Source organism: Grus americana, chromosome 3, assembly GCF_028858705.1.
Source record: "Grus americana isolate bGruAme1 chromosome 3, bGruAme1.mat, whole genome shotgun sequence".
Lineage (NCBI taxonomy): Eukaryota > Metazoa > Chordata > Aves > Gruiformes > Gruidae > Grus > Grus americana.
Genome location: NC_072854.1, coordinates 101332012 through 101620369, shown reverse-complemented (window position 1 = coordinate 101620369; position 288358 = coordinate 101332012). Strand labels below are relative to the sequence as shown.

At 42.5% G+C, this 288358-nt stretch overlaps 7 protein-coding genes across 40 annotated transcripts; 3 read left to right on the top strand and 4 right to left on the bottom strand.

The window, feature by feature from the left end:
• Positions 1 to 60800: 60800 nt before the first annotated feature.
• On the bottom strand, positions 60801 to 157656 carry RPS6KC1 (ribosomal protein S6 kinase C1). Of its 12 annotated transcripts, none has more exons than XM_054822711.1 (19): positions 157499 to 157656; positions 154590 to 156957; positions 148951 to 148986; positions 147965 to 148075; positions 147636 to 147853; positions 144431 to 144547; positions 135293 to 135408; positions 133115 to 133208; positions 128647 to 128706; positions 127480 to 127842; positions 111425 to 111543; positions 103606 to 103698; positions 91811 to 91858; positions 90117 to 90249; positions 79342 to 80913; positions 78981 to 79070; positions 67214 to 67296; positions 66597 to 66692; positions 60801 to 63417 (listed from the first exon to the last, which is right to left on the bottom strand). In XM_054822711.1, exons 5-19 carry the CDS (start codon positions 147661 to 147663, stop codon positions 63307 to 63309), a joined length of 3123 nt encoding a protein of 1040 aa, XP_054678686.1. In that variant the 5' UTR covers positions 147664 to 147853; positions 147965 to 148075; positions 148951 to 148986; positions 154590 to 156957; positions 157499 to 157656; the 3' UTR covers positions 60801 to 63306. The 12 variants fall into 12 exon arrangements, with proteins under 12 accessions (XP_054678686.1, XP_054678687.1, XP_054678683.1 ...); XM_054822712.1 differs by having other exon boundaries at positions 147636 to 147752; XM_054822708.1 differs by lacking the exon at positions 147636 to 147853 and having other exon boundaries at positions 144431 to 144551.
• On the top strand, positions 157559 to 173937 carry ANGEL2 (angel homolog 2). Of its 4 annotated transcripts, none has more exons than XM_054822722.1 (9): positions 157559 to 157581; positions 159534 to 159967; positions 161830 to 162083; positions 164531 to 164600; positions 166305 to 166726; positions 167720 to 167846; positions 168503 to 168563; positions 170467 to 170630; positions 173443 to 173937. In XM_054822722.1, the coding sequence occupies exons 2-9, from the start codon at positions 159541 to 159543 to the stop codon at positions 173595 to 173597; spliced, it is 1680 nt and encodes a 559-aa protein (XP_054678697.1). In that variant the 5' UTR covers positions 157559 to 157581; positions 159534 to 159540; the 3' UTR covers positions 173598 to 173937. The 4 variants fall into 4 exon arrangements, 3 of the variants coding, with proteins under 3 accessions (XP_054678697.1, XP_054678696.1, XP_054678695.1); XM_054822721.1 differs by lacking the exon at positions 157559 to 157581 and adding an exon at positions 157784 to 157921; XR_008576700.1 differs by lacking the exons at positions 157559 to 157581; positions 173443 to 173937 and adding exons at positions 157907 to 158061; positions 168656 to 168818 and having other exon boundaries at positions 170467 to 170591.
• Positions 173938 to 175014: 1077 nt separating this feature from the next.
• Positions 175015 to 211447, bottom strand: VASH2 (vasohibin 2). 4 transcript variants are annotated; one of them, XM_054822724.1, is made up of 8 exons: positions 210901 to 211024; positions 209454 to 209624; positions 205588 to 205676; positions 203204 to 203260; positions 194858 to 194932; positions 185310 to 185691; positions 183310 to 183425; positions 175015 to 177975 (listed from the first exon to the last, which is right to left on the bottom strand). In XM_054822724.1, exons 2-8 carry the CDS (start codon positions 209595 to 209597, stop codon positions 177906 to 177908), a joined length of 933 nt encoding a protein of 310 aa, XP_054678699.1. In that variant the 5' UTR covers positions 209598 to 209624; positions 210901 to 211024; the 3' UTR covers positions 175015 to 177905. The 4 variants fall into 4 exon arrangements, with proteins under 4 accessions (XP_054678699.1, XP_054678700.1, XP_054678701.1 ...); XM_054822725.1 differs by having other exon boundaries at positions 209461 to 209624; XM_054822726.1 differs by lacking the exons at positions 209454 to 209624; positions 210901 to 211024 and adding an exon at positions 211338 to 211447.
• An 8777-nt stretch (positions 211448 to 220224) lies between these two features.
• Positions 220225 to 234449, bottom strand: FLVCR1 (FLVCR heme transporter 1). 2 transcript variants are annotated; one of them, XM_054821954.1, is made up of 11 exons: positions 233770 to 234449; positions 230585 to 230729; positions 229921 to 230061; positions 229553 to 229620; positions 229202 to 229305; positions 227932 to 228042; positions 226793 to 226898; positions 226471 to 226582; positions 226317 to 226386; positions 225729 to 225796; positions 220225 to 224325 (listed from the first exon to the last, which is right to left on the bottom strand). In XM_054821954.1, the coding sequence occupies exons 1-10, from the start codon at positions 234406 to 234408 to the stop codon at positions 225733 to 225735; spliced, it is 1560 nt and encodes a 519-aa protein (XP_054677929.1). In that variant the 5' UTR covers positions 234409 to 234449; the 3' UTR covers positions 220225 to 224325; positions 225729 to 225732. The 2 variants fall into 2 exon arrangements, with proteins under 2 accessions (XP_054677929.1, XP_054677930.1); XM_054821955.1 differs by lacking the exon at positions 226317 to 226386.
• A 182-nt stretch (positions 234450 to 234631) lies between these two features.
• Positions 234632 to 259710, bottom strand: TATDN3 (TatD DNase domain containing 3). 15 transcript variants are annotated; one of them, XR_008576372.1, is made up of 15 exons: positions 259531 to 259710; positions 259409 to 259441; positions 259223 to 259296; positions 258958 to 259042; positions 258232 to 258294; positions 257007 to 257116; positions 256552 to 256607; positions 256224 to 256336; positions 255023 to 255103; positions 253551 to 253621; positions 253171 to 253232; positions 252742 to 252803; positions 249412 to 249485; positions 236813 to 236899; positions 234632 to 236626 (listed from the first exon to the last, which is right to left on the bottom strand). XR_008576372.1 is itself a non-coding variant. In XM_054820400.1 (10 exons), the coding sequence occupies exons 1-10, from the start codon at positions 259588 to 259590 to the stop codon at positions 253991 to 253993; spliced, it is 783 nt and encodes a 260-aa protein (XP_054676375.1). In that variant the 5' UTR covers positions 259591 to 259710; the 3' UTR covers positions 253634 to 253990. The 15 variants fall into 15 exon arrangements, 3 of the variants coding, with proteins under 3 accessions (XP_054676375.1, XP_054676373.1, XP_054676374.1); XR_008576365.1 differs by adding exons at positions 239181 to 239242; positions 253986 to 254099 and having other exon boundaries at positions 236813 to 236895; positions 252742 to 253621; positions 255024 to 255103; XR_008576371.1 differs by having other exon boundaries at positions 252742 to 253232.
• Positions 259553 to 273799, top strand: NSL1 (NSL1 component of MIS12 kinetochore complex). 2 transcript variants are annotated; one of them, XM_054820395.1, is made up of 6 exons: positions 259553 to 259891; positions 260157 to 260241; positions 264125 to 264255; positions 266748 to 266802; positions 269580 to 269647; positions 270237 to 273799. In XM_054820395.1, exons 1-6 carry the CDS (start codon positions 259589 to 259591, stop codon positions 270513 to 270515), a joined length of 921 nt encoding a protein of 306 aa, XP_054676370.1. In that variant the 5' UTR covers positions 259553 to 259588; the 3' UTR covers positions 270516 to 273799. The 2 variants fall into 2 exon arrangements, with proteins under 2 accessions (XP_054676370.1, XP_054676371.1); XM_054820396.1 differs by having other exon boundaries at positions 259553 to 259807; positions 270237 to 271771.
• Positions 273800 to 276009: 2210 nt separating this feature from the next.
• BATF3 (basic leucine zipper ATF-like transcription factor 3) lies at positions 276010 to 280862 on the top strand. The gene is made up of 3 exons (XM_054822446.1): positions 276010 to 276185; positions 276912 to 277016; positions 279440 to 280862. Exons 1-3 carry the CDS (start codon positions 276111 to 276113, stop codon positions 279623 to 279625), a joined length of 366 nt encoding a protein of 121 aa, XP_054678421.1. The 5' UTR covers positions 276010 to 276110; the 3' UTR covers positions 279626 to 280862.
• Positions 280863 to 288358: the final 7496 nt, after the last annotated feature.

The window sequence follows — 288358 nt, the reverse complement described above, 5'->3', positions numbered from 1 at the left end:
CAGGTAAGTCAGATGTAACTGTGGGTAACCAGCAGGTTAGAGAAGAACAAAGTCTGTAAATAATAAGAGGAAGAGATGGCCCCATGGAACAGTTGAGCCCATGAGGAACAGGAGAGTAGAATGAGCTGCCCAGGTTCAGAAAGACAACAGCAAAGGATATGTAGTAAATGTATTTTTCTTTCTCCCTGTTAGAGCATTTATCACTGTTAGAGCAGACAGATGATAGCACATGAGAATCGTTCCACAGCTGAGTTGGGGATCCCAAGCCAGCGCAATCTGTATTTCAGCACAGGATGTTATATATTAGCAGACGTTCTGATTTTCAGAGGTCCTGAACTCCCAATCATAAGTCTTACAGCTATCAAAGGCAGCTGCTTTCCCCTGAAAAGCTGTCCTGCAACACTGCAACTGCAAGTTATTTTGCTGGACTTTTACTCATGCTTTGGATCCATCAGGCCTCAGCTCAGAGGACTGCTGGACAAGAACAGTTACTTGGCTAGCACGCAGGATGGGAATAAGGAGAGGTGAATCTGTTCTTGGAGGTAACATATTTCAGGTATTCTCCCAGGCAAGCTGCTCAATTGTGTGGTGCCTCATACATGTGAGATGAGAACATCTAATTCTGTAATTCCCAGGAATATTGGCCTGGGTGTATAAAGTGCAATGAGATCCTCAGAAGAAAGGACTAATTTTAAGTCCAGAGAGTTGACATTTACTTGATTTTTCCCAATCTGCTGTTTCTTAGAACTCCAAATCTAAAGGGATGGGATGGTGCAGGCAACTGGCGATATCATTGTCATAATAGCGACATCATGGCACAGACAGCCCCAGCTCATAAGGCAGTAGGAAGCACACGAGTTGGTATATAAAAAAGGACTGGCAGCACAATACAGTGTGCGGATGCCAGATTCATTGCTGCATTTTCAAATCCAGCATTTGCCTCATGTCTGAGTTTAAGCTGACTGTTATAGGGAAAAAAATACTAAAAAAGAATTCTAAGACCAAGACTTTGCATTTCTCTTGATTTTTGCAGCACAAGGAGGAAAGCAGGGTTTCTCCACTGAAATACCATTGAAGCCTTGGTCTGAACTGAGCTTTCTCTTGGCATTCTGGCTGCTCCTGCCTTTGCAAAAACTATCAGGGAAGGATTCATTTCTTTGTGAGAGATTTAACAAAGCTGCAGACATCCATTTTAGCCAAAGTGATTTCATCTGTTTTTCCTCCAAGGCTGCCCAGCTGAAGAGTTATCATCAGAATTTTTCTCATTGCAATTGCTAATGTCACTGGTTGGTACTAACCTACTATTCACTTCTTCCAGCCCCTCCCCAGACTTGCAATCATCAAACAGTTCAGACATTGATCAGAAAAAATAGTATAACTAAAAACTACTAGAGAAAATAAAAACTCAAGCTACTTCTCAGGGATCTGAATGTATTCTGTTTCACGCTGAAGGTATTGAAGAGAGAACCTACAGGCTACTTCCTGACTTCTGGGGATGCTGAGATTCAGATTCATGGTTTGGCCTCATTTTTAGCCAAACTGTTTTAGCACAACTGCAGGACAGAAGAAGAATTGCCTAAGGATCCAGTTGTGGGACTGAGAGCCAGGAAACCATGAACATCAACATTAACACCATAATTTTTGCTTGCAAATCACTTCATTTCAATGCCTCCTCATTCCTCTGTCTGTATGAAAACAGACAGACATGCATCTTAAATAAGTCTGAGTGACTGGCAGAGAGATCCCTAGGCCAAAGTGCAAATTTGATTCTTGAGCGCTTGTCAGGAGTTCAATATGTAAAGTACTGAGATTAGAAAGAGGATTTTCAGGCAAAAGGGGACCTCTTCTCAGGCTCTGAAGATGTTTCAGAGCAGGGAAGTCCTCTTACCAGCTTGACATTTGTGTTCTTACATGTATCACTGAACCAAAGCTGGAAGCATTTCCTTTCTGCTATTTGGGCATGCAAAAAAAGTTTCATGGAAAATTGTTCACTCAACAGTCAAAACATTTTTTTGGCATTGAGAAACATAAAAAATGTTTAGTGAAGAAGTCCTAAGAAACAGAAATATTTCACTTCTTTACACAGGGATTTATTTCTGACCAGAAAAACTAAATGAGGCTCAATATTGGACAATACACTCTTATTCTTTAACTCTCATGGGGTATTACAAAAAGTTAATGCATGGGCTGTGATATTACAGGCTCTGCAAGCTTAATGTGAGATAGAAAATTTGCAGAATGAAACAAAAACAAAGAAGAATAATTAAAAAAAAAGAAAGCTTGTCAACCACCATTCGTTTTTATCTAGTCAAAGACTGGCCCAAGAGATGTGAACTTTACCTGATGTTCTCAGTGCAGAATATCTGATCTTGTAAGCAAGATAAGTAAAAAGTAGGGGGAATCTATAGAAATTCATAATAACATAAAATTGTTTTAAAAGATTCGACACTTTTTTAAGGATATGTTACGAAGTGACTTTGCTTGATGTAAGGTAGTTATAAGCAGATATTTTGAACAATGTAAAAACGTGGATCGTCAATCCACCAGCATCAGAGACATCATGATTTACTTAAATCAATTGCACTGCCAAAAGATGTGTCTTCAAAATTCAGAATGATTAGGTGCTGTCCATATGCAAAAGGAGCAGCCAGCTGCATTTTCGTTGAGATCCCTAAATGAAGCAGGAAGATCAAGATGATGATGCTGGAAATTGTGTACAGCTGATTTAAATCCTAGTAGCATTTGCTTAGGAGTGAAAATAACTGTAGAAACCAATTTGAAACTAATGGAGAGTTTGTTTCAAAAATTTACTTTTCATCATGTAATGTTAAATTTGCAAAGATACAGTCCAAGTGTAAAACACTAGTGGGGTGTAAAAATACCCCTTGCACATTTGGAGAGGGATCCATCTTGCATCAATGCAATGTAAACAAATATAAAACATGTAACAGTGCAGATCTCTTCCTTATTTAAATGAGCTGTATCCCAAACCACAGAGAGGTAGTTAATAATTCTGTAAAGACAGCCTAGAGAAGCAACAGAATTAAACTCCAAAACAGGATATACTTCTCACTTATTGGACAAATGTTTGCGGAAAAAATGTTTTCTCCATCAGTGCTGGAAAAAGACATAGGCACTAAAATAAAAAGCAATATTCAACATGATGAAAAACGTAAGCAAAAAGCAAGAGATTATGTTCTAGCCCAAGATGAAGTGTTTAGATAACAGACAAAATAGCACTTTGTGATACACATAATTGCTCATGAAAAGCACAAGCAGAATGTGAGGTTATGAAATCCCCCCAGAAATATGGAAAGGCTAACAGGAGACGTTGCTGAGCATAATAAAGTATTTGCAGTAATCACTACTCTTAAAGCATAGATGTCCAGAAAGAGTCCAAAACATTCCCAATTTATTTGGGATAACACCTCTTGTTTTCTAAGCCTTCAGAGGACCCCCAGTAGCTGCCACCTCAGCCAAACTCATGTAAAATGATTAAAGAAAGTGAAAAAATATTAAACTGAAAATGCGAGTTGAGTTGAAGAGTACTTAGAACAAATCAGTAAATGAATAGTAACCAGTCACTGGGATTAGAAAGTATGTACCCAAGAGGTCTAAAACAAAGACTTAAGTGAGTTACTGATGGAGGCCTGTAACCAACTCCTCAATTCTGCCTCAGTATCTTGAGAAAGAAAAGGTGAAAAATGTGAAAACATTGGGGGTTTTCCTAAGAGCTCCACAGAAGACTGAGGGAAGATGGATCAGTAAACCTGATCTCTGCAGCAGATAAATTGCTAGAAACCAAAATAAAGAATAAAATTAGTATACATATATAAATATGATATGCTGTAGAAGGATCTAACAGCTTCTGCAAAAAGTAGTCATGTCTCACAAATTTATTAAAGTATTCAATGAGCATGTGGCCTAGGACACTACTGGTCAATACAGTGTGAATATCTCTGCTTGCAGTGAAGCTAAGCATTCTCAGAATAAGAAGAAGTTAGCAGCAGAAAACAAACTGTACAATTAGTTTTCCCAATGGAAAAATATTTCAAATATGTTGTTCACTATATTTATAAACAACCTGGGAAAGCAGTTAAAAGTGAGGTGACAAAGTTTGCTGATGATACAGCATTGCTAAGAACAGTCAAAACTGAAGCTAATTGTGAAAAGCTGCAGAAGGATGCGGTGAACTAAGATGAAACTTAGTGGTGGTGAATGCCAACTCATGCATGTGTGGAAAAATAACACTAGCTATAGGTACACGATGATCAGCACTGCTCAGGAGAGAAATCTTGGAGTCACTTTGAATAATTAGAAAAGGTCACCTCAGTGTTCAGCTGCTGTCAGATATGCCCAGAGGGGCTTTTAGGAACTGATAGGAAAGAAGATGAGAGAAAAACAGAATATAAAAAAAAAAAATTACCATCTTGCAGGAAAAATCCACAACGCACTTGCATCTTGAATACTTCTAGTCGTTATCTCAGGGCACAGAATGCATAGAAATGTTATAAAGAGGGGTGGAAAAGCTGACCATAGGCACAGAAGAGCTTTTTTTTCAGTGAGGAACAAGACTGTAACTTGTCAGACTGGAAAAAAGACAGCAAAAGAGGGATGTGATACGGTTTACAAAAGCGTGAATGGTATTAAGAAGGTGAACAGGGAATGATTACAGTAATACACAAAGTTGGAGGCACTCAAAGAAATTATCAGGTAGAAAAATTAAAATAAACAGAAGGAAAATCTTCTTCATGCAACACAATTAAATTGTGATATTTGCTGTCACATGATGTTGTGAAATCCAGAAGTATAAATGGGTTCATAAAGGTATTAGACAAATTAATGGAGAAATAAGTCTATCAGGGACTATTAAATATAATGCGTCCAACAGTTCAAAAAGTTTCTAAAGTCCTGATAAAGCTAAAAGCTTGGAGGGTAAATCTCTGAGATTTCAGAAGGTGCTGCTGTTGTTGCTTTATATTATGGTTGCTACTCGAAGGTCACAAGTAGATGCAGGGTATCTATTATGCTAAGCATGTACTCACATAACAAAGAGATATTCTCTGCCCTCAAAAATGTATTCTCTGCTTGCTAATTACTGGGACCAAAGCTCTAAAAGTCAGGATACTCAGTTCTGACTCGCTGCTGAATGTGAGAAAACACAACTCTGAATTTACATACACTTTTGCACCCTGAATTTTTCCATTTATACTGAGGGAGTCACAATGACTGAACACAAACTCCAAACTAGTTGGAAGATTAAAATGAGCAGAGACTAAAAAGGGAAGGGGCTTATATTTTGGCAGCATTTTTAAGGTCTGCCTTTACAATATAAATAAAGCACTAATCATTGGAACTTCCCATGCCTACTAAGACAGACTAACATCATCAGCCTTAACTCAAAATGGCAACTTTAGTTATAATATTCTAAACATCCTCCTGTATGGGCCAGAGACAGGTTAAACAATATTGCTATATTACATAGGCTAATAATTTTCAGTGTGGTTGGTTGTACAAGGTAATTGAAAATGGTGGGACTGGGTAAAGAAAAGCAAGGTCTTGCAAAGGAGATGACTCCCACGAGCGTCAAGATGTATTTAGCTTGGACTTATTTTAAGAAACAAGAGAAAAGATCTACCCATAGGAATGCTTCACACCACAATAAAATCTGAAGCAGCAAATTTGTAGTTCAACAGTGTGAATGAAGGAATTGGCTTCGGTCAGGACTGGTTGATGCTGAGTGACCTGTGTTTTACTACATAGTGCACAAAGTGGGACTGAAGTGTAGTAATACCACAGTAAGGACACTATGAAGTTCCTTATGTGCTACTTCTGTTTTGCATAGGAAAAACATGCAAAGCCAAAAACTCTCAGTTCCGAGAGCAGGATGTGAGCTGAGCAGCTTCCAGCAGGGACACTTCTTCCCACCACCAGGTAACACTGGACAGACTTCATTGAGCATAGGGATTTTTTCTCAATGACCACACCTGAGTGAAGGCAGTGCTGCTAAGGATAGGAGCAGGCATTCTTTCCCCGGAGAGATACTGGAGCCAAGCTTGAGTGTACCCCCAGGCTGTGGGACCACAGAAGCTTGCTGCCCCAGGGCTGCAGGCATGACTTGACTCAAGGGATATGGGGAAGCAGCCTGCTATTGGGACCTCTCTTATTGGCAGTTTGCCATGGGAGGTAGGGCACCCGCAGAGGTTAAAGTTAACAGGAGCACCTCTTTCACTCATCATTCACAGGTACAGTTGCTGCATGTGCAGAGGGATGCTCTGTTCCCTTCTCCCAGGGAGGATTTTCTGGTTTTGTAGCCAGGAGTATGACCATCAGCATGTTTCACACAGACCACAGGTGATGCATGGAGAAATAAGCAACTTAGGAACTGATCTGAAAGGAATCTAAACAATGTAAGCTACCTAGCGACAGATGGGGAAGTAGAAGAAGGAGCCTCCCGCTTAATGTCACTTCTTCTGTCACCTCTTGCCCTCCTCTATTAATCATTTCCCATGCACATCATCCTCTTACTTCCTTGCTCAGTATCTAATATCACTTCTCCCTTACTGACAAGTAAACACTCACCACCTTAAATTCCCCAGGGTGGATTCCAACTAATGACCTGCAGAAAAAGGTTTCTAAGCCTGTTAAAAATGCCCTGAGCTACTTTGCCCCTCCTCCATTTAATTTGTCTGTGCTGCAGGGCAATACTTGTTCTATTCCCAAACATGGAAACCATTAAAGGCAACAAACAAATAAATCGTGATAGAAGACAAAGGAGAAATCAAAATCTTTCTTCAGACTCAGTACCATTTCTATTTTCAAGAGAAACTTGAGGTCACATGGGTAAAACCAATGTATTGAGAGAAATCGCATCTGAAACAGGGCACGAGCAATGAGCCAAACTTGTAAAGCCATGCTGCCTTTCATCCCCTGTGAGCACAGACTGTCTTATAAGGAAAAAAAATCAATTTCCCTTCCACTGATGTGCTGTTGCTTCTGGAGTGGACCACATATGGGCCTCACAGTTGTTTGCAACAGCACTAGAGAATGGTTTTGGTACAAAATGTGAGGAGCAGCTATTCAGCTCAAATTGCAATTACCCTACATTGAATTGGCCCAAAACATACCTGACATCTGTCAAAAATGCCACAGGGTCTGTAATAACTACCACCAGCACCTTGGGTCTTACTGACAGAAAAGTCCAAGGTGTGCTGTGAGGGGGGAAACCAAAGAAGATGAGTTTCCTCCACGGGAGGAAGCTACGTCTTGCAGTCCTGCATTACCTCCTGCTCCATGGTTCAGCTGGAACCCTTAACAACCTCTGTAGCTGCACTGCAGCTCCCTCTTTCACTCTGCTTCCACATTTACGTCAGATCTCACATACCAGAGACCTCCTTTCTAACTCTCTCATATATGGATGAATGGGAAGTATCTGTGTATCCTTCTTGTGCATAAGCAGAGCATTTCAAAAATACTCATACAGGATCAATCTAGGAATATTCACGATACAGATTTGAAGTATGGGTATAGGTATTATCATGCATTTTTCAATAGCTTCATCTGGACAATCACTGCAAGCACCTGAAGGTTTTGGTTGGCAATTTCAGAGTTGTGTATTAGCGTTTTGGAAGCATGCAACCAAATCACAGACACATCACAGCACAGAACAGGCTACAGAGTCCCAGCTGCAGCAGGAGAGCAACTAGAGATGGATGAGAGAATACTTCCTACTGCACACAGGGATGGAGTTCCTAAGGGAGCTGCCATAAATATTTCCACTGTAAGATTTTGACCCTTGTATTTTTGCACCCTCCAGGGTTAGCATCCCCACAAAATGCATTGAAAAAAAAAAAAGACATTTTGTCAAAGAAAACATAAGGAAGTGAGATTTAGAGTGTTACGTTTCAAAACCACATTTCATAACAGGATAGGTCTGCTCTCATTAGGGAAAAGGAACCCATTTTACAGAGAAAGGCTCACAAGCCATGCCAGTGTGTGTGGTAGAGAAAAAGAAAGAGGCCTATTTTCAAGTTCAAAACATCATACAAAAGCAAGGTCATGTTTCCAGCAGTTTTGTTGGGGTTGGGTTACATCCAGTTCCAACAATGCTATACAAGGCATATCAGACATTAAAACGATACCTCACTTGATCTTACTCAATAGAAAAGGCAAACCACATAAAACAGGTGCTAGACAGCGATGCAGCCTCCCCATAGTTATCTGGTTTACAAACAGCAAACTCTTTAGCCCTATTACTGTTTCTCTCGTTTGCCACATTCTAGCTCCAAAAGGCACTCTAGTTCTCTAAATTGTTAGCAGCTTTTATAGCCAAAGATAAGTATCCATCACTTTTAATTTTCATCGTTGCATCTGTTTTGTCATTTAGCTGCAGCAGGTTGTATTACAATGATTAATGAGGAAATGGATACAAACATTTTTATTTCAAATAGCAGCTCTCGGACACGATCTGGAAAACAGAACCAAGCCATGTGATTGTACATAAATAAATAAATAAATGCATACATACATAAATACACACACACACCCCCCCTAAACAAGTGGGCATTGTGCCACTATCTGTGAACACCCTAGAAATACAAATATCTCTAATAAGGAAGAAAAAAAGGTGTATTTTTCACTTTTGCCTGTGTGATGGTTTGTTTGGGTTTTGGGTTTTGTGTTGGGGGTGGGGGGGGGTGTTGTTTTACAATTAATTTGTCCCTTCTTATTTCATATAAATATCCAGCTCAAGTGTGGCACATCAACAAATAGGTTCATTTATCTTTCAGGGAAAAGCAAAATGCTGCATTTCTACTCAGAAAAGGCAGCATATATAAAATGTACTGCTAATAACAGAGGCCTTTAGAATGAAAAATAATAATTTTTATTGCTCTATCTAGGACATTTGCTGTAAACATGGTTCACCTATAATTATATTCAAAAAGAAGTATTATTTAGTATTATAGTTACCTACAAACCTAGATGCCCAAAAAAATATTTTACAGTTCCTGCTGGATGGGGAAAAGACCATGAACACTTTCTGCAGAAAGCAGAAAAGTCTTTCAGATTAAACCACCTTCAGAACAATCCTTCAATTCAGAAGACTTAATTTAATTTCTTTAATATTAGTATTACATTCACTTAGTTGTAAGATTTTTCTAGGAAAACAAGAAAATTTATAAAAATATAGTCACATGAAACAACTGTTCATCTAACAAGCAGAATGTGAACAACACAGATGAAGACTATAATATTAGACTGAGATAAATAATCTAGCTGGAGACCTATTGGATTCTACACTTTCATGTCAATGAAGCATTTGGCCTACCGATGTATTTTTGCCTACTCTGCCAGGCAGGGCTCAGGCTCTGCAGGAGAATACAGCCGTGGATCTCTGCAGGAAGAGAAGACCTTTTTTTTCCAAGTAAAATGTTCCCTAACTCTGCAAGGGAGGTTGGCAGTAGATCTCAGACTCTGGCCTGTCTTTTTAATACCCCTACAATAGCTCAGTTGGATTGAGACCAGCTGTTGGTGCATTACCATTTGTAAATGCTTAAAGCAACTACTCCTTGTTTTCTTGGCAACATGTACTGTGGAGGGAAAAAAAAAAAAAAAAAAAAAGCACTTTCATTCAGACATTAAGAATTGCTGGATGCCAGCTTTGGCTTACACAAGCTATTGTTTGCACAGCTCTCTTCAACAAGTTTTCACAAAAAAAAAAATCCTGTAGGGATAAATTGAACCCCTAAAATTCTGATTTACACTGTCCACTCGGCCTTCATTGAAAACAGGATTCCTTTTTTAATCCAACCATTTCAGGTCACAGGTCTTTCTGGGTTTCAATTTCTGCAACACCCCCACAAAATCACCCAGATTGTCTTAGGAATGACAATTATAACTTCCTTACTCACTGTTTAAAAATAACAGTGATTTTTTTTTTGCTTGCTAATATAAGCATAAGAAAGATATCTGAGCTTTCATTACCATGTTCTAAAATCAGAGTTGGAGCATCAAAAGCTTGGGGAAAAAAAAAGAAAACAAATTACATTAGGATCATACTTTAGCATTTGAGAAATACTAAGAGTCTCAAAATACCAGAAAGATCCTTGATTTGGTTGCCACGGTAAAAAAAGCCTAGTCATAGTAGAGAACATACACCAGCATTTTTTATTATTATTATTCAGATGAAAACAGCTCCAGTGACCTTTCATTGCCTCATCCTTTCCAACCACCCCTACTAGAGCTTGGTGTACTGGAAGTGTCTAAGCATGAATGCTAGCATCTCGGTGGTTGCAGCTGCTAGTACAATAGGATTAATTTGCCATCTACCAACTCTAATGCCCTTCTGTTTCATCTTCTTTCCCCACCAGGGGCAGTGGTGACAGCATCTGTTCCACTGTTATTTTAGTGGCGCCTTTCGTGCTGTTATAGTTAAGGGTCTGTCAGCATTTCCATTACACACACACATGTACGCATGCACGCATTTCTTGAGGGAAGGGACAGCTCAAATCAACCTCTGGAAAAAAAGAATGAATGCATTGGGGCTGAAAATGGTATGAGAGTCTTAGAAGAAAGCATTTATATATTTGATTTTATAGTATCATTTGAGAAAAAAAAAATGGAGATACAAGAGGTTCCAAGTAACCTATTTTGCATTTATTAATGGAAAATAATGGTGAAAGTTGATTTGGATTGTTCTATGACCTTAGAGAAAGGAACCATGCCAAAAAGAAAAACAGAAGGAAAAAATCAAATCAGGTAATTGTTCCCTACCAAACACCTTCTTTTATTAGTTTCTAGGTAACTAATTTAGATGATAGGATATTATTTTAAAAGTATCCCAGACAAGAACTGATGAACAGGCCATTGATTGTGAGTGACCAATTCTAAATACATAATAGGAGCCCCAGATCACTAAGTTGGGAGTGATAATGAGGAGAGGAACACACTTTTCTGCCGCAGTCAAGCATGCGAGAAGGTAAAGAATATCTCCGCTACCAGAATTGTTTTGGGAGCCTACAGGTGGATGCTCCCAGCCCCACTGATATGTGTGGGATATAGAGAGTAACGCTCTCTGCAGTCTGCAAAACACAGGTTCATCCCACTGTTGCTTCGTGGGAGCCATTGCCCATGAGCACGTCTGACTCACGAGCATTGCTTTCTAACCACAGAAGTGGACAGAAAAAAAGCAAGTGCTCAGAGAACAGGTGAGCTAATTTCAGCAATGAAAACCCTCTGGACGATGACAGCTATCAGATTAACCAACACAGGGCTGCTTCGCAGACCCCACAGGTGTTTTCTGTTCTCAAGCCATGCCAGCCTTTCCACATGAAATTGTTGTGCATGTGCAGGTTCCCACCTAGTCCAAGAGACCTTTAAACTAGCATAACCCATCTGAATTCTCAAAATATACCCCCTCTTGCTCAGTATGCTTTACAACTGCAGAGAGGTATGATTTCTCCAACAGAAGGAAGGAATTACATTTTTCCAGAAATCTCTTCTTACAGAGAGAAATTCATAGACAATTTAGAGGGCCAGCACGGGCCTTTGCTAGCACCAGACTACTCACCGTAGAATTGACAAAATCTGTAATGCCAGATGTGAGCCTTCTATGGGTGAATTAAAATTTGCCTCCAGTCCTACCAACACACTACCATTTACAGCACTTTCTGTAAATCTCTTCAACATTCTGAAATAATAATAATGCATTTGTCTTCTTGAAAGATACACAAACAAGGAGATTCAGAGGTAATTGGGGATTTTCAAACTCACAGCATACTAGGGAAAAAAACAGTTAAGCAATAAATTTGGAGGCAAGGCCCTGCCTGAAGCCACGCAAATTTCTTTAGTCACATTGATGGTAAGCACAGTCCAGTCACTGTGATGGGAAACAGATTAATAACATGCTGTTTCTTTTTCAAGTTACATTATCAAATACCTAGGTGTCCTTTGTCACATCACTTAACTGCTCTGCATTTCAGCATCCTCATCTGCGAAATGGAATAGGTAATTAAACACTCATGAATGCTTTGGGACTCTTTGGTGGAAAGAATTATTATGGTGTCTTATTACTGTGAGACAACATGCGATTGTCTCAGGTCTCTGTAACAGCTGAGCCTAAACGGTAAAGGAAAAAAATCTAAGAGCTCAAACGAGATCTTCTGCCCTATCCTCTGCAAGATGCAGCTACTTCTTCAATTCATTTTCCATGCTGGGGAAATCGTTCTGAGGCTGATCACGCTGCAAAAATATTATTATGTTACAGTACTTTCAAAACTAGGCTGGGTTAAAAATGAGGAAGAGAAAGGAGAAAAGAAGAAACATATCATCTCCCAGAAATCTTACATTCATGAACTGTACGAATTAAGAGATGACTAGAAAGAGGAAACTCAAAAGAAGAGCAAAAAATATAAAGCCTTCCCCTCACAAAAAACCCCACCCTAAAACCATTAGAAACCCACCCCCCACAGACAATTTCCCAAAAGCCCATGGCGATGAAAAACATTTTATATTGCCCCAAAACTTGCCAGCAGAGAGATCTAGGTGGCTACTACCCACCTCACAGCACTGGAAAAGCGAGTGCCCAGTGGGTATCATTCTCCATTATCTCTCAAACCTTTGCCACCAGCGTACAGATAGAAGCGACGGAAAAATGAAAAGTGTGTATATTGTAAGCGTTGGTTAAACAACCCCACAGTAATTCTTATTTGCTGGAGGTTTTAGAGAGCAGATGTAGGATTGGCAGAGGCTGGGAGCTGGCTATATTGTTCTAGCACATTTAGAGCCAACACGGAAAGAACACGGAAAGCTGCATTTTTTGTGTGTGTGTGTGTATGTGAGTGTGTGCGTGTGTACGTGCGTGTGTGTGTGTTTGCCTTTTGCCATCGACTCATCTAAGGTTTCTTGGATTCACACTGACACATAACAAAAAAAAAAAAAAACCCCACTAGGTTGGTTCTCTTCCAAAAGAAATATGACTTATATCAGCTGCTGCATGAGAGTCTCTCAATTGCCACTACTAAGCTGCCTATTTTGCAGTAGCAAGTGGCCATGTGCTGTAACACACTGATTGCCTGCTTTGGTGGTATCGGTTGCTAGAATAAGGGCAAACAAATGGGGAACCAAATATAAAAAGCAGCCAGCAGCACTGAAGAAGCGTTACAGCTGCCAGGCAATAACTTAGATAGTTACAGCTGCCATCACCTAGTTCACGCAAGCTTTTTAATATCTTTTGGCAGCGCTTGGTGTCACAGCACAAAAGGAAAGTTGGCACTTCCTAGCATACTTTGTTTGACATAACTGTAGGCAGAACCCAGCTGATACCTTCATCAATGTGTATGTGTTTGCTCTTAAGGTACGTTTTAGCAGATCAAACATTGTTTTTCTCTTTCTGTTGCACACACCACTGTTAAATCATAGGTTGGGAACCACACCAGATAAATGGGAAAGAGCTCAGTAAGCTGGAGCACACGGCCAGTCCCAGCAGCACCTCAGATAAGGAACACAAAAAAAATCCTAAAAAAAGAAAAATATAGTACGGCAGGAGGGACTGTGGAGGGAGGTTTAAAAAAATAAATATAGTGCTTTGCCAAAATGTTCTCCCGCCTCGCCAGTAGCAGCAGCAGCCTCAGAGCCAGGCCAGATTCTCTTCTCCATTTACCGTACCTATAAAAAAACCCACAAGCACAAACACATAGACCATCACATACACATAATTAAAGCATCGACATCCCTTACTGTGATTTACAATCCACACCACCAGAAGTACACAGGCGCTCCCAGGATTTCATCAATGTCTCATCTGGTGCTCTTGGCAAACCCAACCTCTTCCTTAGACACAGCGCATGCTGCACCTCATTCTCTCAGAAATGGGGATGCAGAGCTCTTCCCCTTATGTGAACTAGGGTAGACGAGCACTAAATGTGTCAGCGCTGTGTGATTTGCTGCTGTGGGACCTCATTTTGCAAGAGATTAATAAAAGACTAGCCTGCAGCATTGACTCTTGAGACTGCTTTCTATCATCACGAGCCTTCTATGTGGCCCACGAATTTGGGTTACAATATTGTACAAGGAACTGGACAGCCTCCACATAATGATACTATTTTACAGCTCTTCAAAGCAAATATACAGAGAGAGAAGACTCTGCCCCCAGGAGCTTCCATTGGCTAGGAACAAAGCAAGCCCACAAACCTCTACCTGAAGTCAGCCCAAGGTTCTAATAATGTATTGAGTTAGTTTAATTGTAATTCATCCCATAGAACAAATGCACTTATCTCTTAGGCCTCTGGCACTTTAACAGGAGTCAAAAAGCTACAGTATTGAGATGAACAGCTTTACAAGGTTTTTCAGGTTTACCACCACCAGGAAGAGCAGCAATTAAACTGACAGGAGGAAAAAAGGAGACAGCAAATATCATTATCTTCATATGAAAAATAGGAAACTCAGGCACATGGCGGTGAGATGGTTACTCCACACCTGACCCAGACAACGGGGCCAGGGCCAGGAAATGAATGTTGATCATCCTGGGTTCACATTCAACACCTCACCCCACAGTGCCAGTTGCACCACTGAACCACGGGGTGAAGTGGGCTCCCCTCCAGGGAGCAGAAGTGGCTTCCTGACCCAACCTGCCTGCGGCTCCACGGGAGCTGAGGGCTCGAGCTGAACATGGTTGGCTGAATCCAACTCTAGAAGCACCTAAGGGACACTAGGGAGGTGCTTGCATATTTTTCTAATGCATAGTATCCATAACTGACATTCTTTAGGTAGGTCAGATATTGACAAATAAATGTAAAGGTATGTCAAGATTCACATGAATCTGAATTATTTATTTGAAGCTGATCTAGGAGCAAACTTGGGTTTAATGGAAGCATACAGTACAAGGGAACTGACTGTGGCTAGGTGTGGATAAAATGCATATGTTGGGCCCAGATAAAAAGTGTCCCATGGGAAGGACAAGAAGTTTTTGCTTTGGGACCCCAGGTGACACTTTTGTGGTGGCAGAAAAGGAAAGCTGATCCACAAAATGTGCATATGTCCCCCCAGGATGGTCCAGGCTATGAATACATTTTGGAAGCTCCTAATATGCTGTATAAAGAAACAATCATTCATGTACACGCACACAAAAGGACAGTCCCAGATTTACAGCCACCCACCAAGGTAGAACAGGTGGCTGTAATGTAGTAAAAATGTATTGCAAGGAACTTGTCATGAATTTTGAAAACAAAGACGCCTACAGACATAATAAAATTGATGTGACATTCAGTTAAAGCTAGAGCTTTCACCTATCTTAAAATGACAATGCAGGGGAATTCAAGGAAAGGGACTGTCCCCATCATCACTCACACAACAAAGTGTTTCACTCAGTTTATGCAAGTAATGTCATTGATCTCAAAAATCAGTGGCATGGCTTACATCTGCCACACAGGTAGGAAATCAGGACCAAAGACACCCAACAAAATCACCTTCAGACAATTGTTGTAGAAAAGAAATGCTTCAAGGTCCTGGCAAAGAAAGTCAAGTCCTTTCCTTCCTCTACCACAGGATATGACATCTTCTTTTCCTTGACTATTTTAAACATTTCAGGGCAGCTAATTCCAACCGTTAGCCATGAATTGCTTCCTCTTTCCTTCATTATGTTTTTAGTAACAGCATACAAATTTGGAAATGCTATAAATCCAAGTCACTTTTCAATAGTATGGGCACAATAAACTGACAGACTCCTCTGCTATCCCCAAAAACTAAAGAGGGAAAAGAAAGAAAGAAAATGTCTCAGGCAAGATATATCCATCTCAATTAAGATGTGGATCAACAAGTTAGCCAGCTTGACAGTAGTTTGCTGCCTTTAAACTGGGGGGGGCGAAAAGCTCAGGTGCAGTGGATAGAGAACAGAAAGAAACTGGGATAAAGAATGAAACAAGGATAAATAGTCAATTATGATAAACTGGTTTCCTTGGTAACTATATTTATAACTGTAATGACGTTGCTATTCTTTTAGTAATGAACAGAAAGGTTTGATACAAAGTTATATAATTCAGGCATACAAACCAGCATCTGTTCCATTGGTAAAGCTGAATCCGTGTCTTAATGGAAGATGACAAACCTCAAAAGATTTGTAAATGCTTTTAAACTGCTTCTAAATGTTTGTAAACTTCCTCCTATGGAGAGGTGAGCTCACGGTGCTGAATTTCTACCCTCCACATCTGTGCTTGGCTGTATGTAATTACCTCATAATCTTTGTGCCTGGAATAACGCTCCAGCTCAGAGAGACAGTGGGCATAGGAGCAAAGGAGAGAAAGAGGAAAAAATCAAATGAGAAAATCTTGGGGATGATATTTGAATTGTTGAGCACATAAACGCATGTGACCTTTACCAAATGCATGTGCACAATTGCCATAATTGTACATTGCATCCTGACTGCTTCCAAAAATGATTATGCTGGTAAACAGCCCCTTCTTTTTGAAAATTCACTTGAATTTCTACTACTGACACCTGAAAATAAGGTGATACCTCTCTCTGCCATTTTAACTGTTTTGGGGAGTCCATTGAAATCTGGGTATAAATTACACTGCATCGTATAAAAGGTCCTCCCAAGGAGTCACTTTAAAGAAGCAACTGGTGGCAGCGCCTAAGGGAAGGGTGTGTATACCCTGTCATCATGAATCTCTGATCCTGAGAGCAGGCCATGTGCAGGATCTGGCTTCCTCCCTCCCCATGTTCCCAGATTTTCCCCAAAGAATGACAAGATTTGGGGATGAAGGGGGGATGAATCCCTCTGGGTTTCATCCAGACTTGCCATCAGGATGCAGCTGGGCAACAACCTGAGTCCCACAGTTTAGACACATCTGCTAGCACCCAGGCTGGGCCCCAGCAGTGACGATCCTCGCAGGAGCTCAGAAGGGTGACAGAGCTGCTTCAGCATTGCTTCTCCACACTCCTTCATCCTGACATCCCCCAAGATCAGGTGCTTATCACATATCCCTACTCTGCAACACCCTTAATCAGGTTCTGGGGCAGTTGGTGTTACTGCTGCCCTCCATTCACATGAAAGAGGAATGGAAATGGAAACAGCAAAGCAAACCAAATTCTCCAGCAAAACATAGTCGATGCTCAGTTTGCATTTGGAAGGAAATAATCCTCCAGATGAACTACACTCTGAGATGGGGGCTGCCTCTGTGTCTGAGTGCGTGAAATACAAGCCTTCCTTCCCTGACTCAGGCAGGCTTTTCAGTTAGATGCTCAGTACTGATTAATAGAAGTACTGCAGCTATAGCACTATAATGCTCACAAATTTTACCCTCTGCTGTCTCTTTAGGCCATTGCCCCAAAGGCTTTCATGTTCCTAAAGCTGTCATTTAAAACATTTGTGAATCAGGATGTGTGGACAATGGAAGAAGCTGGTAGAGCCAGGGAGTGCAGATGTGAAATAATTTAATCAACAGCAATTTTTCCATTTACTTCAATGGGCTTTGGATCACCCGCCTCATGAGTGGAACATGTATTGAGGAGGAAGTAACCGGAGCCAGATAAAGAGCCAAGATACCAAAGTAACAGAGTTCCACCAAACAAGAGGGTCCACAGCAGCTGCAGCCTGAGATGTATGATGTAAACACAGACCTAGACTCAGCTAGCAGACTGGGAAAAGGATGCAAGAGCAAACTGAAAATAAGGAAGGATTCAGCCATTCAAAGGATAGTGCCACGTGAGTTACTACTAAGAAAATTTTTGTGGGAGGAATCATGTTACATAAAGTACTAGCAGTATTCAAGGAGCTTTGCAGAATTTATCTGAGGAAATGAAGGCACAAAGAAACAAAGCAAAAACCTCAGAACACAGAATTTTTGGCCAAATCAGGAGGAAAAAAAAGAAAAGCCTGAAAGCTTTTTATTCCCTATATGGCATAAGTATCAGGCTATGATGCTCGCTGTAATAGTTATATCACACTGTGGTGCTGAGATCATTGTGTGCTAGTTGACAATGCTTGCCCTAATTGGTGCCATTAAGTAATAAAATAATAATTGTACCTCAGATCATTGGCACTTCAGAAATGGCCATTTCCAAGCACAAGCGGTGGTGTGTCCCTCGTGCACAGTTTGGTGCTGAAATGGTTAACACCATATATTATATGTCAGTAATGAAAACTAGCACTCAAGCAAGGAAATTCAAAGCTAAGGCTGACACACCATCGTTAACGCAGCCCTTTGTGCTTAGCTACCACGGGAGTCTTGGAGCAGCACATGGTGTTGTACCCCACACAATATGTGCTACTACAATACCGCATTCACAACACAATGAATTGAGGTCAAGTGAATGACCTTAAAAAGAGCTTTCTTTTAATTCTTTAAAGAAACACCCCATGATATGTTGGAGCCCATTAAACAAAGCTTCAAGAAGATACAGTAAACTTTAATTAGCAGTGAAGGCAATAACCTCACTTTATACTTCATAATTTCTCCCACCATGTTTTATTACATGGAACAGTCATTTTAGTACCTTTGTACCTAAGGCAGCATCCATGTGGTGTGGAAAGGGATGTGTTGTTGGATATTTATTGTAATGGGGCTTCATGTGGTTGGAGGTCAAAGTGTAGGACTTTCATTTGTACATCACTGCTCTACTATCTGCTCATGTCTCTAGGTAACCTGATGTTCAAACCTTTTGTAAGGCAATTGCTGAGGAGGTTGTTCTTATTGTTATGAGAACTTGGAGAAAGGATGCTGGGCCCTGGCTTCGGCACAAGCCTACTGTGTGACATAGGGTACTCCGCCAAAATTTTTCTCACACTGATCTCAGATGCTTCCATTTTTAGGGGACTCAGGTGCAGCTCCTAGGGTCTGGTCTCAAAAACCCTGGGAATCGGTAGCTCCTATTGGCTTCTCAGGACCACTCAGAACCAAGTTTGGAAAAATCACAAATTTATGTCCCCACAAATTACCTGCAATTTTGAAATGCTGGCCTTTTACCTCTGCCCTTCTAAACATGCCACATCAGGTTGGAATGGTATTTACCTACCAGCTTGCAGACTGAAAGGGACACTGTTAACTTTTCTTTGTCCTTTTCACGCTAGATATTTATCTGATAATGGGGCATAATACCTGAAGGCCTTGAGGAGACAAATGCACTATCTGCATTTTACTGGTGGAAAACTCCAATACACAGAGATTCTGGACCAGACCCACAGCAGGGCTTGGGCAGCTAGATCCAGCCTGCATGGAAAAGATATAATCCTCAGAACACCCAGGAGTCTTTTGGCACATCAATTGATTGCATTACATTTTTCCCAGTTTCTACAATTTTGTTTCTGTGCATGGCTAGAAAATGCTGTCTTGAAAAGGCTCAGTCACTTGTTGGTGATCCAGTACTTATGCCCCAGCAGGCATCCACACTCCTCTATCTAAATATCTATCTACCTATCTACCTACCTGTCTCAGAAGAACAGCCTGGTCTTACAGGGACCTTTGGAACACGTCTAGCAGAAGGGGCTCCATACAAAACCATCATTGCTCTCCATTTCCTATACCCCACAGCTGGAGGAGGAAGGCGTTCCTAGCAGTAATGGCAGCATTTGATTTCTATTACCTGCTTCACAGTCTTTGCCACACAACCTTCCTTTCCCAAATGTGTGTGCTAACTACTGTGCTACAGAGTCAGGCTATTCTTACATCCTTTTTCAGTCCCCATTAATCCTGAATTTTACAACAAGAATTGTTTTAAGAAGAAGCATGAAGAGTGTCTTCTCCCCTCATCCTGCCCAAGACTAGCTGATAGCTTGATGTGTAGGACCTAATCCTGCTAGAAAAGAGATGCAGGAATTAAGGTGGAAGAAAAGGAAAGTGAACTCAGATGTCTTGGATGAATGTGCTAACCAGTAAAGTACCAGATAAAAGTATTGCTGCTTCCTTGTTGGTTCTTGAGAGAAAAGTCAGACACCTAGCTTCAGGAGAGACCCTGAGGCTGCAAACTGCAAGTACAGAGAGGCAGCAAACAGTGCCGATTAGAGTCTGTGCCTGGAGGGAAGCACCTTGCAATGGTTTCTTCTGGCCAGCTTCCAAACTACGTATAGATTTCATAACAAATCTATGTGCCTACCTCCAGGCTACTAATTTCACTGAAGACAGGTGTTGTAACACTTGGTGTTGCAGCACTCAGTGTTGTCGTATCTGTGCAATGGGGCCGAAAGACCTTGCCAAAACTAGTACAGAAAATGTGCCCAAGGGGTGAGGGATCTGAACCCAAACTTCCCAGTGCCATGGCTGAGACTTAAATACTGGATCAATCTTTGCTTCCTGGGGCTTGTTCCTTTTTCTTGTACACACAGTTGCAAATATAATTTTGCTCATAAGAGTGGGAAGTGACTAACTCATTCTTCTCTAAGTGTGTGTCTACTTTCTGCATTTGATGGACTAGTTCCTGGTCCACTTAATGCTTTCTCATTATATAACTACTTTTTCCAGGTTGCTCTTCACACAACAAGGAAAAGAAAACTAAAGACAAGAGGAGCTGGCAACCATAATATCCAAAAGTTACTGGGAGGCCTAAGAGGCAGATCTAGGAACTGAACCTGTTTTAATTCCCTTGTTTATACTGACCAAATTTCAAGCTGATGGTGCCATTTGGCACTCATTTCTGTTTTTAAGAAAACAAAGATTCCACTTAAGCACAAAATGCCAATATTACTTCTACTTCTTCAAAACATACATGTTTGATGTATCCTGAAGTGAAAGGGCTCCCCATTCCCTTATGTCTGTCTGAAAATGTCTGAAAACAGCAACATATGCAGTATCAATGTCAAATAACATACCATAAGGCCTGATTCCCTTCCCCCACCTTTATCCATGCTGTTTAGTACCTTATTCCAGGCGGATATCCCACAAAGAGACTCATTTGCTGAAAGGGACTAAGAACCTCAAAGATAGACAGCTACTTACCACCCCTCATTTGAGTTTGCTGATGTTTTGCCCCTTGTGGAAGAGAAGGACTAGTCCTGTGCAGGTTCATGGCAATCAGGTACATCACCTCTTGTGGATCCAAGCCTACTTTCACAGTCCCTTTGGAGAAGTTTAGAAGAACACGGCCCTCATGAAATAACAAGAGGTGGATATACCTGTGAACTCCATGCCATCCAAGATCGTCTTTCCCAATAGCTGTATCTACACCATCTGAAGGCCAGACTTTGCAGAGCTCAAGCTTAGACACATGTGGTTCTACACAGGAACACGTCAGGAGCTTCAGCCAGCTGGTAGGGGCACACACACAGAGACACAGACACACAGACACCCACACAGCCTGCAGAATATCCAGAGATATGATGCAGGTGGCTGGGAGAGGTACACAGAGGTTTCTGGATTCAGACCCCTCTAAAGACTGTTTGCTCTTAGAGGGCTGACATAATCACTGAATCCACTCACAGGTCCACCCTAGTACAGAAGCTTGAGTGATACCTTGCAATCTCAGGTATCTGCATGAGTTCAAAATAACATGTTTAAGACAATATTATGATGTGTAAGAAAAGTAGAAAGACACTTTTAATAATGTGCTGTCCATCACTCTAGTTGGTGTTACTTAGCACAAATACAGTTACATATCACAAACTGTAATATATTCCCACCAGTCCTGCACTGAAAAGAATGCTTCCCATAGCACTATGACTAATTAAACGAGAGGCACATTCAGCATTATAAAAGGGGAGCCTTAAGGTTGGAGAAGAAAACAAGAAATGTAATCTGTAGATGCTAACTGTTTACATCTCTTTCTTTACTTTTAAACACTTAATTTTTAGAATTCCTCAAATCTTTCTGCTGCAAGTCATGCAAGGATTAAAAACAGTAAGGGAGGAGAAAATACGGAAATATGTATGATGCTCCTTTGCCTTTTCTCATTCCTCCTGACAAAATATAGTCAAAGCCCTTGGTATTTAGAATGGGTGAAATATTAAGTCTTTCTTTTCCATTCAGGCAACGGTAGTGCTGCGATGCTGTTTGGCTCCACCTGACAGAAACATTGCAAGCAACACCTAGAATAAAACTAGAAGATTTATACAATTTTTCTCAACACAGTCCTTCAAGAGGTGAAGCATCCTCACCTCCCTTTGACTTAGAAAAACAGAACTCCTGAGCATCTGGAAGGCTACACACCGCAACTAGCACGCCAACAGCATGTAGACCTGCATTAACAGCAAGTACAGAGCACAGGTGCAGCATGCTCCCAGCAGCATGCCCTCAATGAACGAACGCTGGGCAGGATGCTCTGCTCCAGCACAGGCTTCTGAATTGCCTTTAAAAGTAGCTCTTGTTCGAGCATGTTACAGCAGCCTAGCTACCCAGTGACAAACACACAGGTAATTGTCACATCTTTATGTTAGAGGAAGGGGCAAAATCTAGACAACCCAACACAGACAGAACGGGCGTGTTGATATGGAAGCAAATGGGAAAATTCAGCAGAATTAACATAAGATGCATTAGCACTTCTTCCTTTGTAAGCTGGGCAAAAGGGGGAGTAATGATTAATGGTAGTTTTATCTGGTTTATTTTTCCCACTTTAAGAAAGGCACCACAATGACTCACTAGGTGCCAAGTGAGTCTTTTCACAATTTGTGTTGTGTGCCTAAATCTTTGTTGCAGCACCAGCAGGCCAAGTACCCGGACAGTACCGTTATCTCACTGTCCAAAAATATCTGTAGAACTCTGCAAGAGTCTCAAAACCACCAAAAAAAATCCACTAGAAAACAATACCATGAATAACTCCCTTTCACACAACAACTTTATTCCTAGAAATTATTAAAATATACTCGTTTAGATCCATTCTTGATGCAACACTACCAAATTTGGCTGTAGTAAATTTACATCAGGTGTGATTTTGGCCGTAGGACAGCATTCAAGAAAATTTCAATGCACTGAGGCTTAAATACACCAAGAGGAGAAACAACCAATCAGCTTCAGAAATTCCAGGGATGCCTTCATCTCTGTGTTTTCCCTGTGTTTTTATAGTATATTGTTGCGTATGAGTTACAAATGTGTGAAAACATTAAAGTTGAGCCAACTACAAAATAAGCTAATATCTTGTGTTTTCTGAAAAATGCAAGCCTAATTAGAGTTTAGGTAATTAAAGCTTTCACAGTTATAAAAAATACAATACATTCATTTATGCAAATCTGCCACTGAGTGCGATTTCAGTAAAATACCATGTAATGTGCATAACGTCAGAATTTTGCTTACAATTGAAACGTCTGCAAAGCACGTTCTCTTCCTAAATTTCAGGCACATGCACTGTAATTCTCTTGCATTATGGATTTAAAACTCAGATTGCTTTGTCTTCATTTAAAAATGATTAGCAGTTTACATCGGATTTATGTGCTGGCATAGCCTTTGTATCATTGAACAACTACAAGCTGATTTACAAAAGCCCAGATACACTATGTGTGTATCTATGTAACTACAAAGTAATATGTGATGGCAGGCATAACCAGCACACATAATTTATAATTAAGTGATTAGCAATATCAGCCACTATTATTAATTAATGTGTAATGCTGACATTGTGCTTGGGGCTGTATAAACTACAAGCGTAAGGCATTCTCTGCCTTGGAGTGGCAAGAGGCTAAAAAGACAGGCGCTGTCTCCCAGTCCCATAGCTTCTGGGGAGCTGGGAGGAGTAATCACCCAGCAGGAGTCCTGAAGCCGGCGCTGCACAGCCACTGCAGGCTGCCACAGCTGCTGACCCCTCTGAAATAAGAACAATGGGGAAAGCTGAGAATCTTTTTCTTTAGTCAGAAAGCAACAGAGCAATACCAAATACATAAAAGTTCTCCGGCCTCTATAACCCTGAGGCAAAGATCCGGCAAATCTACTTACTACGGAGCAAGGTAGGCCTAGCACCTTTGCCTCTGCTCTGCTCTGTCACTCTGCAGAGTTGAGATCAGCTCTTGGGAGCACAAAACCTGGCTGTGCTTCCTGCAGAATCAAGAAGGATTCACAGGATACAAGGTCCCCCAACACCATGACAGTGAGTTCTCATGAAACAGCACCAAAGGCACATTTGGACAGCAAAACAGGAGTGAGCAAGGTGGTTCAGCAACATTGCCCCAAAAGTGAGATTCCACAACCACTAGTTAAATAATCAGGATATGTAGGATCATAAGAACAGCCACTAAAAGTTTGAGGGAGAGGGGACTTTCCAGACAGGGCACACATTTGAGTTTGATCATTTCTTCCCAATGTACACTGAGATTTTAACAGAAGCAGCACATAAAAGGGCTAGTTCTATTTCACAGCACTCACAGTGTTGCTCTGTCAGTACTCACATTTCCTTGAATATGCAGAAGGACAAGAGGTATGAAACTTCTTGCCGTGAAGACAGTCTGGCTCCACCAATGGTTAACTCCCAAGAGGGAATAAATATCTGCTTCCGTATAAAGAGGAGTGGGGAGCGTTTTTAATACCCTATGAATTAGCCAGGCAAAGTGTGCAGTAACTACAATTGGGTTTGAAACTTTTTTGGTGTATTTATGCTTTGAAAAACAGCTTTAACAGATACTGTCACTAGTTTTGAAAATCCTCTGCTTCTTTCATGCTCAGCAGTCTAAATGGGAAAAAATCCAACTTGGAAGTGTCCTTCATTATTATTTACATAGAGCCTTACCTGCTCTTTTGTTGATAAATCGAAAAGCTGTATTTGCAGCAAAATAATGATAATATACAGCTGCATGGACAGATTACGAAAAGCAAAGCAACCAGACAATTATTTACTGTGCTACTATAAGACAGGTACTAACTTTCTTTACATCAACAAGTTTTAAAACTGTCACGCAGCTTTTAATTGCCATTAATAAGGTAGAGATAAAGCCCTCTGGGTCTTAATCCCATCGTCATGGTGTTGCAAGTTAATGATATGTTAGCCAGTGCTGCATATCGCTAGCTTACAGAAGGGTCAGAAGGAACATTTCATCCTAGGCCATCAAGGCTGTATTCCATGGGTAACCTCTAACCTGTTGGGGCTGTCAATCAACAAGCAGTATGCATGAATACCATGTTTCTGGTAAACCTCCTTTCACACCTATGAATTTTGTCAGTCATCATCCATTATTAACAGTTCTTTCAGTTGCTACAACTAGACTGAGTTGTGAGATCTTTTCAGGATAGTGGAGGGCGATTTGCTATTGATCTTATCTCGGAGAATTAGTGATCTACTCATGGCTTTGGCTAGCTGATGGCACTGTGAAAGGTAGAAGATTGTTTGGCTTGCTGTGAAGGACCCCAGAAGATTACAAGAATACAATAACTCTAAGAAACCTATAAAATATTAAAGGGGCTGTCAAGGAAACACAGCTTCAGATGGATTTAGCTAAGAGATGAACTAGGATCATAAAAGTCAGGTCATGGAAAGTAGCTGGGCCCCAGTAATGAGCAGGACCTCTGAGAGGTATTGTCATACAGATAATAGAGATCTGCATCCTACCTACCACAAGATTCATTGGCACTTTGATCAGATCTATGTCTCCTGTATAGATAAGGGCAAACAAAGAATCCAAAGGAAAGACCATTTTCCCTAGCTTGCTATTGAAGTCTTTTAACACAAAAATACTCTGGAGACCAGGGGCTCTATTGAATAGTTTTACATAGGAAATAGGACTGGAAGAGTCTTCCCAGGTCATCCCCTGCTACGTCTGACACATCATATCTCATTGATATCACAACATCACAATCTCATTGATAAATTTCTCAAGTTTTTTCTTGAAACCAGGGAGTTTTCTTGCCCCTGTGAACTCCTATTGGAAAGCTGCTCCAAAACTTCATGTTATTAAAAATCTTCATCCCTTTTCCAAAGAACATTTATTCAGCTGGATCCTATCAGTTATTCCTATGGCATTCAGTACACCCCTAATTTAATCCGTTCTCTCTCACCATTTACCCGATGATAGATTTATAGGGAGCAATATACCCCTACTCAGTTTTAGTTTTGCTAAACTAAAGACACAGTCTTTTATTCCTCATTTCCTATCTCAATTTAATAGCCCTTTTTCTGGACTCTGCCTTTTTCTGGGTCTCCCCAGTGCCTTGTACAAAAGTAGTCAGGAATCCCACATGTTTCCTGGATATGCTTCCCCTGATGCAACATCCAGGGGAACATCTCAGGGAATATTTCCCTTCCCTGCTGTTGCAGAGCTCCAGCAGTTGTCAGTCATTGTGAGATTCAGCAAAACACCTCCGTTACTTGCAGCTGATGAGCCTCCTGCTCAGAGCAAAAAAACATCTGCATGACCTTGTGGTTTATTAGTACTTAATTTTATCCGTTTTCCATTTCTCCTGTTGTCAGGGTCAGTCCTCTGAATTGTCAAGGCCTCTCAGCTTTCTGTCTCTTACAGACTTTGTATTTGCACACATTTTCTGCAGTGGCCACAAATAAAAATGTTCAGATAGGTGACGAGACTGATCATTAATAAAATCTGCTAGTTACTGTTCTTATCCCTTGACAGTTCTTTCATCTCAGTTCTCAGCAATCCTCCTATAGCCGTTTATTTACATTTATTGTGCCCTATGTTCTCCAGCACAAATTATTTTCTTTCATGTAGCACTGCGTTAAGCATTTTACAGAAATCTTGATGAATTAGAGCTACTATATTTCTCTTGGTCACAAACTTAAAGAAAGATATCACAGCAATCTAACACAATTTATCTTAGGTAGCCTATCTACTGCTACAGTACTTGCTAATTAATCTTTCTTCCAACAGATCTACGCAAAGTTCAGTGTCCATGTATTACAATGACAACAAAGGTCAGCTCCCCCCAGTCTCACTCTGCTAGAAATGAAGAGCTTAAAAAGTTAGTGAAATTACTTCAGTACAAAAAAGATACAAGACCTGATCTGCCTGGGAACATGAGCCACAGTGTAAACCCAAAATAGCAAGATCATTTAGAGAAATTCAAAGGATTAGCCATCTCAATATTCTGACACTATCTAGAATCAAAATAATTTGAAAGGTCCCACCGGCCTTTGACAGGTTTTGAAGTTTATGGCAGGAAGCATCATTGGCCACTCCTGTTGAGCTAAGGAAATATGGTTCAGTTGCATACAGCTACTTGCCCTGGAGTCTGCAATGGGAGTATAGCAAAATTTACTGTGTTGTCCTAAATCATCCTTAGCTTTGCCTCAGCATTTATACCTTAATGTAGATATCTTAATGGAAATGGGATGTAGCCAGGAAAGAATTGCCTTCATTGTTTGTTTAGCATGGCAGGACGTGCAAGTCTGCAGAATTCCCAAGTGCCAGCCCAGCTCTAATTATGACCTTGTCCTGCAGGACAGTGGCTTCAATATTACGAACATGCACAGAGCCCATGTGGCTGTGGACCCTTTTCAGACAGCTAGTCATGATGTCTGATGGACAACTGTCTGAAAATTACATTCCTTTGTGAACTCCACTGTCTCACCAGGTCAATTTAATTATTCAGAGAAGATTAACAAAGAGAGAAAAGAGTACAATCGCTAAACCTCAAACCCTGGTGCCAGGTCCCTCTGGCAAGAGAGAGGATGACTTTGTGACTAAAACAGAGCAGAGAGAGTTACAGTGAGACTCTGGATGTTCTTCATGACATTGGACAAGTCACTTGAGCTCTTTGTGCCTTGGTTTCCCCACCTGTAAAGTCTCTGTCATGATAGTTCACAAAATCATAGACTCATTCTGAGACCTTACCTATTAGAACTTTTGAGACGCTTTTAGATCCTTAGATGAGAGTTGCTAGAAACGATTATCGATTCAGTATGTTGGAAGCAACAATTCTCTATTTCAGCTGAGTCAGTAGAGCTGCTCCTCCTATAAAACTCTTAGCTTAGTAGTTCTTACGGATTTAGAGAGCCTGAGTTTCAGTCTTGTTGAGGCAGCATGTGGAAAGGATAGCAATGTGCACAGCACATTAAATGTTGCCACGCTAACTTGTCATTGGAAGCTGGTAGATTTAGGCAAACATGAAGGTGATAACAGACAGATACCCCAAACCCTGACAGAAATAAATGGTAAGCAATGTTTTAGCAAGGATCTGGCATTTGCCCATAGGCCCGACACTATGAAATGCAGGGCCCAGTTTCTACAACAGACGTTCATCTAACCCTCAGTATTGATTCACTCAAAGCTGTCTAAACAGTCTAAATCATTATCTTTACAGTTATACAATTTCTTTATTAAGCTTCTCAGACCTGGGCTTGTATGAAATCCGAGGGCAGCCACCAAAAACTCTGCATGTAGCTTGCAGACATCTGCAGTATGCTTGACTGTCTTCCTGCTAGGTGTGCATAACTCCAGTTGTCCAGTCTTCTCTAGAGAAAGAGAACAAGAGGAAAGTTCATTGTTTCCCCGACAATTTGCAAGAATATCTGAATTAAAAATGGAAGTTTTGTCATTTGCATGGCAAAGAGAGCAGGGAAAGAGAGGAAGTATTGTTAGGTATTGGTAATGTAAAAACATAAGTATGCTGTTATTTATGTAATTAGTTATTGCTTTCATTATGGGTGCAGTCTTAATGGTTATAGTATTTATGTATAATTACCTTAATATTCACTGAAATTTCCAAGTAGCTCCCTAATTAACTGTCTCAAATATATAATTACATTGCATCTTTACGCAAGACTTGCCTAATTAATGTAGTTACACCACTTCTTTGTGAATGTGCATTATTAAATGCTCTTCGCATCATTCTTCTGACTTCTTGTAATTCACGCTTTACAAAAATTAAGACCCTGAATTAGAAACCTTCATGAGCAACCAGCTCCAAAAGCAAGCGCCAGATGATCTTTTCTTAACAAAAAAAAAAAAATCTTACTAAGCCTCATTACCACTCCCTTTAACAAAAGCTTTCCATCTGGATCTGAAAGAAATCCCAGGTACCATTGTCTTTTAAGAGGGCATAGAAAACATGTTATACATTTAAAGAGAAGACGACTTTGCTGCCATCAAGGGTTCAAACTCCTGGACTCCCTAACTCATCGGCCAACAAATCCATCTGGTAAAGGAATCAGTTCTATCACTGCATGATAGCACCCCAATCACTTGACAGTCTCAGGTGGCATTTTCAAAATACAAAAAGTAACAAGGGATTTAGGACGACTCTCATTGGTGAGACTACCCTCCAAAATAGTATGGGCCATGGTTTTAAATCACGACCTTTGAAACCTTTTTTGCCAAGGATTCCACCTCTACCCTTGCCATACTACTGTTCTGAAATGCCTTTCATGTCATGAGTTACCAGTGTATCACAGTTTGGGACCTCTTGCTCTAGCATGCAGCTCCTAGCTCCATGGACAAAATATTGAATGCCACCATCGGTAGCAACACATGTGAAGGGAAAGTTTCAGCTCCAAAGAATTTAATTGCATTTATAGACTGAATTGCTCTGATCTTCAGCATCCTGGACTGCTCAGGTAGTGACTTGAGAAGAAAGGAAGTCCTGTCTTGTGGCAAGGTTTATCTCAGCGGTCATTTATGCCCATCTTCACCTGCCAGTAGGGCATTACAAAGCTACTGAAGTGGCAAACAGGTTAGGCCAGAGGCAATTTCTCTAAACAAGAGGAGGTGCACTGAAAAGTAGCAGAGCTAGGGAAAACTCAGCAGAGGTTTTACATAACAGAACTAAATCTGAATTCACCAAAAGTAAGGACAAGATTTCTCAGAGTGCAGCCAGGCCAGATGCCAACAAGGAATTTGATTCTGCTAGTTTCATAGGTCAAAATTCTCCTATATTGGACCTACTCAGCAAATCCTGTTGGCCATATAGGCAAGACAAGCCTACTAGTGCATTCCAGCAGCACTGAACTCACTGTTTACCTGTGGTCAGTTTGTTCAAAGGCAGTATGTTTTTCTCACCCTGGGTTTTTTGAAACAGTTGGGTATGCACCACTGACATTTTCCAAAGATTTATGTACTGGTTAAATGGTTTCCCCAACATTAGGTTAGGATTTGGAGAAGATCTTGCCGAGTGTACTTGTAGACTCTACAACTGCTTCAGTTAGTGACACCCATCCATAAGGCGAGTGAAGTAGGGAAAGAAACATGCTTCAAGGACATTTACTCAGAAAATATTCACTTGCAGAACTGAGGTGAAGGTTACTGACAGAACTATGATAAAGATGGTTGCTGTCTGTTCCAAATCACATTTTTTTTTACAGTAGTTATCCATTTCCAGTGTGAAACTTTGCTTGATGCTTTTGCATAGCAACTAAACTTCAGAGATAAATTGACAAAACCTCTAGTGCTTAGGACCCAGGTTTATCTCTATTTACCATTGCAAAGTTTTCAGCAACCAGCTGTCAAAACCAGGCAATACAGACATGTAAAACCTAGGAGATCTTCTCGTTTCAGCTCTCACAGCAATCACTACGTACTAGTACAAGGGTATACTATATATAAACTATGCCATACAAGAACAGAACCTAACCCTGATAACTCTGCATGGATATAGATAGAATTACTCTGGTAAGCAAAGAGTTGGCATGGTTGAGCTTTACAATGCAGGCTGACATTTTCAAGTGTAGAAATGTGCAGTTAGGCACCTAAATAAATAGCCTGACTTTCAGAAGTGCCAAATATCAGGAAGTTAGAATAAGAGCTACTGTGTGCATCTTCAAATATCCTGCCCTACGTCCATATATTTTGTCCATATATTTTGTCCATTTAGTAAGTACATCGTGTTTTTCCAGAGAAGACCATAGTCCTAAGCTACCTATATCAAACAAAAATGTGCTTAAACAGGTTCAAGCACTGAACAAATATCAAATCCATCATTGCTAGCAAATCATTGCTATTTTAAAAGAGCCTCTTACTTTTTGAAATAACAGATACCAACTCATATACTGAAGGCATACGCTAATTAAGTACTTTGTACTGCAATATATTAGATAGATGTTTAACATATCACTTGAATATGTTTCAGCCAATGTGTGACATGTGCATGGAAAATACACTATCACTCCAGTGTGGGTTTTTTCCACTTGCATTTTTTTTCAATTTTGTAGTACGCAAAGCGTTACTGAAATAGCCAGCCATACAACATCTGGGAGACAAAAAACACACACAGGAAAATACAGCAGAAGGGGAAGATTCATGAAAACAGGAAACATTAAGAGGAGAGTGAAAATATGTCAAAACAAAGGAGGTAATAGACTGTCAGGACAAATGAGTTCACCAATCGGCAGAAGTTCCTCAAGAGCCTTCAGAGACCAGCAAGGTGACGTATGCCGCTCCTGACACAAAAGAACAGCAACCTTTTTAACCTCCATTTTGCACACAGATGAAGTATGGTGGTCTGCCCATAGCTGTGCTAGTTCCACGCAGAAAGACTATCTCCATTTTTCAAGCCTGTGCCTTACCCTGATAGGAAACACCAGCATCTAAAGAACAGTGCTAACAGCAAATGCAGATGCTTATGGCCACAGGTGCCCAGAGTAGGTGCTTAGACCTAATTAAAGCATCATTTGCAAAGATATACATTTTTGCTCTGTGTCCATAGCCTTTTCACCAATGTTTGCACAAATAGCCTTTTATTTGCCTAAAGCTTTGACAGTGCTTCTGTGTTTCCAGGCAGACAAGAGTATACATTTTCATCCTTCACCTTCCCTCATGTTTCCATTCAGAACAGTTTAGTCACTCAGATGCTATCAATAATATTCTGTGGATTGGGGTAGCTAGTTTCACAACAGAATAAAAAATGGTAAATACCCAAAGTGAGCAGCCCTCAGACTGAGCACTGTTCACCCAAGCTGCTCGGGCAACATTTCAGTGACAAATACGAGTGTAGAAATCAGGACATGGTGCAATATGAGGAGCTGTGAAAGCAAAGGCCATTCTGTAAGAGATTACACAGACTTTAAAGCCTGTCAAAGCAAAGCTCCCCCCGCCTTTCTGAGGGGACCCTCAGATAGAGGAAGCCTTTGTAAGGCATCATCAGCTCTTGAATCTCTATAACTTTAAATGGAAAAGCAGCCAGGTATCGTCTGTACAAAGACAAGTTCCTTGTGTGAATTTTCTCAGTCTTCTTATCACAAAACAATCTAGGAGGATTTTGACTGAGGAGATGAGGTATGGTGATGCTTTGTAACAAACCAAACTCCCAGCCTGTGAGAAATGAAGGATCGGAGGGCAATTTAAAAAAAAAAAAAGCCAACAACAACAACAAAACCAAAAAAACAATTCAACGTAGCCTCACCCATTGGCTTTCTTTATCACTTGCAGCAGATATGTGGGCTCTCCCCATTTCACTGTGAATATTTCCCTCAGATGAAAAAGGCCATTTAGATGCGTAACTCCTGTTGACTTTCAAAAAAGAGGTAAGCACTTAAATGCATTTGTGCCTTCAAAAATCTCCCCCTAGTGACACAGTAGTAAAATTAAGTCTCCAAGACTTGCAATAAAATGCATTCACCGGTGCCCTATGAAACACCCCAAATAAAAATCACGCTTGCTCATGGGAATGAAAATAGCGCACGAAGCAGGGTGTTACTTTTGCTTTTCCAGCGGGCCTCGCCCTTCTCTCTCTTCACTGAGGAAGGAAGAGATGCTCCCAGTGTATGATTTGCACCCCCAGGGCAGCAGGATCCCTTGGATGGGCCCTGCTGCTCCCTAGGGGAGTGATGTCCCCTCTCCTTCCACCCAGGAAGAGGAGCAGGGGAACCTTGGGACCAAAGCCATGGCAGACCATGGGCACCATGGAGGGACTGAGGGGAGGATGAGGAGGACAAGATGGCCACCAGAGGCTGTGCAGCAGGGATTCTTGCCAAAAATTTCCATCAGCTTCTGTCCCAAATTAAAGCTGCCATCTGAAAGGCGCAGCGTCTTCATGAATCTGTATCAACATGTGACCTCTAAAAAGACTACAGGACGCAATTCAGGCCCCCTGGCACGGCTTCCCCCAAGGGCCAGTGCAAACATTGCATTGTTAGATGCCAGCCTCAGCAAGAGGTGAGTCTCCAGCATGTATCCTTGTCTCACATGTCTCCAAGATGACAGGACATTCAGGGGATTGCAGCTCTGATGCTGGAAATTTTGAGCTTGAGCTCTCCCTCCAGCATTGCAACAGCACTGCCATACCCATGAATGTTTTGTTTTACTTTGAAAAATTATTAACACCTTTTACAAATTCCAGCTTGGGCTTCAAAGGTACCCAAAAAGCCTGTGTTGTGCACTCAAGACCTAAACATGACCGCAGAGTAAAGCGGCATTCCTGGGCATCTGTCAGGCTGCAACAGATGTTGGGCCAAAAGAGAAACGAATACAGATCCTAAAAGTTCATTGTAATCCATGACCACATCATGTTACATAAAAACCTGCCCCTCTTCGGCCACAGATCCCCGCAATAATCGGCCAAACAAGGAACACCCCAACTCCCCCCAGCTGAAAGACCAATAGCAGCTGCCAAGGCTCTCCTATAAATACATACACAGCAACATACACTTCAGATCCAGCAATCAGAAAGTATGTCTGACCCTTGCTCCAGCCCCTGAGAGTGAGCGGTACTGTGGAGCAGCACTGTGCTCAGCAGGATACCTGAAAAGTGAATCCCTAACCACACATCTCATTTTTAAAAAGTTAATGTTAACCATTACCTGAAAGGCAGCTCTTCCACATAGTGTTGATCATTCACAACAACAATGAAATTAGGAAACATAGAGAGGTTTTGCAAAAAAAAAAAAAAAAAAAAAAAAAAAAAGCCACTTAATTACATACAGTGCTGCATGACTTCACAGAGCAAAGCTTTTCTTTAAGATCTTAAGACCACCCACAAGCATAACACATGGCCTGGAACCTGAAGAGAATATCTGAACAGGGGTCTCAGCATAAGGAGGGGAGGCGGGCAGTTTTGCTTGGGCATATGCAAATGTTTGTTTCTATGGGATCAAATAAAAATTAACTATTTGTTGTGTCTGGTTATCATTTGTCGGAGCGGGGGGCTGCTTGGTAAAACAGGGAGAAATAAACCTTTAAAACCTGTGACACAGGAGGATTATTCGTCTGCGCAAGGCTTTAGTCATGGGGTTTGGTGTTTTATGTATGGATGTTGTGCAGGAATAGGACAACAAGGGCTTTGTTCAACTTGATCATCTCATCAAACAAGGCTAAAAGAATAAAAGTTGGGATGCAAGACTAAATGGATATGATCTGAATGCATATTTGTGTTACATCTAATACAACTAGCATCATAGATGAACAAGATCAAATAAATGGTAAAACCTGACAAAGAGAAGAATAGATGGTGTGTGGAGCCATCTGTTTTGGAGGACACCCAAATCTGTCTGAATCAGGAAGGCCAAACTACCAGCTATTCTAAGATCCTCCATTCCAAGAGTGGCCTAATACGCAACTACACAATCAGCTTCTCTCACCATCACTTTGGCTGCAACTTTTTTGTGCAATTAAGTAATTTATTCCTTTCTTCATCCTCCTGATTCTAATGAATCCAAGCCACAAACAAGCCCCAGTTGCTCCTATTCAAGGAGTCTGATTGCATCTGGCAGTAATTGCTGAAAATCCTGAAGAGGAAACAGGGAAGGAAAGCATATTGTTTGTGGGGGTAATAGGTGAAGACCTGCCTCTCTTGACCTATAATACATTAGTGTCAGTGAACATTTGGCAGCCTTCAGATGATTAGCAATGAAGATGAATCAAGCAAAAAAAGAGGTAGAAATCTGCCTCATCTGAATCGCCAGAACTGCATAAATTTGCATGTTGATTAGCTGTTCTTTTGTCTGTGTTCCTAATTATTATGACACATTATGTCTTCATCATGCAAGATTCTGATCTGTCTTGTTCAAAATGCATGTAGAAAAAAGTGCTGTTTATTGATTCAACATGTAACTTTAATTTTTATGTTTGCTTTAATTAAATACATATTTGATTGCCTTTGACTGGTGTCTCAGATTTTTTTAACTCTTATTTACTTCATCCTGTTGACAAACAAACAGGTAACCTTTCTTTATTCTCAGATCACTTGCTGATTAAAATCCTCCCCACCCCCATCCTCGTCTTCGCTCACAACAACCTTTGCTTCCTTGTTAGAGCAAAGATTAAAAAAAAAAAAATCTCCTTAGGTAACAAATGAGTGGCGAAGCGTGATATCTACAGCACTGAGCAGGATTGCAAGGACCTTAACAATGTTAACGGTAGCAAAGAAGTGCATGTACTCCAGGGTCAAGGTAATTTTCTTATACCATAGATTCATTAGCAATAAGATCAGTAAAGCACCTGGATATGCAGACCTGATTCACAGGATTAGTTACAGTGGGCCAGATCCTGCCCACACATTTTTCCATTGACTTTCAGGGTAGCAAGATTCATCTCCAAAGTTCCCTATCCCAGTGGAAGTCCCCACCACCCCATTGACTCTCCTCGATTCCAACAATCAGGACGTTTTATCTGTTTCTGGGAACTGGGAAACCTGAAACTGACATTTCTTCCTACAAGATTTGAGTGGCTATGAGCAGCCAAATCAAAGTCAAATAAAAAAACCCACATGTAATCATCCATTGCTTTTACCTAAAACAAGTTTTCAGAGGGTTTTCTTAATTAAAAAAAAAAGGTTTAGCAAAGGAAAAAAAAATTGGCAAATTTATTTCAGCAAAATATTTTATTCACTCCAAAACAACATAGTTTAATTTATATTTTATCTTTCATTTTAATTTTTTTAATAAAATGGAAGTAATTTTGAAAGTTAAACAATAGTTTAAGTTGAGAAATCAGTGTGTTTCATTGTACAACACGTTGGAATGTTTAGAAATGTTGAAAATGAAACAGACTTTTTTGGCACCTTTTAATCTTTTTCCCCAAATTGAAACAGTTCACTAAAAGCAGCACAAATTCATGACTCTGTTTGACAGAAAACTGCTTATTTTAACCAAGAACTCAGTTTCAGATTGAACACTTGACCCTCTCCTCTGCCTGCTAATATTAGTTTACCTTCATTACACGTATGCTTATTATGAACTCTGACCTGTTTGCAGTGGGGCAAACAATACTTTGCTGGAATTTTTGTTTGTTAAATAAAAATAAACACAGTCAGTGTTGTAATTTGGAAAACTAAACAGCTCACAGAACTTTGCAAATAATTCTTCAGATTGTAGGTCAAATACGAGAATCATCAACTTTGATGGGCTTCCTCTAAACATAAAAATTAAGTAATTTTTTTTCCTAAAATCTACTCTTTCAAGAAAAGTAGCAAACAGCCTATTAAATTTTCTCTAATAGCAACATGCCAGTCAGTGTATAGGTTTTGTAATCAAAACTGTGCTGATAAAGATGCCTGAGGGTGAAAAAACCTGTATATTCAAGGAATTGATTTAGCTGTTATTTTTTTACTGTTGTACCCTTGCCAAACCAAACGAGATCTGATACAACAATGCCTGCCGTTTTTCACTGTTAATGGCACATGATTGGCTGCAAGTGTAATCAGTTGCTTGGTACCCACTAATCATCTTGAAACACAGGTAAATATAAATCCGTATTTGTAAGAATATAAACACATAATTAACACGTAGCTACAGAAAAACTACTGGAACATGAAGACTTAAAGGTTTTGTCATAAACCCACATGGCAGGAAGGGAAAAGTTGTTGCATATTCAGGCTATTCATGTTTATTTTTTTTCAGTGCCAAGAGTGTTTGGTCCTAACCTAGCGGTAAATGGTACCCACCACCCTGGACCTCCATTACAGTATTGACATCCAGAAGTACCCAAGGAGCCAAACGAAATCTCACACGTGGACATAAATAATCACAGGGAGCTAAATCAAGGCAGCTAATAGACCTTCTCTTTTCTGTAATTCTCTTCCCAAGGCACTTCAGTACACACTGATCTGCACAGAGGCACGATAGCTCTGGGCTCACCCAGCGTCCACAGCAACCAAGCACAGCCGGAGTCAACTGAGTGTGCTGCAAGTTGGGGCAAAGCACAACGGACAAGCGGGTCCCGCTGGTGTTGGTGATGTAGTATAAGCCAGCGCTTCTCTGCCCTGGCAGCACTGACCTGAGGATGGGGCACCCACGCAGTTACCAGCACCACCCTGGGGCCAGGAGCACCGCTGCGCACTGCCATCACCAGTACATATGTATCAGTACCAGTACCAGTATGTATCAGTACATGCACATACTGCAAGTATCATAGCAGACACCTGGTTTTCATTCATCGCAGGAGACATCAGACTGATGAATTGATGCAATGCCGTGCCCTCCCATAGTCCTTTCCTATGACTTCATTAACAGGAGGGACCTGGCACTTCCTTATAAGTGGAACTCAACTCAGCTTCATTACAGGAGCCAAAGACCAAATAATTACATCTTCTGTAAATGCCTCCCATTCCCTTCTCCCCATCCTGTGAAAAAGCAAAGGCACTATTTTATATCTAGCCAAACTTATCTTCATCTTAAAATCTGAGAAAGTGTTCTCACCTAGCTGATTGGAGGAACAGTCGTTTACCAATGTGTTGACAGGACAGGGCTTCTGGCTGCAGTGGCTGCACCGCGGAACTCCCTCTGTTTCAGTATCCGTTTGTCCTGGATTTAACCTGGCGACACTGTCTGGCTTCCTCATGCTGCCATCTGTCCAGGATTGCTCCAGAGCCCATCCCAGAAGGCTGAAGTCTTGAAAGCGGGGAGCTGGGGGCACACCAACCAAGAATTACCAACACATTAGGAATTGATTGTCACCCAGCCTTGAGGAAATCCACCCCACAGATACGAGTTCTTCCTAACTAACATACGACAGGCTTTCCCAAGAAAGATCCTACAGCTGCTAGCCAAAGGGCAGCTTGGACTAAACCTACTAGAAGTGAATCTTTTAGATCTGGCATGGACTGGATTCAAGCCAGAATGTGGAACTGGAGCTATTCGAGTGGCATTGATGGATGATGCCCTCCTGTCAGTGGGGAGAGGGCAGACATCCATCCTCATCCTCCTTGACTTCAGCATTAACCATGAGATATTGCTGTCTCGCCTGACGGGTGGCAGAAGTCCAGGGTAATGTACTAAAATTATTTTGAGTTATTCCTGCTGGGACACACCCCGTGACTTGTGAAAAAACATTATCTCCAGCACTACACTCCTATCTCCTGTGGAATCCTGCTCTGTATTCTTTGTGGTGCTTCCCTGTGTCTACACAGGGCCGCTAGGTGATATGGCATGGTCTGAATTGCCAGAAGCAGGCAGGTGAAATACAGCTATACCTGAATTTCTGTGTATATACACACACTGCTACCACCACCGTGCTAGTGGAAGAAAAGCAGCTGGTTAAATCCAAGCAAAAGAGAGGTAAGACAGATAGGAGACAGGAAGGCATCTTTAAGAACTTGTCACTTGAGTGTACTATGCCTGGCATGAGGGTGCATTTCCACAATTGGTGTGTTTGTTTCGTAATTTAGGAGTGCTCTTGGATTTGCTGCTGATGCTAAGTTTTCCCATAGCAGTCTCTGCAAGTAACACTTCTACTCTCTTCCGTTGGCTAGGAGGCTCTCTTCCACCCTAGCAGGTGATGACCTTGTCTCCATTATTCATGGCTGTGTCACTTCTCAGCTGGACTATAGTCATTTGAAATATGCAAGCACGCAGCATTCATGCTTAGAAAACTTCATTTACTGCTGCAATGCATCTCTTCAGTGACAAAGGCATATCAAACCTGGCATTGGGCCTGGCACCAGCTTCCCATGGAATTCCTAATTGAGTTCATGGTCTTCGTTCTTATCATCCTCGTCACATCTAACACTTTTGTATAAAGCTGCGACAAAGGAAATGTTTGACAGATTCGCTCTGCTAGCCTTATGAACTCTCTGCAGAAAGAATCATACACAGCTGTCCAGAGCACTCAGCCTGTGGATCAAACATCTTCAGGCAATGCAAATCTTCACCAAACTTCCCCTCCATCATAAGGCATATTTCTCTGACTTGCATAAATAATAACATCAGAAACACCAAAACAAGGTGCTCCGTTACACCCAACTCTCCCTTGGCAGGAAGATGGGAGAGGGCATCAGCGTGTGACTGATGCATGGGTACAAGGCTCATCATAGGGTGGGAAAGCTGGCTATCATTGGGATGAGCCACGTGAGCTCGCTCCCCACCAGCTCACTACTGACCTCAGCCACCAACAACTCCTTCCTGGGCCTCTCTCCTTGTAAAAATCTCCTTGTTTTGTTGTGTGATCCCATCAGAAGGCTCTGACAAACAGTACAGTAGCCCTTCCTGGAGGATTTTTTCCACAATGCTTGTTCCCCATGACAGACCCTCGCTCTGCAGGTAGCACCAGTCCCACCAGCAAAGCCAAAGCCTGGTGCACTTGGCTTGGCATGACCCTGGCACTGGCTGTGCTCTGCCTTCTGGGGCAAGGCAGCTACAGGGGGAGCCAGCATGCCAGGCACACACTCAGAGCAGGGGTCCACACTGGACCTGTCATGCCTGGGAGTTAACCTAGAACTGACCGGAAAGAAACCACATCTGTCTCACCCACATACTAAAGTGCATTCACCATCTCTATTTTTATAGTATATATTGTCCTTGTTTGAATAAGGAATTTGCATGAATTCTATATCTTGTCATCTCCTCAGTATGAATATTATTATAATTGTTAAAACTGAGAGTTTATACATTTTTCTCAGCATAGTAAACGTGGTTTTAAAGGATGTTGGCAGGTCATTTGGCCTGTAAAATCACATGTTCTTCTCTGGAGTATGAACCTTAATCCAAATAAGACTGTTTTTTAATTTATTTTTCAAGTGCTGCAGTATTTTTAAAGCATTATTGTAAATCCCATCTTCAAATAGCGAGCTATCTCCGAGTCCTACAATCTGAAAAGATCACAGCAGACGATGGTAAGATGGTAGGTCACGCTACAAGGAAGCACATGGAAATTATTTACTACATAAAAACTAGAAAATATAATGCAGATCTGCATAAGGGATGAAAGCACTTTGTTTAAGAGCAGTGTTTGCTGAAATTCACACTGATTAAATTATTGTGGCAAGAGTCACTTGTTAGAGGCTTCCTTCCCCATAGCTAACTTACAGGTTGCTCACAATGCAGCTATTACTAAATATGTCTATATCTGGGGAATTGAGTGTTGTATTGTACCTATTTTTTTTCTGTAAGTACTCTTTATCCTCAGGAAAAATTGAAGTTTGTTCCATACTCAGATCTCTATCAATATAATGACCAATTAGAGGTATTTCTTTTTCCAGTGTATTCAAACTAGTGCAACTCCTAACGTACACCAGAATAAAAGTATTTATACAGTACAGCTCTACTTGCCTTGATTCTGTTCTTGTAGTAAGAAATTACTAGCATAAAGTTTCTATCAGTAGAATTGCACCTCCACAGAAGAGTTTGCATTAATTTAATCGGGCCTGCATGGTCTAAGACAGATTAAGCAAAGCTTGCTTAAAAGGACTGCAGCTACCTGCTTGTGATCTTCCTTGGGGAAAGGGGTCACCAAAGCCACTACCAGCACCAGTGGCACAGGTTTCTGCTGTGAAAACCAAAGGAGAAGCAGCTACTCTTTGAACAAACCCAGCAAAAGAAGTTGGTAAAGAAGCTAAGAGACACAATAAGTTTGGTTCGACCACATATGTTTTCCAAGCCTGACAGCCTTTCTAAGATTTCAGTAAACTGATTTTTTTTTTTTTTTAAGTTCAGGTTGGCTGGAGCATTTTCAACTACTTTTGTTAGTGTGACTCACTGAAATTTTAAAACCACGTAAGAGAAAAAAAGGACCTTTCCTCATGAGGGTGACAAGAATGATGTTGCAGCTTTTGAAAGGAAGAGTTAGCCATAAAGTTTGCCAGATGTGATGTACTCACTCAAAATAAGGCAGTGCAGGATTTGGGGGAAATGGCGATACCTGACCTTCATGGACTCCTGCATAAGGGCCTTACCTGGCTTTATTCTCTGTCAGGCTGTCAAAATCACACCACCTCCCACTTCTCTCTTCTCCCAAATCCTGGAACAGATCAGAGAATACATGGCTGCTTCATTCTCACTATAATCATTATTATTATTTTGTTCCCGAGGCAGGGAGAGCCCTCCAAAAACCCCTGGCACAGGCCATCCCCTGAGGCAGCTGAAGGGCCCTCACCTCCGCTGGGGCCACGGCCCAATGGCGCAGGATGGCCGCAGCCCCTGCGGGTGGAAACAAGCTGGTGGGTTCACCCACACCCACCCTCCTTTTAGGAAGTTTTGGGAAGAAAGGGAAAAATGCAAACTTGAAAATACCTCAGGAGCCGATGAGCATAAACACTGCAGGGAACTGCGTGGGCATCGGCCATTACAGCTTTAAATATGGACTTTGGCAGGGGGCGGCCAAAACGCTCTGAGGGACGGAGCTACCAATGGCAATATATACCAATAAGCGTTTGGCAAATTCTTTGCAAGTAGAGGATTTGGGGGGCACTTCAGCTTTTCTCTTCTCCCAGGCGGGAGGGTTACCTCAGTGGGCTGTGCCCCTGGGCAGGAGAGAGACGCGTGGCAGCAGCATGGCTCCTGCCATCAGCAGTGGGGCTGTCTCTGAGAGAAACACTGCTTTTGGGTACAGATTATTGTTCTTCATACTCCTTTGTTTGCCATTGTAATCTCCGTAGTCATTCTCCTTGATAAACAAACAAGTGAAAAGATGCAATGAGGTGTAAGAATAGATTTGCACAGGGCAGACAACTGAACATTTAATTTATTTACCTCTCCTAACAGATACCTGGGGTGACATTTATTAATAAACGGCATTATCAGGTGTCTGATATGTAGCTCACAGAAATTAATTACCCAGCCCATGGTAAAACCATAACAAGCCTGCAGTGCTGTAACATTTGTGCTAATTGAAAATGAGATAAGTGCTGTGGGTGCAATTTGCATTCAATGCAGTGTATTAATTATCTTCAGTTCTCTTCATGATAAATATACCTGACTGAACCACTCTGCTAATTTACTGGGTAATAGAGTCATAAGTGGATTCCCTTAGGTGACCAACTACAGGCATCGGGCTCTTTGCAACATCAAGGCCTTCCTCTTTTCCAAGCACTTAAATGGGTTAGCAAACACAGTACACTTTTCTTGCCGGCTGCAATGGAAGTACACAGCAGCAAACTCTTTTTGTGACCGCAGAGATGTTCAGTATGGAATTAGGAAACACCTTCCGTCCCAAGACTTGTGTACTTCGTAGGGCTGAAGAGGAGGCAGCTCGCTTCCGTCGATGGCACAGCGCGACGTTTGATGGCAGCTACAGGAGGAAAAGCCTTTCCCTTCCCCCCCCGACCCTCATCCCTCCCCCTTTGTTTCACAGTCAGGTTATCATGGGATTTAATTATATTTTGTGTGAAATATAAATTAATTGACTCTTGTAATACCCGTAATGATCAGGAAAATTCAGATTTAAAGATACTGTGTAGTTCCAGTAGATTAAGGTGCTAATTGTTCCACTCTCACCGACTATGATTTATGTGGGGATCAGGTTACAAAACCAGTATGTGCTCGAGTTAAAGCTCTCTGGTACCATACAATTAGGACTAAAGCTTTTCGTAAATGGGCCCAATAATGCAAAAAGCTCTTCGCTAATCCTGGTCTTTTTAATTCAGAGGTCACGCATTGTCTAAGGCAACCGCTCATACTGTACGCAACCACTGTCCTTTATTCACCCTCCTCCTCTGTAGCCTGGGTATCTGAATTTGCCACTAACCTTGGACGTGCTGTTACTAATTTCAGGGTAGGTGATGGCAATGCAAGGAGATCAGGGCCAGCGCTTTGCTGTGCTGCCCCCAGAGCAGCCTGGGCACGTTGTGACTGAGAGGTGATATCTGCCTCCCCCGGCTCCCCTTCAGTTTGCAGGCTGCGGATGGGGTCAGCTTTTGGGCTCTGCTGTCAAGCAAGCAGACATCTGGGGCAGCAGACGGATGGAGGTGACAGTCGCTCTCACAGCTGAAGGGGCCATGAGGTGGTGAGCAAACACCTCAGCCCCAGGAACAGGCAGTCACGGCCCAACTGGCTGCATGGCAGCCCTGCAGGCGGGGAGAAGGAGCGGTAGCAGAGGAGGGGGCACAGGCTCTGCTCCCCTTCAGCCCGCCTACCCCGTAGCCAGAGGCACTTTGTTATCTTCATGCGGCCAGGTGCTTTTCCATCATTTTGGCCTTGTCCATGGGGTGCTAAAATTCAGCTTAGCTTTCCCTGCTGACCATTACCAGGACAGCTCTCCACCATTCTCCATCAAGTATGGGATACCCCGCGTATCCCGCACGTTATGAACATGTGCTTATGGGGCTGGGGGCGGCATTGGATGGACACACAGCCAGTGCACCGGGGCAGCTAAAAGGTGAGAAAGATCAATTCAACGTCAGAAGAATCAGCTTGCTTTTTCAAAAGAGCTTCTAAGTGCAAAAGAGCTGGAGAGAAGATGCACGTCTGCCAAAGACATGTTCACGTCTTCCTTTTTAAAACAGAGAAGGCTCTGCAAGCTCTTACCCTGTTTCTAAACATATCAACTGCAAACACAAGTCAGTTTCCCAAAATATTTTGAACGTTGCCCAAATACTCTTTGCTTCTTGAGTTTGGTCATTTTAATACGAAAGAAACACTGTAACATTTTAGAGCTATTTTTAACGCACTGATTCAATCTGTGCCAGAGACCTTAACAGTAACATCTACAAAGGCATCAATTATATCTCCCCATCCCTTTTCGTATTCTCCGGTAAGGAATTCTTTGGAAAGATAAAACCAAAGAAATCTTGTTTCTTAGAAAACTAGGGGGGTTAGCTTAGCGGTATCATTTGGTTCAGATGATAGCCAAAAAGCAAGATACTTTTTTTTCCCATTCAGTGCGCAGAAGAAAGGAAAACCTAGTGGAGTATCGGTTCTCCTTACCCAAAGCTTTCCTGAAATAGTTGCATTGCTACAAGGACAGCAGGCCCTGCCTGATGAAGAGGGATCTTTTGGTGTACTGGGGTGGCTCCTCAGCCCAGGGTGAGGGCAGGGTTGTCCCACCCAAGCCAGAGCTGTCTTGACACCACTGACTTCTGGAAACAAGCATGCACAAGCCAACATGCACGGCAGCTACCTTCACTCTGCTGACCACCCCTTCTTATCTCCCAGGCCCAAGCTGGGCTCCTCTCAGCTGTAACTCCCCGTATAGGTTATAGTCTCTTTTTCTAAAGGAAGAAAAAGCCCAGTGGGGCAGGGAAGCCACAGCACATCTGCAGTGCCCAAGGACCCCCACCACAGATGACCGAGCCGCATCCCTAGCAAAAGGTGCTGCAACACCTGCACCTCTTGCCACCACGCAGCCCACCTGCATCTCTCTTCCCACCATGCAGTCCAGAAGCAGCTTCAGCAGTGTCGCAGCCCATCCTGGTGCGAGCGGGACGGCTGCTACGGTGTGCTGCAAGGGTGTCGGCATTCCCATCCCTTGGGCAAGCAGGACACAGCAGAGCGCAAACACTCAGCTTGCTCGGGGTGCCCAGCAGGCTGCGGCAGGGCTAAAGCAAAACCCTGCTCTCCTGCATCCCGCTTTTGTGCTCGAGGTACTAGGCCCCACTGCCTTTGCCTAAGTGCAGTGGCTAAAATGCTTTCCTGCTCTTTCAGGAAAACCAGGACAGCATAGAATAGGACATGAGATGCAATAGAAAAAGTGGTGGGGGGGGGGGAACATGAACAAAAAAGTCTTAACTTTTTGCGTGAAGCACATATTTGTTAAATAGAATCCTAATGGCATTATTGTAGCTAAAAACAGAGACTTGAAAATGCTGTATACGTTATTATGCTCATTATCTACCAACTGCAAGAATGCTGTGCTAAAACTAACTCAAAACACCTCAGGTAAGGTAATTGCTACTAATGGATTTGAAGTGTGCAAAATTGAGCATTATTACACAGACAGCACATTCTCGACTTGGTGAAGCCGTTGGATATTGTAGTTACCGGTTCACTCATCTCTCAATCGGGGAGAGATTTGAGGAAAAGGGCAAGCTCTTTTTCATTCGGCACTGGAAGGAAAATTCAACAACACAATATTACAGCAGCCTGTTTGCACCTCTGTGGTTAAGATGGGGTCAGTGCTTGCTTTCTAAACCACTGCTTCAGAAAAACATCTACAAAAATTTGCTCCAGAAGTAAATCTCTCAGGGAAGATCTGAGAGTAAACTTTGCATTTGTAAACTTTCGCAACTTGTAGGTCTAAAGGAAAGAACGGGACAGGAGCCTGCAAAATTATTCTGAATAAGGGGAGCCATGAGTCCAAGTGACATATTCTGATGCAAATTAAGGCCTAGCTCTTCACGATACCCTAAGCCACTCTAAAGCCTGCTGCCTAAAGACAGAAGACAGAAAGTGATCTTAATAGACCCTCTCCTACGTAGGGGGATGTCTGCAGGTCAACAACTGCAAATCTGAACTTTGCCAAAGCCCAGGTGTGTTTGAAACAAGATACTTGATTCACCTGCTTGAAAAATCCTATATAACAAAATATATCTAATCAACTTTGTTTGTTTGATATCTTTGTTTTCAGAGAGGGTGGGATTTATTTTTTAAATTAATTACTCTGGATAAAGATCCGTAACTCCAAACACCAATTTAACTGTTTGGAGCTCCATCAGCAGCCTCCAGGTTATCCTCAAAACGAGTCACTCCCAGGAGTTTTGCTCTCATTCATGAAAACTAAAAATAAACTCTACCAGAGCAAATGCTTTTCTAATCTTTGAGAAGTTAGGATAAGGCCATTTCTTATTTTAGTTATAACACCAAAGCCACTAATTGGTGTTTGGATAAAATTATGTAAACTATTGTCATTTCAGTTAATATGTAGAAAGAATATGTGGCCACTACCTAATAAGTTTCAGTTCCTTCTGATTATCCTGGAGGAAAGAAATTAAAAAGGCCGTGTATGAACGGGATTAAAGCAGTCTCTATCCAAGCAAAGAAAGCACAAAGAAATTTGAACTCACAGCTGCAACCGAAGGCAATGGGAGCTGTGCTTTGAACAGATAACAGGCTAAGTCCTCTGAAAAATCAAACCATGCATCTCAGATTGGGAACTTAAAATTAGTGAATACTTTTGTACTTAAATCTCTTTCTGCCTCAGTTCTTCATCATGAAATGGGGATAATACTACCACCCAATGCCTCACTGCAGTGCAGTGAAAATAAGTTCATTAATGTTTATGAAACATTCAGTTACCATAGTGATGAGTTCTATAGAAAAGCCCATGTGGAAATTAATATTTCTGTCTTCAGAGCAGGGTTTGAATAGAACACATTTAGTAAGGCCTGAGGCCACACAATGAGGAGAAAAGAAAACAGTAAATAACTTGCCATTGAAAAATAAAAACAATAATCAAATCAAAATAGCCTGTTAAACAAAATCAATTTTTATAGAAATTTTTCATTTTGGTAAAAGTTACTTGGCAAAAAATTGAAGTTTATTTGCTTTTAACTTTCACTCCTCTAGTTTTCCACTTTTGTTTTCGGCATGGGGGGGTAGGATTTTTTTAAGGAGAGTATTTAAAGAATCTGGAAACCACTGTCTTCCAGTTTTCAAAAATCAAACTTTTTACCAGTTTGCTTTAGCAAAAATCTGAAAAATTGGTAACACTGGTTACTCCAAGATTTCCAGATCAGGTTCCTGAACAATCCTGACCCATTAGACCCAGCAATTCTTCTCATTGTACATTCACCAGTGAGTTTGCAGAGGGAATGGTACGGGTTTCGAATTTTGAACCATAAAACTAGGCACTTGTTTTGAGTTGGTTGTTTATGTATCAGCTGCTGGCTGGAGCTCTGATACTGTCATGGCAATCAACACAACTAATCTCTCAAGTCAAGTCATCATTAACATCTCGGTAACAAGTAAATCACACGCAAACACAAACTTACTGTGAAAGTCTCTTTGTGTAATGAGTGCGGATAAGTAGGAAGACGGGAAGACACCCAGTTTTAAGAAGAGAAATGCCTTTGGCGACAGAACGGTCTTACCAACAAGCCACCCCCAGGGCCAATGGCAGGTTCCTACGGCAGGCACTGGGTGACCCATGGCAAGCACAGGTCAGGGACAAGCTTGTCCAGGACTATGCTTTCCACCATTTCAGGAGCAGCTGTCGAAATTATAGCCCCATTTTTCTCCTTTCAAATTGTTTTGCAGTCAAAAATGTGGTCTTTCCTTTAGAAGAGAACTTTTGCCGAAAAACAAGCAAAGAAGAAAAATCTGAATTTCCCATCAGAATATACCTACCTTTCATCGAAATTGATTATTCAGATCTTCTCTGCTTTAGTCTTTGCTCTCTTACACATTTCTGCCATTGTGTCCCATAGAAATATAGTGGGAAAAGTCTTTTGTAACAGCTTTATTTTCATTTGGCAACCATGCTCTTTTCTGAAAAATGAAGTTTTGAAATGTTACATAATGACAAGATTGAGGTGGGGAAAATAATCTGCTGGGATTTTTTATTGTGTTCATTTATTGAATTTGATACCAAGCTAGGTTGCTTACCTGCTTTTTCTTTCTAATGAGTAACACCGTTGTCCTGTTAATGTAGCAGTTATTTTAAAATCAAGGTTAAAAGAATATATTTCTAATATTCTTATAATTGGTGGCAGAAGAACCTGTTCTCTCATGCTGAACTTACACAAACCAGAAACTGCACGGTTTGTGGCTACAACTGCCACGAAACCCTGGTTAGCCTTACTTCGCTGGGGGGTGCCTCTGCTCCTGTCGTTAGCACGAGGTGGTTCTCTGAATGTACAAGGCCACAGTGGATGCGAACTGCTGTGGAGCTTCGCCTGGGAGACAGCGCTCCAGGCAAAATATAGCATTTTCTAGTTAAGCACAGTGTTAAATGGGCTTCTGCAATCCACAATCACAGAATCCTGTTAAAACTAAGACATTAACAGGATTTAAAAACAATAAATAAATATTTTAAACCCAATACATTTTAACAATAGTTCAAGCAGATCTAGTTAAAGACGTTCAACTAAACAAAGGTAAGATGGGTATAATCTTTTACATTTCAAAGCAAAGTCTGAAACTAATTGGACTTTGCAGGAAACCCCACCTACAAGAAAATTATTTTATAGTTCTTTATTGTACAGATGCGATTCTCAGGCAGGCCTGGTGCTGAAAACCAGCGAAGAACAGACGCTCGATTCAGTGAGTACTGATTTTATTTCAGAATACCTATGTTTCTGTATGGCACCTCAAGCTAAGGAAGCGGCAGCATCACAAGTGCTGTGTGCTTGCTGGGAGAGAAAGAGCAGCTGTGCCTGGAGCCTCAGCATCCTATTGCAGAGGCGTAGCCGTGCCTCACAGGCAAGGACCAAACCAGCCCACGGTTATAAAACTTAGCCCTTTGCGACAGAAAATATTGCTGCCCTTTTTCACAGACTTCAGGAAACTTCATCAGGGCTACAGAAGCTTTAACGTTCTCCTTTAGGGAAAGCTCTTCAAGCCTAATTATGAGACCCGCGGTCTGCTACACAGAGCTCTTTTACCCAGAAATGATGTGAGGGCCAATTGCCAGGACTAAACATTTAATGCATCAACAGGTGTTACATGTTATGCATCAATGAGGTGTACATCACTGAAACATAAAGACTCAGCAAGCCAGCCGCACAACTATCAACCAGAACAACACAGCCATAAAATCCTAATTAGCCTCATACACTTGTTATGGACATTTTTATTTATTGACATGGTCAAATTAACGGGCAGCAGCATTTTATTTTAATGATAGCCTTGAAATTGGCCCAGGAAGAAAGTTAGCATTAATGTTCAGATACTGCATGCCATCCACATTTAGCCACATGAATATATATTTTAAAATAATACTTAAATATTGTCTCCCTAATTAAGTTACCTTGAGAAGGTGAGAGAAATCAAGTTCTTAATCAATGCATATCTTGTTTACTCTATTCCCAAGCTGTACGGAAAAAACTACCCAGCAGCAGAAACTCAGCGAGCTTCATAGTTTTAGGTGCACATGGCCACAGCCTGATCCCTGCCCACTGGAAGGAGCAAATTCAGGCAAGAGGGAGTGCGAGTGCCAGGAATAAATAGTCTTTATCTGAACACCGCCAGCCAGGGGGGTATCTGAGAAGTGGCCACAAGTTGGTGAAAAAGACTGGTTGCCCCCAGAGGAAGAATGTACTTCTTTATATACTTCCAAAAAGCTGGTACTTCATTGAATGATAAGCTGCAGCTATAAAGATTTGTGTCCCTCACCGCAGAGCGGCAGATTCCTGTAAAGCAGAGAAGATGCAGTAGCAATTAAATGTTGGCATTGGCTCAGCCATGCAACAGTTTACAAAGCAGGAGGCAATATCTCACCTTATTATTGCAGTGGGGAATTTAGACGGTCAGCCTAATCACTCCTCAAGACAGGTAAAGAGAAAGGATCTGGGCAGCATTCAGGTTATCGACGGGGTTAGAGAAAGCACACAGAGTAAAGGAGAATGAAGATAATTTTGGAAAGTATTTTAAGCAAGTTTACATTTTGCTGAAGACACTAGAAGTTTGGGGAAATGAAGTACTTTTGGAAATGTAATCATTGCTTCATGCATTTAAAAAGTACTCTGTACAGGTGCCTTCACAAACCAGATTCCCCATTTAAAAACTTCTGATTTATCCACCTTAAACAAGAATATTCCAGAAATTGCAAAGAAAAACTGGGAAATGATCTGTATGTAATAACTGAACCAAGCAAATTGCATATTTTGCATGAATTACTATAATGTGCTCTGCTTGTTGGTAATTTCTGTTGTATACTAAGAATCACAGTTGCAAAAAGTACCAACATCCCACATTCAAAAGTGATTCAGGAGTCTAATTTCATAGTCCAAAATGCTGAGATACTTCAAAAGTACAGCTTGAAATCATCCTTCACTTCATCGTGCTAGAAAGTTTCACACCAAATCCTGCTCCATGGCTTAGATGTGGGCTGAAAATTGGAGAAAGAAAAAAGCACTTTTAAAAGTTCCTCGGTTCTTTTGACTTGGTGCTTACACACATGTGTGCGGATAAACCCACATGAATCTATTATTTTTAAAAAAAAGGGGAAAAGAAATAAAATCAATTTTCACTTCAGTTTTCATTGAAAGATCTTGGTATTTGGGGGAAGAATAAGCCTGTAGGCTTACCTGAGAAAAAGTTTTGCACAGCATTTTTAGTAAAAATAAAAAAAGGTCATCAACGACACTCAGTGAGGATGGGAGAAGGATCAGATTTCTGCCCATGAAGAAGGGTGAGGGCACAGAGGGTATCTCAGGCTGCAACCGCAAGCGTGGGATGGCATGGGCAGGCAGGGCAGCTGCCCGTAGCTCCCAGCCGCTGTCCCAGCCTCCGTGGGAGCTCTGAGAGGGGCTGAATTACTGTCCCCAGGGTGCCTGCCTGTCCTGGCCAAGTCACGATACATTTTTAGAGCCTTTCTTCAAGTGATAGCAATATCAAGGGGAGGGACAAAAATGGGAGGGGGGAAGGTAAAGGCAGTTTCCAGTATTTGTCATTATTATAGGTTATATATACAGGAAGAAAGTTAATTAAGCTTTAAAAAATCCATCACACATCAATGGGTGCATTTTAATGAGTACAAAAAGTTGAGGTGTTTACTGCCAATTAAAGTGGGTTTTAAATAAGCATTAATTAACACAGAAATTCAGAAGAAAGTTATACCTTGTCAAAGAAAGGCCAGTGTAGGCTATGCCCACTTCTGCTCCCATTCATACTCAGATAGTAATTACCACCAACCCTATATTTTCCATAATAATGAGGAGATGCTGTCATGGCTGTCAAACAAAAACAAAACAAAAAAAAAAAGGTAGTGCACAAAAATACCCTCAAACTGAAGTAAACTTTTTAGAGCTGAAGCCACAGGAGACAGCAGCGTGGAGCAAGGCAGCAAGTGGGGCAATCAGACGGCCGGGCCACGGGCAGCAGCCCACGCATGGCTCCTTCCTGGGGAGCAGAGACTTTGCCGCATGGGCAGAAGCCTCCCCAAATGGCCTCCATCCAGCTGAAGAAAGACCAAAGAAAGGCCAAGGGACAAGCAGTTTCATCCCTAGCAGTTTCATCTCTAGCGCTTCAACCTCATGGAGGAGCTGGTTCCCCTGTGAAAGCCAGAGTTGTTGGTTTTTTCCACAAGCAAGTGCTGACAGACTCACTCCCTGCTTCCCAAAGTCAGGTCAAAGCAATCACTGAAAATAAGTTCAGTTTGTGTGTGTACTTCCAGCTGATGCAACTGGTGGAAAGCGGTATGGGAGTCACTTCTCCATTCTTTAAGGTTTTCTTAATAATTGTGGGGAGTTTCAGCCCTACTTCAGCTAGTGTTGGTTCCTGAGCGGGGAGCAAAGGAAATGCATTCTCCCATGGTTAGTCGGGTGTATGTTTAAATAGTTTAAGAAAACCCTCCCTCCCGCAAAGTGCATTTTAGGCACTAAATAAAGTTTTTAAACTACCTTACTGAGACTGATCTCTCTCCTCAGTTCCTCCGCTGTGGAGAGACAAGAACAACACTGCCTTTCCAGTCAACACGAGAGGCAAGTCCCGTTCCCAGTACCCTAACAAATTTTAGACAAATCTTTGGTGTAGTGTTTTTAAAGTTAATTAAAAACATAGAGAAGAAGGATGTAGATACACACAGATGCTCGTTCTTCATGTCCCCATCCTTTGGCAGGTTGCTCGTGTGAGTTGCGTCACTCAGACAGCATGCGGTCTTGCTGGAGAGTATATTGCTCACTTCTGTCGGGGAATATCTTGGTGCCTTTTTCCTATACCGTGGCCTCAGGCGATATCTGCAGTGAAATAAAAGGAGAACATTAAAGCCCACAGAAGTTTTGTTGAACTTAGCTGGACAGGGCCTTCAGATCTTGCACTAATCTTTCTAACATATCCGATGGGGCTAGAGAGGAATATTTTATTGCTAGAAATAGTTGAGCGATTACTTCAGAGAAAGGACGGACGTAACACAAAAGAGTTTCCAAGTACCGACAGGAAGGAGTGTTGCTCATGCGAAATTCCACATTAGGCGCTACAATAATAATAAAAAACCCACCGGCCCTTGTGATGTCTGAACTCCCCGACACTGATATATGGAGAGGGGAACAGAGGAGGAAAAAGACAGAGAGCGCAAAGCAAATATGCCGGGATGCTTACGAGCAGCATACAGGAGCCAAGTGTCACAAGTTGACCCTTTGTGTTTGCACTGAAATTTGACCGCTCCAGGCAAAATTCTTTTAGTGGTTTATAAGTGGTTTGAATTTTGTTGGTAATGGCTATTTCTCACAGCATTGTGACATTTAATGCTGTTTAATCAAGACTTCAGAGAAGGAGTTACAATTTTAATTACTAAAAAAATCCATTGTTACACATTTATATTTTCCTTAGATAGATTTGACCCAGCTCTGATTAAAGGCTGTAATAAATAAGCCTTGTGCATACAGACACACAGCAGGAACGCAGCTTGCTTTGTAACAAATGAGCTGTGCACATCCAAGGAAAACGCTTGCTCGCTGAAGACTGCAGAAGAGCCCCATCCCATCCCAAGCTAGAAAACCTCTCAGACTTCCTGACAGCAGAGGTTCACATGGCAGCGATCTTGGTGGCCTCCCCAGAGTGCCCTGCGCATGCAAGGGCCACGGCGTTTATAGCTTCTGGTTGTGGTCACCCGCTGCCCAGGGTAGATCTGCTGCACATCATCTTCTGATGCTCTCAACACTGAGACACGTGGACACCAGCACATTTGGGTTTTTCATCATTCAGGAACAAGGAAAACAAGTGAGAAAACGGTGGTGGATATAAATCACCTATACCTTACTTATTACGGTGAGTGCGGCACTGGGCTGGGAAGCACCTAAAGAACATCTATTTAGGTGTATATGAAGCACCTAAAGAGGGTGAAGTGCCCAATCCAGCATGATCAATAGTACGAAACGCTGTGCCTTCAGCCCCATTTTTCTCATGCCCTCTGACAAGAGGCTGTCTGAACTGTCAGTTCTCTGAGGCTGGGGATGCTCCTTCCTTCAGGCTTGCACAAGGGTTGTACAAGATGGCATCAAAGACAAAATAGTGGTACCTCTCTGAACACAGAGCTAACTTCTTTCTTTAATCCACCAGCCTTGTGGCTTGGTGTCCTTCTCCAGCACGTCCACTTCATGGTTGGTTGGAATGGGGACCATACCAGCCCCACTACTGGCAGGAATTATTGCTGCTTTGATTTTTATTCCAAAAAAAAGTTAGCCTACAGCCCAAAATCCTATTTTAAAAAAACAATGGAGACAACAGTCACATTACCAACATCAGGGTTTAAAGGTGAAAACTTGAAGAAACCTGACCTGCTTTCAGCCATCTTCTGGAAACTCTACTGACTCTACTCTGAAGGTGCACTCCAAATTCAACCGACTGTGCCAGATCTCTGCAGTTACTTTTCCTCAGTCCCCCAAAAAGACTAACTTGTCTGTTGGTCTTTGTGGCTGTCATGCACTTAAAAATTATTTAAGTGGCCAACTGAGCTACTTTATTAATTATATGTAAAGATAGGTTGTTAATACTCTTATAATGATGAAAGATCAAGGACAGAAGGAAAGTTTTTGTTTAAAAAGACCTCTAGCTGAAGGTTGGCTTGTGTCCTGAGCCAAAAGAGTTTGTATTTTTTCCAAAGCTCCTAATTATGTTCAGGATGTTGGGTTTTTTCTAATATTTCTTATTCATCTGGAAATATTTTCATTAGCCACATAAACTTGTGCAGCTCTTGGGCCTCAACATACAAGCTATGGGGATGTACTGAAAAGAAGGGAACATGCTTTTAACATGCTTGAATGAAATGATAAGCCAAAATTTCTGCAGAAAAGCATCCTTTTGGTGGCTAGGAGGCCGGTAAAAACCAAGTCCCCTTGCAAAAAGACTGACAAATAACTGACAGTCACAATTGCCATCATATGAAGTACAAAAACAACATTCAATAAATTCCTTTGTTAATAACTGGGGGGTGGGGGGGGGCACCAACAAACCCCCCCCAAAAAACAAGAAGCATACTTACAGGGAGAGGAGGAAGTTAATTCCCTTGGAAGTAATGTCGGAGCTGTCCAGGCTCCAAAGGCTTCGAGCGAGCCTGCCTGGCCTGCTCAACAGGCGAAACTGTGCCATACTCATAAGACTATATGCTTATACTGGGTTTTTTTTAGTTAATGCAAAAAAAAGAAGTACCTGTATGCTCTGAAATCAATGGAAACCTGATTTCTTCTGCATGCTGATCTCTGCGGCCTTATCAGAGATAGCTGGCCAGGCTAAATGTCCTTACATAGGACACGTGGGATTTTTCACAAGTGTGCATCACACAAGTGTAAATCTTCATTATAACTAATGTCTTGCACTGGCATTAGTACTTAAAAAATAAAAATGTCCAATAATATTGGCTTTCCCTGGGCTTACTAAGAAACTGATAAAAAGGTCTTAAAAACCAGCAGCATCAGCAAGTAGTTCAGTTCCATCAGTAGTTACAGCCATAGGACAGACAGCTTGTCACTTGCCAATGACTTCAAGCATCCACAGCCTTATATGTGATCCTGAAAGAAATGTCCATCTCATTCACTACACATAAACAGACAGTGACTAATCTCTCTAAATACCGATTTGACATTTTAGTTTTAATTTTTTGTCTGACTAAACAACAGGTTCCCATTTCAGTGAGGCCTTCTCTTTTTTTTGGTCACCCCTCAATAATATACCTTTTGATCAGAAAATTACTCACACACCAGAAACATTTTGAAAGGACCCCAGAGACACTACAGTGTAAAGAGAGTCTGCAGAAAGTCTCAAAAAATATCTCTTTTTCCCCATTGACTGTATGGCAGGAGCCCTGACTTGCACCACTCTCTCCCTATTTAAGGGACAAAGGTCAATTCAAAATTTCCAAAACGGAAGCAAATCTTTAATTTTAGATACTATATTTCCAGAGATGAGGCCAACAATGTGACAAGATAGTATGCTGGTATGAAGGTGGGTATTATTGTGAAACAGGAGGGAGGTCAAAAAGCCACCCCGTGAGCCACAGACAGGAAGCGACCAGTAGCACAGGTTCCATACACCTGTGCCAGAAAAGCCAAATCAAACCGCACATCCTCACATGCCTCCAAGCACGTGCTGCAAACCAAGGCGTGGGACTCGTAAAGGGGCTGTGCCGGTGCTGGTGGCGTATCGCAGACAGGAATGAAGTTCTGCCAAGAGATCTGCTCCCTGTATTGTAAAGCCAGCTTGCCAGACTTTTTAGAGAAGAAAAAAAAATAAAAAAAAAAAGAATGAATTAACTACAATAAAAAAATAGAGTACTGTATTTCTAAGAGGGTCTGAATAAAAAGAAACCCTGAAAACCTCACGTGAAACAGCTCTGAGCATTTACAGATTTCTCATGCATTGTATTGTAAAACAGCAGCTCGTTCTTTTCAGAGCTGCAGAGGTAAGAGCACACAAATGATTAAACAAGCAGGTTTAACTATCTTGCACTGAAGATGAATTTGTCAACATGGGCTCAGTATTTATGCGGATCTGCAGCAAATACTGTACGGCTGCAGGAGTCAAACAGCTGTCTGTCAATAAAGCTATTCTCCTCGCCGGAACATAATAGCACAGACTCAACATGACCCTCGGAGGCCTCTTTAAGCTGCCTGGCTGTCTCCTCCTTCCCCATCCCTCCAGAGTCCTTCACCAGCAAGCTCTGAATTAAAAGGGAGGGGGAAAAAAAAAAAAAAAACCCACCACCAAAACCCCCACATATTAGAATCTTTTCTATCCATCTTAATATTAAAAGTGACTTAACCCTGGGCAAGTCTGCCTACACGGGCAAGCCTGAGCTAAAGCGAAGTTAGGGAAAGACAGCTTTGATTCACTGCATGTGAAGGGCTACCGACAATCCCTTGTAATAAAGCTTGCAACATTAATGTAGCCAGAGCCACATGCGACACCCATTAGGGCCAGGGAGAGCTCCCACGCATATATTTCAAGGAAGCAGTAGATTCCCTGGTCCCAGAAGCTGTCTTCATTACAAAAGTCTAATATATCAGAAGAGAGAGAAAAGCTCGGCTTTTAGAATGCATTTTTTATTATTCAGCCTTCAGTGGAAATGTCACCTTTCTAAAGCAAGCTGTTATCATGTGTTTCCCATGCCAAACACATGGCCTCTAAGGAGAGGGTTTTATCTCTACATTTTTAGTGATTTGTATTTCTCTTTCAAGGAGCTCCATGCCTTAAGGCACCCAAAACGCTCACAGCACAAGAAGGTAAGGTTACATGAGATGCTGCCGAAGAGGACAAAAAAAGAAAACAACAACCCAGGGCCGGGAGTCGGCACAGCTTCTGACAGCAGCCACCCTACCCAATAATTCACCTCCTTTAGTAGATTTAATTATTATCTGTTTCCTTGGTTGGGACCATATTCTCAAAGAAGCAGGGCGCCCATCAAGCGCCGCTGCCACATGACAGGCTGCGGCGCAGCCAGCACCACTGCCCCGGCGCCTGCCAACCAGCCAGATGCTGCCACACATTGGCATCTGGGGCCTGGAAAAGCAACCGCGGTCTCCGTTTGGCGGCGGATCCTGACCCCGACGACTGAAGGAGACAAAAGGAGGATAGACTGGAGAGGGGGGCGGAAATCTCTCCTGACAATTTCACTGGTAAAGATTTAGACAAAAACCTATTGTTTAACTGCTCTCCAAATGAATAAGTTTCGGAGGGGGGAAGAAAAACAACCCACGCAGCATGTTCTAAATGCTGTCAGAGTCCAGGGTGCAAGGACAAGGGATTATTTATGAAAAGAAATAACGAGGAAACCAGATGCCTGCCTTTCTCGGCCCTCTGCGCTCCAGTCACCCTAACGGGGCATATGCGACGCTGCTCATCAAAGACTTCTCAGCCTTAAAACGCAGGGCAGGCGCTAACTAACTCTTCCCATCTCTGCCACTTAGCAAAATGCCCTCCCTATTTTACAGGGAGGCTCACATTCAATCAGCAGCACAGCAAAGGCTGAGGGAGAACTGCAGACCTCGCCCCAGCCAGGGACAGTAACTGGATAGGCATGTTAACCGCACCCGCCAGAATAGCAAATAAATTAAAAAAAAAAAATAAAGCTTATTTCTCTAACACTGAGGCTGAAACTATGGGGGTATGCTTGAAGTAGGAAAGCAAATAAGCTCTCCATACCCGTTTTCATGAAGTTGGCTTCCCTCTGTAATTGATGGGTAAGCTCCTGACCCCAGCAAAGTCAATGGGAAAACTCCCAGTGATGTTAATGGGGCTGGGAGTCACACTGTGTGCTTACTTTACCCTAGAAAGCCAATTAGCTCAGGACTCTCTGCAGCATCATAGAGCACCTGCCGAGGTGCCTGCAAGGAGCCAGAGCAGCTGAGGTCCGTCTCATGGGAACTCACCTCTCGCTTCGCCTTACTGGGTCTCGGCTTTGCTGGGCCTGGCAGGACACCATAAGAGACCAGGGGCTGGTTGTGGGAGACTTCTCTGAGGTCAAAGCAGGAGTGGGGCTGGAAAGGAAGGAGCCCAAGGAGGCAGAGTAGTGGGAAGGATGTAAAGAAAAATTGAAAAATCTGGAGAAAAGATACATGCCACTTAGCTCATGGTCCACGCTGTTGAAGTAGCTCTTCTCCGTGACTAGCTCGTAAAGGAAGATTATGAGCTGGCAAATGTCAGACCACAGTGCACAAGCGAGACCATAAGTGGAGCAGAGCTAGCCAGCGCCATGCTCTAAATCATGGTGCAGCACCGGCCCCTCTCATGGAGGCTCCTTCCTCGTTATCCCACCACTGTGCGAGGTACCATAAAACTCTCGTTACTCACATGCTACTGGGGTAAGCAATTTCCTAACGCTTTTACAACCCCCATGCTTTCATTTTGTGGGAGTAATCCTCTCTTTGTTTTCATCGGTGCGTGGGGATAACAGCTGCATCTAATAATCCACTCCTGGGTCCCAGTATTTTGGGGCAACATTTCAAAACCAAAGGCACAGAAAGGGCAAGAAAATCTGTGACTGGGGCTGAAGGATGTAACACAGGACATGGATGGAGACAGCTGGCAAACTTAGAAAATACCCTGGGATAAATGGCTCAGCTCATGGAAGGGGATGGGAGAAACTGGTAGAGGTGAGGTTGTACAGAGGCAAAATGGCTCTGTCTCCAAGGCAAAGCAAAACGAGGTTAGCAAGGCTTTGCTGAGGAGGACCGCTGACCCCTGCAACATCTGTTCTTTCACTGGCTGGCCCGTCTTTATCCAGCTCCACCACTTGCCAGTTGGCTTGTCTAGCTTATTGACCCCAGAAGGACTTTTCCCAAACTTGCCAACCTTAGGATCTCAGCAGTGAAGCATCAAGGCGAGCGCCCGCAGCCTTCCCAAGAGGATGCTAATTCCCCGCTGCCCAGCATTGCATGCTTCCCCAGCCCTCCTGCCCATCACAGTGCCACTGCAGCCCTCCAGCAGCAGCTCTAATCCTTCCTGATGGGTCTCTGGGCCAAGAAGATGGAGGCAGAGCTGCCTTTGGAGATGGAGAGCCTCTGGTCTGCCAAGAGGCAGTGAAGTCCTGTTGGGGCAGCGCATTAAGCTGTCACCCGCTGCCGGGAATCTGGAGCATCCTCTCTGCTATGCCCTGATTAGCCTCCTCTGCCTGGAAGCAGGGGACACAGGAGATTTCACTGCATGGCACTACCAGCAGATGGGACTGCTTCCACCGCTTTGCCACCCAGAAGTTGGGATTTTCTTGAGGACACCTCAACTTTGGGCCAGGGCTCCCTGGCTCTGCTCCTGCAGATGGCTGAGGCAGCAACCAGCCCTTCACCGGCCCCGTGGCACAGGAGACAACCACGTGCTGCCAGTCTAAACCACTGCTGCCAGCAGCAGCTGCTCGGCACCTTTTAAGCAAGTCCCGTTCCCCTTCTGGGAGTTGGCTCTGCTGCCTCTTCCCAAACTGCAGCTGGAGCCGCACAAGGCACCCTGTCCCGGGGGCTGCCTCAGCCCCTCACGCACACCCCATTACCCCCGCTGCAGCTGCCAGCGTCCCCACTGCTGTTCAGCCAAGTCCCTCACTCCCCCATCTTGCCCCCTCGCCCCCACACGCATTCGCACAAGCAGGAGCTGCACCCCAGCCTTGTGATCTTGCAGAGGCGCTTGTCCTCCCGCAGCACCATGGTGCGACACCCTCGCAGGGTCCAGCCCCGGAGGTGAGATCATACAGAAAGTCCTTACGCACACAGGGTAGCCAAAGCCCCAGGCCTGCTCTGGTCCTCGCTACGCCCCAGCCCGCCATTTGTCAGTGGGTATGTACTAAATGATGACTGCTAACATACGTGGTGCCACGTACGGCTGCATGGAGGGAGGTGCAGCCCACCACACCGTGCAGGAGGCTGCTAGGCAGAAGGCAACAAGAGGCGCTGGTCACACAGAAGGCTTCTCCTGCAGCATCTCCCACTGTACCCCGAGGAGGCCGCGCAGCGAGGACAGGCAGTCCTGAGGTAACAAGCTGCTGAGGCAAGGGAAGGGGCAGCATTGAACAGGCCGCCGCTGCAGAGAGACAAAGAAATCCTGTCCGCACAACTTCTTAGGCCCTGCAAAAAGCTGCGGGGCTCCAATTTGAAAGCTACATGGGGCTCAGGAGACACAGAGAGCTGTGGGGCAGCTGTGAGAGGTGCTCTTCAGCCGCAGGCGCTCCTGAGCAGAGGAGGGCTTTGGGGTGCTAGCCATGCACAGCCCAGGCTGCGGGCTGGCTCACTGCCATACGTGGGGGCCCAGGTAAAGGGCCCCTCACGCAGAGCACGGGGCCCAGCAGCAACGCCCATGCAGAAAGCACAAACCTAAAGAAATCAACAAATATATCTTTTCACTTTATTGCTAAAATCCCTACCATAAATCTCACCAGAGAGGAAGTTTCTGTTTCTCCAGCTTCCTACTCGATGTCCTTGAGAAAACAAATGACACCGCACTCAAAAAAAAAATCCCATAGTGGTTTACTTCACACTTCCCTGTACCTTGTTATGCTGAGTGCTTCATTTAGAGAAGGCTGACCTCCCCAGCCTTCTTCATCCCGCTGCCCTTCGCTGCAGGGACGCACCAAGGAACAGGTTTAGCACTGGAGAGAGGAGCCGGGTGGATGTTCCAGCGCAGGTAACCCTGCCAACTCAGCATCCCAAAGGTGCGCGGAGAGTCAGCGTGACAGTAACTGCTGTCTGAGAGGTGATTTTCACAGGAGAAATAGGAGCTGTGCTACAAGCAGAGAAGCTGTGAATATGGCCGTTAAAAGCGAACAAAGTTATGCCCCTTGTATTTCACGAGGTGCAATTTCTTCCACAGATCTGGGCAGGGGCCCTGGCTCACCTCACAGCAATTCTACCCAGTACAAGCCTTCAAACATTTTGTCTCCTGGTTTTTCTTAGTAGGACACAAAAAACATTACAGAGCAGTTCAACAGGGTGCAATGAATTACCACTTTGAGATGTCCCAAGTGTGTTATCTACCTTACCTGAACACCCACAGGAGAACAGGAAAATCCACAGGTTTATTTTACTGTGTTTTACATAGACTAATTCCTGTGAACAAAATGGCACTGATTTGTTTTGCTATCAGCCATTAGGTGTAACAGAAGGAAGGTGGCATGGACTTTGCACTCCTTCACAGTCAGCAAATTAGAGATGGGCACCACAGGGCTTTATAAGAGGCACCAAAAAGAAAGTATCTATAACATTTCAAGACATAAAAGCCAAGGACAAAAAGCATTGATTAGGTAGGAAGGATTGTCTTCAAGAACTAAATGTAAAGCTCAGAAACCCAAGGTCTGAATTAAGCTTGAAAGGTTTTGTTTATTAAAGGAACACATGTAAACACCAATACAACATAATACATGTTAAAGGCAAAAAAAAAAAAAAAATAGAAGCAGGATTTTTCTGTGCAATTCACTCCAGACTGTGCTTCCTTTAGCAAAACCATTATCTGAGTCAGTGGTAAGGTTACGAAAACCTGTAGCATCTCAAAGGCTCATTTCTGGCAAGCCGTCTTGCCAAGTACCTCATTCCTTCTAGTCTCCTGATCTAGATTTCGTCACTACTAACATACTTGAAAAAGAAATATTTCTGTGTCATTAACTAAACCAAATGCTTTGCAGTGAGAGTGACTGGTCAATTGGTTTCTGCTAGAACAGTGTTTTCCTTCTGCTGCTCAAGGAAACCAGCTTGTGCTCCTGTGCTATTTTATCCTGCCTTTAGTTGCAACTGGCCCACGGGCACAACCTGAACAAGAGAGCATTTAAAAGTAACATGGAAAATATATTTTTTTTTACAGTTATCACCAGGCAAATGCAACAAGAGGGATCAACACGGGCAACAACATTATCTGGTGGCCAGGCTAGAGAGCCCCAGGGATGAAGTGAGGTGGACGAGGGAAGGGAGGCTTCCCTTGAGCAACGAGCCCTCTCCAAAGTCACAGCCAGGGCAGTGCTGGAAGGAAGCTCTGGATCAGCTTGGTCTCCGCATTAGAGATTTCCGACCCGCTCGGTGCAGGAAGTTGTTCCTGTGGCTCACCTGAGGGAGTTCCTGTTATGAAGCCAGAGGGTGGTAGGTTGATACACAGTTTCTGAGAGTGATGTAATCTTGGACAGCACTCCGTAGGCAGTGATACTAGTGACCTGGTTACAACCTGCAGTGTTGTTACAGCCCCTCTGCTGGCCTGGTGATCACAAGAAAGGGAAGAAAGAAAAAAGAGGGGAGTGGAATAATTTAAAAAGGAAAAAAAAAGTTTCCAGATTTCCTTTGTTTAAGTGAAGCATTTTCCTTTTCCACTTTATTTGAATACACCGACCTGGTGTCTAACAGATGGAGACTGTGCAGATGCACTTTTGGGAGTGCCCATAAAATACAAACAGAGGGATACTTTTCTTTTTTTTTTTTTTTTTGAGTTGTAAATTCAATAATCATTGCTGTCACCTCACTTTCCCAAAGGAATTTGCCCTTTGTTCTCCGGATAAAGCTGGGGAGAAGAAGAAAAAGGAAAAAGAAAAAAAGAGTGAGAGCAAAGGGAACATTTAGGAAAAAACCCACAGATCCCTATCTGTACAAGCATCACAGCATACAGCATTTGTACGTCAGGAACGCATACAAGCATGGCTGCTTAGCAGCAACCGCAGCGCACAGCAGAATATTCTGCACATCTCATATTCTTCTCCCATTCCCCAGGCCTTTCTAACAAACAAACAGGTCAGCTAATTGGCCCACACCCAAGTCTTACCCACTAGGGTTTGCTCAGAGATGTCACTTAGTCATTTGGCATGAGCAAATCCCGGGCTTCTTCCTGTTCGAGCAGCGGAGTGGGTGAAGGCTTTCTTTGATTTATTAAGACTATTAACAAACAAACAGGAGAGTTCAGAAGCTTCCTCAAGCAGAAGAGCATGAGCAGAAAGGGTTTTTCCTGAAGTAGCAGCTAAAAGTAGGACACTTAAAGGAAGTAAAGTTCATTAAGTGATAAAGTGGTGGCTGCAGTGATGAGAAAAGGGTTTTTCCTTTTTTAATCTATACGTTTATTTAGCCTTATGTTTTCTTGCTCCTTATTAGAGTGCTAAAGCAGTGTTCATCCAGCTGAGGAAAAGAAGATTTCCCTTTGTGTAGTGACTTTAACATGTAGCTCATCGCATACAACAGAGTCAAGAGTTTTAAACAGACATTGCCAGCCAACAAAGTACAACATTTGACAGCATTATTTGCCTTTTATATGCTCTTTCCACAGTGGGAAATGATATGCCATTTTCAAGACACATTCCACAGTATTATGCAACAGCTTTCTTAATTTTTAATGGATATATTATTTTTAACGTGTCAACTTTTGCATAAAGCCTTTTAGTATTTTATTCAGCATATACCATTAATAAATTATTTGCTCCTTCTTCACCCTGCCCCCCCAGAGCTGCACTTAGCATAGGGAAATGGTCTATTGACACTATAAAAGATACTTGCAACTGGCACGGTCTATAGACACTTCCATCACCAGACAAAGCACCAGGAGCGCATTCCTGTTTCTATGTAATCAACAGTGCTGAACATGCTGCCCAGGAGTTTCATCACAAACCACCCTTTGGTGAAAAGACTTACACAGACGAAGCAACCAGTTGCCGTAAAAATAAGCTAGCACCCGGTACAACCAGTGATTCCTGTTAAAAGTGTTCAGTTTTGGCCCGATTGCTCCAGCGTCCTTTAGCCATCACATCCAAATGGTTTGGGACATCCAAAAGAAGCAAGTCAGGGTACTTCTGTGCCAGAAAAACTTGTCCACTTGACCTGAGTTTGTTCAGAGGGCATGCATCTCTCATCTCAGCAAATCTGCCCATTCTATAACGGCAAAAAATGGATGAGACTTGATGTCTTCAACACCAGCAACGCCAGCACCAAGACGCTCCGCAGGATTAAACTGCAAAAGCTTGATATAAAAAGAAAAACATATATATGTGATTCAGTGAGTAAGAACAAAAACAACTGCTTAAAAGTTCCAGAAAGGTCTAAGGTAAGGGACATCCTACCGTTTTCCTGCTCTATGAATTACTTTTAAGAGTGTGAAAGCATACTTGAAATTCCTAAAATCCAGTAAATGGAAGAAGACTCTCCTTTCCTTGAGTCTCAGTGTTACAGTCTTCAGAGACTACTGATCACAGCATGCAATTCCCTGAAGCACTGCACATTGGGACTTCATTTTAAGTGTAACCTCATTTAAAAAAAAAAAAAGAGAGAGCGCGAGCAGCAGCCAGAGCCTGCTTCAGTAGAATTCTGGACACTGCGTTTGCTTCATGTTAACCTTTGCTCACACCACTGCATTACGGCTACATAAGGGACAGTGGTCTGTAACTTTCCATTTCATAAATTGTGAGTTGGTCCTAAAATACCAGGATATTACAGACATTTTTCTGTTTCCTAAAAAAAATTAGAAATTTTTTAAAAAAATTTTAAAGAGTCCTACAAAGGACTCTTTAAACTCTTTACAACTGAAAAATCAAAACCCCAGTGAAAGAAACAAAACAGTGTAATGGCTTCATGGAAATTTCCTAAAATTCAGCACCTCGTTTGCTTTTTAGTTGTACATCACATGCTAAATTCATGTAAAAAGGAAATCACAACATTTACATCTGTTTAAAGATACCAATCCATATAAAAGGGAATGCAAAGGTAATACTCCAAAGAGACTAATAAAGACACACAAAAATATTTTGCGGTTTTAGAGAACTGTTTATACTCTATTCAATTACAGCCAGTACAAAGGCATGATTTCTTTCTTGCTTTTTCTGCAAGAGCTAATAAGATAACTTCTCCCAGTTGTCACTTGGAACAATGTGTATTCATATCTTAATGCACTCAACATCTAAGTGAGTCTACATCCATAAACATAGGAATTTACACATTTTAAGATGGCTCTGCTATTTGCAGTCATAATGTCACATAGTAAAGGTAGCTCGGTGACAGTGAATAGTGCTGCTCTGATATCTTCCAGTAGGCAGCAGAAACAGATGCAGCCTGAGTCTCTCTGCCTTCTGCTGAAATATAACCAGCACCAGCAGGGGGAAAGTAAGCACAGACACTTATTTTTCTGCTGTTTGTCCTTCCAGAAGAACTTTAATCTTAGAAAGCTGATGCAACACAAACTGCAATAGATACCTACTGAAAAGTCATGGTGCATGTTTTGTTGGTAGTAAAGCCTGGAGGTGCCTGAAAAAAAGTACTGGGTGCAAAATACCAAATCAACAAAAATAACAACTTTGTCTTTCACCAGGAATAAACAGATCTCTGTTTTCTTAGAAGGTGGCTAAACAAAGGTGTTTACCATGAAGTCACCTGCACTGGAAGCCACAGCAGGAGACAACATCTGACACAGTTTTCTGTATAGCTGAACACTGATCCCGGAGAGCTATTCTGTGATGCTTTGACCTGTTTACCCTTGGCAGTGGGGGGGAAGGAAAGTCGCAATGACAAATTGCTATCCATGCCAAGAGAGCTTTCTTCCTTTTCCTGACAAGGTTTCCTCAACAATGAATGGCAGCTTCCTTGGATAGTAACACAACAAAAATGTGATTTACTAGCTCATATAACCGAACCTCCACCAGATAAGTCACTACCCTACACTAGAAGGCTTAACCTAACAGGCACCAGGGCGACTGTTCTCTGAACAGATGCGGCCTTGTAATACATCTGCGAGTGGCAGAGATATATTTGACACTTAAACCATGAGTGGCAAAAGAGCTACTCTTTGGCATATTTGAAATAGGCAATACATTAGTCTGCAGCGAAGAACAATCCTACATTGGCAGGGAGAAGTGGACTGTACAACTTCATTTGACTTCACTTCTGGTCTTAATGGGAGGAATTCCCTTCATCAAGTGTGGTTTTGCTTTCCCTTAGCCATTTGAGTCCTGTAGCACCTGTGGGTGAGGGTAACAATTTGCTACCATCTAATAATATAAATGCAGATTATACAAAAATGGGGGTTTTCTTTAGTCGCTTCTCTTTCTACCTTTGCCAGAAAGACACAGGCACATGCTTTCACCTCTGGTGACTTCATGTCACCTAGTCAAAACAGAGGGTTCGAAAGTCTAGTTCCATTTCCATTATTCATTTCACAGTAATGGCAGAGAAATCCATCTGTCACTGGGTCTTCTGAGTCACTGAATTTTCAAAATCTCCTTCCTTTGTTTTCTTCAAGAACAATTTTTTCCACTCTGCTTTGTTCAAATCTACATCTAAGTGATGTCATTATCTATGCATCCACTAGCAAGATACTCTTCAAAGCTGAACAACACAGTTCACATATATCACTTACTCTACTCAAGTGGAATAGGTCAGATCCAGGCTCCACTTTCCTCAGTTAGGTCAAAGTTAACTAGAAGGAAGACAGCATTACCTGAAATTCAAGACCCTGTACTACAAGTTTATTCTCTCAGTCATGACTACCTAAACCTAAGAGTAAACTAAAACCAGCAGTCAATACTATTCCTATTAGTTTGAATGGTGTACCAGTCTGGAAGGTTGTCTATATTTTAAGGTTTTCTACTCTGCCTTTTGTCCAACCTACCAGTTATCTTCTTATTGCAAAAGTCATTGCATTCACAATTTAAAGTACTTTTCCTAACAAAGGGCATCCAGAAAGTTTCCCGGAGGACAGCTACAGATTTTTAATCACAGCTCGGTCATAACTTCTAATCAGTGTGTTACAGGTTTCATAGTAGTTAGAGCTACCTTGCTGAATTGGCATCAACATTTTTGAGTTTAATTCAATTCATTACAAATTTTTCCATGAACATTTAGGGCAGAATTCCTAAATGTTCATGCATCACCAGCAGGTGTTTCCAAAGCCCTCAGCACTGTCCAAACTTGTTCTTTGAAGAAATGGCAAAGCACTCCGGTTTTCTACAGACACACCTGGCAGCAGAAGTCAAAGTTTCCAGATGCAACAAGACAGTTGGGCAAAATTCATCAGTGCTGACAAAACACCCATCCATGCTGCTATCAGCAGCTTTCTGTTTTCACATTTACTTCACCAGAACAACTTAGGTAGACAAGTATTTGTCCAGCCTACATGTGCACCTACAGAAAACAAATTTTCCCCTTAATTACCTGCTGAATCAGTGATCTGGCCTCCTTTGATACATGGTCTGGTATACTCAAAGAAGTATGAGTGTTTATTCCTGATGGATGGCACTCAACCAGAGTCTGGAGAAGAAGAAAAAACAAACAAAAAAAAAAATCAAAGCAGGCAGATACATTTATTACTTATAAAATTGTAGCGTTGGATTATCTCCTAGTATACATGCAAATTAACACATACAGCTAAAATTTCAGTGCTTCCTAGTATGTCTCAAAATACCGAATTAATGTATAACAGTAACATATGGCTTCTATATTCCTGTCCCAGGAAATAATACTAAAACTATTAGGGCAAAAGTTTTGTAAACGTACAGAAAGAATGTTAGAGAACTTTGATTTCACTGTGGTTACGAGAGCAACATGGGTTTTGGTTACTTTCTCAGTCCTGAGTTTGATACAGTTTTATCAAGCTGTTATGCTGAAGCTTGAGCATGTTTGGTTTCTCTGGTCCCATGCAGACCAAGCAAACTGAGTCGGCAAAGCGCATCTGAGAAAGACAAGCAAGGAAATCACAACTGGGCACACCACTTGTGAGAAACTACTTGTCGCGAGGTCAGTTGCATCAAGTAACTTGCCCCCAGCCTTACCTTCCCGGTGAGGAGTTCAAAAAGAATGGCACCCAGGCTCCACCAGTCACAGGCTTCTGTCTCTTCTAGGATAGCACCAACCTCTAAAACACGAGACATTTCAATTAATATTAAAAAGGTCAGTTACACCTTCAAAATTAACATATATTTACAAGGTGACTGTTTAATGCTGACAGAACATCTACTAAATACCACCGAGCTTTCATTATGCCTGCAATTCAGTTAGCCCTTTAGCCACCTACAGATTGCATTGTTCAAACACAGCAACGCTATACATTTCATGCATAATTTGCCTTTTCCGTGCATACATAGGCAATTTCGAGACTTGTAGGCATTACAATTAGGATTCTTCTATACTAGACTAAAACTGGACAGTGACAGACAGCAAAGCAAAACGTATTTAGAGAATTTACACTGGTCAGAAGAGCTAGACTGACCAGAGTGGCCTGATGCAGCCATAAAAGCAGCACAAGGGAGGCTGTAACACTCTACTGCATGCCTTAATTTTGTCTTAGAGGGCAGGATTCATCTCCTGGCTAACCCGCACCTTTACTGGGACCACCAGGCTATTTTCACAACAGTGTCTCTTGTCTGTTGGGAACCAGAGATACTAAATCTACTTCACATAGCCTAACCACTGCTGGCAACTGTGTATAGCTTCAGCTCAACCAAAATTTACCTTAGCTACCTAGGTACAAAAAGTCGTTTTCCCTAGCATCCAGCCAGCACCCAGCACTCTCTTATTGCTGTCCATGCACAAGAGACAGCGGAGACGTGAGATGGGAGTAACGGAGTCCCTTGCCACACACGTTCGCGTGTTCGATAGCATGATGCTTGCAGAAAATTTGGCCTTCACTGACTCAGGCTTTAAGCTACAAAAATTATTAAATACAAATACACCACGCTGTCTGCTCTAAAACAGGCAGAAAAACAGATTGCAATGAAGATTAAATCTTCATTTTGGCTGTCAAAAAAATGCAGAAGCTGCACTAAAATAGCTTTGGTGGCAAAAGCCACACCAGCTTCCCAGCAGAGGACGAGAATTAGCATATAGTCACATAGTCGTTGCTGTGAAAAGCATTGTGGCATGTTCGAAAAATCTTGCTCATCATTTTATGGAGCTTAGCATGAGCATGGCCAAGGAGAACTACCGATGAGTCACACCCCAGGGTCAGGGAAAGGAAGGCCCCAGACCTCCCCAGATGCAGAGATACACACACACGCTGAGCACGGGGATGTGCAGAGGGCTGCCCCCCCAGGCAGCTGCCACCCAAGCTGGAAGATGCTCAGCACCTTCTAGGACTAGGCTGAGGTTGCTGTTGCAAGAGCAACAGGGAAGGATGGCTCAGACGTTGTTTCTTTAGGTAGGACATCCCTCACACTGAAAAGTTTATTACAGTTAATGGTGTCTGAATGCCCAATACATCACTATAAGGGTGCCACACATTAGAATTTATTCCATTCCTTACAGATTAATACTTCTATAAGTATCGAGAACCTTTTCCAAAGATATAATGGCAGTCACATGAGGAACTGTATCAGCATAATTACATGCATTTTTAAAATGTTTTAAGATCCCAAGCAAGCATCCAGATGAAGTTGAAATTATGGTAAATTGAGAGAATTTGTGTAAAAATCAAAATCCGTTCTTGCAATTTAATTTTACATCCCTTCAGAAAGGGAGACCTTCTAGGTAACTGTCCTTTAAAAAAGAAAAACAAAAAAAATCAAACTTGGGCCTTTTCACATGAACCGGCTGGCAAAAGGTTTTCATAGCATCTCTCAGAGAAACCTACTGAATGGAAATGCCTTTCCAGTCTGATTGTTATTTCCTAGTGCTGTATGTTCCAATAATGTACAGTCAAAACCAAGATAACATGAATGGAAAGTAAAATCTAAACCCAAACACTTTAGGCTTCTTTAGAGCAGAGTTTTCTTTCCTGTGTTGCTTTAATCCTGTGGATATTCTAGATTGAGAGCTTTCTTCCAAACAAGTGAAGATTTTTATTTTTAAATTAATTTCCACACTTATTCCAGAATAAAGACAGTAAAGCCAAGAGTCAGTTAAGATTGACTACTACATTCTCCGTTCCTATACTACCATTAACTTCCCATATTGACACATCTTAAATTTTAGAATAATGCCACAAAAGGTGATAATCCATTCTTCCCCAAAGACATTCAGTGGGCATGGGTGTCTTCAGTTACAGCCCAATATAAAAAAAATATTCTAAAGGTGAAAAAACCATCATTCTGAGCACCGTAAAAAGAAATATTACAAAAAAATAATTTCTGACTTGTGGTATTATTTCCTTTTATGTTGACAATCACAGGTGCCAATCCAGTTCTTTGAAGCATCAAAGTTACACTGCCTTCTTTCACAGAATCACACACTGTTCATTACAGAAAGTTGATGTAACCTCACTTACGTCACTGGTGAAGAAAATGGACACAGTAAGTCTGTCTCTAGTAAACTAGAGTCCACTTCTCCAAAATCCAAGCTCATCTTTTCAACTGTAAGAACTTTCAATATATGCCAAGTCAAAACAAATGTCTTTGCAGATCTCTTAAGAGAGCAGCACTGACCTCTTCCATCCACTTTTGACTGTGACCAAAATGACACAAGTGGGATAAATTGAAAACAGTCAAATAATACAGATTTGTCCCTGGGCTGAAGGGCTCTGGCTGGGTTCTCATGCACACAGCAGAAACTGCATCTGAATATCCTTTTTTAGAAAAACTAAGTTTTAGCTCAACTTTTCTCCTGTTACCCAATGTCTGCTTTCCTGCTGCTTTCCCTAGGTCCCAAAGTTTCCTTACTTCAGATTAAAATAAATGTTTTCCTAAAAAAAAAAAAAACCACATTGTGAATACTACAAATAAACATGTGTTGTTTACATTCCCTTACTTCAAACAGGTCACATTACTTCTGATGCAATACACTGACCATAATAAGTTCAGGATATCACATCAATATTACTGCATTTTATCTTGACTACACATCATGGGAAAATTTAGAAACTATAGATTATGAAGTGCTTTCAAGTGATACAAAGTAGCTAGCTAATGTAATATACCACACAGGGCATATGCTTTTTTTAAAGCTTTAATATTGCAATAAATCTGAACTACAATATCTGCCTTCACTAAGAAAACATTTTCATCTCAATCCATCAGCAAAGTAATTTAGACAATAAATGGTAGCGACCCATAAGCTTAAGTGAATAACATGGGGATATTTGTGCTAATTCTTTACTTCATGAACCTTGAAATCAAGGACTTTATCCACATTTGTACAAACACAAACGTGCACACACATGTGCACGGTGTTGGTGTTTCTAGGACTAGCAGTACAAAATTTGCAGAAAAAATATTCCTAGCATTCTCAATTACAAAATCCTTTTAAACAGGAGAAATAAAAAAGATGAAAAAAAAAAAGTAGCTCTTCCAACTTCACTGCAACTTCATTAAAAGGGAGAGCTTTCTTCTTTCTCCCTTCCCGATGCACGCCCATATGACATCTAGCACCAAGTAGCACATGTCAACAGCAATGCTAAATTCCTGCACAGCAGCAATTTCAACAGCAGCCATTGGGGTAACTGAAGGGAAGGAGATTTGTAAAATGCTATCAGGTCCAGACAGAGACAGATGGTACAGGCAAACACCTTCGCTACCCAGCACCGTCCTCCTTCCAGAGCAGCTGCTCTCAACTGAAAGGCCATTTCTTTATGGTTTCCATACTTATCTCAATATTTGCATTATACGCAGTTAATACCTTACTTCCTGATAAGGGATACGTAGCTGACAACGCTCTGTATTTTTAAATGGAAGTGCCAGTTCTAAAGTAAAAAAAGCAGGACTTCACCTCTCTTGAACACCAAGAGCTCATTTTCTCATTCTTTCTGCGGCACCTTAACCTGAAATATACCCTTCATGCTGAAAGATTTCAACGGCTTTTACTATCACACCTCAAACATTTTCTCCCAAGCACAGCTTCCTCCGGGGCTGACCGTAAGGCCTCCTGACCAGCACACACAAACAATAGTTAACTTAAAAGAAGCCAGGCTTAAAGGTGGACTTAGACATTCACTGTGCAACTCAGGCCAGATGGCTTGTGAATCACCAAGAACAGAAACTCAATCAAAAACTTTGTGGGATAAACTGTAACATCAAAAAAACCCCGCCTCTGAAGTCAGCTCACAAGAAAATAGACTCTAGGTGAAGTACTGCTTCTCCAAACACCTAAGAGTCAGGAACAGCTTTGCATGGAGGTGGTTTTCCAGGAATTAAGAAGGGAACCATTTGACTCTTGGTGGATTGATAAGAATTTCAAAGCCTGACATGGCCCTTTCCCTTACCCCGTGTTTCAAGCAGAAACAGCATACTTTCAAGTATCGTTTCTGCACTTGTAAGAAAACAAGGAGACCCATCTGAACTACCATCAGGTGTCTGAAACCGTTCAGGAGGAAATGGACTTGTCCAACATCCTGAAAACATCAGACACAATGTTTTCCCCTTCTGTGGCCATTAAGATAAACAGTATTGCACGAAAAACCATTAGAGTCGCTTCGGAAATTCTATTTACCTTACACTCATTTAATTTTAAAAGCTTACTATTTTATCATATTTTAATATCTATATATGTAAAGAAGCATTTGCAGAGAACCAAGTAAAATGAGTCCAAGCTAATTTAGTCTAGGTAGGCTCAGTCAGCCAAGATATTATAAGATACAGTTACTAAATAACACATCACACAAGCAATCTGACCATAATGCTTTGCCTAAAATGCTTTAGCAATTTATAAAACACAGTATTGAACCATCTATAGTTAAATATAAAAGGTTTATCATGGTCTTTAAACAATAAAGTAGTGAGGCAAGTCCAATGAACATCTGCTAAGATCAAATGGAGTATGAAAATAGGAAGTTTCATCTTAAAGGTATTCGAAAACATATAAGCATCTATGTTCCTCTTTGGAAGAAATTTCCTGATGTCATTAAAAGAAAAAAAAATTAATAGAGGGAACTGTGTTCTTTCTTCCTTTTAGCAGCCCAAGATGGAATTAAAGCTTCCTCTAAAATAATCAGGTGACAAAAGAGACAGACTTTTTACTGCTCTGTTATCAAAACAAAGCAAACAGAAATTAATCTTTCAGCTAGCTCCACTTATTTTCAAAAGGCATCTTCTATACTATCTTCAAGTTTTAGCCCCATCTGTAACAATAATAGTAATTAAAAAAAAGAAAAAAACCACCCAACCACGCTGCACAGGTAAATTACAGTTTCTTCCAGAGTAATTAACTGGCTTTTATGTCAGCCAGACTAAAATACCAGACTTTTTACAAATCAACAGCTTCAGTACATCTTACTGCTTACTCTAGTTCCAGAGGCTCAAAAAAACACAAGAACGCGTACTTCACCTGAAACATGTAGCGTACTTACAACAAGCCTGAGTCCCAAACCACATCAGATTATTTTCAGAAAATAGCTGATTCTCTTCCCAAACCTATGCTTTCAATTACCTACTCTGGGTTCATGACATCTTGCTATTCTGGGAGCAGGCAGTTGCGATTTTTTTCTGTGGGACACTCAGGTGTCTTTGGAGAGCCGTACCACTCCAAATGGTTGTTGTAAAGTTGTTACTCCCAGCTTCACAATAATCAGTGCTTTTTCTGCAGCTCCAGACCTTTCCTCGCTATTCACGCCAGCCACGTATTTTTCATGTTAATGCTTAGTCCTGTTTGCTATTGCCAGGGCTTTTCAAATCACGCTAGCCCACCTTTCTGCCTTTGCTGCTCAAAGCTCACTCACCTGCCCTGTTTTTTTTTTTTCCTTTCCTTTTTAAGATTATCCTGAAACATTAATGTCACACAAAAAGCTAGGACAGAGTCAGAAATAAAATCTAGGAAGTCCAGTCTTACACTATAACTGTGAGACTAGCCCACCCCTCGACACCTCTCAGGGTCAATGGCACTTTAATCTACCACAGTTATTTTGCTTCTTAAACAATCTACTCAAATTAAATTACTGTAATACAGAATAGCAGATTTAATGAGTGCCTGCAAACTCTTACTGAAAAACACATACACAAATAACATGCAGGTTTTCCAGCATCAAATATCTGTTTGGTAAACAGAGGCAAACCATTTTTTCCTTATTCAGTAAATAAAAATTATAGTATACAAGCTAATAATAGCAACCTAGCAATTTTTATTTTCAGGCCATATGTTTTAGGTTATCAGCTGCACTTTGCATCTGTATTTTCAATTGTCTAAGAGCAGAAGTGACATCTTCATTTGGGAGTACAAAAATCAGGTTGTACATTGAACCATTTTGGTCTTTTTTGGAACAAAATCCTCTACCCACAAAGACTTCTTTTTGCTTAGGTTTTGCATTGTGTACAATTAGTAGCAGGTTAGATAAAACCAAAAATACCGTATATTTATGTGTAGGCTTCTGTGAAGGCTAGTTTGTGTAGATAAGGCTTGATTATAGCACACAGCTTATGAAAGCATCAGAATAATATGATGCATTACTGATGGCCAGTTTCCTACTTACATTTTCTATGAAGCTAAGCTCCCTTTGGCTTTACGATCTCAACAAGCAAATCTCCAGTTTTTAGTAAACACAGTCTGGTGAAAACTTATTGTTTGGACAAGAAAGAAAAAAGACTCCAAAAGCAGCCCAGTTCTGAAAACTCGCCCTTCGATAACACTACAGGGATGCGACAGAACACATCCCCGCAGACTGTAAATAAAACATTTCATTCACACATCGTATTTACACAAGATGTTAGACCAGCAAGCTGCTTCTACAACATGATGCTTCACAGGTTAGATCGAAAAAGTACCTAAAAGATTTCTCTTTATGAGTAAATCCTCAACTTAACCTGTTTTAGTTGAAGACAGTCCTGACTAGGCTGTGGCTGTAGACAATTTTGTCTTTCTCCCAGGTATTAAGAACACTATGAAGGGGCTTTTTTTAAACAAGTTACCAATTTGATTTTTAAAATCATGACTACCAAGAATGGAATATAATTATAACTCCATTTAAAAGGTAACGACTCTTTATATTTAAAATCACAAAGTTGGCAAAACCGATACTTAAATAACAGAAGGTGATCATTTGCATTTCAGAATTCATCTATCTTGCTTTTCCCTCAATTAGACCAAAACATGTTGATTCACGGGTTTGAGTGTGTGTGTTTGTTTCTTTTTTAAACTTATTTATAGAGCAGAATAATGGCCCCCCTGCTAGGCTGGCATTTGCTCAAGTTTCTGTCCATGTAAATTGAATCTGTTACTGGAATTTTCCCCCCTTCAGAATACCAAGGCACATTAACCAAGAGATAAAGAGATACATTGCTGATACTATCAGCCACCAGGCAGGTGGATAACATGAGGGATTTTTTGTTAGTTTTTGTGGGGTTTTTTGGACAAATATGTGATAAGAGTTCTCAGGGGGCACGGAGAGCAAAGGGCTGTTTAAACAGAAGTGAATCATTCTCATCTGATCTGCTAATAACTTTGTATTCAGACATCAGCTGCTTAGCACACTTCAAAACATTCAGAAAACAATATTACTATAAAAAGAAGGAAAGTTAAAGAAAAAAAAAATCACATAAACCTCACATTAGTCACCTTAACTGTATTAACACAGCAGAAATTCTCAGTTACAAGTGCTCAATTTCTTCTTTAAAAGCAAATAGGTTATTCTTGGCCAAAACCCCCACAGTTTTACTTGAAGTGGTGTTGAGTTTATAGGGAATGATTTATAATCCATCATTTCCCTTGTGGGTTAGAGAAACAACATTTGACTTATCATAGGTGAACAGCAAAGATTTAGTTTGGCCATTAATCAAAGTATAGAAGAGGCGCTACTTTTAAGCATCTGCAGATAGCTTTGTTGTTACAGTAGTTGCTTCAGCGTGAACTTTTTTTTTAATTGAGTAGAACTATGCAGGAGTAAAGTGAGTTATCCAGCTTTACCAACAAATTCAACGCCACCATAACACACCACGACTCTGAGTTTGCGAGTACAATTCTTGATATGCAAATCATTACAAATAAACCGCATCTTCCATCTCCAGTTCTTATGTGAAGTTAGGCAAATTAGAGCCAGCAAGTGCAACAGCAAAATCCATTAATGGTACAATGCCACCTGCCGTCAATAGTGGAGAAGTGCCACTTCTTGCAACAGATTTAGCCTTGCTTTTAATTTATGCACGATATAACATGACAATTGCTATTTCATACAAAATTAATTATATTGCTAGCAGGGAATGGCATGCAGCTTTTTAAACTATCTTTTCCCTCATCTTTTTGACACTTCTCCATTTATAATGTTTGCATTTGTTCTATTAGTTTATATATTCACACTGCATAATCTCTTTTCTACATATGCAGTCACATTGCCCCTCTGCTTTTCGTAGGATAACAAGAGCTGAGCAAGTCCTTGCTATTCACTACGGCAAGGATCGGATCGCTGTTTCTGTACCAATACTATCTTGCTTTGCTTTAATACAAGGTTACAACCTGAGGTACTGAAAGCCTTAAACACAAAATCCTAGATCCTGCAAGCAAGCTCCGTGTAGTTGGACGTCTGCTCTCCCCTGGGTCTGAAAAGCTTCAACATTAATACATTATAATCCCTAGCCCCACCAGGAATTAGATTCTGATATATAAATTGTAGAATTTAGACTCCATGTTTTCTTTCAACCAATAAAACAACTTAAAATTTAAAGATGTCCTCAGGCACTTCACTGCTAAGCACTTTATAACTTGTGCTGTAAAAAAGTAACACCTGAAAACTTATCGATTAAAAAGATAAAATTGTTTCAAATATATATTTTACATCTTTCATGTAACTCTGCAATACAATTTTCCTACCTATCCTACAAGCTGTTTAAATTTCACATTCATCCTCTCCTGTTTTCTGCCTCCAAAATTTGCTCCTCAAAAATCAATGCAGATAAAGAACTGCATCCCAAGACTCATCATCTGTTCTCAGTCTCCAACACCAAACCCTAAAAGACAGTGTTTGGATAAAGACATCTTTCCTTTCTTGTATACTTTTAACAAGTGCATTTAAATAACAAAATGTTGAAATCATGTAACATAGAAGTTACACATCCAAATCCTATTCTATCCCGAACTCTGATGAGAAAACAAACACCAAGCTAAACACACAGAAACAAAATTTTACAAGCCAAGGTTCACTGCATCCTTCCGTTAGGAGAGAAAGGGAGAGGGAAGGCTGAGTACCCAGAGGCAGAGCAACACAGCTCACAATACTGGAAACATCAGGAAAATTCAAACCAAAAGAGAGAGACTCACTTTGAGTCACTTTATTTAGTCACTGTTGTATTATGATAAGAAATCGTAAGACCCTGATGAAATTTTGGGAAGATCACTTGTTCATCTCTACAAAACTGCAGCCCTTCCTTCAGCAGGAAAAAAGCAAGCTGTGAAAAACAGTTATGATCAATTTTAAAAAGCAATTTAAAAAATCTGAACTTGCCAATTTCTCTTAGTGTACTGAAGTACAAGCATAATTTCAAAATCCTTTCAAAATCCTTATCCCAAGAAGCAGCTTGCAGAGCAACGCTATCATGACAAAGGGGAGACAGGGGTTCAAGGGACATGGTACACTCCTTAAAATGAAAAACGATCATCCAAATAAGGTTTGGGGTTTTTTCCTGTAACATAGGAGCCTAAAGAAAGCCCATTAACATGATTTTTTTTTAGTATTGGTTAAAAGCTCTAGAGCAAGATATACCAGCAGCAGTAGCCCTAAAGCAAGCTGCTTTGGACTCAGCTATGCACCATTGTTGAAGGTACAGGTATTGAATCATTGCTCAGAATAGAATGGCACTTGGCTCCAAAATACACTCTGTACTGCTAAGTTATAGCAAGTATTACTCTCCTACACAAAAATTCGCAAGAAATAGCTACACTAAAATAAGAGTACGTTTGCACAGGTAACAGTAAGATCAAGAAATATGAAAGGTAAGAATCATAGAGCACTATCAATTCAGGCCTCTTGCATAGATCTAATATTTGCATTTGCAAATCTTCATCTTGTAGCTGCCAGTTACAGACACAAAGCAAACTGCAGCTTGGGGTAGGGCAGAGAGGGAGGAGAGGAGAGGGCAACTTAACCAAGAAAAGCCTGGATAGATACCACACCTGTGCTGTGAGGTGGAAATAATGATGGTTTGGAAAACTTTATTCTTGCATTTGGGGACTTCTAAATATTATTTCAACTGCTCCCTAAACACTTAATTACTGCAGGAGTTGGCTGGTTGGGGCTGAGGGGGAAGAAAGCTTCTCTTTCGATCCTCATTAAAATACAGAAAAATTAAGCTTTGACTTTCACAGGTCATTAATGGTGACAGGGTGGGAAAAGGCTGCACTTCCATCTTTGCTACTACTCAACTAGGGAGCACTTTGTACGAAGCTGGGTTAGGGAGGCAGGAAAACACCTCTTTCTAACATGACGTCACGCACGTTGGCAACCAGGACACATTTCTATTTCACAACCACAAGAATTGCCAGGATTCTCAAATGCAAGGACTCCCCAGTTTTCTTGTTCTTGAATTAGAGTGGGGCGAGGGTAGAATGAAGGTGGTGAGTTTGATAGGTAAAAATAACTTCTTCCTTGTTTCTCTGTAACACCTGCCATTTCCCTTTTGACTTCCACCTGGACACCAAAGACTTCTATTTACTATTAATCTCAAGAGGCTGGCATTCAAATTTTTGTTGAGATCCTACCACCTTTATTCACAGAGAGTAGTTCCTTACTTTATTTCAGTTGGGGGGGGTCTAAGTCACAGTTTGGCATCCAGTGTTTATTCTAAGTTCAGAACTTCTGTCTTCCATTGCTGGTAACTCTTATTCTTTAGCTACAGTTTTTGGAGCACATTTGCAGACTCTGAGCTTGAGTACTACCTGCATGCCAAGGTGCAATGCCTAGCCAGACCATGCGCTCAGCAGAAAGAGTACATTGGCATTCCAAATTGAGAATAAAGAAAAACTGAAAATCTGAGTAGTCTCCCAGTAATCATTTCAACTCGAAAAGTAGCTTTTTTTTTTAAGCCAGCTATGAAATTTTTAAAATATGAAGTTATAAGTAAAACACCTGATTTTTAGCTGTCGCTACCATTTGACCACTATATTAGCAGAAAATAAATTGGAAAAAGGAAAAGAGGGAGGGCTCGGTTTCAAGTGCCATCCTTGCTATAAAAACCCAAGAGATATTGATTTTATCACCCTCATGATTGATGAAAGCAGTTCTAAGAAAAGAGCTCTCTAAACTATTTCAAAGCCCACTGTAACTGATCAAAAATGTCAGAGGCATCTCGGAGCCTATTAGGGTTGTATTTTTCAAACTGCTATGGGGTTTTTTTCCCCATGTTCTTTGCAAGTATAAATTTTTGTATTTGTAAGGCTCTGCCCTTTCCCTTATTTGCTCTTTTCAGTTATCAGAATGTCCTCACACATAGCAAATAATTGCAAGAAAACAAAACATTCCTTAAATTTACTTAAACAAGACATTCAATACAATTACACTTTACAGAAATGATCTAACACCACCACAGTTCAACAATAAAGCAGTTATGAGCCCTCTAGCTTTTTAAGACATTCAGAAAAAAGAAAAGAAAATTCAGATATTACATGATCTCAAGCTCTATGCTATAGAGGCTCCGTGAGAAAGCAAAAGCTGCTCATCTACTTTCCAAGTGAAACATTGTAGGTGATTGCTCTAACCTGGGGCACAGTACATTCTCTCTATGGCATCGTTGTCACAGGAATCTTCAACCTCCCTCCACCTGCTAAAATACGTTAGCTGAATGTGTCCTAAAAACAAAACGACAGGAGAAATCAAAACATTTTTCCCTTCCATTTTCTGCAGAAGTGAACTGTAATTACTCCTTTTGTAGCTAAAAACAGTATCATTAAGAATAATGGCATCATTAAGTACTAGAAGCTATTACTGGGGGTGAATTTGCTGCACTGATAATGAAGCTCTAGACAGGAAATGAAGATACTAATTACAAGATAAAACGCCTACTCAGTTAATTGGAAGCAACAGCGAATAAAAAGAAATGCATTTGCAAAAGTTCCTGACCTCTATCATTCAATAAGATGTTGTTTGGGTTCAAATCGCGGCACACAATTCCTTCTCTATGTAAAGCATCAAGGGCTACAACCATTTCAGCTGCCCATCTCTGAATACAATCCTCTGGGATATAAAACCTGGAGGTTATCGCTAATCTTTCGTCGAGGTCCTGAAAAATTTGATGTATTTCCTTCTCCCCTGCTACTGCTATTTTGTCTTCCCTCTTTGGCGCTGTCTTTTTACTTCCAGCTGCTGGTAACAAAGCCGGGTCTGTTTCCTCTTTCCCAAAGTCTTCAGTTTGATCAGAAAACAGCAACACCGCTTCATCTCTTATCATGTCTCCCTCCACGCTATCATCTTGAGCACCTGAGAGCAGGTTGGAAACAAATAAACTTTCTTCTTTGCTTGCGACGTTTAAGGAGCAGGCTCCAAGCTCTTGAAACAGAGCCCCGTCTTCTGAACTACCTACCTCTGGGTCAGATGTAAAGAGGGTCCCAAGAGCTCCCTGAGTGACACCGCTTTGTCCATTTGCTTCCTCGTGGGAAGGATCACCCACTCCTGGTGCCACATGATTTGGCTCTTGATCAAATGCTTTGCATGGCTCTGCAGAATTATTTAATTGTAAGACATCAGGTGTTTCTAATAACTTTACTTCCAACATGTCCCTCTCAGTTTTTGTAAACTTTGTTGGCCTTGTCACTGCTGCCTCTTCTGTTTCATCAGACATACCAGGTAAGTTTATTAGGAGATCAGGCCTTCCTTCATCAACACTATTTACATCATCAAAAGCAGCATCCTTAAAGGAGATAACTGGCACAGAGTCATTTGAACCCCTGCTTACGGTGTCATGACCTCTCACACTCATTTTGTTCTCTAGAGCATCCAAGCTTTGGTCCTGATCTGGGACAGAAAACAATGGCTTCAAAGGTTCTGATTTCAGGTTATACAATTTTTCTCCAAAATCAAGCCCCAGGAGCTCACTCGTGCTGTCTTTGCTGTCTATCCTGAAGAGTTCCATGGGGCTGTTCTTTGATTCAGTTAATGAGTCCAATATCCTAGTAGGGCTAGCTATTTCTGACTCAGTATCATCAATGAAAAGCTTTCGTTCCTGAGATGCAATCTGAGAGGTGAAGCCATCACTGCCAATGACACTGCATTTCTGTAAGCAACTTCTCCCTTTGGTATTCAGACCTTCGCTCTCCAGTTTAACCACCGGTTCCTCATTTAGAGAGCCAGAATCAATTTTTTCTTGCCCATATTCATTGCATAACGTTAAATAACTAGTAGTGCACTCTTCTTCTGAGCTGGATCCTGAGTCCATCCACTTTGAACTCCCATCTTCCTGGTTGCTGCTGTCGTCCTGAGAGCTTGGCGTTAGGCTGCTCTTCAGCGGGACCACCTTCAGCATGCTCTCCCCGTAGCTTTCTCGGGAATCAGTGCTGCTACCAATTTCTTTAGGACTAGGTGTCGGCTGCTCCAGATAAATTTTAGTTGAACTGGATGTTCTGGGTTCAGGAATTTCAAAGCTTTCTTCAGGACTTCTGTTTAAGAACTTACTGACATAAGACCACAGTTTTCCTCCTGCAAGAAAAGAGCAGGGGGGGAAATCTCTTAATTTCACTCAAAACAATCGGTTTCATTGTGAAACAGGAAAATACCCTCATTGTCACAATACACTACCTCCTTATGCCCATAGAGCAAGTTGGATCATCTTCCTCAGGAGGAAATAATTACAGGGACCACAACTTGCTTTTCAAGCAGATTTGTATTAATACATAAATATTTAAAGAGTTGCATCTGAGATTAAGCTTTTTTTTTTTTTAAACTTCAGTAAAGTCTCATTTCAGAGTCTGTCTCAAGTTGCATGGTGGTGACTAGTCTCCATCTGCTGTCTCAAAAGAAAGCAAAAACTAGGGAAGATCAAATGGTTTAGTGCCCATCACCAGCTCTGCCTGTACTGAATACTTCTGTATCACAGCTCCAAGCTCATGAGCCATGTTAGGGCAGACAGCCTAAAAACTACTAATTAGCAAGTTTGGTAAGGGGAAGGGAATTACCTCATATTAGCAGGATAATCTCTTTGAAGCAGCGTATTTTGTAAGTAAAATATGGAAGCATTTCTCCCTTTAACTTCAAAACTCAAGAACTTTTACTCCATTACACAAGGATTTATCGATACTCTGAGTTACATTGGCAAACCAGTTCCTTCATATCAAAGACTAAGAAAGTTACAGCTCTGAAAGCAATAGTTAAATTTTAAAGATACAAAACAGAAGTCTCTTCCCAAATACTGCACATATCAAAAAAGCTTACAGATTACAAAATGTAATTTGCACAAAACAAATCAAGAAGTTATTGCATCTCTTGCATGTGGCTGAAAGCTAGAAAGCCACCTTTGATAACTTATTGGAAAATGCAAAGTCAAGACATTTCAATTTAAAAGATAGTACACAAATTCTGGTAAATGCAGGAGTTCTAACAAAATCTTTGTAGAAGAAAAAATAAGTATCCAGCCCACTGGGCATCTACAAAGTTTTGATTTTTTTTTGGTTCTGTCTTTTTTTACTTATTTGGGTAAAAGAGAGTTTTATATTTTTTCAAAATACAGACTCTAATAGTTATTTTTAAACACTCTCCATATCAGGCAAAATTCCTTTAAGAACAACAACAAAAGAAGAAAGTATTTTTTCATTGCCTAGGAACAGGTTTTATATATTCCCAGGTATTTCAAAAATAACTTATCAAAGGCAGAAAAACCGTGATACTTTAAAAATGAATTTGAATAATATAATGTGGAGTTTTCTTGCCCTCCCTCCCCCTGGCTAAGACAAGACTTGTTTTTGAAGGGGGGGGGGGGAAATCTTGCTGGTTGTGGTGACACTAAGTATATTATTAGTATATTATTAGTATTTCTAAGAGGGAATTCTAACAGCTTGAGTCCAATGGTAAAAATGACAATTTAGATCTATTAATCCACATGGTTTCTGCCATAAGCCAGAAATGGATTTAGTAGGTCAGAATGACCCTTGCCACCTTCTAGAAGGTAAGAAAGGATGCCAGGTAAATGAACAGGAGCAAACAGAAGCAATGCTCATAGAGAGGGGAACAAGAACTGCTATGCTGACCACTGTATTGCATAAGCACTTTAAACACTTACCCAAAGATGCATTCAAAATACCTACACGTGCATCATGCCTCAGTAGCAAGACATGGCCCATCAGTCACCCTCAGCCCAGCAAAGCCGGCTGCCTCCCTGGACAGCAACTGACTCTGAGCTTGCCTGGATGCAAGCGACCTGCCGCCCTGCATCGGTGAGATCAAGCAACCTGGTCCTGCCAGAAGTGCCTGGCGAGCAGGACCTTGCCTTCGTGACAGGCAGTGGTTCCACACAGACTCTTAAGATGAAGCCACGTGCCTTAAATACGACGCGTTAAACAGCTGTTCAGCAGGGCAAAAGCAGAGCCAGGGCACTGCCGTGCCTTCCGAGCCCTTCGGAATCACTAGTTTTAAACTGATTTGGTAAAAATAAAAGTAATTCATCCCATAATTGCCAATTCTTTTTCTAATTTTATGGTTTTACATTTATCCATGCTTTTGCTATGGAATGGCTGGGAAAGAAAATAACAGAAAAGAGAATGAGAAAGAGAGAGAGATAGAACATACATATTTTTATATATGCATGAAAGATTTTCTCCTCTTTTCCACACTTTCATTATTTACTATATATTAACCAGGCATGGAATTATTTAGGGTCACTCTATGCCAAACAATAAAATCTCATTTGACAACCACACCCCTGCTACACTTAATAAAACACTCAAAGTCTCCCCATCCCATCTGCATTGTATCAATTAGTACAAGCAAATGTTAAATATTTCCATCTTCATATTACTAGTGTTTATTATTCCAGCACCACTTCACAAATTTCTTATGAAAACACAAATCTCAGGTTTCAAAGAGAACGTGACCCACAAAGACCCACATGACATTTTTGCAGCTTTGTACAGTACCTGGCACAACAGCACCTCAGCCTCCAGGCACGGCTTTAATGCAAATATTAGCACCATCAGTCCTTCCTCAAATGCAAGTAGTAAGAAAAGGTCTTTCTAATGGAGGCCGGGGTTAAGCTTTGGACCCAGGGATGCAGAAAGCTCAAAACCTTATTTCTGTGACCTACTGCCACATTTTTAGCTTGTGTCATTGCTGGACACCAGGTGCGCATTTATGTGTGACATCTGAAGGGCTCTCACTGACATAAATGTTTCGTACTCCTACATCAAGGTAAGGAGGGGCTGGTCTGCCTGGCAGTATGACAAGTGCAAGAATTATCCTTGTACAGCTGCTTTTCACCTATAGACAGGTCAAGCTGCTCTCAGGACAACTCCTGTCTTCTGCTCCCTCCACCTCACTTCATGCAAGATTTCATGCAGCCTCCACTAGATTTTGGCATCTACTCAAAGTCTTAGTCTAGCTTAAGAAAGGAGGAGACCCAAGAAGGATTAAGGAAGGAAAACAGACCCATTAAGATCAATCCTTCAAAACCCCACAGAAGAAACACTGCAAGAGTCAAGAGGTTCAAACTATGTTTTTTAAAATGTTCAATTTCAAACACTTTCAGGAAACATAAAATTTACAAAAGACAAAAAATATCTCTTTATCCTTACAGGATTCAGGAATTCACCACTGTCCACCTGTGAAAACAGACAGCACTGCAACAATGACTCATTTTCTATTAGTAAACATGTTACTTATCTTACCTTTTTTAAGAAGGAAGTTGCTCATTAATAATCACTTGGACTTAGAAATCACAGTGGACATGACTACTTACTGCAACTTCAATTTAGAGTTAAATGCAAGTAAATACCCCCCAAAAAAAATTTATTATGTCCAAATATGTTTACACACAAATATTTCAAGACTGGCCTCCTGGTCAAGTGGAAATACATAAATAAATGCTATTCAATAAATGTGTTCTATAGTGAAAAACAACAATTTTATTCCTTTCTGAAAATGTCCAATCCAGGGTCAAACAAGAGTGATATTTGTATCTGGGTATATAATTATGCCTTTATGAATGACATACTAATAATCTTTCCCCCTTTCCCCATGTGTTGTGTAAGATCAAGAAAACCCATTAGCAAGCCATGCTAATATAGTATCAGGAATCTATAAAAACTAAAATTACAGAAATCAATCCAAACAAGTAAGCTTCAGTCACTGTCAAATAGTCTAACATATTAAATAACTATAAAAGCTACCATTTGAAGCTTAACTTTATTAGTGTTTAATACAATTTCAGAAGTATAGTATTAACATAACTAATTATTAAGATTATTTTCTTCTACCACGCGTTACCTCTACAACCAGCCTAGCTCACACTCCTTCTGGTTTTATTAGTGTGAGAAAATTACCAAGCTCTACATTCTTCTGCAGTTATTCAATGTAAAATTACTTATTAGAATTGCCTTACTTAACCACATTTCCAGCACTCCAGAGGTTATACCTCTGCTTCAAGAGGCAGAATTAAAACGTTAGCGTCCAAAATAATCAACAGGAAATTTCAGCATAAAGTGATCAAGAGATGAAGCTGGCTAGGAATTCTGTTAGTTCCATAATTTTTTTTTTATTCTTTCAAACATTTCTGCAGTTTTTTGTTATTAATAGCACTTGATGCATGAACATCAAAGAGAAGAAGATACAGAGACTATATAGTTTGTATCATAGGATAAAATCTGTCCTGGTTTTGGCTGGAATAGAGTTAATTTTCTTCCTAGTAGTGCGTATAATGCTGTGCTTTGGGTTTAGGATGAGAATAACGTTGATAACACACTGATGTTTTGGTTGTTGCTAGGCAATGTTTACACCAAGTCAAGGACTTTTCAGGTTCTCATACTGCCCCACCAGTGAGGGGGCTGGGGGTGCCCAAGAAGCCAGGACAGCTGACCCAAACTGGCCAAAGGGATAGTCCATACCATATGATGTCATGCCCAGTATATAACTTAGGGTAAAACTGGCCTGGGGTTTAGACTGCAGCTCAGGAACTAGCTGGGCATCAGTGGTCTGCGGGTGGTGAGCAACTGTGCTGCGCATCACTTGTTTTGTATATTCTTTTATCATTATTATTATTGTTATTATTCTCTTCCTTTCCTGTCCTATTAAACTGTCTTTATTTCAACCCACAAGTTTTACCTTCCCCCCGCCCCCCCCCCCGCCGATTCTCTCCCCCATCCCACTGGGGCAGGGGGAAGCGAGCGAGCGGTTGTGTGGTTGTTTTAGCTGCCTGTCGGGTTAAACCACAACAAATGAAACCTCACAGATCAGCAAATTTAGTCTCCTAAACATGTTTTTGTTCTAGCTGACAGGAAAAAATTCATGACCTGTTGGATTTTTCCTTGCCCGGTGCTCGGACACTTACCGTTTCAGCTTCACATCCCGAATGACTGGCTAAGGAGACATATTCCAAAATAAATCAATAGCTTTCGCTAGCTTGGCCCATGAGTTTACTCTGAAGGACAATATACTCCAATTCCTGCAGAACTGGAATGCAGCTAAGAATACAGTAATCACTGTATTTAGGAAATCCCAAACAATCTCAAAATGAGCAATCCAGGCTTCCAAATAATTATGATAGGAGAGGGAAGAAAAAAACAGAGTACTGAAAGACATCTGCTTGAATTATTCTCTAAAACTTGGCCAAACTCTCTACATCACGGCACAAGAATTTGTTTATGGCCAGGAGTACCAATCGTAAACCATGCACCTCATGTGAATTAGTATTTTTCCTTACTGGAAAAAGAAAAACCTTATGGTTTTCTTAGAACTGCTGTCCTTTTCAATAAAGACACAGCTACTTGTAAACTTCATCGTGTTAATATACAACTACGTAAAATTATGTTTGTACTGTTCCTACGCCAAAAGGGAACCAGACACGTAGGCACTACCATGATAAAACAATAACGTTTCACAGCATCCCAAAGGCAGCCGCAGTAGGGTTGCAACGTACACATGAATTGGAAGCTAATCTCCAACCTAATCTCTAACATGACAGTAGTTACAAACACCAGAGTCTCACATACACGGCTGCTTCCACTGCTGCTGGTGAATCTCTGCTACAGAGTTTGCTAGTTTAGGCAAAGCTCCCACTTCCCGATGCACTTTGAGCAAAAGCTATTATTTCAAAGCAGCCTCCTGAAAAAGTCACTTGCCAAGGGCCATATCACCTTTCCTACATTTTCCGATCGCGGTTGAATCTTTATAGCTAGTACTATCTCCTCTCCTAACGACAAATTCTCAGCTTTGCAAGCCAGAATGCTATCGCCTTGCTGTCTATCAATTCCTGTGTGCAGCAAGCCTCTTCAGCATGAAGTTTCTTGAGTGCTCTCCAGATTGATAGGAACTCCAGCTTGTTTATGCTTAAAGAGATTTGACAGCTTCTAACAGCCACTTAAACTTTGATGTCCCATGGAAGCCCCCCAGCCTATTTTTGAAGCATCTGTTTCTAAAATTTCTGGAGTTAGTACTGCCAAGAAGAAGCGAGGCCTTATTAACATCAGATTGGCTCTCCACCACACTAGAATTTGCCAAGTGCTTTCCAACAAAGCTACAAGATAACTTTATGGACTTTCGTGCTTCTGAGACACTCTTGAAGCCTCCAACTGCAGCCACAAAAAAAGCTTGTAAGAGAAACCAAGACCTCCCTCACCAATTTTGGCCACGCAATGGCATCACGATTTAAAAAAAAAAATAAATAAATTTAAAAAAATGTTGACTTTAAAGTCTTCATCTTGAGCAAGAGTCTGGGGTCAAGCTTTCAGAATTCCATACAAAACTCAATAGTGCTGCATTTAATAATACAGCTAAAATTTATTACGAACAGGAAATAGCAAGCTGCTTAGCAAACACATGTCTGTACATAATATTAAAACCTCCTCTGAATTTCCTATAATTCAAGCCATTGCCCACTTTAATATTTTACTCTTGAACTTTCCAATGGTGCAGTTAGCATACCTAACATAATAAATCATCATAATTTGACTGGCAGTATCTTCTTCCCTACTGGAAGAGAACTACTTGGAGTATAAACATTAAGAGCATTCATGAAGTTATGGAATAAAATTTCAGAGACTATCTCTTAAAAAGCATTGTCCTAGAAATTTCTGTGCTTTCCGAAAATAAACCACAAGTACTTTCTCTATTTATATTTGGCCTGAGACGGACAAAATTTTAAGACAGCTTTATCTATAGGCATTCCAAAGTTTGAAAATGAAGCCTTTCTCCTGAAGCACTTTCCACCATCAGTCTCCTGGTACAGGGTGACGTGCAGAGGCCATGCAGTTTTAGATGCAACAAAAAATTACTGCCCCAGTTAGGTATTTGGGATCAGGCCTTACACCTGCAATACATTTTTTTGTACGCATTCTTAGGCAATTGACTCATGACTTCGTACCCCAGCTGTCCCTCTTTACAACAGAATATATCACTCCTTTCCCTCTGCCTTTGCCTGTTCTAAGCCCAGTCAGTAACTTCATGAAAGCAGGCCACTGCTTAAATAAATTAATTATTATCCTTAAATAAATTAATCTTGTTAATTCTCTGAAAATCAGGGAAAAGTCTTTATAGCACATCATCATTTTTGAATGGTTTGTGAACAAGAATAGAGGTGAATCCATTTCCACATGACTTGCTGCTTTAACCCTACGCAGTTTATACCTTATATCCACAAGCGTCTAAGTCAAGTGAACCCATGTATCATGTATTACCAAGTAACAGCCCTCACCCACAACAAAATCCCTTCTGGTCCCCGCCCGCAGCTCTCTCCTTCCTCCCCAGCACAGCCTGCCAGTCCTCCATCCTCTCTGCAATGCTCCCCAGTTCTTCCCACGCTCCCTACCCCATTCCCCTTCAGACCTCTCCCTGCAGAAAGCACTCATATCTCTTCAGCACCTCCTCTCCCAACTCCACCTCAGAATAACCCATCTCCCTCCCATGTCTGCTGCTTGCATAGCTTTGACCCGCAGCTCGGAGAAAGGCAACAGACACCACCTTCACTGTTGGCAGATCAAACAAATGGCATGGGGTTCTGCACAAGGCTGTGCGTTGCACAAACCTGATTTAGAAGGCACTCGGTAAATTAAAAATCCTTCCTCCATAGAACTTAACACACGTTAACAGCTGATGTTGGTAAGAGCAAGACATTCAGGCCAAGCACATTTCACTGGATTTGTGACCATGTCAAAGATGACCAGGAGAGAGTCATTCTTGTAGAAGGACAACGCCCCATCCATCCCAAATGTTAAGCTGAGGTTTCTGTTCTAACATGAATGATCACGCGATGTCTCCATTTTTCTTACTGTTGTCGCAATAAAATTATCACTTCCAGGAGATGACCTTTGTCAACTGGTCACATTAAACCTTCCTTAAAATTTTTGTTCTCTTCATCTGACCACAAATACCACTACTTCTTCACCCAGTTTTCCATCTATCTGGAGAATGAATGTTCTTCCTGAAGAGATGAGAAAACCTGTAGGTCTTCAGGAATTGCAGAAATATTAGGAACAGATTTTTTTAACCTGTCTCTAATCCTTTGATTATGCTAGCTTTAAGGGCAGTTGGTATCTGACAAGGATTGGTTTTTTGCTTGTTTTGGAGTTTGCTTGGATTGGTTTTTTTAAATATTGTTTCTCCAAACAAAATGTACCAGCTTATGTGAAGATTACAGTTCAGATGAGAATCTCCAAGTTATTCAGCTGAATTACACACACCTCGAGAAAAGTAGCATTGTACAGAGCAGCACTGTAAACCCTTGAGATCACCATCAGGCAGTACTGTAACGTGGAGGTTTTTCTTCATGCATCACTGCTCATGGCAAAATTAAGTCACACATAGCAGAAACAGTCATTCATGTTGTAAAGTTAACTTTAACTGGCGTCATGTGACAAATTGTTCATAAAAAAGCCAAAATCTAAGTTATTAGGGAAAAAAGAATGTAATAAAATTATCTTTTCTATCAGTTAGCTTAGTTCCTTCACATCATCCAGTCTGACTGAATTACTAACATTTCCTAAAAAGAGAACTATTAGCAATCCCAAAATTTATATTCTGCACTCATTCTAAACAAATATGGGTAATTACATTTAGGGAATATTTAAATCCAGGTGTTAGACAAAAAAATCAAAATGTAATTATTTTGTGCCACCTGTTCCCTGTACATTTAACAGGAATTTTATAAATAGTTTGAAGGCACAACTCTGTGGTTCTGCTTTGAACTCCTGTGTGACGCCACCAGCTATTTTCTTAAAAATTCAGATCAGAATAACTATGCGATATTAACCAATAGGCAAATGTTCATGTTTTTTAACAGAGTTATTAAATTCTTGTCATTTTAACTATAAGATGCTAAAAAGATTTACTAGCCAAAGTTTACAAAAGTAGCCAAAGACTTTATCTCTGAGAGATGACTGTAAATACTGCAGATAGCTGTTGCAGTCAAAGCACTCTCTCTCCTGTAGAAAATAAACAGTTGGAAGCTTTCAATATTGCTACAATTCAAGTAACCCATCAGGATTTGAGGCCATTTGAAACAGGGATCACACCCACTGCAGAACAAGAGGGAAAAAGGGGGAGGGACAGAGGATGGGAGTGGGGTGTCTTACATGACATCTCTTAGGCACACTAAAAATATTTTAATTAGATGTAGAAGAGATTAATTTGACAATGAAATGTACCATTGATTAAAATTTAAACCTTTGACTCTTTTCAACAATATACTTAAACGAGAGACAAACCTTCTGCATGCTGTAACACGAGAAAGACAGACTCCTCGGAGATGATGTACTTGTGCAGACACACCATGTTGGGCACACAGCGGGGGATGATGGTCGTTCTGCTCCTGCTGTACTCACTACTTTTCCTTAGACCCTGACAGAGAACAAAAAGGTCAGTTGTACCCTCAGTTGCCTTTGGAGCCTGCTGTGCTCTGTGTTTATCAACCAAACTAATCTATCCGAGTTACTCTGGGCTTCAGAGAAACCACTCATCTGCTGCTCTATGCCCCTCGGTCCCCCGAGGCTGTGCTGATGGCATCTGGCGCATTTCCAGAGAACAGAAGATGGCACAAAGCTGCCATTAAAATCAATTACATGGGTCAATGTTTTTATTAGAATCTCTCTCAAACTAAGTCATCAGGATGACACTCAGTTATTTCCCTGTGACCTTTTTTAAAAATTTTATTTTTGTGTTGTGACCAAAAGACACTATTAAAAAAATTCAATTCAAGTTCTAAAGACAAAAGAATGCCTTAGCCTTACAGGTAATCCTCACATTTCCATTGTACTTTAGTAAAGACAACCACCACCACAACAAAAAGGAAAGGAAAGGATTAGTCTCCTTGAGAGGTAATGATTTTTGGGAGGTAGCACAGAGATGAAGTTGCCAGAAGTGAAAAAATTGATGGGGAGAGAGAGAGAAAGAGAAAAAAAAATTATGTCAATAGTGTGACCTATTACAATATTGATAAACATAAGCAGTTAAATGCGAAATTCAATGTTACCCTATCTGCCAGTAGATAAAGTGAGGTTCTAATATACAATATTCAGAAATAATCCTTTCTGAGGAACAAAAACATTTTCTGTACCCTGCACATACTTAAGACAAACAATTTCAAAGGCCAGATGCACAAAGCTAAGGCAGGGTTGTAAGCCAGACCTGGAGCAAAGTTATAAAATGTTAACAATTAATTTGAGCTCCATGTTTAGGACACAATTTTTCAGCCCCTCCTCCCATCGGCAGTGGAATTCATGTCAAAGGGAGCCTGAAATAATGGCCACAATAACAATACTCATACTAAACTCATTCTCAGCATCACAGATGCTCCAAGCATATTGGGATCTTGATCTGAGCACTTTCTGAAACATAAGAGTAACGTGAAAAATTTTATTCTGACCAATCAACTATTTGTTAATTCAATCATTTAGTAACATTAAACTCAGTTTTCACAGCCTATTGATGTAAATCATAGGAAAGCAGTTATGAATAAGACCAGCTGTCCATTTCATCCAGAATCCACTTTGACCGATATCATACTCCTCAGCTAAGGGAAGACGAAACACAAAGTGCTGAGGAGAATTTTCACCTTCATCAGCAGCCTGCACATGTGCTGAGCCACTGGGGCTTTACAGCTGTTTTAAGCAGCAGCACATTGAAACTGTGATTCTTTACCAAAGTCTGCTAACATGTTGGCCTCACTAACCGTGAGTAAACTCAGGACATCTGAGTACTAGAGACATTACAGAGAAAGGAAAGCAACTGAACACCAACAAAAAGAATTCCAGTGCGCTTAATAGGGAGAGATATATATATATATTTACATAACAATGTATTGCAGAGATAACGCTGTACAGTAGATGCAAATTGATCTTTGTGTGGAGGTGTAAGTTAGGAGGCCAAACTGTTTAGAGAAGTAATAAAAGACTTGACTCACCTTCAGTATAAAAGTCTGCTGTGTTCTAGTGTCCATTACAAGCAAAACCTAAGCAAAAAGTATTCAGAGAAGTATTTAAGATTCACATGAGTAAGTTAACAAAACACAGTTCTTAAATCTAATGTTAAATATGCTTACAAAGGAAGTGATGTAAGTAATGATTGAAAAAAAAAAAAGAATAAAGCCCTGAAGCACACATTTGATAAGAAGTTTGGTTTTTTAGGAAAGAAGTATGATTGAGGATATAGATCTCTAGGGAACTACCAGAATGTCACCTAATTCCCAATCAGCTAACTTAAAGAATGAATCATAACTGTGTAACAGCAATAACCAGTACTATCTAATTAGAGCAATAATCTAGCAGAACCCAATTTATAGAAATGCAATGGTAGCAACACAACGAAGCACAAAAAGTAACCACGTAGCATTACCTTCCTACGCCGCTTCACTTAAATTCTCACTGTACCTACCTTCCCAGTGCAACACTTTTCCCCATCAGGCTTCCTATCCATCAAGCGTGTCACCTACCAGTGGGTTACTGGAGGGTTTTTTTTGTGGGGTGGCTACGTACCTGCTTTCCAGGGAGGTAAACTAAAAGCTGGCCACACACATGTCCAGGCCACCAAAAAAAAGAAAAACCCAACACGTTTTATCAACTGTATAGTCACTGCTGACTCATTCCTCCACTGCCATTTTTGTTTTGCAGCACTCATAAGCCACAACAGAAATGGCTGCAAGGAAGTCCCTTTGTGCTACCATAAACGAGTATTAAGATAACAACAAAAAAAAGAGGATTTATTTAGGGATAAAAGAGTGGATGGGTTCACTGCCGAGAGGAGAACACCTACAGCTGCAGAGAGCATCTCTGTTAGGAGTGCATCACCTCTACTGAAAGGACTTTAAACACAGCACAGCAATGAAAGAAGTACTAAATTACATCGTCCCTCTTAGCAAGCTCTGTGTATTTATGTGTTGAAAACAAAACAAACAAAAATATGTATGTGTATATATATTTTGGAAACTGCATCTTTAGGGATCTGGAACCCTCCACATCTCTATCGTCAAATCACTCTGCTCAGGAGTTAATTGTTTTCAAACTCCAAGAACAGAGATGTACTTGAAAAGCACCAGCTGCAAGACAGCCACATGAGCAGCACAAGCACGAGCCCAACCCTCCTCTCCGAACAAAAGTGTGCACCCACTGTTTATTTACAACAGACATTGTAAACTTCCAGTATAAATATTCACACACAATTACACCAAAATATTTAGGCTGCAAAATCAAACACCTAAAGGGCTGCAAATGTCAGCACTGGGGTTACCAAACTTTTGAGTTCAACAGACAAGATACAGCTACTGCAAGTCAATAGACAAGATGCAGCGAAGACCAAGTCAGCTTGCATCAAAACAGACTTTTTGCAGAGGAATGGCGTGTCAGGAGATTCCTCAGGTGACGGGAGAGGGACAACATAGCACAGTCTCCCTTATCTCCCTGCTGCGTTTGGGCAGCCATGCAGTCACGCCTGCCATCTCTGAAATGGTGAAGTCTACCACTGAAATGGTGAAGTCTACCAGGTTGACATCCTGACTTTCCCCTCACCAAGAGAACTGCGGAGACAGCCATCCCGTGCAGTGCCCACAGCAGGGTGAGGTGGAGACACGCAAAAGGCCCGCAGGCCGGGCCAGGAGGGGAGGTCTCAGGGCAGTGTTGTGCTGGCTTCCCCCAAACAGCGGTTGCAGCAAAGCAACCTTTGCTCTTGGGGATGGCCGCAGTCAAAACACAGCCCGCCATCTCTCCCTGTCACATCCTGAGCATCTCAACTAAGAGAAGGAGAATTAGAGTCTTTTCTAATTGTCCTTCTCTCACCAAATTTCACCAAAAGAAATAAAGTGACAGACACCCTGTCCATCTCAAAGACCTCCTCTTTTACTAGGGTTGCACCCAACTTTAAAAGGTCATCTATATCTTCTGGTAAAAAAAAATATCTACAGAAGTTGGTGTTACCAAGATGTTTTGACAAAGGAATGACACACAGTTTCCATCTCAAGGGCACGGTAAGGAAAGGCAAATGTCCCCAGGCCACTGAGTTTGCCAAACCATTTTTCAGGCCTCTTACCAGAAACAGTGGAAACCAGCAGAATAAATAACAACTGTAAAACTGGTTTTGTTCTCCTTGCTTAACCAAAAGGTATAAAATTAAAAAAAAAAAAAAAACCAACCACAAACCACACAACCACCAAACAAACAATAAAGAAAGCCAAAAGAACAAGAGCAAAATAAAAGACACTTTACAAGAGGTGCCAAAAGAAGGTAAAAATGGTTCGGAAACAACTATGCATTTACAGTCACTTTCCTTCTTCTTGTCCCAAGTTTGTTTGTAGCTACACACTGTTCACATTGAGGCAATAAATACGAGAACATATGTGATTTTTTTTTTTAAATGTGCCCTTTGACTGTCAATATCTCCCAAACAGGTGTTGGCTAAATGATTATAAATTGGCCTCTGGATACACCTCTTCAACTGAGCCGTACAGGACTGGCGATAATATAATTAGACCTAAAAACATCAGGCTGGTGAATGCTTTCCATCTGTTTGGCAATAATGTTTAGTTAACAATAGTCTTTAAAAGAAGCACCTTCAACTTCAGTTCTTAAAGTTATTTATAGGGCCATTCTTAACACACCAGCACTCTTGCTAACAAGAGCTTTAGCCACTTGGAAATTATTAGCCATACGGCTGTGTATGAAAAGGAATGGCAGCATTTAACATCTGTATCTCTCCAGATTTACAAGCATCAACCTCATTTAAAGTCATTTCTTAATGAACAGTTCCGTGGTCTGTATTAATATTATAGTTGCATGCACAAAGATCATAAGGAGCCAAACATTTTTTTAATACCAACAGTAGGCCAATCAGTAATGAAGCTGTCAGCATAAAGGACAGAATAATAGCTTCTTTAACCCTCAAACAGGATTTGTTCATTTGTAGAGTAGAAGACACCAATTTAAAAACTGCTCATGGGTTTGCTCACCTTTATAAAGACAAAAATCTAATTTGGTACTAATTTGATACAATTGTCTTTCCAATAAAAGGCTCCTAAAGCCATCTTTTATTCCATGATAAAACAACTGCTATAACTAAAACTGTCATGAAATAATTACCTTTGATAGCATACCTTATTGCACAAATACAATTAATGTATTCCTCCCTTTCATTTTTCACACTTGCTTATCAGCACTGTATTAGCATATGGTGTAACAGAAGAGATTACTGAGCCCTCACCCTGTAAGACGACATATAGAATGACTACCACTAACGGGAATAAAGCAGACAACGGGTCCCTTTAGGGCTAGCTTCATCTGTTGTTATATTACAACATCAAAATGAAAGTAGCAGCTATAGTTTTATAACAGTAGCAACAACAAATAATATTTGTATGCCTTTAAGGTTAACTACCTAGACAGACTAACAAGTATTACTAATCAGTTTGTTTCTTCTTCCTTTCCATCAAGCATCATTCCTTCCCCCAGTGATGATCATCTACAGCTCCACTTCATTTCATGGAAAATTATTTAATCTGCTGATTCAATACCGACCTTTCTACGGGACTGTTTACTTCACAAGGGACTCCAAGAAGCCCAGGAAGAACCATTAAAGTAACTTTAGAAATTCACCTAGTGGTGCTCTGGCAGACTACTTTACATGGACCCTCCAAACCAAAAATCTGCTTCGAGAGGATGTAGCCTGCATGCATATTACAAAAAGGTGGTTTAACCAGATTCACCCAAGTAATTAAAGGACTACATGAATGAATAAATCACCATCAGAAAACTAACATTTCAGGAAGGGATAAGACCAGGAAAGAGACTGTCACACATCTATTTGCTTGACTTTTTATCACATATCCAGAGCAGAGAAAGGTGAGCAGGTCTTGGATGCATTACCAGGCTGCTCCAGAAGTGCCTAATTACAGTAAGCCTGCCATCGACACAAATGTCAACTTATTCTCCTCACCTCACGCTTTACAGCCAATTTCTGGATAGTAGCGCTATCCCAACAAGTCTTTCCTGTTTTCCTTCCTTCGCACTTCTCCCACATTGCAAAAGGGAGTGCTTCCAAGTTCTTCAGTAATTCTTTTTCTAAGATTTCTTTTTAAAATGCAAACTGACGACGGCACAATGGGGCAAAACAGGATTCCATGTAGCATTCCCCACTGCATGACTCTGTCCTTCTCCAGGGCAGATCACAGAGAGATGACCGCATTAGACCGGGCTGTTCCTTGCTTGCGTAAGCTGATGGAACCTGTTTCACTGATGATGACTACTGTGTAACTTGTAATATTTAATACCTCCTAACAATGAGCTGTCGGCTGTAACATTCAGCATCTTATCTCAGAGGGGAGGGAGAAAAATGCACAGCAGGGCATTCCTGGGCACTGAGCAACTAGTCTGTGACACAAAAGGAGACAAGGCAAAATCCTATTTGTATTACTAATGTACAAACAGAGTCAAGGTCTACATATCATGCTGGCTTTTGCAGCACTGTTGCTTACTCGTTCTTTCCCTGTTTTTCTGCATTGATGACAACCTCGACGTGGCCAAAAACACTGACAGGGAAATAGCAATTGCCACAAATAAATATATAATGTAAATAAGTGTATTCAGCAGCACAGAAAACCTTTTTTCTACGAGCACTTGGACTCCCAGGCACATCACGAAACACAAGTGAACACAGCAGCGTTGCATGGCAGCATCTCAGTAAAGTGGCACACAGCAATAACCCTCCGTGCTGCCAAATAGGATTTTCTACTTGTGATTTTTATTTTTTTTTTCCTAAGTCAAGGGTTAATTCTGATGCTGACAGCAGCTACTTAAAAAAATTAGCTTCTTAGATTTGATTTACAGTGTATCCAACAGCTTAGTGGAAAATAAATTAAATTCAATTCAATATAGTAGGTACAATTAATTGGAGAAAAATAAAATAAAACCTGCCTGGTAAATAACCATAGTCTAGCTTTAAGAAAACAGTTAATTTCAGGATCCTTTAAATGCACAGAAATTAGCAAATGTTTCAGTATGCTAATTTTTTTTAATTAAAAGATATTTCTGCAGTAAAAGCTCTTTCATATGCACTACTGATTCTTCATCAAACGTTAAGTTTCCAACTTAACACCAGTATAGCCGGTGGCAGCCTGAAGGTTTACCATCTGCTGCCACCCAAAGTCACGGTGGCCACCTTCAGAACATATGCATCAAAGCCCTGAGATAAGAGACTGAAGGAATACTGCAGAAGTCAGCATAAGGGGAATCACAAACCCAGAGGCAGGCAACAGGCAAGTCACCAGGAAAAAAGAACGTGGTGAACCATTAGTCACCCTACTGAGCACCCAGCCAAGGTCGCGGGGGACAACACTGGAAGAACTAAGGACTGCTCTAAATGCACTGCTCTCCTGCGGGCATCCTTAATATAAATGCAGTCCTCTATCACACTGCAGACGTTTTCTTCCCCAGTCCCCCTTTCTTTTCCGGGTTTTTTTCCCCTCCCTTCCCTCTCCCCCACTACCTAACATTGATTTTTTTCCAGACTCCACACTTTCAGAATGTGACACAGAACATACCTGTGCTTTCTTATTTACTTGAGCAGGTTTTAACACTGATCAAAATAAACACCTCAAAACACATTTTCTTACAAAAATGTGGCGTTAAGTTCCCTAACACAGGCTGAAAAATAGCTTGTGCCTGATCAAAGAAAATGGAATAGGATCTCTTACTGCAGTACCAGATACTTGAAGCATTTTGAAGACACACTGGAGCTAAGGGATTACTTTAAAACCAGTTCCACTTTGTTATTAAATTGCCATTCTACGCTGAAAACACATCATGTAATAATGTCACCAGCGATCTATCTATTAATTCTGGTCCTTATCTGCTAAACAAACGCACTCATTATAGGATAGATTCTCCAGCAAAAGTCCAACAAACTGGAAGACATATCAGATGATCACCTAGGATTTTTCTCTTTGCATTTACCTCACCAGTTAGAGCATCCCGTTACAGGTAGGGACAGACAACCAGGAATGAGACAAGTTGGTCACCTGATCCTAACACAAGTACTTGGGACTTCAAGAAAAGCTTAGCAGGGGCTGGTGCACAGCTGGGTGCCACACTCAGGGCATGGTTGCGGTGATGAGGCAGAAGCAGGCATGCAATTCCCCCCGCTCTCCTCAGCTGTGCCGGCTGTCAAGGCTACCAGGATTAAAAGACCTACTTAACACAGATTTATTCTTGTCACTTTTCAGATTACACCACCCAGACTCTCACTCGTCTCCCTCTGTCGTTATAAAAAGAGATTACATTTGGCTAATATGTATGAAAAATGTGATTATTGCTTATCCTTGTACCTGGGCAATATGAATTATCTTCAGTTTGCAGTTATTCCTCCTTTCAAACCATTATTCTAAGGAACTTAGAGCTCGTATATCCTATGACTTGCAATAATAGTGTACTCAAAAGACAAACAGTGCAGCTTTAAATAATGCAAATGCTAAGAAAACAGCATATATTCAAATTGGAATTTTTAATACTTTTACTTGGTTGGTAAGAGAGGAAGGTCCACTTTCTTAGAGGAAACTAAAAACTGGCCAATAAATGACAAATGGTGAAATATTAACCTAGAAAATATATCTGGCAGGTTTCACTAGAGAATACAGTTTACAATATGAAATGCCACTCAGCATCACAGAGTAATTGCCTGCCACCAATTATGTACTAAGCAACTTAGTAATAGTTAGGAAGACAAACTTAAAATAATTTTGGTTTAAAAGAAAATATCTCTATAAATTATTTCTTTCTGGAGGCCAGAAGATACATATAGTTCAGCCTGCACTGGAATATTCAATAATTTAATTTCTATTTGATAAAGGGAAGGGAAAAATCTGCATTATTTTACCCAATCTTAGGACTGTTTTATGTCAGATGAAACAAAACATTCACTAAAGTCAAAAGAAATTTTAGTGAGACAAACAACAAAGAAACTAGAGAGAGACTAAGGGTTATAACAACAAAACACTCAGAAATGTTCAGACTGGTATAAATAGAAAGACTTCAGGAAAAGAAGTGGTGGTGTTCGAGGGCAGGGAAGAAGGACCAGGACTCTTTCTAGCTGGGAGAGAGATTGCATTTTAAAAGTTGAGTAAATTTCGTTACTTGGGGCTTGAAACCTGACTGTAGCTTAGGAATAATCCTGCAGCAGCAGGAAAAGGAACGTAGTGAGCCAAGAAATCAGTTTTGACGACAGCTCTGTAGTTGATTTGATTTTGTAGGACTTGCCAAGTCACTTAGGAAACTAAAGGGTTATCAAACCATAAAACAAGCTCTTAAAAGTTTATTTGTCTTAATAGTTGTTATTAGTATTACTCAGTTTTGGATTTTTAACCATTTTTGCCACTGCTATTTTCCATTATGCCATGTTCGGATGAGGAAAACTTGCTAGTTGGTTAAATTCATTATAATCTGTTTTCAGACAATTTCTCTTTCTAAGCATCATAATGAAACAAGAACGAATGTCTGAACTTGATTGTGCTATTACGGCTCCCTTTTCCTTACACCTCTTCTGTAGACACAGCCACTCATTCAAATCCATAAGATGATCTAAAGACGCTTGGCAGTATGAACCTGAGAGCCAGGTAAGAGAAAACATCTGCTACGGTCAACTCAACTTCACAACTGCAAGTCTTTAACCTCATCTCAAAATAAAATATCGAATATTTAAGTTTCTAACAAACACTTGACAGGACATAGGTAACTATGCACAGCACACACACTGCCATAAAAAGAGCCCATTTCTTCTATCCTCTGAATAAATTCCATTAAAACTAACTATAACCTGTTTGAATTCAACTGTGGGTCTGCAGATTATGCATGTGAACTCTACATATATTCTATGTACTTCTGCTTTTTGGCACTTTCATTCATGACGTAGACGAGTAGCAATTACACGTTTTAAATAATACTGACTTGGTTCTCCTGCATATTTCTAAGGTCAATTCATCAAAATGTACTACCATCAAAGTTATGACTTCTCACGATAGCATGACAGCCACAAAAAATAACCTATACTCAAGATGAACAGAATTGCTTCCAGTTCTTCAGAAGTTATCTACTTCTATCAGGAACTCCCAAAATAATTTTAGCAAGGCCCTGATGAGAGTATTTTATTTTATAAGGTTTCAGATTGTATAATAAAGCTTAACAAACAGCATAGTGAACAACAAGCTCAAAGGTACAGACACCAGCGGAAGAACTGATCACAGTCACACCAGTGCCAACACAGACAATGTGGCTTGATGGGGGACCAGGGGAGGGGACAGAAAAGACATAAAAGACAGTCATTGGTTACAGAGGCATAGTTATTACTTAATGCATTCTGCTTTCAAGATGAATCTTTAAATTGAATGAATCTAAATAACAGAGGGTTCTAAAGAATAAGAAATTGGGTTTGAAACAGCATTGTGAAGGTATCCAGCAGCACCATAACAAAGTCGTTTCTTTAGGGGCCAGTTGTAGCTTCAAAGGGAAGACTTGCCTAGGGCAGAAACTCAGCACAGAATCTGCAACCTTGATTTTTAATTAGGCAAATTTTGAAAGCAAAAATCTTTACTATTCCAAAAAAGTTTTCAACTTTAAGGCACATGAACTGATAAAATAATTGATCATTCTTGCTTGGTGGTAGCAGTAGCTAAAATATTTAGATATTAGCCTGTTTTCAATGAGGTACCTCGGGTAACGCTAACAAGAGCTTTGCTGCCCAATCAGCAGCACCTCAGAGTCCACAACATTTGCAGGACAAAAGCCACCTTCATAATTAGATTAAACCTCTATTTTCAGAAATCTACTCACAGGTAGACTCTTCTCATAATAAACACATAAAATACCTGCAAATACCACCTAGTTAACCTTTGACACTACGAAATGAGCAAACACAGCAGCAGCAAAATTCAAGCAAAGTGTAGGTCCTCTTGGGTCTATTAAAATAGTCGGATTTATACCACAGCCTTTGCATGAGAGCAGACGCAGAAGGATGGGAGGGGAGGCACGGATATGGTCACTCTTCTGTGAATTTTCACAATATTTTAAGGAGTTTAATAATGCTAAGATCTCTAACTCTCTCAGACTCAGCAGAAAAGGGTCAACACTGCAAAAATTATTCAGGTGACACGGAAGGTGGAAAGGCAGACAGAGAGTGAAAGATTACACACTGGGAATAAACTAGGCTAAAATGAAATGTCTAATCGGTCTGCCTAGCCTAAAATAGTTTGAAAAACCCAGAGTTTCAAGTAGCAACAAGCATTTTGCCTGTGAAAATGAAGCCAATTCAAAACACTTCAAGAGGCTTCAAAAAGAAGAACAAAGACTGACGTTAGTCTAAGGGAAGGCACTGCACCTTTCAGCATTTGATGGAGTGCAGGTTAACAGCTGGTCTTCTCGAGGCAGCACTGTAGCAGGCAGACACCACTCCGGGCTTCAAGCAGCACTGGGAGAACAAGTCTGCAAACCAATGACCACCATTTTTAAGTCAATGTGTTTAAGCCAGTTTTGCACAGGATTAGGCAAGACAGCAGGAAAATGTCAGCAGCTCATTACTATCCACACACCCATTTTCTGCTGAAACTGAAGCAGCTACCTCAGGGTTAGAATAGGAGAAGAGTATATTCAGGCAAAACTCTGCGTGATGCTGAATCAGTTACAGACTTTTGCCCAAAAGTATGGCATCTTCAACGCTGGCCCTGAAAACCAGAATCCATTTTCAAGGAGAAACACACCATGTCATCTGCTTGGATCCAGCAAGGATACTTACACATCTATTTGGATTTCTCCATGGTGTGAGCTTTAGGGCGTAAGCAAGCAGAGAAAGAAGCAAAGAACAGTGATGGTGAGGAAAAGTGAGATGGTGCTTTAAACCAAAGGCAGGGGCATTGTCTCCAGCACAAAGGTATATGTGCACACTTTTGTTTCATATTCGCGTGCATTATAAAACCAAATAAAACATGCTCTGAACATTTGGGCTTAGAGCAGCTTTTCATTTGCTTCACAACTTTATGAACACTTAAAAATATTTGAAAACAGACAGCATGCTCAGAATAAGATTAAGTTCATAATAAGGAGATTCTGGAAGCAGGTACGCAGAGTACGAAGACACCTGAAAGAATATTGCTCCCTTTTTCATACAATAATTAAAAACATTCACTCTGACCCCTACAATATTGTTTACACATGAGCACACCAGTTGTATATACAGGCCTGTTACTCCTCACGCACATCTCCAACACTAAGATCTTGTCTTTCAGTCATCACCAGAACCCTGATTCTTCCCAACTCTGCCTCAAAGACCTGGACGCGTTCAGCTCACACCTGAAACACTTACTAGAGCTGTGGTCAGAGAGATCTAGGAGATCTGATAACACCAAGGACTCCAAAAGCTTCATTCTGATCAAGCATCTTCTCCGGTCATGGTTCATTATTCTTATACAAGAACGAAGATACTGCGAAGGTCTGTCTTGGTTGATTTCCAACATTTCTGCAGCCTCACATTGTCCGACTAATTCACAAAGTCCATGCCTACTGCATCCATTTAGTGGCTACTTATCTAGTTAGTGCCTACTAATCCAATGGATAGGTGCTTTTTACAACCTCCCTCTCTGACACATATACAGAGTGGAACATGGGCTAAATTCTGTACTGACAACTGAGGAAAGAAGACACAATGAATATGAAGTCAGAGCTGAGAAAACCTTATGTGTTATAAAAACAACTGTAATACCTAATATATATAAGCCCTCTGAGGAGAAGTTACCAACTTATGCACATAATTACAACAAAACAGGCAAAGAAAAACAAAAAAAAAAATCACTCCCCACAGTTAGGTTCAGTCCAACAAGAAAAAAGAAACTGAGAAATACAGACCTTAAGAGACCAGCTACAGGTTTTCTGATGCACGTTACAAATGCATAAATTGACCATGCATCAGTACATCATGCACAAACCAGGGACTACATAAGAAACTATCAAAAGACATGAGGGAATTGGCATAGCAAAAAGGAAATGAGCCTTTACAATCTGCATTAGCCACTGCCACATTGCTGAGTAATACATCATCTTGAAAGTATTTGCTAAGGTGATAACTAATCAGCATTATCAAAACAATGCAGCAATTCTTCTGGTCTCTTAATTAGGCTTGCAAAAAATCCGTATGGTCCTTTACTGTTTACAGAGGGGTATTACCCTGGGATTTTGGAAGACATTATTTGCATGAGTCAAAAATAAGCTTGGCTTCATTGCTGCATCTCTGTCTTTGCTGCGGATTTCAATTCCAAATTCTTAGGGAAGGAGAACGGTCATGTGTGTCCCCAGCCCCCATTTCAAGTCACAGTTCAAAAGTAGGAATTTCTACCCTTCTATGTTTTAGGTATCCACCAGTTTATTCAACTGAAAACACATCTACTTGTCCTTACCCCAGTATTGTAACCATGACTTCACTTTTGAAAAACAGGCCTCAGTCTATTGAATGCCACCAAACATGTACTTTATCCTTTAGCTCAAATATATTTTGCATGACCTTACATGAATTGCTTAGATAAAAGCCTTTTTTCTTCTACTTTTGTTATTTTAAAGTGCAGATGCATTTGAGTCATTTTCCCCTTTTGTTTCATATCCTTAAGATCCACAGCTTCAAAGACAAAATGTCAGCATGCAGTCGATTTATGACTGAACTCTTGAAGAGACACTGAAGAATTACCTTGTCAATCACCCCAAGGACTCTGAAGGCCTTCAGTTCCTCGGCAGGGCTCCTTAGGTTCCAAGAGGGCCTTGAACTTAGTGATCCTGGAGGCTAATGGAAGATATCAAAGATTATACATCAATCAGGGTGGTACTTGAAGGAAGACTGCCTGCTGAAGCAAATGCCAGGCCGAAGGAAACTAAATTTATCATAAATCAGAGAGAGTGAAGATGAAAGGAGAAGTTTTCTGTTTGTCCTTAGTGGGGTGAAAAAAAAACCAACTTGCAAGTAAATAAAAATCAAGATAACATTGAAAACAAAAATTTTAAAAAAGAAAAAATAATGAATTTTATACTTTCTACACTTAATGGAACCTGGCAATCGATTGCTCAATTCTTACCCCATCACAATAATCAATCAAAGCCTTACAGGTATTCTGGATACAAAATAATTCAGAGATCACTAAGGAGGAGAAAGCAAGTTAGAGGCTTTTTAAGTCTGAAGAACATAAAATACAGAATTATAAACAGGGTTCTCTTGCTCTCTGGTGAGCTTTATGAAATCCTTTTAATAACATGGTGCACAACAGAAACAATTTATAAAACTGCCTTAGAAAAAGGTAGCTAGCTATGTATCATTAATCTAGAAATTAACACCATAGCAAGAGAATTAGTAGGTGCTAACTATTCAAGTAGTTAATACACATAGATTTTTGTCCGTGCTATGTTTTGTAGCTTCTCCGGGCAAACTGAAAGCTTGCATGTCAGAGGAGTGAATGTTTCAACTGGAAGTCTTCTGGGACAAAGATCAATCTCTTAAGCATCACATCTACCTCTGGCACATTAACAAACATTTGCAGAAGTTTCCAGTTGCCAACTGAGAGAATTCATTAGATCGTCCTCCAAAAATTCAACACGCAGCTTCTACAAGAACCAAAGACCTGGATCTCTTCCTCACAAATAAGGTAACTTCATTTGCAGAGCTGTTGAATGCCAAAATACTTTAAGCATAACCTGGCCTTCCCAGGTACACTTCTATTGCACAAAGGTAAAGGAAGAGGAAGGTGAAACTCCTTGATTTTTAGGCTTATAAGAGGCAAAAGCTGTTTATCTAATTTGTCCACATCCTGAGTCACTATTTAACAAATATGTCACAAAGGAATAATGCTGGTAAGCAATTACACTGTGGATGAAATTTTTAAGTATCTGGGAAAAATAAAAAAATTTTCCCTTATGATCAGAAACTCCCAGAAAAACTGAAGATCCTGAACTAGGTAATTCCATTTGCTTCCTCCCTATTGTTTCCCCAGCATCCTTACTGTGCTATCCTCAAAGGCCAGGGCACCGCCCTGATACCCCCTTTCTTTCCCAAAAATCAACTCTTATTTAAGCATTGTCTGCAAAATTCTAAAGAAAGGGTCATAAACACACATTCAAAAAGCATGGAGAAAAGTGTGCTTTTCTTTTGTGTTCACCTACAGGGCTCAATGTTTAAAAGAGTTTATTATTTATCTTCATTTACTTGTCTGGGTCTTAGAATTGTTTTGTCATGTAAACACTACCAAGCAAGAGTAGCAACAGCAGTTGGCGAAAACACAGCCCAGATTCTACAAATCACTAAAGGTTTCAGCATGAAGAAGAAAAAAAAAAAACTGTACATGAAGTTTTTTCTCCAAATCTGATTTAGGTTCCACATTCTAGTGAGCTGTTGGAAGGTCGAGGGAGTTCTTTTGTTGGGTTGTATTTTGAGAGCGTGCAATTTTTCTGCAATAACGAAATATTTGCTTTGAAACAAAGAGTTGTGCTAACACAGAGTTTATTCATGACAAGATTTCAAAATCATTCTAAGGAATACATTTAATGAAAGAATATTTCCAAATCCTCTAGACTACTATAAAAGATTTCCACTTCTATCTGCATACTATTACATTTTATAACCATTCCTCAGTAATCAAGCTTTTAAAGTTTTCTCTTATGCATAACATTTCAACCATGAATTAAGTTCATACATCTCTACAGAAGTTAATAGCTGTCTAATAATGCTACAGAATCAGATTTCACCCATCATGTCTGAAAAGCCTAAAAAACCCAGTATATATTTTTGGGTCTTTCTCTAAATTATCACCAATGGTGGCACAGTCAGTAATACTGCATACACACACTGTTTTTCACGTGTGCACTCTACAGTCACTTCTTACCTTAAAACAATTTATAATTGCATCCACATCTCCATAGCTCCCAGTAGCATCTCCATTTTTATCAGTTTCAAGTTATTTTTTGCTCTTTACAGTACTTTGGTTTCACTGTTGCAAAGTCTAATAGGAGAGCCCAGTGATGGGGAGGCATCACATTCTGTCGTGAAGCAAGCTGGAAGCAAACTCTAAATACCCAATTCCCAGAACTACAGCAATTAAGCACTCTATGAAGCCGCCTGCTCCTCTGAATAGAGTAAAAATCCAAGCTCAGCATCTATCCAGCCATAAGAAAAATAACTAAAAAACAGCGCTCTCATCAAAAATAGAGGAACAACAAAAAAAATACAGTAAGGAGGGCAACAAAAAGTCAAAAGCTTTATTTGCCTTTAGAAAGAAGGTATTTATATTCTAAAGACAGTGGCAGGCTACCTCTGCCTGCAGGCAGCCTTCATCAGCCTGCCCAAACGCTCAGCATGCTGCTCAGGTATCCCAGGACCTTGTCTCCTGTGGTTGGGCCCTATATGTTTGAAAGTATTTCCAGACTACGCTCTGAGCTGCACAGCTGGAGTTACCTGACTTAGGATTGGCATCACCAGTTCCTTTCCCACCATCACCTTTTGGCTAGCGTGCGCTAATTTCAAGTAGACAAGGATGATACTGATTGTGATGCTGGCCTCTGCAAAGACTCGGCAGCTTGTGGCCACCACTTGTCTTTGGAAGGCTTTAGTTTTGCAAGCTACACAATGAAATATGGCAATAGCTCTTGCCTCAGCTTTGGCATCACTGCCAGAAGTTTTAAGAGCAGTGAGAGAAAGAGAAATACACCACCAGCCAAGCAAGAGGAAAAGCCTCTCACCTTAACCACATTGAAGGCAACAGCACTATCCCTAGCCCAGTGACACAAACACCATTTGATGGGAAATGATTTTACTGCTGATTCTGCCACCTTTGACAGCAGTCGCCACAGACCCTCAGGATAAAACAAGCACTTTCATGAACATCAGTGCAGAGCTGCACATCAAAACGCGATCTCCTCTCACTGTTCAGAGGTCTATGGCTGATGACTTCAGTAACCATTCACCTGTAGCATGACCAGACCCTCAAATGCAGCAAGGAGATGCCTTGTTTTGAAGCAGATGCTGCTGGCCTGAGGCGCGAGGCTCCACGCCATGAGTGTGAAAAAGCTTGCAGCTCTCCTGGTCTGGTCCTGGCCCCTTCCTCACTCTGCACCATAGGAAAACAAGGTTGCATCTCTGCACGCATCTGAACGTGGACAGAGCTATGGCGTGCTTCAGAAGGTCCCCAGTGATCACCGGCTTGGGACTGCATCTTCCCTGAAGCTGGGACACATCTGGGGTCATGCACATCTGGGACCAGCAGCAGACAAGCATGCAGAATGTGATCTTGGAAGCCTTGAAACTGAATTTCTTATTTTGCGTTAGATTTACATCTCACTGAACTACAGCACTGTATTTTCTTTACACTTCATGTAATTTTCATGCACATTTAATGAGAATTTTAGTAAGATATCCTATGAAAACTGCAAAGACTGAAGACTGCTTTTCCTGTTTGGGCATCAGGCTTCCATGTAACTCTTGTTACTAAATTGCTTTGAAAATCAAAAATAATTGACATTTTAAAAGACAATAGCTTTTATAATGGTGCAAAAAGAGACAATTTTGAATATAAAAAATTGGGCATAAGTAGAGCCAGAAATAATTTCAAAGAGTGAAAAAACCATGCATTATAAAAATATCTACAAAGTTAAAACAGACCCACAGCCTGTATGTGTAGCTATGCGCAGCCTCACAGCTGACAGCTATGTAAGACTGCAGCTTTCTGACGGTCAATCCAGCATGACTCAAAGGCTGTTGCTGTAGCTCCCACTCAGGCTTGGAGGTGGCTCCCCAGAGCTGCCACTTATAAAGAGGTAGAGGAGAAAATACAGCCTGAGAATCTCCAAAATGGCCTGCTGCTACCATCACACAGCATTCTCAAGCATTTGTCATCTAGAAGGCCCTTGAGGCTGCCGTGCTGTGCCAGAGGAGGAAGAGAAGGACAGCGTTTGCTGCAGTTTGTTTTTCCAGAAAGCCTGTGTGCCTGTTTACAACCTCCAGAAGTTGTCTCCCACATCTCCCACTCCTACAGGTCACAGCAAGGCTTTTCTCAATGTTTACAAGACTCTGTCAAGTGAGTTCCCAGTTCATGGTTAGTCACAGTTGCGTCAGTTCCCTGTGCTTCTTGTAAGCCTTAAGAAATCTTCTATCCATCCTTAAGCGCTCTACCCATAACCTTTTTCTAACAGTGCCAAGGGTTCTCCAAACACCTTCTCTTGTGCTTATCTCTTCACTGCTCAGACTTGCCAGCAGCAGGGTGGTTGCTAAGGATGCTATCCTTGAGGACTACACTGTTGGCTTTTTGTTGAGGCAAGAAAAGTAACAAACTACTACTGTTCTTTGTTTGGTTTCCATGGCATCAAAGATGATTTTTGCTTCTCAGCTCTGAAATACCAGGCCTTTGCCTCTAGGGAAATCTGGTCTTTGAAGAGGCAAGGGCCTGGCATTTTGGGCCGCAGAAGAATGGCTTGCTTCCTTCTGCCCCAGGCCCCCAGAAAAAAGCCACCATGCTTTACATCACGTGGTGTTCAGATGACAAATGGGTGGCTTGGGGTGTGCTTGGCAGGCATAGCCTTTTGAGACTGCCACACATGGCTCAGCACACGGCCGGCAGCCCAAACCTTCAGGAGCTATGAGGGGCTGAGGGGTGAAGGACAATAATTGAACCTGCAGTTCTGAGCTTACCTCTTCCCTTGCTGGATATTTCTCTGGCCTGGTGGACAAGAAAGAAGTAAAATGTCATGTCTAAGAAGGACAGGCGAGCCTAGTTTTGATACCGATCACTGTGGTTGTTCCTTGTAAGGGCACAACAGGAAACACAAAGCTATCTGCACCAGACATGGGTGACAAAACAGTTCTGCCTTGTAATAGCAGGTCATGAACAAGAACACTTTGCCTTAAATGCCCATGCCTGCTTACTAGTCAGACCTCTTCCTCCAAGGTGCAAATGGTCTCAGCACCCCCGCTGCCCATGAAGTTCCCTACACTGAACCATGCTTCCTGTAACAAAACTGCAGTCTGCCAGTTGTAACACAGGCACAGGTACTGCTAGGATACAGTATTTGCCCATCATTTTCTTGCAAACCAATTTCAGTTGTATGGTTCAAACTGTGCTGGGTTACCAGGTGTAGTAGCACTTAGCCGTGCTTCTAGGAAAGGCTTCCTACATGTGCAGTGGTTCTCCTCAAAGACTTCGGTGTCCCTCCAGCACAGAAGAGTTGATGAGAGATCTCTTTACAGATCCATGCAGGCAAAGAAGGTATTATACAGGGTTATTTAAACATTCACATGTTACATCCTGTCCAAGCACAAGCATTTGAACAAGAGATGGACGGTGTCAGTCAGCATGACCTACAACAGTAGGAGGTACCAGTGGTAACAGACCAGCCTTGCCCCAGCATGACCAATGGCATGCAAACAGCAGTTAGACAGACATCAAGCTGGTGTGAAGTGAAGGTGCAAAGAGGCATACACACTAACCTTGTACACAACAGACTTCATTTCTTTAGGAGAAGGACATAGCATATCTGCATGTTGCCACTAGTACCTCCCAAGAATCACAGCATATATAGATGCAGATAATTTCACTGCACTTATTGCTGCCTGCATGGGATGGAATAATTCACACAAACTCCAGTATAATCTATCATGGGGAGTAAAAAGGATAAACAGTAACTAAGGTGCAAGAATTCAGGTCTGCTCAGCAACCAGTGTGCAGGAAGAGTCATGTTCCTCGCTCTCCTTAAGACACTAAGCCAAAGCACAGAGCATGACAATTCCTAGTGGTTCCTACCACTACCCCTACAGTAACTTTGGAAAATAAATCCTTCTGCCACTACCCTTACAATGACTTTGGGAAATAAGTCCTTCTTCCGATTAACTTTCATCTATCAACTTGGAGACAAGCTGTTCCTCACCACAAACATCATGACCCATCAGCGCCATCTGCCCTCGATGCCAGCAAATTCCAAAGCTCTAAGATAAAAGTCAAGTTCATGTGTTATGAAGAGCAACAAATAAAAGGAATTAAAATACGTGTACAGACTTAGGTTAAAACAAAACCAAATCGTGGAAACCTGGCTTTCTTTGTAAAAGGGAGAATAATCCAGCTGCAACATTTTGCCTGTGTAAAGTCAGATTTGCCCCAACTTGTCAATTTTGAGTTTCAACACAGAAGGAGAATGGTATTCTATTCTCACAACTTTTTTTTTCTTATCCCAATTAATTCTGCTTTCCTTTGGATCTGCAAAGAAGGCATGTGCCTTATTCAGTAGAGCATAAAAGAGGAAATACTTTACCTCTCAAGTTCACATACAAAAATAAAACCTATTTCTTCCTCCTTCCCAACCACGGTTAGTTTTTAAACTTACAAAAAGGCAAAAATAGGTTGTTCGTGTTTTTTTTTTTTCTTGTTCTGTGGTTTCCAAACACACTGAGGTTTTCATTCAATATAGATTCTTCCCCATTTTCAGGGGTGTCTGACCCAAAGAAAGACTACCTAGTAGGAGTTCGTATCAGTCCAAAATACTAAATTGTTCAAAGTACAATTCATAGCAGCAGCAAGACTCCAAATCTCACAAAATATATCCCATTTGGAACATCCTCAAAATTGCTCTTGTGGGCTTCTCAACATAAAAAAAAGCTACCCTTCAAAATCAGTGGGTTTGCTTTTTCAATTTACTTATTAGGCAGTTGGATTTTATAAGGCTTCCCATTTTTGCAGCAGTCATCTCCTTAAAGCATTTTTAGATCTGTGTAAAATAAGAAGCAATAATCTTCTGCCCTTTTTGTCCTCACTTGATATAATTGTAGAGAGACAGGAAGTTGGTAACTGTTGTATTTACTACAATAGGGCAGTCATCGACAATCTCATACAGTTTAGCATGACTGCAGTAAAAGTAAAGTAAGAACAGATAAGTCCCAAAGGAACTGGTTGGGGAAGGGCAAAGTAGAAATTTATTGAGGGTGCCTTGGAACAAGCTTTGTTTGTCGTTTGTACAAGTACAGATAAGGGTGTTTCTGCTTAAGAAGGTGAGTATTACTACAGAAACTCCTCAAAAATCAAGCAGCAGCTAATCACTCAAGCATGTCCAAGAGACATCTGAAGGTATCAGGAAAAAACCTTTGCTTACTTTATGGGAAATTCATCTCTCATCCCCCCGCCATGTCCTTTGTCATTTCTGGTACACCATTATGTGCCAGGCTAAAGAAACCAACAGCCGTTCCCCTCCCTACAGGACCAAGCAATATTCTCATGTATTCTTTAGCATGATTAAAAATCTTTGTATCATCAACTGCAAGTAGAAGGAAAGCATGCTAAAAAACATGCCTGAATTAAATTAAGCATTCTTCGTAATGCTATGAAATGCAAGAATCAAAAAAGAACGGCAACTTAAAGAGAAATGTAACATCAAAATACTCCTCAGGCCTGCCGAAAGAGAAATTCTAGAGAGTTTTTGAACATCAAGCTCGAATACGCTTTGCTAAAAGACAGGACAATTTAGAAAAAAAAGAAATTAAAGCCTACCATAGAAACAGATGCATCTTCAGAGGATTTATGGTAGAGACTGGAAATTTTTTCAGCACGCATAAGGTATTCTGCAGTCTTCCTTTTCACTGCTTCTCGACGAGTTGGACTTGATTCACCTCAACAGAGAAAAAGAAAGTTATTTTTTCTATAGAGAGAGATGTACCAAGTAGTCAAAGCACATGACTGCTTTGATTCTACCTTTTTCATTTCCTTTGGGTTATTCATAATCAAATCTACACATATGCATCTTATAAAAAGCAAGTACTATGATCTCAGACTTCTACAAAAATAACAATTTAAGCCTTGCTATAGACTAAGGTAAATAAGAAGTCTTACCTCATCTTTCTGTGATCTGGTATATGTTCCTAAGGTAGCATAAGTAAGAACTGAAACAAACCACTGACCTGAATGTTGTACCCAAAAAAACCCCTCAGTTAGGGAAGACAAGATAAGACAAGACAAGACATTTATTATGAAACAATAAAGAAACTTGTTTTTTCCCCATGTTTGTAATACGAGCTTTCCCAAGTATAAAGGAAAGCCAGAAATGCTATCAATAGCCAGAAGGCAACATGAGAGACACCAAGAATTCTTGCTCACAGCTTTCTGATGCTACCTGCTCCTTGCCTGTTGGCTTGGGGTGACACAGGAAGAAAGGAAGAAGTGCTTGCACCAACTACTTCACTTCCCAGACAGCTGAACCACTATTGCGTTATGTCTAATCTACCCAAACTCTTCCAAGAGGCAATAATCCCGTGATACCGCACAAATTCTGTATTCACTCTAAAACTTATAGTGTGTTTAGACATTCACATCATGAGCAGCATATCATTATAACAGACTCAATTTGTGATGATGACATGCAACCAGTCAACTGCCAGGCAAAGATAAAGAGATTGTGAGCCACAACTGTTATAACAGAGAATTGAGATTACTGTGCTGAAAAACAGTCTCAGAAGAAGTCAGAGCAACAGAAGAGATTTCAGATGGCCCTGACAGTCTCTTCCAGCCATAACTGAGGCCATTCGAGACTTGCAGAAACACAGCCTTGGCTATGACAGGCTTCTGCACCGACAGGTGCAAGCCAACACCTCTCACAAACCGATGCTCAAACAGGGCAAGGAACTGCAAGGATATCTGACTAACAGCTACTCAACATGAAAGACAAGGCAAGGAACAGGAGAGGTAATAAATTAAATACGCAAATACACAAACCCTAACCAACAGCAGATAACAGAGACAATAACAAAGACTAAAACTCATAAGACACTGATCAATGGGCCACAAAAGGAACCTCTGACTCTAACCTTGAAGAAGTTCAACCAGAAACTTGGTAACTGATAAGAAAAAAAAAAAGGAAAAAAAAGCCCAGGATTATTGTGGTTTATCAAGAATGAGTCTCATAAAGAGCAAACTTATTATGGGATGTCCAAGGGAGAACTTACTGTGTAAACACTTGTATGCAAAACATCATGGGATGTTTTTGGGAGGGGATTACAGGAATGCATAAGATATTGTAAGATGTTTAGGTGCAGGATTAAAGGTAAGGAAATGGAAGGGTCAAGGTGGAAGGGGGGCACAAGCATGAGAAAACAGAGGTATGAATTACATGGACCAACTGTGTGTAAGCAGGCTGGTGGTCAGTGCATTTGTCTGAGTCCTGTACCTGACCACCACTGCCTGTCTTACCTTCTTATTAAACTCTATTTTTCACTATTTTCTGCACGAGTGCGCTCATTATTCTCTGTGCATAAGACATGCCAACAAACTTCAAGCCAGATAAGCAGGCAAGTCAGACAAAATGTCTCAAAGCTGGATCACAGAGCTGGGGGCAGCTACCAGAGACCCCCTGAACAGCAGGTCTTTCCCTGACCAACAGTAGTTCATAAGAGGTTGAGCTGTTCACACTGCCTGTGGTTATGTAGGTATCTGTAAATGCAATATCCTCCTGCCCTGTGTCAGTCTGTGGTCACCCATGTCTGTACAGAGTATATGCATGCACCTGCAAGCCCCTCTCAGAAATTTGCACTCAGCTTCACTTACTGGCAGTGAAGAGGTGAGCTGCAGCCATGTCTCTCCAGTAGCTCAGGGCAGGAGGAATCGTTCTGATCCTTCAGTCAGCCAGATCTGGCTAGCTTTAACACTGACTCCTTTATTAAGGAGAAGGAGCAGGTTGCCTGACTGCTCAATTTTCCCAAAACACTTTCAAGATGACAGAGGATAATGAAAAACTAAGTACGAGTTCTTCTCAGAAAGTTCGTGAAGAGTTCCTCTGCTGTAGGCTCTCAGGGCTGCTGTTTTCCCCCAGCCCGATGCAAAAGGGAATGAATCATTGCTCTTGCTTTTAACAATCCTTAGACTCAGAGAGCAAAGGCGGCAGAGGGCTCTCTTCCACTTCATGTTGCCAAGGTCTACTACTAGTCATTTTTACCCTATTAAAATAAAGACTCCCCCTCCTTTCATATTACGACTACAACTGACCTAAACACACTGAACTGTCACACGGACTCCATCATAACACGTAGAAGAGAGTTACGATCTACTTCAAGCTCTGCTGTACGTGATCTATTGTAAATCTTATTATCCACTTCACAGCACGAGGGAAAAGTGATTGTCACCTCCTTGGACAGAGACACACGGCTCTGCTCCGCAAAAACCTCGGACTACACTTGCTTTGGGAAGAAGCTGGACAGTCAGAAATTCAGTGCACTTTCAGCATTCAATATTATGGATATTTAACAATTTCTCAATAATTTCTCTCATTCTAGGCTTCGCACCAGGTCCAGCACCTCTAACATCAGCCTCTGCCTGGTAGGACTCATCTGGGGAAATTCCCCTAGATGACACTGCCAGTCTTATTCCCATCTACGTTTAAAAAAATAACATCACCATTCAATTGTTTGAACTTGGATTTGGTTTTATCGGAAGACAATAGATAAAACAGTATTTTATAAATGTGTGTTGCAATTTCTTAAAAAGTTACTAACGCTCTTGCTTTCATCTCTACATTTAATCTTACAGCACCATAAAACTGTCTTGTGCTGATCCACTGGTGATCACCTAACATTCCCTTGGACAGCCGGAGTGGTAGTTGCTCAGGGAAAAGAAGTCATGTGCAGAGCAACAATAAACTCTTCAGCGAGCGTTTTCTTCAAGCAGACTGGTGGAAAACTGCTAGGTTAGTGTCTAAGGCTATCATAAAAGTCAAGCTTATGGCTTAATTGTTAGTTATGTGTATTTAGTTGGGATGTTTATTGCCTTTTTTCAATGCTTCAGTAATTTTACAGTAATTAACGTAAACAAGCTAGGGTGTCCCCTTAGAGCTGTCTTTGTTCTCCCTACTTTCACAAGACATTAATTTCAGTTTTCCTTCTACTTTTCCTTCCCAAGTAATTTGTTAAATAACATTTGCAAACTGTTCACTCATTAAAATCTTCAGCCATAAAAGAGGGTGTAGATTCACAAAACATTTACTCAACAAGTTCTTGTATCTTATTTGTTAATAATATTATTAACAGTTCAGTCTCTGAATACTGTAACAGGTGGATGTTTGAGACTTGGATTTATGAAAGTAGGATTTTGGCTTTTTATTCTTTATATTAGTTTAACCAAGAAACCAATACAAATTCCCATTTAAACAGCCAATATCTCACAAAAATCTGTAAAGAAACAGCAGATATGAATTTTTTAAAAAAAATAAAATGTTACGTAAAAACGCTTAAACACCAAGTGATGAGTGATAATAAAGACCCCATTAAACTAAAAATCTCTAGCATTTATGCCAAATTTCAAGTCATAGAACTCTTCACTTAAAACCGAATAAATCACTAAAACACAGTACTAGAGCAAATCCTTGTATTTGACAGATGTTAAAGCTGTGATGCATACTTTATGCATTTTTTAAAGGAAATATTGCATTTTGTTATGGAATAGTGGTTTTAGTTACACAAAATTTGTACTCTTAAGAGAGGCCACTAATTTATTCCCAGTTCAGACCTTTTGATTTAAACACTGTGTGAACAGACTGAGCTCCTATTTCCATTCTGTGGTTAGCCCACAATAATCTGAAGAGGTATCTCTCTTTAATTACAATTTATAACTTGAAAGGCATTTTTCTTTAAATGGCAGCAAACAGGAAATGTTTAAACTGTGTCAAAGCCTTTGATGAATCTTTACAACTGCTCATAAAAGATCATCCTGCTTAAAATAATATTGATTTTTCATTTATTTTCCTAGATACTAGAAGATTTACGTTTCATCTGATCAGGATCAAAGCTTCTCCCTCCTCCTGATCACTGGGATTAAATCAGCAATGTCATTTTACATGTTTAAAAACTACACTGCTAACGCAAGATATAAAAGTGTAGCAAGGCTGATCATAGAGACCTTAGAATTAAAACCCCTCAAGATTCCCCGTCTCTCTCCCTCTCTCTCCGTCTGCATTTGCTGCGGAGCAGCTGTGCCTCACACAGATTCACATGAATGAAAATATTAAGGCGAGAAACCACCCACTTAGTTTATTTTCCATATGACTTTCCTGTAATTATTTTGTAAACTGTTCACACAACAATATATAAAAACATCTGCAAAAACAGGTAATTAATGTGTCAAGCCAAACTAATGCATTTTTTATGGTGTCCATGCTTCGTCAACTGTAATTATAACTCTTTTTAAGCAAATGATGATGTGTTTGTTGCAATGTGCAAGTGGTTATTTTAGATGCTCTGTTTACTATTACTGCAAACAGAATATAAAAACTCTACAGCTACTTTGTTGCACATATAAGCCTTCACACAAGCACAAGCAGGCTGCTCCCTCATTTTCCAAAGGCTTTGCCTATTTCAAAGAAATAAAAATATCTTAAAATGAAAATTGGCTTTGGAAAGGCTGACCAGGCCACCCGCTGATCAAAGTAACAGTAGCCAGGACATTAGGACAGCAGCCAATGATTTAAAATTTGTTCTTTAATTTTTATTTCTAAGGACAGCTCAGCTACAATATATATTCAAAACCAGACGTTTCTAACAACATTCAAATGATCTTGAGGGTTTGATAGAGGAAACCCAGAAACCCACAAATATCAGAATAATTGTGTCACTGAGTTCATCTGTAACTTGCCTGCTTGTTTTCCCATAGTCCACTGATCTGAATGAAAAATACAGAGAAGCAGCATTTCCACAGAATAGGTATATACTAGTAGCATCTCAGAAAATAGCAGTATTTTTGTTTGTCTTCTACTCACGCCTCACAGCACCTCAGAAGAGTACGTACATTTGAAAGATTAGCTAACTCAATGTTGAAGTGTTAAGTGTTCAGCTCAGATAACTGTTTATTCAGGTATCAAATCTTCTCTAATTCTATTGTACAAGAAAATTACTTATGTTCAGGTATTAATAGCAAAAAGCTATTGAAAGGGGGCCATACCCAATAAACTCAAACAAGAAAAAAGAAATCTGGGCAGTAAGAACTACAAAAAAAATCTGTCCTTTTCCCCAAAATAATCTGGGGTACCAACAGAAGGCATCTCAGATGCAGCGAAGTGCTCTCAAACTTGCTCTGGTCCTTAACTATTCTCCTCTGCAGATCCAGGATGAAGTCATGTGGAAGATGTCTGTCTTACTGGATGGTAACAAAGACACCTCTAGTCACCATATGCCACTAACATATAAAATATCCCACATTCAGTAAATCACAGTATATAGCACCCACCCAGGAATTCTACATATTCCTTTCTTCGTGTCTGACCGCCTCCAAATCATCCCTCACTGAGCATCACAGATTTTCCTCAGGAAGAGCCAATCTGTCAGGACAACATCAGTGTACTCTCTACCTAACTAGCTGCTTGACCAGGATGTGGATATTTCCACCAAAAAGGTAAAGCTAAAAAGTTAGCATTACCTGTCCCAATCCTCTGTAACCTCTGTATTCCAAATCTTCCTGCTTTTCTCTCAGACTTACTAAAAATATACATGGGCTGCCTTTATTTAAGAAGATATCAGAAGAGATTTGCTCCAGGAAGGAATGTCCTCTTGCAGAACAGGCTACAAGGAACTCGTGGGAGACTGCCTGTTGTGCTAACCCCAAACTCCACGTTCTTAACAATTTGAACAGTAAAACTTTCTCTAAATACTGAAATCTTCAATGAAACATTTATAATTGCCAAATCTAACAGCTATAATACCATTTTTTATTTTTAAAAGTTTCTTTATCTTCTTCACAGTCTTCCTGCACATATCACCCAGCTGGATTGCTGAATTTTTCAAAGAATTGCTCTCTATAAAAATGCAAGGGAGTAAGCCTTAAAAGATTTATTTCTTCTCACAATGAAAAGAGGTTTAGCAGCACCTTCCTTATTAGTGGGTAGCCCAGCTGTTATTTTTGCCTAATTGGTTCAAGAGGACCTCTGTTCTTCTTAGGGCAAACACTTCTTACATCATGTGAAGCAGGCTCCTTTGTCCATATTAGCCAAACAAAAGCTCAGGCACACCGTAAGTGACAATGCGACTCATAATCCAGCACAGGTTGCGACCACTTTGGACACAGTTTTATAACCCCAAAATTTATTTCAGGAAGGGGAAGAGCTGCTGATTTTGGAATGAGTCTTCACCAACTTTCACAGGAGAGTGGGTAACCTTTAATTTTCAAACAATTACTTAAGTGAAATGTGACAGGTGCTGGGATAGATGGACACTTCAGCGTCAAGGAAAGACGCTATAGATTTTAGCAGCAGGTGGCAGTTTGGAATTGTGAAATAAGCCTGCTAGCTCATCATCTCTAGTATGCTATATATTATTATAATGATGAGTTCCTTTGAGGTGGTGGCCAAATTCTGCAGCTGAAAAAAACTGTAAATATTAAAAAATATTAAAAAATAAGACCAAGATTAAGCCTACTATGGTAAAACAGTTTGAAGTGATCTTTTTTCCTCTTTTTTTTTTAAACATTTTGAGAAAGTAAAAATTTATTAAGATACACCACATTTATCAGAACCATTCTTTCTTGCTTTTTGAAGATTCAGGACAGTACTGTATGCCAGCAACCAAGAAGAAAAGCCACTTAAAAGTTAAAGCTCTCATGCTGAAGCACAAATGTGTGACAGTGAGTGAACACCTAAGAATTTTTCTTCCAACTTTCCAGTGTGCTCATAACTATTATGTCTATATTTTATACATCATCTTCACTGCAGGTTGCTTGAGACACAGATCTACACTTCCTGTGAAGTTACCAATTCTGCATCCTGCAGAAAACTTAAGGTTACATACCAGTGGTGTAAATGTCTGGATAAACACCTCTCTGGAAAAAAGATGTTGGCATATGTGCCAAAGTTAAGATTACATAGAAGAACAGTGTGGGTGAAATGTGTTTGAGTGACCAGTAAAGCAGGAGTCAGTAACACTCAAGATAATACAAAACGTAACTTCCCAGAAACACTAATCATTGATCATCTGTTTATACAGAAACTCTCATGTTAAATCCACAAGGTGGTGGTAGCTTTTCATGTGCATGTGTCACCATCTGGAAAAAACTAAAATGAACGGTCACACAGCACACACCATTTCAGGGAGGAAAAGCTTAACTTCCCATCCATCTGCTAAAACTTGTAGTCTTCAACTGCAAGGTATTTCACCAAAGTAAGACTTCACAATGTGAGAAATGTTCTTGAACGCTTTCCTGTAAAACTACATAAGAACAAGGCGGGGCGGGGGGGTGCAGGGAAGAAGCACACCCTGTGAGCGTTGCAAGACAGAAGGACAAGCAGTGGCATGCTAGCACAGGTGAGGAAACAAAATGGTGACAGGAGCAGCAAGTCCTCCAGCAGAAGCACCACAGGAACAGGCGGAGAGCACTGACAGAGCAAGGAAAAGTTACACAGACCACCACCACAGAAGAGAGGAAAAGAATTTTCAACTTCTCTGCACTCTTCCTGACTAAAAGAACAAATCCAAATTAGAATTAGCAGCCACAAACATTCTTTGTTTCAGAGCAGAGGGAACCCAGGCACACAGACGCCTACGCCTTCAAGTAAGAACAACTCACTGCAGTTTCAAGCATAAAGTATTGCAGAAAGACAGACAGATGAAAAGACAGTTATGAGATTCATCAATCCTGGTGGCCTAACAGTACTCATATCTATGTATTAAATATAATTCATATGTACTTTGTATTATGTATGGGAAATGGTACCTTTCCATGAGCAATCACTAAGATCTCTAAAACAGAAGAGCCAGCGGCAGGCCCCACAGAGATCAAACCTATACCAGTCTTTCTACGCAGCTCTGAAGCAAAGGCGGCTATTTTAATATACTGGAAAAGAGGGAAAGAGGACAGGAAAAGAGAAAAGGAGGATGTGTAAAGAGAGAAGGTGTATATGCAAGAACTATTGGGGGGGACATCAGAGCACTGATTATCATGCAGCATCATGCACTTAAACATATCTATGCAATTTTTCTATTCCAGCTAGTAATTTGCCTCAATTCACCTACACTGCCCGAGGCATTTAATTCTGCAGCAGAGACTTCAATTTTCTCACCTAAGGACAGAGGCGGCACTGTAACCTAGATCAGTCTCCTCTGTCTACACTGTATGTTGGAAGAAGTGTGGCAACCCTACTAGGTCTTCTGATGGGAGGTAGAAACCCCACATAGCAACAGTCAAAGAAAGATTAATGCACTTAGCTGCAGCTAAGTGCTGGCTAACAGCTGAGATAAAAGGCTGTGCAGGCAGGAAGAGATGTCTGTCAATGAGGCTGGGCACAAGCAGCAACCTGGCAAGGAGCTGCTATGAGGGCAGACTCAAAAATCTTGGAAAGGTCGGATAAACACCAAGCCAATGCAGCTAGCTGTGTCCCCCAGAAGAGGAAAAAAAGAACAGTTTTTTTAAGGCCCACCTTGCCACATATTTATTCATTCTTTAACAGCCACATGCTAAGAAACCACATTCAGAGTCATCTCAGCATCATGCCCTACATCTTGCCTTACAAGTATTGCTACAATTCACCTTTACGTGTATTGTAAGGCTCTAAACTGTGCAGCACACGCTAAACCTCAGACCTTTATCAGCCTCTTGGTGCAAGGAAATCTTGCAGTTTAAGTGAAACTTTGCCTTGAGTATTCCTTTACATAGCTGAATCTGGCTGTATTTATACATTAACCAACTTCACCATGCTTTATTTGCAGATGATGTATTTTACTGCTTTGCCACAATTAAGTGTCTGAGCCTAGTACTTTTGCATGTGGAATGACATCACTCAGGGTGACCCATCCAGCATTTACTGCACAGTCATGGATCCTGTAGCACTAATCTGCACTGAAGCTCTGTATGGCCTGCAATGGGCTTGGAAGCCAACATATTTTAGTTATGAACAGCTCGTAGCCCACATTAGCATGGCTTTCAGCATCACTGGCAGCACAGTGGGATTAGATAACTTTTAAGCAAGTAACAGTATTTCCAATATCCCTTCTTAATCTAGCTGCTTGTCAATAGACAAGTCCTCTCACCAACATCTAACCTTCTGAAACAGCAGCAGTGATGTCAAGGTTGTATGAAGCCCTAGGAGAGAGGGAGCACTTTGTATGGTTGCTTAGAAAGCCCAACCCAAATGGTCCTACAGCATCCCCAAAGTACAACAGCAGGAAACAGAGCTGGTTTTCAGCTCCTTTGGAAGGAACCAGGGCAGGAAGTTTTTGTCTCTACTGGTTCCAGCCTCAGCGGAAGCATAAAGCTACAGCAACAAATAAAGGTGAGTGATGATACACCATAGGAGTACAGAGGTCTGAAATCAGGTGGGGGAGAATTACAGTTCTGTCAGTCACTCTGTCATTAACCTTTCCCTGTGGGGCCCAGCACAACTCTAAGGTTTCCCTGCAGACATCAGCTCACACCCCAGTGCATCTTCTCAGAAAACAGGTCTGTTGTTTCCTCAAAGATGTTGCTCCAGTCAGGCACAGCTGCTGGGTAGCTCAGAAACTGCCTAAGATATTGTTATTCTCAATGAGAAACACTACACAGAGGACTTAACAAGTGAAGAGAATATAAAATAGCTACTCTGTTGTAACAGAAGTTGTCTTTATAAGTGCCATTCAACAAACAAGCAAAGGTGCTTTTCACACTGGAAGCCAGAAATGCGCTCATCGAACAGCTATGGCTCCTCTTCCCCTTTTCATAAAGCACTTTCTTCTTGGCATTCTGTCAAGCATGCTCCTGTTTGCATCCCTGGCTCCATCACAAGTTCAAATCACAGCCCATCATAATCCCAGTAATTAGACACAAGTTGGTTTGTTTTCAGTATATCCAAAAATATCATCTAGTTGTCCAAAGTATTCCCAGCATTTCATTGTATATGCATTTCTGGGTTAAAAGTCAAAGTCATTTTAGCAAGGTTCCAGTAATTTGTGTAATTTTTGTTCCAGCTCTGTTTACTAGATAAACATTAAAATAGCACAGAGCAGTGCAAAACTGACATTCGCAGCTCTCTTTCAAAGACACCAGCAGCTTATCTAGAAGTTGTAGATACCTAATGCAAAATACAGACACCTAGAAAACAGTTTGTGGCTGTTAAGCTGGCTGAAGAGGCACCACATACTTCATGCAACAAGGTCCACGCTGCCTAGCGAACCAGCCCCCTAAACCAAATAAATATTCATTGTGCCCAGCCACAGCTGCTACACATGTGAAAACAAACACCCCAAATCTCTGATCAAGTAAATGGACCGTCTCCCTTCAGATGTTAATGTGTAACATGGAGCCTTGTATGGAACAGACCAGCAACGAACACATTTGCTTTCTAAACCGCATGGAACAGATCCTGTACTTTTCTACGCAAATTAGACTGACCAAATTGTGAAGTGTTTCTTGCTTCATCATGTGCCTGAAGTTACTGAAATCCAGCGATAAGCAATAGTGTTAACTCTGTGTTTATCACACAGCTCAGACTGCCCAGATCCATAATGGATATAACACGAGAACGGCTGGAGTTGGAAAAAGAGGAGCAGTTTATAACAGACAGGACTCCCTCCTTTATTACAAAAAAACCTCTTTCCATAATTTTAGCCTCCTGATCTATTTTTTCCTAACATTAACTACGTCCTACACCAAAGTCAGGGAAAGCACTACTTTGCATAAAACACAGTTAACTTCCAGCCTAGAAGTTGGTGGCTTGCTATCGATTAGTGCATTTTTTCCATCGCTAGGCCTGAAGCAATGCATTGACCTCAAAGTGCTCTGACATGCTAACAAAACAAAGGAACAGCCACAAATGTAAGCCAAAGTTTCTATCAATTAATATACTTATCTTCTAGTATGCTTAAAAAGGCAGAAAATTAGAATTCCAGAAGGTTTCAGTTTCTCGAGAATTGTTTAACCATTCTATACAACCCTGACAGACCTGCTTTGCAAAAGCTCCAAAATTCCATACACAACAATACCCAGAAAAAGCAAGAGGGGCAGCAGAATCAGTATGTATTCAGAGGAAAAAGGAAATTATGGCAGCCGTTCCTTCTCGCCACACGTGAGGGAACTCTGGTATAAATGAAGCGGAGAGGTACAAGAGGTAGAGGTAGTTCAGTGGATAGTCCAAGGGCTCTGCTGCCAGTCCAAGAATGTGTTCTCCTCCTTCCCACTGACATACATGTTTAATATTAAATGCATGTACGGAGCAGAGCTAGGCCCAAGATGTATAAAGAGCAGATGCCCAGAGTCCAAGGTACACACTACCCTCTCGGAGCACAGACGGTGTTCATTCCCCAAGTGACATGCAGATCAGGCATTTTGGCAGGACTGTGAATAGGACATTAAAAGATTTAACACTAAAACTCTGCAAAAGACTAGCAGAGGAAAGTACATACATACCTTGCACAGTATAATTAATAGCATTATACTTGTGAGAGCATGCACACACAGCTGAAAATGAAGTCAAGATGTACATTTCTTTGGTGTAAGCATGTGTGACACCTGCCTCGTCTACCATTAGCTCAGAGAGCTGGAAAGTCAACAGACTCAAGTGTGCTTTGACTGCCTTTATGGAAGCCAGCTACTTCAAACTAAACAACTGAAGTCTATAAACTTGCAGTAATAAACTTACTTGTATGTGATTTTGATGAGGCAGCCTTAAGAATTAAGTAGATCTTCTGCCTAAAGGAGCAGCTGGCAACAGAGACACCCTTACCTTTCAGATACGTCTAACCAACTTAGAGAGGCACTACATTTCTGAGGTAATTCTGAGAGAAGTTTCAAACACAGAGGATGGATGATGTTTCTTTTTTCCCCGGTTACACTGGTTACACTTCCCGACTGCAATTCTTAGCTGTCAATTTCTATTTTCTTGGTGCCACCACGTGGCAAAAATATGTATTACCATTTAACAGGCAAAAGCCACTTCTAGTCAGTTCTAGAGAGGCCACGCATTCTGCAATGGCTGTACACTGAGAGACAATGTCATTTTATATGTGTGTGTAAGCATATATGAACGCTGTGTTTCACTTTCAGATATTACAAAGGCTAATTCACACAAAATAGGGTAAAAATAATCAATGGCAGAAGACCAGAAGCATTTTGTAACAATTGCACCATCCTTATCTTTGAAAGGAGCAGGTTATTATCCATGTGAAATACATAACCAGGGATGTTTAAATAGCTGAAGTGATTAGGTAAAGGTTGGAGGGGTTTTTATGACAACATACAGTGAATATTGACGTATCAACACTAAACATATCACCCTTATAAAGTAACTCGATTAAAAAGCATGAATACAGATAGTTATTCATGGGGTTTTGTTGGGTTTGGGTTTTGGGGGGTGTTTGGTTTGGTTTTGCATTGGTGTGGGTTTGTTTTTTTTTTTTTTACTGTCCTCATGGATCCTGAGAAGGTATATATTTTTAGGAAGGCATTTGAATAAGGCCCATCATTATACAGAAGGACACCAGTGTCTCCTTGCCAGCTTGCAGAAACTCCAAAGAGAAAGGACACAAGACGAGCTGCATCTAGCCAAATGTAGTGTAAGTGCCCAGTAGAGGATGATCCCTTACTCTGTTCCACTTCCACAGACATGCAGGGTAACACGGAGAAACAAAAAAAGAGGAGCTAACTGCTAAGAACTATCCTGTGTATAAGATGGAAAGGTATAAGATCGAAATTAAAAAGCAACACACTCCTGTTATTCCCTCTCCTGTGCTGTACAGACGCAATGTCAGGGACTGCACAGAGAACGTTGCAGGTGCTGACTACACATCTCTTCATCCATCAGGAACACCCCTACACACACACATGCACAGGTACATATAAATTTATTTATTTATTTATTAATCATAGAATGGTGTGGGTTGGAAGGGACCTCAAAGATCATCTAGTTCCAACCCCCCTGCTGTGGGCAGGGACACCCTCCACTAGACCAGGTTGCCCAAAGCCCCATCCAACCTGGCCTTGAACACTTCCAGGGAGGGGGCATCCACAGCTTCTCTGGGCAACCTGTTCCAGTGCCCTCACCACCCTCACAGAAAAGAATTTCTTCCTAACATCTAATCTAAATCTACCCTCCTTCAGCTTAAAGCCATTACCCCTTGTCCTATCACTACATGCCCTTGTAAACAGTCCCTCTCCAGCTTTCTTGTAGGCCCCCTTCAGGTACTGAAATGATGCTATAAGGTCTCTCCAGAGCCTTCTCTTCTCCAGGCTGAACAAGCCCAACTGTCTCAGCCTGTCTTCATAGAAGAGGGGCTCCAGCCCTCTGGTCATCTTCATGGCCCTCCTCTGGACTGGCTCCAACAGCTCCATGTCCTTCTTATGTTGGAGACCCCAGAGCTGGATGCAGTACTCCAGGTGAGGTCTCACAAGAGCAGAGTAGAGGGGCAGAATCACCTCCCTTGACCTGCTGGTCACGTTTCTTTTGATGCAGCCCAGGACACGGTTGGCTTTCTGGGCTGCAAGTGCGCATTGCTGGCTCATGTTGAGCTGCTTGTCCACCAACACCCCCAAGTCCTTCTCCTCAGAGCTGCTCTCAACCCATTCTCCGTCTAGCCAGTATTTGTGCTTGGGATTGCCCTGACCCACGTGCAGGACCTTGCACTTGGCCTTGTTAAACTTCATGAGGTTCACACAGGCCCACCTCTCAATAACAACCCCCACTGTACTATCTGAGTGTCACCAGGGAAACAGGGCAGAATATCACACTTTTCTCAGACTCCTTGATTTTTTTTCCTAGCCTGAAAACACGAATGGGTGAGAGAAAAGGATTACCGGTCATCTGAGGTAGCTAGATGAGTAGTTAGTCAACAGCAAAGCAGCACAAGTCCTTAGAGGAAATGTTAGCAAATGTAAGTAAAAAGCTCAACCCACTCTAGTTTAATGAGTTATTACACATCAGTTGAGCAAGTCACCTACAACACATTCAAGAACAGCCTTTCACAACTTCAAGGTAAACATATTACCATAAGGATTACCATGGATTCAAAGTCAACATGTTTAACCACTGCCACAACTCAAGTACGCATGCATAGTTACCACAGCTCAACCGATGTGTGACAGCCTGACTTCTGTTCATGCCCTAACAGTTTGAAACTGTTTAATAAAGAAAGCTTTTTGAAGCTGAAACGTGAACTGTCAGTTTAAAACTGCATCATGGCAGCCTTGCGTCACAGGGAGATGACAGAAATGGTTACGACAAAACAGAAGATATGGTCTTCAGAAGACCATAACTGAATGGCACACAGGTCTATGAAGAAGCATATTAGTGAAGAAAGAATAGCTGGGCTCTCCAACAGAGGGACTGCCAGCATATTCAACATCAAGAATGAAAAGCATTTTGATAACACAGGCAAGGAAAGATAGGATGCTATTGAAAAGCCACAACAGCAGCAAAGCTGCAACCCTACTGACACCACTGGGACTTGAAAAGAAAGAGGTGGATTTACCTTTGCCAAAAAGTATAAGGCACTTTAAGCAAAGGCTATGAACAGGTCTTGGCCCACACCTCTAAGTTTTCATCAGTAATCTATTCATATTTTTTGCTAGGCCCTGTTAAAGCAGCTCAGCAGGTAACTTCCATTCCTAGAACTGTTCAGGGGGTCTGGACCACTGCTGTGCATCTTACTGAGATGCAGCAAAGGCTTCTGCTTGTATTTAAGTTCAGATCTAGAGCAGCATAATGCATCTGTGCTGTATACTGTCAAACAAAGCTACAATTCTAATCTTATTCATTTGATCTGTGTGGGACAGAAGCACAATACACAGACCCTGAATTCACTCCAGGAAAGAACAAATCTTTTCCTGTGCTTTATAGTTTTATGCCATTGCTGGACAAAATGCAAATATGTGAGGTTATTACTCTAGATTCTTAAGAGCTAGAGATGGAAGGGGAAAAAATTGTTCCCTGACTGATCAAGTGCAAGGAGACTCTGCAGAAACTCGGATGTAGTTACATCTGGTCAGTTAACAACAGCTTTTGTATGTCAATATATATGTCTGCAAAGTCTTTTGGAAAAAAATAAAAATAAAAAATCCTGCTCTCCTCTAGCAGTGCAGGCATATAAGTTTGCATGCATCCTTTAGCTAGAAAAGGAGAACGGTTTAGTGGAAGAAGAAGAGGCTGTGAGCCAAGAATAGTTCTAATCCTGTTGTGATTGGGAAGTTAACCTGAGTCTGCCTCTCCCCATGCGTAAAATGGGGATAATTAATCCTCACTTAACCATGTAAATTAAATAATGTTTCAACAGTGCTGCAAGTGCCACATATTAATTAATGCTTAGGTAATAAAAAAAGAAAGAGGCAAAAGTGGAGCACTTTGCTACTTACCTGCAAGTCGAAGGTTGTGCCGCAATTTTAAAAGAGGAGATATTTGGCACTTGGAAGATGAGACCCTAAATTACCATTCGATCTTAGAGAGAAAGATTTCTCTCTCTCTCCTATGCACAGCAGTTATCAAGCACATGAAAGCCCGGCACACATCATTCTGCTTTTCATATCACCTCTTTGCAACACAGTAAGCTGATGTTAACTAAGGAAACGCCATAAACAAATACCCATAACCAAAGGGAAGGCAAACATAATGGGAAGATCCATACCTTGAACACCTTCCAGAAGCAGATCAACCCCCTTTCTATAAAAGCTGAAGGCAGTTTCATAATCTTCTTCCTCCTCCTTCTTCAAGGCCAGTTTTATCAACTCGCCTGCTTTCTCCAAGTAATCTTGTTTGCCAGGCTTGGGTTTTAAGCTTCCAGTAAACAGACTATGGCTTTCCTTCTCTCCTTCAGGTTTGCTCCACTCCTGCTCAGGCGCCAGTGTGCTTTGTGCTGGGGGTTCAGAAGTAGGGCAAAGGCCAACAGCTCTACTGGGAGAACTTTGGTTGGATGCCATTCCATCATCTAACTCAGCAAGGGAGTCTACATCAACTGTCAGAGAGATCAGGTCACTGTCACTGGAGAAGCCTGAAAGCACAGTCAGAAAGACATCCATTATTCTAGATTTCTCATATACCTTAGGAATCTCCAAAATTCTTTATTCCATTCAAAGATTTTAGCTTTCTTCTCACTTATGCATCTTACTGGGACTTTGTGCACAGAAATTCCCTGCATGTAAAGCTGTCTTAGAAATTATTTTTGAGTACCTGTGGAAACATATATTTTAAAGTTAGCTGCAAACTCCACAGAGCAACTGGTCTTCATTTTAATACTGGGAATGAAGAGATCAACATCTTACACCCAACATAAACTTTCAAAGCCTGCATATTGTTGGGCTCCAGGAAATTACAAAACTAATCCTCTCTGTGTGAGTGCTATCAGAAAAGTCAATCAGCAGGAGCCAGATTACCATTGCAAGAAATCCCAACATACTGTTTTAAATCAGTAAGATGAAGCATCCCCAAAACAGTAAATAAGGAGTTTGAATGAAGACAAAGCTACTGTCAGCTTATGCATCATGCAGCATTCTAACTCACATCTACCATGTATGGTAAAATGAATTAGCTTACACCTTTCACTGAAATTTGAGCTAACACATTTTATTTTACATTTGCCATAAGTTAAAAGCATATATACTTATTGCAAGCTGACCCTTAGTAACTAAACCACAGCAACTTAGCAGTGTTATTTGGAAATAAATGGCAAAGATATTTTAAATGTACACCATTTCATTCTGTAAGGATTATCATCCATGAAAAGCATTCACTCATAATTATGACTTTCTAATAATTTAAATTCTACAACATAATGGAATCAACTTATAGATCTCACCTCCACATTCCGATTGGCTCGTAAGTGTCACATCATCAAGCCCACTTAAATCCTTTCGAACTGAAAAGGACAAGAATGACAAAAATGTTTCTGACATCCTCTTCTACAACAGATTAGAGGTTCACTTGCCATCAGAATGAAAGGGCATGACCCTACTACAGGTAAAAGTACATAAGATGAAACTGCTCTTTGACCAGCTATCAGAAATATCAATTTGGTAAGACGCCATTAAAATCGTGACAGTGGTATTAGATTTACCATTTTTCGTCGCCTCTGAGGTTAAAAACAAAACACAGGTGCTTGCTTGGGGGGGGCTAATTCAAATCTCAGCACTCCAACTCACCTAATTTCAACAGCAGCAGCACTTTAATCCCTATCTCTCACTGCTCTGATGATTTACAGCTAAGGAGACTTAAAACAGGAGAGCCTTCAAAGCTGGGACCTACACACCAAGGGAAAAAAAAAAAAAAGCCAGCTTTCAGTCTCAAAAATGTCATTCCAGAATAGTACCCTGCATGAGACATATGGAGCAAGCCACGAATTTGGCAGTGCCACCTGGATATCAAGTAGCAGTTTGTTTTATCACCTTGGCACATGTACCCACTGAGGCAATAAAACAGGCAACAAGGTCAAGACATTTAGCTGTTTGTACACACAGAGAAAGTAAATTCTGAGCAAAAACCTGGTGTCTGCTTTCTTCTGTATTATCGACAGAGTCAAGAGTTTATCCACATTATCAGGTAAAGTGTTCTGACTTATCTTCAAAAAGTACGTGGCAGTGGCAAGGAGCTGACTCAAAGGCAACTAACTCAAACTTTCTTTTTGATTCCGCAACTGTAGAGTTAGAGGGAGTTTGCAATTTATGGAAGAGGAATAAAAAGGCACTGTAGAAATATTGCTTTTCTAAAAGGTAGCGGTTCCTTTAACATAAGTGAGAGGAAAGAGACGCGAAGAACAGATTACCAGCTACTCTTTGTGTGAAAAGCAAGGGACAGTGATACTTAGTGACACAAGACTACTTCAGAAGAGGTGACAGGGTGCACAGAAGACAACGCTCCTGATCTTTTCAAGGGAGGGACATAAAGCAAAATGTCCATGCAGAGAAGAAAACTGCCTGTGTAGCTCCAAGTCCTGCAAGAAAGAAGGCAACCTCACAACACAGCAGTTGGGAGACAGAAGATTCATTAATTAGTGTAATAATAATAATAATAATGGGACGCTCACCTGCTCAATTTAGGGACCACAATGTTAAATTTGGGTGCAGAGGACTGAGAATTTATGAAATAACATTTAGAGGAGTCGAGTTATTTTGTTCAGTGAAGAGAAATTGCTAGCTAGGGAACGTATAGGTGGAAGCAGAGCTGACCGATGGACAAAAGGTGCAGATAGAAAGAATGAATGGAAAAGCTGGAGATTTGCAGGAAGGGTGTGCTGGCCACCCAGACTGGAGGAATTACAGCACATCCACACAGCAGATTTCAGACGGACTCAAGTTGCCCTCCCTGCAGTCCAAACAAAACCACATTTCCTCTTCTCTTGCAGCCAACTTGACCAGAAGCTGTGTGAACACAGCTAGTATGGCACAGAGCCTGAGCTAATAAACTTTGCTTAAGGTCAGGTTTAGAGCCCAGGTCTGGCACCACACAGGCACAGTCAAGGGGTTTCCAAATAGCCCGAGGGGTAGGAAGAGGCTGAACTGCACGTGCTTATTTCTGGGAAGATAATATGAACATGGTAAAACAGAAGGAGAGGGGAAAGAAAGAATTAAAAAAAGATGAGCTTCCCAGTGAATTTCTCTAAAAAATTTGGCAACTGGTATAGAAAGACTTTTGGAGAGGGACTTGGACATTTGAACATTATCCCATGTACCCAGAGAGGAAGACAGAGTGATTGTTTGTCAGGAATATTAGATGAGTACAATGATGCTGAAATTGAACATAAATTCCTGTACTTGTCTCTGTCTTGTGCAATTTCACGGGGTATATGAGGAGTAAACGCAGTTTCCAAAAATTGGTGGAAAGCCTGGGTAACCTGGCCTCTTGGAAAGCAGGTTCCTGTGAAAGCATGAACTGCCAAATTGCTTTTACAAGCAAGATACTTATCGCTTGTTTCGGTACAAAAACATTTCAACTACCATCAATTTGCATCTTCTACCATTAACGTGCACACCTTCTGCAAGATGAACTTTGTCTGCAAAGAACAGATAAAAGTGAGAAAACACAACCCACCCTTATAAGCAAACACCAGCACCTGTTAAGGAATGAGTTTGATACTCCTCAGTACAACAGCCTGAAGGAGCTGCGCCCATGTGGAGGCCCCTGAATGCTCACAAAAACTAACAACTAGTGAACTATCACAGTTAATCACGATAATCAGACTGGGAGAAATGAGATGCAGGCAGGATGCCCTGAGGAGAGGCAGGGAGAGGACTCAGAACCAAGTATTTCCACTGCCATCTAGAGGCCTTAAAGACAGATGTTTCTTTCCCTCCCTAGTCTCCCCCCATGGCCAAAATTTGGTTTCAAACATAAGAAAATATGAGCTGGAAGACACATAAGATTTTAGAAAATATAACTCCACAAAAGTCACATTCAGCATCTGGAAATCCTGTGCTCATAGTTGTTGCGAGTATCCCCTAAAAGCACTCCAGCTGATTCAGAAGGGTATCAAAGAATTTTTCTACTTTACAGCATTTTTTTCTTTTCAATATTTTCTCTCACATAAAGGAAGTGGTTTATCTTGTAAAACTGAGGCCCTTGCAAATAAAGAATAGAAACATTGATATTAAACACTTTTTCTTTTATAAGGCACAATGTAAAATGGGTGCATTGTCAAAATCTGGAATGTTAAATTTCACAGAAATAGTGCCCTTTTAAAACTAATCACCAGTATTTATGATAACTATACTCTGTCATTAAATGGCTCTATACCTTTCCCTTCACAGAATGAAATATTGTAGGGGCATTGGTTTGTTAACATCATAGAAGATCCTACAAAATAAAATGCAAAACTGACTGCACACTTAGAATGTATTATATACCTAAGCATAAAGTTATTGACATTGAGAGATCCCAGTGACAAGTCACACAACCTCAAACAAAAATAAACAAACAAAGCACTATTAGAAAACACAAGCAGTTCTTGTTATTCAAGCAGAGTTTTGGTAAAACAAGTCCTATGGTAGAAAGAGATCAGAGGAAATTAAGTGGGTAAGGAAAAAAAAAAACAAAAAACAGAATCTCCCAAATAAGCTTAATAAGCGTTTCTATAATAATATGTATTTATACATGAGTGTAAAACAGTTCCAAAGGAAAATCTGAAAGGCTGGAAAAGAATTTCTTAGAAGTCACAAGGACCCAAGCATAACTCAGAGATAAATAAATATCTAAAAGATTGCATGGTACTTGGCAGATGATTATATACAGAGATGCTTAAGTTACAGCCCCCAGAGGCAGGCAAGAAGCCCTAGCACAGTATTTATTTGGGCTGACTGACCTTACCTTACAGCCATACTATTACTTAGTGCAAGCGAAGTGCCACTAAAATTATGCTGCACATGGTATCTAAACCATTCATGTGCATCTTTTACGCTGTGCTAAGGAAATGCAATCTTAGGAAGAGGGATGTACCCTCCATTGGCACAGCACAACCAGAAAACATTAGCAAGTTAAGGGACAGATTTCCAGTTTTTGATTTAACATAGACCTCACAGGCTCTAACACACAACCTCTCAGACTTTCAAGAATAGAGAGTTCTTCTCAGGAAAAGAAAAAATGCTGGCAGTTTTTTCTAAGAGATTTAAACAACTTATCGCCCTAAGCCTTGCAGTAGGCTTTAACAGTCACCATTCCCATATCCTCAAATCCAGAAGACATACCTAAAATTTTAAAATATGATACCAACTCTCTTCTGAATTTTACTAAGCACTGAAAGCACAGTGACACCCAGAGCGTGAACAGTTGAATGAGAACCCTCTGAAACGAATGGGGCAGTTAAAATCTTAAACCTGTTTTTCATGCTCTATGCAAATTCAGTCAGTCATCTTTGTATTTATTGATCAACCTCAAAATGGTTTTAAAGTTCTCCGCAAGTTTTTACAGCTTGAGATGATGATTAGTAGTGAACACTACCACACTGTTTGCCCAACCTGTGGGAAGCAGGCAGGATTTCAGTACATTAAAACCAGAGGGTTCTGTTCAGTCAGCACCAAAAGCAGTTCTTTTTGAGTGACAGAGCACTAGGACTTCTAGAATGGACTAGGCAAACTCCCCGAAGACTTCCTGTTAGAAGCAAACTTCCAGTAGTGAAGTGCTGAGCCCAACTTCGCTTTTGTTAATCCCAGTTCCAGCATTTCTGTCATAACAAATAGAAACTGGATGCCAATGCTCCTACAAATATAGCATTTGTCATTTACATGTTACTTTAGAACAGACCACGTTGTAAGGTTACATGAGAAAAGAAAGCAAACCTTCAGAGCTGCAGTCAGACAGGTTGTCAGTAAGAGAGTCAGACAGAGGCTCAACAGGACCAATCAGTTCAGACCCATCATGTACCTCTCCACCCTGAAAAGAATGAGGGAAAGGAATTATTTAGCTGCTATGCTCTATGGAAAGCCTCATTATATAGCAGCAATAGTCAAAATTAAATTTCCTAACCACGGAATGCTCCATTCCTTTAGAGCTAATGCATTTAATTTAACTATATAAGCCTGCAAAATTAAACAAGGGCTTTTGGTTAGGCTACATTCGGTTGCCACAAACTCTCTAGGCACCTGAACAGTTAGCCTACTGCAGCTTCTCTGGTGAGCAACAAGAGTCCTGAACCATATAGGCTGCAGCAGGTCTGCCTGCAAACACCAGAGTTTAACAGAGAACAGCAATGCTCCTGCTCTACTGTGGCACATACAGTCTGTACCCTTCAGCGGTGTTCCCAGGCTTAGCAGATCCGTCACGCAGGAGTGTTTGTCTGTCAGAATCATGTCCCACCCATGACCCACTATCTTGAGTTCAGTTGTAGTCAAGACTGGACAAACAGGGAAGATAAGGCCGGGGCCAGCATATAAGAGCGACATTATTCCCTCCCAAGCTTGAAAGGAATCAGAGCTAAGTGAAGTAACAACAGGAACAATTAACTGCACGAGAACCCACCTAAATGTTTTGTGTTTGGTTTTTTTTTTTAAATTTCTGCTTTGCATCTCAGGTACACACCTTCCAGGCAACTTTATTAGAAACCGCACCATTTCCAAGGCAGTGTTACAAATGGGCATTGCTAATCTGTCCTGAACTAGCCCAGCACATTTTCACACTAGCCAGCCCATTTTTCTGGAGTCAATAGCACACAGATACAGACAGCACTCCCTTTGGATGTTTCTAAGACTTCATTGTCCAAGTCTATCTCTCCATGGCTGTTTGCACAAAAATCTGAAAAGGAACAAAACCGCCCGTGAGCGGAGCTGAAAGACACTGGCTGAGCTGGTGACTGATTGAAATCTAAGGGTTTCTTACAGGAAAACATGACACAACATCAGCTAACAAATGAGCCTAAATCATTACACTTGCATAACTCCCCTTGCAGACCTACTTGCTTCTATAAAAACTAATGCTTTTTTTAGATTGATTCATTGCCTTTCAAAGCCAGAAAAGGTCCATTGGAAGGCTAAAACTAATACTTTTGTTACGTAAAGGAGAGGAAAAGAGCTCTGAACAAATGCCTCAAAACACAAAACAGAAATATTTCCAAAGAACTGAAAAAGTGCAAATGCAAATATACTGAAAAGTAAAATACTCTAACTCAATCTCCCATTCATTGCTGCCAGCAAAGCTTAAAGAAAATTACCTTAAGTATTTTAAAGGGCTCTGCAATAACTGCATCATCGAAACAAGTTAGGATTTTTGTGCTTTGCTGTAATTTTGCTTTTGCATATATATCATTTAAATATACTTAACACATTCATACACTTGAGTCCCATTTCACTCAGATGAGCATTTCCTTCATTCCAGGGAGTTACTACCATGTTTACATGTAAATTTATGCTGATGTGTTTGCAGAATGTTGGACTAAGCTAACTAAGCTACTGAAAATAAAGAGGTTTGAAGGAACTAATGAAAACAAACTGCTTCAGATGGAATAAAGAGGAAGTCTGGATCAACATATTGTCTTAAACTATGTTTTGGAGAGTGGTTCTCACAACACTGTACATGCAGCACATTTGACTATTTATATACCTAATTTGTTGTCACAGACCTGAATCTGTAATAGGCCATAAGAAAACAATACAGACAGTCTTTCTTCCTTTGGTTTGAAACTATAAACACCTACATAAAATATAGAAATGGTGACAATATTTTTATTACCTTCCCACTGAACACCTGGATTTAGCATCACAGGTTTTGCTCATCATTCAATAAACAAAAATTCCAAATCCCTTCACCTGAAGTTTGTGTAAAACTTTCTACCTTGTAGAGGTGTGGCGTGTTTGGGGTTTTTTTAAGCCACACTTCCAGAGTGAATGGAAAACTCCCAGTCACTTCACAAAGTGTGTCAGATCAGCTCACTGTCACTCCGTGGTTTATAAAGTAAAGCAGAATCAGCACTATACGTTATTCATATCGGTAAGAAGCAAATACTTCTGCAAATACTAACAAACCTTAAAAAACTCTTCAAGCTGTTTGCTGTTATAGAGAGCAGGGATATTAGCAGAAAACTGCAAGAGATCTTCAGCACATTGCCTTCTTTCTTCAATCACAGTTTCATCAAATCGCCCTGGAAGAGACACATAGATCAACAGTTTTAGAAATAACTACACATCTGTTCTGCAATAATAACCACCGTGAAAAGAAACAAGACAAAAGCAACCTTCTGGAGACAATGCCCTGAGTCTATGAAAGTCATTCCAATGCTTCAGGAGAACATAGCAAATCTTCAAACTTCCTATTCTCAATTGTCCCTAGTCCCGTCTTCTGTAATCCATTCAGATGATGAAAGCTGGCAGCTACGACAAGAATCCTTCGCCCTCTCATCGTAAGAATATGTGAGGCAACACTCTTGATTAGCCAAGAGACACTAACGGATGTCCAGTGTTATCTAACAATAAATGATACATGCACAATTTGACAATATGCCAGTCAGTGTCAGCCTTGATTATGGCCCAAATCCTGTAAGGAGCTGAGCATTCTTCACATATTCTCAAGAACAACACACAATATGAGCAGACAGTAAATGAAGTATTGCTAAAAGCCCCCAAACAGATCATCAATTCCAAGGTGCCATTTATGGAGGAGACAGTGTAGGGGAGATGGTGAAGCCCTGCTACCGGGCACTGAAGCTTTCCTCTGAAGTAGCTCCACGCAGACTGGGTCTCATCTCCTCCTGGATTCAAGAGGTAAGCAGAGCTGGGAAGCAGCTCATTTACCAAAACGTACGATCCTTCCCTTTTCCCTGCCCAGCACCCAAGACATTCCAATTAGAAAAAACATATTTAAAAAACAATCCCACAGTTCACCTGAGAGATTTGCTTCTCAGGAGAAAGAACCCTTGGATTGCTACCTTAAATTCACTTTCTTCACAATTGCACACAACTTATTTTAGCTTTTCATATCAACATCACTTTGTTGTTGAAATAGTTACAAGTTTACATAAAGAAAAGGGCAGAGGTTAACAGTAATAATTGGAGAATAGAACAGATATTGGAACAGCTATACAGAGGGAAAAAAAGGACTGGGAAGACAAGTTCAAGAAACAGTATTGCTGTAACAGCATGACCAGAAAAATAAGAACCACCTGTGACAGCTCTGTGGCATTAACCTTTGAAGAGGACAAAAGAAACATTGAATACAGAAGCAAAATTCATTTATACACAGAGCAAGCAAAAAAATAATCCCAGAAGAAAGTATCAAAGCAGGATTCTTTCCAGAAATTCTTCAAGTAAATAGCTCCTGCCGATGTGGTACCAGAAAAAAGAAAATAAAACTAGAAAGAAACACACATACTCACAAGATCACAAACAAAGCTTTTAGGGGTTATTTTTCCATGAAAGGAAAGGAAAGACATCGTTGGGCTAATTTTCAGCTGGATTAGTTCCGTGACTTGCTCACCCTGCCCTTTCAGCTGTACAAACATTAGCAGCTGTACAAAAGAGTGAGCAACAAGCAAGCAGAAAGAAGGCAAAGGCAATGCTACCACGTTGAGTGGCAACACTGAAATCAGCCTCTATTAAACTGCTCATCAAACTTCCTATGTCTTCAGAGCAACACTGTGGGTGCATTAGGGCTTTTGCTTCATTCCACGCAAAATAAGGACATCATGGAAAAAAAAACTTCCTTCAGTAAAGCACAGCAGCATAGGCCAGTTAAAAATCAATCTACACACACTGTTACAATGAAACACTCAATTGCAAAGAAGTAAACACTGAACAAGACCAAAACCAGGTAAGTTTTGCAAACAAGTAATTCTGTAAGATATTTTTCCTGGTTTCTCAGGGATCTTTCTCTGCCCCATCTACTCTGTCATCAAACCAAATACAAACTAAATTTCCTTATCCACATCTTCTTGAAACTTTCATTGGGTACAAGGCAGGACATGTCAGGACCAGCACCGCCAGGCTGACCGACACGTGTTCACCAGTTTTCCAGGCAGCTGCAAACCTCTGGGGCACAAGCTGAGCCTTGCCTGGCCCTCGGTAGCACCACAGGACGCCTCTTCTTACTCGGCTGCCATTTCACAAACTTTGTAAAAATATAATTACATTTGCAACTGCCTTCCCTCTCAAATTTAGCTGATATTAGCCACATGAGTAAAAGGTTTGACTTTCTGGCAGCATAATTACATAAGCCTCATTTTCTTAGGAAGCTGAGCTAAAAAAAATAAATAAAATACATGTTTGAACAGAGCCATTGAAACATTAGTCACTGTCACATTTGCCAGCCCATCAGCATCATGATACACTAACAGGACAACCATTTACAGAACCAGAAGAATATGGGGGAAGGAAGAACATAATTCAGTACTGGTTTGGTCGGACTATCTGGCATCTTGCTGGCAGTTTCATTCCCAGCCAACCCTGCCTAACTCCTTCCCCCTCTCCCTTTTTTCATACTTTCAAGCAATCAACACTTTCATTATCATCCTTCTCAATCAGATGTTCAAAGGTACTTAAGACACCCAGCTGACTCTTCAAACATTCCCATCAGGAAGTCTTCCTGCATCTAAATCAATGTTATTTCCACTATTCTTTACATCTCTCAGATACAGGGAAACTTTGTTATTGGGATCATGTCTTTCAGGGTTGTAGGAAGTGTCAACTACAACCTCAGCATGTAACAAATGTATTAGCGCACTTCTGCTATTCCTCCAGCAATGATCCATTCAAAATTTCTTATATACATGGAAACCAAACATAAATTCCTGTAAAGAGAATCCACAGTTCATTTTCTGGAGCAGATCTGAACAACAAAATGCCTAGCAAGGTTTGTGTTCATATTTCAGATAGCTTCTCACAAGACTTCCAACTGTACATGCCGATTAATTCTTAAATATGTTACTTCATTTGATATTTTCAAATCCAAAAAGTATCCTTATCTGAGCTTTATAATGTGAATCACCTTTCTGACTCAGTGCTAGCAAGCTATCAATATCTGGGGTTTTTTTGGTTTCTTTTTGTCAGGAGGGAGAGTATTTTTTTTTTTACACTAGAGTACATTTCTGCAGTTGTTAGATACAAGAAATGCAGAGTACAGATTTACCAGCATTTTGACAAAATACCATGTATAGCCAGCATATGGGAATATGTGTCCAACAAAAAAAATAGTTTGAAAACACTGAAGAAGTTATGCTGATGCATATTAGAGGAGGAGAGTAATCGATCACTTCCCAGAAACAGGTAATCATAATTGCTGCATAACAGTTCAGAGAAGCTTCGTAGCTGGATCTGTTAGGACATTTTAGATTCCCATGCTTGAGGTCATTAGGTTTTCTCCATAAGATGGGTGGAAAAGGTTCAAGTGAAGTGAAATGATTTCCATTTCCCACCTATAACAAGTTTCATGCTTTGATGTGAACACCTCTATTGTAACAGAATAAAAATACATGCACTTGCATGTTATAATTATCAAAAGCTGTGGTGTAAAACATGCAATGCAGTTCAGTTCTGCAGATGTGGCAAGTCTCAGGTTGCATGAAATATGGAAGCACAGCATGACCCATTCGTTTTTAAATACATCTCAGTTCTCCACACCATCTCTTGAAATTCTGAATGCTGAACTTGAGATTCTGCTCAGGTTTAATACTTCTACTACAAGTAAGCTCAACTGTCAGAACCAAAGCTCATTTTGTAAAGTGTACTCTCCGCAAAACAGTATGTATACGTCACAAAGTACTCATATCCAAAAAAAAAAAATTCAACTATTGGCAATGCTAATTAGTAATTAGTTTAAAAGCTGCAACCAGTAGATCACCACCACAGGGAAGAAACACTGCAGAAATGCTCCGTTAAAGCAGCAGCTTGAAAATAAAATATCTTAATAGAGATGGACATTGCAGTTCACCATAACTGAACGAGACTGAAAACAAGTTTGTCAAAAACTCAAAATCCACTAAAATTACATTTTTCCTCTAGTACAAAAAAATACTAGGACTGATCTGAAGATAAATGCTTTAAATTAAAATTAAAATTAAATTAAAATAAAACACACAGCAGCTATTATGTGTAGAAGTGAGATGGAAGGATACACAGTTAAATTTTATGCTTTAAATAGAAAAATAATTCTTAAATTGAAGAGTCAGACATTTCTGTTCCTTTCAGCTATATACCAATAATTTAAAATTTGTTTTTACACTACCTCCTCTTTCCTGTATTCTTCTGTGGCTCCACTTCATTCAAATGTAGTGGGGTTTGTTTTGGTTTAATTTTAATTTCAAATAGCTTTTTGTAAATAACTACATTGAATATTTCTGTAGATTTCTTTCTCTTACAATGTACACTGCAGTCACTTTTGTTCACCAGATATCAATAGAAAAAGGATGCCTTTCAGAAGGGATTTCACTCAATTCTGCTCTTGCTTACAGAGCTAGTGTAAAAATAGCTAATTTGCATTTCTGGTAATTTAAAATTATTTAAGATATTAGAAGCCCATACTCTTCCACCCTGATTTTCTTTTCTTTCTATCCCTCTCTTTCCTCCCCTATGAAAAGCTACCATAGCTTCTACCTGAAATTAAATTATGCTTTGCAAATATTAGCTTTTTAAATAACTTGTCCAGTGAACACTCTACTCTGTAAATCAGACAAAATCATCTCAGCATGAAACTAATAGTACATCCTCTATTTAACCATTAGTGCACAAGTTCTGACATAGCACTGAAACTTACCCCGCTTCCAACTTCATAAATAAGCAAAAATTAAAAGACATAAAAGTTGGATACAGTTTAGCTGATGTGAAAGCTTATAGAATCGTAGAATCTTTAAGGTTGGAAAAGACCTCTAAGATCATCAAGTCCAACCATCAATCTTGTTTAAATCAGGAATGGTTCCCAGCTCTGCACAGAGAACCATGAAATCTGCATCAGACTTCAGATCCCTTGCCTCTCGCTTAGCTGGTCCACACAACAAGGGGTTAAGTCAGAGGTTCCCTCAAAGCAGTAGGGGCAGTTTGAACTTGAGTTATAAGCTAACTTCAACTTGTTCAAAGCTGTTTATGTTAGCATATTCTTTAAAGCATCTCAGTGCCATGCCTAAACGCAGTAGGCATCAAGAATAAACACAGTAGCACTAAATAGCAAAAATTACACGTCTGTGGCACTACTTGGTCCTGAAATGTCAGAAGGAAAATTTGTGCTTTCCAGGCTGAGGTGTTGCCTGCAGTGGAGTTTTGTACAGTTCTTCCTGCACTCAAGGCACAGGAGGGCAGCCAGAAAATACTGCTACAGTACCGTAACCCCGGGCAGCATTATAGTGCTGTCACATAAAGTGGTGGAAAAAAGGCTGACTAAACAACCTCAATTTTGGCACTTTCCAAATTGACAGGCTTGACTATCCCAAAGCAATAGTAAACGCCAAAAAATCCTCACGCCAAAAAGCACAATGCACAAAAAAACCCCCACAATACAAGAGAAACCACACCCACACAACAAAAAAAACCTAAAAACACAGAAAAAAACCACACCAAAAACATGCTAGGGCACACACACACAAAAAGCTTATGCTAAATGCAGGCAAAAATGCTAAAAATATTTTTGCACATTTTTCCATGTGTAGTATGTAGTCAATGCATGACAAAAACCATCAAAAGCATACTGGATGCTAAGACACACTAAAATCATGACACAGGGAAAGAAATATGTAAAAATGTGCAATAAATGTACATCAAAAAAATGCAAAACACTGAATGCTAAACAAGCTAATGTGTAACACACAGGAAAATCATGGGAAAATATGTGCTAGATGCATGACCAACACCGCTAGAAACTGCCAAAAATGCCACACACAAAAAACCCCTCCAAAAATCCAGCACTAGATGCAAAAAAAAAAAAAAGAGCAAAACCCACGCTGGATGCTAAAAACACTTAAAGGCACATTATAGACGGACACCAAAAAATGCCGTAAGTGTGATGCAGGTTTAAAAACCCACCAAAACATCTTAGAAACACTATGGCAATGGAAAACAATACCGCAGCAACACCTCAGAAACCAAAATAACATTCCAAAAAAAGGTGCGAAATTCATGCCAAAATCCTTGGGGGGGGGGGGGGGGGGGGGGAGGAGAGAGCATAGGAGATGCATGAAAAAAAACCACTGAACATGCTGGATGCTCAAAACACTGCCATAGCACTGCCAAACCTGCCATAGCAATGCTGTAGGAACCAAAACCCATACAAAAAACCCCATGCAAAATCCACACCAGAAACCTTGCTAAAAAAAGAGCACATGGCAGATACATGAAAAAAAATGCTAAACAGGCTGGACACTAAAATACCATGCAAGGTGCATACAAAAAACAAACACAGACTGGATACCAAAAAGACAAAACAAAAAAAACCCCACATCACACTAAAACAACTTGTGAACACCATGGAAAGGCCTTAATAACCCCAAAACACCTTAGACATTGGAAAACCAGCCCAAAAACACCTTAGAAACTGAAAAGCCTGCCAAAAACCACATCAAAAAAAGAGCATGTGGTAGACTCACACAGAAAAAAAAAAAAAAGCCAAACATGTTGGAAGCTTAAAAACCACGTCAAAATGCCCAATAATTGCACATGGTGGATGCATCCCAAAAAATACCAAATATACTGGACGTACAAAAAACCCCACTGAATAACTATTAAAAATGCACTGAAAATCATGCAGTATTTGCATGCAAAAACATCCCCACCAAAGAAATCCTGGACAGCAATAATGCCATGACAACACCCTAGGAACCAAAATCACACCTGAAAATGCCTCAAATTTACACCAGAAACCTTGCCAAAAAAGACAGCACATAGCAGATGCATGCCAAAAACCAACAAGCATGCTGGACACTAAACACCATGCAAGGTCCATACAAAAAAACATAAGCGCAGCCAGGATGCTTAAAAAAACATCCATGAAAACAACTTGTAAACTCCATGGAAATGCCTTAGTAACCCCAAAAACACCTCACAAATCAAAAAGTCCCCCAAAAGCACCTTAGAAACCAAAAGGCCTGCCAAAAAGCACATCAAAAAAAAGCACATGGTAGATTCATGCCAAAAAAACCCACCAAACATGTCTGACAAAAAAACCCACCTCACTAAAAAGCAGCACCAAATTTGTTCCGCACAGTTAGCAACACCTTAGAAACATTCACAAAGCGTGTGATAGATGCGTGCCAAAAAAATGCCAAACACACTGGACACATTAAAAAATGCTGAAAAATGCTTAAAAACCTCACTGAAAGTCATGCGATATATGTATGAAAACAGCTACAGCTAAGAAATGCTGAACACTAAAAAGGAAAAAAATCACAACACGCCTCAGCACCACCTCAGGAACTAAAAACACCGCACAATTCACAACAGAAACCTTGCCAAAAAAGAGAGCACATAGTAGACGTTTGCTGAAAAACGCCAAACATGCTGGATGCTCAAAAATCACACAAGATACATACAAAAAAAAAAATCCACGCACACCACAGGCTGGAAGTTTAAAAAAAAAATTAAAAATACACTAAACCAGCTTGTAAATGCCATGGAATTGCCTTAGTAACCCCCAAAACACCTTAGAAACTGAAAAGCCTGCCAAAAAACACACCAAAAAAGAGCACATGGTAGATGCACACCAAAAAACACCAAACAGATTTTGGACTGTCAGCAAAGCTTCAGAAATGCCTTAGAAACACTCAAAAAATGTGGCCAAAAAGGGCCAAACATGTTTGACACTTAAAAACCTGCATAAAATAGTGTGATATATGCATGCAAAAAAAACCACCAAAGAAATCCTGTACACAAAAAACACTGCAGCCACACCTTAGGAACCAAAAAACACATCAAAAATTCTGTTTCACATCAGAAACCTTGGCCAAAAAAAGAAAAAGCACATGGGAAATGCCAAAAAATGCCAAACACCACACTAGAAGCATACCAGAAAAAAGCATAAACAAAGACTGGATGCTTTAAAAAAATAATATACTAGAACAACTCATAAATGCCATGGAAATGCCTTAGTAACCCCATAATCCAAAAAGCCCGCCCAAAATCAAACCAAAAAAAGAGCACATGGTAGATGCATGCAAAGAAATGCCAAACACTTGTTGGGCACCTAAAAAACTTGTTAAAATGCTTGAAAAAAATGCTCGAAAGCACATGGTAGATGCACACCAAAAAGCAGCAAACTCATTCTAGAGAGTTAGCAACACCTTAGAAATACCTTAGAAATGCTCACAAAGAACATGGTAGATACATGTAAAAAAGACACCAAACATGCTGGACACACTAAAAAAATGCTGGAAAATCCTTAAAAATCCACTGAATATTGTCTAGTATATGGATGCCAAAAAATCAACAACACTGTGTGCTGAACACAAAGAACACGTGCTACCAAAAAGAAAAAAGAAAACCCACACCACTAAAATAAACACAACAGACTGCTAAAAAAAGCATGGTAGAGGGAGTTCTATATGGAGTCATACCACTTCACTGAAAGTCCACCTACAGCTCAGCTCATTCATGATCACATGTACATCAGCATTAAGTTAATATCTCTGGCTTTTAAGAGCTAGTTACTTTTTGCTGTGTATTTCTCATGTAGAGTCACAATCCTCTTATAGGTTGTTTTGGTGAAATAGCTAACTGCTATATGTTGGACTGATCTCAAAAGCCTAGCTAGATAAAATTGATAATTACAATCAAATTCCTAAAATAAAAAAAATCTTTTTCTGCAACCACCACTTGATACTTTACTATAACTCATCACTAAAAATCACAGCTCATATATGAATATCTTCGTTCATTGTTCAAGTGCTGTTCATAAAGCTAATATAGACTTTATGCTCCTGAAAACAGAGAATGTATGTTGTAAAGATACAGAACATAGACATCAATAAATATTTGAGCTAGTATCTCTAACATGGAAGCAAGGACATAACCACCCGTTAAAAAAATAAATAAAAGTATCAAGCTATGATACCAAAACACCTAAAAGACACAAACAAGCTAAAAAGTTGAGTAGTAAAAGCAAATGGAAGAGTTCCAAGGAACTGCAAAACAAGATGTATTTATAGATATTGAGTTACCAAAGAATTATAGCAAGTCAGAAGAAATTATGCTTACCAAATACTATTGCTTTGGCAAAAGGTGGAAAGAGTTCTGTATGTCTGCATAGGTTTTTATGAATTTGCCAGAGATCTTTGTGCAGTTTCTTAAAGTCACTATATCTCTTCCAAAGGACTATCTGAAGCAGAGAAAGGGAAGAGAAGAGAAGTATTAGTGAGGTTCATTGTTCGCATCGTGTCACACCAGAAATACATTTTTTTTAAGCAAATTGGACCACTACCTTCAGCAATATGTTTAACAAAAATATACAATCTGAACTGCCAACTGTAACAACCATAAAAAATGGTCATTATCTGTCCCCAACCCCCATTTTGGCTAACAAGACTACAGTGCATACAAAAAAAAAATATTAAGTAAAAGCTAAAAGAAGGAAACAGAGAGGGCAAAAGCAGAAGCATTTCAGTCACACTGAGATCCAGAGCTACACAGGGAACCAGTAACAGAGGAAAAAATGCCGAATAGTAGTGTTGCAGTATCCAACACTCAGCATGCTGTGCTTGGCACAGCTGCAGGGATGGGGAAGAGACAACAGCAAGAGAAAATGAGGGAAGAGAAATCAATAGAAGTAAGGGATTCTTAAGGACAGCATATGAAGCATCCAGGACTACAAACAAGCTTGTAATTTGTTTATGTAAAATGCTGATCAGATGTAAATGCAAGCCCATATTTTAAATGGTTTATTGCTAATAACCCTGATCAAAAATTGAGTATGTTCCTTTTTGTAATTCAGACAAAATCTCCAAGTTCAGGAATGCAAAGAGAGCATCGGTTCATTACACCAGCTTTTCTTGATCCATCCTTTCCAGAAAGTAGTAGTTATCTCCCAGCCACGTATCCACCTTCTCCTTCTTCCATCCCATTCTTTTTATTCTTTCCATTTGAAGAAGGAGGAGAACCCCACAGGAAAACCAGGCCAGGGTCAAACTGAGGAACAAAATTTACACTTGACTCCTAACAGGTTTGCTATCAGGATGAAAAAAATGAACATAGACATTTTATATCTTGGCTTTGGTCAGACTCACTAAGCCACCATAATAAACTTCAACACTTATTTAAAGTGATTAAAGTAGAACAGGGGAAAAAAGAGAGAGAGACTGCAACGCATTCAGCAGTTGATTCCAGTGTTTCATCAGTCAAATGTCTCAATTAGCTTAATACAACTAACCACAATATAAAAGATTCCAAATATTTCTGACTGATATAACAAGTTGTCTTCTCATGAGCTATCATAATTGAAAAACTACATTTTTCAAGCAAACCAGATTTAGGTTTAATTTTAGAGGGGTTTTTGGTTGTTGCTTTGTTGGACTTTTGGAGATTTTTTGTTTGCTTTTTTAAACATTAAGATCAGCAGCCTTCTAAGTTTCAGCAGATGCAAGTCCTACCTGCAGAACAATGCAGATATAAGGTAACAGGACTGTTAATAGTAGATCTGCAAAGCTTTCATATCGCAACACACTATCCACCTTATAAACTTACTGAAACTAGCAGTCCTGATTCAGCCCCATCTACTATGCACACATTTCCAGGACTCAACTACTGCTTGGTGGAGTTCAACAGACAAGGGAAGAAAATTCAGAATCTCTCAAGAAGGCCAACTAGTCATTTTGCTATCAGAAATAATTTTCAATGCTGTACTTCCATCTAATCCAACATCCAGAAGGTGGATGATTAGCACTTCTTGAGCAGTGTGCATATAGAACATCAAATTGCCTAAGATTGTGAAGTCTTGAAACATTAAGTCACTGTATTGTCAGTACTTGGAGACAATGTGAAAAGCTGCCAGAATATAAGAGTGTGAGATTCTGTTCCACTAAAAAAGTATCATTTTTTTACTGCTGCAAGTGATCTCCCAATAGCCAAGAGGAAAAAAATAAATACCCATAAGAAGCTTGCATAGCAAAAGCAGTCAAGGTCATCCTAAAACCTTTCACAAGCTCAGGGAAATCATGCTTTTGCATGCATGCGGCTCAGCAAAGTTAGCTAAGTTCCCACTCTAACATACTCATTAGAAATCAAATTTGGAGGAAGGACACGTACTTTGAGGCCCAACGAAGCACAGCAAGTATATCATAAAACATATGTTAGACTTGTAATGCAATAAGTTGCTTGTCATGGCTAGAGCCAGTAGATCTCTATTAACTCATGTGATTCATCTGTTCCACAAAGAACAACCCTTTCTCCTCCATGAATGTGTAAGAGAGAAAAAACCCTACAAGACCACCCTAGCTACAATTGCCTCACAGACCATGTTGCCACCATCAATCCCCAGAAGCAAGGAAATTAAAGTGATGTCCACTAGTCTTTCTCTGTCTATTAACTCCACACACAACTTCACGTTAACTTCTTTCATCATTTTGAGAAGAAAGCCCTTACAAGGTTATCTTCCTTCCTGTCCCAGCAACAACTGGGATTATCCTGAAGTGCTTCAGTGGGAGAGATGCTGTATTAAAGGCTTGTATCCCAAAGGGCAGTTAAAAGCTGTGACAGAAACCTGGCAAGTAGAGTCGAGGTGACAGCACACAGCCTTATGTGCAGTTGTACATATGCAATATACGTATTAACATCACAGCAGTGACATTAAAAGAGACTTCTGAATGAGTAGGCAGGCACAGCTAAGTAGTCCTGTATGGATGCAGGAAGGGCGTCACATGAGACAGATCATAAAGCGACAGGGTGGTTGTGTGCACAAGATTTTGTCTATTGACTTTCTAATTGAGCATTCTGGAAAACTGAGGTAAATTTATTTTCAGCGCAAACAGGTTAGGAGCATATTCTTTTTCTTTCAAAGGCTGTCCACAATTCTTTTTTTATCATAAGAAGCCACTATAACAGAAAAACTCCCTACATATGTGGTTTTCTGACTACAATTCACCCTTATTGCAACTACAGTCTAGGATATTCCTTTTAATAACGATGTACTTTCAGATCCTTGCTTATAACAGAATCTCACCACACCTAACATGCTATCACATGCAAAATAATTAATTTGGTACAATGAAGGGTAGAAAAGGGCAATCATCAAAAAGTTCATAGCACATTTATGTCTTCTATTGTCTAGAGTACGCGGAACTCTGCATGGCTAACCTACAGCCACAGATCAAAGCAACGACCAAAGCAATGACTAAAAGATACAGTATTGCTATTGTTTCAAAACTACTTAGCACATATTCATGCAATACTCTAGCTGAAAGACACTTACAATAATTTTTTTCTGATGAATGGCTCATCAACAGCTGCTATAAAGTATTTTTCCCACAAATGAAGATTAAGGTAATGGCAGAATGTGCTCATGGATAGGTTCAATTCAGGAGTCTCCCTGGAAAAGGTGAACATCAAGCTACAAACAGTAGCTACAGTAATGCAGTTCTAAAACTAGATCCGTGATCATCTCCAATTCTGATAGGGTATTTTAACCTTCTAGAGATCAAAAAAAATGCAAAAAAGCGTGAATGCTTATGTTTGTCTGATTCTCAAGATTTCAAAGAAGGATGCAACAAAAGGGTGTTAGGTGCATTAGCCAATTCTCACCTCTGCCAAGCCACTAATCAGTAACTGTTTGACCACACAGAGATGCAATGAATTCATTTATGGGCTCTTCTTTCATCAACTATCCAGGTTCTCCTCAACTGTAGTAAGAGACTGTACCAGAAATTGAACATATGCGTATGTTACACAATGTCTGAAAAGCCATAAGGTTGTGTTTTTGAAGGAAGATTTTGCATGTACATAGTATAATAGTATCAATGTCAAGTCATTAGTCCAGAAGAAACCAAGTGGGGAAAAAACAGGTTTTTAATCTTAAAAAAAACAAACCAAAACACCAAACCCACACACGCGTGATGTATTTTTTTGTCTCAATAAAATGGTTCCTGACAGTCTTTTGAGGTATTGCAGAGGCACAAGAATAGAGCAAACCCATATTCAGAGCCTTTTCGGAAGAGGCAAAGAGTAAACAATTTTAAAGCTTTAGCAAAGTATACCACTGGAAAATACTAAAGGAGCCTCAGAGAGATAGGTAATAATATATGACTTGCAGTCTAATCTCTCTCAACTACTCCTATGCTCCTCCATTTTCCCTCTTCACAAATAGACAGTAATGATGTAGGCTTTTCAGTGAAGTATTGGTTAAAGAGGAAAAGAGTACCTACAGCTGAGACCTAAGACTTGGATTGTGGACTGATCTCTAATTTTACCAGTAGGAGTTAAGTAACCATCAATTTGCCAATTCCAGCCCTGAGAAAAGAGCTTGCAAAGTTATCAAAGCAGTTTTGTCATCAAAAGACACTTTACTCCCTAAGACTTTGTTTCAAGTCACAATTCATCACTGAGGGATGAATTGCAACATGTTACACGAGCTATTGTTTTCAACTATGAAAGCTAAAGACAAATGGAAACACACAAAAAACTGTTTGCTCAATTACAATGACAAAACACAGAAATTGCTAAATTATATCAAAGATGCTTCAAAAGGCATAGTGTGATACACGGACATTTGCACAAGTTTAAACTGTTACCTCCTGGACATCCTCTGGATTTTTTCTTGAAACAATCTGAAAAGCAAAACAAACAAAAGAAAAAACCATGTAAGCGCTGGGATTTTCAGTATGGAAGTTAGAGTAACACACAATGATTTGTTGCTGAAGAAAAAAATCTGGGAAAAAAGCAAACAGTTGCATGTTCCTCTGCACTCAGAAATGTTTCCATTTAGTTTTATGGAAGTTTAATATCCAAATACAACACGGTGAGGTATTTTAGCAGCAGAGTCAGTCACTGTGATTAGAAATAAAGACATACATTCTAGGCAAAATAGCACAGAAGGCATCTCACAAAACAAAGCTACGTAGAGCACATCCCCCATCATCTTTCCAGTCTCTTCCTATTAATTCATATTAGGGCCACATTACTCCCAATAAGAGGAGCTAATTAAGGCTACTTGGCTTAATATAAGCTGCACACAACCTCACTGTGAATGTGAGGCTTTGCATTTACTAAGACAGTATTTCCACTTTACTTGCAGCCATCAATGCGCACACACGTCTGACTGTCTTTGTGTATTTGTTTCTTCTTAAACACTCTTTGCCTAATTAATTATAAATGACTTTGTCCAGAGGAAAATTGCAGTGAAAACAAGGCTTGGCTACACACCATAGAGAAGCTTGTATTTTGTCAGGAGTTTTTTCTTTACATAAATATTGATCGCAAAAGCCTTTGTAATCCAAGTTCTGTATTGGGCTTATAAACAGCAGTAAGAGCATATCCACACAAACAAACAAATCAAATAAAGACATCTTTAATTCATAACTTCAATTATCTTGTGCAAGTCAATATATCCTTCATTATAACTCTAAGCTGTTTAACAAAATAATTAGCCTATTGTTAGCTAAAGCAAAATAGGGCTTTCTCAATCCAACCTGAGACTATTCACACACTGACACACCCGGGAATAATTAATGCTGAGAATAGGTGATGCGTATAGACAAGCACAGGGAGTCCACGCTACTGGTGCCCCAGAGACTAAAACACCATCCCGCTGTACTGCAAGCGCCATGCAGCTGATGCTCTAAGATGGAAGTCACTGAATCCACACTTTCCTCTTGCTAAGCGACAATAACATACCCCTCATACTCCCCACAAACTCGCTCTCTTCCTCCCCTTCATTTTTCAAGAATCCTTGCCAAAGCCTCCCACGTTTCTTAACATCAGTTTACTACACAAACCAGCCACTGAAATCTTTCACACCTTTTGGAGGAGACAAGACAGAAAAGAGAATTCTTATCTTCTCTAGCAATCTCCCAAAAGACCTAAAACATTTTCCTTCACAAGTCTTTCTTTCTCTCACCTTGCACATCAAAGTCCTCTTCTTCCAGCGTAGTCTACATTGATAAAACCTTCCTCAACTTTTCCTCACTCTTGAGTAATCTAACATTTGGCAACTTCACCAAATTTTAACCTTGGCGGCTCTTGCTCCTTCATTCACTACCAGACAGGTCCTATGTACAATTGGTTAAATATTTCTAACCTTCTTTTCTAATAGCTGGCATGCTTCATGTAAGAAGCCTGAAGAGCTGGGGGAAGAAGATATCACAGGCATGGCTACACATTGCAGAAGAATACCAAAGGGCACAGACCAACTGCTTTGCTTTGCAGTTCACCTTTAGTTAAAGCCTTGCAACAGTTTTGGCAGCTAGGTAAGTTACCAGATGGGCAGAAGGAGACCCAGAGAGATGAGTAATTACCCAGCCAGTTAGTAAGAATCTGGAATAAAACCCAGAGGCCCTGTTTCACACTTGTTCTTATGTTACATTGCCTTCTATATCTACCAGCCATGCCAACTTTAAGTCAGTACCTAATAATTTATGTGTTGTCCTACTTTGTTCTTCATATCCTTTTCTGAAGGTCAACCTCAGAAGAGGTCTGCCCCCTCAATCCAACCTATAATCAACCTAGGGACTTGGCAAAGATGATCCAATAGCCCAAATTTTCAGAGCACTTTTTTAATCCTCCCACAAGGATCAATGCAGTCAGCTCCTTCTGCAAATGTGTAATGCAAGCAACTTTATTTTTAAAAATATCATTAGGATACCTATCAATGAGCTAAGCAATGCATAATTACTGCGTTAGGCTCTGAAAACAGAGATCCTACAAGGATCCTCACCATCCAACAACATGTATCAGATTATCTTGTTCCTTGTCTGACCTGCAGATATCCAACACAACTCATTAGAATTTTAATTATCATTAATAATTGTAATCTTCTAAATTATTTGAACTTTTACTAGGGACCTATATTTTCAGATATCATTAAAGAACACTCCTAGTATCACAACTTGCTGATATCTCTTTCTGTTCTTTAGCCTTTGGAAATGAATATAAAAAAGCCAATATTCATTTAATCTTGTGTGCGCTTACAATTATTTCACAGTTTACAAGTAAATAAAATATATATTCTCTGCTATACAAACAAAACCTTTAGGAAAAAGCTGCAGTAAGGACAGATCACCTTAGCACTCAGAAGAGACTGTGTGGGTAGTTGTGCCTTTGGGTCAGGTGTTTAAGACACACTGAACAAGTGCCTTCTCAATTCATGATTATTAATCTATCATTATATAGGTACAGCAAGTTCCTTTAACTTAACTTTGTTTTACAAAGGATTCAATCATACACCTCTGAAATGAACCAGAAATCTCCGCTAGCATGTTCTGAGTACCCTAGGTCTCAGTCAAGAGGGTATTCAATACAATGGGAAGATCCACCTCACTTTTTTCCTGGCAGTCCCCTAAAGTTGCCGAGCATGAGTTCAGCAAATACAGCTGTAGTGCTGTGATATCAACCATGGAGCCAGATCGCTGCAGGAACAGGAGGGAGGAATAGAATGAGAGAAAAAGGGAAGGTAGCAAACATGTACACTGAATTATTTTTAAATCATTTTCTTCAGCATCTAACTCCCCAAATCCTCACATCAAGTATGACATAACAGATTACCAGATAGAGCCCTACTGAAACAAAAGTTATTGATACTTCCACATTTGTGAATCCAAAGCATCCTTTGCTACGTAAAAGAGAAATATTTGTTCACTTTGAGGATTTTAGATGTCAAAACACACTGAAGAACTAATGATCTCTGGTTAGCTCAGTGTAATTTCGACAGCTCACAGACTGATCAGCTCCTTGCTCTGTACTAAATCACGCACAGTCAGCACACTGCCTGATTCTGCACCACCTCTTCGTGGAAAAGCACCAGCACATCTACAACTTACAGGACATGGAGAAAGAGTGCCATTCCTCATTAGTTAGCCACAACTTGCTTTTGAACAATTCTGCATAAATGAAAATATCGCAGAGCATTTTAACTGACTTTAGCCAATAAGAACAAAGTCACCAGAATAAAATAAGGAGAAGTCTTGGCTCATTCCTACTGCTCCCTATTGCACAACTTTTTAAAACTCACACACACACTTAGCCCATAATGAGCTACTGCAGAAAGATGTGATGGCACTGTTTTCCTCCTTGCCTCTATCTCAGAAAAGGCTTGTTAGATTAAAACACCATAGGGAAAAACAACTCTTAATAAATATTACATTTTATTGGACTATATAGAATGTTTAAAATATGTCCCATATTTGTGTTCAGTGGGCTTGTATACATATATTCAACAAAAAGAAATAAAAAAAATTTTTGATTTCACAGATCACACAAAGTGATCATACTCGAACAACCTGAGCACCACAACATATATACACATACAGAACGCTGTATTCTTTGAATTAAGGGAAGGGTGCATATAAACATATGCTGCTCTCACGGGCAGAATGTCTACAGCTGCAGTAACCACAAGATCACAGGTCATTTAAATAAACTCTGTCCCTCTGTGACACTTTCTGATGCTCCCATATGTCCCACCGTATTTGTTACCTGAACTCCAACTCCTCTTGCACCCAACTCCACGCATTTACTTACTCCCCCTCCCTCTTTTGCTTAAATAGGAAAGTGAAGGAGAAAAGAAAGCAAGAAATTTCCCTAGGGGAACAGAAGGAGCCTTCAGCAAAACTAGCACCAAGCCAGCTCTCCCAATACCCAGTTATCTGCTTCAGCTTTCCATCTTCTCCTGCTAGGCCTCTCTTATCCACCCAGGTCTTCTTTTGCCCAAATGGGGTTGAATGCTAGGCACACGCAACCCTGAGGAAAGGGGCTGTCCAAATATTCTTCCATTCAAACAGCACTGCGCTTCCAGCGTAGGTGTGCTGGACCTACACACGCTGCTGCCTCATTTTTCCGCCGGAGCTGACTGCACTGTGGGGCAGGCGGGAAGACAGAGCAATTTGACTGTAAGCTACCCAAGAGGTTTTGAGGAGAAGAGGGGATTTAAAAAAAAAAAAAAAAAAAAAAGAGTTGTTTGGTTTTAAGCTATTCTCCTATGTCCTGCGACAAAAAGGAAAGAATTTCAGAGTCAACTGCAAAGCTCGTTTGAGGCAATTACAAATTATGTGAAGCTACAAGTTTGCAAGAGGGGACGAGGCTCAGCTCGCCGAGCCTTCCTTCTCTCCCTCCCTCCCACCCACCCGTGTCCCTGAGGGAGGTCTCCACGTCGCGACTGGCCTGATGCGCGCAGGGCAGCCAGGACGCCCATCGGCAGCCCAGCCACAGGCTCTACTCCGCGCACGGCGGCTGCTTTAAAGACCAATTAACAGGCAGGCCGGGCGCGGGGACCTGAGGAGACGAGGGGCAGGGCGGCGGCCCGCGGCGCCCCGGGCAGCCAGCACGGAGGAGGCCGGGGCCCGGCCGGGCGCTGACTCACCCGCGCCGTGACCTTGTAGACCGTGTGCCCGCGGGGGTGCCGCCGCGGCTCCGTCACCGTGTAGAAGCGGGCCAGGTCCCCGCCGCGCTCCCGCGGGCTCAGCATGCTGCCCCCCGCCGCAACGCCAACGCCGCCGCGCCGGGCCCCGACCGAGGCGGAAGCGACGCCCAGGAACGCCCCGCCCCGCCCGGGCGGTGCCGGCGGCCTGGCCGGGCCCACCCCGCCGCGGGGAGCCCCGCCCGGCCGCGGCCTCCGCCCCGCTGCTCGCTAGGGAGGGCGGCGGCCGTGAGGGGGCTGCCCGGGCGTTTTTGCGGGCGTGTGGTGGCTGGGCCGAGGCTGAGCATGAGGCGTGCGCAGCGGCGGGTGCTGGATGGCCCCCGGCCTGGCCGGGCTCTCTGCCTCCCACACTGCTTCCAGCTGCCGGGTTTGAGTATCCCCGGTTCCTAACAGGCAGCTTGGATGTGGCCGCCTTTTTCGTAGCCTGAAAGTCTGCATAGCGTGGATGCGGCCGAGGTGTTGTGGTCAAGCCATCCAGGCAGAGCCCTGTGGCAGTCCAGTCCTGTTCAAGGTGTTCTGCTGGGGCACGGCTGTGAGGGATGTACGCTCGGCAGTCACCGCTGAGCCCCTTTCAAACACAGGCGCCCCATGGCATCTACAAATCTGTAGTAAGACCTTCTACTGACAGAGCTGGTACACCGCTTCCAGCGTTTGCCGTGGGCTATTTTAAGATATGCTGCCCTAAATCTAAAGGCCTGTAATGCAGAAACAACTCATGGATTTTAAAGAGGAATGTTAACAGAAAGGCAAGTTTGATTGTTACTGAATCACAATGTTTTATGTTTAATGTTTAAGTTGTACCTGGATTCTCCCTGCAGATGGGTTCTCATGTCTGCACAGGTCTGCAAAACACTCTGGTGTGAGCAAACTCTCCAAGGTGTGAGGTGCGTGGCTTCAGTCCAAAGGAGGGCAACTTTGCGGTGCATGACCTTTTCCTTTCGTGGATTCGTAAGATTTCCAATACCTTCAATGTAACGGGATCTATACCAACGTAGATCTATACCAATACAGATCACACTTCAGATCATATGAACTGCTAAAGATCGTTTTCTTTTTTTATTGCTGTGTTTTCATTCATTTAATAGCAGATGTTAAAAAATCAGCTTTTCATTACCAGGTTATTAATACCTCTGATCTCATGCAGGTCTTTGACATACGGAAAAATACTTAATTGCATTTCTTTGTAAAAGATGAGAGTCTTGTCCTGAAGCTCATCGTAAACAAGTGTCTCCTTTGAGGATGACTGAACTGCATCGTGAATCTTTACAGCATTCCCAATTAAAGCTATGTAAATGAAAGCTCTTCTTCTATAAACACATTCATTTTCTGAGTTCCTGATCAGATTCACTTCTACAGATCTGGAAGCACAAGCTCACCTTTGAGGCCTTCTAAGCAGTTTCAGTGTGTCATGGTTTGGCAGTACTGCCGGAGTTTTACCCCTTCCTTATTTCTAGGGACTATAATATTTCCTGTTACTTGTAATTTGGACACTGACTTCACTCAATTCTTATCTCATTCTAATGGGAATTCCAACCTGCGTACCAGAGGGGTGGACAGAATGATCTCAAGGATACTTTTTTACTCTCATCTTCTCTAATTTTAGCTACAGGAAATGTGTAGCTACTCAGATATGGTGGCATCACATCCAGAAACCAAACAGCTGGTTGAAAATACACTTGCTCAAGAGAACAAGGAACATTTTCTAGCATGGTATACTAATTATTTGATACATTATGCAGTTCATCTAACCCTCTAGTGTAATAAATGATTAGATAACCAGTTCTGGTATAAATTTGCTTATGAAGCAGTACATGCTTATAACGTCTCATAAGATGTGGTAGTTTTGAGGTTTTAATGGTATAAACAGAAATCAATGAGACTGAAGCCATCATTGACTAATCCCTGATGAATTATATAACAGATCTCATTTAAATTTCAATAGCTAACTCATGCATCTTCTGAGAAAACACAATCCATCTTGAAATGCTGTCTAACTCAAAAATTAGCAATTTGGTGCGAGGAGGAGGGAAGAAGTAGTAGGAGTAGAGAACAAGCCAGAGAAGAATATATTGCAACTGTGTAACTCCATAGCCAATCCAAGAAGGGCAATAAAAATGATCAGATATATGGAATAGCTTCTCCATGCAGAACAATGGAGTGGTCTGAGACTTTTCAGCATGGGAGAAGGAATAACATGAGGGGATATGATAGTGGTCCATGAAATCATGAGTGGCATGGAGAAGATGGATGGGGATGGATTGTTCAGTCTCTCATAAGACAAGAACCAGAGGCCAGTGAAGCTTGTAGGAATGAGGTCACAAAATTAATAATAATAAAATAGTTCTTCACATGAGTGCCAGACCTGCAGGACTCTTGTCAAAGCACGTTGCTGGTGCAGAAAGTTTGCAAATTCAAATCCCTGGGGGAGAGAGAGCTGAGTTACCTGAGGGTAAAGAGACAAATACATCAGGCTTAGGAAATGTACTCAGCTGAAAACAGTTAAGAGGCAGGGAGAGTGTTTATTTGAAGTTTACCCAGCCCTCGCACATGTCTTGGCATCTGCTGCTAACTCCTTTTAGAAAGCAGGAAACAGCTCAGTGGACCATTGATCTGAGCCACCACGGCTGTTCTTATCTGCAGTATAATCAATCAAAACATTCCCCAGTGAGCCAGTAGCCTCCACTAACCAGGGAGTTTAGAAAGCTCAAAAGGCTTATGAAATATTTGGCTTCTAGTTACAGATCAGAATTTGGAGATACCTATGTTGAAGAATATCTAACATGGTAGAGCCAACCTAGATATACAAAAAAATAATTAGAGGAGAGTAGACAATCAGCAATTAAGTGTTACTGGCTTTTTAAAACTTTCTTAGGTCAAGGCAAGAAATAATAACAAAATTGAGAAAAGAAACAATTTGCATCATATTAATAGGTTAATCTACTTATCTTCTATTTTGTCTGTTACATAATTAGCTTTCATGGTTATCAGCATATCTTCCTCTTACTTAAGGTTTATGTTAAAAAAACCCAAAGCTTCACCCTTTCCTTTTTTCCAGCATCACTCCCGAGATTACTATTATGTAAAAACCTTTGATGTGACAGAGTAACTTGGGTTATGCAGGTCAAAATACAGAAAACAACTGCGTTCCATGGGAAGATTCCCTCTGCTCCTAAAAATAACAGCAGGTTTTGTTGTCACTATAGGCGTGGCTTATTGTCTTATATCTTAAAAACATATCTAATACATAAGAACACTTCAAAAATATAGAAAAGAACAAATTACCAAAATAACATAGGTCTGGAAAATATAGTTGGGAGATATTTTACTACCCACATACTATGGAGTTAGTAGCGTTGCTCTCCTATTACATTGTGAAGAAACTAATAGAAAATGGATGGGCATTTTTACCTTTGGCTATTAAGTAAGCTGTGTTCAAAAAGTAAAAACCCAAAGTGGATTTGACGCATTGCCTTACTAGCACACTCTGAACAGAACTGTATTATTCTGGTTACAGTCTTCCCTACCACTCTTGGGAAAACTTTAAAATTATTGTTTATTTAAAGCTGCTTGTATGAAACAAGTAAAAGGCATGCAGAGAAACAGTATTTTAGCCAATTACAGTTCCTGCACAGCATCTGCACTATTCAGCACTATCGTATTTCATATGCTTTGTACTGTGCTTCCTTACAGTAAACAGAGCCAGTGCTTACCCTGTCCTCAGAAGACCTCAAGAAAGCATTTTAACTGCTTATTCAAGCAACGTCAACAAGAGACTGGATTGTTTATGCAGCTGGTAAGTAGCGGTGGGTCTATCCACAGGGCCCACAGCGTGAGCAGGTCTCCTCAGCCTGCATAGGGCAATAGTCACTTTGCAGAACGTCTTCAGGTGCATTTTAACGTGAGATTGTTAAAATACCGTCTCAGGTGAGTGAGTTTTGTTTTTCCGCAAACAGCGAATACGGTGCTGCTGCAGCCAAGAGGGCTTCTGGGGTGTCACCCCGCCCTCACCCAAGATGGCGGCCTAGCTTCGGCGCCGGCCTCCCGGATCAAATATGGCTCCGGGGCGCAGCGCTGGTCTTTGGACTACAAGTCCCAGGAGCGAGCGGGCGCGGGTCAGCCGCCGCCCGTGCGGGGTAAGCGGCGGGCCGGCAGCGCGGCGGCGGCGGGCGGAGCTGGCGCTGCCCTGGGATGACCCCCTCTGGGGGCGCCGGGGCTGCGCGGAGCCGATAGCGGGGCCCCCCTGGGCCGGGCCCGTGCCCGGGCCCGCCGGGAGGTAAACGGCCGTGGGAGGGTCGGGATGGGGGGCGCCGGGCCTCGGCCGGGCCCAGCAGCCTCCTGGGCGCCGTCGTGCGGGGCAGCCGTGAGGGGCTGCGTGGCGGCAGCCGGCCCGCCTCTCCTCCGCGTCCCGGCGCTAGCGGAGGCCGAGGTGGCCTGTGCGGGGGCTCTCCGCGGCTGGCGTGGCCCCGGCGGCGTTGGGACTGCCCGCTGATGGACAACCCCAAATCTCAGCTGGGTGTAGAAGGACCGGGGAGCAGCTTGGCCGCCGCAGCAGAGCCCCCGGCCGGGCGGGGGAGGTCTGGTGGTGACTGGCAGTCACTTGTTTTAAATACCCGCCATTAACCAGAGCTGTGCCGCGGTGAACAAAACACAGGGCGGGAGTGGGGTTTTCCTTCGCCGGGTATAGGTGGTTGTGGGGAATTACTCGCCTGGGGTTGGGCTTTTAGGAAGGGAGTCTTTCTCAGCGCTTTTCCTTAAAACAGATGTTTCAGGAGGCCTTTGAAAAGGAGATGTGCTTTTTCCTCTAAGCTCCATCTTAAAGCTGTGGTGCCCTGGGGTGTGTTTTGCTTGTGCGTCTGTCGAGCTACTTCTGGTGCGTCGTGGTGGAAAGAGCTGTTTCAGGACAAGCTGGTTTTGCTGAAAGTTGTTATTTCGGCTTATTTGCTAGGCTGAATGGCAGCTAGGAGGCTCTCGCTTTAGTTCAAGTTCAGGCATACTGAGCTTTGATATCTTTTGTGAGCTCAAAATATGCTTTCTTATTTAAACAATGAGGAAGCTGAGACAGACTGATGTCACTCAGCCTTCCTTCCTGCATTTTTGTTGATACTCAGATTTTTTTTTTTCTGGAGAAAAAAAAAAGCCTCATTTTTATAGCTTTAATCACTAATCTGTGGTTTTCCCACCTGGAAAACAAATAAGACTACAAATTTACTCTCTAAGCTGGTGCCAGAGGTGGCATGAGAGTTAGTACTTCTGTTTCCTGTTCTTGTTGGCATTGTGGTTTGAGCCAAGTCAACAGCTTTTTAAAAAAGTTTCCAACTGTTTGAAGGAAAGTGGTTTTCTGATTCCTTTCAAATAGCCTTATTATAAAGTTAATGTAGCATGCAAAAATAACCTTTCGTAAAGGTCATTCCACTGAGCACTTGGAAAACCTGTTAGTTGAATTCAACAAGGCAGAAAATAAATTGTAAAAGTTATTCAGATGGATAGAGTTTGAAAATTAAATGGCATTTGTAAATCTGAAGGGGAAAAAAGATACAGATCGCTTTGCAAAGTCCCACTTTGCATATCATTTAGATAAAGGTTTAAATATCTTGTATGTATCTAAAAAGGTTGGAGTATCTTGTATGTGTTAACTTGAAAAGAAAGAATGTCTTGTAAGTCATGACTAGGGTGGCGTGCCTCCACAGTCTTTTACAGGTGGATGTAGTTGTGTGTAAGTAATGAAACCTGTGCTTGCTTTGGTAGACACTCCATGCTGCCCCGTCATGTGCAGAGGCTGGGCAGAGACTGGATTGCCCACTGGAATGGTTCTCAGATATTTGCCTCGAACAGCCCAGTTTCCAACTGTATGAGATGGGCTGGATACTATCCCTGGGCCTCGTTTCCGCTTCCTGTTCTAGCTGATTTCTCAGCAAACTGGAGGCTCCCTCCATTTTTTGGACCTTGGAGACAATTTCAGAACTCTAATTGGCAGCTTGATAACTTCGCACAAAGTTCTTGCTTTCACCTACCGAATCCCAGTATGAAATCTGAGGGAGAAGAACCACTGACAAAGAAGAGAAGACTCAGTGGCCAGCATGATACTTCAACTCCTGAAGAAGAAACAAATTTCTCTAATCAGAAGGAAGCATTATGCCTTTCTGTAGCACAGAATGAAGAAAAACATAGCAGGAAGAAAGGTAAAAGATGCTCTTTGCTCATTTTCCTTGTTTGTTTGTAATCCTATACACATCTAACAAGTTATAACCAATATTGCTTGCACCTTTTGAGTTGCTGTTTTTCTTGGCACCTCTCTCAAGAAAATATTTGTCTTTAAAATGTTACAGTTTTGTTATGCTGTTTAGTCTGTAAACTAAAATTTTGTGCTGTCAAACAGTCTGCCGGAACTAGGTTCGCTGTGCTTGGTGCTAGAACACAGTCAATTATGTGAATGCTTGCCCTTGCCCAGCTGGGGAGTGCTGAGCTTGGTTCAAACAACTCTCAGGTGTCTGTCACCAGATCAAGTCTGTTGTTAGCAAACGTGCTTATCCAGATAAATACAATAAGGGCAAAGACATCTACCCAACTCAGTAACAGACTTTTATGATGCTTGGAAGTGTCTGCTTCAGCTTATTACAGATATAATCTTCTATATAGCATCCAAATGTTTTACTGAGTATAGTGGATATTTACAGTTTTGTCTACTGTGAAACAGACAGAGGGACACAGTCAAAATTGGGCCCCTCTTGCATAAATCACTTCCTTAACAAAATAAACTGGAAGTTGTATGATGACTGAAAAGGGTGAGTGATGCTATCAGCATACCAAAGGGATTTTTGGACGCAAATATCCATAAGTTTTAGAAGCAGCGTACTCATCTTCAGGAGCTGAAGAAAGGGAGTTTGCTTTATACCTTTATTGCTGCGTCCTCTCTCAACCCCCAACCTAGCAAGTACATTTTGACATACCTTTATCTGAGAGTAGTTAGCATTGTGGTCCTTCCTAGTTATCTTTTGGTCATGTATTGTAAGGTGACAGTAATTAAAGATACCTCCTGAGGAGCAGTGCTGCCTCTCTCCCACTGTAGAAACAGTACTTAAAGCCTTACTGTATTCATTGCAAATACTAGGTGAAGTCTTGAATAGTGTAAGCACGGTGATGAAATTTACTACCCATATAGGGCAGATACAACAGCTATAGCTGCGGTCTGCCACTAGTTGATGGCACAGATAACCAGACCCTTGGCACACTCTCAGATGAGTTGGGACATAAAGGCTAAAAGGCATCTTTGTTCATGAGTTTTGTAAGTGGAGAAATACATATCTGAAAAATAATTGGACACATAATGATGGGCAGATATACTCTTACAAACTTTCATATAAATATACTAATTATGAAACTAGGAATGGCAGAAAGGCAAAATAAGCCTTTTCAGAAGTTCTTGGTAATTCTGAGGCTTATTAATTTTTTAATTTCTCAGCCTCACTGAGGGAAATCAGGTTCATTATCTGTTTTGGGACCCCTGTAATGGACTCTGTTGCAGCTTATGGCTGAGTTTGCCAGACCGTGCACAGGCTAGAGTTGAACCTCTGTTCTTAACCCTTTGTTAGTCATGGATAGAGAGATCAACAAGGTGCCAATATGCTGCTTTAAAGGGTGTGTCGCAGACTGACGTACCCCATCTCCACTGAGGTGGTAGTAGCAGAAAGTAGTGTAAGACTGGCAACAGACTGGCTTTGGCTTACCAGTTTGCCAGCCTTTCTACAACGAGCAGGGGGGTGTAGTCAGACTGCAGCAATCTCGGAATGTGACAGTTTCCTAATTTCAAAACAGTTTGAAATCCAGGGTGTACAATGGTTTTGTGTTGTGGGTTTTTTGGTTTTTTTACTCATGCTTATATAAAGTTCATCTTAAACAGAGGGTCTAAATCACTACTAACCAAATAAGCTTTTAGCATTGCTTAAGCAATTTGAAAGACAAATAGTTGTAGAATGATTTCTAAGAGCAGTAAAAAGCCATATGGTGTATTTCATAATTTTTCTTCTTCATGTGCTTTTAACAGGAACAGTCAAAAGACACTGGGAATATTTCTGTCAGCACAGTAGAACAATGAAAATCTTTGAAAATAAAGAAATCGACCAAAGCAATACAGAAAACGAGGCAAAATTTGATTTTACAGTCATGTCCTACAATATCCTCTCACAGAATTTGTTAGACGATAACTCCCACCTGTACAAACACTGCAGGCAACGCTTGTTGATCTGGACATACAGATTCCCCAACATCCTACAAGAAATCAAACAGCTGGATGCAGATGTGAGTAGAAAATGAGCATGTGGATATTTCTTAAGAACTGATAAACTACAGTAGCAAATTGCTGTTCTTTATTTTGATAGGTGGGCTGTCTAATGAATCCAACTGAGCTTGTAGTTATGTCATGCTTAACAGTAATTTTGATTTATGCGTATGTAATTAGTGTATTCTCTGTGCTCTGAATTTACAGCAAGGGCAAACTCTGCAGTACATATCGCTCATAGTTGCATTTTTTGTCCGTAACATCCTGGAATGGTCTTTTTGACATGACTTTGTTCTGTTGATAAACTGCAGTTTTTTTATAATTCCAAAACCTTCTTTCTTCAGATAAATCTTTCTCAGTCTGTGCCTAGAGCACACTTGAGTGCTGTAAATAAGGCATTGAACGTAAGAGCAGCTATACTTGTATAGGCCAAAGGTCCACCTAGTTTAGTGTCATGTTTGTAACAGTAGCTTGTGATAGATGCTTAGAGTAGGAGAACAGGGCACCTTTCTCCAGGATAGTCTCAGCTTCTGGGACTGTACAGTTTAGGAAGCTCTGGAGCAGGAGGCTCTCTCTTTAATTGTCTTATAAGTTACTTAGTGCAAAGGATGTGCAAGATTGAATAGTTGGTCACTATTCGCAAACACTTAATCTTGTACACCAGGCTCTTGTGAAGGAAAACCAGCATGTGTGCACACAGGAGGGTCAAATTAAGGCAGCCACCAGGACTGGTATTTTCTAACTTCCAGGTGTGTGACTTTGGCTTCATATTTGTTTAGGTAGTAGTTACACCAAGCATCTGTATATTCAGTGAATTAAAAGTCCTTTTCTAAAATCTGGCGGCTAATCCTTCAGAGCTATTTGTTAGACCAGGTAATGGAGAACTTATAATCATGTTTGAATCCTTTATTTGGAAGGCAGCCTCAAATGTTTTATTTTTTTGATTGTATGAGGACTGATGAGACTGCTATGTGGATCTCCACTTTCTTGAGATTAATATTCAAGGCTGAAAGGTGCAGGTGTTAATAGCATTCATGTGAGACTGATCCAAAAGTATTCCTCTCAGGTGTTCATTTCTCTCTTCACCTGGTATTCCGCACCATTTGACTTGAGAACAACCTTGCTGTTCTCTACTGAGACTTAACTTTGAACTTCTGCTTATACTGGGGTCTGAAAAAATACCTTACTGTGGTGTTGGTTGTGGGGGGGTTTTGTTTGGTTTTGAGGATACTTACCACTTATTGTTAATCTTAATCAGGAAGTCAAGTCACTAAACTTTTTGCTTCGGTCATTGTTCAGGCTGATAAAAGTTTGGTGATAGAATCCAACCTGTTCATGTCAGTATTGAAAAAATCATAGTAGTTGTATTGGGGAAGCCACAGAAAAACTGCCTTGTACCGTTTGAAAAATGTACTTATGTTAGTATGTAGCCAGGAAGCTGGGGATTAAAGTTCCCTTCAAGCTTTTCCTTTCCTCCTAATAAATTTCTACATACTGTATATATATATCTTTACAGTGAGATACACTAGTGGGCTTTGTGGGTGGAGCATTGGGCAGAGGGACTCTGGTGAGGATCTGCCTGGTGCTATTAGTAGTAACAGACAATTCTCCAGGATGGAAGGGTTGGAGCCAAAGCCAGCCCCTCTAGCAAAGAGCAGTTCAGTTCAGGGTACTTGCTAAGTCTGCCAAGCCACGCAGTGCAGCACCACGTTAAAGAGGTGATGCCTTGTATTGCATGCATTGAGTCATGATGAGCAGCTGCTCGCCCTAGTTAGGTGCAGGTGCTCTTTGTGCAGATAAATTTCTTGCTAAAGGACATCAACTTTTAAGTGATTCATTGCTTTGAACTGTGACCTTAAAGTGAAGCAGACACACCAGAATATTGCTTGAGATTTGGCTCTCCTTTGAGAGCTTGAATGAGCTAGTGTCAGCTGGGTAAGTGGAGTCTGTTGTTGCAGTTCAGCAAGCAGTGCTAACTTGTTTTCTACCGACACTTCAGGAACAGAGTCCCAAGGTGGTTGTAAATCTGTGTGCTACTGCAGTGTGCAGGGAGAAGGCTGCAAGATGCTCAGAACTCTTAATGGAGTATTTTGAGGTTGATCTTTGGTTCAGGCAGTTATAAAATGGAAGCTTGTTGTCTGCTCTGTAGTTAATGAAAAGTGTGCCCTTGGCCTCTTCATCCCACTGCACTGGCATTTAGCCTTCCCCTAAACTTATGAGAATATATTACCAGGTCACTATTTTTGAATAAATTTAATTTCACATATGAAAAATGTCTGTCTGTTTGAGAAAGGGTGGGAGGAATTGAGACCCTTTTCACAAACTTAAGGAGCATTTTTTACACGAGAGTGAATCCTTTTGTGGGATTATGGAGGCAAAAAGCCTCTGAATGTGGCCAACAGAGAGATGATGCAATAATATTTTGATGTACTTACTAATATCTTTTAATTGTAAACTTTTGTTTTAGGTACTCTGTTTACAAGAAGTCCAAGAAGATCACTATAGAACAGAGATCAAGTCAAGTTTGGAATCCCTGGGTATGATGAAACTTTTATGACCAATACATTGTCTTCTCCCCTGCTCCCGTACTATTTGCCTAAAAAAACTCTCTTAGATAATAGAATCAAGGCTCCTGCCATCTCATGCAACAATGTTGTCTACCCCCTTTTATAAATTCATCCAGTGCTCTCTTGAAACTACCTTTAGTGTTTCCTACCACTGTTCCTGTTGGATAGCTTTTCTAGGGTATCTTTTTCTGACTTGAAACCTTCCAAATATCATCACTAAATTTCATCCCTAGTCAGTTTATATTCATTAGTTTTTATACTAGTACTGTCATTCAGCCTGAATAGCACTGTCTTATCACTCTCCCGTGTGAATTTATGGAACAAATATGTTGTTAGGGCTGTGATTCCATGGTAGTTTAAAATGATTTAAATCTTTTCTGCCCTACACCTCCTTGCAGTCCCAGGGCCCTGCATCCTTCCTGGTGCCAGGAGGAGCCAGTTCAAGGAGCAGCACTGGACTGATACTACTTTCTTTCTTTGTTAGTTGGAGGTAGTCTAGCTCTCGGAACTGAGTGTAGAGAAGAGAGAGTAATGGCAGTACTGATTTAAATCCACTTGAAATGTGAAACAGCACTGTAAGGCCAGACTCCTGTGGGCAGCTGAGCTTCTTGCTGCTATACACGAGGATCTGGAGCTCACTGAAGCTCTTGCTCTTCCCCTCCCTATCTCCCAGATGCATGCCCTGCCCTTTGTCCTGGGCTAGTTCTGGCACTCACTAGACCTTTACCCTGGAGAAGTCCACCAGTCCAGCAGAATACTATCCAGACTTATTTTCTTTTCCTGGATTAGTTTTCTCTTGGCTTACTGAGTTAACTTACTAAGTGCCAGAACAAGTGCTGGGAGCACATGGCCTGGAGCTGGGAGAGAGGAGTGGGAATCCCCTGTTCCAGCACTGGTGTAACCTTGGAGGTCAGCTCACTCGGTGGAACTGTTTCATGAATTCATAGGGCATGGGCTGGGCAGAGAAGCATTTTAAAATGGCAAAAGCTAGATATTGTTTCAAGATCATTAGGGTTTTTTTACATAGAAAAGGTCTCATTAAAATATGCATTTCACCTCTACATAAAATGAAGAACTTGGCAAATTACTATTTTCAGGTGGACTTGCTGAACTCCAATACTGTCATTGAGTAAGTGTCTCGGTTTCCCTGTTGAAAGCTTGTCACTTGCTGCTAACTGGATAATTACATAATTGTGTAAATATGTTTGAGACCTTTGTTCTAGGAGTCATTTTAGACAGTGATTCATGACTTATAGTGATTATTGCTTTTGATTGGAATGCTTCACTGGTATTATTCCTAAACCATTGTGGTAACATCCAGAAAAAAAACTTCAATAGTCAAGTCTACTTTTATGTGACTTGTGGGGGTGTTTTTGATGTTTTGGTCTGGGTTTTTTTTTCCCCATGAGGAGAGAAGAACATGCCTGGTATCTTAAAGTATGTAGATACTTACACATGACAAGAGGTATTAGACCAAGTTTCCTGTAGTATCTAAACTGAAGCTAGACAGGACAGAAGGACTCTTGTGTTCACTTTTCTATGTGAACTTCAGAGTCTTTGGTACTTCAGACTGGGTGTTGACTGTCATGTGTGAGAAGTAGTGTGAGGTTTTTCTAATTTAAAAAATAATATTTATACAATGGTATTTTACAGTTTTAATTGCCTTTCTTGCAGGGTATCACTGTGAGTATAAAATGAGGACAGGGAGAAAACCCGATGGCTGTGCTATTTGCTTCAAAACTTCCAAATTTAGCCTGATCTCATCAAACCCCGTGGAATTTTTTCGCCGTGATATTCCACTCTTGGACAGGGACAACGTTGGACTGGTGTTGCTTTTGCAGCCTAGATTTCACTGTAAAACTAATGCTGCAATCTGTATAGCCAATACACATCTGCTGTATAACCCAAGGCGAGGGGACATCAAACTGACCCAACTTGCAATGCTCCTGGCAGAGATTGCTAATGTTGCCCCTCAGAAGGATGGTACCTTCTGTCCAATTATCATATGCGGTGACTTCAATTCTGTTCCTGGTTCTCCACTGTACAGATTTATAAAGGAGGGGAAGTTAAATTATGAAGGACTTGCTATAGGGAAGGTAGGCTATGCTTTTCACTTGTCACCAAAAAAAAAAGGTTAATGCTGATTAAAGAGAAATATTTGAGTGGTGCTAGTGTGCCATAGCTGGCTTGTGATTATTTGCATTGTGGTACCAATCTCAGTGCCTTTTATGCAGTCTGCAAAGCGAAAGTTACTGTGGAGTTACTAAAATAAGCTTGGGTATATTAGTTGTGCCTTACAGAATATTGTCTCTGCTTCTAGCACTCTGAAATTAAAAACTTGCAAACGAATTAATTGTTCTTGAAAGGTAGTTATCCAAAGGGTGATATTATCACTTTAAGTGTCCCAGTCTTTAAGTAGGATAAAATAACTACTTAATCAAATACCTACTGCGTACTGTGTTGAAAGATGACTCTTATTTTAGATAAACTTTGAATTACAGTGGCTAGACTAATTGTAAAAGCAAAAATGCAATTAGATGCTGAATCTAAAGTGTTTTAGGTTAGATAGTTTTTGTTGTAAGCTCTTGTATGTAGCTGTTGGATGTGTCAAATGCTAGTTAATAAAAACTAACCGGGGTATGAACAATGAGAAAACATGAAAAAATAGCCCCACTGGTGTTTGTTGCTAGTGGGTAGTTGTTTCAAGCCCCACTTTGACTTGCTTCCAGAAGAATAAGCATCATGAAGATAAAGTAAGTGTCTGCTAGGGAGCTGTATATATTCAGTCCTGGTCTGCTGCTAAAAGTGTTCTTGGTAGTCTTAGATCTCGTGGCACTAAGCTGAGAGACTATCTTGAAAAATGGGGTACCTGCAAAAAACTCGGTAAGAGTAAACAAAGGGGTTGTACCATCAGGGATGTTGTTATTTTTACAGAGATTTTCCAAGTCATTATAAAAGAGTCATTCTAGGGGGCTGGGTTGTGGATTTTTTTTGCCTAAAACTTTAAACTTTACTAAAAATGTCCACTCATTTCAATATTTTTTTAATCAGATTTCTGATTTAAAAAAATCTCATGTTGTCTTTCTTAGGTCTCTGGACAAGAACAGTTTCCAAGGGGACAAAGAATCTTACCTATTCCAATTTGGCCAAAAAAATTGGGTATTTCTCAAAACTGTGTATATGAAATAAAACAGCAACAAAAAGAAGAAAATGCAGGTCAGTTTCTAGGGTGATGAATTTTGTGATCCTTTGAAAATATCATTCAGGTAGCACCAAAAAAACAGATGATCTGTTCTAGTGGGGGGAAAAACAGTGAGTCTCGAGCTTGCAAAACTTCCTTGTTGGGATCATTAGAGTATAAAGTTATTTGTTCACATAAACATTTGCCAGTTTGAATCTCTGGAAGATAATGGTTAGAAATTGCCATTCAGGAGCTGGTGCGTAACACTTAAACTATTGCGTTTGCATCATGAAAGCCAGTTATGCTGTAACTGGGAAAAGAGAGATGGAGGAATGCAGCACATTTATATACCATGAACCTACATTCTGCTCCAGTGTTTTATGTATTATAGTACAAGCACTTTATGGAACAAGTGGGAAAAGCAAGTGATTCCTTGCTGAGTATTATTACATCTTTTATCCACCATTTTTTCTTTGACAGAAAAAACAATTTTAAAGGAATGGGACATAACATGAAAGAGTCTTTGGAGGGGATCTTACTAATGGAACAGAAGAATTTAATCCAGCTTTGTGAATTGTATCTTGCTGCAAAAAATAAGTGTACTTAAAGATTTTTTTCTGTAGCTGTTCAATATTAGTCTTGCCTAAATCCTATTTTTAAATGTAAATTGAATGTATTTTTATTTTTGCAGGAGAAAAATTGGAAGCAGCAAAAGTGGACAACACTCAGGAGATTGTAATAGCATCTGAAAAGTATGTGTTGGGGGAAAAAATGGAAGTCCTTGACTGGTTCCTAGTTTTGGGGGTTTTTTTTGTTTTTAGACCAAACTTGTATCTGATTCCAGATGTGGATACAAGATGCTTGTCCAACCCAGTCTGCCCATCTGGCAAAAAAATCATCTTCCATTTAAACGTGAAAAGGCTGATCAGACAGCAAACAAATAGAACTGGAAATAATGGAGTGTGTATTCTTGCAGGAACTTGCAGATACTATTTCAGAATGCAGAGGTGAGGTGCCAGTGCTGTTTAGAGGGTACTTCTGTCTGCTTAAGAATGCTTTTGACATTTTTTGTCACTTCTTGACATAAACGGGACATTTTTTTGTATAGTGACATTGTAGGAAGCTGTGAACTTCAGTCCAGTTGCAGAAACTATGTTCTTGAAAGGGGGGAAAAAAATCACCAAAAACTCCAGTGTTGTCAAGGTGCTTAAGTGTTGGCACTTCTCTCTCTTTACTGTTTTTAACATACCAGTTTATGGATGCTAATAAAATCCTATCATACAATGTGAAAATGGGATAAAGGTGGGAAAAGAACTGGAAGGATCATAAAATCTTCCTTTTCAAGAGTTCTGTGAGAGAATTTAAGTTCTCAGAGTCCCAGAAACTTGGAGTATTAGGAATTTGGTAGTACAACTCTTACTTGGATCAAAACATTTGCTTGTTAAAGTGAAGGAGGAAGCCACTACTGGACTGCTGAGAAGGAAAATGTAACAGCTTTTTGAAAGCAAGAATACATTTGTGTTTACCAGCTGCTAAAGGCATGTAAAGTAAGGCATAGATGGAGGAAATTGCCCTGTGTATGTGTGTTGTCAGGCTCCAAGTCAGCTATTTATTACCAGAAATGAGATCTTGGTATCACTGCGGATAGTTATATTAAAATACTCTGTGATTCTTGATGATCAAAAAGCTAAATAATGGCATTTCTGAGGAAAGTAGCAGATAACAAGACAGGAAGCCCTATTTTACAGTGCAAATCCATAGTGTGCCATGTGTTGAACACTGCTTGCAGGGGTTTTTGCCTTGTCTTAAAAAGGGTGTTGTGTAACAAGCAGAAATTACTGCCCTTCTCTGTTGTACCAACTGGCATGTTTGTCAGTCTTTAAATCCAGGAGGTGACATGCTGATATTATTTATTTTCCTTTAATTGCTTGGCTTTTAACCAGAACACATTGCAGCTCAGGTTTAAAATGCAGCTGTGCAAGGTGAGGTGGGTACAGCTGAGGGATGGATGATTTGCAGAGCTGATGGGAGCAAACGGCTGGGAGGGCGACAGGAGTTCTTTTGCTGAAAGGTGCAGTGTTGCAGTTTGCTTTCACGATTGAAAAAACAGGGAAGATAAGATGGGCTGAACTGAAAAGGAACAGACTGACAGATTATGGGGAGAGACAAAATGGGAGCCAGAGTGGAGCAAAGATTAGGCGTATCCTAACTTGAAAACACTTAGCTTTAGTTTAGGGGAGGAAAAAAACCTAAAAATCTTTGTTTCTCTATATGCTGAAGGGTTTGGTTAGATGAGTTCAGAGTTTGCTGCTGTCATAGAGCTGCTTTCATGGACACTTCTACCCATGTGTCAGGGAGAGATTGCTGAATGAGGACACGTGTGAAATCTTACAAAGTGTAGATGGAGGTGAAAGCTAGCTATATTTGAAGTGTTAGTTAAGCCAGTTTTTATAGGCTCTTGGGTGTCTTCCTTTTACTTGAAAAAGCTGCCTGCGTTTTGCTGTCAGAGGTTTAGGCACTAACAAAAGGTTATGGGATTAATTGCATGAGAGAAATGCTAATTTGCATATCCAGGGACTATTTAGTATTTCTTCATTGCGTATTCCTTCTAGGAAAGACAAGAAAATAAAATTATATTCTTTGATTCCTGTTTAGGTTGTCTTCAAAATTGCAACACCATTTTAAATTGTCTTCAGTCTATTCTCATTACTTTCCTGAAACTGGGATACCAGAAGTAACAACTTGTCACTCCCGAAGTGCTGTCACTGTGGATTATATTTTCTATTCTGCAGCAAACGATGATACTGCTGCCCAGCCAGGTAAAGAAACCATCTTTTAATTACCTTTCACAAATGCTCAATGGGAACATTTGGATGCTGTTCTAAGGGAAATGTAGTAATAATTTAGTACCTCAGAGGTTCGTGGTAGTGCTTTGAATGTCAGCTTTTCTCTAAGAAACGTGGCCGGCCTGGTCGACTCATTGCAGTTGGACACAGGGCAAACTTTTTCACCTAACTGAACGTTCCTGTAGTTGCCATCTCAGCATGCAGACAAGAGCTGAGGCTAGAGAAAAGCAGCTGATGTAAGTAGCACCTGAGCAATACTGCTGCCAGTAACTCAGGCAGGACCTACAACAAAGTAGTATTTCCAATCATCTGATCAACAAAATGGTGATCGACAGTCTATGATGTGCATTAAATCTGATAAATGAACTGTTTCTTAGAAAGCTACTTTTTCAGATAGTCTTGATAGAATGTCTGTCAAGTAAATGACCTCTGTGGCCTTTCCTCTGAGACCTGTCCTGTGCACATGCCCAGTTGTCACTCCTCGATTGCAGTTGCAGCTAAAACTCACCAGATGGTGCGAGAGAGACGTAGTACCTCTGCGGGTGTATTTCTTCATGGGTAACACCACAATGCTATCCTTTACTGCCTTTATGCTCTTGCCGTGGGTATTTCTGAGCAGTGTGCTTTCCATGTCATCGTTAGTTCTCTATGTCATTGTCAAAGATCATTGCCCAGTGTAGTGCTATCAGATAAACGGCTCTGCAGAACTTGGAACAAAGAAACCTGGATTCCACTCCTGTTTCCACTGTAGTTTGCAACTGATTTTTTACAAATTAATGTTGTTTTCAGCATGTGAAATGAAAATACCACCTTCATCTCTCATACCTTGAGACTAGATTGTTAAAATTCATTGAGTCAATCCACAAAAGTCTCATTTGTCATAATGTGCACAGTAAATGCTGTCTTAGTGTAAAATATCAAATACAAACGCTTCACAATACAGAAATAAAAGCTTTGACTGAAAAACTAGGATACGAGAAGTATCCAAATGACATCCAAATGCTGTGTGACTTAACGGAGTCAGATTTCAGAGTGCATCCCTGTGCAAAATTTAATCCTAATTCACCTGCTGATATCTTTTGTTGCACCATTATTGTCCTAGCAGAGCTGTAGCACTTTTTTCTTTCTGCACTTGTTTTCCAAATAGATTCTTCACCCCACATCAGAGTACAGAATGGGACCAAACTTGAAGTAGTTTAAACTGGTGTAGTTTCTATTCATTAGTTCTTAGAAAGTAAATAGTCTGGACTTTCAGTTTTCTGATGACCTGGGCCGCTGTATTAAAAGTTATTAAAGTCTGAACAAGTGAGTTTGAAATGTGGTCTAGGGTAACCAAACACTTTTTTTTTTTCCAGTTAAAGGGTGGGTTGTTTTGGGTTGGTTTTTTTTTTTTAAGCTTTCGTGCTTTAGTGTCATGCTTAGCTAAGCATTTCATTTGGTATTCAGGATTTGCTGTGAAAGCAGGGTTCAGTATCTACCCAAGTTGTGCAGGATCTGATTTTGCTGGTTCCAGAGTGCTGTGAGCTGACATTAATCACCGCATGCAGACCAAGCTCTCTGAGCAACAAGCTGTTCCTTTGTAGACATGCAGGTGCTGTGCCAAATGATAAACTTGGTGCAAGAGCTGGGCAGATGTCTGTTCTAGAGCTACCAAGACATCTTTCCAGTAAAAAAGCGGTTCTTCTGAGCAGCAGTAAAGAGCTGCTGGGTTGTTAGAGGACTGGAAAGCTGGCAGATGGCAGAGGAATGAAGGTGTTCAACTGAGGAGTTTAACGGATGCTGGATAATCTTTTAAAATATGCCTGCTGGTAAGCCAGCACCAGGTTTGGCCAGGGAGCTTTGAAATTGCTGATCACTTTCATACAGAAAATATTTTTGTCAAAGTTAAAGCTGCTGTTTGTGCTGGTCCTGAAAGCACTCAGGCTGCTTACTATCATCTCTAAGCTCTGAAAGCAGTAGCTAGGGTTGCCGAACAGTCATCTTGCTCAAGAAGTCTAAAAGCTTGACACTTCACAGAAGGATCTCATTCTCACTGGATTGTCCTTGAGTTGGTAAAAACTTGTTACTCTTTGCTGATGATGGTTCTCTGTTTTTTTTAATGACACAAATATTTTAAGTGTAGTGTAATGACAGCACAGCTGTGAGTCATCTTCCCCTCTGCCATGAGCAAAATATGGTTTCCTCTGTGGTGGATTTTTTTTTTTTAGGTGATTAGAAAATAGGTAGTGGGAAATAATGGAGGAAGATCCCTTTCTGATGATGAAGGGGTAGGAAGGGAAATGCCAGAAGGCTTTCATCCTTATTAGCAAGAGTTCCTGTATGACTTGCCTGTTGGAGAACTGCATGCTTGAGGATGCAGAAATAAAATGTTATCTGAACCAGTAACTCTCAAAAGATCCTTAATTTTGCAAGCGTCAGCTCTGTTTGGTGATGGTGCTGTGCTAGAGTATAAGAATGGATTGTGTGAGGCTTTTTCAGAGGAGTTACAATGAACAAATAAATCCATTTCCTTTTTGACATCAACTTAACCCTCTGCAAAATGTGGAGGTGTAGTGTCTGAGTACTTTGAGCTCTACCAATTATAAGTCTTACTGTGTGTGTAGTAGTAAACAAGAATTTCCAAACCGCCTTATTGGTAATTTTGCATGGAACAATGATGACTTCAGATTATTTCTGCCATACTGTTCTTTTCTTTCTGTGTATATATGAATGTGTGATTTGAACTTTTGGGGTTTTTTTAGCCCACAGTGATGAATGTTCCCCCCCCCTTTTTTTTTTTAACCAGGAGCAGAAGATTCTTTTCATGGAGGTCTGAAACTTCTTGGCAGGCTGGCACTTCTAACAGAGAAAGATCTTTGGACTGTTAATGGTCTTCCCAATGAAAATAACTCTTCTGACCACCTGCCATTGCTAGCAGAGTTTAGGCTTATTGAACGGTAATATCCAAAGGACTTTTTGTGTAGGTAGTTACTTCACCTTCTTTCTTCATGTGATTATTACTATTTTTTTAAAGGTTAATTCAAGCACTGCTGGTCCGGTTTAAATAAGTTTTGCCTGCATGCTGATTTGTTAGTGTTCTGTAAAGTAGACTTTTTAAAGAGACTTTTTTTTAAACATTTAAATTACTTTATGCAGTCTTTAAGGCAAAAAGAAAAGATTTTACATTAGCTTCCTCTTTGATAATGGAAAACATCTGTGCCAGTCTCAAAATGGCATTATTTTTCATGGAGATGCTATAAATGGTTTTTATTGTAAATCATAGTAAAACTGATTATTCTGAGAACGGTGTGCTTCTTCAAACACAGGGGAGTGTGTGTGTGTGTCACATCTTATAATGAGCTGAAAATAGTTTTACTACAAAGATGCTCTGTAGGCACAGCTATCTAAATACTTCTGCAAAGGAATTTCCTCAGTTACCTAGAGCGCAGTCAGTGCACAGGTTGCAAGACTGGACTTCCAAAGGAAAAAGATAGCTTTGCAGTAAGGCAAATAAGTTCTAAAAATTTACTACTTAAGCTTTTAGAAGTTTAAATATAGAAAAGCTTAAATATAGGGAGCAGTCACTGGAGTATTTTATAAAATATTTGAAATAAAACCAAGTTTAATGAGCATGCAATCTTATGGGAAACTTAGCAGATCAATTATAGGAAGAAAAAAAAAATCAGTCCTTGACATCTTGAGGCTTCATGTATCTTAACTTGGGGAAGTTGCAGTTTTTCCATTAGTTATAAAAATGTCAAGTTGTATATTTCAATGACAGCTCCTGAGGTATTAAATGATCAATATATTTATACTCATAATGCACTTATAAACATTCTTACAAATATGATTTACAAAATAAAAAAACAGACCACCTGGATAGCTGGGGGGCTGGAAACAAGTCTTGTAACTCAGTCAAGCTATCTATAGGTATATGTGTAAAACTGACTTAAAAGTAACAGAGAATTGTCTTTCAGTGTAGTGCTGGAAAACCTGAACCTGTGTTCCTGAAAACACATTCACATGTCCTTGTCTCCCAGAAACACTTGCTTGCTCCTCTCCAACTGAATTTTCATCTGGGTTTCCTTTTCCTGACCGTAGAATTTACAGCTGTCATTACTTTGTGCTTTGAGAATAATACAGGAAGTCCAGTGGTGGTAATAGCAGTTGAACTGAAAAAGTACCTCAGTGTTACATTGAAAAGTATGCCTACTTAGAACAACATTCGGCTTAACTTGCCTGGAACATGGAAGGGGGCTGTTCTTTCTTTCTTTCTACACAGAGCAGCACCTATCTGGGCCAGGCCAAACACCTAGTTATTTACAGTGCTAATTTAAGAGCAAATGCTTTGGACTTGCCAGTCAGTGATTTTAATATTTGGCTTATATTCAAATATTGTATGTTACTGTGAGACTTTTTGAAATGGCCAAATTCTTCAAGGTAGAAAAGATGGTCTTCTGAAAAACATACCCCACTTCCCTGGTTACCACCTGAAATGATTAAGGCAGTAAGATGCACTGGCCCAAGGTTACTGCTGAAGCTGCTTGACATGATGCAGTCATGCTGCTCCTTCAAGGGTGTTTATTGTTCTGTAACAATGTATTTTCAGGATTTACATACATACTTCAGTTTCTCTTTTTGTACAAAAAACCCACTAATGGTTAGCTATGGGGTAGATTTAAAAGTTTTATGTCCAGTGATTTCTTTGTTAAATACCTACCTTATTTATTATTCTACAATCTTAAAATGTGCTTCAGTTGGTTCCCATTTGTTGTGTCTTGACTCTGGCACTGACTTAGACATTTTCTGGAATAGAAACCTTGACCAGACAAAAAACCCCTAAGTCATTTAAAAAAAAAAAGACTACCATGATACTTTTATTGAAGTTTCATGCTGGGCATAAACATACAAGTGATCAAAAAAAAAACCAGAGTCATGCATCTCTTCTACACTATTTGACCACTTTGCATAAGTTAGAAAAACAGTCACTAGAACCACACTGAAGACAAATGCCATCATAAGCTGAACTTCAAAACTAGAACCAAAAGCAATGTCACACACCTCTACAGCATTAAAAAGTTTCAGTATAAGTCAACTTTTGCTGGACAATGGTTAAAAACTCTGTACCAGCCACTATTATTTGAGTTGAAGTAAACCATAGTTTCACAGAAAAAAAAAACTTGCAACATAACAGATAACCTTGTGCTCTAGGATACAGCTGATCAAGGTGAGTTTTTCACATCATTTTATCCATAAGAAATTTAAGGGATACATGAAAAAAAAAAAATCAGTCACAAGACACTGAGCAGCACAAAGTTTAAAACAAACTCTGCAGCTGATATCAAATTACACAAGACTTTCTACTAAAAGAGTATTTCCCCTCTCTTCATCTTTACCCCTGAACAAAAAACCAAAACCACCACACTATTGTGAACACAGGAGTGGAAAAGTTTTCTAGAAAAGAGGGATGGGAAAGGCCTCCCTATAATTGATAATCTTGTATAAAGTATAATACATTTGAAAAGTCTTATTTCTAGACCTTCTGAAGTCTGATTAGCAGAAAGCCTTTTACTGTTTGTAGAAGGTTGCTGGGTCTCAGTGTTGTCTTCCTGTCCTAGGTAGGTGAGATTCATTAACTTTTTTGAGCAATGAGGTCTGTACACAAGCAATCATTTCCTTCTGTATCCACTCAGTTGCTGGCTGATACAGGTGTTCTAGGAGCTTAAATCATTCAATCTGAGTACACATTATGATCACTGTGTTACAATGTCCTGTCTTCATCAAGACCCCAAAAAAGTAATTGCCCAGGAGGAGGTACAAGGCCCACGGCAGTATCATCTGTAAGCACAGCACAAAGGGTAGAGCCTGGACTTGTACAATAATCCAGTTTCTATTTAGGCACCTAATGAAATATTTTCAGGAATGCAGCACTCAAATGCTTCCAGAGAACTTCACTAATGCAAACAGTGGACCCCAATGAAAGTCTTACCACATCACTTGAGAACGCTGCCATCCATCACTGGTCTTTAGCTAAGTCTTAGAACAAAAGGACTGAGTAGGGAGGAAGCAGACAAGCTTGATTTTGAGCTATATTTCAGATGTACAATTTAATTTATTGCTGTATTGGAACAATTTCAAGCTTTCTTATTCAGGTCTAAGTCATCATTACTACAAGACATACAGGAAAAACTCCCTACAGCAGCATGGCAGAAGGTTGACTGCAGTCTGTGATGTCCGATCTTAATATAAGATGTCAAGGCATCACCATCTGAGGCTGCTCAGCTTTTCAAAGGCAAGGTTCAAAGTTACACACGAGTGTTGAAAGAAAAGCATATAGACTCAGGTTCGCAATTCTGACATGTTTTTTCTGTTATTCCAGGAACACACAGGAGAAGTGAACTGACTAGTAGGTGAACACTTGTATCTACAAAACAGCAATCTCTACATTTTGTGCTTCAGCAGTGTAGTCCAGAAAGCCTAAAAGCTTGTGACAAAGTATAAAAAATTATGAAACTTTAAAAATTCATTATTAATCAATCATCATCATAAAAAAACCCAAACCCTCATATTTTGCCTAATAAGATGTCAGTGTTTAAGAATATACTTGCATATTACTATTACTTAACATCTTTCAGCAACATGCACAAAATAATACTACAGATGGCAGTAAAACATCCAGTGCTGTTTTAATACTACCAGAAATGCTGGGAAACAGTACAAATTAGTTACAAAACAATAATAGAGAGTTTTGCATATCTGTTTAGTGAGGTAATGTTGATACTTTAAAAACTCACGCCACTTCTGCACTGCTTGTTTTTATTGCTGAATTAAATATTAATACTGAATATGATTTTTTTTTTAACTGCACTGCACCCCAGCACATCTTAACATAAGAACATAATTGCTTACTCATCCCAATGCTACTACCCAGCACAATGCCCAAATTCAATTAATACTTGTATAGGGAAATTGTATTTGAAGAAACTCTCACACCACTGGAGTCACCTGCTACATGACAGAGGGGGAAAAAAAGAAATCTCATATCCTGGCAAACATAATTTTAGGTTCTCTTCACTGATGCCTTTTCTATCAATTGAAATAAATACTGCCACCAAAAAAAATTTCCCCTGTTCTATTTTCTAGGTAAAACTTTTATTGTAAGAGTCCACAAGTTAATAAATAGTCCCATTCCTTTTTTCCTTCCAACGGAGTGCAGGTAAAGTGCAGCAGGAAGCACCAGGGAAGCCCTCTGTCCGGTGTATGGCTTTGTTAGATGCGGAGCTGGTAGCCTACCTCATTGAGCGTCGCCAGGTCTCCTTTCTTGTCCACCACCGCAGGCCTGTGAGCAAAGAAGGGAAGAGGGCACTGCTCACCAGCAATCCCACACTTCTGTGCAGGAGCAAAAAGAGCAGTTGTCAAATCAGGAACGGTTTGCTTCAAAATAGGAGTGACTAGACTTTTCTCATCACAAGCATGATCCTGCTGAATTTGTCACATGAACTAGTGTGAGGTACTGGCATGGGTTGCCTCTGAAGCCGAGCACCAGCGAAGAACTACTCATCCCATCCAGGGGTCCATGATGTGCGCCTGGGAACGCCACTCCCTCCGACTTGAGGCCTACATGAGTACCTAGGACTAGACACATCCTGCCCATGATCTACCCCAGAGCAGGACTCTGGCTTTTAGAATAAAGTGGAAATGCTGAAAGCAGTCAAGGCCTCTCACGTGGCCACAGCACGTTGTCTCTCTGAACCTGTCCCTTCTTCTTCACGAGGTCTGTGTGGAGGGCTAGAGCCCCCCAAACAGAAAACACTGGCTGAACTCCCTTCAGTCTCCAGGCATCTTATATTCTGACACAGTCCAGCCATCCACTTGAGTAATCACACGTACACTGTGTATGCTGTTAGGTCATTTAAGTATATCAACTACCTGAACCAAATGAAATCTTGAGACTGAGCAATCAGTCTCCCCATTTAGCAAGCAATGGAAAACCTGCTGCAACAAAGTTGTCAAACCAAAACAACCTGGGTGATTTACAGTCTATGGCAGTATCAAATCTTAGAGCTTATTGAAGGCTCCTAGCTATTTTCAGATTAAGCCATATGTCTGCTTTTCTAAAGAAAAACATTGTCTAAAATAGACATTTCTCCTAGTAGACTCCACAGCATGTCCGCTTCCCTGCAAAAACTCAGCTAAAGCCCAAGTAGTACAACATGAAGGTGGTAATAGCTCCAGTGCTTTCCTACAGCTCCTCAGACCTGCTTTCCAGCTCTCGTACTTATTCTTTGCTCACTGGGCAGCAGATGTGACCCGTGAGTTTGCACACGCAAGGCTGACACTTACCTCCTCGTTGCACACTGCCTGTTCCAGCCAAAGCTGCTCCGGGCAGCCAGCACGGCCACGGGAGAGGCAGCATGCAGGCTGTCAGGCCAGGGAAACCCTTGCCCTCCCCGTGGCACCCTGCTGGATGGGTGCACCAATCTAAAAGCTGTACTGCTGCAGCCCAAAGAGGTGGGGATGTATAGCTTACATGTATACACACATGTGGCAGAGCCTCAGAAATATTTTTGAATTCTTTGATTCACTTATTTTTAAGAGCAGAGCTGCTAACACCAGATCTCTGCTGAGAATTTGACAGCATTTGAGATCTAGGGACACTGCTGTGGACAACTAATGCTCTTCTGCCTACTCACACATTGAATGCAACCTGTTTTTTTGCCACCTATCCAAGCACCTCTATTAATAACCCCATCATCCTCTTTGCAGTACCACCCTGCACCTCATGTTTGTCTCAGTTTGTAAGTACTTCACAGAAGTGAAGGAGTCTTCACTGGTCTCTGTCACTTGCAGGAAGGGATCACGCATGAAGAAAGCATTGTAAGATAGTTTGGATTTTTCCACTTTATTCCTTCAGAGCGGATGGGATTTTATTAGCCAGGAAACAAGTTACAAGCTGCATCCCTCAGAGCTCACATCAAAGTCGCAGACCAGGAAGAGATGCGTTTTATGTTCCAAAGTATCCTTCCTTCCTCCCTCAAATTTAGGGATCTTCTTCCCTTCCTACAGTTTTCTCCCTCCCTCCAATTAAAGCCAGAATATGGTTTTAATTAAAGCACACCTAGATGGTTCTACCTTCTCTGATTATTATCCAAGAGAGATGGAGAGTCACTGCACACCCATGACAACATGCCCATTTCCACTCCATGGTAATTCTCTAGTTTGTAGCTACAAACGGACTGTTCTCCGTAAGGTTTCTCTTCAGGGTTTTAGGAAAAGGCAAGGATTTGTTGGAACAGAGGCACTGCAGCTCCTATTCTCCTTGGATGGCAAGTGTCCTGACATCGAACATCTCCTGTGAAGCAAGGGACCTCTGCTGTATCAGATCACACCTCCTGTCTGAAGTGCCGTGATGATGAGCACCTGAATAAGCTGTGCACACTATTCATGAGTTGTCTGCATTGGCTCCGCCTGATTTTGCACATCTTAATATAATCCTGCCCCCTTGCACATCCTAATGTAATGGGCTAACAGAATTTTCCTTTCAGCAGCTAAATGAGGCCAGAAGCACACAAGGCCAGTGTTGCTATGACACTCACCAAGCATGCATGTGTTAAGCCTCAGTATGAAATTAAAAGGAAATAGATCTGGTGAACTGACATGTAGGAGCAGAGATTGCTTCAGGCTGCTGCATGACGCTCCCTTCCAAACTCGTATCAACACTCCCAAACCCCTCCAGCTCCAAGCACTTCTAATGAGGATGAAGCACTGCGTTGCCTGTTTCAGCACAGTTGCTTGCAATTTACTGCACCCTCCTGGTTTGGGACTTTAGAGGATGGACAAGTAGACACAGTAAAGCTTTACCTTACCAGACCGATTCACACCACTCCACATCCTCTCTATTCATCCCATCTGCTGGCCACCCTTAGCAGGATCACACCAGCTGTGGTCTAAGAGCACATGGACTGTTACATAGCTCCGCTAATGAGCTGCAATGTGAGTACATGCCAGTCTCCTAGCCAGGCACATACTGCTCACTGCACTGCCCCCCGTGTGCTGCAACTCACCCCATCTGCCTTGTAGCTGTACTTCCACGCTAAACACTATTGTGGGCTTGCTAGCGGCCACCACTGGCATGTACCTAACAAACTAGTAAGGAGCCAGGATGAGAAGTTAAAAGGGCTGATGCATTAAAATCCACTTCTGCCCTTAAGCACCGCTTCAGCCTTTGTGCTTCAGAAACAATCCAGCAAAGATCTTCCAGTTCACATATTTTTCACTGGGATTTCTCCCAGCAGACCCGTATAATTTTATTGTTGACAAAAACCAGGCTGTAGTAACAGCTTGTCATCAGCAGGTGAAGCCTCTCAAATGAATGTGTTATTCAGCCCCTGCCAGCTCACACTAGAGCAAAACACTTCTCTCCCCCTCCCCTGCAAGCTCTAAAAAGCTGTAATTACAGCATGTAAGAGAACCACAAAGAAACAAAACAGTGTTGATAAGCACAGCCATTCTTTAGCTAGGATTTCAGCCTAAAGCCTAGCAAGCCTGAAAGTTTTTCCTCTTCTGTGCATAACACAAAGGCCTCGCACAGCAACTACATTCTCAAAAATCCATCAATGTGTGGAAGAAAATACCTAATTTCCCCTCTTGTATTTCTCAGCCCACATTAACATGCTGCTATGTGTCATTCAGCTCATCCCTGATGAGGGGATGCCATTCCCCCTTCGGATCTTGGAGACCTCCCGTTGCAGCAACCAGCAGATCAGTTTTGGAAACGAACGGGGTTTATCACCAGCAGGGAACTCCCTACAGCAGTACAGTCCTCTGCAGCATCACTCCCACTGGGGCGAAAGGCAGAGTCAGCCTTTGAGCCACCAGCACCGCTGCACAAAAGCATCATTTTAACACCAGGAACTCAGTTGTTCTCCCTGGCATCACTTTTCTAACAGAGAGCAGCCTCCTGGGTCTGTTCAAGGGCCCTGGACCTGCCAAAATCTCCTTCACTCCTTTTGCTTCCAAGTGTGCTGGCCTGGCTTGCAAGGGGGCTGTGCAGAACCCGTGGGGTTATCATGCAGCCACAAAGCACGTGCTGCAAGAGCTCCCACCCGCTCAGAGACGCTTCAACGCCTCCCGCCAAAGCAGAGATGAAGGTCTCACGTGGAGTCCGCTCTCAGTCTCCTGCTCCCCACATCACGCCATAGCTGGGTCCTGGATCTTGTAGCACAGTGACCATGGGTTTATTTTAGAATAACATACAATTTGCTCTAGATACAGAGCAACACAGCAGAACCACCAAGCAAGTAACAGATGCTGAAGCCACTGCAAGGCCACCAGTACTTCACTTGTCTTTCTGCCCTGGAAAAGCAAAGCTGCCAAGGAGAAACCAGCCACTGCAGAACAGCCACATGCCCAGCAGCCCTCTCGGGAAAACAGCCCAACTGGCGAGTCTCCAAGCCCAGCGAGACTCACTCTTCTCTCCAGACATACGTGATCCACTCCAGCATTTACAGAAACGCTATCAAAACCCAAAGACAAAACCATCCCTCAAAGCAAATCCAGGAGGTGAAGAAGCCTGCAGTAGCAAAGCCCATTACAACTATAATTATCCATGCACTAAACAAGGAGCTCTCAGTGATGAAGCCCCAAAGTACAGCATCGTGGACTGAGCGTGAATTCACATGTAAAAATAAAAGCCTGCTGTGAAATCATCTGCTGCTAAAGTATCTTGAAGTTATCTTTAGAAGGTTAGTCTAACATCTTTGTTAGCTGCTTTAAAATAAATAAATAAGTGCTGAGACAGTAGTCTGGGAGCCTATTTAAAAAGCAATGATCATAAATATGTGACTAATCTGGGTTACGTATAGGCTTTCACAGTTGTCAGCTTCCTGGCATGAAGCAACACAGCTAAAACTCAACTCTTCCACATCTAAGGTATGGGAGTCTGAATTGCCAGTGGCTGTAAAAGGCTTGCGATCTGAAAGCTCAGTTTTATCCATTTAGAGGTATTGCGTGTAGTTAGTCCATCCTTCCCCTGACAGTTAAAAACTATTAGCTACGATGCATGAGGGAAGTGGTCTGGGTTTTTTTAAGCCAATTAAAATAGAAGAATACAATTCAAGTGATGTTTCGGCTTTGGCAAGAAGAGAAAAGGTTTACTTTTCTCACCATCCCTGTAACTCGCAGAGTCCTCAGCAAAAAGCACCCCATCAGAACAGCTCCGTACAAAGGCTCATCATGGAGAATCCAATTTCTGTCTCAGTGACCATGACAGCAGAGCACCCCACCACTGACAGCAGATACATCCTCCTGTTTTTAATACCTATGCCTGAACACCTTTAGATGTGATCAAACTACTTTCCCTCCTGTACAGGTCCCCTGCGAGCCAGGCTAGGTTCATTTCTCCAGAAAGTGGACCGGATAAAGACTGAAAAAAAGAAAAGGAGAAACCCACACTTCCACTTTCACAGTCATCCAACACCCCAGAGGATTTAACCAAGCAAAGGCCATTGGGGCCTCCAAGGGCACCACACAGAAGGGCCACCAGGCAGCAGTAAGCACGGCAATGCTAGGACATCAACAGTACCAGTGGCTTTTGGAGCCTCTCAGGCAACCAAAATAATATGACATCACCCTCAACTTCTGACCCACCAGTGATGGCAGCAGGAATACTCACGATTTGTCTCTTCTGCATGCACGCCTCTGAGGGCTGGCTTGCCTTCGGCGAGGGGACAATGACTTACCCCGTGATCTCTCTTTCATCGGAGAATGGGCACTTGAGGGTTTCAGAATCTGTGAGAGAAGGGGGAGGGAAGGAAAAGGCATTCAATAAATGCAATGATTCACTGAAAATAAAAAATAAAAATAAAGGGCCTCATACAGTAGCAGGGATGGCACACAAAGAGCCTTCAGTCCCTTGGGGCTTATTCAACCCCAGCCCAGGTTAAGAGGAACCCAAAGCAGTTATGCGATAGCTGTTCAGTGGCCCCCTGCAAAAATTAGTTGGTGTCACCAATTCAGTTCCCAGCTAAATACTGAAAAAGAAGTCTCAACCACAGCTTTCTTCAGAGCTGGCAATAGCAAGGGATAAGAAAAACAGCTTTCAGCCTCAGCCGAAGCAAACTCATGCAGCAAAATCGCCCTCTCCAGCGGCAATCACGACCCAGGCTGGCAGTTCTAGTCTATGCGACAGTGGGACTTTTCAGTAGGTCTCCTGTCCATTTGTACACTCACCTGCATCCCCCAGGTCCTCCAACCTCAGAAGTCCATCAGCATGACACTCACTCCAGGCTATTTTTAAGACCTGATCCTCCAAAATCAGCCCCCTCACAATGGGAGTCCTCTGAATCAAGCAGCTCAAATTCTGAATTAACTCAAGGGAAGAGTCAGATGCAGGGCCTTCAGCCTTCAAGGGTTCAGGGCTACGGTCCTGGCCTCGAGGCACTTACAAGGACTGGACCCAATGTCACAGCTCAGCACACACACAGAGCTGGTCCCTCTATCAAAAACAAGTACTAAGTTCATTAAGTCATCCACCCATATGGACTTTGTCAACTAGAGCCTGCTTCAGCTATTTGCTCTCTAGGTGGTATTAAAAGTGCATGAATAGAGAAGACAGAGGAAAAAAAAGCTTCATTACATCTGTAATCAAGCACATGTGCTTAAGGTGACAGTATGGTACAAGTTGGTTCTCAAAACTCCTTGGCAGGGCAGGAGAGGTGGCAGCAGGATGTAAGGCTACGATGCCACTGGTGACACCTCAAGGTCAGGGCAAGGGGGCAGGTGCCTCAGCCAAGAAGGCACGTGGTTGCTACGTAAGAGCCATTCCTCAGCAGGGCAGGGGATGGGAACCCAGAATAACTTGGATGCGATACCGCATGCCTCTCCACAAGAGCCAGCCCCATACTTAGCAACACACCTGCTCTGCTCCTGCTGCCAGCAGCAGGCTGGAAAGGCACCAAATCCCCTTCCACCACGACCACAAACAGTTCTTTGCCTACACCAGCCCCAGAGGCATGGTCAGGGACACCCCTCATCCCCAAGGGCAGCCAAACTCTTCAGCCCCCTGGCAGCCTGCCCTGTCTCCCCATCCTCCCCCTCTGGGCTCTTTGAATCCAACCAGCCAGCAGGAAAGCACCAGCCTGTCAAGGACTGGCTTTCCTCCCCCTTCCCATGTAACCTACTTTGTGATTTAGCCAAGGGTGGGGGGCATCAGGTGGCACAGGGCAAGTCCACCGGCCTGCCCCCCAAGGAGAAGCAGCCACTGACCCGGTTGTCCCATGGCACCCCTTGCAGTTCAGATGCAAAGAGCAGAGATCCCTACCTGCGACCAGGCCACCCACCCTACCAGCCCCAGGCACACTGGTTCTTCCAAGCCACCTTTTTCCTGAGTTGGTGAGAAAAGCAAACTAGGCAATAGCTCCTTGATGGTCAGGGACAAGTGTTCCCTAGGCTGAAGAGGAGATCTTTGAACTAAAAAATAGCTATAAGGGTTTGAAAACATGCCAAACTGTGTGGGAGAACCACTGAGACAGACATAAGCACACCCCCAGCCCACCTGATACCACCTTAATCTCAGGCCGGGGTCAGTCTGCTGACATGGAGCAAGACCAACCTCTGCAGGATGGGACTAGGCACACCCACCTCCGAGTCCACTGCCCAGGTGCACACACCTACCTTCATCCTCATATCCCTGGCAAACTTCTCCAGCTCCTTCCTGACTTCTGTGCGCATCATTTTGGATACATTGAGGACCAGCTGTTTCCACTCAATGGGCTGAAAGCTGTGAGGCTCATGTGGGACATATAGTCCGATTTTTACTTTTTTGACTGAATGCAAGTACTTTTTATAGGAGTCTTCAAATTCAAAGATGAGGTCGCTCAGAGTTCGGTAAGTTAGAGGTTTGTCCATCAGATCTGATCGTCTGCTCATGCCCAGCGAGCCGTACCGGCCATTGCAGTAAATCCCGAGCACCACATGATGAAAATAGTTCCCTGAGAAGTGGGTTTTAAAGCTGATGGGGAATCGTTCCACAGAGGGCTGCCCATTTGTTAAGTATCTGGTGTGCACTGCGTCAAGGCAACAACGGCGCTGGGAAGGGAGCATGCACAGTTACACCTGTAAGACATCTTTAGCAGTTATTTTTAACTGCCAGGACAAGTGCTTTCTTGCAAACACAAATTTATTCTCGCTGTGCCCCAGAAACAGTCTATGCTGCCAAAGTTTATTTCACTGCTCGGAAAATAAAATGCAATGGTTCAGGCAGGGAAGGGCCTGACTCTTAACCACGCTTGGGGGGAAGGAAAAAAAAAAACACCACACCAGTGTTTGGATCAGCACACCAGAAGAGAGACCACCCTCCCCAGATCTGTGGAAACTCCCCCATTTGATACCAACATCAAACTCTCATGCTCCTAAAAGGGAACAGAGTTTTCCTCTGTTTCATGCTGGAGCTTGGTACAACTCAGGTTATCGATCCTCATTTTCCAACATCTTCAAGCAGTATAAAAACTCTGAATTTATTCCTCTCCAGGGTGACCGTCTGCCTTTCCATCTGTAAACCAGCCCTTGGCATGGCCACTCCTCATACAAGAATGTTTTTGCATGTTACCCTTGTACATTGCTGAGATGAACAAAGTAAAGCCCCCAGGTGGATAATTAATTAGATAAGCACAGAGACATGGTCAGGAACAAGCGCTTTTAAAAAGTAAAACATCCCCTGAATCACTGGCTGGCCATTTCAAACGCACCACGTGCGGAGACCAGGGCTGAGCTCCATAACAACATAGTAGGTGATCTCAGAGGGGAACTACGCACAGGTCCCAGATCATCATCTTGGGAGGCTGCTGGCCTGTACCAGGGGGAGGAGAGACTGAGATTCCCTCACGCAAGCGGGTTTGCGTCAACGCCTACGTCGCACGTGTCTCCCTGCTGCTAATCCCCAGACAGCTGAAACCCACTCTGGCTCCACATGCCTGGTCCCTGGAACAGCAGGTGCCCTTCCCCTCTGCAGCTGAGACCCCCACCCATGCCTGTGGAATGGAAGAGGGATGACCAGAAAAGGCTGCAGCAAGACACTCCAGCCTGGGTTTACTCCAGCCAGAGGCACCTGCTGTAACTCCGGAGCCATTCCCTTAGGCGGACATGGTCAAGGTGGTTGGTCAGGGCAGTGCAACTACAAAATACATCAGCCTGAGGGGCAGCACAGGGTCAGGGCAGCCTGAAGAAGAGAGGAGTGGGGTCAGTCCCCACTGGAGCTGAGGAAACCGGCTCAGACCAGGGTCCTGCTCTGGAGATCACCAGTATCCCGTCCTCCACTTACCCCATGCCCCAAATGGAGGTCTGTAACAGCAGCAAAACAAGAGCCACTGCACAGCTGAGATGCCCTAGGATGTTGCTGCAGCCAGCCTTCCTCCCCTGTCTGCATAGCATGGCTGTGTGACAGCTGCTGGGAAACTGAGAACACAAAAAGCCTTTGTACCAATACCATAAAACACAATTCGGGCTCAGTTCTGGCTCTGTCCAGCCTGACACCCCACCTCACCAGAAGTGCAAGTCCCTAGGATGCTGACCCCCTGCCCACACCCTGCATTTCACTTCTCTCTACAGGGATGCAGGAAAGCATCTAGCAGCTTTCATCTGTCTCTAAAGCATTTTCTCAAGGGGGTATGTCACCCACCTGATGCATGTTGAATTTCACATATTCAAACTTTTGCCCTCCAGGTGAGCACAGAAACCAAGTAGCTGTAGATTCATGAACTGCCCAGAATCTGAGGTCTACAGCAAGGAGTTAAACCTCTGTACAAAAAAAAAAAGCAAGAAAAAAAACCACATTGGCAAAAATCTTTTAAAACAGCCACAGGGAAGCTTTTCAGTTCGATGTCAAACCTATTTAATTGCATTCAGTGCTAGATGTCATCAGCTTTAGCAGTCTGGAGAAAACGTATTAGAGGGTATAGGAACAGACAACACTATGGGCCCAGCTCCTGGTGCACTTCAGGATCTGCAGGACAGTAAGCCTGGACGAGCGTGCAAAGCAGAGCGCACACCTCTACCACACACACAACCCCTCACTCAGCCAAGGCTACGTGCACCCACCTCTGCCCATCTGGTGCCCCACCTACATCAAACAAACACCCTGCAGCAGTTGTCAAAGCTCACCGCGATATCAGCTACACCACCACAGAACAGGAACAGCTCTATTGCCTTTGGCGGTCTCACTGGATTGCTGTTGCATTAGAACTAGCTTCTCCAAGAAAACCCCCCACCATCGGTAGAATTAAAGATTATAAATACAGTGCAAGGTCAGAATGGGGCTCAGCACCATTATACCAACTGGAAAACTCATCCCACAGTCACCTCATTCAAAAGGTCACCTTGCTCCAGGCCTTAAAAGGAGCATTCTGTGTACATCAAAGTCATGTTACAATAATTTGTGTCCTACAGACAGATTCTTGCAGCAGCCCATTGTATTTATCATTCTGTGTAACTGAAAAAGCAGTATCTTTTATTAACACCTATGAAGCTTTCAAACATCACCACTATTTTTCCCCCTCATTATGAAAGGGTTTTCTCTCTGCACCCTGAGTGCCTTTATGTTAAGTCCACACAAAGCTTTGGTGGCCACCTGCCACACATACACACTTCTGCCACAAGGTCTCAGAGAAGGTGCGATTTAATCTCATTAAATACTAGGTAGGAGTAAAAGAATCTTTTGAGGATGGAAATTACCCACCATCAAATAACCCAGCAACAACCACTGCGGAAATTAACCTTTAGGTACAGGTTGCTTCTGCTGAGTGACTAGTTAATGAGAGTCCCCACCCGAGATGAAATACACACCAAACGGGCTGGAAAGGCACATCAGATCTTCCCCTCCATCCATGCATCGTTATATTTCTTTTCCTTTCTGCTCTGCCCAAGGAGAGCTGTATTGTGGCAAACAAAAGGCAATGACACAGCGATGCCACAGCTGTAATCACACTTTTGAGCTGGGACTGTAACTGCAGGATGGAGAGTCAGGAAGTAAATTATGTGCCACAATACAGAAGCAGAACAGAGCAGCAGAGGGCAAAAGCAGCTGTAATGAAAGCTCCAGTGGCCTCCTGATCCCAGGTCTTCATGTAAATCAGAGCAGCAAAAACACAGCACTAAGGGATACTGATCTCCTTGGAGGGAGGGGACACTAATCTGGCTGGCCATCTCCAGCCCCAATATTCCTCCTCTTCCCCCACACCCAGGAAATAGACAAGGACAATACCTGGAGCTCTACCAGAGTCTCAGGAGACTGGGTTGGTACAGCATGTCCCCATCCCTCAGAGATTCCCCAAGCCTGCCCACCCCGACTCTCAGCTCTTCTGCGGCCTCGTACTAGTCCTTCAACCTCAATTTCTTCTACCCCGCAGAGCCACTAATGCCTGCCGGCCAGGGCTGCATGTATTCAGCAACTGATGAATTCTGCTCTCTTACCCCAGGAGGCTGATTTTGAAAGACAGGTTTGGGTTTAAAGGAGTGAGAGAAGAATTGGGCCCGAAGCGTACAACATGCTGTGGGGGTGACAGGCCATTGGGGTAAACCAATATGGCTCTATTAACAAGTAGGCTTTCTTGAGCACACCAATACTGCTAGTAGCCTGCAGAAAGGGCCAGATTTCCCACGCCAGCACGCAGCTCCTACAGATCTGTGAGTCAACACAAGCACAGCATCCTCTGAGTCAGAGGTCGCTGTGCTTCCCACAACCCCATCACCTTTGCCACCCAGGCTCACGCACAACCTAGCTTGCATACTTGGGAGACATTGAGATCCCAGTCTTAAATATAAGCAAGACTTGGGACGCAAAACCTGTACTCTGGCCACCACCTGGATCTTCCTGGGCAGTGGGGGCAAATGAGGAATAGCATCCTTAGTTCAAAAGAAAAGGGGAGAATTAGTTAAGGGTTAGCTGAGTCAACCCCTTAGTTTTAAAACTCTGGAACAGAAAGCATCTGGATGGGTTGTCTTTAAATCTGCACACTCTTACAATGACTCAACCAATGCCCTTTGTAATTATTTTTGTTTTTTTTTTTTCTTCATTTCCTGGTGAACTCTAATATCAAAAAAGTCCCATAAATAAGTCCCAGCATCTTCCCCCCAATACAGACCCTTCCCTACACAGGTGCCCCCAATGCAGAGCACCCAGCAGCTCCCAGCCAGCCAGACCTGAAGCCCTTCACCTTGTTTATTTGCCAGCAGCAACTTTTAGAAGAAATGTTCTCTTGGTTTTTGTTGGGTTTTTTTTAATTATTAATCAATAATCTGAACAGGATATTTGCACATGCCAGCACTGTGACTCTGGGCTTTGAACATTTCTGGAAATAAGTCTTAGCAGCTGATAGCACCCACTGGACAGCAGCTGGCTCACCATGGCTAGGTGAGCTCAGGTTACTTGCTACCAGCAGTTTTCCCACCACCGCTAGAAACCACAGCTGGCTGAAGAGAAGGCAAGGGGATACACTGCAAGAACCTCAGCCCACCTGCCTCTAAACCAGCTTCAATGGGAGTTTAGCTGTGGGAAAAAAATCCTGGTGCCTTTGCCAAGCTGACAGGCAGTGACTGTGCAAGGGGTGCGCTAGTGGCAGGTGAGGATGTGAGTGCCATCCCTTCACCATGCCCCCTCCCTGCAGCACCAACAGGGACCCAGACCTGCAGAGACCCCCAGGGGCAGGGGACATGGGGAGACCCTTCTCCTCAGAGCTCCGAAGGTAAAAAGCCCAAATGTAAGTCAGTACAGCGAGGCCCTGCAGTACCCACAGCAGCTTGAAACAAACCAAGACACTCAGGTTGCAGATTTAAGTGCTGGCATCCATTGTTTGACCAGACCAGCCTGCCAAGTCTGATCACGAGCAGGTCTAAGCACCCAGCTGTCCCAGTGCCCAGACTCACAAGCGCTTCTCCTCCAGCTGCAGGAAGACCCAGCATCACGCCTGACACCTTCTGGCATCTCTGCTACAAGTCCCACTCTGCCTTGCAAACCAAAGACAGAAAAGGGAAAGCCAGATGAACCTGATATTGAGCAAACGAGTGCCCACTGCACCACTTCAGCTAATCAATTTGTTATTTATTAGTTTGAAATTCTCCCTTATTTAACTCGGACAAGATGACATTGCAGTGCTTCGTGTTTTAAAACCCAGCAAGGGTGTGTTTTGCTGAAGTCTGATTGAGATGAGCACAGAAAGCCACAGGGTGTCTGGTCCCCTCCTCTCCTGCTGCTAAAAAGAGCTGGGGAAGCGTGAGCAAGTGCCCCAAGCCATTGCAGCAGGCTGTGCCACAGGGCCCAAGCAAGCTGGAGAGGATGAGCAGGCCAAGAGGAGTGAGGAGGCAGCTTTCTTTATGCTACCAATGCTGAAGCCACTAGCTCAGAGTGAGGAGATGGAGCAGGAGGAAAGTAAGCCTCATGCTTCAAAACCCTCAGATAAGGCTTCAGCAAAAACAGAAGAGCTATTTTTCCAAGCAACCAAACAACTGCTTGCAATGTCAGAGGGCCTCTGACCACCAGCAGTAAATACTTGAAGTTTCCAACCACAGCCTTGAGTCAGACAGCATTTCCCACAGGCTCCACGAGCACCAAGATCCCAGGTTTGCAATTGCTTACTGTGAGGCAGAATGCTACTAAGCTCACATCTGGATGTCATCTGCACAGAGGACCTGGCTTCCACCCCAGCAGCTCCAGTGCCCATGAAGGAATAGCTGGAGCAGCTGGCTCAGCCTCCCAAAGCAAGGCTGCCAGGCAGGCATCACTCGTTTTGAGGTCCCTGTTCTCCAGTGCCCAGCTGCAACCTGAGATGACAGGCTTACGATTAGACCCTGATAATGGAAGTGATTACGAGCTCTTCCCAGCTACCAGAGGGACCCTGGTAGACATTCAGCAGGACCCTTCTTGCCTGTTTTTCAGTTAGCAAGTGGGTCAAGCTGTGGACAAGCATGCAGGAGGCAAAGAGGGGCACTGTGGAGACATTGATATCCTCCAATGACTCCAGCAAGACACTCTCCTCCTCACTGAAAACACTCGGTCCGAGCCCAGGGATGTACCTGCTAGACAGGAGGAACAGGATGGGCCCAGGTCTCCAGCGGTGATAAACATCAGCCACTGATTAAATGCACAGAAGGCATAGTGGAGAAGCTATTAAATCATTTGTCCCTCCTGAGGCAGCTCTGCTCTCCGATTCCTTGTTTAATGATATTATTAGATGGGGGGAGGTCTAATACACTACACGGGTCTGACCATTACCTCACATGAACTGGGAGAGACACACTGAATGCAATAGGAGTGAATTATGTTCACCCGACAGACACACTCTGCGAGACTCCCTGAGGATGGATGCACCATGCCACTTCCCTCTCGTCCTCTGATATCTTGGTCTCCCCGTTTTAATAAAGCAAATAGAGCACGGATAAAATTCCCTTGGCACTTTTTGGTTTACTATTCCCTTTCTTGAGCACAAGTCACTTTCTATCCTTGCTCAGAAAGAATGCACTGAATGCACCGTTAGTCAGCTGATTTACAACTGAACTGAGAAATGCCCTGGGGAAGATAGCAGGAGGAATGCCTCTGGTTAGGCACTGGCAAGCAGAGCATGTAAGCAGAGGGATACAAAGCCAGTTCAGACAGCTACACAGAGAAGAGCAGCCTTGCAGATTGTTGCAAAATAATATTGGAAGATCTGTATGGTCATCTCACAGCAGCTGCTCCCTTGGTGCATGCAGAACAGGGTAGCTCAGTACTTTAACTCATTGCCATATAAAAATGCCTCAAGATCTCGTGCAAAGGCAATTATGCAAAACTTAATTCTGCACCAAGAGGGATTGCAGAAGTGTTTTATAAGAAGTCACATAGTAAAAGGCAATTGCACAAGCCAGCAAGCAGCTCAATTAAAATGACATCTTGCTAAGCTGCTCTGTGCAAGTCAGCCTTTGAATGAAGGCTCATACCAAGGGTCCGCTGTAGTGGGCTGTGCTCTTTTCGGTATCCAAGCAACATGGCAAAGCCTGCCAGCACACAAATTACAAGCAGTACCTTATTTCCAGAGACAGAGAAGGCAACCAGAGGTTAGCACACACACGCAGGGATGCCCAGCTCAGGCATATGTGATGACATTGGTTTGACACTCAGGAGAGGGTAAGCACATCTGGTAACTGCCTGACCTTGGAAAGCAGGTTGCAGCTGCTGGCCTCACCACATCTGCATCAAGAGGGCAATGCTGAAGATAAAAATCTCACAGCTGAGAAAAATCAGCAAACTTTTCCACATGCTGTCACAAAGAAGCCTCCCAAAAACCCACATGGTACACGTGCAGCAGGGCACCCTGAGGTTCTGCAGAGACGCAGGCTTCGTACCAGCCACTTTCAAAAGCATGCGTATTCAGACAGCCTATCCAATCACCACTGCTACACTCTGTGCACCCACACCTCAGGCAAAATACTTAGGTTTTATATTGCATGAATCTTTTAAAGTTTAACACATCTGTTACTGGACCACCATCCCAGCAGACAGTCCCTGTTCTCACACAGGAGATTTCCAAAATAGCAAGCAGAAGTCATAGGAAGGCAGGCCTGTCCCATACCCTCCCCTGCCTAAGCCTTCTCATTAGGTAATATCAATTAAAAAAGTTTTCCATAAAGATTTTTTTTTAAAGTAGCATCTAGAGACAGAAAGATTCATCCAAATCTTAAAAGTCCAAAGACACTTCAGATGACACCAAATATAAATCATAGCTTTCAACCATTTTACTTCTCTCACCATTCAAAAAAAAAAAATTGAACAAAACTCAGGTTTGAGCCAAGCAGGAAAAAAACCTCTTTCCAAATGAAAATAAAGTGGTCAAAACTTTCAGATCTGCAAGAATACTTTTAGGTCACCATGGTCATCTGTACACCACTAATCACCCTCTGCTTGTGTGGTATGTGGAATAATCAGTTCAGCGTTAGAAATACAGCACTAGAAGCCAAGCTGACACATATCAGTACTGCAGAGCAGCATCAGCTCTGCCTGGCAATTATTTCCCCCATCCCTTTGGTCCCCGAATAGCCTGGGACACAACCCTGACACAAGGGCAAGCACAACAGATCCACTGACATCATTTCTCTTTCTGGGTGGGCATCAGTTTTAGTCTCCTGCTGACATCAAGCCCCCAGGACTCCCATCCCCCTAACTGCATGCAGATCCTGCCAGCATTTTGTATGGGAAGCCCCATCAGCCAGAGCCACCTTTCAGACTCAGACCTGAAGGCCATCCCTGGCACACAGGGAGCAGAGCGCAGTCGCAAGCTGCACCCAGTGCACACCACAGACCTCCCAAGCACAGCAGGGACCGCATCCAGCAACGAGTCTCTCACACCACACACTTGCTCAGCCCACATCCCCTTCCCACCCCCACAGCAGCCACCCCTTTTCATGAGCCAACACCTGCCAGATGCTTCTCCCACGAGAGGGGGCAGCAGCAGCAAGCAAAATGCCACAGACATGCCAGAAGCTGGTTTGCTTCAGGATTTATTTTGGGTTGGGTTTTTGTTTTGTCTTAAATCAAGCTGATCTTGGGGTAAGATGTATCTGGCATCTAATTATTCCTGTAAGCCTGCCTTGCCCTCCTCTAGTGTTTTAGGATGACAAGGTTTAGTTTATCAGTGAGAGCACAAGAGGGTCAAGCAGCAAGTCAGTCTCTAAATGAAAATATTCTTGGGTTTTTTTTCTGAAACTGAATAGGAAGCAAGTATTATGTTAAGGTTAAAGTGTGTTTAATATGTATTTCTGCACAGCTGTGGGCTGAGAGACAAAACCTAAATGTGATTTTGCCACGTAAACATCAGACAAACATAGGACAGAACCCACATTCCTCAGGTGTTACCAAGTTCTGACAATAACTGGCAGAGAAATACTAATGAAGAAAACAGGGATTGTGTAGATGAATCACTTATCTGGGCACTTTGGGTCAGATCCTGATGTTATGCCAATTACCAAGGCAGGAAGCAAAGTCGGCCCAGCCTGAGAACAACACTTGTGAGCCAGGCACGTGGCATCCAAGCTCCTACTGACAAACCTAGGCAAATCAGTAACTTGTTGATCAATGCCACGGCAGCTCCCTGAGCTGCTGGCACTCACCTTTGGTTCTGACCATCTCAAACACCATCTGGGAAGGGCAATATATTCAACAGAGCTGCAGTGGAAAAAGCCACAGGCATGTGAAAGGATACATCCCCAGGATAACTGCTTCAAGGCATTTGATAGGTAAGGACTCCCTGGTCATTTCTTTTGCTGTCTCCATTAACCTAGGACAGAAACAAAAAGGTTTTCAGTCCTTTCAGTTCAAGCAGTTCAACAAGAATCAAAGGGTCCTCTCATACACCAAGAGCCAGGTGCCTCCGGTTCTAAGCAAGCACTGGTGAACTTGATTTTCCTCTTCAGCAACTTGCCAGAGCCCTGTTGACTTCTCCAGGACAGCTGGAAAAAAAAATAAGTAAAATAATGGGTGTTTGGCATCCCAGTGCCTTCCAGCCTCTGAAGATAGGTTGGAGGAATGCAATCCTCTCTGCCTGTACCAGCAACCCCATGAGCATCACTTCAGACTGTAACATAAAGCCCTGCTGAGCTGCGAAAGCTGACAATCACGCAAGCTCCCACAGCAGGACCAAATTTAGCTTATTTTCAAAATAACCCTGGCTCTCCTCTGGAAAAACAGGAGAGAGGATGGTTACATGATGGCCCCCTGAAAGCTACAAATGCCTCCGTGAGCCTATAGCTGTAGGTGCAGACAAGAATTTAATGCCTTTTTACTGAAGTCTGCTCTGCAGAAAGCTCTACCAACACAGATAACTCAGCTTGCAGTGGTGTGAGGTATCTTGCTGCTGCTCCCCACCTCCTGTGGACTGGGAAAGTGGTAAAAAACCATAGGATTTCCTGCAGGAATGTAAGAAACTGTGCAGGCTCAGGATCTTGCAAGTTCACAAAGTTTAGTAACTTTCTGATCTCCATCTGTAGAGTAGAGTTACCTGACAGGGACAACAATGTGATAGGAAACAAGCCTCTAATCTCAGCTCAGCTGAGAAAGCTGTCATGCCAGACTGACACTGCACCATCAACCAACTAGATATCCTATTCCCTTCCACAAGCAGATCCTGAAATCCTGGAGAGTTAAAAAAATACTGGAAGGAGATAGAAAAGGCCAGAAGAGTCATATTCAATGAAATACCAAGAAAAGAAAAGCTAAAAATCAAACCAAAGGATCAATTCTATTATGAAGTCTTCTCTATCTGTATCCTTTCCCTGAGAAAAGCTTTGTAAACAGACCCCTACACTAAGGAAACAGGCATTAAATGATAAAAATATTTGTATTAGAGAAGATGATGAAAATATGCATCTGAAATCATTAGTCTGTTTTTCCCACTTCCTAAATCACCCACCTCATGCATTTTAAACCTTGTATTGACGGCAAATGGCAATACAGCTCCCACCGCTATTACAGCCTGTCACAGCCATTCCGTGTCCCATTTATCCAAGTTAGAAATTATCTTTTCATTTGTAAACAACCACCCTTCTGCAGTACAGAAGACAGATTAGAGTTAGCCTGCCTCCTACATGCTCACAATCAGCCACAGAAACACCATTGCTGGAAGCAGGGAGCAGCTCCAGTGAGGGCACACAATGGGGCCCCTTCATCCCCCACACTGGGTCCTCAGTGCTTGTCACAGCAGTAGCCACTGCAAAGCCCTGTCTCCATCCAGAGAAGTATTACATGCAGATCATACACGGGAGGTACCCACAAACAAGATGACCCACTGAATTTCCTATCTTCTAACTCCACAGGAAGAGGGGGGAAGCACAGCTGATTATGAATGTGTATCAGAGGCAAGAAAAAGCTCAAGTTGTAAAACTTCAAGCCATTTAGCGTGGTGTAAGTGGTTAACATGGTCCAAGGGACAGGGCCAGCATCTCCTCCTCAGGTCTACACCTACGCTGACCCTGCTGCCGACAGACAAACACAGTAACTACGCTGGAGCTGCCTCGTCATCACATGCAGCATCAGGTCTCCTAACATCTGCTTTCATAACCTTACTGCTGTCATGATTTCAAGGTGTTGTCAGCATGGAGATAACATTAATGGCTCCACAGCCAGGGAGGGAATCTTCAAAGTAATTGGCCTAAATGAGCAGTCAAATGACTACTGACTTATCTGTCACAGCAACACGCACACTATTTAAATACTAAGTTGTATTTAACACATGCTCTGTTTGCAAGCCACATACGTGCTGTTCTGAAGCATAGGTCTCCAGGACACTGCAGGGTTATTAAGACACATTTAAAACAAACAAGAGAGGCATTTTGCTCGCTTAAAAACATGCTGCCTGCTAGTGGTCAAGTACCACAGCTGTCCCTTCCGCGGCTAGCTGCAGCCCTCCCTTGCCTTTACATAGCACCATCAGATAGCTGGGCTCAGAAGGCACTCCAGGAAGCCCTCCTGTCCCACCACCTGCTCAAAGCAACGGGGTACAAGAGCAGGTCCTTACTGGCCACCCGGGACCTGGCAGCTCAGAGACAGCCATGGCCTCCGGACACTGACACTGATGAGGATCCGTGCAAGGGGAGCATCAGTCAGGAGGCATCACCAGTGATCAGTGAACAGGCATCCATCTGCACCCACAGGGCAGGTTGCACCCTCACACACACCCATCCCAGAGTCCTGGGGAACACTCCACAAATACTTTGCTTTTTCCTCTGCATTTGCAACACAGACCACAGGATTTATGCAGATGACCCAGTTCAGTAACCACTGAAAGAGCCTTTCTTCCACTTTTAACAAGCTTGAGAAGAAGCATGGCCTTAAACCCCGTGTTTGCATCAGAAGCAGAGCCTTTGGAGAATCCCCAAGACACTGCTCTGCCTAAGGTAGCATAAGCCAAATCTAAGTCACTCCTCACAGATAATTCTTCAACCTACTTTTAACTGGGTTCTCAAAGGCTCGGGAACCCACCAGTTAATCTATCCTATACTTAACCTTGCATCCAAGAAGGTTGCCTAATGTTTAAACTAAATCTTTCTTTTTTTGCAATTTAAATCAGAAGCTATTTCTGCTACCCACAGTGGACATGGAGACCATTTATTATCTCTCCTCTTGCAACAGACATTTGTATGCGACAGGCTGTAATCTACCCTTTCCTCTGTAAACATGAGAAAGCAAACATTTATTAAAGACCAGCTCCTTCTGTGAAAACCCAGCCTTTCATTCTCCATTGTGTATTCCCACAGCTGGCTATTCCCAAAAGCCTCCTCTGCATTTGCCCTTACTGCATTACCTTCTGTTTGTTCCAGCCCAGCTCTCTCTTATTCTTGAAGATCACTCTGAATTCCAATTCCACCTTGCAAAGCCTTGTCGTCGTGTCCAGCTTGGACCACAAAGCACATCTATTAGCAAATAATTAGTCTTATCCATACCATTAATGAAAAAAATTGACTTGGGACAGAGATTACACACCTCAACTGACAAACTCTGCTAGACAAGAGCAAGTACCCCTTTCTAAGCGCTGCTTTTCACCAGGTTGGGTCCTTACGTCAACATAGTTTCATTTAGACTAGAGGTCCCTGCCGTACTTAGAGGCTGCCAAAAGCCATACTACAGCAAAGAGTTATGATGTCCACAGCTCCTGATTGACAAAAGTTCTTGCTCTCATAGAAGGAAGTTATCAGAACCAAACTGCCAAACTAAATTCACATTGCCTATCACTTATCACCATGTTATGTTCCAGACACTTGATTATTTGCCCTAGCATTTTTCCTGAAACTGGAAATAAACTCAGAAAGTTCCTAGACTTATCTCCCACCCACCCCTTTTTTTTTTTTTTTTTTAAAAGGCTGGTATCTTTGCCTTCCCCAGTTTCCAATAAGAGCACCCATCCTCCCCACGCTCTCTAACATAAGTATTAATGGTTTGGAGGTTGCATGTCATTTCTCTAAGTGATGTATGACAAACAATGTAGCATCCAGCTCATTTTAAAACAAGGAATTACAAGTGCTCTTTGACTTGCACTTTCCTTATTTTTTTTCACTCCCTAATTTTTACCATGCTGTCAGCATCAGGCATTTCAATTCCCTGCCTCAGCAGGGTTTGTGAGATTTTCTTTACATCTTTCAACTTATCTGAACAGGTTCCACATATACAGTTCTCTAACACAATACTTTTCCATCTTGTATCACAGACAGCTGGGAACTAGCCCAGAGCCACCCTCTCCACAGACCCCAGCGAGCACGGGGGCAGCCCACCTCTTCCAGTAATGCAAGGGAGACTGCTACAGTCAAAAATAAGCATCATGCAGCTTCCCTCTTGATTTACACCACTATCTAAAGTCTGCCAGGCAGATTTCTATTCCAGACCATGGTGAAGAATCTAACATCTCTAACAAATGTAGCCAGTGGGAACAGACTGCACGCTCCTCCCTCAAGATCTAGTCCTGGCAGATGGTGATATTTCCTTGTTAATTGACTCAAATTTCTTCCAATGTTTTCAGGAGCCCACCTGGATTATCGCCCTCGCTTTCTACAGTTAAGAGAGGACCATAGAGGAGTTGGGTTTGCCTCTTTTGGATGCTTTCAATTTAAAATAGCAGCGACTACAGACATCTCATGGGAACCATGAATTCCTTTTGCTCCCAGATTTTTACACCCAATCTCATATACAGGTTAGAAAAAGCTTCGAACCTTTCAGCATGCCCAAAGCTGGAGGATCTTACCAGCTAGCACCCATCATGCTGGAGTTGCTTCAGAGCTGACCATGGTTAGGAGAGGACTTTGCCCATTACCTTCACCAGAGACACTCCTACAGACTTAAATATACTTTAAATTAGTGAGATCCTCTAGTACTTTTTCCACTAAGTTGTCCCTCCCCAGGCCTTGGTACTTGCATACGGTCCATAAAATCTCCCTCTCAAGTGTTTCTGAGGCTCTTGGTAGCTTTATTCCTCCCAATGAAGTCAAGAGAGAAGTGAAAGGCACCAACAGGAGCGAAAGGACATAAAACAGCAGAGCAGCTACTGCTCTCATCAATCTTCGCAAACCCAGTTTGTTTCAGTGGCAAAAGCACTTCTACCGCATGCAGAACAAAGCATTGTATCTGTAACATTTTCTCTTTGTGAGAGAGAGAAGCAGATGTTCAAATGCCTTCTGCAGTCTATTGTCTGGAAATGGTATGAGCCCATTTTTCTTTACAGGTCCATCAGGGTTCCTTAACAACATGGTGTGCTGAAACAGTATTATTTTCCACCCCCCACTCTTTGCTCTTATTTGGTTGCATCGTTCCCACGTGACTGCTTCTATCACGCTCTTTTATTGCGATTGATTACCCATTATATCAGTCACTGAATGCCTCTCCATCTTCACAGAGCAGCTTCTGAGCTGTAGTTTCTCAAAGTCCCCAAAACCTACCCAAACATGAGTTTTTGCTTCAGTCATAGATCCCACTGATCAGCTGGCACTTAACTGGGGGTAACAGCACAATACCACACCTATCTACAACCTCCCCAGATACTCTGTGGAGGACAAAGATATTTGTTCTTCATTGTGGTTCATGCCTGCATCCTCGAACAGAAGCTTGCAGAGGTCTTATTGCTCTTTGTAAAACCAGTAATAAGAGTTTGTTGGCATTGAATGCACAGTTACAGATATTACTAGATAGCCAGGAATACTTTTCTTTCTAAAGCTCTTACATGACCTAGGCTTTGGAGTTTTAAGGAATGACTATTTCAATTAACAGTGCCATTTTTTATCAGTTGTATCACACATCACACACCATGGATCAGCTGAACTCCATGGGGTGCCCTTTACCCACCCATTACGAAAGGGTGCATCAGGAAGCCTATGTAAAGGACACTATCCTGGGTCAGGATACCTTGTATACTCTATCAGCAAAGCACTCCTACGGTGGATGTAGCTACACCTGTAAATCTGGATTTTGTGCAAATACAGCAAACTCAGGCCAGGTAAGATGCATTTTCAGACACAGTTTGCCAGTACAACAGGAACACCACACACAGTTTGCAGGATCACATCTCTATTACCCTGACTCACACAGCTACGCCAACAGAAATCTAACATTTTCAAAAGTGTTATCTGTAGTCTAGACAAATCCACAGGGTGTCTGGCAGCCTAGAAGCAAGTTGATAGCGAACAGTGACTTTTTCTTGAGAGATTGTAAATATTGAATTATAGCAAGCCTGTGTCCCTTAATGTTATGAGTCCCTATAGATAATTTATGCTCTTCTTCCTAAGTGCAGCCAGGCATTTTTATTTTCTCATGCATCACACTGATGCTGACAGTAAATCTCTATAATATCTAGTCCTCCCTCCACAATAGAAAAATTCATTAATATGCCCCAGCTGCTTTAGGACACTTTCACATGAATTTATGAATATTCAATTTCTATCTAGTGCTCAGCTTCTTTGTGTCCGGCTACTGCTCTCTTGAAGAGAGGCTGCCAAAGATCTCATAATACTTTCATTAGCTTTGAGCCCTCATGTTATGAAATAAGCAATATGTTTAATATCAATAAATCACAGCTCTGGGAACAGCCTGAACTTCCAAGAGCTGGTGGCAACTGGAGCCGCTCAGCATCTTGCCCAATCAACTTGAAAATACAAACTTTGTCTTACAGCAAGCAAGGCCCTTCACACAACAGAAACTTGCGTAGAGCAGTGCTTGTCACCTCAGCACAAGACACCTGTTGTCGCCATGCTGGAAGCAGATTTCTTGCAAAGTGGAACATACCTCCCAGGAAGAAACTTGCAGGCGTGGGCAGTTTTTCAGCTCTCATGAAAACTGGCCTGACAGCAGGAGAACAAATTGTCAAGGACAACCGCAAGAGAAGATATCCTCAGCTGGTATGAACAGCCACGCACCCCAGATGAAGGAAAGCCTTTAGGGACACCTCAACATTACAGGGTGATCAACTTGTTATTCCCCTTCTCAAAGTTGGGGAAACCAAGACAGGGCAAGCACTCGAGCCCCTCTGCAGTATGACAGGATCTGGGCAACTACGTGTGCTCCTAACAGCTCCGCTACTCCTAGCACTCCTGTCCATCAGGTCAAGGAGCAAAACAGCACAGGTCTTAGGACTTAACACTGTGCAGGTCCAGCGTACACCACGCACAGGCAGCTGTGCCTCGCAAGCTGGAGCAGCTGCCCCAAGGGGTTGGACCATTTGCAGGGGCACCCTCCTTAACTCTGCAGAAGTCCTGCCACCACATACTAAGTCACTCACACAAGTCTTAACAGCAACAGGTCAAGGAGAGAAGTCAGACACAAGTCCGCAAGCAAACACTAAGGCAGGTAAATAGAGGAAATGGCACCACTTAGGAGAGGATCCAAAGCTACAGATGCATCTCCACCATATTAGTTCCCTTCCAGGAAAGGGTACTGCCTCATAAGCCAGGCTTTCATCCAGACCAAGGACACCAATCTTTCAAGTGGTGAGTGCTGAGCACAATTCATTTTCATCATTTTCATCCTCCACTTCCTTGGAAAAAAGTCACGGGACAAATTTAAAAATGAGTGACCAGCCTTAAAATTGGTTTAAGCTTCTGTAAACCCATTTATCATTCAAGGCACAGGATTTCTTTCAAACTAGTTCCACCAGTGCAGTGAACATTACATAGGCAAAGGAAGTGGGAAAGATTGCTGTCAGTAAGATGAAAACATGAACTGGGATGGGAACTGGAATTTACAGTGACAGTCCATTAGATTAATGACAGACAGCCGGGCAGAGCTAAAGACAGGCCAGTCTACAGGAGTAATTATATTCTGCTTATCTAAATTTCACCCTAAAATAAAAGCATAATGTTGTCAACATCACTTCCCACCCTAACCTGCTAATTTACTGGGTCCTATTAAAGAGCTGTTTATGATGCAGTTCTTACATGCAAGGGATCCCAGCTCTCTGTTGCCAGAGTCCCTGCGCACATGTTACTACTTGTGAGTTGCACAACTCATCGCCAACCAGCACGAATCCACCAGGTGGAAGGAACACCAAGATAAGTGGCAAAGGGAGAAGCAAGGCCATGACTTTAAACAGTCCATTGTGATCCTCCAGGGGAAAGGACTGCACCTGTGATGACATCAAATTTCCTGCAGTGTTTTGCACAGTTGATCTCTTCCCATCAGCAAAGGGCATTACAGCACAACCAGAACATTAAGACTTACATAGTTTCCATAAAAGTAGCTCAGCCCAGCCCTCCCAACCCAACCCCAACAAGCCAGAAAGTTTTCCCAACCCTGTGCATTCAGCTTTGGCCTGCAGCTATGCAGCTCCCACACGGCTGCTGAGCAAGACCAGCCTTTCTGCTCATTGGCTCTTGATGGGTCCATTTGCCACCTGGCAGCAAGCTGGGACCCTCCTTGCAAAGGCAGCCAAAACACACACTTTTTGGCCCTGCCAGAGCAGCCGTGGCACAGAGGAGACAGCCCTCCCACGCCATGGTGCTACAGTGCTTAGATGCCCAAGGTGATCAGCTGACGTGATGTGGGACAAGGGCACTAGACCACTTCCAGAGACACTTACCCACTTAGAGGTCTGGTTTTTCTAATCTCAAAGAACTGTGTTCCCGTGTGATTGTATCTGAATTTTGTCTGTTAAAGGAAAGTAACTTGAACAGTCAAACAATAAAATAACAATGGTCAAAAGGTGAATTTCAGTTCTGATTTCCTGTTGAAACATAAAACAAGCAGTAAAAGCCACTGACTCTCAGAGATGAAACCCTGGCATGTGAAAAAAAGCAAATTTTTGACTCGTCTTTTTATATGACATTAACCAGCATTAGATGGAGAGTTAAGCAAAAAGGTTGTTTGTCTAAAATGACACTTGAGTTTGGCATTTGAGGGTTCTGAACTCACTTTTCCTCTTGGTCCCACTCACTATTACAAGTTTGAAAAAAATCTCCCATTTGGGCAAGAGAAAGCTTTTATAGTCCAGCCAAACCAATCAACCTCATTCATGATTTGAAAGAATTTATTTCCTCTGTAAGTTTTTAACTTAGTCAGCCACATACCTCAGGCATGATCTGTAAACTGAAAGCATGGCAAGTGCATCCATTTACATCTAGGAAATATAAATCATTCTCTAAAAAAATACAATGCACTTGAAAATAACCAGCTAAGTGCAACTCAAGATTATTAGTTAACACTATAAGCATAGGAGAAAAGTTCATTACAAAGGATATCAGCGGACGGTCACCCATCAACTAAACCTCAGCACCACTTGCCCAGGAGTGCACACTACCGTGCAGCAGCAGCACCAAAAGCAGCTTCTTTACTGCTCCTTGAGCATAGCTGTTCAAGCATTAATGCAGTAAATCAGATCAGGAAGCTGATCTGTCCAGTAAAAACAAACTAAACCCCTCCCCCAACAACAAAAATTAATTTAAAAAAAAAAATCACACCATCCACTTACTATTGCTAGGTTATTTTTCCAGGTGAATCTGTTCCCCAGACTAGTTCCCAACACGACACGAGAACATTCTTGCCAGCAAAACTGTGGTGGTGATACCAGGGCAAAAACAGGTGACCCCACGGAGACAAAGGTTCCCTTGTGAGGCATAAATAGCACCACTGCTGGCTGTATAACCATGGGCTAAATAAAAACGCCAGCTCACACCAGGATGCTCTGAACTGACTTCAGTTAGAGTTCAGAGTTCTCCAGGAATGAGGCTTTACTTCCCTCCTGCTTTCAAAACGTAATTCATGAGGCCCTTTCAGAGTGCTCTGAACAAAGCATGTAACCTCCTTTAGCCCACAAAGGAAGCCCAGACCCCGCTTCCCACGCCACATTGAAGCTTTTCTGAACACAGATCCAAACCCCATGCCTAAGTCCTGCTCGTGCTATGTAGCAGAGTACAGGACTTCAAGACCACTGGAATATAATTTTTGGAGCTCTGTGTGACATGGTGTCCTCTCCAGCACAACCCCACTGAGCAGCGAGCCTCTTGTCCTACTCAAGTGGCCGACATGCAGAAGAGAAACATGCCATCCCCCCGCAGAACAGGCTGGCCCCAGCCTCTTCCCCCCCACCCCAGCAGCTGCTGCAGCTCCAACCCCTGCTGCTGCCTTGATCCCAGCCACTACTCCCCAGCAGGCTAACCACGCCTGCTATTTTTGGATGCTCTTCCAGCTGCCACCCATATCCTTTCTTAATCCTTAACAGGACTTTACATTCATTCCTCATCCCCCCACTGCTTCCCTCCACACGCACATGTACCCACACAAAAAGGGAGAGTTTAGAAAAAAGGAAAACAGAGAGAAGAGCAGCATCTGGGCCAGCAACTATCTCCTCTGACATTATCTGTCAGCAATGGAAACAGTCAGGTATCAGGCACGGGGCAGCGATCAGGAGGCTGGATAGATCAGTACATCTCTGATGAGCCCCCCAAGCTAGGTGGGACATCTGAAAGGAGGGACTCCTTTGGTCAGTTCCTGGGCCATGGGCAAGCCTGCCCACTTCAGAGTCAGGACAGCTGCTTGTGACCCCCACCCCAGTGACAAGCACCCCCTGCAAGCTGAGCATGTAGGCAGTCCTCAGGGAGCCTGCAAGGCCTGCCAGGGCAGAGGGAAAAAGGGTTTGCCACAATACCAGCCCTCCCTTAGCCGCTTTGCAATGAGATGCCATATTATTACTCCAGGCATCACTATCTGATCATAATATCCTCATAAACCAAAATACGTATTTCTACTCCCACCAACATCACTTCAGTTAAATTCTTCAGTATCATTTAAAGTTAATTACATCTCCCAGAGGACTGCTGTGACAAGCTCAGTGCTGCAGGTGCTATCACAAATCCTTAGAGGCATCATTTCACCCCTGAACAATCCCAAGCCCTCATGACCAGCTAGTGCTTCGGTAAAGCCCCTGTTAATTCATGCCAGGCACAAGCCAGCACTGGAGAAGGATACTGCAGCATCTTCATGTAAGTCTGTATTGCCTGGAGCCATTCTGGGATCGACATGGAGAGCTTGTAGTTTGGCACCGGCGGCACTGAGGGCTGGACACAAAAAAAAAAAAGATAAAGAGGTTAGTTGCAGCTCCCTGCAGAGCAGATAAGTGATTTACTTGGGCAGTGGCATGTGCTTAGTGCAATGCAATGCGGCAGCACAGATGGCTCGAACCCACATAAACTCAAGCATCAGGCAAAGTCACCCCGCTGACAACGGGGGCTGCCTGTGCACTGGAGCTGGCCCCATCCCTGCTGGCATGGAAAGGCCAGGGCAGGCCCCTGCCATGGCAGGCTGCTTGTCCTGGCCACTGATATTCTTCAAACACTACCCTACATGGGCAGGTAGTCCAGTGCAGAAAGCAAACGCTTCCCATTTTTCTCTTCTAGCACAGGGCAGTTTGGATGAGCAGAGTCCTAGCACTGACTCTGCTGTCCTCCCTCCCACAAGAAGCCTTTTCAAGTCTAATTTTTGGTTTCCTCTACCATGAGAGAAAGAAAGAGACAAGGATCTCAGGCTGCATAATTTCCCATCTGCCATGTGTCAGTGGCACACTTGCTGGGCAAGGAGCACGTGGTACCTAGAAGACCACCTGGAACCCAGATATTTAATGATATTAAGACACTTAAAGATATAGACTGGCACCGTAATGGGATTTTTCCAAAATCCCATAAGACATCTGCTTGTGCCTAAGCACCTTAGGAAGCTGGGCCCTCAATCCTTATTTAATCTCCACAGCTACGTGGCTCCTGAGCCTGTAGCCACACAGGAAAGGAGCAGGGCCTTGTCCCAAGTCCCTTTATTTTAGGGGTGAGACTGCAAAATACGGGGTCAGCAGATGCTAAAGTGGACAGACAGGCTAAAAAAAGTTAGTACAATTCTCACAAACGTAGTGGAGGAAACAGTTTAACTATTAATGCAGACCCAAATTCAGGAACCAGCAACTTGGGCAGCCAAGACGCAAGGGGTAAAGGAAAATGTGTGGCATCCGTGGGCTCGTGACATCATTACAATAGTTTGAAGATCATAAATTGAAATATCACTGTTCTAAATACACTTCAAGTCAGCAATTACAGATAAGAAAAGCGAGTTCAGGTGGTACGGGACCATCTCTGCCACACAGACTTTCCTCTGCCGTTCCCACCTTCACTAAGACGGAAGGACTGTGGGGTTTTTCAGAGAGCAAGCACCGATAATCCCAAACACGACTAAAACTCAACATTTACTACATGCAGCTAGTTACTACAGTCAAACAGTAAATACATCTCAGAGAAGGTAAAAAACCCGAAACAGAGACTCCTACGTTACTGGCACACAGAAATATATTTTAAGTGGCAAGGAGACAGATGGCCAGGCCTCCAGCATGCTGCCGCCATCCCCAGCACCACACGGGAGACAACCACTCACACACAGGTTTTCTCTCCAAGAGAGAGTTATAAGCAAGGTTCATTAACGCTTCTTAATCACAATTTCCGCACCTAACCTCTTCATTAGAGGCAATTTTTCTGTTTCACAAGTTCCTTCCACCCCGACTCCTTTGGTCTGGACAAATTATTCACCTGTCCCTGTGGGCACTAAGGCAGGCCTGGACTCAATGCACCAAACGAGGCTTGAGTTTCAGGAGCAGCAAGCGTCCGAAATAGGGAATTAAAGCAGGGCTGTCAAATCCTTCCAGGATCATTCCTGCTCCAATATAAACACTCCTTTTCTTCAGAGACAAAACACTCTAGGTGCACACATTGCACAACACGCCAAGGCAATGGGAGTCACAGCCAGCAAGAGGCCTGGCTGCTGCAGAGCTGCAGGGGCAGGGAATAGCACCCCTTTCCCAGCCCTATGTAAAATGGAGGCCCCTGCCCTCACCCAGCTGCGGGACAGGACAGCATGCCATAGGGACCGCACCAGTGTGGAGGGACACAGCCCTTGCTGTGACCCACAGCAGCCACGCTCGCCATGGGGGTCAGGTTTGGACCTCCAGGCAAGGTGCTTCCCCGTTTCCAAGGTGGGGGATGATCATGTCAGCCACAGGGGCACGCTCAGGTAAAGAGAACCTGGGTTTTCCCAGCAGCTGACACATATCCCACCACCTGTCTGTTAAAGTGACCTCAGCAAGCCTGCCAAGCCAGGAGGCACAAGGCCCTCCAGATCCCAGGCAACAAGGGAGAAGCGGCCATCAGTCTTCCCCCACACAGGACAGCACATGCGCCTCTCCTCTTTCCAGTGCCAGGAGGGGAGTACACAGCTCCATGCAGACAGCCACCGGCCACTCCCTCCAAACAAACCCCATTTTTTCCCCCAAAATTCCTACCCTGGCTACAGGAACACTGTTCCTGGGCGCCCAGCCAGTACAGAGCAGAAGCCAAGGCTACACAATACCACAAGCAAAGCGCAATGCTGTTGTGGTTGAGGCTGCAGCCCTCCAGCTACCGGTGCACATCCCAGCGCAGCAGCCAGGAGCCAGTGAGGATTTGTATAGTGGGATGCCAGAGCTGACAAGAGGAAATGCAGACACAGCACTGCAGATCATGAATTTATAAAGCAAGTGAAATTCTGAGACCAGGCAGATGAAAGAAAGGGCCTTGACCTGGTATCGGTATTTCCAAGCAGTGGCAGCTGCAGAGACAGCAGAGCCGTTGCAGTGCAAAGACTTGTGGCAGAGCTGGAGTCATCCTGTGGCTGAAAACGCTGTAGTCACAGTTTACCACAGACATCCTGTGTGAAACTCATCTTACCTGACTCCACTGTGTCTCACTTAATGACCAGAAAGTCATTTTCTGCTAACTCGCCCTTCAACTATGCTGTTACTTAGCACGGATGAAGCTGGCAGGCTAGAGTCCTCAAAGCTGGCGAGAGGTTTAATTCACTAAAATCTCCAAGTATCTCCAAGATCACAGGCCACATAAAGGATTCCACAGCCCTTCTGAACAAGGAGCCCACAACCTTCTGAGAGCTCAAGCCAAAAGTCAAAGGTGGGGGCTGCAACCAAGGGACCCCTCAGGTTCTGAAATTGCCCCCCTTAGACAAGCTGGCTTTTTGTGAGGACTCTTCCTCCCGGGAGAGAAGCAGCCCTGCACCCCTGCAGTTTGCATTTGTTCCAGTAAGGACAACGTTGCCAATACAGTAAAAAGCTACTTATCACCCTGCGTGTATGATCGCTGAGACTAATACCAAGATGATTAGAGCAACCAAGTGAAGCTTCTTGGGGAAGGGATGAACACTCTCTCCCATCACTAGGGATTAACAACAGATCAGATGCAAAAATGGAGTAGTTGCACACACCACTACCAATGCAAGAGAATTACAAACCATCTTCTCACAGGCACAAGTTTCTCTCATCACTCCCAGTCAGCAGTACCTGGTCTTTTGGAAGGTACCACATACCTAGTGGCACAAAACAATTAAAAAAGCTGCACAATCATTTAAGGAACAACTCTCTCCTCACATTCCTACTCTGACCCAGAAATTACCATCACAACTTTGCTATAAAGTGGTAGTGGGTTCCTAAACAAACCTGCTCCTGCCCTTCGTTTGCTCACCTGAATTGTGTTGGCCTTAATAAGAACCAGGTGGTCCTCAAACTACCCTCTGACCCCAGAGGTCCCAGGCTTAGCCAGCAAGAGCTAATTAGTCACAGGGGATGCCAGGCCCTTCTGCCCTTGAAGAAGTTAATCACTGTGACAGGGAGTTTGCTGCCAGACAGTGCTGGAGGAACTCAATGCAACTCTTTTACAGCATCCTCCACCGATCAGCAACTAGTAACTGCTATAAAATGATTCAGCCAAACAGATTTCAAAACATTTTTCCTCCTACCCAGCTTCAGGACATACCACACACCAAGTCAACCCCATGCTTCGGCACTGAGGAAAAAGCCATGGGCGGTGCTCTCCAGGATGCTCTGGCAGACAGCGAGCCGGCATGTTGAAGCCACCAGCACATCTCTCACCAGATGCTTTGTCAGTCACTATGGGCATCACCAGTAAAAGTCACGTGCTTCAGAGCTGGGAAGTAAGGGAAGGAAATAAAGTCCAGTGCATGCTTTGCCATCTCATAACACCAAACAGATCTGCAGGCCGTTTAGACTAGCGTAAGCTAGTCACACTGCTGAAACGAGAACTTCTGACCTCTCCCTGCCCCTTCATTTCTAGCTCAAGCACTTGTGCAAGTATGAGATGAACCACATCAGGGAACCGCAAACAAACCCAGCATAGCCAGATTCTTCATTAGCTGGATCTGCTCCCCCATCCAAACAAAGGCTGGTGCCAGCACAATGGAAGCAAGGAAACAGAGATTGCCCCTTTTGCACTTATGCTGAACTAAAACATTGCAGAAGAGACATGAAAGGCCTTTTCAGCCTGCATCTTATTTGACAAGCGCCTTTGCAAGACAGCCCGACTCAATACGCTTTTGGCTTCTCTGTGCACAGAATTTTTCCTTTCTACTTCACAAAAAGAACAAGTATACGTATCACTGACAACGCGGACCGTGACAGCGCCAGCCCAGCCATCTAACCCCAGCGTGCAGAGGGGTACGAATCAACGCCAACTTCAGTGGTCAGCTCAGATTAATGCTGCTTGGTGGGAGAAGCGAATCAAGCTCAAAGTGTGCCAAAGCCAACAGTGTTAAAGACATTGCGATCAGTAATGCAGCGCAGTGGCGAGAAGCCTTGGAACATCAGCAGACAACAACATTTTATTTGTTGGCTAGACCAAAAAGACTCAAGTCAGGCAGAACCGTTTGGAGCTTGTACTGAGGAACGTACAAGACAAAAGCATTTGGAATCTTTCCATGTACTAGAAATTAAATATCTGAGGTTTAAATCCCTTATTACATTCCAGGAGCAAGGCTGTGTTTCAGGAAATGCCTGTGTTCCAAACAGCTGAGCGAAACGTGCTTTAAATCACACAAAGCACTTCATTCAGTCCCTGAAGATTTCTCTTAATTCTTGTTTTCTGTTTTTTCCTCCCCAAGATAAAAAACAATAATTTTCTTCCTACTTGTTTCCCAAGACACAAACTCCAGCTCCTAAGCATCCCGCGGCACACATCCCCGTACCCCGTTTTGGGCGCTTTCAAGAAGCGGACACTCCAGCTTTCCCCTTGCTGCCCCTCGCAGCGGGCAGGGGCCGAGAGCATCCTCAGGGCTGACACAACACCCTCCCGCCCAGCCCCTGCGTCCCCCCGACGCCCACAAAACCCGGCAGCCGCGGGATGCCCGGCTTTGGGCTTTGTGGCACCCTCTCTTTTTTTAAAAGGGGGGACGGGGGCTTCGCCTTACCCGAGCCAGGCGGGCTGCGCTCCGGATGGCCGCCGCCACGGCGCCGCCGTCGGGGTGCACCCGCTCCACGTGCCCCCACATCCGCTCCCAGGTCTGCCCGTCCATGGGGAAGCCGCTCTTGTTCACCAGGAAGAGCGACCCGCCGTCCCGCTGCTCCTCCTCCTCAGAGCCGCCGCCGCTCCCGCCGCCGCTCGCCGCCCGCGGCTGGGCGCTCCGCGACCGGCCCCCCGCCTTGCCGACCGCCGCACGGCGGGTGCTCCCGGGGCCGCCGCCCGCCGCTGCGCCCGTCATAGCCCCGCGGCCATGCCCGAGCCCGGGGGGCGCCGCGGGGACCGCTACCGGGAAGTGCCCCGCGGCCTCGCTACCGCCCGGGCCCTCTCTCTGTCTCTATATATATATATATATAAAATATATATATGTGTGTATGTATTACGTACGTCCGTGCGGAGGAGGAGGCTGGGCGCGGGGTCGGCTCCCTCCCTAGCGGCGGGCACCCACCCGCCCCGCAGCACGGCGGCTCGCTCGTCCCGGGCGCCCCGGCCCAGCCACGGCCGCGCTTGGGGCGCGCCCCACACCGCGCTCCATGCCGCCGCGTTACCACGCTACCGGCCGCCCGCCAGCCCTCGGCGCGCTCCTATTGGCGGCTGCAACAAAGAGGGGCGGGGCTGGGGGGCGGGACGAACCGTGACTGGCGGAGGCGCTGGCGGGAGGCGCCCCCTGCCGGGCAGGCCGGGTCCCCCGAGCCAGGCGGCGTAGGCTGAGCCCCTTCGCCCGCAGACGCCCGGCGTGGGGCTGCGGCACCTGGCCCGCCGTGCCGTGCCGTGCCGTGCCGTGCCGTGCCGTGCGGTGCCGTACGTCCCGGAACCCGCTGCGTGAGGGGCGCCTGAAGATCAAACTCTTCATTGAAGTGAGCTGGGCTGCTCCGTTCTTCCTAACGGAGCTGGAAAATTCATTAACCATCGAGTGATGGCAGTGAGGTCCCAGATTGAACGTGAAGGCTACAGAACTCTTCTGTTTGGTGGGCAAAGGAGTACCCCAGACCGGGGGGAGCGCCACCCCAGGGATGAGTGACGCCATCTCATCGCAGCCCGCAGCCTCCCTTTGCCAGGGACAGCTCACAGGGTGGTGCTCGTTCTCCAGGGGTGTATTTCATGCTCTAGTGATAGGAGCCCTGGGTGCTGGACCCCCCAGCAGGAGGAAAGGTAGTCATGGTGTGGCCTTTCTTTAAGTGTTTTGCTGCCACACAGACTGCCAGAGGGCCAGGTGAGTGATCCGTGACTCAGAGCACGGCTCCGTTACTTGGGGTGTCTCACACTGTGCTACGGACAGCAGCGATGTCCTGCCTTGATCCTCTGCAGCGGTCAGAGGTAACTGCCTCCCGCATCCGCACACACTGCTGACACCACAGAAACAACGGTGTCTGGTCCTTCTCTACCCGTGCCTGATGTGATGGAGCGGCAGCCGAGAAAGCTGGGGATACCTGCCTCTCCCCCAGGGCTTTACCCAGCCATCTGTGGCCTTGCGGCACCTCCCGAGCAGACAACTCCCTGGCTGCTGCTGACATCTCCACCACTCAGCTCAATTCCCTGATGCTTATTTCCATGCTTGGAGGCAGTTTTTAGCTCTGTATATCAAGCACAACCGTGTCAACCTACCTAAAGCTAGAGGTGACTCTACATCAGAAATAAATAGTCTGAAAAATGTTCCCTTGCCCATGCACTGAGATACTGCTGCCACTCTGACCTCCCCTGCTCCCAGCCACGCTGGGTGCGTACCTGTGCATCTCCTCAGCAGCTGCAACTACTGATTTTCATCTCTCACCATAAATAAATCTCTCCAGTGCCCTAATCAGCTTCCTGAAGGCTCTCGGGAGCCACGGGTGTATGCTGAGTTGCTAATCGCTCTCCGCAAGAGTTGACATCTCTGTGACTCCTAGCAGTAATCTTCCCCGCCGCATCCTGGCCACACGGCATGCCTGAATCTCATCAGGAGGTTTAACGTACAGGCCAGAGAAAGGCCGTTCCATCAGCTAAAGCAACCAAGGCTTTCAGCTTACACAGCTTGCCCGGTGTTAGGTTTCAGCCCAGGAGACTTTGCTGTAGGGAACCCACCAAGTAGAATGTGGGGGTCCAGTGTATAAAAGGCAACACAATTTGGGGGAGAAGAGAAAAGGTCAGAGTAGATTTAGAGCTGCTGTGAAGTCTTCACCCTCACCCCTATGTCCTGCATTTCCCTAATGGTCAGGCAAACATCGCAACTGGAGGGCAAAAGTACCGCCGTGCCTGCCAGAGGCGATCTGCACCCCCTCACTGGGTTTTGGAGCAGGATCCCAGGGGAAGCGCAGTTCCTCTCTCCTCCTGGAGCGCAGATGAGCCTGCACATCAGTGAGATGTGAGCAGACCAAGATGAGCTCCAGATGGGAACTGATGAAGCACAGAGACCCAGAGAGGCTGCAGATGGCTGCAGCCACAGAGGAGAGGGCTCTCGAGGAGCAGAGGGAGGCCCAGGCAAGGCAGCGTGAGGAGAGGAAGGCTGAGAAAGTCTGCGAGTTTGCTGGAGCAGAGCCAGGGGAAAGCTTGAAAATCATTCAGGCCTGCATCTTAGGACTAATGGGACTGTGCATGTGGCGGCAGCCATGTGTGAGTAGCCCAGGGGCACGGTGCGTGTGACGGAGCCTGGAGCGTTGGGATTGTGCGGCAGAAAGTTATCATCAAGGATGCTGATACACAAGTAAACAGTCACGTATGTCCCAGAGCCTTGTTCATTGTTGGAATGGGCAACTGTGGTGAGGCTGTCACAGCCTCGCTCAGTGCTGCTCCGCTGCCCAGAGCGGCCAGGAACCCTCAGATCATGCTTCCCTACACTCACTTCCTCGCCACCCTGAAAGTGTGAAGACCAGGGCAATGCTCTGTGCTTTGCAGCTCAAAGCCTTCTGCATGCACCACATCAGGGTGTGATCCGTGCCAGAGGGACGGACTCTCCCTGGCCAGGCAAGTAAGGGGCACAGCAAGGTCGGGACACCACCACAGCCCTGTCCTCTGCAGGCACAGCCATAGCAGCACCCAGGTCCCTTCCCATCAGGGCCAAAAGAACAAAATCTTACCAGCTCTTCCTTGATGCTTCGGCTGAAGCAGGACAAGTCATCCTCCCAGAGGCCAGCCAGTGTGTCCAAGCCCAGCTGTAGGCTGGACTGGCAGGGCAGAAGTTAGCTGAGGTCCTGAAGCTAATGGCAACTTCAAAGTAACAGCCTAAGGGGATAAAACCAGAGTCCCCAAGTCCCTACAGCTAAGGGACAGCCTTAATTAGCCTTTTCCCAGCTACAAATTAGAGTGAAAATAGACAGGTGTTGCCTTGGTTTAGCCCAAGCCCTCCCCAATATTACGGGGGTATTACGGACAGACATTCAAGATGAGTAAGAGCAGGGTGGGATATGCAGCATGCCCCCCTGCATCCTCCCAGCATCCAATGGCTTTCACCTCATGGGACCACCTAATTTTGATACCATAACTCTCAGCAGAACTACCTTGTTGTCCACTCTGTTTGCAGCTCTTCCTCAGCCCTGCCGGTGCTGCCCTTCCCCTCGTCCCTAGGCTGCTGCCCAGCCCCTGCTCCAGCGTGCAAGAGCCTGTTGATTTTGAAATCCAGGCACTTTGCCTGGAGGTACCTTCCTAAAGCTAGCTCTGAGTAACACCTCGAATCTACCGCCTTGCTCCTAATGCAGAGCTTGTTGCTACCACAGCTGCTTTCTGGGTCAAAGGAACTAATTTGATCATAAAATCACATAAGAGGGTTTTAACCTTCATTATTTCCAATTGCAGACTAATTTAAATGCAGCATTCAAAAGGCCCTGCAGCGCAATTACACAACCAACTGCGGGAAAATTAATGGCTCTTAATTGTACCATGGCAGCAAGGTGATATCAGCATCGGCACTTTTTCCAAGAAGGTTCCTTCTCCAGAAGCATCACCTCCGCATGCCCCCAAGGAGTCCCACTAGCTCCTTCCCCAGCAAGCACCTTCTTGCGCACAGCAATGAATTCAGCCCTGCCGTGTAGCAAACCCTCACTGCCCTGTTATATTCCACATGCACAGAGGCAGTTTATTTATTTGGGCTTATTTGGGAAAATACTTCCTCTATTACCCATTGTTTCCAAGCAGCCCTTCGGTGCAGATGCCAGGAGCGAGCAGGAGAAGGCTTCCCTGGCCCACGGCTGCAGCCCAAGCTGGGCTCAGGACAGGGACCTGCTGGCTTTGCTGGCAAATGGACCACTGGTGTGATGAGTGCCTGCAAGGTCTCATGTACTCTTTCCTTCCATCAGATACGTGCAAATCGGTGGCAGCATGATAGATCTGGACCTGTGCTGTTATCCAGGTCGCAAAAGTACATGCTAAGCGCTCCGCAGTCAGTCAAGGTTTGTGTACCGGCACTGAGCGTTTAAGAGGCAGGTCGGTTACTGGTGGAGCAAGAAATATGTCCAGTACTTCCAGCGGGCAGCAGTCAGTGCAAAAGCGTGAAGCCTGTGTACCTTACAAGTATCCCCAGCTTGGGTGCACTCTTCTGCTAAAGCCAAGCGAAGTGATCTTTGTGGCCTTTTTTAAATTTAGGAACTACCGTACGTCCAGAAAAGCAGCAGCAGTCGGAAGTATTTAATCCTAAAAAAGTGCTTCAGCTTTGTGGAAGGGAAGGAGGAAAACACAGGTCAAAAAAGTTTGTTTGCCATAAGTGAATTGCCTTATTGCTATGCAAACATTAGCCCATTTCCTGAAAAGACCACAGTGACCTCATTTGCTCCTTGAAAAGGAAAAAAAAACTTGTTTGTTTGGGGCTTTTTCCTCAAACTGGAAGTTATGCTGGAATTGGATTGGGTTAGTAATGAAATGCAAGGTTAAACTGTGATAAGGATGTAACCATGGCAATATGGTAATGGCTGTTGATGCAAATTTGCAGGAGTGATTTGCATAACCACTAAGAATGATAACTTTATGTATTAATCAATGTGATCATTGGGAAAATAAATATGTAAAGTACGGGGGGGGAAAGCAAGCTATAAAAGGAATGCTTGAGGGTGTGCTGCTTTGGAGCTTTCCCCAAGGTAGCCCTTTCTGGGAACTCAATATTTATTTTGCAATACTCTAGCAGAAAAAACAGCCATCAGCTGCTCTGGCTTTAGCAATAAAGAACATCAGCAATATCTTCTGATTTCTGCCTGAGCAAGGAGAAGGACCTCCCGCTGTAATTCTACTGCAGCAAATCATTACAGTGTTTATTTTAGATGGGTTTGTTTAACTGGGCTCCAGTTGATCTCAGGCTAATCCAACACGCAAGATTTCCAGCATTAGGAAGAAAAAAAAAAAAACAACAAAAAACCACCCCAAGTGGCAGGAAAAGCCTATAAATCAGGCCTCCCCAAAACTGTTTTGCAAGTTTTCTCTTTCCACCCCTCATTGCAGGTCGGCAAGTCCTACTCGTCCAAAGCCTTTGCTGACAGTGAAATAGCCCTTCCTCCTTCCTCTTTCATACTTCTTGTAGTCACCTCACTCTGATCTGCAACTGATAGCATCAGATACAGATGAAATTGTTGTTTCTCACTGGTACAGCATCAGCATCCCTGTTTGCCTGCCTTATTCTTTCTGTCTTGTTCCAAGGTTTCAGTCCCAAATATTGCTGTAGCTTGGGAAAATATTTACGTCAATACGGTTTGCTGTGAAGGTCTTATTTGCCAGCATATCACATGATTTGATCTCCGCAGCAAGCTCTGCTTATAAAAGCAAGGGAACATTAATGTAACCTTCCTGCTTCTTTGGACTAAGTACCACTTCTCTAACCTTTAATCAGAGGGGAAACTACCCAGCACAATCACTTCTCTTCAGGAAAATTACATAATAAAAGAACAGGTAGTAAAGAAAGGCAGTGCCTAAAAAAAATAAATCTGCTACTCAGAAACGAGATCTCTTTTCAGCAGCCATCAGCACCTGCAGCCCTTGTCACGGGGGAGCTGCTGGTGGTGGCACCAAAGGTGAGAGGCAGGACTTACCTCCACTGCCGAGTGAGCACCTGGGTCAACCCCATCCGCACGGAGAAAGGAATAAATCCCCTGCCTGCTTAAGGTTAGAAGCACAATTCTTGGTGCTGTTTAGAAATGATTAAGCGATGTAGTTCTGTTATGGGCTGCCCTGTGCCCTCTAGAAATAGTATGATGCTGGCTAGGAAATGCTCTGAACGAACATTGTTCCTATGTGTTAAAGTTCCTCAAATGCGTTGTCTTGCTAGGCAGTACTTGAAAGTGGACTGAAAAAGTGATTAAGCGTAGCAATAGAATATGTCACAAGCCCTTGAATTTACGTGCTGTATGAAACCTGCAAAGAGAGAAATGCATGATACATTGTTCTCAATGTCATGGTACAACATGATATCATCACGACACTGATGATTTCATCAGTTTTTGATCTGAAGCATCACTTCAAGCATCCCTGGAAGGCAGTGCTCTGCAGATTAAGATTCCCCCTCTCTAGAGAATGAATGAACAGTAGTCAAAACACTGCAGAAGCCCCTAAAGGTGAGAGTAAAATTCAAATATTGCAATTAAAAAACTTACAGCTCTTAAAGGAATTACAGTCATCTAGAGCAAATTATTTTTTTTTAGTCATCTTTACTATTTGCCATTTCATGGATGATACTCATTTTCAGAGGTAGCTAGCAAACTCAAGAAGCCTACAGAGCATCTTCTGACTTTGGAATCAAAACAAGGAACACTGTAGGTGCGATCACGCGAGCTGCAGACTTCCAGGAGGCTCCATAATGTTCTACGTCTTCTTCATGCACACGGACATTTCAGTCCTCATGATATTCACTCACAGCTCCAGCCTGAGCAGATGGAGGAGGTCAGAGGAAAATCACATCCAGCACAGGGCTCTTTGTTCCCCAAAACCCAATGGACCTCCATATCTCTACTGGCAACAGTCTGGTTTGGGTAACCTTGTCAAGCTTCTGAGCCTCCAGGGGCTCCTATACCCTTTTGAAACTTCTGTGGAGCAGTGACAAGATGAGAAATCATGGGATTTCTAGGCTTTAGGCATTAGTCTCTAAGTGAATTTTAGGCTTTTAGCATTAGGCCCCTAAGCGAATTTCAGTTGTTCTCTGGGAGCAGAAGATACACCAATTCAAGTCCCACGGAGCCAGTTAATCATCCAAGGGTGAGTCATTCTCACCTTAGCGGGATGATGTCTCTTCATTCAGCACAGGATGTACGTTTTGTCTAATGCCTATAGGGTTCTTCAGAATTAGCTCATGAATTATTGTGAAGAAATCAAGTTACCTTCCAGGAATTAATGGAGAAAACAGTATGTAGAGGCTTAGAAACAGCACTGTTATACTTTAATTTCTTTTTTCCCTTGGCAGCAGCTGGACAATTTAATTTTTAAAACAATAAGTAACTTTGCAGTCATTTGCAGTGCTGCTTCTACCTTATCCAAACTAGTGACCAGCATCTGAGCAAACTTTAGGACAGCCCCATTTTGAAGTTTCTGGTTCAGCACAGCACAGGCTGGAAAAACTTTGGAAGCCTTGAATACATCCCTGGCATTTTTCCCAGCAAAGCAACCCTGTGCTCTAAGAACCAGGGTGAATCCCTGACATCCCTAAGCCATGCTCCTCACCAAGAAGCTGGGTTTAGTACATGCTACGTAATTTTTGAAGCACACACAAGTACAGGTGGAACATAAAGAGACTTAAACCAGTAAGAAATTGTTATTACAGTGATCAAACAGACATCATAAACCAAAGTCACCTAGGCATGGAAAAAGGTGGCTTTTAATTACACCTTCCCATTTTCCAAAATCAGCTCACTAGGATACGCATTCACTGCCTCATCTACAAAGCTGAGGAACTGTGACCTGCGGAGCTGCAGCCGCAGTGACAGCGTTTCTGGGCTCACGTGAGGCGTCTTTAACCAGGTTTTTTAAAAACCAATTGCTTTCATGATACTTTTCTATCTGCACAGAATTTATAGCTTTTGTAGGGTCTTGTTTCTGTGACATACCTGCTGGAGTCTTTTCTACAAAGTTCAGGATATTACTGTTTTGTCTTCTGAAAGATGTTGTTTAATTGCAGATATAAATATTGATTTAGAACATGGTCAGATAAGGTTGGGTCATTGTGAAGTAGTGCCGGGAGGAAATCCAACAGGCTTCTAAGAAACCTCTCCAGTCTAGGAAGGATCTGTACTGTTAGGCACATACGTGTTTTATCCATCCACAAACTGCATCACTTTCTGGAAGGGGTAACACTTGTTAGTTTTGGATACATAGTGCCTCCTCACAGCTACAGAAGCAACAAAACAAAAGTATTTTCCCTCAAGAATGGCTTTGACTAATCATAGCTGTGATGGCTTCACATCTCCTACTTACCTGATGAGGCTTCCAATGTTTTCTTTCAAGAAAGACTGAGCATCTGTCAAAGAATGAACTTTAAGGCAATAAATCGCTGTGATTGTTCCTTCCCAGCTGTGGGAATGTTTAAATTGCAATGCTAAATGGGGATATAGCCCGCAGCTTTCGTGGAGGTACTATAAGAGGAATACGACCCTATAGTCCTGGTTGTAAAATGACGAGCCCATCTGAAAGTTCATCCTGCTGTTGAACGGGATGCCAGCATTGCTTTACAGCAAAAGGCTGGTGTTTCCTGCGCTCTGCAGCACCTGCAGCCTCCTCCTGTGAAGAATCTCTTACATAAAAGTAGCTGAGGTAATTCCAGTTTTGTGGAGAAGGGAGATAAAAAAAAAACCAAACAAAAGAAACCCCAAAATATTTTTTTTACAGTGACTCTACTTTCTTCGAAGCAGATTCCTCAAATTTACCTGGCTCACAGCTGATGTGCTGGGGATCAACACTAAACACCTGAGTACAACTCACAGAACCCTTGCAGAGTGTTCACAAGGGTCCTACTGTGCTCCCACTGAAGACAACTCTGGTTTCAGAAACAAAAGTTGGGCCATAACTGAATGTAACTTCTCACTCTATCCTCTCTAAGAAGTTATTCCACCCTCTCTCCCCAGAAAATGTCTCTACAGCTGGGTGCTTTAGTAAAATAATATTTGCACCACCCTTAAGGAGATGGCACTGGATTGCTCTGCTTTAGGTGTTAACTGCACTTTCTTTTCCTCACAGACCTTTTCCAAAGCAAAGGAGGAGAAATCACTGTGCTAGAGCAGTGCAACTCAACTACTGATACTAATACTTTAACTCCATGCCCTGAGAAAATTTCTCTGTAAACCAGTACTCTTGCATATAATACATTTACATACCCTGCATACACACACTCTGCATATACATGTACATACGTGTTTATTAATGACATGGTATATCATTCACTTATAAAATTTTCCTACATTAAATGGCAGCTTTTAAGGAAAAAAAATGAATCATTTTTTAGACCATCAACTGTATCAGCAGCTGTCAAAAATGGAAATCTTGGCCCCAATCAAGTTACATGTTATACACTTCATTAATAACATATAATGGTAAGGAATGATGCCACGCACATATACACATACATACAATATTGCAATCAAAGAATAGTCGTAAGGAATTTTTAATTTTCTCTTGAAACAACGAATGGGACACTAACAAACTATTACAGCAAAAATCTTTCCTATCTTCATGAGAAGAATAAAGACATGAGCAGTAAATAACATGGATCTTACATGGAAATACATTCGTCTTAGGAATATCTTTTGCTTACTTCATTCTAGTTCATGCATTAACATCCCTCTCTTCACAGACTTCAGACCAAATGGTGGCAGTGGGGAAGTCACATGGGGTACAATAATTAAGCTTGTGGTCTATGAATCATTAGTAGCCTATAACACTTAGAAGTGTTACATACATATATTGAAAGGCAGCAACTGAAAAGGTCACACCTTGCCGTTCACACATGAAGATTCATGAGTACATATAACAGAAAATGAAATCAAGAAATGCTTATGGCTTAACCCAATTTCAGTTGGTTGTAGATGCACAAGATAGCCTAGAGATTTCTCAGAAAGCATTTTTTCATTAGACAACATGGGCCGGCACCTCTAATTACACACTCCAGTGATTGTCTCTGGAACAGACTGTCTTGAACAAAAGAGATGACCAAGAGGATGAAGTTAGGAAAGGCCTATTAACCTGAAATGATTCTTACGTATTCTTCCCTTGGTCGTTCTTCTTCGTAAAACATGAACACTCGGCAACAGAAAAAGACATTATTAAAGACAAGAACCCATCTACAAAATAAATGCTCTGAAGGACTTACTTATCTACCAAGCTGAAGAAGAAAGCAATTGATGGCAGCAATTCCAGACTAGGCCTTACAGGTCTTAAAAGAAAAGCATAGTGAAAAGCAAAAGCTGATGCATAGGACTGGGATGCCTCTCCTCACTTGGTTTCCCACTCCATCCTCTCATAGTTGACATGTAATTCCATTCATTAAACGATTACCTCTATTCAGCAGTTATGATTTTTAGCCCCTACCTTTACTCTTACTGGAGGGCTGAGCCAGAATCTCAAGGCTGAGTCAGAAACCCTACTGCCAATTCCAGATGGATGTCTGGTTGGGTGGATGTTGTTTGTTTAAAAACAAAAATTAAAAGCAAAAAGACCAAAGCCCCAAACTTATTTCTGCCATGAGCTAGAGCCTCAGTTTCTTGACAGAGAGATGATAACATTATTGCATAAAATATAGTTTGTTCTTTATTTTCCTGCTGAGCCTTGCATTTAAATACTTTATTGTTGCCTGGAAATAGCTCACAGGTTTCCAACTTTCAAGCTCCTTTTAGAGGGGGAGTATTAAATCCAGGATGTAATTAAGCCTTCATTATTAGGAATATTTACTTTTCAGGGACCCAGCGGGGTTTCTAGCATACCAAAAGATTGTTTGGACCTTTTCAGAGGGTAGCCAAGTAATTTGGCAGAAGATGAAAAACACAAGGAGCCAGAAGGACTAGAGTATTTTTTCAAGAATCGGCTGAACATAACTAAAGAAACTGGAAACTAGTAGTGAGGAAAGGAATTAAAAAATAAATTTTAAAAAGGAAGAAAAAAGCTCAATCTCTGAATTTGAACAGTGTGTACTGGACATTTCAGAAAGTATTCCAGATACTGCCAAAGACTTTCTATCGGACATTTGAAAACATTCCCCCAAAACTGCAAAGATATTATCTTGTTAAGATTTTGCAACAGTAGAAGTACAAAGCAACCACGGGCCATGAACACAAACATTCACTGAATCTGTACCTTGCGGAAGAACGCATATATTTTGGCACATGTCATTATCATTCCTCCAAAGGAAAAAGCCACTCACAGATATAAAAGGCAGGAACTTTCACTTTGCTCACTCAGGCTGAAAACGTGTACATCCCTTGATGGGGCAATTTATATCACAGCAAGTCATTAAACACAAAGAACTGACATAATGAAAGCATCTCTACTTCCACTCCCATACTCCTGCCTGCTGTTTGAATATCTATGGGTTCCTTTTCCTATATTCAACTACCTCACCAGAGGACCCTTCTCGTGGAGCTCGCCTCCCCAGGAGCAGGAAGGTGTGCCCCTTTTCTCTCTAGCACTGGACCTGGCAAAGAGACATGGACCTTTTCTGGAAAGGCGAGTGTTCCAAGCATGCCTAGCTTATTCTGGTACGTATATTGCCATTCAGTCTTCCCACGTCTGAAGCATTTATCATACAAAATTGTGAGTCTAGATCATTAAGTTCAGAGGCTGAGTTTACAGCGTCCTTTTTACATAAAAGGATTCTCTAAATCTACAGTAAAATAAGAAAAAGAAAAGAATTTAGTGGTACTTATCATACTGAAAGACTACCTTGGAATTAAAACGTTCCCCATATCCATCTTTAACAATCTGTGGAAAATTTCAAGTAGGATTCCACCTTCTGGGTGGCACTACATCTGTGGGAACTCGAAGAGACGGCATCACTGATGCTACTGATCTGGCAGGCCCAACTTAAAGGCTGCTAAAGCTTAAATGTTTACAAAAAGTCTGCTAACTCAGGTCTGACTTTTTCAGCAATAGTAGGGCGTCAGTAGTATTGTAGTGCTATCAATTCTGTGGGTGTGTAGATAGAACATAAGGTAAAGGAGAATATTTTCAGAAGCACTGCAGTGAGAAATCCACATCCCAAATTCAGATAAAAGGTGAAGTTCGCTCCTTTGGTAGCTAAGATGCATGAAACAAAACAGCAAATATTTCATCAGACAAAGTGAAACATCACTGTTTTCAGTCATCCTTACAGCTTTTAACAAACTGTGAAAGACATGATTTAAGTTATACAAGCACAAAAATTTCATGACATAAATGATACAATTCATAACGCAGAGAAATAAATGCAAAAGAGGTTAGAACACATTTTCTCATACTCCACAAATATTCAGAGGAGGTTTAACACACAAAATGGAATTTCTTCAGCAGCACTGATTAAACTCAAGATGAGGCAAGGATCTTCTTTACAAAGTAAAGGCACCAGCTCTTTGTAAACACATACTCCTCTCACTTCAACTGAGAAAGCACTCAAAATATTCCATGGAGGCAACCTGTGTGGTAGTGTTCCATTGCCTATAAATACTTCACAGTAGAGATCAAAGGCCTTTCTCCTCCTTCTTACTGTATTTAATAAGAATTGTTTTTCTTCACTTTAGTTAGCAGGAAACTCTTTAAATCTCCCTGGAAATGTTACAATGAATCTGTAAGTGTTTTCTCTTACTTGCCTTCTGATATCTCTCAAGAAGTTTCAAGGCAAAAGAAGTATCAGATGCCAGTATGAAACACACATTTGCAGTCATCTCTTGTTTTTAGTATTGTGCTATAGACAGTTTCCCAGAAGGAACTGTTGGCTTATATTAAAAAAAAAAAAAAAAAGGAACTTGAAGATCCACCAGCTGTACAGTTATCTACTCTCTGACTTCTCAAATGCACTAGAAAAGACTGAACAAGACACTAACTACCTCTCAATTCTTTGGGGAAAAGAAGATTAGGTACTTCTGATCATGATGACCATACTTCAGGATTCCAGATTTTTTCAAGTACGTATCCTGAACGCACATGTCTCCCTAGCGTGGAGAGTATTCACACAGTTCGTTACTAATGAAACTGTAAAACTTGAAAACTGTTAAAAATAAATATTCCATACAAATTGGAACGGGTGAATTGCTTGCGTCTTGAGCAAAATAAATGGAGCATCTTCATAGTTTCCACTGCACAACTATCACCAAACACATTTTACTACTCATACACACAAATCTAGTGATTACACCAATTAATATTGTTCAGTATCCAACCAAACTTGTGTGTTTCTAAGTCACTTTCAGCTTTATAAAGCTGACTGAATTTTTAATGTAGTACTTTCAGGTTCTACAGGACTGTCAACTGGTACCTGGAGAGGGGGAGGGGGAGGGGGAAAAAAAAGCAGGAATTAAGCAGTTATTCAGCAGAAGCTATTCTCAATCTCAGTATTCTTGTGTAATTATTACGTTAGACTCCAATAGTATACGTAGTTAATTAGGCAAATTGGGCATTTACAGAAAGCCCTATTGTCCCTTCTCTGTAATGAAAACAAAACAAACCACAGAATTGAGTTTCTTAGTATACCTCTAAACTATATACTTACTGCGTATAGATATTTATCATGTGGAGATTAACTTTCATTTTTTTCTCTGTTACATTTAAACATGATAGAAACTTGATGATCAAAGTTTGGCATCAAAGTGCTATAGTACCTTATTAACACAGGCAGCTCAATTATTTATGGTAATATCAGGGCAAGGACTCCAGGCTTTTATTATATCCTGGCTAAAATAAAATGCAGCTGTGTGACAATCTAGCCTAATTAACAAGGCAATAACGGAAAACAGAACAGTCATGGATCACTGCCTATAGTCAACATGTACATCCCTGAGACAGCCCCGATGCAGGCTGGTAAACCCACAGAATGCTGTACTGTGCACACACAGCTGCAGAGGTTTCAGGTTCATCTTAGCTCATATAGCACCAACTTGGAAGTTTATGAACTTTAGGCAGACACTAATAGCACACACCTGATCACAGACGATCAAAAGCTGCTATATATGCAAGACACCTACACATAAAAAGAGGCATCACAAAGGATCTCACAATATCTGACTCCAAAAAACCGTTTTGTTATCTTGATCCAAACGATCAAAAAACCCACAGCAGTGAAAAGTTTCCAATGTCAGCCTTATTTCTACTAGTGACTGTGATCATTTGGAAAAGCTGCTGAAACATGGTCTTGGGGCCTCCTGAACAGCAGAAGGTGCTACACTCACTCTTTGTTTAAATTGAGAGGGTGCTCAGCAGAAGAACAGACCCAGCTCTTCATGCAGCACAGCATAGAAACTGCAGCATGATTTCTGTTCATCAGACACTGACTTCACTTAAAGGGACTGCAGGTATTTTAAATACAGTATGTAGTCTATAGCACAGCCTCCTAAACACACAAAAAGGCTTCACAATTTACAGTGCTACCTGCAAATATGAAAAAGCAAGATTCAAGCAATAAAATCAGAGATTAATATTAGCCACTTAAAATTCAGGAAAATCTGAGAGCAGAAGGGCTTTTAATTTTTTTCACAGGAGCTAAGGGGAGAAACAGATATCTGAGGGCAGCATCCCATGTGGCTCTGTTGTCCCAAAACAGCATGGAACCAGTCATATTGTAAGTTTTTGTCAAGTACTCTTTTGCTGTTAATATTATTATGCCAATAGAAGCCAAGCATTCAAGTATGGTAATCCAATCATGGTAAAAGAGTCACCACTTACAGCTTTAACATCCAAATTCATAATCCCTGAATTTACATTGTGTCTTCGCAAATCTGATCTTATTAAGGCTGAAACAAAAAATAAAGAGAAAGCTGGTTCACAACTTTGCAACGACATGCATTTCAAGGGAAATATTTGTACAGTGAAAGCACATGGAAGCCGTCTTCAGCACATATTCAAGATACCTGTATTTACTCTCTTGCTCCTCACAAAGCACACAGAAAATGACAATAAGAGCTTTTAAATCTTGAGTACATAAAGCAAAGCTTGATGGTTTTGGCACTTACACATGCTGGTACTTACAAATGTGCTGAAAGTCACTGGTACAGTTTAGGAATGCATTAGCAGTATGTGGAAAACTGCAAACTGTCTCCATTTATGTATTTGTTTACATTTACTATCCTACTCTGGATATAGACATCTGCCTCAAATTCAAGACATGACTCAAGAAATGGGTGATAGATGCCTGTCCGTATATTAGCAACATCATCCCTAAAACAAAGGGTGTGCGCACAGCAAGCATTTAAAGTGAAAAACTAAGAAAACAAAGGAAAAAAACCAACCCAACAGCCCAAAACCTGCACTTACTTATAACTTCTGTCCTCAGCCCAGAGAGGAAGCCACATATTTAAATCCTTGATGTCTGAGACATCTAAAACTACCCAGAAATTCATTATCTCAAAAAACCCTTCCACATTTTGACATTAAGGAGAAATCATTACTTACATTTCTGATTAATTACCTGTTAAGATAATGCCCACAAAAATCCAAGCACAAAGAAAGAGGTTTCCTGCACGAGGACTGTAGTTTGTTGTGAGTTTTCCTTGAACAAGTGTAAAGACAATTCCAAATATCTATAAACAAATAAGTCATTTTATCAGGATCACAAAAAAAAGAGCCATCACTTTACCTTGAAAAGTTTCAGGTCACATCTTACAGAAACTGAATTAAAAAAATTAAGACTATAGCAACACAGAGCAGCCAAGTCTAAGAAAGCTGCCTTAGATTTGAGCAGAGCGGCCTTCCAGAACCTTACTTCACTTGAAGAAATAAAATTATATAACCTGTGCTGATGCATTAAGGAGACCTGAGGAAGTGCCTTCAGACTCTGGGTATGTAATTTCCACAGCAAATTCAAACCCAAGTGGGAGATAGCCAGTCATGAAGAACCTGTTGAAGAGGAGAGTAAGAGGATGACAGGTATGGCCTTCATCTATTACTACAGCTAAGAAAATCAAACAGAAACACATGGTATTATGAATAAGCTGGTATTCTGAACCGTCTTTTTTCAAGACCTAACATGATTCAATACTTACTTTGCCTGCCTCATTCCCTTGACCTCATCCAACAATTTTAGCCGTACACCTCTCTTTTTGGGACAAAGATATTTTAACATATTTGTCCTGTTTCCCATAACCACCTCTGCTCCACTCCACACATATGAAGCAACCTTCTCTGACTAGTCCACAAGCCACTTCATAATTGAAGCCAGGTACTTTCACAAGAAAGACGTACACCAACATCATCATTTGATCAGCCCAAACATCCATGCTGGAGGACAAAGAGAGACCATCAGTAGGGAGTGAGGCTGGACACTGGAAGGGCCGCTGGAAGCTGCTGTGGAAGAAGCTGAGGGGACTGATGAGTGACAGGAAGGGCAGGGACTTGATGCAGTTGAGGTTGGTTGATTGGTTTCTAAACCGAAACACTGAAAACATTTCTGGCTCTACCTCGACTGCTGTGTCTGGATACAGCGCTATTCCCTCAGCATCTTTTGGGGCTTTTAGATTATGTATCTAATGAGAAGTGCTCACGCTATTCTGAGCGAACAAAGCACCTACCATGTCACTCGGACTATGAAAACATAGATTAATCAATATGCACAGAACCCAGTCTTCCTATATTTGCTCAGTTAAACTCTAATCACTTATCCACCAGTCAACAGAAAGATTCAACTTCACTGCAGACAGTTTATAAAAATTCAATATAAAAATGTTAAATGAAATTCACTGAAGAGTTACTTTACATTCATTTGGATGTAACAGAAGGTGAAATCTTAGTAAACCTTATCTGTACTGTGATCTACAGGCATAGGTTGAGAGCATAGTGACAAAATATACAGTAGAATCATTTAGTTAAAACCGTTTAATATTGTTTCTGAACAGAACTGCAGTAAGTCTCCTAATTCTCTTTAATTGCTTACCCGAGTACTCCTCCAGTCACGAACACTACTATAAGGTATTTGAGGTCCAGGGTGAAAGTAAATACCAGCAACCCAATGAAAGAGAGAATGTAAACAATCAAAGTAGTTTGCCTGCAACCCAACCAAAAAAAAATTAAACATTGTTAACATAAGGTCACAGCACATTGCCAAAGCATGGAAAAGTAACACAAACATTACTTACTCTCTAACTGACATTCTACAGCTATGAAATTTGCTTCATGTAATTCTGACTCAATCATATCATGCAGTGAGAACGTATACCTTCCCAAACTCCGTATTGCCTTGGTTATATGGCTGCGTCACTCAAGGCTAAAAGACTTGCTCAGACTCTGAAAGAGTGGACAATCACAGCAGATACTATTACCTCAAGACTATTTTAGTTCTCCACTGTGTTGTACCTCTTGGCCATTCTGCAGCGCTAGCCATTATAAAAAGATCAATATACGAGCAGCCAAATCGAACACTATTAGCAAGAAAGGTCAGCCTAAGAAGCAAGTCAAACAAGTCTCATTACAATGTTCTATTTATTTTAAGTCTGAAATAAGGGATGTCATCCAAAATATTAAAGCACACGTCACTTATTTATAAGCCAACACACATGCAGAAACAAAGCCAATTTACAGCATTAACATCCATTAGGTTGCTAGAGCTCTTGCACATAACGTACTAAGAGTCACAGAGGAGAACTACTCCACCGTAAGCAGCGTTCCAGGGCACTGCCCGCTCCTGGGGAGCGCCACACCACAGGTGATGGACCCAGGAGCTCCGACTCCAGAACAGAGTTCTGCTCCACAGTCATCCTCTGAATTAAAGCAAATGTTACGTCTACTAATAGGACCAGGAGTAGTATTAAAAAAGGGAATCCCTCAACTGTCCATTTTACAAACCAATGCAGGCTAGGTTTTGAGCCTTTATGCTTTCCTAGGAGAAGGAGCCTGATGGGGCACCTGGCTACTATATGTAGGACATACAGTGCTTTCCTTGGTAGCCTTACACTCCTGAAGAGACAGGAGTAGACTGAAAACCCCTTCGCATCTTTGCATTCTCCTCTCTCATTTCTTTTGGCCAAGAACCAGTAAAAGTCTCAAGCTTTTGCTGTAGCCTCAGAAACTAGTCTCCATCAAGGCCGCTAAAAGATCAAGGATGAACTGCCTTTTATCATCAGTTCAGCCCTTATGTTGCAGTATTTTTCTAATGCAATTGCACCGCTCTCCTACCCCTAACCCCACACATGGCTACCCACACTTACTTGTATGTTTTAGTGTAATCCAGCCACAAACCACAAATAATCGAACCCACCATTCCTGCCACCACCAGTGTCAAGCCAATTCTCCCAGCGTTCACTTCTTCTCCCTTTCAACAAATATTTATATGGTGCTCATTAATAACTTGCTTCCACTTAAAGTCAAGTTCAGACCTCTTGGCAGTCATAAGCGTAAACATTCCTATGACTCCCATAGCTGTATGGTGCAAGAAACTGTAGGGGGGTATAAAGGAAACCAAACGTCTGAGCACACATAGCACCTACATAATAATAAACATCACCTTTTCAAATGTACAGTAAAAAAGAAAAAATACAAAGAAGATCCAAGAAACTTACCTCATAATGAGTTACTATCATCTGGTTTAATAACGTGGAGACAGAATAAAATGCCCCAGTCATAATACCTGCAATACCAAAAGAAAAGCTTCAGTTATTCTACGTGTAGCCACACAGATCTGCTACCCCAAAGAGTTCATCTTCTGCTATTTAAGACTCACATCAGAGGCAAAACCTTTTATCCACCAGGTAAAAATCTCTTCACCAAACCTACAAGTGGTATTTTGAATCCTGATGGATTTTCCAGAACTGGCTGCTCAGTAATTAAAAGTTTGACACATCCTCCCCCATAAAAAACTAAAACTCAGTGTGTTTTCGGCACACATTTCAAGTGTTCTGCCAGAGTACGGCCAGACAGCACCACTTACCGTAACTGATCAGCAAAAGTACAAATGGAATATTTTTGAACAAGTTAATAATCGACTTCTTGTAGGAGTAATCCTCAGGAGGTATAGTTTGTAGGACTGCTTGAGAGTGACTAGGAGGGTATTTGGGCTTTTCTTCAAACACTGGGGAAAAAGAAGGAACAATTTTTATTTGTCTTTACCAGACTAATGCTTTTTCTTTTTGAAGCGTTTCAGTTTGATGACCTGTTGTTTTTAACACTTCCATGAAAAAAATATTCTAGATTTTCTCATGGAAGACTCAAGTCACAGCCACAAAGGCACAAATGCTAATTATTTGGTCACATCTGATTCCTACCAACATACGGTCAAAGACAGACTTCAACTGCAATGTGTCTAGACCTTTGTACTGAATTCTAAGATTAACAGAGAGAAGTCACGTTATATCATAATGTCCTTGTAGCAAAAAGCCTAAGTGAACTAGATATGCTGAGAGAGGTCACCCCACATGAAGCACGACATACAGTAAACTGGCTATCGCTTAACCCCAGCGCGACAGGTAAGTGAACACATGTCACCTGGAGAAAATGTAACCTCAACTACTTCGAGCAAAGTCAGATGCTTTAAGTGAGATGTTGTAAACACTCCCCTCTGGTCACCATTTAAATTACAAGAACTGAATGCTTACCAACTCCTGTTAAGAAGAATAGAAGCGTGGACACCATTGCTGTTCCGTAGAACATGATGCTGATGTTATGTGCCATTAGATCGAGATCGTTGGGTGTATTTGGAACCAAAACAGGTGGCAACAAAAACCCAATTGCAGTGCCAAGCTGTAAAGCAAGAAGAAAACACCAAAAATAATTTTCCTGTGAACATAAAAATTAACAGAAGTGAAAAGTCTTAGCAGGTAGAATTCAGAATTTATAACATAATAAGTATTAATAAAACTATGAAGGAAAAGTGTTCCTTTTATGTCATACTTCTGAGCCATTTGCTCTCAATAGCACTTCACAATCAGGTCTTCCATAACTCACGTTTTAACCTTTTCATTTCTATATTAAACTACAATACTACACCTAGTATATAGCACATTTAACAACTATGCATTAAGGAAGTTTTTTTGCAGAAGAATCTTTCATGGGAAAATACTGTGTGTGCACATAAATTTGTATCAGTCATCCTGCAGCTGAAGGCCTAGAGATAACAGAAGGCTCCAGCTACTCTTGTAGAACCACTCTTCTCTTTTTCTCCATCAAAACACTCCGCTTGATGTCATGATCCTGCCACTACAGTAACGAAGTCTGACATGCAAGGTTTATTACAGAACTGATAGAGCAGAGAAGAGCAAGAGAAAAGGAGCAGCCTTAGTAAGAAACACAAAACCAAAACCTACATCTGCAATTATTGCTAAGGAAATCAAGAAAAAAAACAAAATAAAGCAGTAGTGGGTTTGTATCAGGAGTCAACTCCAACGCAGCAATTGAATTTGTATCAAAAAGAGACAAAAAACAAGTACTGAAATTTTAGGTATATATATAAAGCATTGTAAAACATAAAGGAACAACAGTCTTGGACTATTCTCAAATTTATCTCTGCTGCTCCTCCAAAAATAAACTGCATTTTAAAGTGTTAGAACATTTTTTTTTTTTACTGAAAAAGCCCTCTGCGTCTATTTCAGGTTAAAAAAAAAAAAAAGAGCACCAAAGACTGTTAGAGTAGCAAGTCCAACACTCAGAAAGTACTCAAATTAGAGATGTGCCAATGTGCTTACAAAGCACCCTTTGTGCATATGCCTGATGAGGGTTTTGACGCCTTTTTTCCCCCCTGCCCCAGACCATCAGATTTACACAATATCCAGTGCTCACCTGAAGAATTTGTCTCTTTTAATCCTCACCCTTCAGTATATGAACCCTACGAACATGAACCGAGTACACAATTACTCTTTTTCTTAAGGTATGTTTTTTCCTCCCCCAATGTGAGCCAATACAGTACCCATAATATTCCAAGAAAGTCAAGTGACACCATTTTTCACTTTTTACATCTAGAGAGGTTAAGGCCAGAAGGCTTGAGAGTCCCAGTGAGTCTGGTGTGCTCAGTTTAAGATGCAAAATACTTGTGGAAATCTGGTACCCTTGACAGGTACATCGCTGCATTCCCAGTGAATTGTGTTTCAACTGCAAATGATCAGCATCTCAAGATAATGGGTGCGATCTGATTTTTCGTAACTACTCTGTCCCTCCCCTGCCTGCGGTCCCAGCCCTGTTTGCTGCAGCTCTGCAGTTATGCAAAGTTTCTGATAAGAAACTGGATGACCAACATATCATGTTGGTCATAGCCACTCGATCCTGTTACATAGTTTACCTTGTGCAGTTAAACAAGTACATTGAGACTGCACCGTAATGCGTATGCATAAGTGAACTGCGTGGGGATATACAGACATTGCTTCTAGCTTCCAAGTGCCTAATTTGTCATTTCACTACTCTTTCAATCTACCTTTTGAGAGGGTTTTTAAAGAAAAGCAAAAAATGAGAACAGAGAAATTCTATTGTTAGACACTGTATCAGTCTCCACAGGTCACAGCTCTGAGCTAGCAGGGTACGGCACAGCTGCAGGACAAGCCATTATCCTCTGCGCAGGACTGCCAGAGGGTGATGAAACACACTTTGTCAGTGCCTTTCACAGGTGTTTCCCGGCAGAGGACCATCAAGCACCAGTCCTAGCTTCTGGAGGGGAATACGCTCCAGAAATAACTAAGGTTTATTTTGTTCACACCTCTGCTCTGGTTTTCCTTGCCTTTCTTGTCGTTCCTCTCCGCTCAATCCCTGCACTCCTGCTCCTGTCCTGCACCACTTCAACCCCCAGATCTCAGCATCTGAGCGAAGCATCTGTTTCAGACTCCAAGTTGGATCCTTGGTACCGTATTGCAGAACTGAAACCCCAGTAACTCCTTGCTACTGGGAGGAGTGGTCCATATCAAGAAGAGTGGAAATTTAGCTGCTAAAGAAACCTTTAACCTGATTCCAGAACACAGATGCAAAATTTTTGCTCAACTGCTAAAACAACCAACCAACAACACTTAAAGTCTTCAGTCCAAAAGGGACAGCCAACGTGTCCTCTGGAAGACTTCAATGCAAAAAACAAACAAACAAAAAAATTGTTTTGGAAAAGCATTGGGAAAACTGTAATCAGCCAAGTATAAGCTAATGAGTAACCCTAATCGTAAAAATGTAATGCTAGGATTATTGCTGTAATAATCCAAAGTGCACAAACATAAAATCATTAGACTCACATAAGGAAAAAAAACATCCCGTTACCTTAATCAAACTGTACCTACAACCTCAGCCTGCACCAGTAACATTGATGGGAATCTTAACATTTTGTTGCCACAGAAAAGCAGGGACAGTGGCAAGGGGTGAGAACAAGGCTATGGGAGGAAAAAAAAAAAACCATCAGCATCGTATCTTCACCCGCGCTTTCAGATACACCTGTTCTGGCTCTCTGAAATGTGCCAGGACCAGGGAGCCTGAGGAAATCTACATCTCAGTTATCAGCTCCCCATAGCAATGTGAACTATCTCAGAAATATGAACTATCACAGAAATACAGAAATCTTCATGAGTCACCAGGGCATCGACTACTGGGACTTAGTGATTCGAGGCCATATTTTAGAAAGCAGAAACAAATATACGTTGGCATTGGGGCTCTCCATGAAAGTTCACATACTTCACCTCCCTCCAGCCATGGGTGGATTCAGTCAGGTGAATGATGCCAAACGCAAGAGACAAGACGCCAAACGCAATTGAATCAATACCGCGCCAAACTCCAAGGAAGCCTGCTTCCCCGATGGCTCCCTTGCCCCCCATCCCTATACCTGGTTGCCCAGCACTGCCACGGCGCAGGCAGTGGAGACCTCGGCGGGGCCGAACCAGACGGATGCGATGCGTGAGGGCAGCCCCAGGATGAAGACCTGGGCGACGGCGCAGACGGCCTGCGCCGCCAGGGTGAGCGGGTACCGGTCGGGGGCCAGGCTGGCACACTTGAGCCAGGCGCCCAGGCCGTTGAGGCCGGAGCCCAGCAGGGCAGTGAGGCGCAGGCCGCGGGCATCCAGCAGCCAGGTGGCGGGGAGGATCAGCGGCACGTAGGCCACCATGTAGACCATGGAGAGCCAGTCTATCTGCGTGAAGGAGACGCCGTAGAAGCCGGCGAAGACGTTGCTGAGGATGCTGTACTGGATCCACTGGAAAGCGTTCACCAGCGAGTAGCAGCTGAAGACGGCCAGCACGGCCAGCCGCCGCCGCGAGAGGCGCGTCTCCACCCGCCCGCCTGCCGCTCCCAGCATGGCCTCGGCCTCCGCCCGCTCCCCGCCGCCCGCCGAGGCTGCCCGCCCGCCGTCCTCCGCTTCCTTGCCGGGAAGGAAGCCGTTGCAGCGCTGCAGGGGGGGCACGGCGGCGGCCGCCGGCATCTCTTCGCTCTCCCCCTCCGCCTCCTCCTCGCCGCCGTCCTCCACCATCTCGGCCGTCTCCCCACCCAGCTTTCGCGGCGGCAGCCTCTGCCTACCAAGGTCACTCCGCTCGGGCGTGGAAGTCGCGTCCCCGCAGCCCCGCCCGAGCGGGGCGGAGCCAGAGGCACCCCCGGGGAGTGGGGGGGGGTCTCGCCGGGCGGGGCGGCACCCAAGCGGCCGAGGGTGGTGGTAAAAACCTTTTGCTGCAGCCCTGGTTGCTAGGAAGCTGGTGAGTGTGTGTATGTTTAGATACATACATACATACATACATACATACATATATATATGTGACTGAGAACCATACGGAGACCGGAATGATGTAAATAATCCCCGAGGAAGGAGCAGCATAATCTTATTCCTGTAATCACTTTCTTGGCCGGTGTGTTCTGCGCAACAAGGCTGAGCGGCCGCAGACCTGTCTCTGCCTGCTCATCCCTCGCAGCGCTGGCTGCATCCGCATCCGCATCCATCATGGGCTGCTGCGCCGGCCGTGCCACCGGCACACAGGCCGCACCATCCCAGCACGTTCCGGGAAAATCACTGGCCTTCCCCTGTGATAATAGGTTTGTCTCTTCACGCTCACGGTACAGAGAAATGTACTGATGTGATGAGACACAGACGGGCAGAGACGGAGGCCCGAATTGCAGCAGAAGGTGGCCAGGACGGGTGCATCGCTAGGGTGCGTGCATCCACCCCAGCCCTTCGTTGTGTCCAGAGCCGCGGGCAAAACGTTCCTTGTTTCCATTCGACCTCTGAAATTTGATTTGACGCATACCCCACAAAACTGGCCGTCTGGCTCACGTGCAGAGGCGGTTAAATATCACTTCGGTAAGCAAACTTCTCTCCAAGCCTGCTCGGTACATGTCTGCACAGGAGCAGTGCCTGGCAGCCCCGTCACGGTTTGTAATTCTGCTGCTGCAGACACTGTACCATAATAAAAAGATGGATTGTTCTCCAAAGAGCATTAGGGAAATACAGAAATATTTAAGTTTGTTAACAATGTTAGAAGTATTCTACTGGCTTCTGTGGGAAATCGTTTGGCGTGGGTTCAGCAAATAACATACTGCACATTATTCACGTATATGCCAGAGCCTAATCAGATCTGCATCTGTCTGGCTTAGCCACCAGTCTTAGCTTCCCTCACTAATTATGAATTGGTATTTTACACAAGATCAGGTGATCTATGTAAGCCACAGTTCCTGATGTTATCTACGGCATGAATAATAATATGAACACATGCTTCCAAATACTGATTTGGCTATCTTTTCTTTCCCTGAGCAACAGCAGTGATGATTGTAGGCACCGCAGATTTTGAGAGACTACTGGAAGTGAATCCTGAATTTCCAGATCACAGTGTTAGAAACCTTTGTAAAAATAAAGTTACCTATGTCAGATTCAGGCCCTTCTTGCCTCTTTCATTCATACCAAGGAAAAGCTTGATTTATTTTGACAACTTCTGTGCCAGACCAGATTCTGAGTAAATTCTTCTGAATTCCTCTGCCTGACTTCACAGTTCAAGTGCTACATGCTGCAGCAATGTATCTTTTTTAAAAACAGAACTTAAAGAGGAACTGTAGTGGGAACTGAAACAAACATTATCAAAGCAACAAAGTAGACGGCTTTCACTTTAGGAACATATGTCTGTGTTACACATTGATAGAAATATGCTGAAAACACACCTGAGATTACGGCTACACTAGTACTCCCAGCAGTGCCAGTTCGTGGTCGCTGGGACCCGGTGATCCACCCTGCTGAACTGCTCCAGCAGTCCCTGGCACAGGCTGTGGGTTGGCCTTGGCGCTGGGGAAAGGACCGTGACGCTTCCATTGCGTCGCATAGATATAGCGTTAGCGTCCTGAACAACTCTTGTTCTTGTGGAAGAAGGTGTAAACATTGATCTACAGCTGATTTCATTTAACAATTTCTCCTGTTGAATTTTTTGATGACCTCAAAGTCCATCCAAAGATAACATTGACTCCTTAAAGACAGAGGAAAACAGGCTTTGCTTTTGTCTTGTTCTCCCTTTTCCTAGTGTTACACCCTTGGCTCCGTACAGCAGGGAGAGCCGCTGCCAGCTAGTACCCTCAGCGTAAGGTTTGAATTCAGCCTGTTCCAGAATGGCCGGCACGCCTTGGGTTTCACTGCCACAGCGCCTGCAGAGTGTCGTCTCCTCTGTCCGCTTGACGGTTCAGCACACAAAGCGTCATCTGCTTCCTGCACAGGGATCCTGCACGGAAGAAATAACTAGACATCAGAGAACTGCAGAGAAAAAGAGACAAAGCCTGGCAGTGGAAGGAGCACCTGGATGAAAGCTACCTCCCATAAGGAGAGGAGACTTTTTCCAGAAAGAAGTAAGTTTATTTACAACATAACAACACAAAGCCAAATCCACCTCTGCCACAGCTGCACTGACCTTGGTGAAGTAAAACCAGGCTGATTTTGGTGAGGTACGGTCAATACGATTCCATCTTTGGGGACATTTGTCTCCAGAAGTACCTTCCTAAACAAGAAAGGAAAAGGCAAACCAAATTGACATTGTCAAGGTAAAGCTTTGATACTTATCTCCTGACTTTTTACACTGCTGTATTTCATAGGCTTCACAACTATTATTTCTGATTTACACCCGTTTGTATGAGAAGCAGGGCCAAGGGCATAGTTGCCCAGCAAGAAGAAGTTATCCCATGAGAAGCACCCACCGCAGGAGTTCACTTAAAATGCGCGTCCTTGGATTTCTACATTTCACGGACAATTTATTAAGCTAAAACCAGAACCCTGATGTCAAGGTTTACAGCACAAGTTAAGCTTAGAACTGTTGCTATCCTTTTTCAGTCTACCCTCTAACTGAAAATTTAGGCTCTCCTGAATATTCCTATTAGTAACAGAGCCAGAAATTGCTCATGTATACCCAAAAGCTAACAAAGTTATTTTCCTGAATGCTGTGAAAAGGCTAACACATGCCGTATGTATCTGGTAGGCACTGGCAAGTAGCTGATACTAATTTACTCCACAGCAGTTATTTTCTTGTGCCCAAATTCCAGAAGTCAGGCAGAGGCCAAGCACTTAAATTTTCAGGCTGGAAAAAGTTAAAAAGCAATTAGAAATGCAGTATCCTTATTTGCAGGTGTTATTGTTCCTCCTGTAGCATATGCTCTATTGAAAGAACAATGTATTTTGATAACTATTTCCAAACTTTAATTTTATCATGCAGATAATGTCATCTTTGTACAAAAAAAATGGCTCAGAAGGTGTCTTTTTGTTTCAGTCCAGGGCATTTCACAAAATAAAGGAAACCCCGCTATAGAGTGCTGCCTTCAGAGTGTAATTAGCTTTCCGACACTCCTAGCTGGATTATTTCAGTGATATCAGTTCCTAGGTATGTCCTTTCAAACCTCAAAATGGTATCTAAGCCATCGCAAAAAGCCCCCCACAAGTCAATCCATCTCCATAAAACTTGGGCCTAAAGTTAGGAGTCTGAAATGAACAATGTAGAATGGTACCAAAAGATCAACACTTCTAAAATAAAACTAGAATTTTTATGTACAGCAGACACACAGTTAAGTCTTCCAGATTTCCTTTTTTAGATGTTTCAAACCATGTATTTCAGTCTCTAAAGGAAAAAAAAACCACAAAACAAAACACAACACACACACCCCCACACACATTATTTTATAATGCATTTAACTCTTGGTTATGATTTTTAATGCAAAAGTTGATCTCTCAATGCAGAGAAAACGTACATGGCAGGAGTGCACCAGGTACTTGTCTTCCAGACAAGTTGTTTAAACAAGAAAACCACAGCAGCTTAAGAAAAGGATTTCAGAACAAAAGATCTGAAGTTCCAACCGAGCTAGAAATGAACTATTTTAGCAGGATATTAAACAAACCTCAGCAAGCTGGACTTGAAAGAAAATAGTCAGAGAGTCACGTGTTTCAATTTCTTGATTGAAAGCTATTAGCAAATACAGGGGAAAATGTAAACATCCTCTTCCTCCTACGCAGCCCTCATCCCAGCAACATTTGCCCACTCTTCCCACAAGATAAAGCCACAATCCCATCCAGAGAACGAGCATTTGCAACACAAGGCACTTAACTGAAATTTGTTTGCCGTTCCAGGTGTTTGTCTGGCCACCTCAATTTTGGAATGTGACTGCCCACAGTAGGCGTGTTTGCCAATGACCTGGATTCAATTTTTGGTGTACTGACGGGAATACAGAAGTATACTCTTAAGTATCAGAGAAAAGTTCTGAATTTCAAAATATGGGTAGTGAACTCCTCTACTGTAAACAACAGAAATTTGTGTTTCTGGGTGTCTCAATCCATATAAAAGATGCAGAAATGTACATCTGGTACTTCTGTCATGCCGCCATCTGGTTTTCCTTTTGTAGTTAGCTATCAATTTCATATATGTAATGGAATTTTACCCCTGAGTTTCCTATCAAAGGAAGTGGAGGGAAAATTATGTACACAAAATAAGTTTTATGTACAAAAAAATAAGCATGTGAACAAATACAGTTGGTAAAGTTTATTTGGTTCTTATTCACTGAGATTAACAGGCTCTTCATATTTTACAAAAAGTGTAACCTCCATCTGAATCCCTCATACATAGTAAGAGAAGTGTATGTGCCCAGAAAAATTAATAAAAAGCATGATCTGCAGAAGGGTTGCCTTGGATGAACATTCTTGGTTTTGACAAACACTCATTCACTCAAACATTGGTTAATTTTAGGGAAAAGCTTTGGGGCATTTTTTGTTACTACTTCACAAACCCTTTCCACTGATACTTGCCCTTCACCGCAGCAACGTGCTGGCAGGCAATCCCGATCTTCTCCCGTTCATCTCTTTCCTAAAAGATAATCAACAAAGCTCTTCTGAGACAGATCAAGTGACATCAACCTGACCCATCAAAGGACCGTGGGACAGAAGTGCTTAGAGAAGCCACGCAGATGCAGCCAGCTGTATCCGACCGGGTTGCCTCACTTCACCTATAGCCAGAGGAACGGCGAGGCTGCCATTCATCCCGTCCTAAATAGTACAACAGGGAGATGTTGCAGGCTTCCGCTAACGCAACCCGTTTATCAACTCAGTGTGTAAGAATTCAGTAACGTGAGAGGAATTGCTCCCTAAGAGTTTTCTTTACTGGCTATAGCGGGACCCCAAGTGAGTAGCTCAGATGTAGGCTTCTGTGCATGCAGAACGTCCACTGAGAGCTCCCGCTCCCTGCCCCATCTACGTAGGAATATATAGCAATGTTCAAGCAATTACCTGGTGAAACCACCATTCTGAGCAACAGCGATAAAATATCCTCTCCACTTCTATGAAGTCTCAGATAACGTAGAGTTACAACAGTTTAAAGCACCATACTCATGAAAAAAACACCATAAGGTAACTTAAATTTTCCAACTCTTTCGCTACCTGATTCATTGCAACTTACCTGCCTGGTCCATGCACACACATTCTTTGAAAATTAAATGGAAGGGACGTGAATTTGGAACCGTTAAAGTATGGAAATGTGCTTGTATTTTAAAGACAGATTGCTCACCCAAGCTTGAGAAATGTTGCTACATTTACTATTGAGGAAAACCAAACATTTAGTAACAGCTTGAAGTTCCAAATTTCTCTCTGAAGAGGTTATCAGCAGGAAGAGAGCCATGTTCTTTAAAGGTCTACATCTATTCGATGGGGAAGATGCTGGCTGACCTCAGCTTAACTAAAAATCAGCAGGAATTTTTTTTGTTTAGACTGAACAACAATAAAAGATGCCTGCCCAAGACCCTGACTGTGATAGTACGTTATGGAAAATGCATTAACATTCCAGCAGTGTTAATCATTTTAACAGGAACTCAGCCAGACAGCCCCCAAGAGGGACTCTCCTTGTTGGAGCTCCTGTGTTGGGAAAGCACTCCAAGTGTTTGCCAACGACCCTTTTGAACAGTTGTCTTTTGCAGCACACCTAGCAAGATTTAAACTATTCCAGATCAGCTGGAAACCCAGAATGTCTCACAGAAAATTCCCTCACTTGTATTATAAGGGGAGACAAGCCCAGGTCCCCTATCAACCATGCCGTTACTGCCACAGCCACCAGCAGCGTGTAGCTCCTCTGCTAGGACAACCCCAGAGCATCTAGTGCTTTTTGCATGTGAGTAACAACATTTACTTCATTCAGAACATAAATGTAGGGATTAATCTACATTCTTTTGACTATACCTCTTTGTTTGGACCAAGGGAAGGGGAGTCAGTCTCCAAGCAAATGTTGCTCAGTAGAATTTAATTAACTTCTCTTGCCAGTGCAACCAGGAAAATAAACAAGACAGAATAGCCCATGAGAAGGTCAGTCCCACTACAACAATCAATATAGCAACATGCAAAATAAATATCAGAATGGCATTCAGACTGTTTAAGCCTTTGGAGATAATCCTATATTTCCAATGAACTGCAAACACAGGCTGGACAGAGTATTTATGTCCCTTAAGACCTCAAAGAGTAGAAACAGCTTATAGCTTTTAGAAACCTTAGGAGGGCAATGAAGAGGAAATAACTTGACTCCCGAGTATAACTCTGCTTTGGGTTCTTACTTTCCTCCACTGGCTGTACAACAACCTTGGGCTCCTAGGAGCTACACACAGGCCAAAAGCGGTGTTGGATGCCAGAAAGCAAAGTCACGAAGCTGCTGAAAAGGTACGGGTCACTTTAACACGCTGCTGAAAGAATACCACAGCTACGACCCAGCTGGCACTTGGGAGCACCGTGCTCCGAAACATTCCAGCATCTCTCTTCCCAGCCGAAGTGAACAGGCAGGGAGAGCTCCTTATTGCCTCCTTTCGCCTGGGTGGATTTAGCACATTCGGTGACTCTCCTGTCAGCTCAGCTCTTCCCAGGGTGCTGGAAGCAAAAGGCTTTGTGCCTCCATCAGGTCAGAGGGAGGTGATGGAGCGGCCGGAGCCTGGGGCAAGAGTAGAGCTGGGCAGTGTTTGGATGGGTGATGGTGAAGGTGACGCTCCCACCACCCCGTGACAAAGGACTGGCTTGGGAGAGGCTGTGTTTTTGAGGGATCAAAGTTACTTACATGTTGGGGAAACTTTCTTTTGTTTATAAACACCAAACCATTCCACTGTGAATTTCATAGTAAGCTTTCAGTTAAGAAGTGCTGAAATGTTTGGTTTTACCTGGGAAATACCGAAAAAAAAATCAGCCTCTCATTTCAAAATGGGCAGTTTTGTTTGAACACAACAGCCTGTGGGAGGCTTAGCTTCAGACTGCGACGTGAGGTCTCTTTCTCATGTTTTTTTCCAAAATCCAAAAAATCCCTGTGTCTCATTTTCACTCCAAAGGAAAACAAGTTTATGGGGGCAGTGACATTTTTCATGGTGTCGAAGTCGCCCCCCCAGCCAGCCACAACCAACCCCCCATCCCTGCTAGTATCACTTTTCCTTCTACATTGATTCAGGCACTGGAAAATGATGGTTGGAAGAAAGGCGAAAGGCCAAGCCTCAGGAAATCCAATTATAACCCTGCTGAAATGGCTTCCAGGAACTCTGCAAGGACTAACCTGATCATGCCTTGTAACGGCCAGAGGAAAAGAAAGATAACAGCCAGCTTGTACCCCTTCCAGAGTGACAGTCTCCCACCAAAGTTATGGAGCAGTACATCCCGAACACCTACAATGTACGTAAGAAACCCAGAGAGCTGGGATCGAGCTGCAGAGTTGAGCAACCCAAATGCTGTGTATCAGGTTTTCTTACAGCAGGAGAAGGCGGCTCCAAGATCATACTCTGTACTACAGTCACTGAAAAATGCAAAGCGTGGATTTGTGAACCCTGCCCTCCATATGGTGAAATGGCTGCTGAGATTCCCTCAGCCCACTGGTAGGTAGGCAAGTACCACCAAATTAACTTATCAGGCACCAGAGGACTGGTAATGGGCACATTTTTCAATTAGCACCTGCCTGGTCTGTATCGGGACTTGCAAATATAGGAAAAGTCTTTGCTGTGATTGCTCAGCTACCTCTCTTCCAGGTCCACAGGCCCTTTTTTCTGCCCTGTTGTCTTCTGCCATGCTTATTTTTTAAGGTATGCACAAACCTAATTGTTTTTAAATGAGTGGAAAGGATATACATTTTTTGCCCCATTAGGGAAGTAAAATTTGCTTAGAATAGTCTACAGGGAGGAAAAAACCTCATGAAATTGTACTTTTTTACCCTAATTCAAAAAACCCCACTGTATTGGGTAATGCTGAGGCAGTAGCTGTTTTGCTCCACTACCTTAACCATTTCCCCCAAAGTTACAGTACTTTCCTTTCTCTGTTTCACTAATTTTCCATCTGACACACTTGTTCAGGTGTACTTTGTGATTACTTATATGCATGGGGAAGGGTCATAGCTGTATTCACATATGTGCCCAGGGCACTGACAGAATAAAAACGAGTTAAATGTAATCCAATCAGTACAAAGCAGCACCCCTGTGCTTTCCACCCAACATTCTTGACATTACTGAATCTTGAGACGTACATTCAAGGCAGAGATGCATTACCATCGTCTCTGCATAAGCAGGGGCAATGGCTGCAGTTTTTGTATGTGCACAGAGTCATCTCTCAGATCACTTCCAAAACCAAACTATTTCTAAGCCCGTGTCCTGTACCCAGTTAAAAACCCAGGAGCAACGCCTGCCTTCGTCCTTCGGGAAAGCAATCGCTTGTCTGCCAACTGAGCGAGGGTGCACTTTTCTGCTCAATGCAAACGCGTGCCTTAGAAAAGCCAAGTGATACTGAGCGAGTTCATAATTTTTATCTTAAATACTAATTAATTTGTTTACTTTCAGAAAGCAATAGCCACCTTTTAGCAATAAAGAGCAGCTGCGGAGGTATGCAGAGTTAAACTTGGCACTCAGCACGGAGGAGAGATAGGAGCACGGGTCACTCGGGAAGACAGCCACGTGTGGTTCAGAGGAAGGCTTTGCACCCATCACTGCGTGCAGCCATGACCTTTGCTTTTTCCTTCTACTGCCATCAGTTTTGGTGGTAGTGCGTGCACGCCAAACACATACTAGGATGACGGCACTGAACAGTTCCCATGGAGGGCACTGCTTGATCTGCATCCTTTTGCCACTGGAAGTGCAAGGGAAAGGACCTCACCTGGTTTTTGGTCACAGATTGACTCTACAGGGCAGGCAGTCTGGGGGAAGCATACTATCCTGCAATGATTTCCCAGACCTTTACACTGACTCACTCCTGACGCTGTTTTGAGCAAGCCCTTATAGCCGGAGGGTACAGAGTGAGCAGGAGCTGCTCCGACTCACCCTGGACTGGGCAGAGACCAAAAGCAACAAGCTGAGATAAACACTCAGCCCTTCTTTCCAGCCCCACCTTTGTATCTGCTATACCAGGTCCAAAGGGTCTAAGTGGAAGAGCTGGCAATGGAGTATACCCAAAACACCCTCTCCAGATCACTCAAACTGGCTTATGGCCACATTACACAGATGGTGCAGAGCAAAGCAGTAGTGCTCCAGAAAACCTAATCTTTGATTTCCTCCAAATATTTGGTTTCCAGCGATCACTGCTGGCCGCATGTCTATTTGCGCCCATCTGAAGTTTAAGAAAAGTTTTCACAAGCGTTGGATTACATTTAACTCGTTTTTATTCTGTCAGTGCCCTGGGCACATATGTGAATACAGCTATGACCCTTCCCCATGCATGTAAACCGTGTGCAGCATGCTTATTTATAAAAATAAGAACATAAGCTGCTTTGTCCCATCCTCCCTCCTCCCTTGCAAGTGACGTATATCAAGGGCTGAAACCTGAACTTGAGTCAAGAAGGAATTTTTCAGAATAACCAGACAGGAGGCACGTGGTGCAGCCTTGCACAGGCAAATCACTAGCAAAATTCCCTGGAGGTGAAAGCAGGCCTTCTTTCATTTTTCTCTCCTTCCTTCAGCGGTAACCTTTCCTACACTACGTCATGCAGCATGAGAGAGAAAATGGAGCCTCCCGAGTAATTATCACAAGTTCTTCTAGGGGAACGTAACCCAGTTATCACTGGAAGGACGATGTGGGTCCTAACAGAAAAAGGTAAAGAACCATAAAATGAAGCCTCCCTTGGGAGAAAAGCTGGGAAATCTCCTACATCCTTAGCAGAAACACAGCTGGAAAGGAACATTTTTCTAGTTCGCATCTGGCAAAGACCCCACTCTCCTAGATGTAAGTGCTCACAAGTATTGCTATTTTTTCATCTCAAGCCATTGCACACTTGGATAAACTGAAACTTCAAAACAACCCCTGGTGTTCTTTAGAGGATGCCTGTGGAGCTGCGATGCAGGAAACAGGTGTGGAGCCTAGTTAAAGTCCCGTGTAAGAAGGAGACACTGTGTGAAAGGTTTCTGACGCACACCTGCAAGCCCAGTTGCTTTCCTGTAGCCAGCGGCAGCGCAAGGGCTCTCTGCTGTTCCTGACACTGCTGAGGCAGGGACACAAGCCATGGAGTGAAGTCCGGTCCAACCTGCACAAAGAGCCAGTTAAGACTTCACAAAACACGATGAACTTCAAACCGTGGGGATCTAGTGCCTTTGCTAGCTTCATTTGCTCAGGAGAGTGGCAGAAGCTCTTGGCAATGAAGAAACAGAGCAGAAAGCAGCACTCTCCAAAAGGTAACATACCTGGAAATATAGTAACATACCTGGAAATATAGTAACATGTGAAAAATAAAAAGAAAATGTGACATTAGCTATGAAAATACTCCTGGTAAAGATCTAAAGTAGCTTCTCTAGCTTCCCTATAATGTCTTCATTGCAGGAAGCCAGCATTTCAGACACCTCCTATCAATACGCCGCCCTTGTGGGATTTTGCAATTTTCAATTTACTCCTGCATGGATATTTAGCCAGGAAAAGAAAGGGTTGGGGTTTAATCTCAACTCATTTCATATCGATCCGTGCAGAGGAATGTAAGCAGCCAGAGGTTACATTTTGCTTATAGTCACATCAAGTGAACTCTGGTTATGCAGAAATCAGAGCAGACTACCTCACTAATAGCCACCAGTTTATCTTTGTATTTCTCAAAGAGCAGGAGGAGAGATTCCACGTCCTGTAATAAACCAGTTCACGTGCTTTGTAAAGACTGCTGACTGCTAAGCTGAGCCACGGCAAACAAAACCACACGCAACTGTGTTATTGTGCATCTTGAAATGCAAATCATGAAAACGACAGTCTGGGACAGAGGGGATCAGTCTACTGTGTTACTAACAGCTTCTGAGTAACGTATTTACTCAGCCCTTTAAGAAGAAAATGAAAAGAGAGGTTCAAAGAGTGTTGGAGAGATGCTAGTCCAGGTAACTCTGCTAGTGAGCAGAGGAAGAAAGACCCCGTTCTTCCTAATTTGGCTGGACTGAGCCTCATCTTCTCAGAGCTGGGAAACCTCTGAGAAAGGCATCTTGGCAACTTCATAGGTCTCTGGCAGCCTGGTCCTGGGTGGTGTCCTTCGCAGAGGAATGGCAGTTGTCAGTGCCAGGGAGCAGGTCTCGCTGAACCAACCCACCAGACCAGACCAGTCCCACGAATCACTGCCTCTTCAGCTGAGCCCTTCATCACTCTGGGCTATTCAAGAGCACAGGGAGCTGTGCTCAGGACCTGTGTTCAGGAGCTGCACCCGCAAACAGCACACGGACACAACGTTTTCCCATGCTCCCTGTCCTCAGCTCGCGTAAAACTTCCTTGTGGGCTTCCAGCAATGAGACCCCCATCCAGTGCCACGTGGAATGGAGGGTAAGCGGGAAGGACACTTCTCCCCACCCCTGGGACATGGGGGCAAGACAGCCTCTACCAGCAGGGCTCCCGCTGAACCTCAACTCTATCAGCCACTGGTGGCAACAGGCCCAGAACTTACCCTCCTCAGAGTGATACCCCAGCATTCACCCTCCCCTACCACAACCTGCATCCACTAAGCCAGCAGGGAGGAAGCAAGACTGTGTGTAGCTGCACCTCTCCAAAAAAAGGGCATCCTAAGGACTCCAAGAGGAAGCTCTGAGCATCCTGAAACCACAGCAGCCTCCAGGTGCCGATCAGGAAACAATCTCTTTGGATAAATGGTCACGCACACACACAGCTACAGATTGGCCACGGATGTGCTGCACTCAATGGAAGTGCAGAAGGGATGATTCTGGAGAGTGCTGACATCTGCTCGTGCATGTTATGTACCACATTAGCCTGCTGCATGTGCGCTTGCCGTTGCCTCAACTCAGCACAGAGGTCTTGTGTAGTACAGAGATGAGGTCCACCCTGACTTTCCCAGGCAGGAATAATGACCCCTAAAGAGAAAGGAAGTTACCTAGTGATGCTTTGATTGCAGCTCCCCACATAGTGCTCCATTTAACTTCTTCCCACAGCGCTCGCTCCATTTGTTCGCTTCCTCCCCCTTTGTTGTGTGTCCAAAAATGTCTTGAGCACAAAAATGCTCTTTCTATATATTTATAGCAATAAGCCAGTGCCAATCGGGACTTCAAAGTTGCCCTCTCCAGGCAGTGCACTTCACAAAGACAGACCTTCCTGCTAGATAATTCCAGGTCCTTTCCATTTCACGGGTTCACCAGTGGTCATGTGCTGAGCAGACCTAGGAGGTCCCAAGAAACAGGTCCAATTCCACCTGGGGGACGCAGCATCTGACATATACGCATTCCCACGGAAATCAGTTAACATAGTCATGCTGTCACCTGGCCCACACTCACAACTCACCATTTTTGACAACGGTCAACAAAATTTGGCAGATGGACAGAGCTCTTGGAGGTACAAAGTTCCTACAAGGTTTGTGAGAGTCGTTGGCAATGTAGATGACACCAACCTTCTCCAATCCCCCTCAGGGCTACCGAGAGGAGGCACACACCCAGCTGCTGAGTCTGACGCCGACAGCTATACCTGCCCAGCTCTGGACTAATTTCAGCACGTGCCATTTCTTGCCCAAATGGCAATCCAACAAGCGCAGGCAGGAAGAGAGGAAGAGAGCTGAGAAATTGCAGGGAGGCCACAGGGACGCAGAAGAAAGCCGAGGTACTGTGGCAGGCAGAGCCCAGAGGGTACGCAGAGGAGCTGGTGGTACCATGGTAGGGATCAGGGAGACATACAGGGAACTGGAAACGCATCACTGGGAGCGCTGGGCTGTAATGGGAGCATCACAGTACACAAGAAGGAGACTGGGATTGCTGTGGTGAGGAGGTCACAAATCCCTGGGGGGGGGGAAAAGCTTTATTGGTTGTGGCTGCTTGTGAGATAACTTGTCTTCTGTCAGTGGGGGACACTTGTACTTTATCTATACTGCAGCTGGGCACCGGCAAGGACTCAAGCGTCTGTTTGCACTCTTTGGTGACAGAACATACAGCCCGGGCACAGCCGAAATAACAGACACAAAATCTGAATATGCACATATTAAAGAAGTTAAACTCAGTGTCCGCCCCCTGTCACAGAAATAGAAAATCCATGTGAGAAGGCGCCATGCGCCTCATCCGGACCATGGCGCTGCCCTGCCCGTCTGCCCCGCTCTGAATCGGATGAACCCCCAAACATGCTGTGATGGAGTCAGGATGCCTTTGGGGAGCAGGAGAAGGCAGGGGCACATCAGCTGTCACTCCCCGGCAGCAAGCATGGCCTGGGTGCAGTAAATGCCAGCAGCACAGGGACCTTGTGGCAGGCGGAGAAGACACTTGTCACGGTACCACAGGGCACAGCTCTGCTGCTGTTTAGCACTGCGGGCTTCATCAGCAGGGACTATGCAGGGTGGGAGCACAGACAGCTCTCCCACCTCTGCAGGCAGGCTTTAACAGCCAGCCCCCGACACAGACCGTACGCTGACCCAGCTGCCTGCCAGGTGATACCTCTGGGGCATCATCCATTCGATCACACTGCTGCTGTTGTGATTCTTCCATGATTCACCCCCTGCACTTCGAAAACAGGGGGATGTAGCCCTGCTTCCCCCCACATCAGTGCTGCTTCATGGTTTTTCAGGTGGCTGTACTCGCTCCTGTGCTGGGAAGCTGAAGGTTTGCTCAGCCACGCCGTGGTGCCTGTGCTCTGCCGTGGCAGGCTGGGCTTGTCTGTTTGCAGCCACCGACCATGGACACCAAGCCGCCTCGCCTACCTTTGAAGGCAGTATGTGCAGGCATATTACCTCACCCAGGCATCGCAGACAAAATCCATTTATTTTGATGTTGACCGTCGCTTTGGGATGATATGAGATGTGGACCCAAGTGCCGTTGCAGAAGTTGTTTGCTCTTCAGATCACAGCCCTTTGAAAACAAGCCAGGTTCTTCCTGTTCTGCTGTATATGCCACTTTTCTAGGTTTTTTTCAGCTTTGCCTTAAGATCCTTGATGCCACCTGCACACTTGCTACGTGACAAGCGCTCCACGTGCCAGTGGCTCTGTGCCGAAGCCCTCTGCGGCAGCCAAGCCAAACGGTGGCACCGTGCATTATGCTGGTTTTTAGGGCAGAGGCAGCTGCACCTTATTCCTGCAGACTCCTTGTCCCAGTGCATCATCATTTTTGCTTTTACAGGTGAACCACATCCCCATTTACATCAGCAGACCCGGGCGCAGTAGCAGCACCGATCTGTGTTTGCATTAAGCACCTCGTTGGCAGCATCTCTCTGTGCACAGCACCCAGCACTCAGGAAGCCGGGTATCGGTTCCTGCCCCCGCCACGGGTTCATTAGGGCCGTGAGCCTCACTATTTTTTCTCACTTTTCTGTTATTCACAGCAACTCAAAGAGGGGGAATAAAAACTTGCCAGGCCCTGAAGGGGTTCCTTTGCACACACTGCACGGTGAGGCCCCCACGTAGGGCAGTGAGGGTTATCATGCCCGTGCCCCAAGCGACCCACACCCACAGAAAAGCCACCCCCAGTGGGGGAAATGAACGGATGGATAACCACCTGCTGAAGAGGAAAATGCTGAGACAACTAGGTGCTATGGCAATTTGTGTCCTTTCTTTGATCTCTGCTGTTATCTTTGTACCGCGTATAGAAAGCAAAGAGAAGAACAACAAACCTTTCTGCTAAGCCAGTGACTCTCTCAAATTCATTTTCCTGCTCTGTAATGGGAACAGAAGCTCGAACCCCAGCCTGCGTTAATGAAAAAACAAACAAAAGCAGAAGTTCGTTAGTGATGAAAGTTGCATTTCCAGCCAATTATTTATTTGCTTTTGCCTCTAAAGAACCTATCTATGCATTGCATAGGAGCCTGTTGGAAGCACCTCCAGTAAAAGTCTTTGGTCAATTTGTTTAAACTCTTATCACAATAAACAGCAGGATTAAACAGCATATCATCCACTTGGCTTCATCACCATTTCCTTACTTGTTCCCATGCTGAAATCTTGAAAAAGTCATCACCTTCATGGTTTGTCCCCAGAGTTCAGCAGATTCACACCTTGTTAGGCCAAGTTTTAGAAGAAAGGCACTGGGAGGATGTTCCACATGCAGCCCTCCAAAACCATTTGAGTGAGCACGGATAGAGTCCTTAGACAGACCCTCAGCTGTTGGTCCTGAACTCAGAGGGGACTTCCAGGATCTGAGGAGTTCAGGTGACTTATGCTGAACCTTATAGTTCTACTATACCCACTCCACTCTTGCAAGTCACTTGGCCTTCAGGCAAAATCACTTCAGTCTTGTTCCACGAGTCCTGCAAACAGCTTGGCGTGGGTGGCGAAAGGGCGATTGACACCAGCCAGCTGAGGAGCTGAAATTTCAGTGTCCTTCCAGCCCCTGCTACTAATTCAAGGTGTTCATTGAACAAGGAAGGTGCAAAGTACTTCCGTGTGATTTTGTAGCCATTGATGGCATACACTGGTCCACTATTTTGTCTCTATCAACAGACAAATCCACTTTAGAAGTTCTCTAGGTCTACAAGCTCCACATCTTAGCCTATGGAAAGTACCTTCACGTTATTACTGTCACCCTGCATTCCCCTCATTATTTATGCTTGGTGTTAAGCTATGCACTCACTGTAAGCCCTTGCACATGTGGGAGTCCCTAGTGCACACAGCGCATCTGCATGCATTATTTTAAGCCTGGAAAAAACCGAGCAACATGGGGCTTTTTTTTCCCTGGCAGAAGCTGTACCAGCCAGAGCTGCATCAACAACAGAGTACCAACTAACGAGTGAGGCACTCTGAAGGCACTAATTATGCCAAAGAACTCACAAACCTTTCTTGATTTTACTATCACATCACGTACATCCTGCAAGGTAAAGCGACACGAGGAGTTATACAAAGTACAATCAGGTCTGCTGTTTGTGGCATCCCAGGGAAAGGTGATGGCTAAAGGTATCAGATGGAGGTTGGGACCTACAGCTTTCCATACTGCTGCAGACCATCTGTGCCGATCCATCTCCACGGGGTGGAGCTCACTGGGGCTGTTAGTGTCCCCCAAAATTAATGGCATGACTGAAAAGAAAACTTTGGTTTCCACTAACTCTGTACTTTCTCTCTCATTTCCCCTCAGGTTTCCTGAAAACTGAACATGGCACCCAGCTAAATTTACACTGGGTCCTTCCTCCAGTACATCCCTGGCCGCTCCAGTGTCCTGCGCTATGGAGGAGGGGACATGGCTTGTCCAGACAACCTGAGAGGCTGCAACAGGGTTCAGCACACACACCGATATTGCTAAGGCCAGCCTTTGTGGGGACAGAGGGTTTCATGGTGTGCGGCCACACAGCTCCCCCACGAGCTGCCCAGCCTTCCCGAGCCCTTCCGGACCAGGCGTTAGCCCAGGACTGCAGGCAGAAATGCAAGCTCTCTGCAAAATTCCCCTTTCAAGGTAAAGGCACAGGACGACACAGGGATCAACGATGTTTTCTAGCCTGGAAACCACACTTACTCCCCCCGCACGTTAGCTACCCTTAGTCCTGAGTGAACACCTTCAAAAGTTGGGTTTCCTGCATAAAGCAATGACTTTATTTCCAGCGCCTGCCACCCGCCCTGGAGCTGGCTGCAGGTGGCTGGGGCACAGCTCGGGCAGCAAAACCAACGGCACCAGGGAAAGGGTGCTACTTCTGACCCTTGTTTGCTGTCAGGGATGCCGAGATGGGGTGGGAATGACACTGCGTTTTCCTTTCGTGGAGCGCCAGGCCACCTACGCCATGAGTTAGCTCAGGCGCCGCAGGTCTAAGGAGAGGACAAAGCAGGCCTGTTCTGCCCCAGGCACCCTGCCAGGCTCGCCCTACCCACGGCTGCTGCAATGCCAGGTTTCCCTCGCCCGGAGGGGGAAGCAACCCTGTGCTTCCCTCCCCAGCCCCAACCACGCTCCCATATCACTGCAAGCACCTCTGGGCCCTGCTGCAGCAGGGTTGGGGGGCACAGGCTGTCCTGCAGAGCCCCCCACAGCCCACGTGGAGCCGGCTGCCCTTGGCAGTGCCCTGACAAGCTGGGAGCTGTGGGATGTGAGCTCATCAACTGGTTTTTGCAACGCTGCAGCAGCAAAAATGATTTGAGAGCTCAGGCCAGGTATCATCCGAGGCTAAGCCTGAACCATAGTAATGTTACCCCGTGTCCTGGTTTCGGCTGGGATAGAGTTAAATTTCTTCCTGGCAGCTGGTACAGTGCTGTGGTTTGGATTTAGGATAAGAATAATGTTGATAACACACTAATATTTTAGTTGTTGCCAAGCAGTCAAGGACTTTTCAGCTTCTCATACTGCCCTGCCAATGAGAAGGCGGGGGGCACCCAAAAAGCCAGGAGGGGACACAGCCAGGACAGCTGACCCAAACTGGCCAGGAGGATAGTCCATACCATATGACGTCATGTTCTGTATGTAACTGGGAGCCGTGCTGCTCAGGAACTAGGTGAATTGTTTCTGGGTGGTGAGCAATAGTGCTGTGCATCACTTGTTTCGTATATTCTTTTATCATTATCATTCTCTTCCTTTTCTATCCTATTAAACTGTCTTTAGATCAAGCCGCGAGTTTTACCTTTTCTTTTCAATTCTCTCCCCCCATCCCACTGGTGGGGGGGAGTGAGTGAACAGCTGTGGGGTTGTTCTAGCTGTCTGCTGGGTTAAACCACAACAGCCTCTTGCAGAGAGAGGGATTTTGAGCAGACTAAATACCTGACATTCCCCCTTTTACAGAACCAGTTTCCATCCAAGGCTAAGAATTTCACAGAGGCTGATAACAAGGCAAAAACTCTGCAAACACTTCGGCACAGCCTGAATTTTACCGGGAGCATGTCCACACATAATTGCATTCCCACGCAATACTGGGAGGCTTCCCTTCACACAGGCAGCAGTAAGCACATGTAAGGCTGCCTGGTGTTTAGCATCTTCTATGACATTATTAATAATCATTAATGTCAACCACATTAATATTCTTAAGACTATTGCATACCTGTTCCCTAGCACCATCTTGAGGCAAACTCTGTCCTTCACCCAGTGTTGTGGAAATTCAGCCTGTAGATCCAGGATAACAAATGGCTCTAACTACTTTGGGTGAAACATTCAGCAAAGATTCAGATGTTTGCTGATCTGAATACGCATTGTAGTAAACAAATTATTCAAGTTTGCTTGACTGCTGCAGGCTGAAAACTGTTTAGGAATGTATGTTTAAACTTAATACACTAACTCTAGGCAAAAAGCAGAACACCACAGCTGTTCTGCTAAAGATAGCAAAAAAAAACCCCAAAACAAACCTCTCTTGACAATATGGTTTTAAGAAATTGAGGAAGAAAATGTAGAGGAAACCAAAAGTTTAAGATGGGTATCACACTACAAGATTTTGCTCCCCCTTTTTTTTTTTAAACTTTCTGGGAGCTGATACCTTCTCCATCTGCATCCTCAAGACAGGAAAAACACCCAAGCCCTTGGCTTGCAGTCCTTCACCTGAAAAAGCAGACATCGGATGAATTCAGAGTAAGGCACTACAAACCATCTTCCAAAGGGGCAACTGGTAAGATGCTCTAGCCATCAAGACAGGAAAGAGTCTAATCTGAAAAATGATATAGAAGAGACATGCTCAAATCTTAAAGCCAAATGCTCTCACCACGAGCTGGTATGATGCGTGATTATGTACCTGAGGTGGTCAAGGACTAAGTTAATACTTGTGTATTTTCTTCTCTGAGCTAGTAAAACTCCCCCTAGGGAGACAAAGCCTCTGCTTCCCCATGGGCCCTCAGAACAATTGTGTCATGTATTACTCACCTCGTTCATTGCTGTTTGATAATCAGCAAAGTTTTGCTCAGTATTGCAACAGGCCCATATCCACACAGGTGCTGTAACGGAGCACAAGATTCAGTTTTTAGGACACTGGCCGACATAGCACAATCCACAGTAGACAGATACCTCCAAGATATCACAAAATTGGGCTTGTCTACCTTCCACAGCCCATGCCTCCTGATACCGAGCAGTCAGAAGACCAAGTCCTTGAAATAAGACCAAACCCAGGGTTCTTCCTTTGTATATGATTCAAACAAAGAAAATTAAACCATCAAAGCAAACCCTCCTCGAAACAGCGAAGATGTGAGCAACTACATTACTGTATACAAGGGAAAAGAAAGAAAGGGTAGAAGGGCTATAACTCTTTCCTTCCAACTGTATTTTGAAAGAAATCAGAGGTGCTGCTTCTGCACTACTCACAGAGCTCAGTCAACGTGACGTACAGACAATGTCTGTCCAGCTGGGTTTTTGTAAAGGCTCAGAAAGGGATGTGCAGTCTGCACGAGTGGGCCCATGACCGAGTGACTTCCAGTCCGCAGAAATTAAGGAATGAAAGGGACATAAAGCATCGCACATTAGCCATCTCCCAGGCTAGGAGCAGCTGAGCAAGGAGTCCAAGAAACTAAACTGACACTTTTATGGTGCTCTTCTTTACCAAGTCAGAGAAGTAAGAGGGATGCAAATGAGCAACCTGTCTTTATCACATCTAAGAGATGATAATGGTGTGTACTGAAGAAGGCATTTCAGAAATTCATTCTATCCATCCTATGCATCTATGTAACACACTGCTCAGTTCGTGAACATCCTAACAGCAAAACTCCACTTTAAGACAAGGTGTGTGTTGGTTTTATTTATTATACCATAAATAATAGTTTCTGCAATATCATATATTTCAGTTTCTAAGTCTATAACCGAAGAAAGTTACGAAGTTTGGGGAATACTTTCAGTGCATTCTGTGTAGTCACTTCTACAACTTCTTCAACTGGAATTCCTTTAATTTTGGCAATGTATTCTGCAGCAATATAAATATTTTTTGGTTCATTTCTCACCTGAAAAAAAACCCACAACAGACCAAATTACAGATCCCTACAGATGACAGGTGTTTCATATTCAGTACCTCCTGATGCAACTTCAGGCAGATTGTGGCATCTGTGACAGAGAAATTACATATATCTATCTATTCTTCTTGGTTTACAGTTGAACTTGATCTTAAGGGTCTTTTCCAACCTAAATTATTCTATGATGCTTGGATTATTTTCCCCTTTGCCCATTCTGGAATTTCTTCTCCTCTCCCAGTCTCAGAAACAGGGAGTTGTTAATCTCAAAACCTGCACCTGGCAACCTCTTTCATCCCTTGTCCATACTTACATGACTTCACTCTCCCATGCCAGTAACTCACCTCCATAAAGTGTGGGTTTAGATATACATACATAGAAGTCCCTCCCCCAATCATTTACCTGTTTTTCAGGCCCCAGAGCAGGAGAGTCAGTTTCTAAGCACATACTTTCCAGAGGTAACAGTTTCACAAGTTTCTGCTTCTTGAAGAAAATAAGACAGCTATTAAACACTTTACGCGCTTAGATCTGTAGGAAAAAAAATGTACAAAGGGAAGATACCTTCTGCGTTTAAAAGCAATGTCGGAAGACTTTGGTGTCACTGCATTTTATCAACAATTTCAGAATGAAAGCAAGGATACCAGGAGCTGCTCAAGAAGTCCCTTCAAATTAGGATTATCTTGTTTTCTAAATATCTGAAGTACTATTATCTAAGCACTGAATCCATTGTTATTTATATTGCACAAAATACCATATATTTAGAGCTGCCAATGCAATTTTAATTTGCTATTTTTCTGTATATATAATATTTGTGTACCTTTTTCCCACCTCTGCTTTTACCTCTCAACCCCAGTTTGCTTTCCTTTCTCCAAGCTCCCAGCCTCATCCCCATCTATATCCATCCCTCACACCCCCTTCACTTGAATCCTGCCTTTTCCTTTCTTACATTTCCTGAGCTTATCACAGAAAGTGATGAGATGGTGCAGGATGGATACACCAAATCAAGGGCTGAAGCTGACCAATGCCGTCTTTAAGCAATTTAGCTGCTTCTTTGCTGGGTGCACCTTGTGATAATCACAATTTTTCAAAGGTCTGTAACTTAGACAATTGCGAGCAGATTTCCTTTTGAACCAAAAGTGCCATAGCACTGAGATAGAAACTAGTCCTTTTCTATGTGTTGCGTCCCTACTCTAAAACAGTACAGTGACAGAAGCTTCCAAAGAAGGTTCTGGTTCACCAGAAACCACATTAAAATGAGAAAAAAATGCCTATTTTCTTATACCCTCATTTCTCAGGAATAGTTGAGCTGTTTTAGCCAAAATTTCCCCAAAAAATTCTAGCTATGACAAAAGCCCCAGGCAGAAATTTAGCCAAAGTAAAAACATGCAACACTATAAGCAACTGAAACTTCTACTGAGAAGTATCAGGTGACAGCAAGCCTATGTGAGTACTGCTAGTCCCACTTCAAACTATGCAGACTTAAAACCCAAGCATATTCTTGAGCTGCACAGTAAAACCAGTCATGTTTGCCATCATGATAAGCTGTCAGCTATTACCTGCAATCCCCAAGCACCAAGAAGGAGCAAACCACTTTAAATGTTACCTGGTCACTCCTTATAATGGAAGGAGGAATGGAGAAGTAATATCCAGCTTTTACCCCTTCCATCGCTACGGATGGCTTCCCATCAAATGCATGGAGCAACACCTTTGTAGCACCTCAGAGAAAAGCAGCAAACCAAATCATTAACAGCATTTACAACAGATCTGTGATGTCAGCTTCCAATGGGACCCTGGCCCCATAAAAAATGAATACAGACTCTCTGCACTACTCCTCCCAAGTTTCATGTACACAAACTGATGTGAGGACATGGCACAACTGAAGAAATTCTGTTGACAAAAACCATGACAGAGAAAAGGCACTAAACACATACCTTGTTCCTTTAAGAGATTAATTGTTGGTCTTCCAGCTGAGCGGGAATGAACATTTCTGCATAGCAAGGAGAGGCCCAGCATTAGGAAATTCAGCAAAATACTCTTTTTTGTAAACACAAATGAACTAACAGCAGCTTGAGAAGAAAAGAATTAATCTGTATTACACCTTTTATCAGGGAAAAATTCTAGAGATGTACATGTGAATCATTTTAGCTACAGTGAAGATATAGCAACAACATAGCAAGGACACGACACAAAAGACCACTGTATTCAAGCGCAAACACAAGGAAAATTCTATAATTAAATCTCAATCTGGAGACTGACAGGACACTAATGCCACTTCGATCCATGTAAGAAAAGTTCTGTGGGCTCTTAATAACTACAAATCCTGGGAAATATTTCCACATGTTACTGAGATCTGGCAAATTCTCCTACTAGTATAAACGAAACCTACAAAGGCAAATCCAGTCTCCTTGCTAACTCAATCTGCTTGATCAAAACCTGTCTTTGTCCTTCCTTCTCTTCATCCGTGCTGGCAAATCTGGGAGTGAAATCTAGTCCAACCTACAGTACAAGAAGAGAAGTGAAAAAATTTTACAGACCTAACACTTGACTAAACCATGATGCCATATATAAAGGAAAAAAATTCTTCAAACCTGCAAGGCATTTCAAAATATATATATACTAGAGACTGCAATTAAAATGAGATCAACTGTAACTTAACTCAGAAAGGAATCCATTCTCAACCATGAGCTTTTCAACTATGAAAGCATTTGTGGGCAGACAGTTACTAACAAGTGTATTTAACATTTTGATCTATAACTAGTTTTCTGGGGGTTTATATTCTATTGAATATTATTTCAGATTAAATCTCAAATCTGGATCTCCAATACAAGCCAAATTTCTGACCTGAACCTGTAGCTTTAGTCCTATCTCTAGCAAAAATTACCCATTAATTCTACATTTTTTTTATTTAAACATGTTCAGGCAAAATTTAAAGTTTGTCATAGCAGCCCCATTCACACTTACATCAACCAAAGTCCTTGATATACAGTACAAGCACGACATGGCAAGTTTAGCTACAAAGCTCTTCCAATAACTGCAGCCACTGCAGAACCAGCCATAAGTCCCTCCGGTACCAACACGCACAAGAGGCAGACTTTACCCTAAAGCTGTTAAGCCTCAATTAGTTTATAAACAAATGTAAGACAGGAGACAACACACAGATACAGACAGATGAGGGATCACAAGGAAAAAGGACTGTACAAGTCAGTGAGGCGTGCTGAAATCATAGTTTAGGCTAACTTTGTCAGGGAAGAAGGCAAGAAGGATCTGAATGAGGATTACAATGAGGCTTGACACGTCACCATGCCAGAGAATAGGTCAAAACACATTTGCATATAAGACAATATAGCATAACTATACAATTCTTCCTACTAAATCCACCAGCATAAATGCCATCTATTTCCTAACAATGATAATGAACGAAAAGAGGGAATCAGGCAAATCTATGAAGGAAAGCACATTAAGAGAACTACAAATCAGACTTAGTGCTTGTTCAGACTGACAGCCATACTTATTGTGTACACAAAACCAAGTATTCACTAAGTTTTTGTAATTCTGGTGACAGATGCTGCTGCAGCCATAGACAATTAAACAAGTTACAGAATTATACTTACTTCTCCGATCCCCACCAATTTATCTTTGTAGAGTTCTATAAGCGGCAATGCAGCATCCAGATCCTGCAAGAACAAATTAAAGATGCAACCCTTGCTGCCTTTACAAGATGGAAGGGGTATGAACTCAGTATTATGATTAAACTGGAGTATCCTTCATTGTTCTTAAGTTCTGTACCTTAAAAACTTGCCTTTACGATGAGCTGTGTGGTCAGACAGATTTTAGAAACCTGCAGGATTTCCCTTCTTTACTTAATGACCCTTCATCTCAAGTTGGTATTTCCACAGGAGCATAAGAGGTAATTAAAACAAGGCCCATAAAAAGCCTGGTAATATTAAATGGCTGCAAGCACCTCTCCAAGTTTTTCAGTCTAAGGGCACAAAGGGTCACCCTCCAGATCCCATGCTAACGGAGGGACATCTGCAAACACACACATGTACTGTTCGCTGTAAGAAAAGCACTCACGTGGGATTTTTAAAACTGTTTCACCGCAGCAATACGGCCAGATGACTCCAGTGAACAATTCTGCTTTAGGACTAACACGGACAAACGGTTGCGCTAAGAGACTCTGGGATTTGGTCCACTGTGCCTTTGGCATTACAGAAGTGCGTAAAAATCACTGAGCAGACCCGAAGCTAAATCAGGCAGACCAGAGCACCCTGTCATCTGCCCTGAGCAGTCCCAGCAGCATTTTGTAGCTGCGCTAATCTAACCGGGACGTGTTTTACCTTCAAAGTAACACTGCGTTGCTCCTCCGGCGAAACCTCTTGAACCGGGTGAACTCCCAGGCACGGCAAAACAAACCCTGGGAACCTAGGCACGGAACAGATACCAGGAGCGCGAGAACCACAGAGCAAGTAAGTTTAAAGTCAAAAAGAAAGGGCACCCTGACCAAGGAAGAGCGCAGCGCGTCCCCCGTCGGGTGCCCTGCCAAGGCACGGACCCCGCAGCCGGGACACGGGTGAGCGCCGGCCCCCCCCGCCGGACTCGCACCTCTCCGACAGCGCCACGACGCTCCGGAACTCCCCCGCCTGCTCCGACACCACCACCAGCGCCGACACGGCTGCCTGCGGCAGAGAGAAACTCCCGTCTCCCTGAAGGCCCGACCGGGCGGCGGGGCCGGGGAAAAGCGGGGAGAGGAGCGGGGACAGGGGAGAGAATCGCTGCCCATCGCCTCACCTGCTCCGCCGCCCGCACCACCGCCGCCACGTCCTGCAAAAGACACACATTGCCTTAGGGCCGGGGCCGGGGCCGGGGCCGGGGCCGGGGCCGGGGCCCCCTCCCGCCCCTCTGCGCCTCACCGCCTGGAAGCAGGGCGCGGCAAGGTGGCAGTGGCAATCCACCGGCCCCGCCGCCGCCATGCCGCGCCCGGGGCTGAGAGGAAGAGGCGGGGAGGCCACGGGTTTCGCTTCCGGGCCGGCATTTTCCCTGATTTCAAGGCGGGAAATGGCGGCTGGCGCGGCGCCGCCGTTGTTGCCGCCGCCGGGGGAGGCGGGCGCGGGGCCGCCGCCCAGCCCGGCCGTCGCTGCCCGTCGGGACCCGCGGGTGCCGTGCTGCTCGCGGCGCGGCCTGAGCGAGGTGATGGCGCTCTGCGCGCCCTTCGTGCGGGCCCTGGCCCAGGGGCAGCCGGGCGGACCCGCCGCTGCGGGCGACGCGCTCTGGGTGAGGCTGAGGCGGGGAACGGGGCGCAAGGAGGCTCGGCACTGCTGGGCCTCGTCTCTGGGCGCTTGTGCCCGCTCCAGCCGGGGTCCAGCATGAAGCTGAGGCGTGCCGTGGTGTCAGCCCTTAGCTTGGGGGGTTCCTGTAGCTGTTTCCCCCGAGGTGGCCACCCCGGGCAGGGCGGTGAGGCAGAAGGGGCCTTTCCAGCTGCAGACCTAGCGTGCCTGTGCCCGAAGGATGGTTTCTCAAGCCTTCCTGTGTCTTGCAGAACTTCGAAACAGCGATGCGGGAGAACGTCACCATTAATGGGCAGCCCTGGGAGGAGACTTCGGACGACTCGGAGCTGCAGAGTGGTATGCATTGGTTTCCATTAATTTCCTGCTGAGTGGATTTGTTTTGGGTTTTGCATGTGGTATTTTTAATTGGGTAGTTTTCCTCTAAGCTGTCCGTGGCAGTAAGGATGCTCACGGAGCAGGTAAGGTCAAACTCCAGCTCGGATGTGCCTGTGTAAGGATCTGAAGTGCTGCATTACAGGAGCATGATTCTTGTAGAGCGGTGTTCATAAATGAAAAGAAGGGTAAGCAAGACGTGTAGAGACTTGTATCCAAGGGAAGGGGAAACAGCTTTATCTGAAGGACCTTTGCGCAGTTTGACACTTCTATCGAGATCCTTATAGATCTTGAGGCACGAGTTCCAGCTATCACTGGTATGGTGCCTACATAACTTAAAGGATCAGCTCTTGATTGCCAGAGAAAAATAGCTTAGAGAATGCCAAACTATCTGATACTAACATGGGAAAAATAAACATTTAACTAAGCTTAATGGCAGCTGTCTTGCTGGAAAGTCTACAGCAAGCTCTTAGGAAGTCGTTATTTCAAAGCAAGATTTTTCACTCGAGAGGTTAGGAAAGAGCATGTTCTATTTCATCAGCTTCTCTTATCAGAATAAAGGGAGTGTACAAAATTAAATGGAATAGGGTAAGGTGATCTGTTTTTAAAGCTAGAACACAGTAATAGGATCCAAGTCTGGAGGCTTCCTGCCCTCTCTGGGCAGTCAGTTTCTGTGTTTCACTGCCCTGATGGTGAAAAATTCTTTTCCTGTAGCCTGTTGGAATTTCCTTTACTGTAACCTATCTGTTGCCTCTGATCCTCTTGCTGCATGCCTCTGAGAAGAGCCTGCCTCTGTCCTCTCTAGAACCACCCTTTAGGTAGTTGAGGGTAGCAGTTAAATTACCCCTAGCCTTCTGTTCGCCAGGCTGAACAAACCCAGCTCCCTCAGCAGCTTCTCGGGCATCATGTGCTCCAGATGCCAGCCCTTTTGGTGGCATTCCATTGGAATTGCTTCAGTACTCAATGACACAGCCTCCCAGAGCATCCAGGCTAGGATGCTATGGTCCAGGTAGGTGAGAATCATGGCTGGATCACTGAGCTCAGAGGGTAGTGTTTAATGGTTCATACTTTTACCTCAGGGCTGATTACAAGCAGAGTTCCTCGGGTGTCCATTGTAGGACCTGTTCTTGTTAATGTCCTCATCTGTGACCTGGAGGAAGAGATGGAAGGTGCCTTCACTCAACTTGCAGCTGATATCAGCCAGGGTGGGATGTAGTGAATATGCTCAAGGGCAGGCCCATTCAGTGGAACGTAAACAGGTTGGAGAAATGCATCTGGGAGTCTCATGAAATTCAGCAAGGACAAAAAGCACAGCCCTAAACCTGGGAAGGGGTAACCCCTGCAGAGGTGCAGGTGCAAGTTGTTGATAAACTGGAGTGAGTTCATCAGAGGCTGCTAAGCTGGCCAGAGGACTGGAGTGCTTGCCCTGTGAGATGAGAGTGAGGGAACTGGCTTGTTTAGCTCAGAGAAGACAAGGCAGCTTTCCAGTACCTATGAGGGGGTTACTGGGAATATAGAGCCAGGCTATTTATTGAGGTGTGCATGGGAGAACCAGACGCAAGGATCAAATTGAAAGGGGAGGTTCTGACATAATGTAGGGAAGTAGAAATTCACTATTAGGATAACTGAGCATTGGAAAAGGTAGCCCAGAGAGTTTGTGTAGTCTCCATCACTGGAAGCTTCCAAGAACCAACTGGACAAAAATGTTCTGAGCAATCTGGTTTGAACTGGGTGTTGACCCTGCTGTAAGCAGAAGGCTTGAGTCAGGAGAGCCCTCCTGAGGGCCCTTCCAGTCTGAGTGATCTTGTCTTGGGGACATTGGCCAAGATCGCTTCCTATCAAGAGACCCTAGTAGTATGTTTATTGCTACTATTTAATATACAAATTAAGTAAATGTTTAAAATTATTGCTATATAATCGTGTATTTATATGTAATATATACAATACATCTATAATTATTGTATTTCAGATAATAGTAGTGGAGATTCTTGGTAGTCTGGTGTCAAAAGACAATTTCAGTGCGATTCATGTGCTTGCCTGTGTTAGCATTAGATGTTCTTTGCCTGCAACTTGATGCTTTTTACAGTTGCACAAAGCCGAAAATACAGATATATTGAACTGGCTATGGAGAAAGAGCTCCTCGAACTGTTTTTTGGTCAGGAAGCTTCTGCAGTTGTAGTTCTAGAATGACAACTCCAACTCCTTTGATTACAAGGTCAAAAATGCACTGGTCTTGTCATGCAAAAGGCTGAACTGATTCAGGTTCACTTCACTGGTTCAAGTGTGTTCAAAAATTCTTAACAGGATTTTCTTAACAGGAAAACTTTGTTCAGATGGATGTTATTTTCAGTAAGTTATCCTTTGTCTCTACAAGTCTAGCTTTATGCCAGCTGAGATACTGTCATCTTCCTGCAGCCGGCATAGAGCAGGTATAAGGACTGTATTGTGCTTTTTAATTTGACATAAATTTAATCACTTGCCTATCTCTGATCCAGTTTGAATCACCAAGTGATCTGGCACTTTGTGCCTTCAGTGTTTACGTTGACCAGTGGCTGAAGTCTTTCCTCCTATACTTAAATGATTTCATGGTGATCCTAAAACAAACAAACAAAACAAACCCACAAACTCTTAAAAACCTTAATTTTGCCTTTCTGAGGTTTACAACCACCTGATTCTGCACAGGTTGACCAAGAGAGGGTGCTCAAAATCCATTTTTTACCACTAGATGGAAAACATTGCATGGTTTGCAAGTCGTGCTCAATACATTAGTGGGAACAGTGAATTTAAATGCTAAGGAGTTTGTAAAATTCAGTTAAAAAATAAAAAATGCAAGACTATTGTCAACGTTTCAAATCTCCACTCAGAAAAAGTACGGGAGTGTGCAGATAGAAGAATATGGAAATATGTGCTGCCTTTCAGTTACAGTTAGAATATAAGATAGAGCAGTTAATTCTGTTTTCTTCTATAATTCTTAAATTTTTTTTTACAGTTTGTAATGATGGTGTGTGTTGTCAAGAAAGTGCAGGCGTTTGCTTGTCTAAATTTTGAAACCGGTTTTAAAATAGTATCTTAAGCTTTTAAAATGGTTAAGTTTACTTAGCTTCTCCAAGATTGCTATTACCTTTGGTAGGGTAGCAGTAGTAACAACACCAGCTGAAAATATGTTCTAGGTATTTAGTCTACTCTTTTGATGAGAAAAGCAAGCTGTGAAAGTTAGCTCCTACCACATACAGTCTCTTGGGCCTCAGATGTTGGAAGCAGACGTATTGGTTTTTGCAAACTCCTTATGACTGGTAATGACAGATGTTGTCAGGATGCAGAGTATTTCCAGGAACCCTGTTTCATTAGAGTGGCGTTGTATATTGTCACGTTAAACTGCATACTTGTGTTCCACGTGATATAAAGGCAGGCTTCAAATTACTGTTTGGACAGTTGGTGTTTGTTTAATGCTTGTAAATTACACAGCTAAACCATTTTTCTTGCTGCAACTTGCATTGCTTTTCTTCAGTTGAAAAACAAATTGTCTCAAGAGATAGCCGATTCTTTGTGAGGCTTTCTTCATAGATTCAGAGTTCATGGAGAAATACAGTTCTGATTTTTTCCCAGATGGTTGCCCACCTCACCTCCCAGCTCATTTACTTCAAAAGTAACTGGCCGACATCAAGTTGTGCTCCAATTTCTATATTGCCTTAACAAGGAGATCAAAAACATATATTTATCTCTTCATTGATAATCATGCATGATTTCTTATTTCAGATCTAAAGCTGTTTTTTTCCTTATAACTTTGTCTCAAATTAAAAAAAATAGGAGAATTTCTACAATAACTTTTTGTGTTTGTCATTTTTAGGCTCCAGTATTAAAATTCTTGAAGATCAATTTGATGAACTAATAGTAGAGACAACAACAAAGCGTAAACAGTGGCCTAAAAAGATACTGATGCATGCTATCCAAGCCATGAAAGCAGAGCAAGAGATGTTGGTGAGTAACCTACAATTTTCAGAAAACCTTTGAATATAGTAGCTGCTGATCACATGTAACTTGAAGAAATAAATCACCCAATGCTGATCTTTAAGCTCCTTCCCATAGTTGCTTTTGATTCTTTGTCATATGAAATTGGCTTTTTGCATTAATTGGTTCTTCAGTAAAATTAGGGTTACTATAAAGTGGTGTGACTGTGAGTGAATTGGGCCTGTGGCACAGTTCAGCAAGTTACTTAAGCAGATTGCTTCAACATGGTGATTCATGATTTACAAGCCAGTATACACCTATTTTGTCAAATCTGAGTTTCTGAAATCCTTGGCTGAAGGCTAATTGAAATACTAAATGTTATGATACGTACAGATAGATATTATCATGTGCAGTATATGACTGTTAAAAAGATGTCTGTGTTTTCCTAAGTACTTTTGTTGAGCTAATAACTATTGAGTAAGTATGTTCAGTAAGGAAAAAAAAAGTGGATTCAAGAATAGGTAATTTCTCTGTTTTTTTGACATTGAGTGTAAAGTAATCACTGGCATTAAACAGCCCAGTCTTATTCTTGGTTGCTAGATTTCTTTCCTGCAGTTAGATTAGGCCTGCCTTTTGCTTACCTGCTGATTAATTACAGGTCAATTTTCTTTGGGGGAAAAAAAAGGACAAGAAGCAATGGGCACAAGTGGAAACACAGGAAATTCTATTTAACCATTAAAAACAAAACAAACCTGTGAGGACAGGCAAACACTGGCACAGGTTGCCCAGCGAGACTGTGGGTCTCCATCCTTGGAGATACTCCAAACCTGACTGGATGAGGCCCTGAGCAACCTGCTGTAGTTGGCCCTGCTTTCAGAAGGGACTTGGACTAGACCATCTTTCCAACCTATGATTCTGTACTAAAGAAGACAGGGATTTTTTTTTTTAGGAAGTCATTTAAGAGCCTTCACTGCTTTTGAGGACTAAAATTGACAAAAGTAACTCACTTTCTAGGTTAGCCAGGCATGGATGATTTACAGTAAGTAAAAGCACATGGGTATATATTTATTGTAAATCTGAGATACAATCTTACGCTTATTGCCTTTTATGATCTTTCTGTTTTGTCAATATATCAAGTATGTAAAACAAACAAATCAACTAAAATAAAATACAATATTGCGTAACACGAAGATTTAACAAGACCTTTTATTTTTCCACAAAAAAACCTGTGTTCTACCTGAGTCCCAAAGTGGATTAGTTATTTAGAATACCCCTCACACTACCTTTTTTTTCTGTTGCTAATATCTTCAAATTTTACACCACCACCACTAGACGATTTTTTTAATTAAAAGTGTCTGCAAAATATAGAAAGTTTTTAGTTTATCTCTGTAAATGAAGTGGCTTTTTTTCCCCTCTCAGCTACTTCTCCTAGTTGTTTCTCTGCTTTTGGTTGAGGAATTTTTATGTTCTTTTTTGACCCTAGTTACTCCTGTGATGCGTGTTTTCTGAAGCATAAAGAGCAACTATGAAGATGCAGTATTTAAGTGCAGTTTATCTGGAGAGAGCCGTTCATTTAGTATGGTGATCTCCCTATAATTGCCAAAGCAAGAGATCATCCTGTAGGTTTTCAGTCGATACGTTCTGTTATGTTTGAGGATAATGCAAGCAATGTTTGTTCTTCTGCTTGGAGCTGTTCCTGTAAACTTGCTAACAAGATGTGTGAACTGTGAAAAATTTGCTCTGGTAAAACTACAGGGAGGAATAGTTAACTTTCCTCCTACTTGCTTTTGGTTAAGAAGGTTGAGGGACAGCTCCTGAAGTGGAGAAAAATACTGACTTGCAGATGATATAACTTACATTCCCTTCCCTTCCCTTGTCTTTGCTTTGTTTCCTTCTTCCCTGGTAGTTACTTGTAATTCCACCTATAATATAACTAAGTATTAGTTGTATTCATTATTTATTATTAGTTAACTTCACGTCACAATTAACCGATGTCAAGTCGCAAGACTCACAGTAGGACCAAAAAGCCAGGGAGCCTGGTTTGTGAAGGAGACTGTTCTTATTTATGCATAAGTATTGCAAAGCTAGAATGTAGTCATTTAAATAGTTTTCTTTTGCTTAGCTTTTTGTCTTAATGTACCCTTTGTTCAAGTTTGCCTTTCTGTGAAAGCGTACTGTTTTTGTGAATGGCTCCTTAGAAGCCAGAGCAGCTCTTTTTCCTCAGTTGTGCAGCAGGTGGCAATGCTTCTTCCAAAATGCCTGGATTTCAGTTTGGTTCTCATGCTTTAATAATTAGAATTCTGCAAACTAAAGCAGATTTTGGAGATGTGTTCCCAACGAGCTTAACCGGAACACTGTTTCCAGTAAATATAAACTGTGCATCTACTACATTTTTTAAAATCTAAATAATTTCACCACCATCTCCTTGTATTAGCCTTTCTCCATTGTTCTGTCTGCTATATGTATATTAGATGTCTATTAAACCAAGAGGAAATTTCAGAATTTTTTTTTTCAATATGCAGAAGCTCTACCAGCCTGTTGTAACACCAGAAGAGATAAGATCACAGCCTTCTCAAGGTAAAGATTTGGTGGGGAGGGCAACTGTACTAAGGAAGCACTGCCTACCTTACTGGCTAGCTGTAAGAAGCTTTCTTTAAACTTGTTTAAAATTGACTGTTTAAATAATTAACTAAAATAGCTACAAGCTTGTCATAACAGAAAGTATTCCTGCATCAGTTTATTGTACCCGTTTCTCTTGTTCTAAGTGCTGCCTGCTGTTAGGCACTGTTCTTGGCTGTGTGGGTATTGGGTAGAAATTGTCACAGAGCTGCCCTCAATAGGTTTTCTTACTTCTTTCCTTTACCTCTTGTGGAGGCCAGATGGGGAACTAGATGGATCACTGACATTATACTTTGACCGTTCTTGTGTTCCTTTTACATGAATACTAGAAATGCTTCAGTCTCTCTTCCTAATCAGTCAGTTTCTTCAGGGAATTGAAAGCAGTTGTGTAGTACTCAGTGATGGCAATGCTGACTCTCCTAACTTGCAAAGCATGCATCAAATTTTATGCTGCCTGTGTCATTTGTAAGGGTTGGTTTAGAAACAAAACTGCAAACAACATTGTGAGTTTGCTATATGCTTTTGAAAGGTTATTCCTTATGCAAACTCCTTGAAACAAGGCAGTGTATTTTGCCGTTGATGATTGGGATGTGCTTTTTTTGAGGCTGGCCTTAAGAAATGGAAAGTTTTGTCTTCCCTGTTCTTAAGTATTGAAAAATGACCGAATTTACCAATGCTGTTTTAAGTTGAAAAGCATGGTTACAGAACCCCCACTGTGGATTACTGCACATAATATAAAGCTGGTATAACAAACAGTGGTGGTAAGGTTTGAGAAGCAGAGCTTAATCTTCTAGTTCTCACCCTGCTATCTGCCTTCTACTCTAAGCATTATTTCCTCTTTGTAAACAGGACTCGTTGCTTCCAGAAATGCCAGCCTGTGCAGCAAAGCAGCTAACAGGAGTAGTAAAGAGTGTCGCTTCATATCTGGGTTTCTTTTGGTTTCTAGAGTCCAGATCTATGCTTTTTTCATGTGAATTAACTACTACTTGTAAATTAGTAACAGCTTGCACTAAGGTATTGCCTTTTTAGGTTTGGTAACAGTAAAGTCCTAGCCAAGATAGCATAGAGTTTGTGCTGAATTTTAGTATTCTGTAGTCTTTGGGAAGTTTATGTATCCCAGTTTAGCAAGTACAGTGGCCAGAAACCAAAAATGTTTAGATTACTCAATACCTTTCGTTTCCTTTTTTCGTTTCCCTATGTTTTGGAAAGCCTTGAACACTGAGGAATATAATGCTGTCCATGTCAAGCTGAACTCCTGCAGGCAAATTTCATTTAACTGTGTGTCAGCCTTTCTGTATAACTGGAATAATCCAAATAATTACTTTTACTTAACTCCTTCCTTACCATTTCATAGGGTCACCAGTTTTCTAATCCCAATACTCTACTGTAAGAATACTTCCTTATGGTGATGTCCTTCTTTTAGAGAATGTCCATTCATAAATACTCTGTGGTGTACTTAAAGAGGCTGCTGTTTGACTGTTGTTCCTACCAAACTCTGAATGACAGTGCATTTTAGCATCCATGTTCATACATGGATTATGCCTTCCAAAACCCCGTCTGATCAGCACATTGGCCATGCGGACAGACAATTTAACAAAACGCCGTCTCTTGCTGCTTACTACGTTTCAGCAGGGGATTGCTGTCATCCTGTGCTAGAATACAGTGATTGACTTAAATTATCTTCAGTAGCACTAATGAAGTCACTAATGAGATTGACTTCAAAGCAGAATGTCATGTTTAACCCTGAAAGGGTTTAGGGGGGTGTACACCATCTAACATCGTATCCTACTGCAGGCACTGGTGAAAGCTTACAGAAAAATAATAGTAGTGGATGTGAGGCTGCTTAGTTCCCAGGAGCACACTTGCTTATCTGCTGGTTTTAAATTTTTGTTGATGGCCTAGCATTGCAGACTGAATAATGGCAGAGAACACACGAATCAGGTTTATAATAACTGAAAGAGTTTTAACTCTTGAGTAAAGAATTATTATTGCTTGTAAATCAATTGTCAAAAACATATATTGTGTTGATGATCTTATATTGGTACTGCAATCAAATATATGCCATTTTGCCCCCAGTATTCTGTACCTCCTGTCTGCTTTAGTGTTCCTGAAAGCTGCTTTTTCTTTTCTTATTAACCCAGCAGAATTAATGCAGGTCATGTTGTTTATGCTTGGTTCTTTTTCATTCTTGGTGTTAATGCTTGGTACATTAAGCTAGGAGAAAAATGCATCCTTTATTGTAAAAGCTGACTTGTTGGAGCTGTAAGGTTATTTTTTCCTCTCCTTAAAATGGGTTTCCTTCATCTTATTTTCTCCACAGTTGTGTTTGTTCTCCTTCTTTCATGCATTTTTTCACATGTAATATGAGCTTGAAAGGTTTGAAAACAGTCATTTTATTTTCTTCTTCTTTATAACTGTTCTCTTCCTTTATATCAAATACTGTCTTTGTGTCTCATGTTTTGTATAAGCTGTAGGTTTTCTAGTGAAGAACTTTATGGCTTGCTGTAGTTAAGACTGCTAGACACTACTACATTTTGAGTAATAAAGAATAATAGTAAGATAAAACATATAAGCTGTCATCCTCAATGCTATAATGAAAGGGATGTGTTATAGGTTTAAGTTTTATTCAGGGACTCTACTTCTCTTCTGTCCCAATTTCTAAGAAGCCGATAGCAAGTATTGAGGGGAGGGAGTTACGTATCAGAAGTTTATTTGTGCTTTATGTTTTTCTGTAGATGCTTACATCACACATCTGAAGCAGGTGACAGAAATGGCATCCAAACAGATCAGTGGAGCAATGAAGGTGAGATCTCTGCATACTCCAAGAGGATATTTTTTTTATTTTCTGATTTTGATCTGGTAATATATCACAAGGCAGGAGTTCTAACTCACCTTGGTTATAGTTTTGTACAAAAAAGCCTGCATGTGTACTTGTGAAGCAAGTACATCTTTAGATTTGGACTGCTGGAGTTGTATCTGTAAAGCATTCTCCCTCACATGGTAGTAAGGAAGATTACCCTGTGGCTACAGGAAATATCTTTGACAGAGATTTTAGAACTGCAGCATCCGAAAAAACCCACCATCTTTGGAAGACCTGTATTACTTCAGTACCAGCTTAGACATGAACTGTGGTGTTCCTGTAATACTAACTCAGCTTAAGAGATGTAATGAAGGAGCATTTAAACTTGGCATACTCTGCATGTCCTCTGAGAGCAGACCCTTGTCACTGTTAGGCTGGTAGCTCCGACTTCCCGCCCTTCACCTGCCATCCTAAGGATCATCTCTGCAGACACTGAAGCTTTTGTGCCTGTCAGAATCTAATTAACATATTTCCTTCATTGTAACCATTACTTTTCCCACGTAACTTGAGATACTTGGGTTTGTTTTTGCAGTCTCTCCCAGCGCTAATAGAAAGAGCAGAAGGTTTTTCCCAAGCATTAACTTGGCAACCAACCTTGGAACTCTGCAAGCTGCGGCAAGAAGTCTTTGCTGGTTGCAAGGCAAAGGAGGAAAATAACGTCCAAAATTTCGTGTCACCAGGAGAAGTCACACCAACAGATGCTGATACCAGCAACAATCCTTATGTTTTGCTAAAAAGAAAAAAACCTGCAAGTTCACCAGAAAGAAGACGCTACCCGCTTCGACGGAGGAAAATCACTCTCAGCACGTGAATTTCTCATTCAGTATTTTCAGATTGGAAACTCAGTTGTACTCTTATTCAGTGTGCTCAGTTGTCTTAAACCTTTGACTCCCCTCCAATTCAGTGCTATACGTGGGAGCTTTCTTAATTATTTAGTCTTTGATCCTTTTAAATATTTATATTTTTACTGTTACAGTGATGGGTATACGAAAGCCTACGCGTACCAGTAGCATCTGATATCCAACAAGTGTATTTGCCAATTAACTCTCATTTTTTCGCTCTTTTATTACAGCATTTAGCTTGAGTCTTCATGCTTCTCAGTTGTGCACATGCTTTATGTATGCGGGCAGTCTTTCAGTAAAGCACTAAGCGCTCATTTACGTTAAGCATGTCTCTAAAGAGGTTGGAGAACATCTAATTCTCCTAATGCACCTTCATTTATTACTGAGTCGGGTGGCTGGGTTTTTTAATAAATAAATTAAAAAGAAATTCACACTGGAGCATATTGGAAACACCAGATTTGATATGATGTTACAAGTTTTAGAAAATTCACACACAAATGTGACATTGGTCCCTGCTATTCCACCTTTCTTGAATTTATGTCAGCTGGGCTTATTTATAGTCATGTTTGTTTAAACTTGGAATTTTAGTAACTGTATGTATTTACCTACAATGTGCTCTTCTGAACAAGGATGCAACCATCCACATCCTACCATCTGATATTTCGTTTCATGTAATCCAATTATGAAGTCTGGGGGTTTCCTGGGCAATATTTCTACACATTACAGGATCTTGACTTGGGTCATGCATGTGTTTGTGATGTTTGACTAAACTTTAAAGATCAGTATAGGCTACCAGTAAATGGTGTTAAGTTGAGCTAGCTTACTTTTTTTCTTTACAGACTAGTACCTGGAGGATTGCACAGCAGTAATAAATTGAGCATTGTGCCTTAACCATTCATAACTTTTTTTGGTTTATGATTGCATGTGCTTGCAGTAAATACTCATGTCTAATATGTAGTGTATTTCTCACACAGTAAATGGAAGGGTTTTTTAGAAGCTTTATTAATGAAATGTACTGTGGTAAGAAGATAGGTCCAACTTAATGTCTAAGAGACTGAAAATTTTCAGGAAAACATGACAGATTTTAGCATCGTTTATTTTGTAAAGGTGAGCATCTATACTGAGACTTTGTATATTTAATCATATGTAAATATTTGTTTCCCATTGCTCTTGTATATACAAATGTGTGTTTTTATACAAAGTAAATTAAATCAATTAAGGGAGATCAAAGTTTCAGATAATGTTGTCAGTTCTAATCCTGGAATAGACGGTGACTGAGCAGTGAGTGTACTTCAGAAGACATCTGTGTTAAATTTTGGCTCCAGTAACTGAAGTAGTTCCATTTACTGCCTTTGAACTCACAACTGTTATTAATCTCAGGGCTACAAAGCATCTAATGTAAGAGAGGACAGGATGTGAGAGGGACTGGAGCTGTGAAGCTGTGGAACGTGTGACTGGGACGGTTTTTCACACAGCCACTTGCTATTCTAGCTGCTTTGAGTACGCCTGCTCCATGCTGCACTGAAAATCCCCACTGTGGCTTTTTTCCCCAACATCCACAGATGGTCTGTAATCTGAGTGTTCCTAGACTAAGATGAGCCCTGCAAGATTTTGCATGGCTACCACTATAGTATTTGAATGTTTTCTATGTTAAGAGGAAGATACCCTGCTCTTCTCTGCGAATAATGACAGGCAAGTACAGAAAACAGCTAGGAATAGGCACTTCTCTCAAGAGGTCCCATCAAAACTGGCCAAGGTAGGACAAATGCCTTAAGAAATAAGGAGGGAGAGCACTGTGAATTAAGACTTAATAAGCGAATTAATGAATTCACCCTACGGCACATGTTGGTGTTAAGAGATCGCAGGACAGTTGGTCCGCGCGGGATTTGAAGGAAGAGGGAGTGCATGCCCTGTGCTAGAGCAGTCGGGCCTTGTTCCGTGGCCCTTGTTTCAACCACAGCTGGCTGGGAAAAAAAATGCATCTGGAAATGCTGGCCAAATAAATAGTGTAAAAGAGGATAAAGAAAACTATGAATAAAGATTCCAAGTGCAATGTAGAAACTATGAATTTACAAATCTCTGGTCGCCACTTTCAGCCAAGCAGCAATGGAAGGTGTCGGAGGACCTCTCTTTAAAAGTTCTGCGATGAGCTCAACTCAACACTTGAATGTTCAGCTGTTTTTCAAATGATTATTAAAAATTCCTGGAGCAAGTGATACCTGCCACTAGCTATGCCTGAGATCTGTTCTTCCTACTGGCAGAAATACATAAAATACTTCATTTTTTTCCCCCATTCCAGTAGACTTTTGTCCTTCAGTTAACTTTTCATAGAAATCAGCAGTGTTGTGCAAGACAAGTGTCTAACCAGGCTTCTACTGAAATGTCACAACATCCAAACTTCTTATTTTTAACTTGGGGGGGAATTGGTATTGCATCAAGAAATGTCTGGTAGTTTTTCTTTATATAGCCTTTGAATTTTGTAAGACAGCTCAATGGTGATGGATGCTTGGGAACATTTGCAAACCGAGTTTGAATTTCTTGGCTTTTCGGGGTGAGATGGAACATCTCGCTGTTTGTTAGCGTGTACTGTCAGCCGTGTGCGTATCGCTCATGAGGGTGGGCCATCCCATCGCAAGAAAAACTTGCAAATGGGAGCAGTGTCCACGCACGCTTTTGCTGTGTGTAGTTTCTGAACAAAGGGGATTACAAACAGCGTGCGGGAAATCTTCACGTGGGCACTGACCTCTGTTTGGAAGCTTGGGCGCACTGGTGCTCTGAAACCCGGTTCTGATACGAGTTGTTCTTCAGAAGAGCTGTGCTAAGCTGTGTTCAGTGCCTCTAGTCTGCGTGTGTGTAGGCTGCTTCAGTGCAGACAAAAATCACTGATAAACTGCCGTTATAAAACATAAACCCAGCTGACTAGACTGCTTTCTGGGCTTGTTTTCTCTCCTGCATAGAAACGCTCTGCCTCTACTGCTGCGTTACCTGGAATTACTGTGTAGGCATTTCTTCAGATGTACCAGAGATAGCTTTAATACTAAGCAGAAACTTGTTCCTACAAGCAAATTTTGACTTTTCATTTCCTTTGCCACTTTGAACAAGAGCAGACTGTACTCAGGCTCGAGGGGACCGTCCCGTGACTTGTCCCATACTTGTGGGATCCTGGAAACCTTACTCTGCAGCTGCCGGGAGTTATTCAATGACGTAGATATTTTTTTCAGTACTAAAAAATTCTTGGTAAGCTGCTCAGGACTTGATGCTGTTAGCCTGCCTGTGCAGTTGCCATTAGCGTCGCTCCTGGAAAAGCACAAGAGTTTCATGTGGGGTCAGTTCAAAGTCCCTCTGTGGAAGGGGGCTTGCTTTCCTGCAAATCACTCTGAAGGGCTGTTGAGGTATTTTGTCTGCATGGTTCATAGATTTTTATTGCAAGAAAATATACCTGTTCTCTGAGCTTATGAAAATACTAGCTTCTAGTCCTGTTTATTTCAACTGTGCTTAAGCTACAAAGGCAGCAAGTCCAGTGCTCTCTTTTTAAGCAACTGTCCCAAGTAAGTTTCCACTCGTGCCTGTATTTTTACTCCTGTAACTTCACGAGGTGTAGTTAATGCAAGACTGGACCATTTTAAAGGAGTGGTTGAGGGCACTTCACCCTCTATAATCACTCACTGCCTGGAGGCTAGGGCTGACTTCTGGGAGATGTTGGTTTAGATCCCCTCAGCTGGAGAACGGCACTGAACCCACACCTATACCCCCTTGGAGAGCATCGTGGTGTCAGTATGTCGGATGATGGAGGAAGGGAGAAGCAAGACTGCTTTCAAAGAAACCAGGGGGCTGTAAGATGCTCAGGAGACCAAGTGCAGTCTGGGGACACGGGGTAGGTGAAGGCACTTTGGTGAGGGGGCCCGTCTGGGTTGTGGGTCCCTGTGGCCGTTAGGTTGGGGAAGGCTCACAGGTAGTCAGTCCTCCGGAGTTGGAGGAGCTCTGAGAAAGTGCAAAAGCAAGGGTGTGGGTAGCCTGGAAGATAGAGGCACAAGCTGCTTTGAGGTGGAGCAGCTGGGGAGAAGCTCTTCCCACGGGGGAAGTCCTACTCAGGTTTTCCACTAATGGTAATGGTCCTGGAGCCTACCAGGAAACCTCGTGGCAGAGTGCAGACTTTGGTTTGACTCTTGGACTCCCAGGCAGCGTGGTTCTCATCTTCAGCGCAAACTGTTAGCCAGATCTTCCTGAAAGGATAGTCTATATTTACTCAGTTTGCAAATTTTGTAACCTCATCTTCATCTAAGCTGGATGACTCAAACTTCTGGGGAAACCAGAAAAATAGGGAAGTATCTGATTTATTAAGATACCTGGAGCTTCGTGACTGACTGCCCTGCAGTTCGGGGGCACTTGCCCTCCTTGCATGGCCACGCGTTTGCCCCTGTGAGTTAAGCACAGCCAGGAGCGCACATTAGGTACCACACACAAATACATCTACAGATGTTGTTGAAGTACCTGTCTGTGCAAACACCTTCCCTTCCTTCGGTGCAGACGGCCAAGGTAACGGTTCAATTAAACTGTAGGGAAAGCGTTTGGAGGGATAAAAGAATCATTGTTCCACGTGTTAAAATACTCTCACCAGAATAATTGAACAGAGAGATTTTTGTCAGCAGCAACAGTGTTTTCTGCAGTCGTTGCCTGGCTTTGCCTTTACAAGAAGCTTGTGGCATTTCCTTATTATTTAAAGGAACAGGGCGAGTAGCGAAAGTGAAAATCGCTTTATCCCAGTACCGATGCCATGTCCTCAGGCCCATGAACCCTGGCTGAGCCGGCTGTCACTTCTCTGGAAGTCACGCCGCTTTTGGGAGCCGATGTCGCAGGAGCGCGGCGGGCGGGAGCGGCCGGGGGGTGAGCCGGTCCCCAGCGCCGGGCGGGCCGCCGCGGGAAGGGCTGGACCGGCTCCGGGGGGGCAGCCTGGCCTCCTCGTCCTGCCGCCGGGAGGGAATTTGGGGAGAAGAGAAACTGCGGGGCGGTTATTTCTGCAGGCGAAAGCACGAGTCGGGCCGCCCGGAGGGGAGCCGTGCCCAGCCGGCCCCCGGGGCTGGGGCTCTCCGGGGGATTTTCAGGCAGCTCCTGCCCGGCAGCGCCGTGCCCCGGGGGTGCGGGTTTCCCCCGGCTCCCGTGGGCTGAACAGACCCCGCGGTCCCGGGGAACGGGCACCCTTGCCGGCGCGGGGATTCAAACCCGGGGGGCGGCCGGCCGGCCGGCCCAGGGGGACGCGGTGCGGGCCGGGAGGTCCGGGCGGTCCCGGGGGCTCCTGGTTCCCCGGGCGCGGCGCGGCTGCCGCCGGACGCCATGTGACGGCCATGCGGGCGGCGGAACGGAGCGGCCCGGCGGGACTCCCGCGGAGGGGCGGCGGCTCCGCCCCCGGACCTAGGGGTGCCAGGTGCCGAGACGGCCCCGGGGCGGTGCGTCCCCTGCCCCGCCCCGGCCCGCCCTGCCCTGTCCTCCCTTCCCACCCCCCCGCGGGCCGGGGGAGCCCAGCGGCGCCGAGCGGGGCGCCCCGGGGCGGCTCCGCAGCCAGCGGGATGTCGTGCGCCGTCCCGGCGGCGGCGGGGGGCAGCGCGCTGCCTCGGAGCGCGGCGGCCGAGGGCAGCCAGCAGGTAGGGGCAGGGCGGAGGGGCTCGGCGCTGTAGGCGGGCGGGCGGGCAGGCAGGCACATGGGGCTGAGTCACGCCGGGCAGCGCCGCGTCGGGGGTGCCCGCTATCCCCGGGGCGTCGGCCCTTCCCTTCCCGGGAGGCGGCTGTGGTGGCGTCTTTTCCAGGTAGGAGAGCGGGCGAACCGCCGGCGGTGCGCGGAAAGCTCCCTGCCGCCGGCACATGGCGCGGTCGGCGGCTTTTCCCCCGCCGCAGGCATCCGGGAGAGGAGCAGGGCTGCTCCGCCGGCAGGCGGGTGCGGGCGCCCCGGGAGCCCGGCGTTCCTCCCCGCTGCTCGCACCTCCGTCTCCTCGTTCGCGCCGGGGCGAGGCAGGTGTAAAATGCTGCCCGTCGGGCAGAGTGGGAGCGCAGGTCCGTGCCGTGGGTAACGGGGGTGCCCAGGAGCCCCCATCAGCGGCAGAGGGAGTGCCCGCGGGGCTCTGCGGTATCTCTGCGGCATCCCCCGGGCGCCTCTGCCGGCTTCCAGCCCTCCGCCTCGGGCCCCGGCTGTGCAGCGGGGCGGGGGGATGCGCTGCCCTTTGCGAGCACTTTGTGGTCTGTGGGAGGCCGGGGTTAGGTGCTGTGGAATTGGGAGTATGTGTTCGTTCTCAGAAACAGTTACACACCTGACTTCGGGCGTCTCCATGTGCACCTTAAAAACTAGCAAAGTGTTTCTGGCTTATGTCTTCCAGAGTCATGAAGAAGATGACAGAAAGGTAAGGAGGAGAGAAAAAAATCGAGTTGCTGCACAGAGGAGCCGGAAGAAGCAAACTCAGAAAGCAGATAAACTTCACGAGGTGAATGGGTACTTGATGTTTTGCAGGCATGGCTTGGGTACCGGCTGCGGGACTTTACAATAAGTGGGACTTTTTAAGCAGGCGTGGGCCTGTCTTCACGCTAATCCAGCTCAGAGAGCTGTGGGTGTGATGCAGAAACAGGCATGCTGCGGGGTGCCGGGTCGGGAACTCCGGGACACTGATGCTTACGTTGGACAGTGCAGCTCTGCTGTCAGTGACACTGCCAGGGAGAGAGAGATGTGGTCCTGCCCTCACCTAACCCCCCCTTTTGCTATTCCAGCGACCGCCCAGTGAACTGGATCACAGGGCTCCTCTGGGCTAAAAAAACCCCATTTTCTTCTGGATTTGTGTTATTTGTCACATTTGCTATGGCAGTGGATGAATGCTTGCTGCCTTACGAGGGAGAAGGTGATGGAGGAGGAGGAGGGGACCATGTAGTGCTGGCTCAAGTCAGTTCTAAAACTATGGTGTGAGACAGAAATACCCAGCCGAAAAGGCTTCTTAGGAACTTCAAAACCTCCAAGCGTGAGAGCTCGGTTCAGTTAGCTGCTATACTTATATGCTCTGATAAATAACTGTGGGTGTTTCCAAAAAAACATGAAAGTAACTGATTCTTCCAGAAACTCTCAATACTTCTCAATATCACAAAGTGGTGTAGTTTTTTCTTGTCCCCAGTGCAAACGCTGGAGGACAGGAATCCCCTTTCTCTGGTTTTGGATGTTACCTCACACAACAGTGCTTTTGTTGTAGCTGGGGTTCTTGGGGTAAGTGTTAATTCTGCTGCTGTGATTGTGGCTGAGTCAGTTGTTCAGTTCTGGAGATTCAGCACAGGCCCTTCTGGAAGGATCTGCCAACAGTCAGCAGAGGACAAGTGGGACAGTGTGGGGAGTTTTGGGTTTGGTTTTTCCCAGATCTCCTCTGAGTCAGCGCCTGAGAAACCCAGGTGCAGGGTACTTCTGGAAAAGGGTAACCCCTGGCTTTTGTGGAATAATTTCTGGGCCCTGTGATGTCCTGCAGCCTGTCTGATGTTCTTCCTGGACTTTAGGATCTTCCTCGTGCTGGGAATCTTCTTTCTCAGGCATGCGGGCAGATCTGGTTGAATAGGCATTCATTCTTAGCCAGAACAGTTTGATAGTCTCGTCCCTGAAAACGGGACAGAGCAATGGGAGCCTATCACTCCAAAACCCAGCCCCACGGGATTTGGGGCAACAAGCGGTGAGCAGAGCAAGAGGCAGGGATGGACAACTTGGCTGGAGTTTGGCTACAATAATGCGTTATGAGGACCGTGCCTGTTTTACTCTGTGGGTGAGAGGTGGTGGAAGGGTGTGAGGGAGGGCAACGGGATCCAAACTCCGGCAGCAAAGGGCAGCGGAGGCAGTGCCGGGCTGCCCAGAGGAGCATTGCATGCGAGGCTCTCCCTGCTGCCTGATAAACAGGCCTTTTAAGGCTTGTGTAGGCTTTGAAGTTTGCTCTGGAGCTTTCCTAGGGAGGTGAGGTTGAGTGGGTGAGTGTTGAGCCCTAGGCCAGCAGCGAGGTGCAGACACCTGCAGGTTTTCCGTGGGCTCGTTCTGAACCTCTCGCTCTCTTCTTTTTGGGATGAGAAGTCTTGACAGCAGGGACGCTTGAGACACGCAGTTATCGAAAAAATGTGACACATGATTCTCACATCTGTCACAGATGTACGCTGCAGAGCATCTCAAAACTCCCCTGCAGTTAATAGCAGCTCATTTATTGCCAGAGAAGCCTTAACTCGAAAGCAGCCTGGGTCAGGGATAACCAAAGCAGTGGTCAGGCCTTCTGGTGACAAAGCGGGGCTGGGAACAAGCTGGTGTGACGCTCCCCTCCTCCTGCTCTTGAGTTTCCGAGCATCTGAGCAAGTGGCTGGAGGAGAGTGGTTGGCACCGGGCGCGCTGGGCTGGGTGTGCGTCTCGGCCAGCACCTGGGTAAACAGCCTTTCCCTGCGCTGGCCCGGGGCAGGGGCTGCCCTCTCCTCACCGGCAATGCCAGGCACCGGGTTTTCCCAGCACTTACCTGCACTCGATGCTTTCATTTTCTCTGTTCTGACAGTGCAGAGCTGCTCTGCTTGGCCCTTCCCAGCAGAGGTGGCCCAGGGCTAGAAGAGGCCACCACGGGGACGCGGCCACCCACGCCTACGCCTCTGGGCTGCTGGGGATCCCCGAGGGCCAGCGGCACCTCCTGGTCTTCAGGGCCACAAAAGGAATCGCGGTGTGGTCAGGGCACAGGTTGTAAAGCGCTTGCCCTGTTCTGGCGCCCAGGCTGTGTCTGTCTTTCCTTAGCATTTTGCACGTTGTAATAAGAAACCACGCAGTTTTTCTACAGTTACATGAATATACTCAAGGTGGAAGCACTGAAAGGAATGTTTTGACTATGAGTAGGCTTTTTTTTTTTTTCTCTCCTTCCAGGAATATGAGTCTCTTGAGCAAGAAAATACCTCCCTGAAAAGAGAAATTGGAAAGCTAACAGATGAAATGAAACACTTGAGTGAAGTGTTGAAGGATCATGAAAAGATCTGTCCACTATTGCACTGCACCATGAACTTTGTGACCGTACCAAGGCCTGACGCGCTCACCGGCTGCCTGCCAAGATGAGACCTCTCCTGGATCACCTTTAAATGGGATGTGTGAAAGTGCCATTAACAGGGGAGACTTGAAGAACTGCCTGCGTATGGTGCAGGTCTTCCATCAATGAGGGCTGGACTTGACCATGCAGCTCTTCTCCACGTTGAAGTGTTACAGTCTCCTGAATCTCAGGAAAACACCAGTATGAGAAAAAGACAACTCGAATTGCGACTTCTTATTTGGTAGAATCTTCGAGCCACGGTTTTGCATTCAGAAATGTCAAAGCGCGGTGCAGCCCACCATCGCGCGATGGAATGTAGACAGGGAAAAGTACCGACCTTGGGCTGGGATGCCTTTCTCCCACACGTCCAGTGCCAGTAACCCTTTGTCACTTGTCATCCATATAGGTCACGTTCTGGCTGCTGTTTTTTTTCTCTAAGCAGGTTTGGTTAATAAAAGCGATGTCCCATCTTTATGATGTTCTCCACCTTCTTCAATAATCAATGTCTTTATAGCATCTCTGCTCTTTCTTTACTGGTCAAATCCAAAGTCTAATGATAATCTTCCTGTCAGTTGTTTTATTATTTGCTTATCACCTCTTCATTGGATCTTCTTTTGAAGTGTGTGTAAAAAAATTAGTCTTCCCAGTCTTTATTTCTTTAATATCCCCAGTCATCAGCCCTGCTGATATTAGTTCTTGGAGCGTTTTATGTCCTAAAATACGGCTTGGCCAGTTTCTAATGATGATTGTCTGCTCTGTGGGGAAGAAAAGCACAACAGAGTTTGCTGGTTCTACACATTGTTTTAAAAAGCAGATTTTAAAATTTACTGGTTTAATGCACCCACTGGAAATTACAAAAATCTTTATCCTTCATCTTGCATGTTGTTTCTGGTAAATGATGTCTGTGGGTAGAACAAATATAATTTAGCTAAGCATTTTGTTCTATGTCCGGAGTGAAGAAGTTTGATAACTACTTGCAAGAAAAACATGGTTTTCTTTAACTTTTTTTTTTTTTACAAAAAGGAATAATTATGACAACGTTAGTGAGAACTATACAGAAAAATGTGTTTACTTTCTCTGAAGATTCTTAGTAGTGTCAAGCTCTAGAAATGTGAATCCTGTAGGCTGGGATCCAGGAAAGAGTGTTTTTCTTGCAGTATTTCCCAGTCAAAGAGCAGGTTTGGATAATAAAAAGCTCCACCCCTTTGCCAACTCTCTCACTTCAGCATTTGGATTTTTTTCAGTTCAGTTCATGGGATTAATGTCTCCCCTCACCAAGATCATAGTATTTATCAGCAGAATATGATCTGAAATGTTTGATTTTTTTTTTTTTTTTTTTTTTAGCTTCTTTAGTAGAATGATGCATTGCTGGCAACTGCCAAGATAGACTTGGGGAAGCCGGGTAGTCAGCTCTGCCTTCTCAAGGTCCCTCTCATGCCATTGTCTTAGGCTAGAAACTCAAGATAACAGGTGTGAGCTGTTGGCTTCCTTAAATTTTTCTTTAGGTTGTCCTCAAGAGAATTTTCAGCATTTGCAGAAGCTATCTACAGCCTAAATGCAGTCTTCAGACTTTCTTGCAGTGCAGTAAGAACTGAGCCATCCCGCAAAGAAAATCTGGTGCAGTCACTGCCAAGGAAAATTGAAGTTTCAGGACGCTTCAAAATATGCATTTGGGATAATGTCCTTGATACGATACTGTGTGTCACCCTTAAGAAAGGAAGTTATCTTAAGCATCTTCATCCACCCACCTGCATTCCTTCAGGCCCTGGATGCCACTGTGTAATTTGGGCAGAGTAGAGGTGTAATGGAGAAGGAGCAGCATAGTGGGAATGAACAACATTCAGTCTGGGAAAATCCATTATAGCTTAGGATGGAGGAAGAGTGAGAGAGGATGTCTCATATCTGTTTACTAGGTATGTGCAACTGGCTGAGGTCGGGAATGGAAAATAGCTAGTCAAGGACAGGGCTGGTGCAAAAACATGGTCTCTCCTATGGACCCTGCAGACCCTTGAAAATGGGAGAAAAGATCAACTACCTTGTCCATCCCAGCAGAATCCTTCTAAAGATTTTTGTCCTACAGATGCGTGCTTCTAAAAGTAGAGATCTAGTTCCCTGTGTAAACTCCTCCTCACGCATTTATTCTCCTAAACACCTCTCCAGAAATTGGCTCCACCTTATCATTTGTTAGTCCAAGTTCTACTATACGCTCTTCATCAGCAAGCACCATTCTTGTTCTGCAATGCGACCTTTAGTCCACTGTTTCTGCATTGGAGTTTATTCATTTATTAACCGTATAATGTCTACGCAGCGTGTACAGGGGAAGACAACTGAATTCACAGCAAAAAGTTGTGTGCTTGCGACAGCAACCTAAGTCCCAGGTTGTGCTGCTGTTCCTTGGAAGGGAGCCCTGCAGGGACCCTCGCTGCCACCGGTTCCTTCTTGCAACCGCAGGGTGTAGCTCCAGCCTGTCCATCACGTCCATTAGTAACAGCAGGCTTTGAACCCTCCAGGGCCTGGGCTGCTGCCTCCTCTTGCATCTATTGCATCACTGGTTTTCCCAGCACTATTTCCAAAGGGCCTTATGCATCATTCTTCTGTTTAACAGATTAACCGAGGCATCTCTCACAAATAGTATATTGTGTGACTAACGTTCAAAGGCAGCTGGGAACCCCAAGCAAAAGAAATGAGCAAAATGAGTGTCCCAAGTGAAGTAAATCCAACATTCTGATATGTTTATAGAATTAATGTCATAGCTGAATCATGGGTCGAAGGGGACAATGAACTTTTAAAGCACCGGCTTATGTATCCCTAAGCAAATGATATGCGTACAGGGTGATAACACTCTTTGCAGGAGCCATTCATAAGGACAATGATTTACAGAGAGTTTCAAACCGAAAGTATGTCCTAGAGCCTGGGATAATTATTACATGAATAGGGAACCAGAAAGGAGAACAGAAAGGAAAAGGTCCATTTGTTAAGGAAGCAAGTTATTTTTCGAATCCAAACCTCTCTTTTTGCAGCAGGGTATTACACCATCACAAAAAATGTTTCACACCTACATATGGCTAAAATACTGCTTGATGTATTCTGGCTTCAGAAAGCTTCCAGTTAGTTTGACTTGTTCCCTACGAATGCGGTCTGTGTTACATTCACATGATTTTCAGACGCAGGTATGTGGGGAAGATCTTTTCTATGTTCAGCTGGTGGTTCACGTGAGGAGTACTGTGAATTGCAGTCTCGTTTGTGGATGTGTAATGTAGATGAGGGTTGCCAAGAAAGCTGGATTTTGCCTCTTAGGTTCACAATGAAGGTTGCAGTTTGTCTAGATTTGGTTAGCGTGGATTTCCTTTTTGTATTTTCTGTGACTCTAATGAAGCAGCAAAATACTCAGTGCAAACTTACCCACAGATAAAAGTATTCATTCCGGGAGCAGACTAGGTCCAATTCAGCTATTTGTTTATTCATTTCTTTCCGTTGTTGTTGGGTCAGATTTACATTGATCGTATTTTGAAAAAGATAATTTTAGCCTCGAAAGGTAAAAAAAATCAACAGAAAGACAAAGTCAAGCTCCCCAAAACTGCTAGTGTGAGTATAACAGAGATCAACTATTATACCGCAAGAGAACTGATTAAAAAGTCTTGCTCCTTCCCACTGATGTTTTACGTTCATGTCTGCCAACATTTATAAGCGTCTTCATATATTCATCCAGAATCTTGCTAAAAATACACCTTTAAAAAAACCCCAAACCATATTGAAAACCGCCCGTTCTACAGCCTTTCTCTTCTTTTCCCTGGTGCTTTTCACTGTTGTCTGCTGCTCCTTCTGTAATACCTGCTGGTCTCATCTGCATTTGGTATTTGCAGTAGCCTTTGTATTCTCTCACTATTTTATTTCAAATGCCATGTTTTTTTCCATCTTCCTGTTCCCTTCTGTTCCTGTGTAGCGTGGTGACAACATCGCTTAACGTTACCGGTATTAGAGGAACAGGCTAATCTGTAGGAGCATATAGAAATTGAAGTTCACTGGTACACCCTGTGTACGATTAAAGGCTTTTATGTGGGACTAGTTTTGTCAGTTAAATATTAAGGAAGGTGTCTGTGCGGTCTTTTAAGATGTACTTAAAAGTGACATAATCTTTACTCTAGCCTGTGAAACCCATACTGTTTTCTGTCCATAGATGAACGCTTTGCTGCATGGCATTTGGGGTTTCCATCTGTGAATCAGTCTAGAATTTCTGCCTCAGTGAAAGTGATAGATAAAACAACCATTAAAAAAAAAAAAAATCCCTTTTCTCTTCTTCCCATCAGTGCGGTGATATAATTCCTGTCACAGGAAGGAAGCACGTCTGATAAGCAGGAGAAGTGGTGGGTTTATTTACTGTTACAAAGACTACTGTTATTGTCTTTATGGGAGGGTAGGAGTTTTCTGTTTGTGAGCCCTGGGTTACTGTCAAGTGGTCACTGAAGAATCATTTTACATGTACGTACAGCACGTGGTGTGGGCACACGTCCATAAGGGAGTGAAAGAATTGGGATTAATTCTTTGCAGAAACGTGGGGTTTACATTGATTTCACTGGAAGTAGAAACAGTCCTACAGCTGCCTCAGAGGACATGCGGCTTACTAACTTGGGTAATAGTTAACTCAAGAATAGCTACAGGCTAACCTGAAGTGGGTAATTCTGAATAAGGAAACCATAGTGACAATCGTCCCTGGGACTGCGTGCTCATTTTCTGGTACTCGTTCGGGTTTTTTCCTTAGGTAGTTCCTATGGCAAAAAATCCGTAAGAATAGAGTAGGAATATTTTCTCCCACTGTAGAATTTTTAAATCATGACATCAAACATAAGGGCTTGACTATTCTGGAAACAGCTGGCATAGCTTTTGCAAATAATCTGTCCTCTACTAGTTAGCAGTGTTTGGTCTGCTCTAAAGGAATCATTACAGTTCTCTTTAGAAGTGGATAAGCTAAACCACAAAGGGCTGTCCTGGTACAGAATGAAAACATTCATTTGAGGAGTTACTACCAACTGACTACTGCGCTTCAGTTTCACAGCTTATCTCATCCTGAAGCATCTTCTCCATGTAGCCAAACAGAAAATGATATCTCTGATAGGTGTGTTGGGTTTAAATCTGCATTAGAAGAGTTTTTATTGTGTGCGTTAAGTGCGTGCTGCAGACTGCCAGTACAGCTTCCTGCACTCGTCTGGGTACCGTCCAATTCAGTCTGCCACAGACCGTTCCCCTCAGAACTCCCTTCCGATTACCTGGAAGAACTTTCTCCTTTAACTGTCTCATAATGAACTTGTTGTATCATTTTCATTATTCTAAATTATTAAAATGTCAAAACTCTTGAGATTCTAAGCCAGGGTCGTAAGTAATCTCTCTTGGGATAAGCAGACTATTAAGGTTTGTCTTCCCATTGTAAAGTAAATTTTGAGAATACCAATTTGTTATCTTTGGTAAAATAATTGAGGATAAGGAATAAGCAACAAGACTCTGCTTAAATATTGGATGCAATGCTATACAAGATACAACTGCTTCAGCTGCAGATGATGTGAAATAGTACAAGAATTGAAAAATAGCCAGAGAACTAGCTGAAGGAAAACGGCAAGTTTGTTTCGAAAAGGAGCTATCAGGCTAAAGAATGGCTTATAAGTGGAGGTTCTCAAGGGCTGATCGCAGACCACTCTTGTTTAGTATCTTTGGTAAGGACTTTGGATACAAAGGAGCCATTAGTACAGAAGCTGATTGAAATATCATGCAAAAGAAACTGCGTGACCTTGCAGAAGAGAATAGAAATGCCATGATAATTAATCATCGAGTCATAGAATAGCCCAGGTTGGAAGGGACCTCAAAAGTTCATCTGGTCCAACCTTTTGTGGGAAAGGGAACGTAGATGAGATATTATCTAGCAGCCTGTCATGATGCAAAGTATACAGTCACAAACTTGAACTACTACCGAGAATTTCTGTCACAAGGTGGAGACTCATCAATTGGAAATGACAATGGAATGAACGAACAAAGGCATATTAGTCAGCAGTGATGCTGAGGCACCAATGCTGTGGAGCAAAAAGGAAGTTAGATGGGAACTCAGATGCATAGTAACGGGGTTATTTCTTCATTTGTGTTCTTAAAGAGAGAAATACCGATGGCATTATGGAAGGGCCTGGCAAAACCTCATCTGGAATGCCGCATACATTTCTGTTCAGCCGTGATAAAGAAAGATGAACCCAAACTAGGACAGGTGCATGGAAGGGCTACTAGGAAGATTACGGGAATGCGGAATCCACTTTTTCGAGACTTCATTTTAGACAAATATTAAGTCTGAGAAGTGGTAGGATCACTGTCCATGTCATTACAGCGGAGTAAAGATCATGTAAGGGAAAGAGCTATGGTAGGTAAGAAGTAGAAGAGCAAATAGGTACATGTTTTTGAGCTATATATGTGAAGAAGTTTCTACCTGCCAGAAGAAAGATGTTCAGGAAGAGCCTTCCAACAGAAATGGTGTATGTGAGCAGCTTTGTAGGTAGGCATGTATGCATGCAACCTGCTTAGTTTTAGGAGGAAGCTTGTTTATTTGATGTGAGACCAATTGAGTATACTGGTGCTCCACAATATTTCCTCCTGTCCCATGTCCTTATTCTCTTTGGAGAAGGCTGGCAATTGATCTTCAAAAGCAAGATGATCTTAAAACAAACAAACCAAAACAAATAAAAGCAACCCCCTATAGTCCCTGAATCATTATCCAGAAGCTTATTTTGACAGGAGAGCTAACAGGGGTGAAAGGGTTTATCAGAGGTAGAGTCCCTTATCAAATTGAAATCTTTGATAACAGCCAGGTAATGAAAGAGCAGAAAATAAAGGAATTTTTTTTTTTCCCTAAATGCATACTATTGAATGATGGTATGTTCCCAGAAAAATCAGAAAACCGTTCACAGAGAAACAGAAACAAAATCTAACAGGAATTTGGGGAATTTCCCAAACTGTTTAGTTGTTTACTTTGAAAGCTGAGTTATTCCAACTTTGCAAATATGCATTTTACAGAGGATTGCAGGCAATTTTTGTTTCTCTTACATCCAGTTCATTGATTAAATATATAAACAGGATGTCTTTAAGAGCAGGAGGTTTTAAAACAGGATTTGATACTAAGCAAGAGATCTGCTAGTTCCCTTTTAGCTGTTTGAGTTTCATCTTTGCTTATCAGAGCTGTTTTAGGGTACAGTAATTTCCAAGTGCACTATTGGGTTGCGAGGTAAATAATCTCTAGAGATGAATTTTTTTTTTTCTCTTTTACTGTAAATGACAATAGTACATAGCCTAGAAATTTCCCTTGTAAATTCTGGTCATCCCATTTGTTCGCTAAGTTCCAGTATGGACTCGGGACCTATTCTGTCAGTGCACTGAGAGGTTACGCACCCCTGCTCAGGCTCTCCTAGGGGTAGATGATCCATCAGCTGCGTTTAAGGACTTGATTAACGGCCAGGAGCCATCAAATGTGAAAGAGACTTTTTGATCATACAGGCGAGGAAATTAATGACGACCATTTATGTATTGCTTATATAATAACAGAACTCCTATTTTTTTCTTTTTTTTCCCCCAGGTGAATGTGATGCTGAGGGAGCCTGCCTTGCTTTGAACCTTTGTCCTGCTGGTAGTTCCACACTTCTGTCTGGAGCTTCGGATAACTTGGGGAGTTTTGAACAGTGAGGTCAGCCCACGCAGGGACAGGATCTAGTTGTGGATACAGCTCAAGCAGAAGAGTATAAACGGGGATGGGGGTGATCGAGAGCTGTAATAAAAAGTTACATGACTGCTCAGGCTTTGTATGAGCAATTCTAAATGACACTCGCAGGTGAACACACCTGGATTTTTACCATCGTGTTAAGAAACTATGTGATCAAAACATTTTCCCCCTAAATAAAAGCTTTTTATAGCAATTTGATTGACATTTTACAAAATTCAAAATATTCTACTCAATTCATATGAAAACCAATTCCTACAGTTTTGATTAATTGGTTTTCCATCATTATTTATTTCCATTTATTTTCTTTACATTTCCAACTACAAATTCAAGAAACAATGTGCAATTGTAGATAATTACTTTGAATTCAAGTTATAGCTTTTATAATGGTTGGGAAAAATGAAATTATTTTACTTTTTAAATACCAGCTATATACATTCAAAAGAAAAAAAGGAATGATGTGTTTTCAATTTCACTTCTATTGCAATATGTGACATCAGATGCATATGGAGAGAGTCTTAGCTGTCATTTTCTTGGTTTGCTCTCACAAACTTGAAGAATATTACAATGATAACACAAGGATATTGAACTGCTGCATGATTTCTTAATAAAAACCCCATGACACAGCCTGCATACTTGTTTTATACCTAAACAGTAGTGTTTCAAGAGCAGTAATTCAGTTACTGAATGCGTATTAAAAATAACAGTGAGTGAGAAAGCAATAATCTATCCCAAGTCAACATGCAGTCTCTACTTTTTTGCTTAGAAACGTTGCAATTTCCCTAATAATAATAATAATCATAACAATGACTTTTTTTTTTGGCATTATGCTATACATTTTCAAAATGCTGTTTAATGAAGAAATGCTCCTCATTCAGGTCTGTCGTGTTTTGCAAGGTACGTCGCTGTTGGTGATTTACCAGGTAAAATCTTTCTGGCACCATCTACCCGTTTTACCTACTAACAACGTTAAGTTCTTCACGGCAGAGGATTTGTTGCAATGAGTAGCCAATTCAGGGAA

Bases quoted from the DNA above. Each gene is read 5' to 3' on its own strand.
- RPS6KC1 (XM_054822707.1), bottom strand. From the start codon at position 153,836: ATGCTGAGCCCGCGGGAGCGCGGCGGGGACCTGGCCCGCTTCTACACG. The intron at 128,707-133,114 runs GTTTGCTTTCTT...TGTCCTTTTCAG, and splicing joins GTCTGACTGCAGCTCTGAAG to TTCGAAAGGATTTAAGTGGG. The intron at 111,544-127,479 runs GTATGGATCTTC...TTCTCTGTTGAG, and splicing joins GCTTCTGGAAGGTGTTCAAG to GTGAATCAAGTCCAACTCGT.
- ANGEL2 (XM_054822722.1), top strand. From the start codon at position 159,541: ATGCTGCCCCGTCATGTGCAGAGGCTGGGCAGAGACTGGATTGCCCAC. The intron at 164,601-166,304 runs GTATGATGAAAC...CCTTTCTTGCAG, and splicing joins GTCAAGTTTGGAATCCCTGG to GGTATCACTGTGAGTATAAA. The intron at 166,727-167,719 runs GTAGGCTATGCT...TGTCTTTCTTAG, and splicing joins AAGGACTTGCTATAGGGAAG to GTCTCTGGACAAGAACAGTT.
- VASH2 (XM_054822723.1), bottom strand. From the start codon at position 211,191: ATGACGGGCGCAGCGGCGGGCGGCGGCCCCGGGAGCACCCGCCGTGCG. The intron at 194,933-203,203 runs GTAAGTGTCTCT...TTTCTGTCCTAG, and splicing joins AAAACCAGACCTCTAAGTGG to GTTAATGGAGACAGCAAAAG. The intron at 185,692-194,857 runs GTATCCTTTCAC...AGTGCACACCAG, and splicing joins GAAGCAGTTATCCTGGGGAT to ATACTTAACAAATGGGCAGC.
- FLVCR1 (XM_054821954.1), bottom strand. From the start codon at position 234,408: ATGGTGGAGGACGGCGGCGAGGAGGAGGCGGAGGGGGAGAGCGAAGAG. The intron at 230,062-230,584 runs GTAAGCATTCAG...CTTTTTCCCCAG, and splicing joins ATTCTTCTTAACAGGAGTTG to TGTTTGAAGAAAAGCCCAAA. The intron at 229,306-229,552 runs GTAAGTTTCTTG...ATTTGTTGAAAG, and splicing joins TGATAGTAACTCATTATGAG to GGAGAAGAAGTGAACGCTGG.
- NSL1 (XM_054820395.1), top strand. From the start codon at position 259,589: ATGCCGCGCCCGGGGCTGAGAGGAAGAGGCGGGGAGGCCACGGGTTTC. The intron at 259,892-260,156 runs GTGAGGCTGAGG...TGTGTCTTGCAG, and splicing joins CTGCGGGCGACGCGCTCTGG to AACTTCGAAACAGCGATGCG. The intron at 260,242-264,124 runs GTATGCATTGGT...TGTCATTTTTAG, and splicing joins CGACTCGGAGCTGCAGAGTG to GCTCCAGTATTAAAATTCTT.
- TATDN3 (XM_054820398.1), bottom strand. From the start codon at position 259,590: ATGGCGGCGGCGGGGCCGGTGGATTGCCACTGCCACCTTGCCGCGCCC. The intron at 257,117-258,231 runs GTAAGTATAATT...CTTGTACTGTAG, and splicing joins AATTGGTGGGGATCGGAGAA to GTTGGACTAGATTTCACTCC. The intron at 256,337-256,551 runs GTATGTGTTTAG...CTTTTCTCTGAG, and splicing joins TAATCTCTTAAAGGAACAAG to GTGCTACAAAGGTGTTGCTC.
- BATF3 (XM_054822446.1), top strand. From the start codon at position 276,111: ATGTCGTGCGCCGTCCCGGCGGCGGCGGGGGGCAGCGCGCTGCCTCGG. The intron at 276,186-276,911 runs GTAGGGGCAGGG...TATGTCTTCCAG, and splicing joins CGGCCGAGGGCAGCCAGCAG to AGTCATGAAGAAGATGACAG. The intron at 277,017-279,439 runs GTGAATGGGTAC...CTCTCCTTCCAG, and splicing joins AAGCAGATAAACTTCACGAG to GAATATGAGTCTCTTGAGCA.